The 288,358-nt window shown below is 35.5% G+C and overlaps 10 protein-coding genes across 17 annotated transcripts in view; 5 read left to right on the plus strand and 5 right to left on the minus strand.

The window, feature by feature from the left end:
• The window catches only part of LOC128994459 (rho GTPase-activating protein 8-like), a 19,470-nt gene extending 3,575 nt beyond the window's left edge, over positions 1–15,895 (plus strand). The window contains exons 2-9 of the mRNA XM_054419035.1: positions 2,707–2,820; positions 3,100–3,400; positions 4,461–4,679; positions 8,383–8,481; positions 10,350–10,543; positions 12,637–12,837; positions 13,598–13,704; positions 14,619–15,895. Of these exons, the coding sequence (XP_054275010.1) occupies positions 2,707–2,820; positions 3,100–3,400; positions 4,461–4,679; positions 8,383–8,481; positions 10,350–10,543; positions 12,637–12,837; positions 13,598–13,704; positions 14,619–14,789 (1,406 nt within the window). The 3' untranslated portion in view covers positions 14,790–15,895. The remainder of the gene's footprint in view (positions 1–2,706; positions 2,821–3,099; positions 3,401–4,460; positions 4,680–8,382; positions 8,482–10,349; positions 10,544–12,636; positions 12,838–13,597; positions 13,705–14,618) is intronic.
• Positions 15,896–16,818: 923 nt separating this feature from the next.
• LOC128995801 (kinesin-like protein KIF11-B) lies at positions 16,819–18,114 on the minus strand. The gene has a single exon (XM_054420820.1). The coding sequence runs from the start codon at positions 18,112–18,114 to the stop codon at positions 16,819–16,821; it is 1,296 nt and encodes a 431-aa protein (XP_054276795.1).
• A 7,324-nt stretch (positions 18,115–25,438) lies between these two features.
• Positions 25,439–40,427, minus strand: LOC128995207 (ADP-ribosylation factor GTPase-activating protein 1-like). Of its 4 annotated transcripts, XM_054420144.1 has the most exons (11): positions 40,217–40,427; positions 39,139–39,306; positions 38,397–38,510; positions 36,296–36,375; positions 34,895–35,041; positions 34,074–34,188; positions 32,355–32,477; positions 31,596–31,655; positions 30,846–30,893; positions 27,471–27,625; positions 25,439–26,269 (listed from the first exon to the last, which is right to left on the minus strand). In XM_054420144.1, the coding sequence occupies exons 1-11, from the start codon at positions 40,274–40,276 to the stop codon at positions 26,122–26,124; spliced, it is 1,218 nt and encodes a 405-aa protein (XP_054276119.1). In that variant the 5' UTR covers positions 40,277–40,427; the 3' UTR covers positions 25,439–26,121. The 4 variants fall into 4 exon arrangements, with proteins under 4 accessions (XP_054276119.1, XP_054276120.1, XP_054276122.1 ...); XM_054420145.1 differs by lacking the exon at positions 30,846–30,893; XM_054420147.1 differs by lacking the exons at positions 30,846–30,893; positions 31,596–31,655 and having other exon boundaries at positions 32,388–32,477.
• A 2,940-nt stretch (positions 40,428–43,367) lies between these two features.
• LOC128995840 (tuftelin-interacting protein 11-like) lies at positions 43,368–59,112 on the minus strand. The gene is made up of 13 exons (XM_054420861.1): positions 58,901–59,112; positions 55,782–55,992; positions 54,899–55,067; positions 54,257–54,350; positions 53,755–53,968; positions 52,193–52,382; positions 50,724–50,939; positions 49,809–50,056; positions 48,848–49,044; positions 45,883–46,104; positions 44,984–45,190; positions 44,565–44,668; positions 43,368–43,679 (listed from the first exon to the last, which is right to left on the minus strand). The coding sequence occupies exons 1-13, from the start codon at positions 59,013–59,015 to the stop codon at positions 43,437–43,439; spliced, it is 2,430 nt and encodes an 809-aa protein (XP_054276836.1). The 5' UTR covers positions 59,016–59,112; the 3' UTR covers positions 43,368–43,436.
• Positions 59,113–63,367: 4,255 nt separating this feature from the next.
• On the plus strand, positions 63,368–73,275 carry LOC128995422 (senecionine N-oxygenase-like). Its single transcript, XM_054420437.1, has 7 exons — positions 63,368–63,621; positions 65,625–65,763; positions 67,162–67,280; positions 68,972–69,149; positions 70,768–70,924; positions 71,128–71,291; positions 72,021–73,275. Exons 1-7 carry the CDS (start codon positions 63,428–63,430, stop codon positions 72,345–72,347), a joined length of 1,278 nt encoding a protein of 425 aa, XP_054276412.1. The 5' UTR covers positions 63,368–63,427; the 3' UTR covers positions 72,348–73,275.
• A 13,618-nt stretch (positions 73,276–86,893) lies between these two features.
• On the plus strand, positions 86,894–88,238 carry LOC128995887 (uncharacterized). Of its 2 annotated transcripts, none has more exons than XM_054420921.1 (2): positions 86,894–86,995; positions 87,591–88,238. In XM_054420921.1, exon 2 carries the CDS (start codon positions 87,656–87,658, stop codon positions 88,211–88,213), a length of 558 nt encoding a protein of 185 aa, XP_054276896.1. In that variant the 5' UTR covers positions 86,894–86,995; positions 87,591–87,655; the 3' UTR covers positions 88,214–88,238. The 2 variants fall into 2 exon arrangements, with proteins under 2 accessions (XP_054276896.1, XP_054276897.1); XM_054420922.1 differs by having other exon boundaries at positions 86,901–86,995; positions 87,595–88,238.
• A 1,413-nt stretch (positions 88,239–89,651) lies between these two features.
• On the plus strand, positions 89,652–222,823 carry LOC128994932 (LIM domain only protein 3-like). 3 transcript variants are annotated; one of them, XM_054419770.1, is made up of 9 exons: positions 91,743–91,810; positions 92,623–92,654; positions 134,910–134,942; positions 174,496–174,607; positions 178,017–178,154; positions 180,075–180,200; positions 212,805–212,946; positions 215,721–215,767; positions 220,943–221,029. In XM_054419770.1, the coding sequence occupies exons 3-8, from the start codon at positions 134,912–134,914 to the stop codon at positions 215,724–215,726; spliced, it is 555 nt and encodes a 184-aa protein (XP_054275745.1). In that variant the 5' UTR covers positions 91,743–91,810; positions 92,623–92,654; positions 134,910–134,911; the 3' UTR covers positions 215,727–215,767; positions 220,943–221,029. The 3 variants fall into 3 exon arrangements, with proteins under 3 accessions (XP_054275744.1, XP_054275745.1, XP_054275743.1); XM_054419769.1 differs by lacking the exons at positions 91,743–91,810; positions 215,721–215,767 and adding an exon at positions 89,652–89,783 and having other exon boundaries at positions 220,943–222,823; XM_054419768.1 differs by lacking the exon at positions 215,721–215,767 and having other exon boundaries at positions 220,943–222,823.
• A 21,139-nt stretch (positions 222,824–243,962) lies between these two features.
• LOC128995058 (reticulon-4-interacting protein 1 homolog, mitochondrial-like) lies at positions 243,963–259,327 on the minus strand. Its single transcript, XM_054419936.1, has 10 exons — positions 259,194–259,327; positions 257,996–258,093; positions 255,976–256,213; positions 253,169–253,314; positions 252,247–252,402; positions 251,370–251,662; positions 249,908–250,093; positions 246,181–246,346; positions 244,671–244,861; positions 243,963–244,141 (listed from the first exon to the last, which is right to left on the minus strand). Exons 2-10 carry the CDS (start codon positions 258,041–258,043, stop codon positions 244,093–244,095), a joined length of 1,473 nt encoding a protein of 490 aa, XP_054275911.1. The 5' UTR covers positions 258,044–258,093; positions 259,194–259,327; the 3' UTR covers positions 243,963–244,092.
• A 14,364-nt stretch (positions 259,328–273,691) lies between these two features.
• Positions 273,692–285,189, plus strand: LOC128995166 (actin-related protein 6-like). 2 transcript variants are annotated; one of them, XM_054420086.1, is made up of 7 exons: positions 273,692–273,903; positions 275,906–276,023; positions 276,952–277,144; positions 281,528–281,720; positions 282,846–283,053; positions 283,904–284,169; positions 284,964–285,189. In XM_054420086.1, the coding sequence occupies exons 1-7, from the start codon at positions 273,824–273,826 to the stop codon at positions 285,091–285,093; spliced, it is 1,188 nt and encodes a 395-aa protein (XP_054276061.1). In that variant the 5' UTR covers positions 273,692–273,823; the 3' UTR covers positions 285,094–285,189. The 2 variants fall into 2 exon arrangements, with proteins under 2 accessions (XP_054276061.1, XP_054276060.1); XM_054420085.1 differs by lacking the exons at positions 282,846–283,053; positions 283,904–284,169; positions 284,964–285,189 and having other exon boundaries at positions 279,220–281,646.
• A 1,020-nt stretch (positions 285,190–286,209) lies between these two features.
• Positions 286,210–288,358, minus strand: part of LOC128994138 (tryptophan 5-hydroxylase 1-like) — a 30,874-nt gene continuing 28,725 nt past the window's right edge. Inside the window, exon 12 of the mRNA XM_054418439.1 lies at positions 286,210–287,577. Coding sequence (XP_054274414.1) covers positions 287,289–287,577 — 289 coding nt within the window. The 3' untranslated portion in view covers positions 286,210–287,288. The remainder of the gene's footprint in view (positions 287,578–288,358) is intronic.

Genomic DNA, 288,358 nt, shown 5'->3' on the forward strand with positions numbered 1-288,358 from the left:
TACAATTTTTTGAACATATAACTAGCCTATACCTAATTTCCACTTAGTTAAAAATTACATTTTTAAAGTTACCGTAAGTTAAGCCGAAATAAACTAAACAGAATACATGGTATTTATTGCGACTAATGTGACCTTGGGAACCTAACTTATATTGCTATACATCACCAGAAACTAGATTTTTAGCTGACAAAAAAGGTGCAAAAATGTTTAATATTAACGGAGTTACAACTGTTTGAAGTTTTATTTACTTTGTTTTATTGACGTAGGTAACCTATTTGTCAGCCTACGAAATTTTCTCACCAGATAGTTCCTAGCCTATTACGTTAATTCTAAGTGATTAAAGTAGAAGACTCACTTTTTACTAGGAAATAACAGTACAAAAATGTCTCCGAGGCTACGAATATTAACCCTTAGAGTGCCAGGCGAGAAATAAAAGTAACGCTCAAAAAATGCCGATGATTTTTCCCGAAGGTCGCGCTAAAAATGCCGAGCGCGATCTGGCGATTTTTAGGTTAAAATTTTGTAAAAATCGAATTTTCGATATTTCGACCAACGAAAATCGATGTATCGCATCTAGTAACTTTCGACTCAATGTTAATATATGGGTTAAAAGAATCCGAGTATCCATTTAGTTGTTATGGTAACTGTTCGATCATTACGAAACGTCCGGTCAGCCGGACGTTGGCACTTTTGGCTCGTTCTAAAAACGTCCGGTCGGCCGGACGTCGGCACTTTTGGCTCGTTTTAAAAACGTCCGGTTCCCCGGACGTTGGCACTCAAAGGGTTAACTAAGGTGACTTATTTTATCGTTTTGATTTCCATGATGAGGAAATGATTTAGTAGCACAGTTAGGGTAGTGATAATGAATTGTGATCATGATACAGATAAAGTTTTACAAAACTACCTAGCACAGCGTTTTGTGTCAGCTGCGATTTTTGTGTAAATCTAGCAAGCAGGCGATTAGGCCTACTACCCTACTTACTGAGTTGTTTTCATGAGTAGGTACGCTTACTCTTACCAGGCATAAGTATTAACGATTTGTTTCGATGAATCCAAAAATCTTTTGACTGGCATATCAAGGAAACGTTAGCAATTGAGGATCATCTGAAACGTAAGGCTATTCCGTAAGCTCTCAGAACATAATTACCTAGTCAAACAAAACAATAATGGCTAAATAAAACCAGGATGTTTATCACCAAATGAATTGAAGGATGTAGTGTGATGAATATACACTTGCTTATTTGTAGACACATTTTGCTAGAGAGGAAAAGAAAGTTAGGATGAGTTGGAGTTCTATTCAACTCTTATTTACATATGAATTGAAAGATACAACCGAGAAGTGAAATGCCTGCTATCGTTATACTAAATGAGAATATTTTATCATCGTACTGTTTTTAACCTGCATTTAGAATAGGTACCTGTACATCTTTTCTTTTAAACTTTAAGTAAAAACTTCCCCAAAATGGTGTAAACTTCGTTTATAATAAACTAGTTTATTTTTAAAATCCGTTTAAAATGTGTGTTCGGTTTCTCTGACATTTTACTGGCTTCGTTTAAGATAAACGGCAATTCGAGTGGTTGGCAATCCTGAATGTGTTTTGTAAAGAATCTTCGGTGGGCTTTGGGCTAATGTTTCTTACAACGCTCGCTACGCTACGCCACAACTCAGTAGAGCAGACGAGCAAAGTGCGAATGCTGCTAGAATAACATCACTGTTTAAGGTTATGTTATAAAGTTGATTTTTCTTTTACAACAAGAAGAATTCTGTCCCTTATTTTAGTAGGCCCTCTTGTTCTTGGTATCAAAGTGTTATAATCTTCATATTCAACTTCTTCGAAAATGTCAATTAACTCTTCCATTTGAGTTAAGGCAAATACTGCAATTAATAGTAGCATAACTTGCAAAAAAATAAATTTACAAATAAAAAGAACTTAATAAACAAAATAAATTAAAATATAAATAAAACATAACTTAATTATAGGCCTTTACTATATAAGCTAGCCCTAAGCCAAGCCTATTTTTGTCCAAATAAATTTGTTGATGCTTCAATTATTAACCTACCTATTGTTTTGGAATTATTTGAGGTTATGTTACTGTTGTAATTTACTAATTTGAACTCAGTTTATTTTATCTCCAGTAGTTAAACCAAGTCGAGAGGTGGTTTAGTTTGAACATAGATTAATACCTAGTTTAAATTTGGAGAAACACAAATCAAAGTTAAACTAAGTTTAAATCACAGTTTAACTTAAAACTAACTTTAAATGAGTTGGGGAAACCGGGCCTAAAAATTGGCAGTTTTTGTCTTTGATACAAAATAAATTACCATTATTATGAACTGAAAACCACACCACTTTTCATTTTATTTTAAACTGTACTTCATAAATACATTTACATGCTGCACTTTGTTCAGCATTGGTTGTGGTGAGAGTTTGGACGCAACAGCTGTTACAAATTATCAGACGATTTTCATGCAGTTTATTAATGGCTGTGATTTAAAAATGTTATCCGTATTATTTTTTGTCGATCGGCTAATATAAAAGGTAGTTAATTTAAAATTAAAAAGTTAGTTAGGCCTATATAGACTAACATATTTAAATATGTTATTTTAACAGAAACAGTACAAATGAAGGTTTTACAGTTAATGCTTGTGTTACATGTGACATTCAGTGGTCAGAATTACAGTTATAGACTCTTGGTATTTTCCAGCTGGAGTGCACAATGACAATGAAGATCCTTACCCAAGCCTGTCCGACTGTCATGATTACGAACCCAATTTGGAGTTTGATGACACCGAACTACAACACACGGCAGGAGCTCCAGGTAAGGGAATCATACTTTTAACATGACACAGAATAAGATTGTTTTCTGTTAATATAATCTATTAGCCTGTAGTTTAGGTCAGTGGTTCTCCAACTATCAGTATAGTTTAATAGTCGTTGCCAGAAGACACTGATTCTACAATAAGTTACTGGGGAAGCTTTAACTTAATCCAGGAAGATTAATATATGTTTCGGTCATTTAATGTGTTTATTGGCTCGCTGTTTTTAAAACGAACATCAATAGGCCTAATCTCACATTTTTCCCACTCTCTTGTTCCAGAACTGTTACAAGATGACATACTGTCGCTGGGTGGAGGTCTGGACTATCTGGAGTCACCCGTGTCGGACGGAACCATCGAGGACAACTTTGAGGCAGAGTTGTTGAATGCTCCGACGAGGGCATTCGATAGTCTGTCTTATCCTTATGTCGATGAGGAGGAGGAAGAAGAAGACTTCAGCGATGTGTCGATGTACGGCATCGTGGAGGTTATGGGGGATGATACTGCAGGACGGAGAGTCATAGTGGTGTCAGCCTGTCGTCTGCCCAGCAACAAGGAGCTGGACCACCAGAGATTACTTAGGTAGGGTACATGTATATATAGACAAACTACAGTAGAGCCTCAATAACAAGAAAATAAGACTTTTATTTATGTAGATGAACACAGTTGAATCTAGCTACAGAGTTTGCTGTCAAAATTAACACTGTTTCTCTAGTTTTCTGAAAGAGTGGTGTTCGTTGTGGCATAAAAGACACTAAAAGCCACTTTTAGCCTACAATAAGGTTTGGTTTAAATTTGGCTTTGTTCATAAATTGACTTAAGAATTCAAAAGAAACCAATAATTGACGTCAGCTTACTCTGTTGGCTTAATTGAACTATAGAACGTAGAACGTAGTAGAACGTCAAAAATCCAAACCAATTGTGACCGTAGGTAATTCAGATTACCGATTCGTTCAGATTTTCAAACAAGCCTAGAAATGCTCCTAATAGACACATAATTAGGCCTACAGTCCTACAGTATTAAAAATACAGTTCTAGGATACAATGAATGGAAATAAACACAATTATTTTTGTACATAGGCCTACTTAGGTATTTTTGTTACATTACTGTTATTGGTTTCTTGAAAAAATATGTAGAGATTGTACATTGGAAACGAACAAAACACCAACTGGCTCGGCTCGTTCACTAATTTCCCTGTCGGGCGCCGACTGTATGGTCCCCAAAATTGAAAACATCTATTGTCTCTGTGCTAGTTCAATACTTTAAAACCCTCAAAAACGGTTTGAGTTTGTGACGTTAGGATTTTTTACTCTCACTCTACTGTACATCTATTTTAATCTTATAAACCACTATCCACAGTTTAAAATGGGAATGAGATGACTACTAATCATTGAAGTCAAGCCCTTAGTCAAAGATTAAACCCATTTATGCAAATAAAACTTTTCTAGTCTTTATAAAAACAACATAGTTTCAAAGGTTTTTGATTTCAACATAAATTACATAGATACAAATTAATACACATCTAAATGACAATAAAAATCACATGTAAATTAAAGTTAAGTCACACTACTCGCATGGTGTCTGATAGATCTGCATTTGAAACTAAAAGGTTTAATGAAGATTGTTTGATCATGTTTCCAGGTACTTGATGTACACACTGGACAAGTTTGTGGAGCAGGACTACAGTCTAGTGTACTTCCACCACGGACTGACCAGCAAGAACAAACCTACCATATCCTGGATGTGGCAAGCTTATTGCGCCTTCGACCGCAAGTACAAGAAGAATCTGAAAGCCTTGTACCTCGTACACCCGACCAATTTCATCCGTATTATTTGGAGAATATTTAGAGCTGTTATAAGGTTGGTACATTTATTTGTTATTGCAAAACAATTATTATTGGACGAGACAATAAATTCTTAAGTTTAAAGTACCTATAATAACGTTTCCTTGTAGGAAAAAATTCAACATTTTGACACTTTTGTACAGTTTTTAATTAAAATTATGCAAAGGAAAAAACTGTTTTCTAGTGTGCTAAAATCAAACAAATTCAAGATAGTTAGGTAGAGAGGCCCTTGTTAATTTACAGGGTGTCTAGTAGTCGGGAAAATCGGGAAAGTCGGGAATAAGTATTGAATTTCAAAATGGTCTTGAAAGTCGGGATTTAGTCTTAAATTTGATTTCAAAGTCGGGAATTTTCATGATTTTGCCGCGATTGTCGTCTTGCGTTTACGTAACCGCAAAAGCCAATGATGATGTCTACACGACCTCGGGAAATGTTCACGATTTTGCCGCGATAGTGGACGACGACGATGACGTTTCCGTGACCGCGGTAGACGACGATGACGTTTCCGTGACCGCGGGAGACGAAGATGACGTATCCGTGACCGTGGTAGACGACGATGACGTTTCCGTGACCGCGGGAGACGACGATGATATCTGCTCGGCCGCAGGAAATGTTCATGATTTTGTCACGATCGCGGACGACGACGATGACGTTTCCGTGACCACGGGAGATGACGATGACGTTTCCGTGACCGCGGGAGATGACGATGATGTCTACACGGCCGCGGGAAATGTTCATGATTTTGCCGTGATCGCGGACGATGACGATAACATTTCCGTGACCGCGGGAGTTGGTGATGTCTGAACAGCCGCGGGAAATGTTCATGATTTTGCCGTGATCGCGGACGATGACGATAACATTTCCGTGACCGCGGGAGTTGGTGATGTCTGAACAGCCGCGGGAAATGTTCATGATTTTGCCAAGATCGCGGACGAAGCCACGGGAAATGTTCATGATTTTGTCACGATCGCGGACGACCACGATGACGTTTCCGTGACCACAGGAGATAACGATGACGTTTCCGTGACCGCGGGAGACGACGATGATGTCTACAAGGCCGCGGGAAATGTTCATGATTTTGCCGCGATCGCGGACGACGACGATCACGTTTCCGTGACCGCGGGAGATGACGATGTTTCCGTGACCGCGGGAGACGACGATGATATCTGCTCGGCCGCGGGAAATGTTCATGATTTTGTCGCGATCGCGGGAGATGACGATGACGTTTCCGTGACCGTGGGAGATAAGGATGACGTTTCCGTGACCGCGGGAGACGACGATGACGATTCCGTGACCGCGGGAAATGTTCATGAGTTTGTCGCGATCGCGGACGACGACGATGACGTTTCCGTGACCGCGGGAGATGACGATGACATTTCCGTGACCGCGGGAGACGACGGTGACGTTTCCGTGACCATTTCCATTTCCATTTCGTTTTGTCATGAGAGCCGAAGCCCCCTGACTGCATACCCGGTACCTATCCTTTAGGACATACCCGGGCCCCATGATGTAGGTCGAAGCTTACGCATCAACCTTTAGCACATCATGGGCGGATGACTTAAGGTCATCAGGCTCGCCGGCTGCCGAAGCAGACCCTTCGGAAGGAGGGTTGCCCCTCAATCCTAACCAGGGATTCCGGCTGCTTGTTTAAGCGTCACTCCACCTGGGTTCCACTAGGTCGAGACCTAGAGGTCCATGGTAGAGCGCCCCGACGCATTTAGTGCAAGCAACACTCGGGACCTATCTAATCCCTGACAGGCAGAACCCGCCATCGATAGCCAGGAGGAAGGGGACCGTCAGCGGAACCCCAACCTCCCATTTACACCGCTGCCCGATCGAGGCCTTACCCATTGCTGGGAAACCAGAGATAACCAGAGCGATAGATCCCCAGATACCCCTGGCGGGCTCGGACCCAGCACCCGATCTACTTTGTTTGCCCGTCAGACCCAACATCACTGCCAGGCCATCAGGGTTTCCCAAAAGGAGGCAGGTATAGAAGTGGGACCCACCCGGATGAACCTATCCACCAGAGGTGGCGACACCCTTGACTCAATTGAGGTTCCGGGAAGAACCCCCCACACTCAAGATAACCATACCGTCCGTGCTCAGAGACAGGGATTGGTTTGCATAAGTACCTACAAACCGTTGCCCTCACACTGCAGAAAGTTACGTTGCCCTTGAGTGTCCCCGTGAGCTGCGGGTACTTGCCCGTTTTCACCTCCAGGAAAGGTTACTTCCAAAGTCGAGGATTTGCCCACTGAATGCTGGTCGCACACAACAAGCAGGCCGAAGCCCAAAGAACCACAGCCACAGGTAGGTTAGAGATTATGATGTACTTCCATCTCTCCTAGAGCTAAACACCCCTGCATCCTGGATAAAGGAATGTCACTGGGACCCAATGCCCAGTCGTCCATGTCTGTGGCCAACTTGAAAATGCCGATACCAACACGGAGCATTTACCTCCCCTCTGGGGGCTAGGTATTTCACCTCCCAGGACGAGGCTACTTCCAAAGTCGAGGATATGCCTCACAAAATGTCAGTCGTACACGACAGGTAGGACTCAGTCACAACCACAAGCTACAGGCAGGTGAAAGATCTATGAACTTAATCAACACTAGCAGAGCTGAACACCCCACCACCCTGAATGGAGGGAATGTCACTGGGTACTCTCACTTTGGGTAAACCCAAAGAGGCTGGCTTGTCCAGTCGTCCATAGCTTGTGGTCTACCTGAAGTGCCGGTTCCAACACCGGGCAATTACCTCCCCTCTGGGAGAGCTAGGGTCCGCGTGGTCGCCCAGGCCACGAACCCACGCAAGCGTGAGCCCCCTGCGGTTTACGTTTCCGTGACCGCGGGAGACGACGATGATGTCTACACGGCCGCAGGAAATGTTCATGATTTTGCCGCGATTGCAGACGATGACGATGTCTACACGGCCGCAGGAAATGTTCATGACTTTGCCGCGATTGCAGACGATGACGATGACGTTTCTGAGACAGCGGGAGACGACGATGATGTCATTGATGTCTACAAGGCTGCGGGAAATGTTCATGATTTTGCCGTGATCGCGGACGAAGACGATCACGTTTCTGTAACCGCTGCAGTCAATGATGATGTCTAAACGTACGGTACGTGGAAGATTTCATGAAAAAAAAATTTGCTAATTTCTTTACTTGAAAACACCACATTATCATAATACTACTTTATGACAAAGACAGGGGTTGGTGTAGTATTATTAAGAAAATTTTGTTAAGCTATAACAATTGGTATCGGTATCAAGAATCGAGAATCGATACATTTTGGTATCAACACGCACTAATTGTTGAAAAAACTAGTCTTGAAAAATCTGGAATTAGTCTTGAAAAGTCTGGAATTAGTCTTGAATTTTATAATGGAAATAAACTAGACACCCTGAATTTAACATGGTATGTCCACCAGTACCAAGGTAAAAACGTGGTTCGGATTCCACTACAAACTCTAGGCCCAAGGTTGCCATTAGCTGTATGGGCTAGCCTATTAATTAACAGCTGTGTCTAAAAAATATGTGAGCCTTAGTCACTAACAACAACTACAATATTGTGCCACTCATCCCCATTCATACTTGGCTTAAAATACCTACTTTGTATGGTTGCCATTTCAATCAGAAGTATTTAAGGTACACTTAGTGGTTCACTAAGAGTTGCAAACAACAATTTTTAATGGTCTTAATTTAATTTTCAGTGTCAAGTTTGGACGCAAGATGATGTATGTTAATTGCCTTAATGAGCTAAGTCAGTACCTAAATTTGGACCAAATCAGTATACCTCAGCCTGTGCTAGAGTAAGTATGTTAGTTTTTTGTCTTATGTTAATGGTAGTTAACTCATAATTTTGAATGGGTAGGCCTACCGGTAGGTACTTAAACTGAATAAAATGTTACAACAAAAGTCACCAATAATGTTGCAACAAAGGCACATTTCCTACATATGGTACTTTGCTAGATTTTTTGTTTGAAAAGGAAATGTCCAGACCGTGGTCAACCTAGCTTGAGAAAGCATAAATAATTATTAATTAGTCCAATGACAAACTACCAGGTTCAGCATTTATTCTGTAAGCCTTTTAAGATTTGTTTATCATTACTAGTGACATCTGGATTAGAACATGAACGTTAACAAATTTATATTTTGATTACATCCAATGATTTTGTATCAAAACTCGAAAACATAGTCTGGTTTTATAGATAAATAATTATCTGTTGATATTCAACTATGTGGATATAATGTTGTGCATGAAGATGGCACTCTTTATTAAAGGTGAAACGTTGGTGAAAGTGATTTTTGTTAATTTTTAGAGTCATTAGGTAACTATTTTTTTTTTTAGATAAAGAATCTAATCCAATAGCTTTGACACAATTAAAATTTGAATAGTCACTATTGATTGGGGCATAAAAAGGTCTTAGACTTGTCTTAATCCATAAACCGGGGTAGCGGATTTTTATCTTCCTGGAATTTTACCCCCTGGGCAAACGTGACGTCACAAACCAGGGGGTAAAATTCCGGCCGCGAATTTTTGAGTTTCGCAACATCAGCTCAATGGATTAAACGCGGAATTAAACATATATTTTCACGGTTGTGAATTTAATCAGAACACATCAAACTATAAAAACCTAGAGTGTACGGCCCTGATTTTTACCCCCGGAATTTCACCCCCCGGATTTTTACCCCCGGAATTTTACCCCCTGGCCAGATATATAAATTAGTGATTATTATTAATTATCTTCATTCTGTTTTAATTTAATAGTAAACATTTTATTATTAAGTAGACTTGCCTAGCTTATAATTTATTTGTAAAATGAACTAATTGAACAGTTTTTTAATTTTAATTTTGAGATTCTAGTATTAGGATTCGATCTTTGAAGCCAACAGTTGGTTAATACGACGTATAAACAATCAACTGAATGATAATTATGACATTATGAATGATAATTGTTTCGAACATTTATTTTCTTGTTTCGAAGATAGGCTACTAAATAATGAAATGTTTACAATTAATTTTAAAAAAATAAGAAAATCAATCATTCAATTTCTAAAATTGGCCAGGGGGTAAAATTCCGGGGGGTAAAAATACATCTAAAAAATACAGCCCGTACATCTTCAGTCGTCTAAACGCTAGTTATATGGACAGGGGGTAAAATTCTGGTTTTTATCGCTAATCTAATTAATTACGCTCTAGCTATTTTCATTAGACTTCCAAATCCATGGGGGTAAAATTCCGACCACAAACAAACTTTTGGCCACTCAGGTTACTACGTCATAGTGACGTCAGCTTTGGTCAAAAACATCTTTTCTGGTCACAGTGAAGTCTTGAACATCTTTTGCAATTACAGTGTTATCACCATCGTGGCAAAACCATGAACATCGCCCTTGATCTTGGCATAATAATGAATTTTTTATACTCTTTCTGAAATAGCAAAAATAAATCTTGGGCTTGGCTCTACACAACCTGAGCTTGGGGCAACAATTATTTTCGGCCCAAACCAACCGCTCCAACCAACTGTTGACCCGACCCCAAAAACATCGGAGAGCTGCAAACCTCTACTGAGGTAGTCCGAAACCTCACCACAAATAAGTTTCTGTCTATTAGCCAGTAATTCCCAAAATACCTAGTTTGTTTGACTTGTTATGTTGAGTTGTTTGTTGTATGTCACAGACATGATGAGAGGCTGATGGCCAAGAACAGCCGACTGAGCAGCGTATCTCCCACTCCAGCAACAACACAGTCTCCTCCACCACTACCAACACAACAGTTCGGAGTCTCTCTACAGTTTATCAAGGAGAATCATGACAGAGAAGTCATACCTCCCCTGGTCAGACAGTGTGTGGAGTATCTCAGCACTCCTGATGGTAAGTACTTCTACTTTGCGATTATAGCCAGGAATGTGCCTTATTTTCACTGTTATAGGTGAAATAATACTAGGGGTGTGCGAAGCAGCAAAACAATTTTGATTCGAAGCAACGATTCAATTCAAAAGATTTTCAATTCAAATTTATGCAACTCAATTCAAAGCAATACGGCATTTTTCTACTTGTCAATAGAGTGAAATAACAATAGACTAGGGCCTAATTAAAATTTACCACATTTGTGTAATGCAAATTTTGTTGTTGTGGTATTAGGCCTATTCATATATATTTATGAATTTTATGTGAAAAAATATTTATTTTCAATCATATTAGAAGAACCTGTATTGCTGGAAATGTCAGTGAGCTGCTTTACTTGCTCTTTTTGTAATATTAATTTTACAAATAAAGATATGTTTTGGTGTAAACAAATAAAAAGATTTGCAAGATTTATACTGAAACCTTGAATTGGTTTACGTGGATAAAAAATATAACCAGACCTACAAACTACAAGATATAGGCCTACATAGCAAACCTACAAAAATACCAAACTTATCAGTCTAAAACATCAATCTTTCAAGTTAAAGATCAAGTAACAATTTTTCAGACTTGTATTATTTTTAGAATGATTTTTGAGTGATTTGTTTTTGCTATGTTAACAGTAGTAAAACATGTCTCACACTGCTTGCACTTAACAAAACTTCTCATCATTTGCAATGTCAAAACAAAAAAATATTTAACATTTAAAGACATATTTACAAGCAAAGAATTAATTGAATAAGAACACCTTCACAAATGGAAGACAACAACGCGCTCCTTTATTGCTGATATTGTATTGACTTTCTGAAGGCGTTTTTCGTATATGTTTACTTTCACCCTCATGAATCAAATGGTTTTTTGATCACCACTGAGTCGAATCACGATTCGATGCATTAAATTGAATATGAATTTCAATGCATCACACACCTCTAAATAATACTATTGTTTTTGTCGCCTATTCTGTTCTGTCGGATTTCTGTTAATAGGAAGGTGCAATCAGCGCCATTCTATCGATTCAGATTACATTAAAAAAATTAAAGGGTATTCTCAGTAATCTATTACCAATAGGCATTAATAGGCGACATTTTGGCAAAAGTATTATTCATCCTATTATTTTAAAACACATATCTCTGGTGGTAGGCCTATGGTAAGTGAGAACTGTCTTCATCACATACTTTTTCCGTTTTCTGCGTCTTGAGTTCTACATTCTGTATTCTGGTGTAATGTTGCTTTCTAGTTATAATGCTTGGTCACACATATTCAAAATATTGCCTGATTGATTATCCCATGTTGACCTATTTATATCAGGGATGTAAGAATTCAACTTTTGAAAAGTGCGATCCTCCATCGTTTGAAATACCGGTACCCAAGTCTTTTTTAAATCATTGTAATTTGTACCTACAGTTGAGAAATAGTTTGTCAGCTTTTGAAACTGAATTTTAACACCATGTGAATTTCTTATCTTCTCATTCATCTTATCTAACCTTTTTCTCTTGCTTCTATTTGTTGACTTTGTCCCATATATCATTGACAAGTTTTTACTATTGAAACAAAACTCAGTTAACTTTAAATCCGATACATTTGCACACCTTCCCACCCAAAAAAACTACATACAAGCAAATTAATTTATTGAGTATGTAACAGAGCAGAAGGTTGTCTGGATTTTTAGTGAGGATAGTAGCTTAGATAACTGAATGGGAAAGTGTCCAAACTGGCACAATAAACACACAACTGTACACTATATACACACACAAAACATTAGCATCATTTCATCGTCACTAACCACATTTTTAACTAAGGAGGAGAGAGTTTTCTTAATTCCTAATCCATTCCTGGTTAGGCCAGAAGAAAACTCTTCCTTGGTAAAAAATGCTGTCACTGGCAGTGGAATATTCTCATGTTTTGTGTAGGCTATAGTGTAAAGCTTTGTCTTCATTGTGCCAGTTTGGACTCTAAATTCAGGTAACCGTGCTATCCTCAATAAAATCTGTAAAACTAAACTATCAGTTGATTAATAAGCTTACAATATTTTCCAAACTAATGGGTTTCACTTGTTGCAGCCTTGGAGACGGAAGGTTTGTTCCGAAGGTCGGCCAATGTCACCAAAGTGAAGGAGTTGCAGGCCAAGGTCAATCAAGGTCAGCCGATAGAGTTCAACGGTGATGTCCACATTGCAGCTGTTCTTCTGAAGACTTTCCTGCGAGAGCTGGAGGAACCTATCATGACCTTTGATCTGTACGATGAAATCACTCAGTTTCAAAGTAAGCAGATTGTTAAGATATTTGTTGATTATTTATTTAGTTCATTTTTTTTTTTGCTTATTAACGCCAGTGGCATTTTTCAAAATTTTGAAAGGGATCTATCATAATCAATTAATGGTAGCCCAATGACAAATGGCATCACGGTCTGTTAACGATTATTATGTTTTCTTGTATACATTATAAATTTAGTATCAAATTTCCCAAAAATCCTTAATAGTCTGGTTAGGGTCCATTGTGTTCTTCACCACAGGTGCTTCTCATTTCAATATCTTTAATACTTTTAATTGAAATGGCGACCATACGAAAGTAGGTATTTTAAGCCAAGTATGATGAAGATGAGTGGCGCGATCTGATAGTCTTGTTACTGACTAAGGCCTGAACCTGACTAATTTCTGAATTGGTCTAAATATCAGGATAGTACTGGGGATAGTCGTAGTACTCACTAGTGTGGACGTTAATCCACACCAGGGAGTATGGCATCCACAGATCATCCCTATTTATCCACAATTTGTGACCTCCAAGTAGCTAGATTACTTAGGTACGACGCCATGGTCCCAGTTATCACTAAAGGAAAACTATCCTACCTAACCCTCAAAAAAGTTTTGAAGGAAACATTAAAAAAACTTGAAACTTGAAAAATCATTATTGAAATAAAAACTTACTGCAGGCAGAAATAAGAAGCATTGTCAAACCCCAGCCTATTTTTCAGAATTTTCAATAATAAGATGTGTTTTTTAGATTTGTTTGTTGATTGTTTCAGGTGTGCCAAATGATGAGAGACCAAGACATGTTAAAATTCTAATCCTAGAAAAATTACCAGAAGACAACTACCAAGTGTTGAAGTACATAGTGCGGTTTCTGTCAAAGGTGAGATGTCAAACTTAACTTACCTGAGTTTTTTAACAGAATTTCAGCAGATTTATATGGCAAGTTACTTGCCTCTAATTTAACGTTTTAAGTTGTCAATAAAATCTTTCTAACCTGTGCTACAAAATTTAATGTTTGATAGTTAAGAATTTAGCTGTGCTGCCGTGCAAATGATAGTTTGCACTGTTGGATGCTCAATTATCGTTGAATGTATGAGGGGCGTTTTTTAAGTAAGGTCTGTTTTTACATATAGCTCCGTAATTTCCGTGTTCACAACAGCTAGGCTGCTTCCTGCTTACTGGCACCATTGGTAAATAGAATGGCACCATTTGTAGTTCTGTGGGCGATGTGTACACTTCGCTGTGTGATAAGAAAATTTGATAAATTATCGAATCTCCTGCTGCATGTGAGATGTTTTTTTTTTTTAACACGAGAAACATAATTAATTATCTGATGCCGATATTCATGGCCAGATGACTGAAGGTAATGACCCTAATGCAATGAGTGAGGGTAAAGTGCAGAAATGGGTTAGGGAGTTCAAAAATGGCTGTGAAAATGTCAATTTTGCAAGAAATTGGGTGTTTGGTGAGTACCCAGACTTCTCACAAAAGACCACCAAGGAAAAGTTTTTGACGGCCATTTTTACACTCACTAACCCATTTCTGCACTTTACCCTTACGCATTCAATGAATAAGGCTATAACCTTCAGTCATCTGGTGATGAATGTCGGCATGGATATGTTTATTGTGGTCAAAAATCGTATCACTGACCTATCTTGCGTGCGACGGGAGATTCGTTCATTAAAAAAATGTTTCTAGATGCACAGCTGTCCATATAGATGAGATGTCTTCTTCAGTATTTAATAGTCAATGTAACCTTTATAGCTGTTTTTTGACGGACAATTATTTTTACAGGTGATGGACAGGTGTGACCTAAACAAAATGACGTCTTCCAACCTGGCTGTGGTCTTTGGACCCAACTTAGTGTGGTCTCAGTCCGGACAGCTGTCACTGTCTGCGATAGCTCCAATCAACGTGTTTACTGACTTTGTACTGAGGCATCACGATCAGATATTTATCATCTAAACAACAACCATTTCAGCTCAACTGTAGCTAAATTAGGAACACAAAATATTAACTATAAACCCCCATTGTGAAGGAAATGTCAGAAGTGGATGTCAATTTATGTTTTGTACATTTCAAAGATCTTTTAGAAAGGATTAGAATGTTTCAAATTTGTAAAAATAGTTTAAGTGGTTTTAGAAAATTGTAGTTGGTTAAAACCGATGGTATAAGATTTGGTGCTAAATATTATTGTAATGATTTAAAAAAAAAAAACCGCTTTCATTCAACTCGAGATATAGTAACAGGATTTTCAGTCTTAACGATTTGGCTCACTTATTCATAGAGAACCACGAAAACAGAAATTGGAAACTAATTGTTACAAAACCTATTTAGATTACAAAGTAATCAGTTTAGCCTGTGATACTGTTTACAAAACATTTTCTCTTGTGTAATAGTGAAGGATAAAAATATTGTCTTCATGTAAATTCTTCCATTCAACTCGTAGAGGCTAGGAATGTTCACTTAGGATTGTTTCAGTGATAGAAATAGGTTAGAAATGGATAGACTAGGTCATAAAGTACCTGGGAAAGGGATGTGTAGGGGTGTAAAGGTTCTAGAATGTATTTTTAACTTGTGTCTAATTTTGAATTTCAATAATATAGTTTTTTACTTTATGGCAACTGTTGTACATATCATATAGTACAACAATGCAACTACTCTACAACTAGTATAGTACAACTACTCACTTTGGTCGGAGTTACTTCACATCAAACCTAGGGTGTTCAGCCCAGTGTAGGATTGTTTACTGGCTGCGTGGCAAAGTGTCCAGTGTCAGTAGAGGTATTTTTCGCTGAACTGATCGACAAAGTTGTTGATTATAATCGGTTTAGCAACAACTTCTTGATTTTGACGTCTTATAGCTTTAACTTGATCAACAATTTTAGTGGAAATCTGCATCAACGACGCATGGTTCTCCGTGATTTCAGAGATAAGCTTCTTTTGTTTGGTTTCAAACTTGGCGAGATTATTAAATTGGTATAAAATTACCTGTTTCCGTCTGTGATCCTATATTTGTTGTATAGAGCAACCGGTTTCAAGGTTATAACCTCATCTTCAGGCTCTTGTTGTCACTCTTGCGAGATCGTTGAGTTTTATAAACACACAAAAACACTAACATTGAAATAAATAAACACGAGACATTGACAGACAAAGACGATTAACATAAATTCGGGAACTAGTTGTTGGATCCTGGGATCCAACTTGATCCACTGTTGTTCCTGGATCCACTTGGATCCTGGGAACTAGTTCCCGAATTTATGTTAATCGTCTTTGTCTGTCAATGTCTCGTGTTTATTTATTTCAATGTTAGTGTTTTTGTGTGTTTATAAAACTCGACGATCTCGCAAGAGTGACAACAAGAGCCTGAAGATGAGGTTATAACCTTGAAACCGGTTGCTCTATACAACAAATATAGGATCACAGACGGAAACAGGTAATTTTATACCATTTTAATAATCTCGCCAAGTTTGAAACCAAACAAAAGAAGCTTATCTCTGAAATCACGGACCACCATGCGTCGTTGATGCAGTTTTCCACTCAAATTGTTGATGAAGTTAAAGCTATAAGACGTCAAAATCAAGAAATTGTTGCTAAACCGATTATAATCAACTTCTTTGTCGATCAGTTCAGCGAAAAATACCTCTACTGACACTTTGCTGACACCGGTTGTTCTCTAAAACAAATATAGGATCACAGACGGAAACAGGTAATTTTATACCATTTTAATATTCAAGAAGTGATCCTGGACCAAATAACATCAATATGAAGTTGGCGAGATTATTGCTTCCCTCTTCAATGACTTTGGTGATGAGATTCAGCTGATCTTGAATGTTCTTCATCGAGGGCAGAATATGTGACTTGATCACGTCTTTGTAAAGGTTTACCGAGTGTTGTATTATTTCATCTCCTCGTGACTTGCAAGAATTGACTTGACCAGTAAACTCTGTTTGCTTATTGTGAAGTGTTTCATTCATTGACTGTGCAAGGGCTTTCATCTGGTTTTAAAAGATTTAATGGTTGATAAAACATTATGGTTCTCTTCTTCAAATAATCTGTTCACAGTGCTGGCATTTTTAAAAACTTCTTTCACAAACTGCTTTTCTTCATCAAGAAACGAATCAAGCTTGCTTTTGAAATCCGCAACCTTCTTGCTGGCATCTTCCTTGTAGCGACACAACATCTGCAGGTTGTCTGCCTCGTTAGACTGCTTTCTATCAATTTTGTCGTGCAAGCGATTGCTCTGGTCTAAAAGGTTTTCCAGCACAGACTTGCAAGTTTTTGCTTGCTCTGTCAGACTGCCTTTGGTCTTTTCATATTCTTTGATGAAATATTCTCTGACAACAACTTCCTTTGCGAATTCTTTCATCTTATCTTGACATCTTTGGCTTTCGATTCTGAACAGATTATCAAGCTCTTCATATCCAGCACACTTGTCGTCAAAGTCGGAGCTTAAGGAACTGAACATTTCCTGTGATTGTTCGTACGACTCTTTGATGCGTGAATATTTTTCATGCCAGTCTTTCACTTGATCGTCCAGCTCTTTCATTCGGCTTATCATTTCTTCATGAGACTCTTTAGAGATATAGAACCCCTCTCCTTGCCTGACTGCTTCCAGGTCTTTTTTGAGCTTCATTATTTCTTCAGACGCATCCTGCATAAAGTCCTTCTTGGAGATGGTCTGGTTTCTCACTGGCTTGTTCTTGATGGATCTCGCCTTAGAAGCATAGTTCAGTGTGCTCTCCGTTTCATCCAGGTTGGCCTGCGCTGGAGAGATTGTTCCGATGATGCAGGTCTTAGTCTTGCCACCAAGCGAGTCTTGTAAAAACTTTGTCAGTTTTGACTCTCTGTAAGGAATGTGTGGGTTGTTTTCCGTCAAGCATGTTATGACTCGGCCCAACGTCAACAGAGACTTGTTTATATTTGAAGCCTCGGCAAGTCTCTTGTCAACCCCCGTTGCAGATTTGTGTATGTTTTCGCTGGCTCCAGACTTGGACACGTTTTCACTTCCAGCCAAATCCACGAGGTGGAGTTTGCCACATCGCAGTACATCATCTTTGCCAGCTACAGCGTTCTCCTTGATATTCACGTTGATCGTAAAAATTGTGTGCGATCGGCCTGAGTTGAGGTTCATCTGAGTCGCCGCCACCTGTCTCCACCACCTGTCAGGTGCCTGCGCCAGGCGGAGTTGACCCAAACAATCCTCCACTGGGCTGAACACCCAAGGTAAGATGTGAAGTGACACCGACCAAAGTGAGTACGGTAGCGTTCCAAGTAACCAAAAGTACATGGAGTAGAAGTTGGTCTAATTACTGGGACTATATACACTATATGATATGTAAAACAGCAACAACAGTTGAAATATTCAATTTGTTGCAACTTTGTTTCATATATTTTTGCTAGAGTGAAATGCAGTTCTGTTAGCAATTGAAACTTAGGTAAAGACAAGTTGTCTTAGTTTTCTAAACAATCAATGGCAGAAAGTGTTTTTTTTCTGTGTAAATTTTATGAAATTTTGCCGTATGATATAATAGACTCTGAAAAATCATTACAATTCAAGTTACTGAAACAAAAATTTCAGACAGATGATATTACACAGTTTTACGTTTAACACTTTCAGTGAAACTAAAATAGCCCTATATAATAGGTTCTATTTGATTGTCCATTTTGATCTTGTGAATCATCAGTACAGTAGGTTTTGGTGATTCAAATCTGGACCCAGCTGTTCTTGGTCATTGTGGTTTTATAAATAATCCTGGTAAAAGAAACAGCTGGTCTGAAGAGAAACTACCTACTAAATTTCACCTTTCACTATTGATGCAATTATACATATTCAATTCCCATGTTAAAATTGTCACAAGTTTGTTAATCAACTAACTTCTGTCAAATACACAAACTTTTTTAGCAAGTCAAACTAATCGAATGACTTATTATGAGCTATAGCAACTGTTATGGACCTATAAACTTTGTCAGCAACAAAAAATAAGGTAGAAAATATAATTTTAGACACTAGTGCTCTCTGTGACTGGCTCACACAACTATGCTCTTTAAAAGAAAATTTGGGACAGCTGGTCCATATAGATGGGATGTCATTTTCAGTGTAGACCTCCCATCTATATGGACCAGCTGTAGCCAATTTTTAATTACAAAAGAACGTAGTTGTGTGAGCCAATCGCAGAATGCGCTAGTGACTAAAACTATATTTTCTACCTTATTTTTTGTTGCTGGCCAAGTTGATGGGTCATAACAGTTGCTGCTCACAAGAAGTCATTCCATTAGTTTGAATTAGTAAAAAAGATGTGTATTCGACAGAAGTCAGTAATTTAGATCAGCACAATCTGTCGGCGGCTCACATCAACTACAACGATTTTGGTTAAAAAAATTTCTACAAATTTAACATGGGGATGGAATTTCTAGTTGTAACATCCAATAGTCAATGATCTACACATTAAAGTTGTGTAATTTGTAGTATCTCCCTTGACTATTATTAAAGTTAGACAGCTTCGTGTCACTGTCTTAATTTAATGATAAAATCGGTGAAACCAGATGGAAAAAGCACTAGTAGCGATTCATAATAAAACAAAGTTGCAACGTATAGAACCTTTTGTAAGTTTACTATCATCTCATTCTGTTTGTAGTTGGTTTAGGTCACGTAAAAATTGTTTTTAAAAATATCCAGTCCATTCTTTTTTGTAGACCTATAACAATGTGTTTAAGTTGAAACAGTACAATTTTATTGTTCCTGATTTAGCATTTAGTTCAACAGTTGCCTAGTTAGATTAGATGCCGTGTTTTGGGATCAAAATTCCAAAGCGAACTTAGCACCGACAAAGTAAAGCAGTATTAATCGATTCTGAACAAGACAAAAATCAAAATATTTTTATCAAACTCGTTAAAAAATAATTGTAACTAACCGTTGAGCCCACAGATTAATTGTTTGGTGGTTACTATATTTATATTTTCATAGTCTTTGTAAAATATTAACGCACATTGCGATGGAGTGAAGATATCATATTACTGTTCTCATTTATTACAATGTATCTCAAGAGTTTAGTACTGTACAATGTGTTAGTTTTACATATATTTTTAGGAATATACGATTGAATAATTAGCTTTTCGACAATTATTTTATGACAGCACTATTTACTAATTAGTTAATCTAAGGTTTTACCATTTTAATTTTTAAAAGCTTTAATTTGATGTACTAATTTGGCAACTATAGTTTCTTTTGTGCTGATTTATTGATAATGCAACATGTTGTTTTCTTGCAATTAATGTGTGAACTTGGTTGTATACAAAACTTATCATTTTAAAAGTTTTAAGAAATGCATGATATTTTGAGCAAACGTCATGACACTTGTGTAGAAACTGCTATAAAAGTTATCCTACAAAGATCCACAAATAGTATAAAATTGGTTATGAAAATTTGTGATCAATTGCATTTTAAAACGTATTAATGACAGACATTCCAGTTTAATTTTTGATTATGCTTCATTTTTGGGAAATCTATGATATAATTAGCTTAATTTAACATTTTTTAATAAATTATGTATTTTGTAATAATTAGGCTGAGTTGTATTACTTATCTTTCAAATATTTAATCATGATATATATATTTTTTAATTATCAGTTTGATTTAGGTTACATGTACTGAAAAATAAATATATTATTTTAAAGAAGATACATTAGACTCTCGCTCATCCAGACTAATGTGGTCCGGATTGCAAAAAAATCAGGACTATTGAGAGTCGAGCAGATATTCGTAAATTTTGCCGTTACGTCGAGCAGTTTTGTTAAAACACGTGCTAATACAAACAGGAGTGTCTAAAACAAGTTAGGTACAATGAGAATTCCCGCAAAATGTATGCCATTAATGTGATGTTGGCTTGCTCGCACAATAAATGAAGGCGTTGAAACGTAAAGTTAGTTAAGTTTTTATTTTATAATACTGTGCCGCTAAAAAAAATTCACGATTGCCGATCCGTACTAGCAGGTGGCCAGACAAAGCTGATCCGGATGAGTGAGAGTCTACTGTAGTTATTAGTAAAGACACTCGCTTTTTGAATATAAAAAAAATCATGACTCCGGTTTGGTGAAATAAATTATTATACATCTTACAAATCAGAATTGTTGTATCATAAGTGTAGTGTTAATGAAAAAATTATATATACAACTGCCTTTTCAGTTCCTACATTGATTAATACAATATAAACAATGTGCACAAAACCCTTTTGTCAATATCACACATTTGTTATAAATACCCCTTAAATGAATCGATCCGCACCTTTTTAATAATTTGTTCTGTCTAGCATGTAACAGATAAAAGATATATTATACTTTTCAATTATCTCAATGCCACTTATCATTTTATTGTGTAAGTTTGGCTAGGTTAGGTAAGGCCAACACCTTAATACAAAATATATTATGACAGGAAACTGCGTTAACCTTGACCTTGACCAAACATTTTCAGTAAAAAAATAGTGGGGTTAAAATATTTTGTTAAACAATGTCAGTGAATATGAAATTATTTAGAATCATGCCGACCAGTTTTAGTGCTGATAATTAAGTGCAATAATGTACACATTTTACAAGATCGAGCAGGTATATCACTGTATTAAAGATTATTTTAACTGATTATTTTGGTATTTTGGTCCATTAATTTTGTTGTAGTTAAACGTAAGTGAGTTTAAATTATTGATTGAATGACTTATGCTTATGGCCTAATAATTTAATTTCTTACTAAAGATATCACAATATGATTAGTAATACAGTAATAATTTATCATGAACTGTTTTTTCGCTGTCCTTAAGCAATGTAGCAGTGGTGATAGTGTTTTAATATTAGTTTTCTAATCTGTTTAAAAGAAATGTGATTTTTAAATCACCACCCATCCCAATCCAAACCAAAATTATTGATACGAGGGTTGTTTTATAAATAAGGGCCGTTTTTGGGTATACAATTATTTATTTACAATTATTAAATTTACGCTACACCAAGGCTCCTTGCTGTATACTGTCATAATTTAATAACAGAATGGAACCATTTGCAGCTCTGTAGGTGACGTGTACGCTTCGCTGTGGTTTAAGATTGTTTAAATATTATTGAATATCCCGCTGCATTCACGATAAGGTCAATAATACGTGATTTTGACTACAGCAAACATATATGATGCCGATATTCACCACCAGATGACTGATGGGTGATGGTCACAGTGCAATGAGTGAAGTGCAGAAATGGGTAAGGGAGTTCAAAAGTGGCAGTGAAAATGTCAATTTCAGAAGGAATTTTTTAACTTCCTAAATCCTAACCCATTTACGCACTTGACGCTCTTTCTTTGCACTGGGGACCTTTCATCATCTGGCGATGTTGGCATCAAATATTTCTGTTGTGGTCAATATAAAAAGTATCATTGACTTTATCTTGCCAAACAAACAAAATTATTAGTCTGGTTTTTTTTTTGTGGTGAGATTCAATATAAAAAAAAAATCCTGAACACACAGCGAAGCGTACACGTCACCTACAAATCTGCTATGATTATATTCTGTTCACAAACTATCTATCTATATATTAATAGGCAAGCATGTTTCTTTAAAACCTTTTTTCTCAGCCTGTGGGCATCGTGGGGTAAATCTGCGCATACCGTTAGAAAGCAATTTTCCTGTAGGTGTGCAGAATCCCTTTATAAATTTAAATAGGTTCAAAGATAAGCACGAAAAATGAGTTTAAACATTTGAAAAAATTAACATGGACCTCATGCGTTGCCATGCTGGTGACGAAATAACAACGAAATATAAACAGAAAATCAAAACAAATGGATGAAACTCCAATCACATGTTTTATTTACAGTGTGGGGTGAAAATAGAGAAGTGAGTACATTACATATTTTTGGTCGAGTTTCGACCACTGGACGACCTCTTGTACCAGTATACAGAGAGGAACTTCATTGCCTTGTTCACAAACTACGGATCCATATGCAAAAACCGCACATAGGCCTACTTAAAAAACGACCCTTATATTCAGCGAGATTTAGATTGTAAATATTAAAGTTTGATTATTTTTAATGTTGTGTGAAATTTAGTTGTTTATTTTAAATCCTCTTTTTGAGTGGTTAGTCGAATCAGCGCACAACTTATGTGGTTTTTTTTACTTTAATTTGTACTCCGCTGCCAGCTTTGCAGATTGTAAGCCAAAGATAAGATGCAAGTTACCGGTACTTAGTAATGTACTACAGGCATGGCAGTCATATCACTGTAGAAATCATTCCATCGTACTAAAATAAATTGTGATCACTACCTTGTAATAGTTTTATAAAATATGTAAATAACTCAAAATATTAATATAATATTTGTATGTACTATGTAACTTGTTACTATAAAATAAAAGTGTAATAAAAATATCATGTTTATTTTATTTGTACCCCCATCATGGTTGACTCAACAAATATGGTTTCTACTCCAGTTCTGCCAACCTGGTCCTCTTACACAAAATTGCAAATGGCGATTTTCTTATCAGGGGCAAAAACTGAGTATCAGCCATTGTTGACTCAACCAGTAAGATTTTATATTTCCAGACACATTGATTGGCTCAAGAAAGCAAATGGTGAATTTCGTTATCAGGAGGGTGGAAATCCACTTGCAGCCCAATGCTGTCTCAACCAGTAAGAATTCTAATATATCCACCTTCTTGATTGGCTCAAAAAGCAAATGGCGGATTTTGGTGTTGTCTCAACCAGTAAGAATAATTCTAATATATCCACCCTCTTGATTGGCTTAAAAAAGCAAATGGCGGATTTTGGTGGCTAGAATAGAGAAGCAGTCATAATTGTTGACTCGGATAGTAATGTTCCTACCAAGTTCTGCCACCCTGGTAGCCTCAAAACATAAAATTGCCATTTTGGTGAAAAGTGGCCAATTTCGTATCCGGAGGCCAGAATAGAGTAGGAGCCATTATTGCTGACTCGACCAGCAAGGTTCCTACCAAGTTCTGCCACCCTGGCATCCTCAAAACAAAAAATTGCCATTTTGGTGAAAAGTGGCCAATTTCGTATCCGGAGGCCAGAATAGAGTAGGAGCCATTATTGCTGACTCGACTAGCAAGGTTCCTACCAAGTTCTGCCACCCTGGTATCCTCAAAACAAAAAATTGCCATTTTGGTTAAAAGTGGTCGATTTCGTATCCGGAGGCCAGAATAGAGTAGGATTCATTATTGTTGACTCGAGCTAGATTTATAATTTTGTCTGCCACCTTGATTGGCTCAAAAGAGCAAATGAGGATTTTGGTATCAGGAGGCTAGAATAGAATAGCAGCCATCATTGTTCATTGGTTGTTTAACTCAACCAATCAGATTTCTAATATTTTCTGCCTTCTTGATTGGCTCAAAAGAGCAAATGGTGGATTTTTGTATCAGGGGGCTAGAATAGAATAGCAGCCATCATTGTTCATTGGTTGTTTAACTCAACCAATCAGATTTCTAATATTTTCTGCCTTCTTGATTGGCTCAAAAGAGCAAATGGTGGATTTTTGTATCAGGGGGCTAGAATAGAATAGCAGCCATCATTGTTGACTCAACCAATAAGATTTCTGCCTGCATGATTGGATCGAAAAAGCAAATGGTTTATTTTTGTATTAGGAATAGAGTTTACATCACCATTGCTGACTTAATTAGTATTCTTAGATGAACATCGGTCCAATTTTTTGTGAAGCCTACTAGAAGTATGAATATGGTTGGTTAGCCAACTTAAGTACTTACCATGTTCTGCCTAGTAGAAGAGATGTTTTACAACATATCTAAATTGGTTTCATGCTAGGTAAAATGATTTATATACACTTTTTTCTGAAAATAACTTTATTTAACATTTTTAGATTCATAGAATTTATATATTGTACCATCACTAAAATACAATAAATGTGTAAAATAACTTCTTTAAAACATACAAAGAAAAAAACATGTAGCTCTATTAAATCAAGTACAATAATATCACAGTGTCATAGAAAGGAATTTGAATTTTACTGCAGTGATAGAATGGAAAAACAATAATACAAGTGGAAAATTTCCTTATGAATAACCAAGAATATTCTGTACACAGGATACTTAATGTGTAACTTCTGACACTCATGTATTTATATGAACAGTTATTCTAAATATTCTAAGAAACAATGTAATATACAAGATGAATATAACTATTTAACCATTAATTGATAGTACACGTTTTTAGTCTTTAGAACTGTACAATAAACGTTTCTTGTTGTGCTTATCAAAGTTCTCAACGGTAATGATACTAGATCTGTTTTACAGAGATAAATAATCTTTCAGAATTATCTCAAGAATAAAAATCACTCGTAGGCCTACATAAAAATAATTTATGACCACATTTTGAATATTTCTCAAAACATTTTATTCTGCCATTCTACTCCGCATTTACACATTGATTATTAATAACGGCCATCCTATTGCCTACTTTCATTGGGAATTTTGAAAGAAACCTTGTATGTTGTTTAATGTTAGCCTATATATAACACACATATACACAGAAAACATAAATTATAGTTCGAATTAAGAGTTGAAAATAAATAAATAATAAACATAGCAAGTCAATAAACTCAGGTTGAAGATAAATAAAAATAATATTTTATTATTAGCTTATCTGGAATGCATGTTTCTTGGGTTTGTTTACAGTGGTGCCTAAATGCCTTTGCATGGATACAGCTGTTATCATATAAGGCTTAGTTTTAAAATACCTTAGTTTGGTTGAAATAAAAATTAACAATCATGCTTTTTAACCATCACAAATGGAAGTCCAACAGTATAATTGATTTTAACATACCTTATTGACAACATTTTGTCCAGTTGCAGTATTCGTAAGCAATAAAATTGACAAATACTTTTCATTATTTTCACATAAAAAGATGTCTCAAACTTCCTAAAAGAACACTAAAAATTCATGAAAACAGAAGTTTTTAAATTGTGCCACGATTCAGCAAGAGATAAAATTCTGCATTTAAGTTTTATAAACAGCAGAGAATTTGATCAATTTTTGTTGAAAAAATAAGTTGTATTCTATTATACAAACACATTTCTTGTCTTAAACATGAAAATTAATTCTTTAATGTAAAATGACAGTTGAGATATTTCGCTACAAGAACATACCACATCAATACAACTGAAAACAATGCAAAAGTTAAATACTGAATCGAATGTTAATGTTTTTTAGTCTCGATACTGGCTGTAGGAAATATCTTCTCTTAAAATGATTAACTAGAAGACTAAAATTCTTACGCAACAACAATTCTTTTTCTCACTAGTTATTGATTTCATCCCATATCTCATCTTCTTTTGTCCGTCTCCTGTATGAGTCGGTGTCAGGTGGAACGGAGTTTCTTTTTCTTTCGTTACTTGCTTCGTTCCAATTTCCGCCCCAATCTCCTTGAGATCCTCCGCTTTGGTTTCTGAAACATAATTAATTCATCATTCAACAGATTGACTCGGGTGCAAACACAAGATAGCCTAACTGAATGTCACTGGGTATTTCATGAATAATTAGGCTATCAGTCATAACCTTTATTTCATGGAAGAAAGTACTTACGTATATTAGTTTATTCTGCAACTAGTGTTTGTTGTGATATTGAAAAAGGTGTTAAAGAAAAACTTACAAGCCAAGATAAAACCTCTCCTACATTTAATGTGGCATTTTGTTCTCTTAAAAATTAGTTAAAAAAACAGCTGATTTCTATAAGTTTTACTTGCCCTACCTTTGACTATTAATACAACAACCAAACTCACTCGTAATGACAACTGAACACAATAAAATGTGAGTTCTTATTTTATTCGTTGGGTTTCAGTTTGGTTTTTAAAAATAGCTTTTTTTTTGCATTAGTAGTATATCTTCAATTTTATCATCGGTACCAGACTCAAAATTAATTATAAGTTTATTTCTAGACGGATACAACTTGCTTTTGTCATCATACTGCAGCAATAACAGCTGTTTTTATGCATGCATTGCGGATCTTAAGTAGCATTTTTACTTAAAAAAATCAGTAAGTAAAATTAGCTGTTGTAAACAGTTTCACAGTAAATTTTGATTGTAGCAATCACATCAGTTGAAATTATTTATTGTTTGATTTATTAGGTAAGGTGTTAGACTATTATTGTCGATCGCTCGACATATCTATATTGGATAATGTACTGTAAAACAATCGTAATAGACGAGATGGTTGAATCACTTACTAAATAGCTGCTTATTTGTATTAGCAGAATTGAAAACAAGCTGGAAGTCGTTTTGAGAGGTTATCATTACAATTACATACAAGTTATTTAGTTTTCTAGCTTATTTTGTTAATTAATGATGCAATATGACGAAAAATATAGTTCACCAAACGGGCAAAAAGTGTCTTTTAGCCCTCGCTCATTTCTCGACCTTGACTTCGCCTCGATTGTAAAACTTGACCACGGGTCAAAAAGAGTAATTTTTTTTTGAAATATACTATTCTTAAAATAAATATGAGAGGCTCCCGTTTGGCAAAAAAACAAAAACCAATAGTTTTTCAGTAAATTTCTCATCAAGACTTTTAATTTATCGTTAGATAGGTGTGAGCTTTACGGTTTTTGTAAAAGTTAAAATATATTTTGCATACAAAACCTTAACCTTACCTTTGCTTTAAGTTTCCGTCGACAAGAAGCGACGACTTTTCAGAAGAGTAGTTGGAGTAGCTAGGAAAGTTATCAGCTGACGCAGACTGTGGGGGAGGCGCTGGCGTGTTGGTACCTGACAGATCTTGCCAACCTCTGCGTCCCATCTCACTGACCTGTCAACAATAGAAGAGATTCTCAACCTGTCATACAACTTCATAAGATAAAAATATTGTGCGTACTACTTAGTCACGTTGAAGTACCAGTACAGATGAAATATGTTTACATTACTTATTTTTTAACCTAACCCCCTTTAAAAAAGGGTTATGTGTTTTTTTTTTAAGTACTGAGTATCGGTACTGCAAAAGTTTTGATTTCACTCACATAAATTAGAAATATTTTTTTAGTGTGTTAGTTAGTTTTACTATGTTAAACATTTTTTTAAATAAACTTGTCCCTGTTTAACGTCTTGTTTACACACGACGTGCTAAGCCACACCACGGTGGCCATGTTTTAACACTGGATTAAACATGGAAATTATCTAATATGTGAACATAAACATGTATTTAACGACTCTATCTCACACACAGGAGTAAATTCTCCTTTGAGGGGGATAATTTTGCTTAAAAACCAGTTTATACTTATTATTTTTTTTTCTTTAAAAAGTTTTTCCAGAAAATTTTATATAATTTAGAAAGCTAAATAATATCATAAATATTTTTTCAGAAAACATAAATATGATGGAATATTTCTGTTTTTTTTTTTTTTTTTGCGGAATAGTTGATATTTTGATTTTATTTTATTTAAAACCCGGGTTTTTTGCCAGTTTAAATTTTAATTTCATAATGTTTTCCTATGATAACTTTGAGCTTAAATATTTTGTTGAGTTATTAATTCCGAGGTGTTTTATTCAATTAACACGTTCAATGCTACGGACATTTGAGCGTCAGCCGGGCCACGGCGCCAGGAGCTAGGAACGTTCCGGAACGTCACCGTTCATTGTTGTTTAACGTTGCCATGGATAAGCCAGCTCGTCGCAAGCATCCTATATTTCTTTGCAGCTTGTGGGGACGTACTTTTCTGACAATAAAAAATATAGTTTCCCAAAATCACCACCAGGGTCGTTTGGAACAGGGCTTTGTTCCATCTCTTTCCTGCTAGATAGCGACACTACTTTATCGACTGTAACCTGGGTAGTGCTGCTATCTATCAGAATCACTTAGTACTACATCCAAAGCCAGTTTTATTGCAGAACATTGCCATCCAGTATAACTACTGTTGTTTTTACTGTAATTCAGTGTATTGGGGGCAATGTCACGCAGCGGCGAGCGTTTACTTCAGCTCCTGGCGCCGTCCCGGCATCTAGCGGTCAGAAGCGAACGTGTTAAATGGTAAAAAAGTAAGTGTGGTTAAGCTATTTTAAGAAATATGCCTGAGAATCTTTTTAGCGTGAATTTGTTTAAGTCTAATAGTTTGTGGACATTAAAAAAAAACACACTAATATACTGTAGACATCAAATTTTACACTAAAAGTACAGTAGACTATGTCTAGTTCGGCTTTGGTTGGATCGGCCACCGGATGGTCCGGCCTGGTCTCAGGGGGACAAGTCATATCGTCACGAGCGAATGACCTTCGACAGGATTCAACTTGAATGTTTAGTTTCCGGCCATAAAAGTAAACAATTTATGTCAGTTTAGTTGACGGTGTCTATGGGTGAATTGTTGCATATTACCTCTGTTACATAACCTCAAAAGTATCAAGAACATTTTTTAAATAGTTTTTCTTCAGTCTGATATGTTGAAATGCAGTGTATAGGCATCTAAATATATAAAAGGCAAAGCCCTCACTGACTGACTGACTCACTCACTCACTCATCACTAATTCTCCCACTTCCCATTTACCTAGGAGGCTGAAATTCAATACACCGATTCTTTGGGCATTAAATAGGAAAACTAAGTAGTTTTTATTCTGGTCGGGCTTCAAACCTAAAGGTGAGTGAGCGTAGCGAACGAGCTCAAACCTAAAGGTGAGTGAGCGTAGCGAACAAACTTCAACCAGAACGTTATTATGAGCCATGCGAATAGTTTATGAAGTTAAACGGGGCAAAGCCCGTGGGTACAGCTAGTAATTATATATTTCGAACAACTTTTTTATGTGGTACGTTCCCCTATTATTGTTTTTGAAACGCCTCGGTTTATTTCACAAAAATAAATTCAAGCAAAACAAAGAAATAGCCTTTATTAGCTTCAAGGTCAAGCTATCCGCTTGCACTGACAATCATCTGCTCTTTACACAACTATCTGCTGTGCGCTTGCTATCTCACAACAGTTTGTGATTGGGTGATTAGTAACCATGGCAACTTGTTTAATATTTGGATAAAGAGAAACTAAAGAAAGAATAGAAGAACAAAGAAGAAACAATAAGCGGTGTTTTCATCATCCATTGTTAAATCTTTATCACTACGTATTTTACGACTGTCGTGATTATCTTTAAGACTGAGTACTATGATTTTATGCTGTTTTATGAGTTAGTCTATCTAATGTTTTTATCGACATTCTTATGTTCTGAAACAACATGTAATAGTAGCCTTTGCTGACTACGGTAGCAGTAGCTTGCAGTATAGACTTTCTATTGTTCTGTTCTTTACGTGATTTATTGCTGTACGTACAGTGTTGTGTAGTTTTTGTTTTGCTTGAATAAGCGTGATTTTAATCGTAACAGTTAGTTTTTATTACTGAACCAAGGTTAATGACTTAACATATGACAATTGCGCAATACTATTATTTGTATTTTGATAATGTAAAATTGCAAATTAATTGTCATATTAACGTCCATTTTATACAGTATTAGGTGTTTTATGGGTATATGTTTATGCCATGTTGGATTAACCGTGGTTTTCAGTTATCCGTGGCCTCCCCTCCCATTACCCCGGATAATTGAGGTTCTACTGCATCCGGTTAGTCCGGCCGTTTTTGTAAGCCAGTGGCCCCGAGGTCCCGAGGTGGCCGAACTAGAGGGAGTCTACTGCAGTTGCAGTATCCAATGTACTATTTATATTTCCAAATTCCAATGCATTCCCATACATAGCTATGTTCAATTACTGTGGAATAGTAAAGCTGGAATTTTAAATGGTCCTTAAATAGGAGGTTAAAAAGTGGGTCCACTAAAAAAAAACACCAATTTGTTACACCCAATATTAATTTTATGTTAACACCTGGATTAAATAGTGATAAAATCAAACATTTATTTCAAACTGCAGGGTGAGTTATGTAAATCAATTTAAAAATCATAACCCTATAAAAGTATTAGTTGAAGTTCTTGATTCTTTTTATGACATCTCAAGTGCAAAGCAAGTGTGTGTGTGTTAAATTATACATTTTCATGTTTAATCTTACTGTCATGCTGCATGCTTCGGTGGGTCGATCAGAGGTTAACTCGACAAACTGGACCAACGACATGACTACAAGTTAGTAATCAACATATGTTATTTTGGAAATGAGAAAAATAATTGAGAAAAACCACACAATCTTTATAGTTGGAATGGTAGCGTACAATTAATGTTTTCATTGTTCAAGTATCAAATTTAGATAACAATGAACTGTGTGGTGATATTTAAAACCAATACATTCTAGTGATTGGTGCATTTCAGTTTCATTTAAATTAAAAATAATATAATACCCTACAAGTTAAACTGTTACATAGTAGACTCAACAAATCTAGTTTACACAGCAAGTGTCTAGTGAGAAGTTGTACAACATTGTCATTCAATAGTTCAGTGTTTCTGACAAATCAACTACAGTATTGGTAATGCCCCCTAAACAGCAACAAAACCTCTACTGTATTTTAGAAGAGTCAGAGTATAAACTTTCATTGCTTCGGGAATCTTCTAACTGACTATGCACAAACACCTAGGAGTTCCAAATATGACAGGCAAATGATTTTAAAATCCAAATGGAAGGCGCCAAATTGGTATCTTAGCAATTTACGTGTTGTAAATCTCTATTCAAGTTCAAGAATGCGTTGCTTCTCAAGCACGTAAAAAATGTGTTATGTTTGCTATCTTGATTGAAAATGTTAATTAATATAATGTGGTAAGGTACTAAATTTGCAAACTTCTAAAATAAATATAAAAATGAAAAACTTACCTTGCTCGCCAAACTAGAGACTTGTGACTGTACATCGTCCAACAATTTACCTTCTTTTACCTACAGTAAAATAGAAAACAAACTAAATGAGAAAAAAAATCAAATGCCACAAAATTATGGAAAAAATTAAAATAAGTAACTCAACTCAGAAACATCAGTCGATAAAGGGTAATGAATGTTCTATGAAAATGCAAGAAATATTACAAGGGAATAATCAAATAGGAAAACAACTATTTAGGCCAAAAAGTACCAGTTTCAGTATACCAGAAATAATTAGATCTTCAGCTTGACTCAAGGCGTAAAGTTTGGTGTTTTTCTCTCTTTTTACACCATTGGCATTTTCAAGGGAACGGTACAAACCCTGGTATTGATCTACCAACATCGGACTTTTGTAAGAAAGCATCTTTAACTGTTAGCCAAATGACAAAGGGCATTTGAGTCCAGAAACGATCTCGCTTGGTATCAAAACAGTGACCTTCTTTGACTCTCTTCCTGATTTGAAGGTGAGCACTAAACACTCTTCCCAGACAATTAGAGTTGTAAGTTAAGTTTGGAGAGATATCAAGATTTTAGTGTTGATAGTAGGCCTACTGTTGGACATGGCGATGGACTGGGATGGTAACTAAAATAAATTACCAAATTAAATTGGCCAACTCAAGCATCAAACTAACGACACAATATAACATAGCCTAAATGAAAACTATAAAAGCAAAATAAATATACAAGTAAACAAATAAAAATGAAATGAATAAAACATACCTTATCATTAACATTAACACCAATTTCAGCTACCTTTTGAGTCGCAATACCACCCACTTTAATGGCGCTCTCTGTAGCTTTGGTGGCAAGTTTGGTAGCACCAGTCGAAAACAGGGACCATCCCTGGAACAAATGTAAATTAAGATTAGCGGTTGTTTTCTGTGGTTTAATCAACACCAGTTTAAATTTATTTATTTATTTATTGAACACCAACGGCAAACACCATTTTACATTAGTAATTGCTACAGATAGCCAAAAATAATTAATTTAAGCTTGTTTTAAAACCCTGATCCCATTACTAACAAGTAATATATTATAATCAACATTTGAATTTCAAATCTTTATATCACTATTTAAGACAGGAATTGATTTTTAAACAAATTAGACGAATGATGACTGATGAGTAATGAGTGATGGACTCAGTCTAACATTAGGTTGTTCTATTTATTAGAACTATAGTTCGGCCGCTTAGAAAGCGACCTCCTCCAGCATTGGTTTAACATTAGCGCGCAGGTCGTTTTCTAAGAGGCCGAACTATAGTGGTTGCCTCGTGGTTGAAAACTCGACCAAAAATATGTATTGTGCAAACTTCTCTATATTCACCCCACGCTGTAAATAAAACATGTGATTGGAATTCCTCCAATTTGTTTTGATTTTCTGTTTAAATATTGTTGTTATTTTGTCAACAGAATGTCAACCAATAAGGTCCATGTTAATTTTTTTTTTATTTTAAATTCATTTTTTGTGCTTATTTTTTGAGCCTATTTTAACTTATAACATGATTATACACATCTACAGGCAAATATCTTTCTTACAGTATGCGTAGATTTTCCCTGCGATGCACACAAGCTGAGAAAAAAGGGTTTAAAGAAACATGTTTGCCTATCAATATATAGATAGCCAATTAAAATTGGTTTAGTTGGTATTTATACAAACCAGCTGTTTCTATATTCAGGACCAGAGATTTCAGTAAAAAGTTCACTTCAGCCACACTGTTCTGTTAAATAACACTAGCCCTTAAAGTGTAATTCATATTTCACAACATTCTACGTTCATCCTTCACTTATGTTTGGGTTACAGATTATGAGGTGGGGATGCCACTTGTAACTTACTTAAGGGGATCCCCACCTCATAATCATAATAATGATAATGATACAACACAGCCAACAACAAAAACTTGCAAACTAGGCAAATTTTGATTTGCCTAATTGGCTTTTCACTTTCACAACAATATTTCCATAAAATTACCGGAGAAATTCCCGCTTTAAAAAATACGGAGTTTAGTGAGAAATTAACCATACAACTCTTCAACATACTAAATTGTATATTTTTTAAACTCTTCAAAATGGCTGTGGAATGAAATTTCAAAATTTTTAGTTTAGGGGATTGAAAATGGGAAAACCAATTTTCAACCCATAAAAATTCCCATGGAACCCCAATATCATGCTGGTTTGCCAACTGGTTTGAATAAACGTAGGTTTTTATATAAGTTTGTTTCACACATCATCAAAATATTATGATTTTTACTCAAATTATCGTGCTAGCTGAGACATAGGCAACATCAATTTGAACGAATGTTGTTTTCGGTCACTGGAAACACAAACATGAAAAAAAAAACTCTGTCCCAGATCTAGGTCTTACCATGAGACTTGTCATTAGCTTTTCCCTTATGGGGAATTGACAGCTAAAGAATTACATTTACACAACTAAAGGACTTACACTGGCTAAGGACGAGACAGCAGTGTCGAAAAACTCTTGAGATTGGCTTTTTGGAGGTGGATCCATCGTGTAACCAAACCCTGAGTACTTCCCTCCTTGGTTGGGGGGAACATGGCTGAAAACAAAAGGTCAAATCAGACATGGACAGGCCAATGTGGTGGTAGTTTTTTTATTTTTAAATATTTTTTGTCCTAGCACACTAGGCACGAGCCTGGGATTGTTTTTCACATTACTTCAGGCTAGACCTAGGGGTTGCGGCATTATCACTTAGATAAAATCCATTGGTGACTTGGCGGGGATCGAACCCGGGACCTCAGGGACTCAAGTCCCGCGCTCTAACCACTACGCCAGCTCGCTCCCCCTAATGTGGTAGTAGTGAGTAGTATAAATTTAAAAATAAATACATAGTGAGAAATTAAATGTCTAGTTCCTCAAGTTCTAAGCCTAGAAACTTTGAGAAAGATTGATTAGTTCTAGGTCTTTGCTAAAAAGTAGTTTTGTGTCAAAAAATACTTTGCCATCTAGAGGATTAGAAAAATTGCCATGAAACCACTTGGGGTATTTGAAAAAGATTAGTGGGCTATCCACAATTTCAAACTATGGAAAAAAACAATAGCCTATGTCAATGCCTGTAAACCAGAAAATTGTTAGGCCTAACTAACAAGTAATCACTTACCAAGGATCATTAACTATAGCCAAATGCTACAAAGTATTTGTGTGTTAAAAAAAAAACATTGTGTTTTGCAGGTTTGTAGAAGTTAGCTATGTTGCCTGTGTTTATAAAACAGGCATAACAGCAAGGATAAAAGATTTATACATACTCTGGCCTGGTGGAATTTTCTGACTGTTTGCGATTGAAGAACGCTTCCGTCTCATCTTTAAAATTCTGAGAGTTCATGTTCTGGTAGCTTGAGCCATCATAAGAGTTATCATACTGCGGTGAAGAGGTTCTCTGCTGGGGCTGCGACCTGACATAAGATGATTTCAATATTTATGTTGACAACAATAAACACTAAACCATCGTATTGTTTAAAATAAAACTTATAAATATGTAAAACTAGCTTGTACCTGTGGCTTTGCCTGAGATGGTTTAACCATCATACCTACATCATAAGAAATAAACAGAGTATTACAATCTAAATCAAAACACATGACACAACTGTATAGTTGAAGGTTTCTAATTATTGTTTACTTAATTTTTTTTGTTGAGGTATATGTATTTAGTTCTGTTATGGTTTTGCAAATAATTATCCGTCGTGGCTTCGCCAACGATCACAACAATAAGTTATTATCATTTGCATCACACGCTGTTTAAAAATCATGTTACGATTAAAAATGCCAATGCAATTAAATTACAATTAAAAACTAAACGAAAACCATTCAACATTAAACAATATGTTTAATCTCCAACTAAAAAATCTTACAAAATAAAATCTTGAAACTGAAAATGCCACGACTCTTCAGTTTCTCCAAGGTACAGTTCTTTCATAGCTGTATCGGCTCTTCTAATACAGGTAAAGAAACTTTTGCACCAAAACGACTCATTCCAGCAGGCTCATCTTTCCATTTTAATGCTCTGCAGTGTATAACTTGTAATAATTTGTGTTGTCTAAAGTCCATTCCATTGCATAATTTTCAAACACATACCAATTTATTTCTGTTGAATGCTTGTCGCCAATGATTAAAACACATAGGCTAACTGTAAGAATCCTACTTTGACAGTTCTCTTTCTATATTACAGCTTTTTGTTGCTGCTTAGTAAACAAAATTGTATTATTATGGTCATCTGTTTTTATCTAAACTTGAAACAGTTCAGATGATTGACAACAGAATTCAGCATAAACTCTGAAGTTTTAAAAGCCTGTAGGGATGGGCTTTCATGAGATATCATCCAAACTCACAAAAGGCACATCTAGAGGATAAGAGCTTTAAATTGATACCTAATATGCCTATAAAAATAAATATTTAGGGGTCGATTTGTTGACACAAAAATTCAAATTTGTTAATAATATAGACTAGGTGAAACCCGTCGAAATCAACGGATACTTTTATGTATAATGCCAATCCAGCTTAGTGTAGCATTAATACTGTAGAAAAATTAAGCTTACTGGAGGTGAAATTTACTCACAAAAAACTGGTTTTGAATAATATTGCGCCTTAAAATAGTCTGTAATTTTAAAAGGAAGGCAGACTAACATAGGTTATAATCAATTTCATCTTACCTGGATGATGAACCAGAGCTGTAAACTTGTGCAGAAGCCTTGGCCTCATCCCAGGGTTTGCCTTGGGCCAGCGTTGCAATCTGAAACCGTCAGAGAGAAATGTAGATACTGACTGACGAAAGCGCTTTTGACACTGCATACAAAAGGGTTCCTAAACTGCATTCAAACCAACTATTTAAAATAAACTATGGTAGGCTATAGCATTAACCCCTTAACCGCCACGCACGAGATATGCCGGGCGATACTAGTTTTCAGAGCAACCGCCACGCACGAGTTATCTCGTGTTGACGTAATCAGCTGTTGTGTTTTATTTTTAACAGCTCACTTCCCGCCTTATCTCTGATATACGTACGTAAACAAGTTGTTGACAGTGCTGCTTGACTAGTGCTGCAATCTGGTGGATTTTAGTGGTATTATAGGTCAGTAATGGTCCCGATCAGTTCCGTTCGTAGTTTCAGTAAAACTCGTACTTGCGGAAGCTTACGTAATGCTTACGTACATTATGCGTGTCATTATAATTGTGATTTTTGGTGGTTATTTACTTGATAGTGTTGAATGAGTAGTAAATATTAGTCGAAATGGCTGGTGACATGCTTGAGGATGATGATTTATTAGAGTTGTAGACTTTTGTAGGCCTAATTTTTATTATAGGCCTAACTCAAGAAACCCCCGAACCCCCCCCCCCCCCAATCTCAAATTTTAGTATTGTTAAAGCTTAGCCTAATGTTTTTGAAGATGTCTACAAACAATATTGATAAATATTTTCTTTAAAAAAAAAACAACTGGTACAATTTTTTAAATCACAAGTAAAAATCGTCAAAAAACGGCAAAAATAAGTGGCAATGGCGGATTTTGACTAGGCTACTTAGACGGCGGTTAAGGGGTTAAATAATGTAAAAAGTATGCCGGTAGGAATTTAGGTTGATGATAAAAGAGAATAAGTTAATGTCTGTAGATAAAATGGAGACAACATGGATGGTTAAACTCATAACAATTCATAGGTTCATTAATCCATAATATCCGGTAGGCCTAAGTATAACATTTTTTGATAATGTTAATAATAGTGTGTGAGTACTATGTACTGTGCAGTGTAACTGTATACAAATATAGCAACAGTCAACTAGGCTAGTTCAAAAGATCATTAAGGAAATGTTCCAATTATTGTGATGATAACTGTCCCCAATAATAAATGTTCAAACACAAACTTAATATCAATAACAATGAACGATGGTAAAAGAACATACTTAATACTTGATACTTGATGTCTTCATCGTTGACCGACATTATCGGATAGATTGCGTCAATTAGTTACTATATACAAATTTATACAAAACTAATATTTACAACAATAAAAAACATTGTGGCATGGCGGTTTGGACTTATTTGAATATTCCTCAGGGTGGAAAGAGGGGCTCCTCTAGCAGTTGAGAAACTCACTCAGAAAAGACAAGTAGGCTAGTGACAAATAACACTTAATCGACTATAGAACTACAAGAATATTAAGTTAAAGAATTTTGCTTTTAAAGGCCTACTTGAATAGGTTATGTTTTTTTTAGGATTATGCTAAGAATGTCATAGTTCCCATCATATATTAACCCTTACAGCGCAACAGATATGTTGGGTGACATTCACCGTAACGCTACATATAGGCTACCTAAAAAATATATGTTCCATAAAGTCAAATATGATTTTTTTAAATTAAAGTAATATAACAATAAAGCCAATATAATAGCAAACGCAGCAGAGAACGAAGTTTCTCGCGGAGTCTGCAAATTAACTAAACACTTGCCAGTTAGTCCATTTATTCTCTCGTGACTCTCTCGTAAAATACCACTGGCGTTGAAAAAAAAGAAAAAGAAAAGAAAGAAAGTCTGTCCATAGCGCTGGCGTCTCTCATAGCAGAGACCGGCAAATGTAGAGCGTCGCCATTTTGAACAATCAGAGGGCGGGGAACGTCGTTATTGTGATTTTTCATCACAAGAGATGTTCCCCAATAGCTGCTACACTCTATCGGCAAAACTGGGAACTACCAAGACTGGCCAAAATGCACTTTGTATTAAAAGGTGAGTATAGTCGACCACTTTTATTTTAAGTTTCTTACCTTGTCTCTGTACAGGGCTGCAGCTTTGGTGTTGTAACGTTGCTGGATGGGCATTGTGTCATCCCAATCATCTTGGTCATCGAAAAAATCTCTAGCTCTACGATTGCCACCAACCTTGAAAATTAAATGTACGTTTAGAGGTTAAATAACATTCCAATGCACCTCAGAATAAGAATGTGCCTAATAAATACACTTGGTGTAGTTATTATCTCATTTTGAAATTGTAAAGTTAATGCAATCAGTAGTCTGCTTCTATCAATGATTACATTAATACAGTAGCTACCAACTACCTAATTTATAGCCTATTCAGCCCTCAGTTACGGAGGAATGTGACATTCGGTAATGAACGTGTTGAAGTATGTTTTCAAATCTAGGCCTAATAGTATTTAGTTTTATTTTATAACAGAAAATTATTAATCATCTGTTCAATTAATTATGCGGCTTGTTTATTTATTTTTACGGCAAACACCATTTTTACAATCGTTTTACATTGTGATACATGCGACAAGATTGTATTAAAGGAGGTGTGCCAAAAAGACAAAGTTCTCCTCACATGACTATTAATTTGTATCCAAACTGTGTTAGGCCTACTCATAATGTCTAAAATGTACAACAGAAACCTATAGGCCTAGCGGAGGTCAAAAGTACCTAATGTACTTAGGACTTGAGTTTGTAGATGATCCAATAGCTGACACGAGTTAGTTGACAATTTTTAACTAAAGCCGAGCTCAAATTACTGTACCTTCATTTTCTCCAACTCTATATCCTTCCATTTGTCCATTGTTATTGATCGAACAAAAGACAGATGAACCCCGAGCCCTCGGTGCTTTCCGGAACATTCCAGACAAATCCAGATTCCATATGTCACTGATGCCCATTGAGGGTTGTGGGCTCCACACTCAAAACATTTCTAAAAGAGAGAAAATTATTAGTAAGGAATTTTGTTTATAGCCTACTTGGATAACTTATATTGATAAACCTATTACATAGGTAGCCCATTCATTAAAATATAGAGAACAAAACTTGGTCAAAATAGAAGACAGATGGGTTTGACTTGAAGATGGATAGCTGCAACACAACCAAAACATTGTCCACTTCGGCCTATCTTTGCCAAATCTAAAATCACAAGGTTATCTCATGAAGACCGAGGTTCCATCCGGTAGCCTAAGTTATTTAAGGTACAGTATTACTTTACTTGTGATAACCCTTTATTGGCATCACTAAGTTTAATATAGCTAGGTAGGTACCTACTAAATAAAGATATGAACATTAATAATCGATATTTAAAAATATATCTATTATAAAATTAAACTATCATTACCTAACCTAACCAACCAAACTTGCTGATGGTGAAAAAATCGCATGAAGGTTTACTAATCGAATTGATAGATTCAATCTATATTAGCGTAGCCCAGTTAAGAAACTGTACCCGGCCCGGTACTGTTTCCAAGTTGGTGAACTGAAATTATTTTGTTGGCTCATGATAGGAAAATTGTCTTACAGTGCTTATCAATCGCAAAACCACACTTCCATATGATTTTAAAAATAATGTTAAAAAGCTATATAAAATTCAAATTTTGGATCGAAATAAGGGCAATAGGCGATCTAGGCCTTAGGCCTAATCTTTCGCCTATGAATTTGCATTGATATGCCTAACTTAATACTGATGATTGTCAGGTAGGCCTACAACTAGGCCTATCTTTTGAAGCGGCAGTAGAGAAGTATTTTTATCAATTGATGTATGATCATGTTTTAATATGATTTAACAAGTTAAATCATTATCATAAGCTTAAAATATAGCGTCATTTCAATTGACTCACCGAGTTGTCATATTGAGGCATCAAATCTTGAAGGACTCTTCTAGTTCGGGGACTGGCCATGATCACTGATTTCAATACAGGAGGAAAAGTAGGAATATATGTAAAAAATAATTTTTATAAAAAATAATACATTGGCTAGGCTAACTTAAATATTGTAAAGTTACTATAACCTAAAACTACTGGCCAACCCTCGATCCACTTGGGCCCGAGTCTGTCAACAGCTGACGTGGCATGGATAGCAGAAGCACTGAAGCAGACACTAGCAGTCATACGGTGGGGCACACGGGAGGGATTATGGCCACTGAGCTATAATCATATCTTGTAGTGTCGACGTTCGCCGCTAGAACCACTAAGTTGAAAAAATTGAAATTAATTTGATATTTTTTTTACTATAAAATAAGCTTTTAATTATAAAATAAATTTTTAATCATAAAATTAATTTTACAATTTTTTATTATAAAATTAAACTGTCATATCCTAACCTAACCAACCAAACTTGTCTTAAATATAAAAAATATACGAGATAAAAGTCGACTAAAATTTTACTATTAAAAGAAAAGTTCTGTTCATAAATAAAATTATAAATGCATCAAACTCTTAGTTAAAAAGTAAAATCTTGGGCAAAAAGATAGTGCCCCCTGCTGGTTTCGTACTGGAGACCTCCTGAACACCAGTCCGAAGCCGAAACGCTACCAACTATGCCACGACACGACCACCACTCGCTGGAAGCACACCGTCTCGTTACGGTAATCGTGTTGCCTCAAGAGAAGACATTAGCCATTATAGATTATGACGTCACCACACCTTTAGCCATCGTCCCTCCCGTATGCCCATTCGAGCAGCGGTGATTAATGATTTGTTTGAATTGAAGGGAGTAAGAAGTAGGTCTGTTTCGGGCAATGTATAATCAATGCACGAACGGTCAATTAGAGACCAATATTGAATCATTGATCAGTGTCACATTTATTGAATTGAATAAATGTCGTCTGAATGGTAAAGGTTTAAATTAGAGTTGGCTTATTTACCTCAGTTAATACAATATTTATACTGTACAAAACAAATAAAAATCAAATGAGCAACTGTATGTATATTTTATACAACTACATATTCAGCTCCTGCTGGCTTTGTTTAGACTATCTATTCACATAAATGTTAATACTGATGATTGAAATTTTTTAACATTGTTTGGAAGCACTTCATTCCCTAACGGTGTCATAGATTATTAGGAAAGGAATACCGGTACATATTTTTCCCTTCACCTGTCATTTTTTACTAGAAGTAAACGTATGTTCAAACGCTTAGGAAACGGTCTAAACCCATAATAATATTTGTGGAATTGAACCGATCCTTTCTGAAATCACCAACGCCCGGCCCGAGACGCTAACGACTAGGCTAGCAATATATAAACAATATATTAAACTGTGTTTTAAAAGATATAGTATTTTTATAATTATTGGCTCATACACTTTGCTAATCACGGTTAAACAATACTGGGTTCTAATGATGTCGAGGACTAAAACACAGGAGGGCAAAGGGCACAGTTTTATTAAAGCTGTAATCATGGAAGATTGTGACTCATTGCAAATTTATATTTAGACAGGATGAATGGGCAGCGGCAGCACTAATCAGGTCACATCATCTGGGCGTTAAACTGCTATGGTGGCCAATCTGGAACTCAAAACACAATACCTGTGTTTACAATACCTGTCAAACCACTAGAGGCGGAAGGGAAGGCAATATTTTATTTAATGGGGGGAAGGACTTGCCAAAATAGAAGTGTACACTCAACCTTACTGGCTCCTGGATGGGGAGCTAGGAACAGGAGACATGATGGCATTGACATTGGACTGAACTATTATTCCCACAACTTTTATCTGGAACAGGTGAAACAGTGGAAAAGATTGGCTTCTTCTAGTATTTTCAGGAGTCAGGGTGTTATGGTTTGTGTTTAGGTTTAAACCCAGCTGAAATACTCAATGAATGTGCTTAGACAGCTAAAAAAGTAGTTTATATCTTACATTACTGGCCTACTTCCTTACACCTTCTGCCTGGAGACCCAACATCAAGTACTGTAAAACTGTCAAGGCACACAGAGATCTGAAAGATGAAGTAAAGGTATATAGGGTGTGTGTGAGCATGGAACCAACAAGCTCAGCTCAACATGGCTGCAGTTTAGTTCAAACATAAAATGTATACCAGATACAGTGTACGCCTTCAATGACCTGACCTGAAATACTGAGATGAACAAGTGTGAATTCAAAGGTATAGGATATGTCATAGTAATACTTTTGACTATTGATACAAGTAATACTTCGTTCACAATATTTATGCGGTTTTAGGAGAAGAAATCCATCCCCTCCACTTGACATTTACCTTTAAAATAATAGCTCAACAGCTGAGCAACATACATTAAATACAAATAAAGTGGTGAGAGATTTTCCCCTCAAACCACCTAAATATTGACAATGAAGTATAGTGCAGTAGTATCTTTTTTGGCAAATCTCACACAAGCATAAGACTGGTTATTTGTGTGTTTGAAGGCATTAATTAATTTACCTTAAAAAGGAAAAACAATAAAACAGGACAGTAACAAAGAAGTAACTTCATGATGTATGTTGTTTTTCTGAATCACCGATGATAAAATATATATAAGGTTACATTACCTTGTTCGCCAAGTGATCCATGTAAGTCCAAAAAATAGGATTACGCGTGTTTCGACGTCAAAGCGTCATTGTCAAATCGTCGGTTTAGAAAGTTTTTGTACGATTTGACAATGACGCTTTGACGTCGAAACACGCGTAATCCTATTTTTTGGACTTACATGGATCACTTGGCGATCAAGGTAAAAAAGTAACATTACATTTGAACTTAAATACAAGTTTATTTACAAAGCAAGACTATTTACATAACAAGTATTTGGTTCAACCTAAAGTTGACGGATAACTGATTGCCTTTTTTCAAATATAAGCTCGACAGGCATCATAGTAGACTCTAAGTTCAAACCAGGTTGAATTTATTTTAATTTCACTTGTTCAATAATAAATTACCACTAAGCAGACATAAAAAAGTTATATAAAAAAGTTTTTGAATGCTACGTAACTTTCTGAAACACATAAAAAAAATAAAAAACACATAAAAAAAACAAAAAGAATAAAAGGTAAAAGAACCCATTTTAGTAGTTACAATTGAATATATACATAAAAGGGAAAATGTTTACAAATTAGATAGCCATTTCCAAAAGCGCATTGAGAGAGGTCGGTTCCCATTGGCCAGAGTTGCAAACAAACAAGACATTGCGGTCGATGTACACTTGGAGTTTGCCGCACTTGTACACCTGCTTAGCCTCTCGGTAGCGGTTAGGTAGAGGCATCCAAACAATGCCAAGTTCTTCACAACGCTTCTGAACGAGGTCCTTGAACTGCTGTGGAACTTGCTGGGTGGTCTTGATACACTCGACCAAACCCTGGGGAAAAACTGCAGTTAGACAATAGCAAAAAATACTACAACAAAGCAAGGAGAAAGAGTCTAAACTGACACAAGACTTTACACCAAACACAGAGCATTTGAACATTTCACTGTCACTCATGCATTTTCAAACAAGGAAGATATGAGTTAAAGAGAGATGTTAATATTAGTTCTCCTTTTCTCTTTTCAACCCATACCTTCCTTAGTTGAAAATGCCGTTGGTGACAGTGAAATATTCTAACATTTTGTGTATAGTATAAGGTTTTGTGGTTCATGTGCCAGTTTGCACTCTTTCCCATTGAGGTGAGCCTGCTATCTCAACTAAAATTCCTAACAACCTAGGCCCCTATGCTCATGTTTATCCTTAAAGTGTAGAGAAAGTATATGTAGCAGTTTGCAGATCAAAGTTCTGTCTGCACTGATTGCCATGATTACAACTGAGTGGACCAGAAGATCCAAACTAGTACACACTTTTACAAACCAAGTTTTAAGCATAAAGTTTAAAACTTTGCAGGATAAGGAATGGGCAACCCTCAAATGTAATCATAGTCATTATTGAAGTAGCCCTATGCAACTCATAACTGATCAATCTACATGACTCTGAGGCGATTCCAACTTGATTTGAAGTGGTACTTCACTACCAAAAACACTACACTAGTTAAAACACCTTTTCTTTAGAATCAGATGATTTATCATTCCAACAGTGAAGTAGTCAGGAGTTCAAGATATATTGGACCTCGTACAAGATTGTAGGAAACATTTCATTCAAGAAACATCAACCTAACCTTATCTACACATGATATGTTAAGGATTCTTTGTTCTGTTCTTCTTCCCTTGTATCTAGACAGACATAACATATTGTTGACTGTTAGTGTTGATATACCTGGTAGCGGGCCTGGGCTTGAGCAGCTTCTTGTTGTGAAGGTTGAGGCGCAGAACCTCCTCCCACTGATCTGTTCATCAGCTCTAGAGCTGATCTCAGGTGTTCTGTTAACATAAAACGAAAAATTATAAAAAAATATGTAACACAGAGCACAAGGGTCTAAGTTTTTCACCTTCACTATAAAGTATTCTAATATTTTGTGTTTCCTGTGCTTGTTTGGACTCTTTCCCAATCAGGCAAGCCTACTATAGTAAAAAAATCCTAAAAAATTATAAAAACAACAACAATGTATTTAAAAATAACAAACTGGATTTTAAAGCCTTGGACATTCAAAAGAGTCATTTAAAAACACTGTCTGTCTAACATCCTTAATTGAGAAATAAATAAGGCACCTGAATGAAGGTTCAGGTTAGGCTTACCTTTGATTACTGGTTCATTGAGCAGAGGTTCGGGAAGTACGCTCTTCCAGCCTGTGTACCAGTTGGTGACCTGGTCATAGTTGGGATTGAGGTTGAGCCATAGAGTGAGAACCTGCAGCCACTTGGGAAAGAAGCTCTTGTCCAAGAGAGACGCAAGAACATGTGATGGGAGTAGTTCCTGCCATTCCATCACCCAGTTCCAGTTGTCTAGGAGAAACATAAGAAGCATTTGTAAAAACAGACACTTCTTTAATGTCAAGGGATGATTCAAGATGTTGATTTTATAACAGGTTTACATCATATAGTCAAATAAGATGTATACAGTAAAATTTTATCAAATGTTTATCTTGAACCCTCCAAAACTCAAAGACAGATTAGAACAATATTTAATCGACTGGATTCAATTTTATTAGTTACACTACAGAGAAGTAAGACACTAAAGATACATTCAATGGTACACTTAAGTAGTGTCTAACACCAGTCGCTAGTGTCTAGAACAAATTCTATTCGTCGTCCCCTTCCACTCTCCTTTCCCAAATCACCATCACCATCTGTAGTAGCGTACACGTGCTCATGTGGTAGGAAGACCCTATGCACTACAACTGCTGTAGAAAATGCTATTTGGCCATTGCTGTTAGCTCTTCCTTACTCGATACTAGTACATTTCTCCCCCAACATGTCAGAGCTACAGACCCACAGTTGTCCCATAAGCTTGTATCCTCTGTATCTTACTTTCTTTGGTTACACTCACATTTAGTCCACATTATAAAAACTTGCGCATTTGTTAAAATCAGTAAACATAAAACATTCTGAATAAGGACATTGAACTTTCGAAATTTAGGATTTTTTTTGTTTAACCTATTAATTTTCCCCATCTCATTATCTGCCTAATAACTCACCTAAATGCTGCTGATGGGGGTTGATGACAAACTCCTGTAAAGTGAGGTGCAGTTTAGGTACGATGTTGTTGATGAGGAAAGCGTCCATCTCTCCCTTACTGAAGGCCCCGACCCACGGCCTCAACATGAGCCTGGCCGAGCAGTCCGACGGATGCCACGACACCAACGCAGCCGCCAGCTTGTGGCGGATCATGGGGAATATCGTGGTGTTCAGGTACTTGCCTGTGAAGAAACAAATGTTGAAAAAGATCAGAAACACTGTTGAAGTATTACTTCAGTAAAACCACACTAACTTGACACCCAGTAACTCAACAGTCATCAGGTGACTAGAGGACAGCGCACACATCTAGCTGGCTTTGTCTTACTGTTGTGTTAGAGTTTTCGAGTTCTAATTGTTGAATATTCCTCATTTCTTTGAAGACTGTTAACTCGATATGTAAAAATAATCATCTTAGTAATAAGTTTATGTGCAAAAACGAGTCTGATATGTATTCATTTAATAAACCCTATTAAATATTTCAATGTTCTGACATCAACAACCCCAAAACTTCACTACCTCTGGCCCTCTGGGTACACAAAAAATTGTCGAGTTAGTGATTTTTTGATTTTTTACTATAGTGGCTTTTCAAAGTACTACTGAAACTTAACGGATCTCTCGGAAACTTACTTTCTAGATGTAACTTCATACATGTTACAATTAGGGATGAGTGGTTTTTCAAATTCGGTTGTCCGTTTTGTCTGTTTTTAGAAAATAAAACCTGAGAATTGATGGAAAATGTTGATGATGATGTCCTACCACTGCGGGAAACGATCATGATAATTCTGCGACTTTTGAACACTATAAAAATAGTGGCATGATTACCGAAATTAATTCTGCTTTTCTACCAGCAGCCACTCAAGACATGCGTAAAAAACAGCTTAGTTATGACTAGTTTTTAGAAAAAATAATGACCAATTTTTATTGTGGTTATAAAAAAGAATGATTGCAATCATCCATTTCTCATTAGTTATCGGTGAAACCCAAATTTTACCTGCAATAATAACTGTAACAATGTAATCAAACCAAAAACAAATAGAATCATTATTGATGTAGCTTAGGCAATTTTATGCAGGCCTATTAAATTTTGGTGTTTTCCACGCCAGTGGCATTATTACTCTTTTTTTGTAAGAGAATGGTCCAAAACTTGGTATTTTACAAAAGTTCTATCGTTGATCTTTGTGTTGGGGAGTAAAAACTAATAAGATAGTCGATCTTATATTTCTACTTAAATCTTAAAATAACCGACAACCGATGAAACAAAACCTGAACCATTAAATATTGCAAATAATACATCACTAGTTCGGCCGCTTAGAAAACGACCTGCGCGCTAATGCTAAACCAATGCTGGAGGAGGTCGTTTTCTAAGCGGCCGACCTATAGCTGAAATATAACTTATCATAAGGATGTATCAATAACAGGTGGAGGAGCATAAGCTGTCATTCCATTGGATAGGGTTAGGAAAGCTCTCCTCACATTTTTGCTCGCTAGTCCACTACAGTTTCCAAAACTCATTGAATTGAGCCTAGGACATGAAATATGATTAATTCTGGCACTACAGTATTATACTCTAGGATTGTCATGCCTACCCAGCAGAGGTAGCCAAGGGTGTATCCAGGTATGTATTGGTATTGTGTCTGTGAGAGGGTTCCACTCCTCCACCTCCTGATGTAGCCTAGGTAAGATCAGCTGTTGAGGCACATTGTCCTTGGTCCAATAGCACTACAGTATTATACTCTAGGATTGTCATGCCTACCCAGCAGAGGTAGCCAAGGGTGTATCCAGGTATGTATTGGTATTGTGTCTGTGAGAGGGTTCCACTCCTCCACCTCCTGATGTAGCCTAGGTAAGATCAGCTGTTGAGGCACATTGTAATTGGTCCAATAGCACTACAGTATTATACTCTAGGATTGTCATGCCTACCCAGCAAAGGTAGCCAAGGGTGTATCCAGGTATGTATTGGTATTGTGTCTGTGAGAGGGTTCCACTCCTCCACCTCCTGATGTAGCCTAGGTAAGATCAGCTGTTGGAGCACATTGTCCATGGTCCAATAGCACTACAGTATTATACTCTAGGATTGTCATGCCTACCCAGCAGAGGTAGCCAAGGGTGTATCCAGGTATGTATTGGTATTGTGTCTGTGAGAGGGTTCCACTCCTCCACCTCCTGATGTAGCCTAGGTAAGATCAGCTGTTGAGGCACATTGTCCTTGGTCCAATAGCACTACAGTATTATACTCTAGGATTGTCATGCCTACCCAGCAGAGGTAGCCAAGGGTGTAGTATCCGGGTATGTATTGGTATTGTGTCTGTGAGAGGGTTCCACTCCTCCACCTCCTGATGTAGCCTAGGTAAGATCAGCTGTTGAGGCACATTGTCCTTGGTCCAATAGCACTACAGTATTATACTCTAGGATTGTCATGCCTACCCAGCAGAGGTAGCCAAGGGTGTATCCAGGTATGTATTGGTATTGTGTCTGTGAGAGGGTTCCACTCCTCCACCTCCTGATGTAGCCTAGGTAAGATCAGCTGTTGAGGCACATTGTCCTTGGTCCAATAGCACTACAGTATTATACTCTAGGATTGTCATGCCTACCCAGCAGAGGTAGCCAAGGGTGTATCCAGGTATGTATTGGTATTGTGTCTGTGAGACGGTTCCACTCCTCCACCTCCTGATGTAGCCTAGGTAAGATCAGCTGTTGAGGCACATTGTCCTTGGTCCAATAGCACTACAGTATTATACTCTAGGATTGTCATGCCTACCCAGCAGAGGTAGCCAAGGGTGTATCCAGGTATGTATTGGTATTGTGTCTGTGAGAGGGTTCCACTCCTCCACCTCCTGATGTAGCCTAGGTAAGATCAGCTGTTGGAGCACATTGTCCATGGTCCAATAGCACTACAGTATTATACTCTAGGATTGTCATGCCTACCCAGCAGAGGTAGCCAAGGGTGTATCCAGGTATGTATTGGTATTGTGTCTGTGAGAGGGTTCCACTCCTCCACCTCCTGATGTAGCCTAGGTAAGATCAGCTGTTGGAGCACATTGTCCATGGTCCACGACGGCACCAACGGCTTCCACGTCTCAACAAACTCCACCATTGGCTCAAATTTTCTCGGCTGCCAAGCACTGTCACGATAAACACAAAATTAACTTCAGAATTAGCAAAATATATCACACTGTGGTTGGATTGGTATAGGGTAAACCATATGAATGATAGCGATAGATTACGCAACACCTTACCGTATTTTATAGTTATTGTTTAACAACACTCCCAGCCTACTCACACAACATTGCCAAACACTTCCTCTTTACAATATTTGACCCTCCTATTACACTGTAATATACTGTACATCCATCTTGTGGAGATACACAGAGTCGGGCAAAAGTATTGATACCAGGGTTGCCACCTTTGGTTAGGGAAACATTTTGAAATGCCCCCCTTTCCCATGGATTAACATAGGCTTATATATGGACATAAGGAAGTATTGTGAGGGCAAGGTCAACATTTTAAATGTAAACCCCTTCAAGTAACACCTCACTTTAAAGGCCATCAGTTAAACAGAATATCGGCAAAAACTAGAGTGCTCTCATGGTAATTCATTATCACATTTTATAAGAAATGGTAGGACAATGATTAGAATAAATTTCCTTATTACTGAAAATCTTTCTCTTTTGTAATTAACAAAAGTGGGCAGTAACCATGAAACGTTTAAATATTTTGCGTGTATATTTATGGGTGACCCAATGTGAAGGTTGCTCTTCCTACTGAATTAAGAAAGGTGTAGGTCAGAGCTCTAGCTCAAACCTTCTCTAGTTGAAAATGCTGTCAATGACTGGCAAATATTCTAATTTCTGTGTATAGTGTAATGTTTTGCGTTTCATATTCTCACCTGACAGCAATGCGGACACATGGTATCCAAGTGTCCCACAGCAGTTTGTGGTACGGATCCTGTGTAGACGAGACTGTCAGAGTCTGATCCTGCTCAAGGATACTCCGCCATTGTCTGAATATCTCCACAGGCTGGGCTGGGTCCTGTAGTGGTGACCAGGCTGACAGGTAGTCCTTGAACAGAGGCCTCACCACAGTGTCTGCCAGCGACGACACCTCATATATGCAGTACTCCATGTAGTACTTTTCCTGTCAAAGTTCAACACATGATTTAACTTTTACTTGAAATTTATCTACCTACAACACTATGACACTCCTCAGATAAGTTGTTACTGAGTATGGATTTAGGAATCAGTTTGGAAAACTTTTTTGTCTGTTCACAACGGTTTGACAAGCCATTCCTCATCACCTTTAAAAAGACACTGCTACAGTTTGAAAACCCCCACTTGTCATGACACAAACTGTTAGGTGGTAAAATCCGACAATGAATCAGTGAAGTATTTTGAGCTAATATATTGTATACACTGTATACATTGTCCATAAGTTACTCAATCATTTACAGCTGTTTTGCGTTTGCAATAAGTGTGTCAGAAGCAGATTTTTTGTTTTGTAACATAAAGGTGATACTATGGACGGTTTACTCAATTAGAGATTTAGAGAACAATTTAACTGTGAATATGGACTAAATATTTCAGTTGGTAGCCCAAAGGTATTTTAAAATTATATTTTGATGGTGAAATCATGAATTTGACCATGACTAGTATCAACAATTTCCAAACAGCAAAAGGCAAAAAGAGGGACAGTTTGGTGTAATTTGCATGAAAACTACCATAGCAGGATCAAGTGGGCGATACAAAAATCCTGCCTTAAAGCTTAGTAAAAAATAAATCCGGGAAATTCCGGGACGAAATCCAACCTGCAGTTCCCGGAAGGCCAGTGACGCCTCCTGTAGTGTTATAGAGTTGTCTTCCGCCCCGGACACTAGCCTCTGTACAACAGCCATAACCTTGTCCAACACCTCTATCATGTTTGCCTCCTCCTTTTCCTGTTTGGTCAGTGTTTCCACCTCAGCCTCCAGAGCTACACAACGGTTCTCAGCATACTGCAGCTTCCTGTCATTGGATACTATAGCCTGTAACAAACAAGTTGAACAGTTATGTTTAAAACAGGTACTGATAGCAGTCCAAGGTTTTTGAACTGGTTTGAGGTGACATGCAACATATAAGACCCCATAGAGCATCAGAGTGTTTGCGTGATAGCTGTAATTTATAACTAAAGCTGATTGCAAAAAATTGTGCTTTTTGTATAGGCATTCTCAAGTAGACATATCTATGGACCAGCTGTAGCTAATTTTTTACTTAAAAAGAACTGTCACAGTATGCTAGGGTCTAAAAGTATGTTTTCAATGTTATTCTTTGTAAATGAGGTAAGCATACTGTAGTTAATGGGATATTACAAGATGCAATAGCTTACAATAAGTTGTACTATTAATTTGGATTCGTTAAAAAGTTTCCATGTTGGACAGATAATAGTATTTAACATCAGCGCAATCTGACAGTAGCTCAACTCATCTTAGTCCAGTCAAAAAAGTTTAACCTCCAAAAAAATCGATAGGTTTTGAAACTTTGCACACTTATTTATAGGAACCAATGTTCTGATATATATCAATGGAAGAGTGGCTGTATATTAAATGAAAGATCATTATATTTTCAACAATAATGACATTTACACTTTTATTTTATTCCTAATGGTTACTGAGTTGTAGGGCTTTAATTATGACGTTTTTTTCTCAAACTGTTGGGGTGTGAACAATGGTGCATACTGTACAGACAGTTTGAGAAAAACACCATATTTTAACACCATATAACTCGGTAAGCATTAGGAATAAAATAAAAGTGTAAGCATCATTTTTGTTGGAAATTTAATAAACTTTCATTTAGTATACAGTCACTTTAAGCTCTGACAAATGGTTCTCGAGATTTTAGCCAAAAATAAAAAATGAGCGCTGTTTTCACTAATTGACACTAGAGCTCGTCTCATATGTATGGAGACTTTTGGTATAATTTTCCCTAGGTACCTAGAAATATGTGTGCAAACTGCAAAGTTTCAAAACTTATGCATCGTGAGAATGTGCCATAATAGAAGGCTTTACTTCCCGATAACTTCTTAATAGGTCCAGGAAGGTATTGAAATGTCTAAAAGACCCAAGAGTTTAAAATTAGTTGCATCAAGTAGATATTGTAAGATTAATTGAAAATAATTGTTTAAAAGTCCATGTTTAGTACATTATTTGATACCTTTTTCTTTTCATTATGAAAAAGACTTATTTCAGAAAACTATATAGAAATTATTCAGTTTGCGGTTGATTATTGGCCAAAAACTAACCTCCTCGCACATTTCCACCAGCAGGTTGAGGTTGTGCTGCAGTTCAGGCAGTTCAAAGTTAGTGAACTTCTTATCCTTGCGGATCTCCCACTGCTCGGAGGGCCGCTGTACGCTAGAGATGGCGTGGTACCCGGACAACACTCTCTGCTCGGGCCCCGTCATGTCTATCACTTTCACTTTGCTCAGTTCACTGTCACAAACAAACTTATTATACCTAAAACTTAACCATTTGAGTTTTACTGGCCGAAAGATTAGCATCAGAAAATGTAATGTTTGACTGACAGATTCAATCCCATCTATTCACAGGAATTTTTGAAGGTTACAAATGCTTTCAAAGGAAGGAATTATTCCCTCACATTGTCAAACGATAGTTTGTGTTGAGGATTTTGTGAAGGTTTAAGGCTTACCTAACTGACTAGAAAATAGATGAAAATACACAAATAAACTCATAAGTATAGAATGTTTGAAGTTACCAGCTCCTTCTTAAATATAGGATCTAGTTTTTGTAACAACCCGGAATCCCCCGAGGGGTAAAAATCAGTTTTTTAAGTTTTTCATTAAAAGTTATTATAACTTTCTACGTTCGGGCCTGCGTTGAAAACGGCATCGTTGGAGCAGGACGAGCAGAGGTTTGACGTCATCGTAGAGGGGAGGATGCTAAAAGTGCGCCCCACACGCTTTTTCATGAACGAGCACACATTCTTTTTACTCTTTTTTCGGAAATCATTTAAGTTGCTTGAACAATATAGGTAGAATTTATTCAATTACCCCGAACAGGCTCAAATCAAGTTAATCTAAGAAACGTCATATCGACTCTGGTGTTCGACCGACTTTAATTTCCCAAAACGTTTACTTTGGTGTTAACCAAGTCGTACAACGAACGATTCACTAATTAAGGTATATTCACGATCACGATCAATTATTCAGAATTCTAAATTTAGCTTCACATATTTTTCGAGTGGCTATGATGAGCACTAGTTAAAGGTAAGCTAAACATTGTTGGCATTGTTGTAATTATTATTTTGAGTCAATAAACTTGAAACGATAATTAATTAACGAACACGTTAGAATCCTGGACAATCTCATTGTAATGTAAGGTAAAGCTATCTGGACAGATTTTAAGGTGTGACTAATTTCAGGTGAGACGACTGTTATGTATTATTTCCCCAAGTCCCGATTTTAAAATCTAATTTTGTCTCTCTACCCTAAATATCATCATATTTAAATCTCTGTTTTTATCAGTAAGGTAACTCTGTTGTTAAGCCTATTCACCACAAAATGCTTAAAATAAGGCCTAAAGGCGTCTTAAAAAAATTTGCATGAACAATTATCAACAAAAAACCCACTTATTTATAATATGTGGTGATAAAAGTTGAATTCCGTCCTGGAAGATTATTTGTAATAGTCATATTGAAATTGTGGACACAATGCCTTGACAATTAACTAAAACAACAATACTCTCAATATTAGCTAGATATAAGCTATAAGCTAGATAAGTTTTTTTTTTTAGCAGACAAATGTTATGAAAATCAAGCACCATTTCTAATACAACAAAAACTTACTTGAATTCCCTTTTCTTCTTTCTCCCTGGTTGCTTGCTCTCCTCCAATACGTCTTCTATACTTTTGTACACATATTGTACTTTCTGTTTCTTACTCGAGCCGTCCTCTTTACGCCATTGTGAGACTTTATCACTTATAACAGTCTCCTTTTCTTTCTTCTTCTTTTCACCGTCCAAGTCAGCAATCTTTTGGCCTTTTTCAGGGCCATAAGCACCTGCAGCACAAATTATTGGGATGATTCCAAATCCATTAAGTTTTAAACAAATATAATTTGAGATTATACAAATACGACTAGTAAATTAATATAATTTGCTTTGCCGATTGTAATTTAATATTTGTAAATGAACCACATGATTGTACTTAATTAAAAAAACTACTTGTTGATAGTGTGAACTGATCAAAATAAGTTCTTAGATTAGTCCAATTTTTATGGTTATTGATCTTAAACGTGTTAGCTAAATTATTATTTGATATTTACTACAGTTCATTCCCTGAAACTTACCAATTGCACCTCTTCCTTTTCTCAAACTAGCTTCAATAGGAGCCTGAATACCCTGTAAGTCCTTCCCCAAACCTTTTCCTGGTTGGTAACCCATCTGTAACCAAACAACAATGGGTTTTATCAGAGTTAACTTAACATGAAAACAAATATAATTTAAAGACACAATTTAATCTAATGACACATTTACAAAAACTTACAGCAAGACGGATAGCCTAATACAACCTTACAAGTGGAATTTTGATCCTTGCTGTTAATTTGGCCTAACTAAGTCTGGATAGGGGAAAAACATCTTGAACAGCATTTTACAAGCTGGCTCAGGAATGATAACTCAGACAAAGTTAAGTCAGTAAAAAGCTCAAGGCTTGGCTGAAGGTTTTTGCATCATTAGCATTATTTATAAAAAAACATATAGATTTTTGGTGCAGCCTAACAACACAATTTTTTTCATAGTACAAGTAAATCCATTGGCTATTTTTATTAGTTTTCATGTTTTAACCCAGGAGGTTTATCCAGTTTTAAGAAATTACCCCCATAAAAAGTAACCAGTATAATTCTTGGCAGTTTTTAATAGGTACTGGGACATTTTACATATGCAATAGGCTGTATATTAAAGTTTTAACGTGCAGATATTTTAACCCTTACCTGAAGCAACAGTTTTGCCCCAATGCCTTTTGTATGTTGCTCCCATTTGCCAACTCCTTTATTGGCGAGAACAGGGTTGAACTGAGTCTTTTGTCTCCGCAAGCCTGCTATTTCTCCTTCGATATTCATTGACAGGTTACTGAAAGAAGCTCTTGGTTCATCTTCTTCACTGTAACAAGAAACATTTTGTATCGATTAATTTAGTACAATGTGATGTCTAGGTACAAAATATTGCTAACATTAACTCAATGTCATCAACCCAGCTGTCATAAATTATCCTCTTCTACATTGGCCTATTAACTCCTATTAAGTACAGTGAGTTTTAAAACACTTTTTAACAGTCTGTGGGAACGAATTCTGCAATATTCGACATGGATAAAGAGTTGACATTCTCCAATATGAGCTACCTCGTTCCAATCACTGATATTCTGAATGCATTGCGCACAGTCCATATAACTGAGTTCAGCCACAAATAAACTCTAATCATACAGAGAGAGGTTATATTAGAATTAGGATACGTTACTATTTTTGGGGACCTTGCTTTGTCGAGTGATCCTTATTTTAGTAGTACCTACACTACTAAATTTTTGGAACTGAACCATTGAGCTTAAATTTAGTGATATAGAAGCTAACTACACCATACTATTTTTTTTATAGAAGACTCAAGTACAACCAAACAAAACAAAAATTATATTTAAACAAAACAGATTGTTAACACGAATATTCACGGGCTGCAAGGCTAAAAGGATAGCTACCAATTAAAAAACTAGCCAGATCAACATGTGATTTTGCATTGGTCGACTGGTAAAAGACTTAGTAGAGATATAGCATCTCTTGAATGAAAAGTAATCCATTTTAGACTGAAGGTTGTTTACAGTCTTACCTCGATTCACTGGAATCAACCACTCTCCGTTCAGGTTCATCATCATTTTCTTCTGTTTTGTTTTCAATTTCCTTCTCTTTCTTCTTGCCTGCTTGATGTACGCCACCAGCAACAAAATTAACTGGCGCACTGTAATTCTTTGGCTTTTTAGATTTGCTAAATCCTGCTCGTTGGCTGGGGCCTTCATCCCCACTATCATCTGCCCACATTCCTAAAAAATCAAATTTAAGCAGAAACATAAATAAAGAACTAACTTATATATAAGATGTTGAGAACAGTAAAAAATAATGTACCGGTAGCCTAAGTTACTAAATAAAAACATTTCAAAGCAGTTAAAGTTAAAGACTACCTACGTTAGGCCTGTACATCTCATAACCATAGGGTAGGCTATTATAAAGAAGACTTTCTAAATTTGCTGTTTTTTTGCAAATGTTTTTTACAATATGGTTAAAAATAATGCAAAAACAAAAAAAGTTGGTAGTGATAAGTTTAAGAATATTAGTTGTATTAATTTTTTGGTCTGGTTTCCAAGTACATCACGCCACCAAGTAACTGTAGGTCCTAAGTTACTATATCATACGATTTTCAATAAACAACATCGGCTAAAAGACATCACCTGATACCATCTCCATTTAGATCATTAACACCATCCATGTCTGTCTGTGTCTTTAACACGGTCTATCTCCAGAAGTCTAACCCTGACAACCATTTTTTGGCTGTGTCATAAATAACTTATGTAACAATCGTATATTCCGGAGGACTGGTGTTAAAAAAATATGTTTGCTAGTAAAAGATAGAAAAGGAAAGAGTTATTGGCTAACCTCATTTGAGTTTCACTCTTAAACGTCTCAAAATCCAACAATACGACTCTGTTCAGACAGAGTGTTGATAGCCTATTTAGTTAGAGAATTTGCAAAACTAGCCTGCTGATATTGTTGTATTATGCAACTAGCACTGTTTCCATGGGTCTTGTGTTGGACCTAGTGCAGGGATGAGCATCGATAATCAATGTTTTCGAAACATCGATGTTTATCTATCAACGTTCAATGTTTTTGATCAATGGTAGGTTACTAAATGTTTTTGTTACATCGATGTTTTTGGCCAAGTAAGTAATTTAGACATCGATGTTTTCCATAACTAAATTGTAGGGATTAGATTTTATGAAAATTTAAATTAAATTTTTTTATTTTTATTTTATTGAAAGGTTGATGAAATATTGAATCCACATATTTTGTGAACTGGGCTGCACTTAGGCAAGCGTAGAGTGAGTGAGATAGCCATCTACTTTTATTGTGAGGTGCTTGTTTCAGTGGTGGTTATAACTCCTCCCCCCCGCAAGTTTGTTGGCCCCCCTCTCCCAATAATCTTTAAAAACATTATTACATGAGTTACAGCCTAAACTTGCAATTTAGCTTGGCACAGCATCTCCCGAGGCACCGAGGCATTTTCATCGTCTTCCATGATTGTGGCAAAATCATGAAATACTTCCTGTAATCATGGAAGAAACATTATCATAGTCTCCCGTGATTGCAACCATAGGTGATATTGACTTGAGGTGATAGGTTTATGACTTAATCAGAGATAACAACAATATCGTCTCCCGCATTCTTGGCCCAATCGCTAATAAGCTATCTCCAATTTGGAGATAGCTATTTCCAGAGATAGCTATAGATAGGATTTGGAGCCCCACGAACCTGGAGAAATCATTTTTTCTGCAACCGCGGCAAAATCCTAGATATGTCTCCCGCGGACAAAGAAACTTTATTATCGTCTTCCGCAACTGCGACAAAACATTAAAAATCTCCAGCGGCCACGAAGACATCGTCATAGTCACCCGTGGGGAAATTTTCTTGTGGACATAGCTTATACTTTTAATTGGGCATTATGGTATCGAGTACTGAGAAAATTGGCTCAAGCTTGATTTTCTGACTTTGTGCTTGATCTCTCTTGCTAGGCTAGGCTCTGCTCGGCTCGAAAATCTACATTATATAAAAATCAACAGTTTCCAAAGCAAAAGCATAGGTAAGTAGCCTAACATTATTTACCTGACTCGAAGTAAACAAATCTAAAGTGCAGCCACCTATTAGTAAGAAATGAAATGAAATTAAAATTCTTCTTAAGCATCCATGAAAGAATGGAATTATTTGTTATCTAGTGTCCTAGCCACCTAGGTTAAATTATTTCGCCGATTAGATCGTAGAAAGATGTCAAGTTCATTTAGTGAAATCAGTATAGAGGGCCCTCTCTGGTTTGACCCGCCGGGGGCTAGGAGGATTAACATTAACATTATTGTTTTATCCTCCTAGGCCGGGGGCCACATTGGTTCTAAATACGGCCCTATTACGGCCTTCACACAGTCCACGAGGACAGTTGATGCAACCTGCATGACCGATGACAATTCTTTTACTTAGGTTGGTAGAGAATTTATATCGATCGGTCAAGTAATAGTATCAGTTTAGCTGTTGTAAACTACTTGTCCTGGTGCTCTTACTGGTTTTAACAAATTTTTGTCATAAAAAGCGTAAGGTAATTGTCATATAAATATTGTTATGATAGGGGGCCTATGTGGCTGAGCCTGTTGCACAATCACGGGCCCATGTCCCAGTAAAATTTCCCAAAAATCCCGGTCAAGGCTCACGGGCCCCCCGCACCGCACCGCAGGCCCGCTATAGCTGCCGCTGACTTGTTTTAAACTAAAAATGCTACCTGTAAATCAATTTCTATTTGTAATAAATTTTCGTAGGCACACTCCTGCCCTCTAGCATAATATAAATATTTCGTCTTGCAAATGTGAAAGAGAAACTGCCAATCTAGAACGTCTCAGCATAGGCCTAGACTAACCAACGCAAGGGAGTATGTTTCAGTTAGCCTAATCAATACTAGTAGAGTAAGCTGTTAATTAGCTGAGGGAGCACAGAGAGCAGATGGAAAAACTGAAAAAAGACCCAATTGCCCCCGAAACATCAATGGTTGACCTAGGCTAGTGGCTGTTAATCCTTTACTGCCTTGCCATTTATTCAATTAAGTTGTTTGGTTGTTCATAACATCATCTCAACGAAAACTCTTCACTAATCGTTTTGTAATGTAAGCCTAAAAGTACCAAATAATGTTTTACTTACCATAAATTTGTTGATTCTTTGAATTGCCTCCTCGAAATCTTCTTGCACCAGGGTTAAAAGCCCGGTTAAGATCTTCATCTGTAATGTCGAAGGCTTCCACTTCGTCATCGGACATATTGAATAACTATAAAATGAATAATGTATTACTTGAATATTCGTTAATAATAATAAAATGAAGATTGAAGAAAGTTTACAAACGATTGTTTTGTTGTTGTCTTCTCATAACCTAAACCTACAACCAATCCATTCAAAACAAAACAATTTTCATTCCTTCATTCCTTCTTTCTTCCAATCCAATTCCAATCCTGAATCCAACCTACCTGTGGGTCCGATCGAGTGAGTCCGATTCCGTTCCGTTCCGATTCTTTGACGAATTGCTTTGAAGAATTGGTTCGATAATTTAACCATGCAGCTACATAATTAAATGTTTTTCATTTTAGTCCTAGAGGGCCGACACGGTCAAAATCCCACAGATCAATGTTATGTCGATTTTGTTTGAATGAGATTGATTGTGTGTTTTCTGTTCTCGTCTTTATAATTTTAGTGGTTTGAATTTGTTATATCTTTTGATATTGAGGTCAATCGCAGTTTCGTTGGTGATGGTTAGATGCTTTCTGGTCGCTGTGTTAATTGTATTGTATCGGTTTGGTTGATCCACGGCCTTAATACACGTAAAAAAAACAATGGCTTGATTCGGCTTGTTGTTACTGAGGAAAAAAGTTAATAAAGTTTCATACCCAGTGAGAAAATGGTATAATAAGATTGATTTGTCTTCACGTCATGCCTAGGGTCTGAGTGACTGGGTAGCTGAATGATTATAATAGCGCTCTCATGGTGATCAGAAAGTTGCAGGTTCTCAAATACCACCTATAACTTTTTGATGATTCGAATTCGGTGTTTGATTATATTTTTGATATTTATAAGTGGAATTTTCTACCCTCTGGGAACCCTTAATCAACCACGTTTCTTATAAAACTATATTGATAGTTTTAATAAGTAGTAACAATGTTCAATGATGGTTTAATTACTGGATGAATATCAGTTCAGTACTCTTTTAATAGGCTACAGTTGATCTCTTTTACATACTTCTGTCGTGAAGTAATGTTGATTTTTTTCTAATCTTAAGGATTGCTACTTGCAACTACGTTTGCGTAAACAAATAATATGAAATGTGTAGCGCTCGAATGTTAAGTACCAGTAATGGCTATTACCAAAACCACATCCTTAACAATAATAGAGACAATCATTGAGACGACAATCAACAGAGTAGCCACGTATTAATTACAGAGTAGCCAGAGCTAGACCAGTCTGAAGTAGTTCTTAGGGTTATCAGCGAACAAACTTTTCTAGTTTATTGTTCTATCAATAATCTGTTGACCTATAGAAATTACTGGCATGTCATATCAGCTGACACTGGCATGGCCTGATTGTGATTAAAGATCAGCTTTTAAGGCCATTAATTTGAGACACTGACTTCATACACTTGGAATAACGCAGTTTAGAGACAAAATAGTATTTAGCATAACCCAATTATAGGCTACAATCATGTATGACGTGTTTATTGTAAACTGGAATGGATTTTTGTCGCTTGAGGCAATAGTGAATTCTGTCTGCATTATGCTATAGGGAACATCAGGAAGCCACATTTTTAAATCAGACAAAGATTTCAATCACTTACTGGAAAATATTTGGACGTATCAAATATGAAAGCCTTTAACACTTATCTGGCAATAGACATTCCAAACAATTTAAAGTTCTATGCGTATAGCCTTTTGAGAATCCACACGTTTTTGAACTTTGTTTCTGCATATAAAAAAATTTAAAACTATAAAGATAAAAAATTGCAATTAGTGCATCGAATAACAAAACTGGCCACCAAATGTGCGATTATTATTATTATTATTATAAATTCAGATGGGGACGGCACCTCAAATCAAATCAAATCATTTCAACCTAGGTGCATATTAAAAAAAAAAGAGCGAAGGATAAGTGTAGAATGCAGTGTAGTGAAATTTATGTGTAGCTTTTTGACTGACTAAAAGATAAGCAGCTTTATTAGCCAAAGCTCCAATGATCCGAAACAGCTGGACCCAGTTTCGAACCATCCAAACGCTTCTGATTTCTCTCAGGACCGATCCGGCGAGCACTATAATAACCATTTGACTACCAACCCAGATCACTTCGTATAAATAAGTGGTAGAAAAGATGTTTACAAGATGCATAGAATTTGGTAGTATGATATTTTTCAAACCAGTTTATCAATACCTATTGATTGTCCCAACTTACTTGCTTAGAAACTTAATTATATAATATACATTACGGAAGTGGATTTTTATCAAAATATTTATTTATGAATGTTATGTAAGGAGATAAAAGTGCATCGTGAAAAAATTACGTCACTTTGTGATGTAAATTTTTGTTATCTATGATGATTATTTATCTTGGTTTATTTTTAACGCACGTTGTGAGGCCAGTGAATCATATGACGCAAATTATATTTGCTATTCGGTAAATTTGCGTGTGAAGTGATAGGAAATTTTTGACAACAATAACAATAACAATAATTAGAAAACATTAATGAATGTAAGGCCATATCTCTCCAGGGGGGTTTGTTAATGGAATTTTAGATGTGCAGTAGGCCTAAACATATTGAAATATTGAGCCCTAAAGAAAGTATAACATCTGTTATATTCAATAAAAAGTTTGAATTATTCACCTAGCATGGCCTAATATTTTGACGGTTCGAAACTTGACCCAGCTGTAGTGATCATTGGGCTTTTAATAAATGGACCTGGATAATGAAACAGCTGATCTTGGCCAGTAACAATACTTCACTACTAACACCTTACCACAGCCTTCTCTAATTTATTCATCCTACATCCATCTTTCATTTATATTTGGATTAATACGTATACGTAGGTACAGTCTCAGTAGTGCCCACATTTTAATTTGTAATAATTAATATAACATCAAAGAGCATCAATTTTCATGTTTTAAGTTTCGTTTTCGAGATTCAACTTGTTGGTTTAGAAACCCAAACATAATATCTGAACACTGACCGACAACTTTCTTGACAGTTGATTTAAATAAAAGATTTTAAAGTCTCAACTGGTGTTATTATTTTTGTTACTTTTTTGACACAAACACTCACTTTTTATTGGAAAGTTACTAGTTCGGCGGTTTGATAAAAAGCTTATGTAAATGCTCACGACTAAGATAAGTAAGTAGAGTACAAACTTAAGGAGAGTTAAAAACAACATTTGTATGTAGCTTTTAATAAATAAATATTATCCTGAGGAGAGTTGGTGTTAGATTCATAGTTGGATACATCGTTTATACATAGTAATTGTAATCTGCGAATTAAAGGTATGCTTAATTTATAACCAATGCTAAAACCAGAGGAATCAGAGGTATTACAACCATTATTGCAATTGGGGCCCCTACAATTAAATAAAAACAGCGTAGGAAAAGTAGATCTTTTATCACTGGATCCATGTATACAAAGTTATTTATACACTATTTTGTTTCAAAAATTAGATTGATATTAGTTTGTTTAGGGACCTGTAGGTTATGGCAATGAATACAAAGCCTATGGCGTATTCAATTTGATGATGGAACTAAATAAGTGGGTAGTTTCGTAAACAGTCTAAGAGTGAATCTTGACGTATATGATTGTCACAACAACAAGGAAACAACATCTATCGAGAATATGACTAATGGTGGCCTGCTAGAGAGAAACTGGTAATCTGTATAGTTTTCCGGCTATCCGACATTTCATTGTTATATTAACACGTTTCCTCAATAATGGAAAATGGAATCAAATTGGCATTGGAAAGCAACTGATATAGCAACTACGTAGTATTTCAGAGTATTTTTTATGAAATTCCGTACTTAACAACAAGAAAGAATACTTGTTTTGCTGGAGTTCCTTAATTAAGGAGTTCCTTAAACCAACGCATTATATCATTGAGGATGTATATGCTTTGATTTGAATGTTTTTAAGAGCGTGACGTATTTATTGGGGAAAACCGGTATTTTTGTAAATTGTATATTATAAATTTAACATATAAATAAAAATAAATTCATGAATTCCTCTAAACAGGAAGTATTTGTTGAATCTAACATTCTCATATTGGTGATAAATTAACTCCTAATGTGGTTAACAACTACAATAAATATGATGACTTTCAATTCGGTTTTGTTAACCATTAAAATCGGCATTAGTAGCAAAACTTGAAAATTATCTACCATTTTATATCCCAAGGTAACCTAACACAGAATACCTAGACTATAGAGTTCTTTACATCATGATAAATCGCACACATTGTAAAACCCTTAAAAGCACATCAAACCTTAGCAACTGCGATTCTTGGTAAAATAAAACGCAAATTAAAGGCGACGCGGCCTTGGCTGGGACCGAGGGTATATAAGTGACGGAGCGCCTCCGACCGTCAGACGTGCGGCAGCAGCGGCGAATATAGCTCGTCCAGACCAGGAAGACTAGGACTATACTACTCTCACACACAGATGGCCATGCGAGTAGGAGTGGTGGGGGCAGGTCCTGCAGGACTGTGTGCGGCGAGGCATTGTCTAGCCAATGGGATGTCTTGCACAGTGTTTGAGCAGACCAATGACGTAGGAGGCACCTGGCAGTATACAGAGAGTGTGGGCAAGGACCAGTATGGGATACCCATCCACACCAGCATGTACAGGGACCTAAGGTACGTCACTATTACACTATTACACATTGTAGGGATGCAACAGTATTTTGAAATCAACTAGTTGTTCTGCCCGTGCTTTGCAACGGGACAAGAATACTGGGTATCTTAAATTTACTGTAAAACAGTTACACACACTTATCATGCAAATTATACAGGCAAATCTCAATCATAGGCCTACCTGGTTATTTCAATGAAAATCTTGCATTAAGCTGTATGGCAAAATCAAAACTAATAACTTTATAAAAGATACTAGATATCAGCGTATTAATATAGTGTATTGCATTTAAAATACATCCAAAAGTCTATTTCATTATGGCACCAAGAAACAAATCTGCAAATAAACAAATTAATAACGGAACGAAACAAACCATTAATTTTACATCACCTGACTGGGACGGTGGCGTCGTCCTGTAATCCAACTACTATAGGTTACGAATTGTGGATTTGTATATGCATGCACTGTGGATGCGATACTCCCTGGTGTGGATTAACGACCGCACGAGTTAGTACTACGACTATCCGCAGTACTATCCTGATAATTATACCGATTCGTATATACCAAGGAAAAATGTGGTTCGTTCGGATTCCATAAACTGTAGGTCCCTTAGTTGCCATTAGCTGTATGGGCTATTAATTAACAGCTGTGTCTAAGGAATGTCGGCCTTAGTCACAAACAAGACTACAAGATCGCGCCACTCATACTACACTCATCTCCATTCTACTTATCTTAAAATACATACTTTCATATGGTCACCATTTCAAAGTAAAGGATTAAAGAATTTACATTTTACTTTTATGTGTTTTTTTAGTAAACAAATATAGCCTTAATTAATAAAGGTTCTTTCAAAATCCCTGTCATGGGCACCCTTAAGACGGTCCCAGGGATAAGCCCTGTAAGTTATCACGAAATTAATGGTGTATAAACCTACATGAAGTTCTACACGTATGTACCAAGTTTCTTGGCCATCGGTCCAGCGGTGTCTGAGCTTATCACTGCCAAAATACAAACCAACGTCCTCTTTTATACTTCTAAAAGTGGCTTGTGTAGCTATGAAAATTCCAAGAAGAAAATATCTTGTCATGTTCTTCAGGAACACTCTATGTAAAAATTTAGGGACGCCTAAATTACAAGACGGCAGGCAAATTTTTATAGACAAAAGTGTAATAAATTTAGCACTAAGTAAAAATTACTTTTTTGCCCTTAGTGTTATTTATCACTTTGATTTCTTTTAAACTAGTTCAACCTAGGATTTCCCTTAATGAGTTTTCTCTACCGTTGGCTAAACACCTAAACAAACACAATTCTGCTATCTTAATCGGTCCATGGAACAAGCGAGCTGTGTCCAGTTAGCGCCAAGGTCATAACATTGTTGATATTTACACCTGATACTTTGTAACGAGTGGAAACGATAGAGATACGATAAATACACATTTACTGTTTTGGTCAACTGTTTGACATAGTAAAAATGTTAAAATGCTTACGTTTTTTCATTCCAAATTTAAATTTATTTGAATTATTATGTCTTCAACTTCACCTCTTAAATGAGTGGAGTCAACGGTAAAAGGCTACTAATCCTAGTTAATATTGAAATGGATGACATATTTACAAATATACGTCGATCCTTAGACAAGAGATGTTTTTTACGTGCTTAATCTCATAAAGTTGCACAGTTGTACTATAAAGGAGAATCGAGTAACCTTTGACTTTCACTACGAAGTACACTTAAAAGTTTATTCCCCTTCAAATATTGTACATACACTTCTGGAGAAATTATACCTTTAATGTAACACAATTTACGCGAAGGCTCACTAAACCATGTTTTCTTCAAACAGTATCCGTAGCCAATTTCATTGTCAAACAACAAACATTTGCAGACAACACTTTTCTTATTTTTAAATTTATTTACCCTCAGATTAGGGACCGGTTTAAGTCAGTTACATATTTAAGTTTGTTGATCAACTGTTTTTCTGGAACAGCTGATAACCACATGTTTTTTTCTCAGAACGAACGTACCAAAAGACGTTGTAAAGTTTCCTGAACTAGAACACAAAGAGACGGCAGAATCGTACCTGACTTCGCCTGAAATCCTGCAATACCTGAAGGACTACACGGAAATGTTCAACATTCGCAGTGTGTGCAAGGTACGTCAGCATGTAACATTGTTAGAACTGGTTATCAAATGGAAACTAAATGATGAGACAAGTTCTTAGAACTAGTTCTACTTTCCTGGACGTGTGCTGACATTGGCTTTTGGACTGTAGATGACTAGTGTTACTTTGGGGCGCGTATAGGCCTAATATTTGATCTGCTTCGGGTTTATTAGTTTTGATTTAAAGTTTTAATTGCCAAACCTACCAGCAAAAAAGACAATAAAAAACACTCAACACTACACTGTTCTACTCCCTTCCACCACGATTTATTAAAAACACTTTTAAATAAAAAAAGATGTTAAACATTTGATTTTCATCCGAATTACAGATTTTTGCAATGTACACAGAAAAACGCATCTACGCGGTTTTCACACGTTAGTAAAATGGTCAGGTTAAATTGGCACTGAAATAGTATATTTCATTACTAGGACGGAAAGTAGAATTTTCTGGCGTGCGCTCAAGTTTCATGCCCCCAAGACACGCTCCCCTGGGTGCTCACCGAGTAATTCGGGCGGGTCATGTGAGAGTTATTGTTTAGAGTTCTTTTATAATTTTTTCAAGATTTCTTAGAGTTGGGGACAATCACTCCTTCGTTTATAAGTTCTTTGATGTTGTGAAACATCCACATGTTTTTTTTTTTTTACTTTTAGACCACGTTTTAATCGAAACTTGATCACTTCACAATGTTTAAGGTTACAGGATTATTTATTTTTCAGTTAAAAATCTTAATAAATACTTCGTCACTGACTTAATTTAGTTAGACATCTTGTACTTTGTACCAGTCCGTAAACTTTCTGTTTTCTTCTTCATGATCTTTCCCGTGATTTCTCTGGTGGAAGGTTGTAAGTCATCTCTTAAGATTTTTTCATCTAATCATCAGGCATGTTAGACGTATTTTGAGCAATTTCAAACACGCGCTATGCTGAAAACACAAAGAAACAAACCAATGCCTGTTTCTATGTAACTTACATTTAGATTGTGCAGCAATGAAAACAGCTGATTTGAATCATTAAAATTAACCATGACAAAACACGAGCGCGCGTAGTGAATAAATTAAGAACTTATTGAGAGCGAGGAAAGTAAATTTAGAGCAAGGGAAAATCAGCTGATTGTTTCCCTGAAACAACTACTTTCTTTGATATCAGCTGTTATAGAAAATAACTACTTTCGGTATTGGGTAATTAATAAAAAACGATATTTTTGAGTTATGTCATCTTTGTGACACGCAAACCTGCAGTTACAGTATGTGACACTTCACTTTACTTAACTTTTAGTAACTTTAATTTTGACTTGTGTCCATTTCCACACTGTTATATTTAAAATGCCACTAATAACTCATTTTGGGACACCTCTTAAGAACCTGAATATGAAATAAGAACATGTTTTCAGTTCAATCACCACGTGAAGAAGATGAGTTTCAAGGACGGAAAGTGGCGCGTTACGGTCGTGGACCTTCCCAATCAGCAAGAAAACACTTACACGTTCGACGCTCTCTTCATTTGCAACGGGTAAATACAAGTGTCTTATCTTTATGCAGCCAAAGAATTACTAAAAGTACCAACCAAGCGGACATGCACAAAATATGGGATTTACAAGAAATGTCCAAAGAAACGTCAAATCCTTAGATTTAAATTAAGCTTGACAATTCCCATTCGGATAATATCAGTGACCAAGGATTATTACATTGTCATTACATTGTCGCTGGACAAAATGGACAATCTTGTTCTTAAAGATATGTAAAAAACATTTACCCCACACTATACTTTTGTGGATTTTCACACAATATGCTTTTAAAATACATGAAAACGTGTAAAAAATTAATATCCAGGAGCACATTTTAGTATATTATACCAATCTTAATTAACCCAACAAATGTGCCCCTGGACAACAATTAATTGGGATTATTCAATATGGATTGAAAAAGTATTTAGATTTTGTCAGTAGACCTTTTCCAAAATTCAGTATGATATTTTTGATAACTAGATATGTTTCAAGAACTTTATAACGATTACGAAGTCATAATGGGATTTAAATTGTACGGATGTTCCAATACTTCACACAATATTCTTCCATAATAGGCCTACACCAAATTTGGAACTAATTCAGATACCTTATTCTTGATGGCACAAAGTTATCATTGTCGATACATTCATGCGTATTTTATACAAGCTAAAAAATTATTTGTTTGTCAAAACGTGAGTAATGGATTTTATATAATCTTCTCCATCAACGTAGCCAAATAAAACGTTAATTAATAAAGGTTACAATTACTGAGGGAATGTTGAAATCTCTTTTAGAATGACATCATTCTGAAGGGGGCAAAAAAGAAAATTTTCCAAAGCCAGCACAACGTGTCTCACGTTGTTGTGCCGAGGTCGCCAAACCTTCCATCCGGGGTTATCAACAATGATAAAGTCAGATCTAATGTAACAGCACACAAATTGTTTATGTAACAGGTCGAACGAAGATTGTGTAGTTTAGATCAGTGGAACATTTGTCATCTTTTTTCATGCGGAATACAAATTTAATAGAAGGCATTTTAGGCATATCCGGCGGTCATTGTTGTTGCACATTGCAAAATCACACTGTCATCGGGTATGCTATGATTGTAAATTTACCCGCACCATAATGTTAATGAGATTATTAATTCTGCTAAACTATTAAAATACTACTAGCTGTTGCCCACGGGCTTCACCCCTTTTGTCTTCACAAGTATTAAACAACTATTGATTGGCTAAGTTAAGGTGATATAAACAAAACAGAATGCAATAATATGTTATAGCCTATCATTAACTACTAGGTGAAACCCGTCGAAAAATAACAAACAAATAAATAAATTAGGCACAACTGAGGTATTTTTAAAATTAGGTATATGGAAAGTTCCCTTTAGAAAGGAATTACGACCTAAAGGGCAATTTATGAAATAATGGATAGTTTTGTGCAAGGTTTCTCGTCATGACGAATATTTTAAGTATATGGTTTATGGGGGTGAGACTTTTAGTTTTCTCAAAAGTTAATGGGTACTTTGAGATTTATATATGGATTATGCAAGGTTGAATAGAGTATATACTTAGAACAACATATCGCAAAACTATTAAAAAATAAAAAGGAAACACTAAAATGGTCTAAGATATTATAAATAGATAGATAACTTAGTGACACGAATAATTTACAATTAAATTACAAATTGTGATTGTAGGTTGAACAACACCCCGTTCTACCCCAAGGTGGAGGGTGCAGAGCAGTTCCAAGGGACATTGATTCACAGTCATGACTACAGAGTACCTGAGCAGTTTCGCGACCAGAATGTGGTCATCATAGGAGGAGGCGCCTCTGGGCTGGACCTCACAAATCACATATCCAAGTGTGCCGCCAAGGTAACTTATCATTGGACACCAGATGTTATACGTGAAAAACACGTTAAACTATTGGTTTGTCAACAGTCGCGCATACATGGCGTGTGTTTGGTTATTATCTTTCTTTGATTGTACATTTTACTATTTTTATAACTCCCATCTTCTTGAGCAACCCCTGAATTAGACTGGACCAATACAGTACATGACATAGGCTACCACTACTAGATTTTCTACAATGTATACGATTGCTCTTACTGAAAGTTTGTCTGATCAATTTTTTACTAAGTGAGATTGGTCACACAAAAGTGATAAGGAAATTAAGAACCTTTTTTGCAAATTGTGTTGTTGGTCAGCAAATGTAATTTGTGACAAAATTTGTAGCTAATTGTATTGAAGAATGTCCTTCCCATTCTAACATAGTGCAAAATAATTTTTGAAAACAGTTTGTAAAGTAAGCCGTTTGTAAGCAGTATGAAAGCAGTTTGTAGTCGTCGCATATTTTGTAAACCTGTTTAGATTACCAGAAAAACTGCAGCTATGTACAGTCATTATTTGTTGCAATGACAGTGGGGAAGTAAAATTATTTAAATATTGCATTTTTAGCACTCTGAGCTTATCAGCAGACAATACCATGACCGTTAGATGGCAACCGAACCAAACATGTTACAATTTAGAAAACAACTTTTACATTATAAGCTTATGTGAACATCGCATTCATCGCACCTGGTTTTACTTTATACTTCAAACAGCTAAACAGCTGAAGATCCATACACAAGCCTGAGGCCTGTAGACTGGTCAAACTAGAAGAAACTACTGTATCCAACTTCTCAAACGAGAAATAGGTTACTTACAAATTTGCTCAACCCTTGGAGGTCGATTAGTACGAGAAAAATATAGCCGTAGTGTTTGGTAAAATGATTAAACTTGTTGTGTGTTCTTAGCTTCACCAAGGCTTCAAGCGAAGGTGAAGGCAGAGTAAGTGCGGGACTGCGAGGCCTAAGGCCTCAAAGGTAATTGAGAACCAATCGATGCACGGAGCCTCTAGGGTCGAAATGACCCTTATAGCGAGAAGGGTTAACCATAGTCCAGCTGTAGTATAGCCATGTGTTAACCTGCTCGCTTACATACATGTGGTGTATGATTCTGCATGAAACCTTTTTTTATTTGCCACCAATTGGAACCAAGGAATAAGGCCTCCACGGGCCGCGATGTGTTCCAAGGTATTGCAGTAAGTATTGATTTTCAACACTGTTAAAGTTTTAAGGACTTTATGTGTTAGAACGATTGGTGTACCGTTTGTGGACTTTTGAAAAAAACAAATCACAAGTTTTAAATAAATTTGTTTCACATTATTTCGTTCTTTTTCTAAACCTACATCAGACACAGAAATACAGCAGATGTAAGTTTTGAGAATTAGCATTCTGCTGCATAAATTCTTGATATTTCGTAGTAAAAGCTTTAAACTAAAGCTAATAAAAACTAGAGATAGCTGAAATGATAACCAATTATTTCCTAAACCTAAAATTAGTGATAATCAATATATTTTAATTAATTTTAATCAATCCAAACACAACAAAATTGTTTCCATATCACTGTTAGTATACGCCCTAAATTACTAATGTGTCTTTGTTAATGGCAGGTATTCTTGTCTCATCGTTCCGACCGTTTTGACGAGAAGAACGTCACACTACTGGACAATGTAATTTTCAAAACCGACGTCGTGAGTCTCACCAAGGACTCTGCAGTGTTTGGAGACGGGACTGTTGAGAGAGTAGACGCCGTCATATACTGTACAGGTAATTTGAACAGTTACTGTTATTACTTTAGTATTTAAACCTTGAATTCGTCCATCTAAATGGAGGACAGCTCTCTGCGTTTGAAACTTGAACTAAGCAAGGTGTGAGCCAGTATAGTTGAAGAATGGACTTGTTGATTTTCTTGGTCTGCCTTATTTCAGCCAAATATTTACTGTATTTATATCTCTTCTTTACTGTTGTAGGGTTCAAGTGCAACTACTCGTTCATGGACGAGAGTTGCGGCATCAGAGAGGACGACGGACTGGTCTACCCTCTGTACAAATACTTCATAAACGCCAACAACCCTACAATGTGCATACTGGGCAACCTGTGTATGTCCATGCAATTCCCCACCTTCGACATACAGGTGAGTCACAGGATTGTAAATTCAGCTTAATTAAAGCTTATTCTAAAAGGAGATTAATCATAGACTTGGCATCATTGTTGTTAATCAATGTGTACGTTTGTGATCTTAGGCACCTCAGCAAGGAAGGCCCTGCTATTTGTATATTAAAACTCATCAACAGACTTAGAAACTGTTTCTGGCCATTAGTATACCTTAAAATTTACCTAAGCTGATAGATAAGTACAATAAACGTATTTACATTATATAAACTCCAGGACTCCTAATATTTGGAGGGAAAATGAAAAAAAAAACGGAAAACCATAAGGAGAATTTCGTGATAAGGGACTTATTTTACACAAAAAACCGGGAATATCTTCTACTTTTCACGCAGAATAATACACAAGGAAAATGTTAATGCTAAATTATTAGAAACTACAAAATCTTTACTCTCGACAACCTGGAGAATGATGGGGGTTAAAGACCAACTGAGGTTACAATAATGGCAAGCAATAGTAAAAACAACCCATAGTAATAGCTGTTATAGGATCTTGCAATCAGAAAACATTCGATACAAATTTGAATCGCTTACCGATACTGTATTTTAAAAGTAGTCCCTTTATACAGGAGTTGATTCGTCAAAGGACGAATCTTTGAAAACGTAGAGTATTAAAATGCTTTTCAAAAATATTAGACAGAATACACAGCTGTATGATACGAATTTCAGCGTGACTAAATCTCCACTAATTCCAGGTCCGGTTCTTCGTCAAGACGTTACAAGACAGTTCCATCCTCCCCTCCAGGGAAGGTATGTTCCGCGACATCGAGGAACACGCCAGAAGGAAGCTGGTGGACCCCGAGATACCCAAGAAGATGTACTTCAAGACAACCGTAGACGAAGACGCGCAGTACTACGACAACCTTGCCAAAATGGCCGACATTGAGCCTCTGCCCAAAGTCTTGATCGAGATCTTCGCCCGCGCCGTGGCGCAGATCTACGGGAACTTCCCTCTCTTCAGAGAAGACAAGTATAAGATCATCGACGACAAAACTTACGCTGTTTTCCCTCCTTCTGCTTAACTAGATAAATATTTTGGCCGTTGTAATTCTTAGAGTTTATTGATATAACTGTTGGATTATGACAAATATAGTAGCTGTTTATTGAAATCGCAAAAGAAGAAATTGCTGTATGAATGAAGTATAATCTTCTACTGTCCAAAACATAGAAAACACTAAACGATTACAATTAAATAGAGGATTTACGTTTTATGATTTAATTTGCCATTCTCCAAATCGAGTGTCTGATTATTTTCTTAATTTTGTCATAGATTACAAGAATATTTGTATCGCAATTATTTCTAATATTTGCCCAATAATCAAAATTGTTGTATTATTTCTTGATAATACCCTCAATCAAATTATTTACCAAGGCAGTTAAAGTTATGGTTGAAAGTAGCATACTTTTATTGGACATTGATACACAATAAATAAACTTTTCGATGGCCAAATAAACAAATGTGTAAGATTTCAGTCAATAGTATATTGTCAACTGTAATACTCATGAATTACGTATTAATGTACAAGTGAACATAAGTTTTAATCTTAGCGTAAATATGTTGTGTTTCTGTTTGGGTTTTACTAACGACCCAGCTATTATTTAATTTTTAAAATACATGATGAATGACCTTTTGTAAAAACTGTACATGCTCTTGCTGTGTTGGTTATTTGTGATATTACCATTTAAGTTTTTAAGATAACCTTTTGTCCATGAGTTGTAGGCTATTAGAAGAAGGAGTCTATTCATGTTTATGTAAGATTTTTGAAGGGTGTGACTATTTTGATATTTAACTACTGTATATAGATTGTAGTAAGAATTCCAAGATGCATTTGACTCTACTTAACAGTTTTTGTCAACAAATTTTGTATTTGCAATTTAATGGCGACAATTAAAGAGAAAATATGTGATATGTTAGTAAAATTTAATTTAATAAAATGTGCTTGGCTCACACTGAATTTTTTATTGCCATCACCAAATCACTAAGGTTGACAGAAGAGTTGATCTCGTCTGTTTTTTTTTAGTTGAAGCAGCTTAGCAACGATAACAGTAGTTGGTTTATGAGATGATTGATTTTCATTAATTGTTCAAATATACAAACTACGGCAAAGTGTCACTTCCTACTAGTAAAACATGTTCCAACGTTTTGAAAGCTATAATATTTATGTTTTTATATTTTGTTGGAACTAATTTTGATAATCTAGGGTTTGGAGGTTCCAATGAAAAGACATCTGTTAGAAAATTACGCGATGTAGGGAGCAAGTAATCGTAGAGTTAGTACTATAGTAATTTTGAATTGGATCCAACAAAATTTAACGACACTTTTTCTCATTTGCAAATCTTTTTGGTCTGTCTGACGTTGGAAAGTCCTAAAAATGCCAATGAAAAACAAACTCTCCTCGTTCATTTAAGTTTTCAGGTTGTATATAGTAAATTTTGTCACACAATTTCAATAATTTTTATAAATGATTTCTTCCGGTTAGCTACATATATAGTGTGTTTCAAATCGATATAACGTGTGTGTTAATTATTATAGTATGAAAAGTCAACACTTTTATTGGACATCGATTAAACAAATATTACCGCAACTCATACACAAAAAATACTTCAAATATAAAAATCGTACCTTCACTTAGTACCGTATCTGAAATCCCTGATTTTGTACACTGACACAGATCTAAAGACTTCTAAAGAATCGGAATTTCCAAACCGCGTGATAAACAATTCACATAACAAAATCATTCGCCAAATGGACCAGCAAAGTTTTCCAATACTTATTTATGGCGTCGGTTACGCGGTCGGCAGAACGGGAGTATCTCATTGGCGTGTTTAAAATATGAATATTTTGTTTTGGCTGCGGTGGTCGGGCGGTTTTCTCTACGAGCAGTTTTGTTTGTGTGGTGTTCGCGTCACCCAGATTTTCAGTGTGGTGGGTAGTGTAATAAAGTGCACGCTACCCACAAAAATCGAACAAATCGTTTTACTTCGGTAAAAATAGTTTTCACCGCTTTTCAGTTTCGATAGTTTTTGGTTTTGTTAATTCTGTTTGGCTTTTAGAGGGTTTGCCCAGTTTATACACAATTTCAGGTTAAAATGTGAGTTTTACTTTTGACTATTGGTAAAACTAGAAATTCCACCTGATTTCTTTCGAGTACGTTGGGTACTTTAACCAAGTCAAACTAATATGATGAATTATAGTAATTTATAGCTTTGACCATCAATACATCTAGAAATTCCATCCCCATGTTAAATTAGTATAAAATAGTCAATGGTTATAGCTTATTTTATGCCACATCTATCTCGGTAACAACAATAATGATGGGATAAAGTATGATCTTTGACTATTAATAAAACAACTTCTGTATCCAATAGTCAATGGTATGATTTTAGACATCAGCGCATTCTGTGTGTGGCTCATTTAACTATATTCTCTTTAAGAAAAAAACTGACGACGGCTAGTCCATATAGATGGGATGTCTCCATGATTTTCCAAAAGTCAATGGTTTCATATAATGAAAACTTGATAAGAGTAGCTTTTCGATTTTAAGCTTAATCATATTTCAGGAATAATTTAAATACGTTTCATCTCCTTATCTAGGATACTTAACGTACGACTCGTGTTATCGAGATACTGAGTAATTTATGTTTAAATAGTGTATAAAAACTTAGAAGGCAGATTATGTCCTTAAACCTTTTAGACATTTTCGTTGCATCATTTTCCTTACAATATATCTTTTTCCTAAGTCCAAAGTTGCCGTTTTCTCTCAACTCCACGTGTTTTGTGCTAAACAACGTTGTCTACACTAAACACAACAAATCACACGGTTAACACCGAATGGATACTGATCCAATAACAATAACCGAACATCGATGACAATCTAGATGCTAATTTGGCGTGGAGGCATTAATTGTGAGGTAAGCCGGATAGACGGGCGTCTCGGATTACATCAGGTTAGGTAGCCATCAATTGATGGTCGGATTACCGGGCTTATAGTTGCAATTTGTCTGCCTCCGCCAGGCTCTTTCAAATATTTACTCTCCCGCGCTTGATTGCCTTCGATAAAATAAAGGGAATGTGGCAATTTGTTGTTTAAACCTTTGTAGAAATGTTGGGCTGTTCAAAGAAAATACTTTTTCAGGTACGTAATAGTATTAGTAAGTATGTCAGGTTTCGTGTTTAGTTAGCATGTATCAGTTTATTTTATACGAGTTTATTACCGACGAAAGGGTTTCAATTAATTTTTACAATACAAGACTTACAGTTTACACAGAATTAGTGAAACCAATTAAAATAAATATCATAGATTTTATTTTCTTCACAAGCACAATTTTCTGATCTAAATAGTTACGTGTAAAACTTTTGAAAACAATTATTGTACTAATTGTACCTTCGTTGACTTTGGATAATGCAAGTAGATTTACCAGTGTTGTATCAGAATACTCGTTTATCTTCGGTTATGTTTGAGAGTGCTACAGACTGTTTATCTTAGTAATTCATTTTATGTACAAAATTTTTTCTTGTGTACTTTACTCTTTAGTTACAATGCCAGAGGAAAATTAATATTTTATACCTAATTTTATTTGGTTAACATAATTGAAAGTTTGTGCAATAAAAACAACAACAAACGAATAGCAAACACCAAAACTCAATCCTTATACAAACAGGAACACGCTTCAAAATCGTCATCAGCTGATCTTTGAATACTAAAGGATCAGTGAGGAAGTAGATTCATTGTGTGTCTTTATGTTCATTGTGTTGTGTATTTTAATGTAAACAATTTCACATGCTTAACCCGATGTTTAGATTTTTTCTATTAAAAGTGAATTGTAGAAATTATAGACACCTAGAGGCGTCACCCTGGTGTGGGGGGGGGAGGTGGGAGCCACTCCTAATCATCTTTGAAAAGTGTTTGGGAATTTTTGGGTATTTAAATCTATGAATTGGGATTTACGGAAGTTTGAAATTGTTGAATTAAAGGTTTTTTCAAACCAAGCTAACTCTACCCTACTGTATAAATTAATAATCCAAGTAAAACGTGTTGAAAATTCTATATGTTGAGTATCTTCAGTACTTTACATACCGCATCCGAAGTACAACATAATTCAAGAGCTGTGCGTGGAGAGTTGTATCCGCTGAGTGTTTATTAAAAAATCTATTTGAAAAGGATGTAAACTTAATGTATTATTGATCACTATAGTTTAATGACAGTAAAATTATCATTTATTGCTATTCGTGTATGTCAGGTATAAAGATGTTTTAAAGGTAACATTTCTTTCTTACTGTTAAAACATAATAATTACCTAGTTTTGACATTTGAGTAATATAGTTGAGAAACTCGAGTAATGTAGTTGGGAAATTCACTCAATATAGTTGGAAAATTCGGAGTAATATAGCTGAGAAATCAGTGTAATATAGATTGGAAATGAAAACTGTCCTCCCTAAAAATTTTTTCGTGCGACACCTCTGTTTGTATTTATTGCCTGTAAACACCTACAACAACCCTCATGAGACAACGTGCTTAAGATATTAAATCTATTATAAGAAGTGATTAATCCATGGCAATTAATTGAAAACAATACTTTAATCTAATACTATAAGGAATTAGCAATGGTGAAACTCAAATCTGCACGAGTACTGCCTAAATATCCTCAATCTGTCATAAACCCTGCACTATGTTAGCACTAGCCTCACCTGTACGGGTAAGATAAGACTATAACGGAGGGTTTGTGCTCATCATCCTGCTCACGTGGCCAACTAAGCCTTTAAGCACACCGCCTTCACTAAGCCCACTTTGTCTACAAAGTTTACTCCAAATTAATGGCTTCATCTTTATTCGCACCGCTAATTACTTGATGGATATATCACTCACCGCTTATAGTGTGTTACGGCGGGGTTGGATCGGGTTTGATTGAGTCAATCGAAGAAACAATTTTGTGGTGCGTTGAAATTGAATTTGTATACAGAACAAAGTTTAGTCATTTGACTAAACTTTGATTTCTCGTAACTTCTCTTGTGAAATGCCACTGGCGTAGTAAAAAAAAAAAGAAAAAAAAGAAGTAGACTTCAAAGATACGTTAACTATCTGTAGCCAGTTTCATAGAAGAAGAAAATTACATTTATTAAAAAGAGAGAATTACGAATGATAATTCAAATATCGTGCCACCATTGGGGACATATTGTTTCTTTTTTATTAGTTTTTCTATTGTGACCGTTATTTCAATACCATATACATTCATATTTTCTTTCTATTCTTTTTTTTTACAATTCGTATAAATGTCGACAAAGGATTCGTTGTGGGATATATATTTTTAATAACACGATATATTTACACAAACACACAAGCCTATACGACACCGTCGGATGATACATTTATTTGTTAGTGGGTACTATTTTCTTCGATAAAAACAGCGGATGAACGTTACTGTTATAACTGCTGGTTGTCTCACATGTTGATTCCTTTTGTCTATGATGATTTGAAAGAGAACTACACGAGACCCACAATGCATTTATTGAAACAAAAGAAGAAGAAAAAACATTCAAATTTTAATGGTAACGAGACAATATAGATTCACAACTACGAGTTGCAGTTATCGCAAGCGCCGCATGTCCCTGTGAAGCAATTAATTGGTGATTTACTCTGGTTGTAAGTTGGCTGAGCTCGAGTAGCACACGGAGTTGTGATTTACAGACGACGTTTCGCCATAAACTCGTGAAACATGGCGGACCGAGTGTCGGTTATCACTGCAACAGATAACAGACAGTGTTGCGCGGGAAACTTGTTGGCAACTCTACAAGTTATTATTTTTATTTTTAGTGTATATTCAGGTAAAAATATAAATTTGATTTCATCGAAGATAGATCGGTACGGTAAGTTTTCGTACGTGAAATAGTTTAACTTCTTTTATAGCCAAAACTATACAGATTCGTGCAATCTGTTTAGGATTAAGATTTGTAAGGTGTTTTGAGCAAAAGAGAAATAAAATGGCAACGAGATTTTGACCCATCCTACGTACGGGAATCGAGTAATAAATTAAAACTGAATTGGTACAGATCAGATAGTTGACACAAAAAAAATGATATAACTGTCCTGACTATGCACTAACAACAATTTAGTAACCACTAGACAGTATAAGGCTAACAGAGGGTAGTCTAGTAGCTGTGATTACCGCCACTGCCACCATGATCCTGGGATCACTAACGACGTATATTAATTAGAACGATGGTCACATCTGAGGCCACACAACTTACGTCGTCTTAATCACGTGGCACAGCACAGCTCCCCTCCTACATGCGGGTAGGGAATAGCTGTGTTACCGTCACTGACTATGGAAAGGTCTACTTTAGTTCAAGGTTTAGAAGAGGAATCTACAATATTATTTTTAAAAAATGTAAAAAAAATCTTAAAGCGAAATTGACACATACACAGCTTTGAATCTATTTATTTAATTCCGTAAGCGATTCGGTACCCACTAAATATTTCGAGCTAGGAAAAATGTAGCATGGCTGTTGAGGATTCATTTGAAAGCTTAAGGTCCACGGACAGTGGGAAGAAGAATATCAGTAGTGTGAAAAATTACCCCTACTCTGCCCCACAGGCTGTCAAAGATCCAGTCATTATCTAATGAAAGTAATGCCACAGTGTTTCTATAAGCTGCTTTAAATATACCAGCTGATGTAAAAATTGCGTATTTGTTTGTTTATTGATTTTAGTGTCCTGTTTTTTTGGTTAGAATGGTAATGCAGTGTTGAAATGTACCTGGGAAGACCGCTACTACGAAGTAGAGTATTTAGGAATGGTACAAAGCATAGGGAATGACATAACAGGTATAACAGTAAAATCTGGAGTTAGTTTCCGTTTCTAGACGTTCCTTATTCAAACTAAAATACGAGTACTAATTTGAAATAATAACTTCGCCAATATATCTGAATTTTTAATTTTTATGAGGCCTTTCGCCAGCTATGTTGGCATCATCAGACACATAACAAAACTGAAGGTTATGTTTATGTTTACAATTATAAATTTTAAAGAATATAACATATGGGTAGTTAAAAATAAAAACTATTCTGTTAAGTACATTTTCTAAGCGATATAAAGACGTAAAGAAAACGTTTCAGAAAAATGCTGAATTAATGGTTTCATTTAAAGCGAAAAACAAAATTAAAAACATTCTTGGAAATCCAAAAAGTAAATTAGAAAATACATCAAAATCTGGCATTTATCAAATTCAGTGTGACGGTTGTGAGATGAAGTATGTTGGACAAACAAAAAGAAATATTAAAACTAGATTTAAAGAACATAATTCTCACATAACACACAACAGACCTGAAAAATCAGCAATAGCAAAACATTGCTTAGAAACGGACCACACAATATCAATCAATAATACTAAATTACTAAAAAATATAACAAAATCCAATGAACTAAATGCATGGGAATCATTATTTATAAATAAAATGGACAATTTGGTAAATAATGATAACGGTCCAATTCAAAATGTTACATTACTAAATTCGAAATTTACAAAGTTATAAGTTAATTCTACTTGATATTTCATTTTTATACATATATGATTTATTTTTGTAAATTTAGCTAAATGTACTTAACAGAATAGTTTTTATTTTTAACTACCCATATGTTATATTCTTTAAAATTTATAATTGTAAACATAAACATAACCTTCAGTTTTGTGATATGTCTGATGATGCCAGCGTAGCTGGCGAAAGGCCTCATAAAAATTAAAAATTCAGATATATTGGCGAAGTTATTATTTCAAATTAGTATTAATTCCAATATAATCAGTTCTTCTTGAAGATAAAATACGAGTGTCCGTGCTGATGTAAAGGAATTCTCTTTGGCGATTCGCTTCGACAACTGGAAAACTGAGCCAGTAAAGTATATAGAAATCAATTGATGATTAGTTTTTTAACAGTATGAAACAGTATTTTAACAGTAAAAAGTATTTACTTACGAACAATTACATTTGTTGCCTTTAGCAGATTTAAAACTCTTAAAGAAATTAAATGAAAACTAATAATAAAAACCAAGGCAAACGAAGAGGAAGAGGTTTTCAATCAAAGGATATGGTGTACAGGGATATCTAACCTGGCACATTGATAAATTTATTCTTAGTTTGTTTAAATATTATAAATACAGATATTTCTTTTACCTCAGAGATTTTTAGGGACTTCTGTCCCTACAAGCCACTAGTTTTCAGTTTAAATAGTAAGATTACATTTCCTAACATTTCTAACAGTAAACCTCTAAACAACAACGGAGTGAACAAGAAACGTTTTAAGAACGTCTAAGATCATTCTAAAAGTGTTACTCCTTTTGATTTAAATTTGGTAATAGCTTTTAAAAATATATAGCTAATTCAAAGTCTTAAATAAAAAAAATATATTAAACTTATTTCCTTGATTAATAGTGAGTGCTACCATACACTCTCTTATGAAGTAATAAGCATTCACTCACTTTTTTATGTCTACATAATTAAATAGAAAACCAATACTAAACATATCGGTTAGTTCTGTGTTTATAGCTGAGTTATTAATTGTTCAGCTGATGACTTTATCATGTCTCTTAAATTTCAATTATGCCTTTTTTACAGGAATCACATAAGGACATCAACTTCTCAACAAACCCCACATACAGACGAAGGGTTTGTGTATTCGATTAAAATACTTTCATTGTTTTGTTAACTGACGCAGATTCTCAAAACTAATGTTGCTTCGTATACTGTTATACAGAAACCCTGCCTCCTCGCCACCCCACGACAGCAGCGCGACTGGCGGTGGTTGTTGCAAGTTAGGAGGTGATGTGTCCCAGTTCGACACTTAGCACTATCAGTAGCGACAACACATGATTAAGTCCCTCCCCTTATCTTCCCCTTTCTCCTTCTCCTTAGGAATCAAACACAATGCGTCTTTGAGGTCGTGTGTTACACCGTTACACCCTCCTGCAGGAAAGATTCTTCGGCTTCCGCTAAATAAGGAAATAATGATCCTTCGGAGAGCGATTGGGAAGATAACGATCGCTTATGTGTACCTTGTGCAGTTTGTTTAACATTTTATAATGTAGGATTGTTGTTGTTGTTGTTTCGATTTGCGATGTCACTAGTAAAAGATTTTATGAATACATAAAAAAAATGGGAATCTATTTTGAAATCATTTTAAGATCCTAAAACAATTGATCAAGTAGTGTAGCAAAAACTGTTCATTCAAAAGTTATACCAATGTAATATAATTTTACTGTCGCAATTTTCTTATTTATGGGTGTTTGTTTTAATCAAGTTTGGAATTGTTGTAAATTACATACTAATTTATGTAGTTTGAATAAAAACACGTTCCCTGTAGCTGTAACAAATTGTAAGATAAATTTTGTATGGAATTTTTAACTACTTTGAATTCTTGTTTATTTACTAAATCCAGGCTATACACAATAGAAGAAATTTAAAACCACAGCTAGTTTTTAATAATATTATCAATTAAATTTCAATAAAATTTGATTGAACGTCATTAAACTACTAAATATTTTATAAGTTTGTTATTTGACTGTGCAAGTCTGTCCAAATATTTTGTGTGTAGGAATATAGCAATTTATAAATATGTAAAATTTTCAACGTTAAACAAACCTTTCACTGACATTCACACAATCCAAACTAGTAACAGGTACAGAGCGCTGGTATAACTAACACTAAGTGCCATTAACACCGACTACAAATCATGTGCAATTAACTTTACAAAATAAATTAACCCAGTCATTAAAACTTGTAAACCATGCTTGTGAGGGCAGTTCATCACGAACAGGCTGCAACTAATATGTTTGTACGTTGCAGGGGTCCGCGTATACAGTATAGGGGATGAGGTAGTTAAGTAATTAAAATGTTTACTTAAAAAACTGAATGAGTTCATCTTATTAGAATAAGTGAAGGTAGATCTGCAATAAAGAGTTTTCCCAAATGAAATCCATAATGTTTTTATCCATAGAAGTTACCAGATGAATTTTCAAACCAACGAATGAAATAATTATCTTACAACTGAAAGATTGGAGGGTGGCCATTTTTTGCAGCGGGTCTAGTGATCAGAACACAAAAATTTTTTGATGGAAAATGGATTAAAATCTTGATCTTCTGTTGGTTTGCTAAAATACTGTATGTTTATACAACTAATTTTAAAGTCATATGTTTACTGTTTTGTTACTAACATAATAATTTGAGTTGTTGTTTAGTGGAAGAAATAACGTTAAGATTGTTTTGTTAACATTATATTTTGTTATTTCGGTCATCTATCGTCTGTGATATCAGAATTGAATCGTATATATTGACGATAACATTTGGATGACCGTGATAGGACTTTCAGGATGGACAAAATTAGGATTGGGAGATTTTTACCTTGACCTGACCGGGTGTCTACTGTCGGTGAAACTAGATATCCAAGCTTAGAAGATGAAAACCCAGCTGGCTGTAAGTAATAAAGAGTAAACTGTCATTATGGAAAAAAATTCTCAAAAATATTCATATTAGATAAGGGAATAAATTATTGGGGTCAGATATTGTCGTTACCACTGATAGAAATTGCAAAATTGAGGAGAACCCTCTTCACTAAAAAAATAGTTTTATGTTTTAGCATCCAAAGTCCAGCCTGCAAAACTATTGGAGTTATGAAATCTAATTCATAAAACACTTCATAATCTTTAAATTGAACAAAAATCTCATAATTTGGAACAGAGCTTTACTATTAGTTGTTACTGGTTTACTGAAGTCCAAACTCGCATGAATAAACATTCCACAACGCAGGAGAGTTTCAAAGTTATTTAAACTGTTCTTAATTTATTGATGAGAGTATTTAGTGATGCGCGTAATTAGATTAAGCCATAAATTAGCGAAGTTCGCAGACAAGGCTTACCGGGCCGGCGTGCTTAAAGGCTTAAACTCGAACAACTCTTTGGCGGAGGTGTTACAAGTTGTGTAGTTGGGGAGTTTTACTGCTGCAGTAGAAACCCTAGTAGTTAAATTCTGTTAGTATTTTAACGTTTAATGCAGTGTACATCAATTTATTATAGACCTTAACAACACCCTCGCTGCAGAAAACCTGCAACTAAAGAATTTCCATTTTTCCTAGTTATATTTTTAAATAACTTCTTGATCAGCATTGTACGAGTTATTAAATTTACGGAAAGTAAATAAAAGAAACGTCAACACTTAAAACATATATTTACGCTTATACTGTTACTCACAAGACGGTAAATATACAAAACAGATGGTAAGTGGTGATCGATTTCGATTGGACACTCCAATCATCATCAGACCCAATAGGCGAAGGGAATATCGAATGGAAAACAACACATTTCAGATTCGCCTATTGGGTCTGATGATGATTGGAGTGTCCAATCGAAATCGATCACCACTTACCATCTGTTTTGTATATTTACCGTCTTGTGAGTAACAGTATAAGCGTAAATATATGTTTTAAGTGTTATAAGACGTTTCTTTTATTTACTTTCCGTTATATTTTTACTAAAACATCTTAAAAACGTCAGATTCCCTATTTGGTTAACATAAGTAGAACAATAGGTTTGCCGCTACAGGAAAGGTGATAAAGTTTTTTTAAGAGCTGTTTAAAGTTTTTTTTTTAAATTCCTCCCTTACCAAACAGTACACGTAAATTGTAAATCCACTTACATTCAAAACTGTATTTTAAATCCATGTTCATGTTCAATTGCCAGCTGTTTGCACTTGGTTTGCCTCCTTGGTTGTTTGCTCCTTGTTTTAATTTATCCTATCCAAAATCTACTGGTATTTCACCAATGAACAACGCACAACTTGCACACACCTCAGTGTCATTATTCCTATCCAAGTTTATTCTGCAACTTGAACGCCACCTGGTCTCCTGACGCAAGAAGTGATGAAGAAACGCTTTTAAGCAGATAACAATAAGTCGCGCCTTGGCGGGAGTTACGGGGCGCGTAAATACCGCGGGAATTGTGATAATCTTAGCGGGAAGCCATCTCATTGCCTCTGTGGAAAACCTATTGGTATCCAACTTTGTGCTAAGAAAATGTGAATATTGTCTTATAACAATCCTTCAAGATAACATTAGTGTAATATATTTCATACATTATTACTACCGAAAGCTTTAAAAAAAATATAGTGACTTCGAATTTGATCGTTTACGTTTATTTGTTCTTCAACTTGTTCACAGTTAATGAATCACTCACATACATGATTAAAAATAGCCATAAAGACATTTTAAGACGAATATGTGCTACCGACAAATAGTTTTACTATAATTTATATTTTTAATAGATTAATCATTGAGGTTTTATCGAGTTTCAAAAATTATACTTTATCTGTGAAAAGAGTTAGACCTGTAAAAAAGACAACGGGAGTTTAATAGAATTTTTATTCCCAGGACGTAGGACTACCTATCTATCCATCCACTTCCCTTAAAAACAGAATCCACCATCCACACAATGGGCCGATACTGACTTCTAAAAAGATCGGTAAAAGCAAAAGCTAATCGAACGTCCAGCGAAACGCAACGTATCAATGAAAGATGTCACCTACAGTGGTGCGAGATTAATTTGTTATTTCGCATTGTTTGCAGGGAATTATTCAGACGGAGAGTTGGCAGCACTGGCCGCTGGTCACAGCTGTTCGTGTTAATAATGGCGTTCGGCGTCAGCTGGTTGGACACAGACCACACGACAATGTAATTAATATTCTTCAATCTCACTTGGACTTTGTATCGGATCGCTGTATCCCTAATGAACCATCCATCCCTGGTGGAAAACTGATCCGTCAAAGGGGTGGCACAGGGGATACTGATGGCTATTTTCGGTAACGGTTTGCTTTAGGAGGAGCAAACAGTAAAAAAGCTTTGAATAATTGGAATAATCTGAAACAATAATACTGGATAGGAACAGGAAAAGGGAAAGTTAATTGTTCATAGGAAAACTCCCTTGTTTTCACAAAACGTATGTTCTATGAAACATTTTGACAAAACTACTCAGCCCATCCACACTCTAACATTTAAATCACAAATAAATCATTTGGACCAACTCAACAGAAGCAATATGTACTAAAAGTAACGGTTACAATAATACATCTGAATCATTGTTTTTAATACTGATAATTTGTAAGAAATGTTAAATTTTAAGATAGGAGGTGGTGAAATCAATCTGTTCATGTTTGTAAATAAATAATAACATTTTCGTCAATATTCCGTTCTAGGATTAAGTAATTAACTTATTTATCCAACGTCTTGTAGGTATGAGCAATAAAAACACAAAATTCTGTCATACTTATTAAATATTTTTTTAAATTCAATTGTGTAAATATAAATTGTCTTAGAAGACTAGCAATGTCGCCGTTCAAAAACGACTTCCATATTTTACTGAGTCGATATTGTGTAATAGGTTTCCCCTCAAATTACAATTAATTTATTTTGTTTCAGTATAAAAATAGTTCATACAGTAATTGGTAGTACACGAAACACAATCCGTCCCATCTAAGAACTACTTCGATCCTTTTCCCCATTTAAAGTTTCTGCAAACTCCAATACAAATTGACGAGATTGCCCAGAGGCGATAAACTAATATATACAAACTCTCTCCCATAACGAGTAGAGCCTTTAACTTGACCATCAAAGCGGACAGAAGCAAATATTAACAGTGATAAGAGAGTGGCCAGTGGCCTCTGTGGCCAACAAATCTTGCTCAATCAACCAGGCAAACGTATCTCCCGCTAATATTGGCCTTGGATTATTAGTATTAGTATTAGTGAGTACACAGACATAATCATGTGATACTCATGGTCATCTGTCGTCACTTAGTTTACACTGGACTGGAGGCAAACTGTGGAAATACAGGGTCACTGATCCACACTTTGTACAACTGTATTTTATTTTATTTTTATTTATTCATATCAACGGATATATTTACAAAATATGTGTTTTAAGCACATGAGCAGAATGAAAAGATAACAAGAGAAGTTACATAATGGCCATGAAACAAATGAGCATTGCAACAAAAATAATAACAAGACAACAACGTAACAATAACAGATAACAATAACAGATGTATAAGTAATCCATGACGCTGGAAGTGTTGAATAAAGTTGAAATTGCAGTTTGAATATAAATGCGAAAATTACAAATATGCATAACTCATTTTTAGGACTTCATTTTTTTTAAACATATGAAAATTTCTAGATTGCTTGATGGCTACTACCTTAGGCATTATGAACAAAAAATTATTAAAACGCTTTGAAAATTCACAGTATTATATTTCAACCCAAGCTTCATGAGAGTTTTTTATTCCACACTTTCATACTGGCTTTTAATGTTAAATTAAAGTTTTAAAGGGAGCTGGTGAAATTTGAATCTCAGTCTCGAGGACTATACTGGACCAATCTTGTACAATAGATGCATGGCATTTACATTAGGCTAGTTTATATAGAAAAACAGACTACAAATAAAGGTTTCGCCCTACTGAACAAAATCTTTGTAATTTAAGAACAACCAGATTATTCACTTTTAACGATTGTATGGAATAAATAGTATCCATGGTAGCGAGGTTAAAATCCACGAAATCAGGATGCAAGACGAGAAAAATCTTATGTATACTTTTTCAAGTAAAGGAAGGTGACTGACATTATATAACCCATATTCTCTGTAAGTAGTTAGGGCCTACGTTATTATCCTCACATTAAGTGGGATTGTTTAGACACCGGACTATTGATAATAATATCATAGTTGTAGGTACGGATGACTAAATAATGTTTCCTTCAACAAATGGAAATACGCTTTGTAAATGGGCATTGATTTGAATGTTAGCATACTCTCTTAGTAGATTTGTGCTTCAAAATTTACAATGGGATGAGGAGTCTAATGTTAGTTACTTGTTAGTCATAACTAACAATTGTTTATCCAGTAATATAATATTGTATGCAAGTCTAATAGAATAAATTAGTGAAATGTATTTGAAACGTTTCTGAATAAACTATATAAAACTGCTAATACTATATGGAACAATTATCCCTTTCAAAATATAATCTTTATAATATCAAACAGTAAATCAAATAGCAATAAATAGCGATAAATGGAGTGAAATAGACCTGTGTTTCATTATTGGTCCTGGCAAATTGCTATTAAAGAGGTAACTTAAACATGCTAGTCATAGTCGATAACACAGTTATATCCTAAAACTATTTGTAGAAAAAATTATAAACTTCATATTTTTGAATCTTACAAATGCAAACATTTTCAGGCAGGTCCGCAGATTTAACATCCTAGACATACAACTCTGACATTTTACATACGAGTTCAGTGAACATGGCCGAGAGTAAAACTCCGACAATTGAGCAGAAGAGTACATTCTCTGCCAAAACCAAGGAGGGGGCCGACGTGAACTACATAGCAACTATAAAATATTACGTGAACCCGTCGGGAGACGTGAAAATAACCACACCTGGGTCAAAAACACCTAGAATCCCAGATCCAACGAGAACTGAACCCAAGGAAGAAACGAAGAAGGAAACCACAGAGACAGGTCCGAAGGTAAAGGTGGAGACAGGTGAAGGTAGTAAATCCGATAAGGTAGTAAGTAAACCGATAACAGAAGGTAAAGTCAAACCTAATGTGGACAGAGAAGCCCAACAACAAGAAGGCATTTGTCGCTTCAAAGAGTTTGTTCCTGACCCTTGCAGGGCGATGAGCGATCTCACTACTGCGATTAAAGATTTCTTTTCGTGCTCATCAAAGAAACCTGTACCTGATTCTGGAGACAGCAATCATACCAACCCACCGACAACGACTCGTACAGATCAGCCGCCAGAGAAACACGAGGACAAAGTCAACGAAGAAGCAGTTAAGACCAAGGACGAAGCCTAAGTGGCAATAAATATTTGGATTTTCAGTCGTTTTTATTTTTTTTAGAAATGAGTTTATGGATAGGCTAGTGTTTAAGTTGAAGTTTTCGGTTCCTTCACACTTCACACAAGGTTATTTTGGACTATGATTATTATACTTTTATATGTAATGTTTATTGGTACGTCTGAAATAGATTGATTTTATTTGCTAAGGTAATTCGGTAATTGTATAATGCATAAACTATTTTCGACATGTTATTAAATTATTCATTTATTAATTAGCACCAGCACCTAACTATTTTCTAGCATTCGACTAAACTATCTCGATACTTTACCGATATTACAATATTAAGCTCATAGATGTTCCACATACCTAGGAATGTCTGAGGTAGGTTCTTTCCTGATTTTCCCTCAGGCAAGTAGACGTCCAACGTTTTGAGGTGAGGTTTTCGAAAGTAAATTTTGCTCTGTATCCTTGACAAGATGAGAATACTCACAATGTTTAAGTTTGTATTGACTTTTCAAGGTAAACAAATAGAACTGACAAATGTTTAAAGCTTAACAACTAACTTAACTACTTAACAATTTTAAACAGCTGATCCAAACCAATGTAGATTTCCCATCCTTACGGAACAGCTGAAGCCAATTTTACTGTTAGTTCTGTCCGGTGTACCGTAGATGTCGTGTTTTGTTTACAGTTTGTTTCTATTATTTTAGGGCTAGTTTCTCATGATTTGTGCCTCACTGTTTGGTTATAAATTGGCTTCAGCTGTTCCATAAGGATGGGAAATCTACTGTAAAATGCTTTGCACAAATAATATGTGGTAGGTTTTAGTTTGTTCTAGATTGTGGAATTAAGTAAGATTCCATAACCGATGCTGTATCAACCTTAGGCTTTGCCTCCAAGTGTTGATAGTGTAGTCTTAATAATATATTTTTACAGAAACAATAGGAAACCTACAATTAAGTTGTACACAGTGTTCTTTCCGTTTCTAAACTCAATGTAACGTTTCTAAACTCAAGGAAACTATGTCTCCTTTATTAATGTGTGCTCACGACTCACATTTATTAATTTGTTGATTTGTTAATTCTTGACGTTTTAATAAACATATTATAGTTGGTTTGTTGAGTTATAAGTAATTTTTTATTCAATGCTCAATTTCATATGGCAATTAAATAATATGTACCTACTAAATATACAAAGATAGGTGTTTTCTTTATTATTTTATATAAAAATAGTTTTTTATTATATACGTTGAACATGGTTGAACCAATATTTTTTCAAACTTTATTATAGTATAGATATTACGATTTCATAAATATTTCTAAACACTATTGAAAAGGCACAACAATATTGCTGAAGTTCATATCAGCTGGAGCTGATGTTTGTTTATGATTTATTATTTATTGTGAGTGATTTTTTAATATTGATGTACCTAATAAAATGTGTTTATTTAAATTAAACGATTTGTAGTTTTGAAAATGCAGGATTGAAATCCAAAATACCAAATAAAGGAAAAAGATAAGGAAAGAAGGGAGGCGAAGAAGACGAAAGGTGAATGAAGTAAATGAAAAAGTTATTCGAAAATTTGGTAAGATTGTCTCATATTAGCCTACACAAGATTTTAAAATAATTCAAACCAAAATTTTATTTTCCATTTTTACCTTAATTAAAAGTCACAAATCTTAATCAAACGATGTGGTACGTTGAATGTTGTAACTATTTTATAGAACAGATGAACGAATTTCCCCAAGTCCTCTCTCCGTTGTAAAGCACGGATACAGAAGCTAGTTTATCATATAAATACAATCAGTAAACCCTTGAAGTTAGTTTATTAAGGAAATAAAACAATCTAACAAAACTTGAAACATACACACCTAGGCCTATACCGTTCATCACCAAGATGGTAAATATTGAGGTCGTCGTTGGTTACTTGGAGTAGTTATTAACACTCTGCATATACAATGACACGAAGAAACAAGAATTTATTATAAAAAACACACCACAATCTCAAAACACACAGACAATAAATTCATCTGAAACGACAGTAAGGACAAATTGTATTGTCTGATACAAACTGTGTTACTCTCACAGCAGCTATTGTCAAAGAATCGCATTGGTCCTGTGTTGAAAGATATGGTCTAATTAACTAACGATTGTCCCTATAATCACGGCTCTTTGTCGACTAAGCCCAAAATGGCCATTCACATAATCGGTTTAATTTGACCTATCACAACTCATGTGGACTATGTGATCGTTGTTTCTAGTCTGTGCTGACGTGCTGGTGTGGTTGAATTAATTTGGTCTGTAATTGTAGTTAGTACGGAAAATGTAATTTTACAGACTTCGAAAGGTACATCAACAATGTCTTCTCAACTGCATTGAAAACCCAAAGAGACTTTTGTAGTAAACCATACAGCTTGGGTACCTCCTTTAATGTAGGGGTTGTAATAAAAAAACTCCATTGCATGATAGTCAATGATGATAAGTGGAAAAGGGTTGTGATTCCATTGGAATGGTGATCCGAAATAAAATTGGTTAAATCATGTACAAATGAGTTAAAATAGCCATCAAATTGAATTTTATTAGTCTAACAATACTTATTCGTTTTTATACTGTATTCCTATACGAAATTACAATAGGGGTTTATTGAGCGCTCCACTTTACTTCTTGACCAACTCTGTGAACAGTCAATTTCCTTAAGGGTGGTTTTAGAAAGTTACGTAAAATTACTGAGCGACTTAAAATTGCTTGATTAATGTTTAGCTAGTGTGGAAAGATATACTAGGTGAGTGTACAGTCAAATTAAAGATTCGTAAAAAAATAGGGTTATAAGTAGTCTATTTAATACTCTCAACGACACATGTGGTATTTTGTAAACACGGACTATGAAGAATCCAGTGTCTACGGGTAATCTAGTGACGTTTATATTAAAATAAGTCACATAAAATATAATCATTTAAATTAACAAAAAACTCTTGGTCTTTCCACGTTCCTTACCGTACTATAGATAAGACTCATCCGAGTAGATATCGCGTTTAATCATGCATACACGCGTGTTATCCAATATTCATGCAACATTAAATATCATACGAGAGTAATGCGGATTGGAGCTGGGGGGGGGGGGGGGGGGACATCGAGGGGCTTAATCGGGGCAGCAGTTTGGGGTAAACGTGACGCGATATACGTGACCCAAATTTGGAAACTCGCGGGGGCCGAGCCGCGCCGGGGGGAGGACCCGACTGTCTTATCGGTTGAAAAACTTCACAGTTTTATACACTTTAAAAATCTATATAATTTAATTATAAATTCATAACCCTTGTAGACCCCACGAGATTGCCACTTAACCTAAATTCACCTCGGAACAAATTTTAAACGTATTTTATCTGAAGGCAAATAGTTGTGCTGGGCGGTACCGAAGAGCGACAACACAACTAAAACATCTTAAACGTTTTATTTCGTGGGGGCGGCCCGCCTCCGTGGCGCGGCGCCGGCGTGTACCGCCCCCAGGTCCACCCCCGGCGGCGGCGGCCTTAGTTGACGTCGTGGCGTCGGGTGATACACACGTAACCGCTGCGACCAGACACAGCAAACTGAGCCATCTTACGTAACTAACAGGTAGATTTAGATCTAGCTAATTATTACCTAATTTAAATATTATGATACTGAAGTTTTTACAGTGAATGTGGTAGGCCTAAGTGTTCTTTGGAGGGTTTAAAATTATATATTTTATTAATTAAATTCAACTTTTGTCTGTGTATACACACGTGACACTTGAGTATTGAAGGACAAAAATATCTGAAAATAATAGGATGATGTGATTCAAAGATTTGTCAAAATTTTTCTCTATTAATGTAGTTGGAAAACTTCGTATTAGCTGAGAAAAGTGCGTAGCTCTAGAGTTAAAAATTTTACCCTAGAATGTGACAAGTGCTTTAATTACATGGCAATTATGATAGGGTCAGCAGAATAAAACTATAACTAGTTAAAATGCTGTTTTGTTGACAAACAATGTTATGACTTAAAGGCTTGTTTGAATGTAAACGTGTGTTTAAGATTTGTGATGAATGTGTAATAACTGTTCAGATTTGTATTGCTATATTTATCTAATTATGTTGAAATGTTCCAAACTAGATGCTTGATGTGTAAAATTAGAATTATAAAATGGAGTATTGTTATTAAAAGTAGTAAAACTGCTTCATTGATAATTAAGATTCTCCAAAACCTTGAAGTCCAGACTTTGACAACCTCACATTTCACTTCAAGTTCACTGTTGAATATTTTATTGGCATCTGAAGATGCAATAGTTTTTATTACTAACTTAAGTTTTAACCTAGCACATTTTTATGAAACGTAATAATAGTTTACTGTAGCTCCTGACCACGTGGTCTTATTACTTATGACGTCACTTATTGTCACGTGGTTTACAGACACGTGATCGTGGAACCCCCCAGAGCCAACGGTGAGTAACAGCTGTTTATGTATAGTATTCTCATGTAGTTGTCTTTATTGTTAACAATAATGCAGTATAACTTAGTGTTGGACTCAAAAGTCCAATGTAAAATGAGCATGATCTCTTCTGTTTGGTAAAATCATTTACAATGATGAGAAAAGATTTGTGTTTCAGTAGATTTTAAGCTGTTTAAGTTTTAGATAGTATTGTGTGGAGTCTTAGACGTAATTTGCAGGTATCTCGTTAAAATCCAAATTACCCTAAAAAGTTAATCGTATGAAACATTTAATTTTGTTATGCATTCATTATTGTTTTGTGTGTTGCGTTATGCAATTAAAGTTATAATGTTTAAACATTTGTTAATTATGATACATTCATTAGTTTTACAGTATTAAAGGAACGAGTCCCTCAGTAAAATAGGGTAGAAAATGTATAAGTATATATATTACGTCTTAAAATTTTAAAATAATAAATTGAAAAGCTTAAATAGCTATAAAACACGAATTTTTTTAATTTTGAGTAAACGATACTAAAGTTTTTTTCACAAATACTTGTTTTAATTATCAACGTTTGTTATTTGATGCATACTAAGTTAATCTCAAGAATTGAATTAGATATTTTGTGAGAAGTTCATGAATTGTGAAAAATACTACCCCAAAACCTCCATATTGGTGTTTTTCTTTAATATCCTTGTATATTTTGACGGTTTAAAAGATTCATCAGCTGCTTGTTCAACGAAAGTTAAGGGTTTTAGACTCCGATTTGCGTAGGGCAACACCATGTTTTGATCGAATTTACGGTGCATTAAAAAAAATAATTAATGGAAAGATTTAATTAATGAATAACTGGAAGAGGTATGGGTTTTGTTACCGATAGCTGACTGTTTGCTAGCCATATCTAACACTATTTCCCACTACTTAATAAAAACTCAGCCGTGGAAATGTATGATTAATGGGAAACTTAGTTTAATACCCAAATGTTACCTCCAGTATTGTCAATTAAATTATATTTAATGTTAGCATGTCCAGATTAACTAATTTAAATTTAATTTTGGAAAAATACTATTAATTAAGTGACGACGAAAATCTTTTAATGGACCTCTATTGCTATAGTAAACTATCAAACACGAAAGGCTGCTAAGTAAACGGGACGGGTTTACAATAAAAAAAATTATGCCAAACAGCCAAACATTTTTTACAGCATTTGTATAAGTTTTACATGAACACCAAGAACAAAGACAACACATACATTAGCAATCGTTCATTACACTGAAAAAACTCAAATAACCATTCTAGAGAACACTGATATAAATCCCCATTCTGACAATATCAATATTTAAACGCACAGCTTGGATCTTTTGGCAAACACTTAAGGCCTCTAGGTTCTTAACCACATTTGAAATTTGACCCTTGAAACAGTTCAAAAAGACCGCGGAGGTTGTGAGGTGGTTTTGTTATTAAATACTCACGTCAGTGTTCTTTGTACAGGCTGCGGTGTCCCTTGTTCTGACGTTGTAGCTCGGGTTGGGGATGTAATTTGTTACATTTTGTAACACTTTGCATATTTTGAACATATGAGACGATAAGTTCCTATTTCACAAAGAAGTATACAGTAGAAAAGGGTTTCAAGGTGCATGCCTTTAAAAAATTTAGTGTTGATTTGCTGATCGAGACGGACAAAAACACAATAATCACTAAACAATGCCCACAATTAAGGTTACGTAACTTTTTATAAATTAATACATTTTAACATTTAATTATACAGTATACGTGACAATACACTCATATAATATTACCTAATTAGCATTTACAACAATATATATTTTCAATGGTTTTAAAATGATTTTTTTAGTGACTTTGTATAAGAAAAATGAACAAGCTTCAACATCGTTAATGCAGTTCACATATTTAATTAGACAATAGCGTAGCATTTCGATTATATATTTATTTTAAGGTCTGGTTTATTAATAAAACGTTACATAACCTGGTTCTTCAACTATTAAATAAATATCGCACTTGATGGGCTGTTCAGAGATTTATAGAAGGTCGTAAAATGAATTGAATTAATGTAATTCATTTTGAATTTTTTTGTGTTGGTTCACAATTGCATCCAGGTAAATCCCATCTCATTTAAGATTAAAAAAAGCTTTGCAGTTACCTTCAATTGGAAAATTACCAATACCTAGAGACTTGAAATATTGTGTTTGAAATTTAACTAGCTTCTGAATTTAAATGCCATTAAGTTAGTTTGGCCCAATACATTAAATATATTTTTCTAATGCGACTATTAATTTTCTTTTACTATAGTAAATTGATAAATTCTTCAAGTAAAGTAGGTTTTTAAATTTCAAACTCACGATTATTATGAAATATTTTAATACGAAACATGGAAAAAGAGCTGTTAAAAAATAATTAATCCCATGTTAACGGGGATACAACATCCAACAATAACAGCGCCAGGAAGTATTATATTTACAAGGCGAGTCACTCCACTTTACCGGTTTTATTTCTGTTTCTCAGGTTTATGTATATTTTACTGCGTCATGTGGCAGACAGACCCGCGAATGGACAAATTTCAATGTTTTAACAATAATGATTGTCATTCTAATGTTAATAGCTTGATTAGCAAGTCCAAGCCAAGAACACACGATTGTCAAGCTTTGATTCACAAATAAACGGAAATTAATATTAACTGAATAAATTGTACTTTTGTATTTATTTATTTTACATTTTTCCTTTGTATCTCTGTTTCGTGTAAAAAGGTCCTGCTATAAAATGTTGAGAATTGCAAATTATTTTAAAAATTGGAGCTAAAATTTGTGTTTTATAACTGTATTGTGTGTATTTAATACTATACGTTTCAAGTGTATCGCGTAAGGGAAAAGAAATTTCCGATTAAAATCCTTAAATTGAACGAATCATAAAAAATCTTAAAAATAAAATTTAACTTATTTTAGGTGCGGGATAATTCGAGCTGAGTCATTTTAGTTGTCCAAACCCAAAATACCAATCGTTTAAATCGTAAAATTTTATTAATGCTGATGTCGATTTATTAGTTTGATCAAAAATTATACAAAATCGAAAACTATCGAATTCGTAAAACGGGAAAGATTTAGTAGCCCCCCTTTACAGAATTATCAAAAATATAACAATAATCACAAGCCGAAACAACATAAATCATCTATCTATCAACAACCATAAAATTCAACGCTAACAATGTAACCAATCGATTCGTTGCGATTGGACAAATCCATCACATAAAATTCCACACAAACTACATCGAAATCGTTTATAAACCACATAAATCCGATAGCGAACAATTCGGCCAAACATTGTAATAATCGCTAATTACAGCTTCTGAAAAACACTTAAAATACGGTAAATAACCGCGGCCACATGTGCGCCGGAATAATCCACACTTATAAATCTGTCAAGAGATCGGTTCGACGTTTTCAAACATTGATGGCGTTGCTGGGTTTAAATTAACCCGCTAAATGCATATTAATCGCAATACAAACTGGATCAGCATCAATAATAATTATAATTAACGCAATTAGTCTAACTATTATGCATGAAGTTGTTATTAAACCGGAAATGATTGGAATTCGTACACCGATTCTCGCTCTTGTATTACTTATTTTCTGTCGGCGATAATCCATTGCTATTTCGATGATAAATTCGCCGCAAATGTTGGTTTAACCAATCCATCGTTCGATATTTGAAATTGGTGGATTGACTTAAAAAATGATTCATAATGAAAAGGCTGTGGGGCCACGCAACAACATTCTATTGTCTAAATGAACCATTGTAGAATGTTCCTTATAGTAGCTACCACAGTGATAGATAATTGGACACATAAAGGTTCACTTCCTATGCGGCGACTGATATGACTCTAGCGTCAAGAGCGACTCCCAAGACTAGTGACTAGTGCAATTGCACTCTTGACCGTCATGGAATAAGTACAGTTGGCAGCGAATATATTACTTGGGAAAGAGGAGGAAAAGGAAATATTAATGTGCATGGTAAAAGACTGACTCAAGCTCCGTATATATTAAACTATAAAGTCGTTACAGCCTCGCGACTGAAGAGACTGAATTGCTCACGGTCCAGTCGCGACGGATCTAGCCACGCGGCTCCAGGCGCGACGCCTCTAGCCACGCGGCTCCAGGCGCGACGGCTCTAGCCACGCGGCTCCAGGCGCGACGGATCTAGCCACGCGGCTCCAGGCGCGACGGCTCTAGCCACGCGGCTCCAGGCGCGACGCCTCTAGCCACGCGGCTCCAGGCGCGACGGCTCTAGCCACGCGGCTTCAGTCGCGACGGATCTAGCCACGCGGCTCCAGGCGCGACGCCTCAAGCCACGCGGCTCCAGGCGCGACGCCTCCAGCCACGCGGCTCCAGGCGCGACGCCTCTAGCCACGCGGCTCCAGGCGCGACGCCTCTAGCCACGCGGCTCCAGGCGCGACGTCTCTATAGCCACGCGGCTCCAGGCGCGACGGCTCTAGCCACGCGGCTCCAGTCGCGACGGCCCTAGCCACGCGGCTCCAGTCGCGACGGCTCTAGCCACGCGGCTCCAGGCGCGACGGCTCTAGCCACGCGGCTCCAGGCGCGACGGCTCTAGCCACGCGGCTCCAGTCGCGACGGCTCTAGCCACGCGGCTCCAGGCGCGACGGCTCTAGCCACGCGGCCCCAGGCGCGACGGGTCTAGCCACGCGGCTCCAGGCGCGACGGCTCTAGCCACGCGGCTCCAGGCGCGACGCCTCTAGCCACGCGGCTCCAGTCGCGACGGCTCTAGCCACGCGGCTCCAGTCGCGACGGCTCTAGCCACGCGGCTCCAGGCGCGACGGCTCTAGCCACGCGGCTCCAGGCGCGACGCCTCTAGCCACGCGGCTCCAGTCGCGACGGCTCTAGCCACGCGGCTCCAGTCGCGACGGCTCTAGCCACGCGGCTCCAGGCGCGACGCCTCTAGCCACGCGGCTCCAGGCGCGACGGCTCTAGCCACGCGGCTCCAGGTGCGACGGATCTAGCCACGCGGCCCCAGGCGCGACGGCTCTAGCCACGCGGCTCCAGGTGCGACGGCTCTAGCCACGCGGCTCCAGTCGCGACGGCTCTAGCCACGCGGCTCCAGGCGCGACGGCTCTAGCCACGCGGCTCCAGGCGCGACGGCTCTAGCCACGCGGCTCCAGGCGCGACGGCTCTAGCCACGCGGCTCCAGGCGCGACGCCTCTAGCCACGCGGCTCCAGTCGCGACGGCTCTAGCCACGCGGCTCCAGTCGCGACGGCTCTAGCCACGCGGCTCCAGGCGCGACGGCTCTAGCCACGCGGCTCCAGGCGCGACGTCTCTATAGCCACGCGGCTCCAGGCGCGACGGCTCTAGCCACGCGGCTCCAGTCGCGACGGCCCTAGCCACGCGGCTCCAGTCGCGACGGCTCTAGCCACGCGGCTCCAGGCGCGACGGCTCTAGCCACGCGGCTCCAGGCGCGACGGCTCTAGCCACGCGGATCCAGGTGCTCTTTAGGAATGGGTTGCATTTACTTTGCATTGTAGCAGTATTTATTTCAGACGCGTGGCTCAGGAATCGGACCTTAAAAGAGTCTCCGAGTACCCTGACGACAACCACGTGACCGGTCGATAATTATTGAATTTTTTTGTACAATTTACTGTCGTGGAAATGCTTATTCAGTGTTGGTATCGATAAAATTAATAGTGTTGAAAAACATATTGAACATCCAGACGGTCTCGAAGCAACATTTGCCCTGTGAAGGTTTATTGTACGATAATGTTTGTGCGTTTGAAAAATGCTTCTAGAATGTAGACAATAAGTACCAATCGGTACCAAACCCTTCATTGAATTATGTTAACGAAAATATACCTAAATTTTGTTAAACTAAATACGGCACAACAATGGCCTAAATAATGATTTTGTGGCAAAAATGCATCAATCATTGGTATTTAAAATCTCCCCATACAGTCACACCTCTCAGCCATTTCAAAACTGTACACTCCGCTCTTAGTCTTTCACTCCCATACACAATCTACACCCCACCAATCTATTCCCAATCACCGTACCAGTCAACGTCATCGAAATAAAACCCAATGTGCAAATAAACACGCGCGATATCGTAAACAAGAATAACTCCGATACCTGGGCCAGTGTCGGGGACGTAAGGGATGAGGCTCGTAGCAGGGGGAGGGGGGAGGCACGCGAGAAGATAAAAATCAGCAATTAGCAAGCGGTAATTACACAGACTTGGATGGTTCAGCGGCGTCAAATATGCAGGGTATCGTGTGAAATATAGGATGGGGTTTGGAACCACCTCGGGCGCGCTGATAACCATGAGTTAACGTTCGAACGGCGGCAACATTGTGAAACATAACGGCGGGAATTGTGGTGCATGTACATTTTAGACTGGGGAAATATCGTTTTATGTTACACAGGTTCATTGTGGGGAATCTGGTTCAAGATTTCACAATAGGCACGTTTTACATGATTTTAATATATCTGTTTAAGCTGTGTCGCTCATGGCGTTAAGAATGGAGCATTTTTCATTTTTCGACTAAAGAAGGCGTTTTAGATGTAAGATTTTACGTTCAATTATATTTGGATGTAGGATTTTCCATACGATGTCTATTTAACACCTTTGACTATTGATGGATGTAGACATTTAATTTTCGTGCTAAGCTGTCGATAGTCTTAGAATAACAATGAATATCGTTTAATTGAGTCAACGACAAATTGCTCTGATGTTGATATCAATTTATGTCTAATACGTCGAATTTTAAAATCAGGAAGAAGTTAAAGAGCATCCAATTTGTAAGCTATAGATTTTATATACCAGATAAACTATCATTGTAACAAAAATTAAGGTCGAAACTAGAATTTTGACAGTAGCAAACCCAATGAATTGTTCATTTAACTATATTCTGTTTGAATAACAAATTCGCTGCTGCGGGTGCATACAAAAAATGGAATATGCACATTAGTATCAGAAAGTCAATGCTAAAATAACGTAAATAGTAAATTGATGTTAAGTTTCAAACTGAAAAAATTAAAATAAACTAGAATTTGTACAGCACAGTCTGCGAGTGGCTCGTGCAGTTGTCCTCTTTTCCCTTAGAAATAGGAGACAACTGGTTCATATGTTTACTTTAATACCAAACTTGAATGCTAAAACCTACGTTCATTGCTGTTGAGTTTAAAACCTTTAGCGGAACTATAGCCTCTTTAACAAATCAGCCCAACTAAAACGGGAACAAAAATTAAAAGAATGAAACGAAAATATTGACACTATAAAACTCTATGAGGTGATTCATCTTGTGTTTGAATAAAAAAGTTGGCTACAGCTGGTCCATTCAGATGGGATGTACACATCCAAAAGTCAACGATAAGCAACTGTAAGAAATATTTAATGTGTTTTTCGGCACTTACCATAAAGTTCAAAAGACTGAATAACATTTGAAGATAGGTTAGTAAGAAATACAAGGAAATGTCACACCTGGTAGTTGCGGCGTTTACCTCAACACACACACATGTACACTATGGTACGTTGTGGTCAGACAGCACCCAACCCTGGTTTTCACACATACCACGTGGTCGACGAGTTAATTAATACATAACTATCCCTGCATACCAGCCAGCGTCTCATCCAGCTCCGCTAATTGTATTTATGCCGATGCCGGGGAATCCAGCAAACCGCTAACGTGGCGAGCCGCTAGAGCAGAGGCCGGGGTGAAGAGGGCAATGTAGTAGGCAAGTTGATGTAAGGGATTCGTCAACTAATTGTCTTTAAAAATCATTATTCGGGGGTTTAAATGTAATTTGTTAATTTTTAAGGCAAATCAAGGAAGCGAGATGTTTGCAAACATATGTCGATGGTGTTCGGATTGAGATACTAAGGCTTATAATATACAATAATCTCACAAAAAACGTCTGGCAATTTTTTTCGTTGGATTTGTACACTTTTTATGGGTTTACAGGGTTAGCTACCTCAACATAAAAAGTAGAAGAAAATCTAAACAGCGTTCACTAGAAACGTTTTACAAAATTAGCATACGCTGTAACCCTTCAAGCTCTGTATTATTTGGTACCTCTTAGGAAAATGCAGTTTAATCATACAATACTTTATAAACATAGCATTTACAGCTTCAAACGGCTTTGAAAATGTAAGTAATACAATAGTTATACTCTTTAGTGTCAAATATTATTTTAAAAACGAAAAATGTTAGTAATTTTTCGTTATTTAAGCATTTAGTTTAGATTTTTTAAATTTAATATTTTGCACCTGGAAACGAAAGTTAAACGAAACAAGGATTATAAACATAATATTAATAGCTTATAACAGCTTTAAAGATAATAAATATTAAAATAAATGTTATCTTTAATGTTGCGAGAAAAAAACATTTAAAACTACAAAGGCTCATATATTTTTCATTGTATGTTTAGTTACTAAGAAAATAGTCGTTTTCATACCCTTAATTTTAATTTATATGAATATTTGTCATTAATCACATTGTATTCAGAATCATAAATTAAGTAAAACGCCTTCTTGTATTTAAAACACTGCAAAACTCTAGTTCAACAACAGTTAGGCAATCATTGGCCTAATTCAAATAAAAATTATCAAGTCAATTTACTTTTTACTTCTTGATTAATGTAGTTTAATATACGTTTTACATTTTATGACTAACTTTAAATTTTAAAAATCATATCATTTATTTATCAACTACCCAACACTACAACCTAATACTTTAATTTCATACTATTTTCCATCTGGAGGTAAAAAGATCAATTTTCATTGGCGATATTTCTTACCGTTCAGTGACATATGTTCATTTTTAGCACATTGTGCCATACATTCACCAATGCATTTGACATTTAACATTGCAAAGCCCCAGATAGCGTGTTAAAGCAATTGCTGATAAGAAGTTTGACAGCGTTGTGAGCGTCTGATAGTAGAGTCAGCACAACAATGCTGATATTAATCAGGCTGCATTATGCTGAATCAGCTAGTTATTAGTTCGTGCAGCCTGCACGCGCTGTAATTAATTTGATAATTATACCATTGATGTGGAATAGTCAATTGAATATCCTGCGAAATAAATATCTTAAAACCATGTTAACTGGAACTCTGCCGCTCGATTTGGTGATTTTCACAATCAATATATTGAAATATTATATGTTGACTCAGCATGTACTATTGGAATTTCGGAATACAGTCGCACAGACTAGTTGTAGCTATTTTAGGAGTGCCTGTGTATAGTTTTAGATTATAGGTTTGGTATGATTTTAACTGTACATAGCTGAGTCCAAATGGGATATTTCGATTTATTATGGAATGCATAGAGTAGCTGAATTTCAAAATCATAACTAAAATATATTTTTTCTTTTCCGGATTTGTTATTTCATGGTCCAGATTTACATTTATTGGATTTTAGCCGGATTGGTGGCATCGGAGTTCTGGTGTCCTTTACTTTTTATTTGCTGGAATATTTTACGTTTAAACTCATATTTCCATTTTCTTTCTTCTCCGCGGGAGTAGTGGAATTTCTTAGAAAACACTCATTCATAAAGCAATCAGATGATTTACTGCACAACGGAAATGAATGAATTAATGTTTTTAAAAGTGAATACAATGTGCCCTTCTCTTAGAGTAACTATTTTTAGTGGCCACAATTTTAAAATCTTACACACAAACTTTGTAGTCTTCAACATAACCTATTTAAAAACGATTCAAAAGACCTGTTTATTTATGTTTACTACTGGTTCAATCGTTTCATAAAACCTTTATATTAAACGGCAAATCACTGGAATGAAGTAAAATATCGTTTGTCCAACAACGAATGAGTTTATGATAAAACACTACAATCATTTTTGAAACCTATTGTTCATAACAGTGTTCAATCGTTGCTCTCAATAGACGAACTGCGCAATAATTAATCCACAGTGAAAAAGGGGAAATAATTTTCAACAAACGAGAAAGACTTTTACAATATTTAACCAACAATACTGTAAGCCCGGCGCGCACTCATGAATAGATAATTTAGTTAATTCAACATTAACCGGTGTGGTCCCCTCATTTAATTATACAAATAGCGCATTTTGTTATATTAAAGGTCATTTCGTATTTGTTCGGTTTTTGTTCGTTTAATAATAAATTCCGTTCACCGTGAGGGTGACATTATTACGGGCAGCCCGTGTAAACGGGGCCATAAAATATAGGTTTATTTTAATCCGCAGTAAAACATTAGCGCTGCGGCGACGCGTCGTTTTATAGGGCTTAACAAGGACATTACCATGAAAATGTGATTAGAAGGGCAAGTGACGGTCTGGACGTATAGCCCAGGGTCTGTCACACTGAACTGATCACCGCAATGCTTAGAAAGCACGGTTAAGCCCCGTGTACACGAGGCTAGTACTAGCAGCTAGTTGATTAGCGCTAGTAAATTCGCTCCGTGTAAACGGTCTACTAGCGTAAAAAATTACTAGCGCGCTAGCATTTTACTCGCTGCTAGTCGTTTTGAACATGTTTGATATTACTAGCGCTAATAAGTGGAGGGGGTGGTCACGTGACCACTAGCGCTAGCGAACTAGCGCGGTACTAGCGGGGCATTTGCACTTCTGCTAGTGCTAATCGCCACTCGCCACGCCGGTGATCAGTTTGTTGTTGTGTGTGTTGTTGCATTGCGGCCAGTTTGTGTATTGTAAAGAAGGAAATGAATCTCTGTTGCCAAATACCTCAGAGTTATTTGAAGTTTAGTTTTTGGCGTTATAGCCTCTCTCATAACAGTAAAATTTTTCTTAATCAGTGGAGTGATTAGTTCAAACAGTTCTTCAAACTTTAAAGCATTCATTCTCAAAAACTTAAAGTACTCTGTAGGGTATTCCAATGCCAGTTCTCTTAAAAGAGTATTGGACGCACCAAGATGTTCTCGCCTCCTACTCCACTTTCGAACCCACACAGATCGTCTCTTTTTATTAAGTTCATGTTCACACAATTCTCGTACACCAATTCTTAAAATTTGTCTCAAAACATTTCGATTTAAGGGAACAGAAGACATTTTGTGCTAAACTGAAATGACTATTGCGACCAATGAACACTTCACTTCTACATGACTAGCGCTAATAATAAGCGCTAGTAACTAGCCACGTGTAGATGGGAATTTTCGCGCTAGTGTGCCCAGCTAGTGCTAGCAGCGAATACTAGCTGCTAGTAAACTAGCTACGTGTACACGGGGCTTAGAATTTCACTGTAGACGCTAGTAATGAACTAAAGTCTCGTATAATAGCCATATGACAAATAGTGAGTCTATGACCTAGTCTAGGCTCACAATCGATCTAGGAACCTTTGCGTTTGAAAGTGAGCATTTAAACCATACATTTTTCGTTACGCTGCAGCCAAAAAGGTTGTTTTGATACAGGATACATGTCGAAGGCTAAAAATGTCCTTTTACTCCTAGTGTAAAAGATAACCTGCAAGAGTCAAGAACATTGAAAATTCGCCACATGATTTAGCGGAAGACTCCAGTCCCGATTGATTACAATATTATTTTATCGTTATCAAATTATTTTTATGTTTACTATCACGTCACGTACGTTTAACTAAAAAAATTAACGTTTTCCTTTTATTGACATTAAAACCAATTAATCGGGTTTGGATGTATAATTCTTTTGGCAGAGTACCTAATTCTTGTCACTTTAAAAAAAAGTTACACATCAATCGCAAAACAAGTAAATAGTATTTAGGATAGCTTATAAGGGTAGAAAATTTACGAAATCATAGTTACGCGATTTAGTTAGCTTGAAAGGTGTAGTATGACGAAGAATGTAGTTCATGACACGGGCCAGAAGTGTTTTGTAACACTCGCTCCTTTTCAAACATGGGCTTCTTCTAGTTTGTGTAAAAAAAGAGTCACTCTAGGCCCTACTGAGGAAATATACTACGTTACTAGCCAAGCTTCATAAGAGCAAGAGCTCAGTAACCCGGCTATAAAAGCAGTGAGAACCAAGTACATTTTCTTGAGTCGGTTTACAGCCCCACTTGAGGTTAGGTTTCGGTTGAATAATTAATCGCACGATAACCAAGATAAAGGATACCAAAGAGAGCGATCTCCGCCCCAATGGACCCATCAGCCCACATCTCGTTAACCGACAACATCCAATTGAGAACATTGTAATTATCCCAACCCTTGCACGCTTTGTTTCCTCTCTTTAATTCACTGTATTACCGTCTTGCACTTACTTTTTCCGTTAAAAAATTAAAATAAACGGGGCGAAGTTTTCGAGATTGTTATTAACACTGGTTTCAACCCCAGTGTTTGTTCATTTAAGAGTTTGTAAATTATTTTGTGTTGTTTTTTCAACTTTTGAGAGGGTGAGAAATATGCTATTGCAAAAGGAAAAAAAATCTATGAAGACACAATATGGTTCTATTTTAAAATACGTTTTCTAAGGCTTAATTTCTAATATCAATCTAAAGCGCAAGATCGTGGATCCTATGTTGATAAATTTCGATATTGTTAATTTTAGGATTGTTTTGAAGTAAGTAAATTCATCAATTTGCCTTGCTATATAACACAAAAACGTTGAAAAGATGTAAGATTTTTTTTCAAACAGCCCGAAATACTTCACTTTAACTTAAGAGTTAACTAAGTAACTTATATTAGTGTTAATTTTTTGTTACATTACAACCTACTAAAATGCATGGTCAAATGCTAAAGCTTTCTAGGGGGAACAGCTGACATAAACGACAATAAACGAACCCGAGTAAGAAAGCTGGTATTTATCAGCATAGTAATTCCTTTTAGCGAATTTCCCATATAGGGAATAAGCTATTACCGTAGTACTCATGGTAAGACCTGGACCCGAGACAGATTTAATTTTTCATTTTGAGGTCCCTAGAGGCCAAAAACACCAACCGTTAAAATTCATATATATATATATATTTATATATATATATTTATATATATATATATATGTGTGTCCGTTAGCGCGATAACTCGAGCAAAAATGATCCGATTTTGATGAAATTTGGTACAAACGTGTAAACTTACGTTTATTCGAACGAGTTCGCGATCCAGCATAATTGGACCATGGGAACGGGGGATTATGGGGGGTTTTATGGGGTAAAAATGGGTTTTTCCCATTTTAGAACCTAAAAACAAAAAATTTTGCGATTTCTTTCTAAACCATTTTGTAGAGCTTAAAAAAAGAAATAATTTAGTATATTGTATGCCTAACGGTCACGGAGAAAATTCAAAAATAGTGTAATTGAAAATTCCCATGTTATTCTTATGGAGAAAATGAAAATTGTTGTAGTTTACTTGTTTATGGGTATATATTGATAAAATTTGGCAAATTTATTTATTTTATCCTATACTATTGACGTATGATCAAAAAACACTTTTTACCTTCCCCGTAGCAGCAAACCTAAGCACTCGTTAAATCTAATGTTATTTAAATAGGGAATAATATGTCTTATTTATTGAAATATTTTAGTAAAAATGTAATCAGACGAGTTGAAATTCGCTTAGTCTGCAGGTTTGCTGCGGCGGGGGTATGTCTTATTTATGGAAATATTTTAGTAAAAATGTAATCAGACGAGTTGAAATTCGCTTAGTCTGCAGGTTTGCTGCGGCGGGGGTATTTGTCTATGTTGTCAGTTACACCCCTGCATTTTCAGCTTTAAATATAAAAAAACAGCATGCTTCGTTATTAATTCAAGAATTGAATTGAGTTGAAAATTGAACCAGTAGTTTAAAAAAAGGTCCGAGAAAAACAACCTGTTGAACGATTCGAATAATGTCAATTTTGTTATTTAGTTTTTTTGAAAAGCTGTGAACAAATTTTGGACATTTTTCTTCAAACGTTCAGTTCAAATCTTAGATACAATTTATTTTGAAGATATTATCCTTCCCTAAGTCTACACCATGTAATGTTTAATTCTTAAATCTGACTTGATACATTGCAGTCATTAAACCCGGGGTAAAGTTATTCAGTGATCTCCAATCCCCAGCCATTATACTCGTTTGCAGCAAACTGCCATTCCGATGTTAAGAGGCGGAAACAAAAGTTCGCCTTTAGAAGATTAAAAAGGGGAAGCAATTACAAGTTTGCAACTAGATTCGACTTGATGGCCCGCCAGGCTCCGTTAACTGCCCCCATAGAGTAACTCGGCGAAACGCACAGAGTATCGTCTCTGGCGGATGTCGGTGTTCGTACGTATAAAAGACAATAATACACTAACTCTCTTGGTGTATATTAATCATCCTTATATGTTAGCCGAAGACGACTAGGGCATTTTTGCCCATTTTTTATACATGGTGTTTTATTTTCTGCTATTTTGTGTCTGTTAGACTATTTATACAGAATAAAACAATCTGTAAAACTATTGCTTGTTCTATGGTATAGCAACCATGTGAAATGGCAAATTAGGAAATTTCCTCTTATTATTTAAGGTACCTTTAGCTGACATCAGCGCACCCAAACCTTACCAAAGCACAAAGCACACATAAAACAGGCTTAGGACATACAACTGGACAAGATTATAATACTACTATTATACTATTGTCACAATAACAAAAGGTGAGTGTATTAATTTTATTGGTTGCCGCAGTGAGGATAAAAGTTCTACGATTATTGTATGAGGCAAAGAAACAGTCTAAATGATTATTAAAGTAAACTAGCTGTTACCCACGGGCTTCACCACGTTTGACTTCGTAAGTATTAATTGGTGAATTTATAAATGGGGTGTCTACTTCAGAATCCAATAGTCAATGGTTAAACTGAAATAAACAGAACAGAATACAGTAATACAAACAAATAATCATACCTGATTTCAATAAGGTTATACATTGAAAGAATAACAAACTAATAAGTTCAACTGAGGTATTTTTAACATTAGGTATATGGAAAGTTCCCATTAGAAAGGAATTACGACCTTAAAGGGCAATTCATGAAATAATGGGTTTTGCGCAAGGTTTCTTGTCATGACGAACATTTTAAGTATATGGTTTATGGGGGTATGACTTTTAGTTTTCTCCAAAGGTCATGGGTACTTTGGGATATATATATGGATATGGATAAATGATGAGAAAATATGAATAAGATGTAATATTAGCAAATTAGATTAGGAAACGGGATTTTTTTAAATTTAAGCTAATGTGGTTGATTATTTTAAATATCTTTATGTTTGTAACAACTATAACTTAAGCATATTTTCAGTTTATAAATTAAATTTTAATCTAAACAGGCACATAATAAAATGTTCATATGACAATGACTCGATGATATCAATGACTTGAAAGCTGCTGCAACGGGGAATGCTGCTAAAACTATCTTTAGGAGATTTAACAAGCTTGCAATGCAATCAGCAAATTAGTAAATTCTTTGGAAATTCATCAAATAAAATAAAATAGCTTAAAAGTAAAAAAATCTTTGTAATAATTAATTACATTTTTTATCTCCACGAAGTATTTGAAGTATCCCGTACCATAAAAATGCACAATGCAAAAATTACAAAAACCTACTTTTTCCCTGCATTTTCCAGCAAACAATTTCACTCAGAGCCACTAAATGCTCATAAAAATACGTAAAGCGCATAAACTGGCGATTGACAACATTCCTGGATTTATTCAACGCCTATCACAAAACTGCACTCGGTGTAGCAAAAATCTCAAATATGCATCAACACAGATTAATTCGGTTAGTTTTTGACCGGTTTTGCCAGATTAGCGTTCTCGCATTGAGGTACTGTTTGTCTCCACTATCGCGTATTTATTTTCGCCATGAAAAATAACCACTTGATTATTGACTATTGCCCACTTGTTTGTTCGTTTTAATTGAGTTTAACCGTTTGTTTTCGTCGCCCGCGGCTCGCCGACCGTTCTATTATAAATATCGCATTATTTGTTCTAGATACTGTTTTGGTTCTCTTAAAATGGAAATTAAATTGTTTCAATATTTTCAATCAGTTTTGTGCGAAACGTTCCGGTAGTTTGCTCGTTTGCGATGTTTTGTTAAATACACATTTTGTATAGCTGCTGATACAAAACCGTAAACTTTATGCCCTTAACATATTAAAAACTCTGAGAACAATATTATACTTATATTTAAAATAGAAGCTATTTAGAATATCCTATCATAACAATAGTGTGATGATTTCATTGTTGACAGATTTTATTCCCTACATGCTCATGAGACTTTTTTAATACATCTTCAACATGGGAATGTAGTTTATATTTTTTAGTATTGCTTTTGTTTCGATCTTAGTTTTTTAACGAACTTTGCAATTGGGGAGTGAGCTGGTTTGAATCCCATAAATCTCAAATTGTATCCATGTGATCACGACCTCTAGGACTAGCCTGAAGCAATGTGTAAAACCGTTCCGGGCTAGAACTTAGCGTTCTAGGATTTGAAGGTGGGACAAAATAAAAACAAACCGACTTTGCAATGTTTCCAGTTTACTTATAGTACATGCATGAGTCGTTTTAGATGATATTGAAGAAAATGAGACTCTGTTAAAACAATCTCACCATGCAAACTGTAAGTCAAATTTGCGTCTATACAATCCTGTAAACACAGATTTGTCACCTTCTAACCGTTATTTAAATGCATGTCTCTGTAAGACGTGACAAAACTAAAGCGCGGACTTGACTGACTGGAAGATGAAAGTTGGTAAACAAATGTCTGTCCCTTATCACCAGCCTCCACAAAGTTGTGTTATCTCTCACTCGCATTGCCTCCGACCATATATCTCCTCAGCAGTCTGATGTTCCACTCAATCAGAATTATCACAAAACAAACTTTGTTCGTGTCAGACTTACCAAAACTTATAAACTGTTTAGTATCGCTTATAACCTTGTTATTTAGATGAAAAGTCGGTTAATTAATGCTCATTAGAATGTAGATAATTATCTTTAATCCGTGGAAGCAAATGGTTGATCTCATGAGATTCCAAAATATAGATCTTTTAAGTACGATTGCGGACCGATTGGTTGTAATATCACTGTTTATGCGCTTTGAACATAATTTTTAACTTTTAACACGTGTTGATGACCAAAAAACCATTAAGCCTACATATAAAAACATACTAGAGGTCGTCCAGTGGTCGAAAAATCGAAAAAAAATATAATGTACAGAATTCTCTACTGTATTTTCATCCTACACTGTACATAAAACATGTGATTGGAATGTCTTCAATTTTTTTTGATTTTCTGTTTGTATTTTGTTGTTATTTCGTCACCAGAATGGCAACCAATAGGGCAAATGTTAATTTTTTTTATGTAAAATTCATTTTTGTGTATATTTTTAGCCTATTTTAATTTATGAGGGGATGCTGTACATCTACAGAAAAATATCTTTCTAACAGTATGTGTAAATGTTTTCTGCATTTCACACGAGCTAAGAAAAAGTCTTAAAGAAACATGCTTTCCTATTAATATATAGATTATGAAAAAATTTTGCAAACTCATACTGTATCTTCTGCGTATTGCCAATGTAAAGGAACAGTGTACAATTTACGCAATAATATTGACGGAGTTGATCAAAATCTAAACTCTAGATTAAACAATCGAACAAATAAAATCTCAGTTGGCCAAATAAATGCTGTTTGTTTTATTTGTAAACTCCTCAGCTGCGATCAAAGCTTCAATAACGCCGAATTTAAAAGCCAATAATCCAAATTGGATGACAAAACGTCAACAGTTTTCAATACACGCCTCTTCATCCGCCATTCAGAAGGCTGTGCACGACAAAAGATTTAATTAATGGCCACTGCCTTCCTGATTGTTGCTAATTTCTGCGATCGCCACTGCCTCGTCAATGTCATCCCCATTGTCCTCTTAAAAATTTTCCACCCGATTTTACGTCAATATGTCAATCACGTAGAATTAAAAATTGTTTTGTGAAAAATGATGTGTAAACTCCTTTATATGTTTTGATGCTGCAGGGATACAGCTGTTGGTTTAAATTGATTTAACGATTGAATTGTTTATAAATGAACAACTTGTGTATAGCACTACTATGGTTTTCCGCTGGACCATTTCCAATTTTTTAATTTGTTTCTACGAATTTTTGAGGAATTTTCTGCGCTTGCAAATCAATAAGCTGGCAATAAGCTCAATAAACATAAACATAAACTTTAAATACAAAATTTCCATTGGGCTACGAAGAAGCTTTTCCGATGATAATTCTTTGGATTTGTTGTTAATTTACTGACTATTCACACTATGAGTTGCTCAAATAAGTAGTAAATTAAGCTTAATAAATTGCCTTAAATGTCTAAAGTCTAACGTAGTATGTGTGCGCGCTTCAATTGCGTTCACAGTTCTGTAGCTTCGCCTGGTATTCAATGCTTTGAACCCGTCAAACTGTAATGTGACTTTATAATATAATATCATAATGTGGAAGCTCAAAGTCCGCCAATTTTATCTTTAAAAAATTAGATATATTATTGGTTCCTAACTTCGCTTCTTAACATTCAAATTTTAATAGACAATTCCGGTAATGGAACCGGTGAATCTTATTGAGCTACTAGCTGACCCGGCGAACTTCGTATCGCCTAAGTTATAGGTTTCCCCTAAGACAGACCGATGGAAAGAAAGTACCGTTACGTTTAATTTTCAAGATGATCTCGTTCGCATCGCTCAATCACGTCCTGGTTGAAGTTCGTTCGCTACGCTCACTCACCTTTGGGTTGGAGCTCGTTCGCTACGCTCACTCACCTTTAGGTTGGAGCTCGTTCGCTGCACTCACTTGCCTTCAGGTTAGCTCGTTCGCTACGCTAACTCGCCTCCAGGTTGAAATTCGTTCGCTACGCTCACTCACCTTTTGGTTGCAAATTAGCTGTTGTCATAAATGTAAAAGAAATAATAGTGCTGCACCCTGTTGGTAATCCTTGTAACTTTAATGCTATTGAACATCATAGAACAGAACCAACTTGTTTAATTGACAGCTGTTAAGATTCATTAATTCCATTTCTCATAAGGTTAACATGGGAAACTCCAGAGCCACTGGGGCGGAGCCCTTTTAAGAATTTCGAAACGGGAAATAGTTTACGTCCGATTCGCATACCTACAGAATTTACACACCAAATTTCATAACGATCGGTGAAGTCGTTCCGGAGGAGTTTGCAGACAAACACTGTGACACGAGAATTTTATATATTAGATAATGCTGCTACATAATTATTTTACCACTTATACCACACTCAACTTCAAGTTACAATTTTCCCTCTGTCTGTAGTCAAATTACTCTCAAAATTAATTATTGATAACCTTGTTGATTTAGTGTTTTTGACCTTTTTTGTTGTCGTTAATGTTGTTGATTGCTGATCACACGTTTTTCAAATAAACTAGCAATAATTTATGATAATGGATAAGGGAAAGCTCCCAACACTCTAATTACCATTATATGTTCATCACCCATCACTATTTGAAACAATCTATTTAATCCAGATCTAGAATAAGCCACCTCAATATCGAGACTTAAACAGACGTGTAATACTGAGTGAGACAACTTTGTAACTAAACTAAACTTTAAACTCAAGGATTTAACAAATATTTTTAATAGCTCACACACCATCAAATGCATGTTAAATCCAACCAAACATTTCAACCAAAGTAGCAAGAAACGCAAATGACGTCATCAAACACAACGTACAACAATGCGACCGATGATGTCACGGCAGATACTCATATGTTTTCTGTATCGATCAGCTGTGGTATTAATCAGCTGGTATCAAGCTGCAATACTAACGAGGCACCGTAAACTCCCTTATCTGCCTCACCCTCGATTATACGGCAAATATCGGAACCCCCGATACTGCTGATACAACGATCGATAGACATTCGCATTTGCATCGTATCTGATTCAATTCGCACATTTTCTTTCATTGCCCAGTTAAATGGTAGGTGTTGGCGGTTGATTATTTCCAACTGCTCGTCATTGTGTGGTTTGTTGAGTTTTAGTGTTGTTGAAAATATTGTAATAGTTTTTACGTTTGGCTTGCTATGTTGAGTTTTGGTTCAGATGAATGTGTGATAATTGGTTGGTGCTACATTGACTAATCGTTTTTAAACAAATTAATTAATTCACGTTGAACTTAAGATATACATGTTAATTACCGATATAGCGTATTCTATGTATTTGAACCACGTATTGAACAGAAAGCGGTATGGATCATAAACATAAACAAATTACGTAACTGGCCCGAGTCCTATAATAATAACATTAACAAATAGTTCAGACAGTTCGATTTCAGCAATATTAAAGGTTTACTTTCGGGCCCGTGATATAATATGTTTAAGTTTATTATCAATACCGGGTCTTTCTAGTATTCGTGGATTTTAACGTACGATAACGTAAATAAAATCCTACATTAGTAATAATTACACTTAAAAAAATATATGCATGAAAATATACTAACTGTTCCCCACTTTGCGTAATCAGTAGACTCTTTACGATTAACTGTGTCACATATTAATAAATTTAAAGAAATAGTGTTCTTATAAAGGGTGGACCAAAAAACAGGGACAATTTTAAAATGTTATTACTCAGCTGTTATAAAGGCTGGAGAGTTCATTGATGCGACAAAAGAAAGTTTATTTGATGCCATTTAGTGTATAGTTACTATGGATCATCAATGGTTACCGCAACATCGTGCCTTTGTCATAGGGACTTTTTTGAAGAATAATTTGACTTTCATTTCTACTCAACGTCAATTTCGTTTTCACTTCAATATTGGCCGTAATGGTGCAACCCCAAAGCGAAAAACTATTTAAAGTTGGGTAAGTAATTTCCAGAACACGTCTTCTGCACTCAAAGTCAAACCTAGTAAGATACCTCGGACTGTTCGAACGCCGGAAAACATTGAAATGGTTCGCGCGAGTGTCCTGCGTCGAACGTCCAAAGCCAACCGTTTGCAAAACATTGCATTGAAATTTTAATTTGCATAGGTTTAATTTTGAGTGCAAAAGCCGTGTTTAGGACATTGTTTACCCATCTTTGAGTAGTTTATTCGGTTTGGGGCTGCACCATTACGGCCAAAGTTGAAGTGAACACGAAATTGACGTTGAGTAGAAATGAAAGTCAAATTATTCTTCAAAAAAGTCTCTATGACAAAGGCACGATGTTGCGGTAACCATTGATGACCCATAGTAACTATACACTAAATGGCATCAAAAAAACTTTCTTTTGCCGCATCAATGAACTCTCCAGCCTTAATAACAGCTGAGTAATAACATTTTAAAATTGTCCCTGTTTTTTGGTCCACCCTATAAAAAAAGATTAACCAACAAATGAATTAACTGAAATAAAAAATATCAGGGAAGAGCGTGGATGGCCTACTGCGGTAAGTGAAGGCTGAGCTCAGATGATGTCTTTAGGCGGGGGTCTGTCGTCTCCCCCCCTCATTGTGCCCCCCTAATGGGACCCTTGGGGCTCACTGATCAATGGCCACTGTCCGGTGACAAATTTGAATCTAGTGAGTGTCTTATGCAGCTGGTCGGGTCATGAATCTGGCTTATAGAGCTGGCTCAATGTTTGTGCATAATCCTCAAAGAGATACCAGTATGCTTAGTATCGTAATATAATAGGTAAAGTAGACGGTGAATTGCAATTACATGAATTGAATTGCTATTTTATAAAGATTCTAGTTTATGCTGTTTACATTCAAAGAGAAAGTTCATGCTGCACACAAACCAACTTCGATGCAATTTCCATGTAGAGGTCCATGTATTTCAAACGACAACTATTAAACGTAAGTAATTATTTTCATAAATAACACAACAGACTTATTTATAAACGTCAACTAGCCCCTTTTTAGCTTAATGCCAGGCTATTGAAGTCTCTACCTCAATTAATTGTGTTAAGCAAACTTTAAAGTTTTCAACGAATAACAGTAAGACTCTGGGCTGAATTTGTGAGGATAGAGTTCTTTTGAAGTATTTATAATAGCTTTAGGATGAAAAAGCTACACGTGTTGACAGGATAGGTCAAAACAAGATCTGTTCGATTAAGGATTACTTTTATAATAATATTTATATCCGCTCGTTCTAGACTGCAGATTTTCAACCTACAATCGTTCATTACACTCTGTGCTGCAACAAAAATTTGCATTGCTAATTTGGCAAGCTAGAGGATTTTTTATAGAATTTGTCACAATGTTCGGCATTTACTTAAAAACGTTAGTGAGCTAGTCCAAATAAACTCAGTGACAGCTAAACGTTACTTGTGATTACTTACATGCGCATCAGTTATAATTTTGATGCAACAATACATAAGAAAATAGAGAAAGTGATATTTGCCAAATTTATTTTTGTTAACACATCCAACAGACGAAAGCCGACGGTGTAACATGGCTGCTGTTACAGGTCGCTAATGTCGCCGATTTGTTTTTGCAAATGACCGTTTGCTCATTCAGCCGGTTAATTGTTGCAATTAATCCGTATCAGATACAAATTAGTAACTCTAACTACCCAAGTGCTGTTTTATTTTAATTGGCCGATTGAATTTAAAACCTGACAGATGTCAATGCTCGTTTTGTAGTGCATTTGGACCACTAACGATCGTTTTAACAAATAAAACTACAGAGTTGAAAATGTTTTCACAATATTCGTACCCTGTGCCTCTGAATTTGAATATCTGGTTATTCATTGAGTTTGATGTGGAATACTAGCGTTCTTAAAATCGATTCTAATTCATAGTTATTTTGATAGCGAGCAAAGTAAACTCCATGTTCTGTGGAGTTTAATTTGCAAAGTTGTTAAGTTACAGCCCCTATAAAAACTTAAATTATTATTATTTTTTTATCAAGTGAACAACTGAAATTCTTGATTTACTTGTCAAATCTACATCCATTATTTTACCATTGAAGCGGTATTTTATAATCAATTCAATTAATTTTTTTGTGTAGGTGAAATAGTCTTAAGCTGTATTTTGGAATTGTTTTACTATTGGTTTTAACGGTTTGTCGTATAAACTCATAAATCTCAGTTAGGTTGGAAATATAGATATTTAAGAAAGTAAAACAATATTTGGAATCAAATAGCCGATTTATTTACTACAGTTAAACATCACTTATTATATTTTGAAATTAATTTTTATCACAACAAAAACCTTTTACTATAATGCGCCGTACAAAGTGTTATAATATAGTATATTTCATTACTAGGACCGAAAGTGGCATTTTCCGGCGCGCGCTCAAGTTTTTGTGTGAGGCGAAGCCGAACACAGGGAACACTAATTTCACGTGCGAGGCGAAGCCGACTACGTGAGAGCTATTTTCACGTACGAGGCGAAGCCGAGGACGGGAATAATGGAGCAAGTGCCGGATAATAACTTTCGGTACGAGTTATGAACGATACTTTTCATCACGACGCAAAAATACACAAACACAGAATAGCAGACCTCATCAGTAATATTACAATAATTATCTATCAAACAATTTGTTTAAACATAAAAATAAAATAAAATCTTCTAAAAGTAAACCTATGTTAATTTTTGTTTGATTTTTAAAACATAAAATAAAATAAAATATTCTAAAGGAAACCTTCGTATATTTCTCAATACTTCAAACATCAAAATAAAAGATTACTACTTTGAACAATACATACAGCTGATTTGAATCATTAAATTAAGCCGTAACAAAACACTAGCGCGCGTAGTGAATAAATGGAAAACTAATTGAGAGCGAGGGAAAGTAAATTTAGAGCGAGGGAAAATCAGCTGATGGATTTTCCCTCGCCCTAAATTAGAGCTTGGGAAACGGCTACTTTCATTGATGTCAGCTGTTATCGAAAATAGTTACTTTCGTTAAGGAGTGATGAAAATTTTTTTACCATATTATCTCCTAAAAAACTACTTTACTAACCCAGTAGCTAAATGAATGAGCTTTAAATAACTGCCCTACTCCATTACACAGTTTGATCGAGCGAGTCCCAGCTCACCTAGGCAATGTTTTATCAAGCCAGTTTTTGGAGTGACGAGCGGACTCCGGGGTATTGTAATTTGTAATGTGTATCCTCACTGATTACTGATCACATTACATACTGATCGATACTCACTGATTACTGATCACATTACTTACTGATCGATACTCACTGTTCATTACTTACTGTTTGAGACTCACTAATCACTGATCACTGATCATTACTTATTGATCGATACTCACTGACCACTGATCACATTACTTACTGAACGATACTCACTAATCACTGATCACATTACTTACTGATCGATACTCACTGATTACTGATCACATTACTTACTGAACGATACTCACTAATCACTGATCACATTACTTACTGATCGATACTCACTGATTACTGATCACATTACTTACTGAACGATACTCACTCATCACTGATCACATTACTTACTGAACGATACTCACTGTTCATTACTTACTGTTTGAGACTCACTAATCACTGATCACTGATCATTACTTATTGATCGATACTCACTGACCACTGATCACATTACTTACTGAACGATACTCACTCATCACTGATCACATTACTTACTGATCGATACTCACTGTTCATTACTTACTGTTTGAGACTCACTAATCACTGATCACTGATCATTACTTATTGATCGATACTCACTGACCACTGATCACATTACTTACTGAACGATACTCACTCATCACTGATCACATTACTTACTGATCGATACTCACTGTTCATTACTTACTGTTTGAGACTCACTAATCACTGATCACTGATCATTACTTATTGATCGATACTCACTGACCACTGATCACATTACTTACTGAACGATACTCACTAATCACTGATCACATTACTTACTGATCGATACTCACTGATTACTGATCACATTACTTACTGAACGATACTCACTAATCACTGATCACATTACTTATTGATCGATACTCACTGACCACTGATCACATTACTTACTGAACGATACTCACTAATCACTGATCACATTACTTACTGATCGATACTCACTGACCACTGATCACATTACTTACTGAACGATACTCACTAATCACTGATCACATTACTTACTGATCGATACTCACTGATTACTGATCACATTACTTACTGAACGATACTCACTCATCACTGATCACATTACTTACTGAACGATACTCACTAATCACTGATCACATTACTTACTGATCGATACTCACTCATCGCTGATCACATTACTTACTGATCGATACTCACTCATCACTGATCACATTACTTACTGAACGATACTCACTAATCACTGATCACATTACTTACTGATCGATACTCACTCATCGCTGATCACATTACTTACTGATCGATACTCACTCATCACTGATCACATTACTTACTGATCGATACTCACTAATCACTGATCACATTACTTACTGATCGATACTCACTCATCACTGATCACATTACTTACTGATCGATATGACTCCGATCAATGTTTAAGCTAACTTGTTCCTTTCGTCATTTCGTGGCTTTCGATCTTGCAGAAGTTCGTAAAGAATTCTCTGATATATCTCTTGGTCTTACCACTGGAAAACAACAACCAATCAATGTTTTGTATATCAGTCATTCCACCTGGAGTGATTATCAAAGGCCACAATCATTGACTATTTGACACACAGTATGTACTGCAACTTCGTGTCATATCTACATGACGGATCATCTCTCATTTTCCATATCAAACTCCAATAATCGCATCTATCCATCATAGTGCAAAAACGTTTGGTTAGTGTCAGAGTTTACGAAAATTCCATTTACCTAGTCTTGCTGGCGTGTTGAGTGTTATGAATCGGTTTTGAGCCTATAGTTCTCTGGGGAGCGAGCTGGTCTAGTAGTGGTAGAGCACGGGGCTGCGTAGCCAGAGGTTCTTGGATCAAATCCCGCCAATCGCCAATGGGTTTTATCCATGTGATAATGCCGTGAACCTCCTGAATCTCGTGAATCTCTCAAGCCTAAAGTAATGTAAAACATATAGATTAACGTCCTAGGATGTAAAGGTGGGACATAAAAATTACTATTACTGATGACTAGTCAATAATTACTTAACACATTGACAATTCTCACTGTTTGTTAATAATTCCTTACTAACACTCATTGATCACAATCAATGATCACTGTTTGCTGATCACAGACTATACTAATTGATCTTCGACCATTGGACGAGCTCGTATATGTAAACGTAGTGATTAGATCACTATCAACACATAAACCATCGATCAAGCAAATTGTATCGTCCAACCTAAATCAAATTATTCACTTTGTTGATCGTCTTTATTTTCAAATATAAAATAGTACTTTGTAAACTCAAAAGTACTTCACGAATACTACAGAGATCCTAAAGTACGTTTGTGGAAACAACGTGGCAACAGGGCAGGTATAAAGGTAAACTGCAGGACGCAGCTTCAGCAGTCGTAACCGGGATTTACCGATATATGTGCCAGATTAGCGGCACAACGCAGACAATTTGTTGTCCAAATCCGCCGGATGAAGACGAAACGGTGGACAAATCATGTTTATGGTCTCCCCCTCCTGGAAACGGGAAAAGTATGGAGCGGGCCAGATGTTGCCGCGATTTGTTACTTTGATACACTGACTGAGTCTTGTACGTGTTACGGCGTCAGATATAAAGTGTTGTTATTGCTGTGTTTACTAAGTCCTACGTGGTTGAAGGAGTTAAGGTTTCGTTTGGTTACTTGTAAAGAGTTTTAAATGTTTTCAAACACTCTTTTTTAGAATTGTATTATGGCCGACCGCGTGACATTTTTATGAATTCAATGCAAGGTAGTATTATTTCATCACTAGGGCCTAAGTGACTTTTTTGGCCCAAGGTCAAGTCGTAAAGTGAGCGAGGGTTACAAAGACACTTTTGCCCATGTGGTGAACTATATGTTTCGTCATATGTTGCATCATTAATTAACAAACTAAGATAGAAAAAGAAATGTAAAGATAACCTCTCAAAACGACTTCCAGCTTGTTTTCAATTCTGCTAATGCAAATAAGCAGCCGTTTTTGTGTTACAGTACATTATACCCTCGATATGACGAGCAATGGAAAACAATAGGCTAAAACCTTTCTAAAACCTTACCTAATAAATCAATCGATAAATAATTTCGATCGAGATGATTGCCACAAATTTACAAAAATAATTTTACGAAATTTACTGCCGAGGGACTAAAAACGATTGTTTCCTTGTGGTTCACTCTCATATAATGTCATGATACAGTTTTTCCAAATATAAATAGAGTTCTTTCAATACTTGATACGTAGAACCTTTGAGTCCGGTGAACAGCAGAATGCAGAAATTAAGCCTCTTTTTGTGAACGCAAATTAAAACTAAGTTATTCCTTCAAGGGGAGGATTTTAATAAACTTGATAAATAAAAATGATTGGATGGCCTTATTTGCCATGAAGGCCATGATTTGAAGAGCTAATATTATCAAATTGAATTGAAGCTAAATTTAGCTTCATAATACGTAAACTGAATACACCTTTTATTCAATTTTTAAGAAAATACATGAGAAAACATGTTTGTTTACAATGAATAGCCACGTTACCAGAAGTGTTATCACAGGTGAAGTATCAATGATCAATTACGAAATCACGCATTAGTGAAAACCAAACTTAAATAACATCTTTCATCGAGACAAGTTAAAAATCGAATTAAACCTTAAATCGCGTTAAACTCGAACACAAAAAGTTAGCGAAACCTCTCAAAGAAATAAACATTAAAAATGAATACCGCCCGTGGCGTAGTCAGGACTCTAAAACTTTGCGAAGATAAGATTCTTTAATACGATTCACCGAAGAACGTAAGTCAAAGGGATTTAAGTCGACTCAAAGATGTTTCCATGGGAAGGTGGATTGTAATGTTCCTGCAAGTTTTATTGTTGGCCTCGGGGGGAAAACGATCTTGCGGTCTTAGAAAAGTTCATTATGAAATATTACTTTTGATAAACCGATTCCTTAGGATCGTTTGGAATTTTAAGAATGGGGTGATTATGATGAGTATAGATGTACCGGTATATTAGGACTGACTTTCAAGCCACACTGGTACTTTGGGTGGAGTTAGGGTTATGAAATAAAAGGATTTATATTAACTTAAGCGAAATCGACAAACAAACTATCGTTGTTCTATTCTACAGGGTGATTCAAAAAGGACTTGCAAAAGGAAGTGTGCGAGATTTCAACTCCCTAGCACATCTAGAAATGGGTGTATCGCACTCCTTCCTCGTCAAAAAAGCCCTACTTTCAAAATTTTGTAATTTTCTCTCAAATTCTTTACAGTTTTCACAACTTTTTTCATACCTAAATAATTATTTTCTTCAAATCCAACGGAAGTCACACAGAACATCTTTAGTTTAAGGTAAAAAAACTTGAAGTGTTTTCCTTTAAAACAACACCAAAACCAGCTCTGTACCTTGTTTAATGAGATTTATATGAATTTTCAAAGTTGTAAAGTCCTTTTTGAATCACCCTGTATTATAGCTGTTTTCAGAATGTCTCGTGTCATATTTCGTGTAAGTTCCTCATCAGATATTATTAACATCTCTTTCGATATACCTCTTCAGTGGACTACAATTGCATAAACACTTCAATAATTTCCAACCGCAAGACACAATAGAACACAAGAACACAATAGTAGTAGAAACATAATTTAAAAGCGTAAACATAAAAACATTTCCTTTGAAAGACAATTTGCTTACAACAGAGTCAAAATCTTCAATTCCAATCCCCAAACTGTATAAGGTGGAGCAATGAACACTGATTTGAGAGCAGTAAATGGGCTCTTGCTGTAAAAAGACTATCACTGCGTCCGGGATTTGTTGACACTACAGTATTGTAAATATAAATAAATACCGTTGAAAATTCTACAATTACACCGTATTAGGGTATTGTAATTTCACAGGATAATTTTTGTTCTATGGGTTCAACGTTTGACGCTATTATACAGGCATTTCTGTGCTAAGGTTTGATTCACTGTCTTGTAGCGCCGCGCGGTCCGAGGTATGCAATATGGATACCGCTCTCGTGAAGTATGACTAGTTTGTACGGCGCTGATCCAAACCATTTTTAACGAGGCTTCTAAATTTAGTCATTAAATTTACCATGGAAGCAAAGCTATATTTTTGAATTTCTTACAAACCGTATTACCTTTAACTTATAATATTTTTTTGTATTAAAATATTTTTACATTATTTAATGGCCATTGTCATGTTCATTTCCAATTCCATCCTAGGATTAGGCCACACCCTTTACACCCCGATAAGTTAAAAATGATATAATAACGATATTTTGTATTCAACCTATCATTTTGTGTGTTATTTTTTATCTGTACATAAAACATATTTTTCAGGAGGTAAGGTTTAATTTCATTACCAACTGTGATATTTAATTTTAATATTAATTTCAATAATATGAATTTGGAATCCAAGCATAATATCCTAAAAAAATGGTTGATAAATAAAAAAATAAAAAAGTGACTTGAAAAATAAAAGGTTGATTTGTATTACTTTAAAACCAGATTAAGTTATAGTTTACCATAGTGTAATTAACATTAAGTTAATGATACCGTTGACCAACGTAAGTAATGTCTTGCATGTTGTCTGTCTGTAGACTTGGGTTGTCCTGCAAGGCTTAAGAAAACTTCAACAATTTACTTTATATTACATTCCATTTTTTACGTCACTTTATTTTCAAAACCAAATCGATTGAATCTCCTTCAATTACAACACAATTTGCCAAAGTAAGGAATACTCGTATCAACGGTCACCACATTCACAAAAGTTGGACGAATCTTTGCATTTTGAATGTACATCTCTTGGGGAAAAAATACAATTTGTAAACAAAAACACCATAATAACTCCAGTCACAGAATAACCACAGTCTGTGGACCCACATATCTATCTCAGCCCATTTCACCGTTCCGCAGTGTCCGAAGGCAAAAAAGAATACAAATCGCGCGTTCGTTTCACGCTCCGTTTATTCGATGGTAATTTTTTAACGCGTCCAAAGTTATTTACAGCTACCTGGCGACATGATTGGATTTTCCCTCTCGATTTGGACTGAGCTTTGCCAAGCAGTGGGCTGAAATATGGGGCACACACCCCCTCACTCTATCTCTATATATCTCCCTCTCTCTTTCGCTCGGCCAACTCCCCCCCCCCCCCACGTGTTTAATTGTCACAAAACTGCCGTGTTCATTTGGACAAACAGCGATCTCGGCATAAATTGTTTTATTCATTCGTTTGCACCGGTTTATTTAATTTTTACCACTTTGCTTTTTTTAAAGGGGCCCCGGCGCAAAAAATTACAACACTTTGTTCGTGATTTTCCACCTCTCCGGACTCTGCGGGGGGAGACAATCGGATTCTGTGACACACTGTTTCCCATTTAAATTGTTGTGTTTATGGACCGTTTGTAATTTATTAGTTAATTTTGGATTGTTGCTTTTCGTATTTATATTATAATCTGTATTAATTTGTCTTACAAGCTCACAATAGGGTTGTTTCTTCGTAATACACATTTCACCCGATGTTTCAATCTTGTTTTGGAGGTAACGAAAAAAAATCATAATAAATAATAGAATGCAGAGTGCGTCAAAATACGTAGCCTATTATAAATAATCACATAAACTAGGAAATACAGTACTTCATTCCTTTGCTACCCCAGAAATAATGAGACAATTTTGTTCCATACCAAAAAACACGTTCAAAATCAAGTAAAAAAAATTGGTTTAATCCATGGATTAGTCTACAATATATGAATAGGACTTCTTCAAAATGTTTTTGAAGTTTTCACAGAATCACTATTGTATTATGATAATTTCTGTTGCTTTATTTTCGGGAGAACAAATTGACCCAATTTATTTGGGTTAAAAACGCCTCGTAAACTCGGTAAAGTTCTTCTAAGTCATAAGAGCTATTAGACGAAATTTGTAATTTTCCATTATTATATTACTTTACGGACGAAAATCACCCTAAGCAATAGAAAATAACAAAACAAGCTGCTTCGGTAAATATAAATGTGTAAACTCAAACACTACCGCTCAATCTAAAGCTTTTCTAATCAAGGTAAAAGTTGTATAATTTCCTTTATTAGTAAAACAAACAAAAAAAACTACCTGCTGCTCTCTCTAGTTTTAAAGATACTTATTTACTTACTTTCTTACTGCCATGGCTCCACAAATCTCAGTTGATTCTTCGCCTCGTGTACCAACCTTTTCAATTCTTCTCTGTCTTCTGCCATGTTGACACTTGCACCCATTGTCCTGATGTCGTTCAATACTTGGTCAGTCCATCTTAATTTCGGTCTTACCAATGGACGTTTACCTCCAGGTGTGGATCTCCAAACTTCATAGTCTTGTTCCTTTCTCTCTTCTAAGCACATGCCCTATCCAACTTAACCTTCTTCATTCAACTATTGCAACAATATCTGGGTCGGTGTATAGGCCTAGTGATCTTAGCTCTATTTTCCCTTATCCTCCACATTTGTCCCTCCTGCACTGGTCCAAATATTTTTCTCATGACTTCATTTTCAAACACCATGAGTCGGTTTCATTTTTCTTGGACAATACCCATGTTTCACAACCATATAACAGAATAGGTTGAATTATTGTCTTATATAACTGTATTTTGGTTCTGTGAGATAATACTTTAGATGAGATCAATTCCTTGAGGCTCTCCAACACTTATTGACATTTGATAACTTAGTATATCTTCGTCTTCTGAGTTTCTACTATTTACAGTTACCCCTAAATATTTGAAACTTTCTGTACAATTTATAGTTCAGTTCTTTATCTGTATGTTTCAAGATAAGCGTAAGAAAATTTTATTTTTAAAATAAAAAAAAACAACCATTTCCTGCTCATTCAAAAAGTAAAATTAGACAGATTTTTATTAACAAAATAACAAAGCACTACATACCTACTGCTAATCCTCCAGAATGAGGTAAAGTTATACATTTTCCTCTGTTAAATACACTAACATGTTAACTTCCAATACATGATTGACGACACACAGTGCCAGGCAAGACTGTCCTGAGGCGGGCCTTTGTCATCTTGCCTGGCTTTGACATGCATATTCCGCTCGGCCAACCTCAAACAACTGTTAACCGTGTTTTCTTCCGTTTAACCTAACCTCAAAGTAACGTCTTGTTATCCACTTTACCCGGTCCGCTGAATAATGTAGTAACCCTTGGGACCACAAAGGGTTAGGGATGTTTATGGGTTGGCATAACTTTGTCAACCGTCGCTCAATGTCCGGTAGGACCTCAGTGAAAATATACTGAGGTGATTGAAATAGGAAAAACAATACAAGAACAGTATTTTAATAAAATTGTTGAAACGCCAACAGAAAACCAATTTCATTCTGTTCTTATCATAATTGTGAAAACTAACCGTTACAAATAAACTGAGGGAGTTGCCAATCAATTTTGTAGCATCCAAATAACTATTCAGTATAGGAGAATCTTTAATCTTGGTGAACTCCACGTTTAATATATAAACAGATCTTTAAATTGAATAGCTATTTATTTATGTATAACATTAACAATTTGCGTAGTCAAAGAATTAAATCAAATTAAAAAGATTAATTTAAAATATATCTATCGTACAGTGCAGCGAATAAATTATAAAACAAGTTGTTAACATTTTAAGGACAATTAATTGTGTAGCTATGAAAACAAGCCTTACTAGTAACGATTCTAAGCCTATTTTGGCACCTTGCAAAATCTGAAGATGTTAATACTGTTAATACTGTTCTATGAAATGGCGACCATACAAAGTAGGTATTTTAAGCCAAGTATGAATGGAGTTGAGTGTAGGATGAGTGGCGCGATCTTGTAGTCTTGTTAGTGACTAAGGCCGACATTCCTTAGACACAAAAGTTAATTAATAGCCTATACAGCTAATGGCAACTAAGGGACCTACAGTTTATAGTGGAATCCGAACCACATTTTTGCCTTGGTAATTACGAATTGGTCTAATTATCAGGATAGTACTGCGAATAGTCGTAGTACTCACTAGTGAGAGCGTTAATCCACACAAGGCCCCACTAGAAAAAGCTTTTTTTTAAATTTTGCATAAAGAATATTGATATAGTAGTAGTACTGAGTTCAGATCCACCCTGAAGACCTGGTTAAAAACAAATGTTGGCTGCAAGGACTCTTAAATATGTCCCTGGTTCTTTTCTCTCTCCAGATTTACAACTGTCTCTTATCATAGTCACAATTTCAGATTGGAATAAAGCTGGGCATCTTTATACATGTATATTAATTCAAGGCACAGATATTTAAAGTTTGAAGAAGAAAATATGTTAATTGTAAACAGTCAATAAGTTTGCTAATTTAACAGTTTGCTACAAACATTTACTTACTTGGTTGAAATGAAATATTTACTATTTGAATTTGGGTTGGCGTAAATATTACAATGGAAAAAGCGAGAGAGCCTGGATAAATTGATATACTAAAAAGAAAACTGAATTAACAATGTGCTGCATTTCTTAGTAATCATTGAAAGAGCCGATTTTCAAACTATGGAAACATAGGAAAGTCATAGAACACCACCGAGGAGAAGAAATGGAAATAATGTTTTTTTTTTATTTATAACCGTTATTATGGACAACCTAATGCGGCTACAAGTAAGATTATGTGAGCGGCTATGACTGATATGTAAATCGTGATTCGTGAGTACATTCGAGTCGAATCTTTTAAAGTAATCAGAAATTATGTCTTTTATTCGTTTTAAAATAACGACTGTAATACTTAGCAATTGCTCGAATTTGAGCAACAGGGACACTAGTTAAAAAAAAATGTTTTTCTAATGGGACCTTGATCCACACCAGGGAGTATCGCATCCATAGTGCATGCCTATGTTATCAGACCGAGACAAAAATTAATGTATGAAAAAGTGTTGTGGCTCTTAATAATATTTTGTTTAAATTACAGTATTATTACTGGCTAAGAAATATCATAATATGCAGTTTACGACAAGCATTGATATACATTTCAATTGATTTGTATGTTCATAATTTTATAGAAAAGTGAAATATATATACATCATTTTAGAGAACAGTCGCATATTAAGAGTACCAATTCTTTATATGCAAACAGGAAATTACACACACTTAATAATACAATCAGCCCTGAAACCAAAATAGTAAATATTTCTAGAACAAATTATGACATAAAAGTTAACCCGTTTGAACAATTTCCCCAACACACATTGCCACAAGTTTCCCGCCCACTCTTCAGTGGCTATTTCGTTATCACAGCCCCCCTCGATAGCATTGTTTAAGGGTTTGTTTGCGCCCTGGTATCGCCCTTATCGCCAAATACGACCCATACATAACACCCCCCACTTAGCCCGGCTAACTTACCATTAATTCTTACATTTTCCCAACTTTTTCAATAATCCCCGAGTGCAGTTGTTTAGGGGGGATTTATTTACTCCTGAGTTACGGTCGGTCCATTTAGATAAGTCAAACTGCTTTTCTTCAAGATAAATTGGATTAGCGGAGTTTAACTGGGAAGCTACTTTTTTATGAGTTCATTTTGTCGGGTTGTTAGGTGAGGTAGTTTTTTAGCACGATGATTGGTTTTCTTTGATATATGGTTATTTTCAAAAATGTTTCAATTTCCTTGTGCTTTATCCTATAGGCGTTTCCAACACCGGTTAGATGCCTCCTATTTTTAAGGTAGAGCTATAAAAGAGAGCCTCTTTCTAATCCATGGAGTGGGGTAGTACATTTTTTCATCAACGTGGCCTATACAGGATGACATAAAAACGTCAAAATCACTTAACACTTTCAAAACTGGACCAGTTGGAGGCATAGAGGATAGTTATCCAAAACGTTTAATCCTTTGAACTATTTAGAAAATATTTGCGAATATAAGCTAGGGTAGACAATATATGTCGAATTTGTGTCTGTAGATTGTTTAAAAACTTGCGCGAGGCTTACAACGTGCGACTAAAATCAAAGCTGTTAGTATAGCAAAAGATTTTTGTTTAGATAAATATAAAAACACATAACATACACAACACTTTATGAACGGGAAATATGTTACCTCCTTCGAGCAATTTTATTTTGGCAAAAAGTTCCGCGACATCAGCATAATTATGAACGTAAGTGCACAGGACAGATTCCAACAAATTACACATTCGCACGAGGAGTGTTTTTGACAGCAGGTAATTATAAGCCACAGCCGATCATTGCAAAAATGTTGCCTTCGTAATTAATGACGTTTGTTTTTGTCCGCCATAATTATATTCCTAATTTCCCCGCTAGATTCAAAACTGCCAACGCCAAACTGTAAGTTTAATTAATCACGTGATTATTTGTAGCCAATTCACTCGTGTGCAAGCCCATTCGTCTCTCTGTGATTTGGGAAAAATATCAATTGAATTTGAACGCTGTAATTAGGCTGTGAATAATGTAATAGTTTGGATGGTGACAAGCAGAAATGTGAACCTGTCAAATATTGGCGCGGTCGCATTGCTACATTTTTGTGTTAATTATTAATGTCGGTGGTTACGTCAACTGCACGCCGCACGCCGCACGCTGTTCGAGCCAACGGTCCGGCTAATGCGCTGTTTTCTCATTGCCAGCGAGTTTGTATGAGTTTCTGGGGAAGAATGTGGTTTGTTTTTGTCACAAGGTTCGTGTTAGAACAAAGTTATACTCATTTTACACCTGTAGAGTAATTTTACTGGAGATGTTTGGTAAATGTTTTTTGGGAGTCACACACAATCTTTATGAAAATATTTTCAAATGAAATAGATCATACTATAAATTGTTCTTTCGTTTATCAACATGTGCTAGACTAGACTAGCGAACAAAAATGGTTTCTCAAAATTCCCTAAAAATACTGATGCAAGGTATTTAATAGAAATTGTAGCCCACAAATATCAACTTTTAGCCATCCCATTCAACCTATACATTTTAAACAATCACAACTCTTTTAAAACGAAACCCCGTCTTTTATCCTCCAGAAATGACCACGTTAAAGTGAAATAAACAATTCTCATAAAAAGGAACAAAACAATGTTTGATGATAAATGCACATTGTCACAAACTGGGGTGAAATTGAAAGTTTGTTGTTCCGGTGGTCACCCCCTTCACTTCCTGACCCCCGACATTGTCTCAGTTATGCCCCCCCCCTCGTGCCCCCCCATCGCGTCCCCCTCCTCATGCAGATCAGACTGGCAATGTTCTTTCAAACAGCAATATCAATAATACACCCCCTCGTCTTCAGCCACTTTCGCCTCTTTGATAACATTTTTACTGTCCGAACCCTTGTCTTTTTACGCCCCAAATTGGCAGAGCAGTTGATAAAGACTCGGCAATTTAACTTTCTTTTGATGGCAGCAGTTCTTTTATCTAAATTAGTTGAAAAGAGCGTTGTTAGAGTGAGATTTTAACCGAAGATTTTATGTTTGTTGCCAGGATAAATGTTTAGTTTAATCGGATTGTTTGGTAAATAAAGTATAAGATAGTTAAAATATTTAAAGATTTTTTAATTTGTAGCATAAAGTAAAACTTAAAAATTAAAATAATAGCATTGGGTTTGCAGTAGAATATACAAACAGTTTGTCTTTTCTTATCATACAAAAATATTCTATTTAGGCTTAATAATTTTGTTGCAAGAATTGAACCCTCTTAAATAATATATTTAAAAAAACAACCTTTCACAAACGGGGTTTATAAATTTAGCTACGGAGAGATTTCAATGAATGTTGATGTTTACATTGTTTTGTTTCAAATGACAATAAACTATTATGTGATTGATGGGAACAAATTTATGATATTTGATGTAACTAACATTGGTTGTTAAATATTTTCAAAGTGTATATTTGTATCTAGGTAAACACTATTTAGATAAGACAGTATGGTTTGTAGTTAAACATGAATTCAGTAATATAAAATTATATAATTGTCCGAGTAGCCAAGAAAATATGATGCACGCCTTCAATTCTTATGTACGCTGGTTCGAATGCAAGCAAAATAGTTTTTGGACCCAGATGACATTTTGTCATTAGGCAATCCACAATGCTATCCAGCAACAGGTCGAAGTCTGATGAAAAAACACCAGGGTTTGGTTTTAGACCTTTCTCTCTCTAAACGTAAGAAATTACCATCAGCGTATACAGACACACACCGAGTAAAACATTGATTTTTGTATTATACGAACTATTAAGCCAAAATAGCGTATGTAGGAGTGGACAAAAGCGTATAAAAAACAAATTGACCCTAGTACATGTGTGAGTGTGTGTGTCTGTGTGTATGTATGAGAGCACATTAGGCCTAACCCATGCTTCTTGCGGGCTGCGGCCACCCCAAACCCCAGATAGGCAGGATTGTCTGGCCCATATAAATCACGGCTTAAATAAAATACATTGCGGGCTTAATGTAAAAAACAGAGCCGGGGTATGCAAACGTCGGGTGGCCAGGGGGGCTTCTGCACGGGTTGGCCGTCACTTGCTTCTCTTCCGGCCGAGTCCACAATAATTGCGCCACACTAGCTCCGAGTATGCTACATTGAATATCCAACCCTTCCCCCTACACAACTGTCTCCCCTCACCCTTCAGTGCCAATTTTCCGTTTACACTCCTAAACTGTTTATTTCGGGTTCGATTCGGTGGTTGTGGACTAGATTGTGTGAAAGGGTTAGGTGAGCAGTGGAAGCTGAATAGCTTGTTTTCACAACACAGAAGAATGAATGAAGCATGAAAGATTTTTTTCATGACATTAATTCAAATGCAAATTTGTTCATTCAAAGAGTTATCTCATGTTCATTCTTTTGCATGCAAGAAAAAAGAATAAGGAATAATCAGAAGGGTTTTTTTTACTACAAGATGTTGAAGTTTAAGATGAGCATAAGACACTTTTTCTAACATGGAATACTCTATTTCGTCAATATAATATCTTAAATTTATCATAATACAGCATGTCAAACGTGTATAAGAAGGATCAACCTCATTAAGTTCATCTAAGCATTATTACAAGTTGAATTTAATATTTGAATAGTTGGAATTGAATTTCTGATAGTATGTTTGCAGTAGATTGACTTTATATACATATTTAACCACATTTAAAATAATTATTGCTTTTGACAGTTGGAAAAGTAACATTTTGTATTAAAAAAACCTAATTTGTTTTAATTAAACTGGAATGTAAAGTCCTCATGCATCATTCGCTCTCTTTCATCTGAGTGAACTTTGAGTGGTATGGCAAAAATGTATCACAAACGTTATTTAACCTGAATAATTCCATGGATTGTAAAACTACTAGAATTACCAGAGTAATGTAAATGCAAATAAATAACCTTCTGTATGGATCTCATATTGAATGTATGTGACCATGTCTATTACACATGATTGTTTTGCTTTTTCTGATTTCTGAATACATCAGTAATGTTTATGCAGTGGAAATACAGAACTACATAGCATTGTCCGTATAGTTTACCCCGGCGGGGACACACAGATAAGCTGATCAGCTGATGTGTTGCGTGCAGAGATTTGCTAGGCAAGCAGCTGAATAACGACGGATCTGACGTCACTGAACCTCCCCCGACTGTCGTCCCTTTGTTAATCGTTTTCTATGAATAAATTAGTCGGACTATCAGGGATCGGACCCGTGGTCATCAGTCACCTGATGCCGCGATAACGCCGGACATTGGACAACGCAAGGGAAGTTTTTTGGCTCCTTGAATACTTAACGCTGATTTACGATTCTTACGGAGGGAATGCAAGAAAAGGGTGTTTGAGTTGCGAAAATGTGAGAGTTGAAAGTATTGCTGGACAAAGATTTTATTAGTATGGTACAGAGGATAACTCGACAACGTTTAAAAAGCTTAACGACCTTATTGTGAGCATTTAGCGAAATTAATTGTTTAATTCATATTTGCTTGAATTTCACTAAATTGTCTTACAGATAAAACCCTCGCTTAGACATATATTCTTTTTAAACAATATAAATTGCAATGTAATAAAATGGATTGTTCTTAAGCTTTTTCTTAAATTTTATGACTGATTATGTCCACCACCGTAATTATCTTTTAAGGAACGCATTGCCCACAAATAGATATATAATGAAACACTAACCGTAAGCTGACACATAAAATAACCAGTGATCACCCTTGCACACGTGATGCAGTGATGCAGTGTGTTTCAGTGACCACAGTAGTGATAACTGTTATCAGTGACGGCGGTCCGTGCCAACAATGCCTCTTATCTTGCACTTCCGCTCCATTGCACCGCCGCGCCGTCGCCGCATATTCACACCCTTATCACCGCAAATCCCTCCACTTCCGGTGTTTATCATCGCTCTTTCACCGCCGTAAAGGGATGTGCAACGGCTTCCGACCCGACTCTCGCTCTACGCGAGGTAAACGGTTTGTGTCGTACAAACGTAGGGTCAATTGTGTAATACTGGAGTATTAAACGTTATTATATTAGTGAACACAGGTCAGAGTGGAACAGAGAAATTTAATAAATTACAGTCTAAGGTTTAAGCTAAGACTAATTTCTTAACATTCCTAAAGTTTGTAGTTGTAATTGTGTACAATCATAGATTAAACTTACTCCCAAGGGAGTATGTTTAATCTATGGTACAACTGAATACCAACATAAAGTTAATCGACGTGTGTAGATTGAAGAAGAAGGAAAGTCACAGCATGAAGACCACTTAAAATGATACAGAAAGTATCAAGATAAAAGTTAAATAAATACAAAAAACCTAAAAAGTGGTTCGATGTAGTATTTTAACGGAGTGGAAGATATTCATTAATATTTATATGGAATGAAGTGGTTTTGGAATGAAAACAAACAAATGGTTTGAATCAGAACTGAAGAAAACAAAAACAGAAGAATCGGCGGCGACACCTTCCGTTCTTAATGCCAAAGATTACACATTATATGTGTAATCTTTGATAATACCTTTACTTGCATGTATTTTTCTCTTTATAATCTGTCCATATTGCTTTATTATTTCCCATTTAAACCTCTTTTTACGTTTACGCGTAATAATATCTTCAGTTGGTATTTATTTTTAATTTTTATTATCTTGCGCCGAAGACACAGTCTAATCCAAAAACACTGTAGTCCCAATAATCAAAACACCTTATTCCTTATATAAAGCCTAAGCCTAATTTTGATTTTTTATAACTAAGATTTGACGTTGTTTCTAAGAACAATTTGATAAACTGTTTTGGTTTACTAATCCCATAATGATTTTGCTTTATGTAGGGCTTTAATCAAAATCTGCCATTACTGATGAATTCTTACATGGATGCAACCAATAATCAATTACATTTTTTTTACCGAACACTCTGGGAGACAGCTACTATCAGCACGACACTTTGTACCACGTCAGCAGGTTCAGCGTAGATTAGCGCACGTCGCGCGCAGAAGGGTTGTCAGCGCAGTCTAGCGGAATGCTGATAGTCCAAACAAAGGAACTCTGCCACTAATTGAATGGCGCGTCACATCTCGATTGATTCGAAATCGATAGCAAGCGGTGATATCTTTGTGGTGGTAATGGCGGTGATGAGCGTAACGGTTAGTGGCAGTAAGCGATCAGCTGATTGGTGCGATCAGCTGTGAATTAGCTATCAGCTGGTAACGCGGGAAATGGCCGTCTTGATGGCTCGGTGACAATGAAAAGGTTTAATGGAGGATCAGTGTCTTTTGACGGGCGATGAACGGAATCGTTTGATAAGTTGAATGAAGGTTGGATAGAGGTTAATTTATTTGTTGATATTTATTTGTTTTAATATCTATCGTTTTCAATGTTGACCCTCAGCTTTAAAGTGTTGTCTAGAAGAAACCTACGATGGCAATTAAAATATTTTTTGGGGTTTTGAGGAGGATGTTATTATATAAAAACCCGTCCTTTTGCCTAGGTGAACCAAACTTTACTTCATACAGCTTAAGGCCAATACAACTTTTCCATAGCATTAACTGACTGGCATTAGTACCCCGCCACCGCGTTGTTTTTGTTGTTATTATTAATCAACATTGTAAAAATGGTGGAACCGTTGATAATAAATAAATAAATAAATAATTCAGTGACTGGTACGATTTGAAGCTCTGGATTCTTACTTAAATGCTTACTGGATTCTTTTTCTTCTTTCTTCAGAAAAAATCTCTAAGAGCAGCCTTTATAATGTCCCTTTGTACTCCTTGCAAGCCTCTCTTCAATGAATACAAGATTCTTACATTTCCATCCATATACTGAGTTGTCTATCAGAAAAAGAAATGATCATCTGGGCCAACCGCAGTTCCATTAAATTTAATGCAGTACACTCTAAAAAAAAAAAAAAAAAAACATCAAGCTACCCAATAAACACAGAATAACGAAAGATTTGGGAGAGCGGTTAAACTTATACTTTAAGACCAAACTCCCTACACTATGAAAGAGTTTTTAAGTTGCCGATAGAATAAGATTTTGTTCTGTTACATTTGAGTTATTATAGTATTTAGATTTTAGAATTTAGTTTTATTTTTTATGTGTCGCTATTATACAGATTTTCTGTGCGAAATAAAGATGATTTGATGTGATAACCATTACCCACATCAGCTACATCAGCTGAATCCAAAAAGCACAAATTCGTTTTATATGTTTTTATTGAGGTGACGAAATTTTTGTATATTTAACTATCAAATAGTTTTACAGAAATAACTATAAAGGTAGTAACTATAAGCGATGGAATCTAATTGATTGAAATTATTCAATGGAATCTAATTGAATATATCCTAGTCGGCGTTACTTGATAGAGTTTAACTGAAAACATTATTGTCTACATATTTTAGTCCAAGGATTAATTAAATTTTTTATATTTGTACACTTACATAGTTCTGAATACTTAAATAAAATTTCACGATCAAAAATAAAGTTAATATTTGTAAAAAACATTTTTTATGATTTCATCAATAGAGAGTTAAACAACATTTACCTTACACAAACAAAATCGTCAAACAGATGCTGCGTTTGCTGTACTGGAGAGTTTTTATTGAAAAGAAAACATAAATAGAGTGATATTGCAGAACAAAAAATACACATTCCAAGTTAAATTAAACCTTTATTGACCCGTTACTGCACATAAAACTATTAATACCTCGAGTGAAAATCCACGAGTGAAAAATCCAAGTTACTTATGAACAGTTGAAACTAAACATTTACATGGACATTTACATACACATAAACATTTACATACACCTTGGATATACATTTTTCATTTAGTACATTAACTAAATATTTTGACTGATATAAATGTTTATGTTTCAGGGATGACGAGGCAGGCGGCGACCGGAGACGGAGGTACACATTTGTTGTTAAATTATTTAGAAAGTGCTTAAGTTTAAATACCTTGAACATATTATATACAGGTAGTCCGGTTTTACACCAGAAAGTGGAATTTGTAAAATGTACTGTATAAAATTTGGAAAAAATCAGTCGACTTCATTGCACTTAAATTCCACTGGAGATGAAACGCACATCAGCACTTGCGTCCGATTTTACAAAATGATGAAAAGTTAATGTTATTTAATACATATTACAATGCAGAATCTACACACAAAGTGTAAAAACAAAAATCACTGTAAACTTAGCCTATTGTCGTCAAGTCAGCTGCAACCCGAGTAAAAAGAGAATAAAAACAACAGCTGTAGACGAGATTTCCTACGGAATAATAATAGATGTAAACGGCCGGACAAATTAATTAAGTTTGTTTGTGTACAGGGTATTATTTATTCTCGAGGGTCGCTAAATGGCTCCTTTTTGCCTGCTACAATTAACATGGGCATGCAAATAAGTCGGATAAGCTCTTTTTGTCCGGTTTTTATAATTTCGCGTCACTTTTCCGGTCATTTTTTCGTTTGCATTATGAAACGACGGGCGCTCGCTCGCCAGTCTTAAACAATTCACGAGCGCGTATTTTTATCCGCGGCCACAACAAGGATGGGATTTTTTATGTAATATTCACCGTGATTCCGCCAGCTTCCTTCCCGCCCGCGCATCTACATAATTGACACAGGGAAAAATAGAATTTGCTAACAGCTAATCCGACAAACGTTTCTTTATTTACTTTGGTTTTTCCGATTTGCGTTTAGTGTTGTAGCATTGTTCTTTGGTTGGACTGTTTGCTTGGAGAAACAACCAGTACAATTTTTTTTTTTTTAACTCTGGTTGTTTAACTTGGTCGTTTCGTTTAATTCAGAAAAACGAATTGTCTTTTTTTTTCCAAGATGGTGGTTTACTATGCGGAGACTCTTGTTTGGGCACTACAGTTTTGAGTGTTTCTTTTTAACTTACCTCGTTTTGCACTATCTCATTTCTACTTCGCTATTTTTCGCAAAAGCCTGTGAGTGAACTCCACTGTGTGTTTTCCAAAATCTACACTTTTTCAATAAACTATCCCTGTCTAATATCTGGCCATATCCCTTGTGACGTCACTAACATTTCTGTCTGATCTGGAAAGTCGTTTCATTAGTCATCTCACGCCAATTTTTTTCTCTGGCCACAGCCCTTTGAATATCAGGTTTGCTAAGCAACATAAGTACTATATAAAAAGCACACTTCCAGTGGTGAACTGAGTAGCTACTGATTTATGAACTGTCTGCCTTCTCGCTGTTGCATTTCACAAAGCATATTTTTGAGATATAAAATTCAGTACATTCTATAATTATGTCTACTTCCTGTCCTGTTTGTGTAAAGCAAGTCTTAGATACAGAAGATGGCTTGTGCTGTGATGCTGAATGTGAGAGATGGTTTCACAGAGAATGTGTGAAAATGTCTAAATCTGAATACCAACGATCTAGCAACGATAACAGTATAAAATGGTATTGTCATAGAACTGACTGTAAAAAGACGCTGCCAAGCCCAATAGATGACAAGCTGGATGCCATTCTCTCTAAATTGTCCTCCCTTGCCACTAAAACAGAACTCTCAGAAGGACTACAACTTATAAAACAAAACCTGGAATTAGTGACCTCCAAATTACAGGAATTTGAGCCTCGTTTGGCCTATGTTGAATCGGAATTAAGCACTATCAAGGATAAACAGGTAGCGGGTAGTGATCAGCTTTTTGAAGATGTCTTATCCGAATGCAATGATCGTAATCGACGTGCAAAAAATGTTATTGTACATAACATCCCCGATTCCAACACAGTCTCAAAAACTGCGGATGCTGTTTTTGTCCAGGATTTTCTAGTTCATTTGAAGTCTAATGTTCAGTATTCAGATGTTCGTCATTTTAGATTGGGGAAAAAAAGGACAAATCGTCCTCTTATGCTTTGTATGCCGTCTGAAGGCGCTGCTATTTATATTTTCAAAAACTTCAATGAAAATGATGTTCCTATTAGCATGCGGGGAATATCAATCTCTCATGACCGCACTCCTCGAGAGAAGAGACATCTGGAGACTCTTCGTGCCACCTTAAAGTCCAAACAAGATGCCGGTGATACTTCCCTAACGATTAGATACAAGAATGGAACGCCTTCTATTGTGCCAAAAAACGAATAAATTCCAACGGTAAGCAGCAGCATGTTTCTCTGAATGTTTACTGCCAAAATGTAAATGGTCTTCGTTCGAAGCTCATCGAGTTAAAAAATAATTTATCTGCATGCCTTGATGATGTTATTCTACTATGTGAAACAAATCTCTCTCCTGATATCCCCGACTCCGAAGTCGTTGGCGATACTGACTTCATTGTTCATAGATGTGATAGGTCTGCTGCTACAAGTCACAAAAGTTCTGGTGGAGGAACCCTACTTGCAGTTCGTAAGAAGCTTATGTCTAAGCGACTACACTCTGGATTCAACATTGAAAGTGTCTTTGCCCTTGTGAAATTGGGACCTGGTTTTGATCTTCTTCTGGCTTGTGTCTACATTCCTCCTTCAAGTCCTCTTTCTGTTTACCGTGAATTCTGTGATGCGGTTACTGAGACAGTCGAATTGGCAAATTTCCCAAAGAAGACACTCATTTTTGGAGACTTCAACTTGCCTCACTTCGATGTCAACTTACCTGTATCTGGCCTTCCTCAACATTGCTGCGAATACCTCCGTGACATGTCTTCTCTGCACTCTCTCTTCCAGATAAATCATGTTCAAAACCATAGAGGAGTAACATTGGACTTGGTCTTCCATTCTGATAGTGAAGTGCAAGTTATCAGGGCCAACGATTGGTTGATTAAACCTGAAATTCATCACCCTCCTCTGTCCCTTACTCTTGAGTGCTATATGCCTTCTACTTGTGACAACAGCTACAGCGGCTACAACTTGGGGAAATGTGACCTCCCCGCTGCTTTTATAGCCCTTCAGGAAGCAGATATGGGATTTATTCACCAGCCGATCTCAACTGATGAAAAGTTTGATCTTTTGGAAAGTTCCTTAGAGAAAATCGTCAAAAATGCAAGTCCGATGAAGAAATTTGGTATCTCACGCTTCCCTAGGTGGTTTAATGATGACCTAAAAAATGCATTATTGAAAAGAAAGCTGCGCATGCACGTTTCAAGAGAAGTTTCAATCTTGTCCATTATTATGAATTCTCAAGGCTGAGAGATAATTGTAGGTCGCTGTCTCGTGAATGCCACATTCGATATTTATCCAATGTTCAATCAAACATATCTTCTAATCCACGAGCTTTCTGGGGACTAGTTAAGGCTCAAAGAAATACTCCTGACATGCCGTCTAGTCTGCATTTGGATGACGAAGTAGCCAGTGACACAACAAGCATATGTCAGCTGTTTTCCAGTTATTTCAACTCGGTCTACTCTCCATCGTCACGAGTTTCACCTAGCTTTAGCTATCCCGTCTTCGATTCTCTCTGTGTCATAACAACCTCAACTGAAGAAGTTCTCAGCAAGCTTAAGAATCTGGACACTACAAAGGGAGCTGGAATTGACAATATACCGCCATCTATGCTTCATCACTGCCGATCTCTCTTAGCTGAACCCCTCACAGTGTTGTTCAACGAATCACTTAACAAAGGAATCTTCCCTAGCTCTTTAAAGTCGGGCTTTATCATTCCTTTACATAAAGCAAATGATCCCAGCGACATACGGAACTACCGTCCAATCACTATTCTGCCGGCAATTGGCAAAGTCTTTGAAAGTATCGTGGTAGATAGACTGAATCCTTTTCTATCCAAAATAATCCATCCTTCCCAACATGGCTTTATGAAAGGCAAGTCTACTGTCTCCAATCTCCTGCTCTTTCAAGAATATGTCTTGTCTGCCTTTCGCAAGAACTACCAAGTTGATGCAGCCTACATTGATATGGCAAAAGCCTTCGACAAGGTCGACCATACAATTCTTGTGTCTAAGTTGCTGGGCTACGGAGTGGCTGAACCTCTTTTGTCATGGATTTCTAGTTATCTTCAAAAACGTTCTCTTGTCGTGAGGATTGGTTCTACCACTTCCACTCAGTTCTCACCTTCTTCAGGAGTTCCACAAGGTTCTTTGCTGGGACCTTGCCTCTTCAATGTTTTTGTCAATGACCTACTAGACAATTTAACTGTAAAGGCCTTACAATTTGCTGACGACCTGAAGATTTTCACTACTGTGTCTACACCAGAAGACTCTCAAGAAATTCAAAATAGCCTTTCTGAAATTGAGGATTGGTGTGTCAGGAATAACATGTCTGTAAATCCCAGTAAGTGCTCTTGTATAACCTATCACCGCATCAAATCCCCAGTCATGTACGTATACTCCATTTCTGGTACATCCATTCCACGGTCCCAGTGTATAAAAGACCTAGGCGTTATTTTTTCCAGCGACATGAGATTTTCTGGGCATATAGATCACATCAGTAACAAAGCAAACAAGATGCTTGGTTTCATAGCAAGATTCTCCAGAGGCATCGACAACCCTTCTGCTCTTCGCTCTCTGTATTGTTCCCTTGTGAGACAGCTAGTGGAATATGCAAGTCCCGTGTGGTCGCCTTACACTGTTGGCAATAGGACGAGACTGGAGGCTCTACAAAGGCGTTTTCTTCGTTTGGTTGGTGTCCGGCTGGGTTTTGCCTATCTTGATGTGCCTGTGGAGGAACTGTCCAGCAATCTGAACTTGTCACCTCTTGCCCTGCGACGTGACGTGGCTGATGTTATTCTTCTCTGGAAGATAGTCAATGGTCACATGAACTGTCCAGATCTCCTAGCTGAAATCGACCTCAGAGTGCCTACAAACACAAGATCTCGGGATCTGCTGGGTCGAAGATACCACTCAACCAACTTCGACTTCAACAGTCCTTTCGCAAGGTTTACTCGCCTGGGAAATCGAGTTGCGTCTGGGTGTGACCTGTTTTTCGATGGACTTCAGCAGGTTCGTCGGCAGGCCTCCTCTCTTCTTCTTTCTGGGAAAGACTAGTAATTAATTTATTGTTGTTTGTTAATCTTTATTTTCTGTTGTTGCTATGTTAGAGTATTTATTGTTGTTTGTTAATCTTATTTTTTTGTTGTTGTTACGCTTTGGATATTTATAACCTGTTATATCTTTGTTAACTTATATTTATCATCAAATTTTGCTTACCTATTTTGTTGTATTCAACCATCATGTTTATCTTTGTAAATTGGCTGCTGCCGTTGGAAATAAAATAAAATAAAATAAAATAAAAAACAATAGGCCCTACTAGTTGGTAATGTAGTACGTTGTTCTTTTCGTTATTCAAGATATTTTCTTTTAACTGGAATTTCTCTTCACCTTCGTGAATTATATTTAGAGTTTCAGTCGCCCTTGTCGTCATGAACTGAAACCTTATGTAAATGTTTACAAAATTTGTTTACACATAGATAAGTTTATGTTCAAAATAAAAATAACGTATTAATCAGCATTGTTCGTGTTATTAAATTTAAGGAAAATAAATAAAAGATACGTTTATAATACTAAAAAAATATGCATTTGAAAGATCAAATGTGGCATGACATCTGTTACAAAATGGCCACTCAATAGGAAAGATAGAGGATAGTCTGTGTATTATAAAGAATTGTAAAAAAGTAGATGTAATGAATGCTTGGGAAAAATTGTATATTTATAAGGAAAAATGTAAAAATATAAATAAGCTGATTAATGAACAAGTAAATTAAATTTCGAATCCAGTAGTGGTACTTGAAAAGTATTGGTACTTCCGGTGGCCAATAGGCTATAAGTAGGGACGCCATTCAAGATTCTTGTCATTCGCCTATTGGGTCTGATGGTGATTGGAGTGTCGAATTGAAATCGATCACCACTTCACATCTTTTACCTATATTCGCCATCTTGTGAGTTAACAGTATAAGCGTAAATAAATGTTTGAAGTGTTAATAGAGTATCATTTATTTACTTCCCACAAAATAAAAACCAATATATTAAGTAATAATGCAATTAATTACTTTTAATATGGTTTAACATTGTATTCTAAGCCTAAAACGTTACAAACGTTTCTACCACGAGTACATTTATTAAGGAAACATTATAAATAAGTAATAAAAGCCATACAAAATTAATCATTTAAACTCTTGACACTACAGACATTATCCATATTTGTCGTCAGTTTCACTCTCAAGATCCCCAGAGAAGCTGAGGAGGAAATCCTCCAAGATTGTTATGTCTAGAAAGAAATAATGTTTTCATTAAGCAGGGACGAGTTAATGGCTGGGACAGACCTAATTAATAACACTATTACGACACCCTGTCGGCCAAGAGGCTGAAGAGATTCAAGAGGTGGTGCATATTTAAAGGAGCCAAGGGGCACTTACCTCCCCCCCTGGTGGGAGGGGGGTTGCGACAGTGATACCAGGGGGGGAGGGGGGGATAAAAATGACACTGTCCGATACAAGCCTCCGCTTTGGGCCGCGTGATCAGTAACTGTGATTTGAATTTTCTGGCTCCTTAATTTTTAGAATATTTAATCCTTCTGGGGTTTATTATTGCTTTGCTTTCCTTGTTACTTATGTTGGTTTACCTTATGATTGTCAGGTTCATGAAGATTGTAGATTGAAAAGTATTGATGTCTACAAATAATTATATTAATATTTATGATTTCACAAAAGTGCTTTAAAATAACATTTTTCTGTAGTTATGTAAGTATAGGAATACTAAACTTTCTCCAATGGTCCTCCAATGACATGATTTCTGATTTCATTGGAGTGTCCAATCGATATCGATCACCACTTTCCATCTTTTATGTATATTTACGGTCCTGTGAGTTAATAGTATAGGTGTAAATTTACAGACTGTCCCAAAAGTCCCGGACCGGTTTAATATTTTCTAAACGACAACAGATGAATCAATAAGATTTTGCCCATCAACACCACACTTAAAAATCTACTTTTTTTAAGGAACTATTAATTTTCTGTCATATCATGGGGACGTCCTGCAAGGAGTCAGAAGGAAATCTTAAGTAGAAGCATAGGTTGATATGCACATCAAATTAAAGACCTTTACTAGTAGATTACAATGCCGTAAATTCAAGCTCAAAAGAACGCCTGAGTAAACAATGACAGCCGTTCAAAGATTTCTTGAACCTGCCATTTTGAATCTTTGAACGACCGCCATTTGTTACTCAGGCGTTCTTTTGAGCTTGAATTTACGGCATTGTAATCTACTAGTGAAGACCTTTAATTTGATGTGCATATGCGACCTATGCTTACGTTAACATCTTTTTCCGATTCCTATGGCTGTGCCCCCAAATGAAAATTAAATGAATCTTTGAACCACTGTCATTCTTGGCTCGGTTGTCCGTTTGAGTTCAAATTTGCGGCATTATATTTTGCTAGTAAAGACCTTTAAATTGATGTACAATGTACATGTCAACCTATGCTTCTATTTAATATTTCCTTCTGACCCCTTGCGGAACGTCCCCATGATATGACAGAAAATTGATATTTCCCTAAAAAGTAGATTTTTAGGTGTGGTTTTGATGTACCAAATCTTATTGATTTATCTGTTGTCAATTAGAAAATATTAAACCGGTCCAGGACTTTTGGGACTGTCTGTATGTTTTGAGTGTTATTAGATGTCCAGATTTTATTAATTTTCCATAAATTTTATAACACGTCAAATGCTGATCAAAAAGTTATTTAGTGAATATTATTTGTATTTTAGATTAGATACCTTTGCCCAAAGAACTTTTGAATTCCAAGGGTTAAGGATTGTCCTTATATTATTTCTTAACTAATCAAACTCCTGATCGGAATCAGAAAGTTAAAATTCATATTGAAAGATCTTGTCAGATTTTTCGCGAGAGAAATAATCCTGTTAAATCACCACGGTTCAGTCTTTTCTCCCCTTTAAATGGTCTTAGTGTCAGGTTTGGTTTTCAGTCTTCCCTCGCCGCAGTCGGTGGTTCAACTAAAGACATTAAATACAGGATTATATCCCCTTACTTTATTCCGTTTTTCATCCCATGATATGAGGAACAATTTTATGTTTTCATAGTTGTCAGACAAAAGCTGCATTTTATCTACTGGATTTGGGTTTGGAAAACGGCTAATTTCTAAATAGTTTTTGAAGGAGTGGGTTTCTTAACTTCCCTCTATAGTTTGCCCCCTCCAGGTGACAGCTAAACAAAATAAATTTGATTCAAACTAGTGTATGAACAATTATTTACCTGTTACTAAAGTTACTAATAATTATTTTGTGAACGAGTAGGTCTGTTATTTAGGAAAGATGTCGGTTAAGATTAAGCTGATTGAACACAATTTTGTTAAATTAACGATTTATTAAATTCTTTTGCCAACAAAATATCACTATTTAGTTGTTACTTAAATACAACTGTAGACAAAATATAATGTGTAATTTCTTTGCAAATACTTTTTTAAACCCGATCAAATTCACGCACTAGGCAAGATTGGTAAAGTTTTTTCTCGTCTAAAAAGTGCAACTTAGTGATCTATGACACAAAAACAATATTTCTCACGTCCGCCTAAATGAATTTTAAGATATTTACGATTCTATAGTTACAATTACGATAACCTAATAAATATCTCCTATCAATTTGGTTTATTTCGATATTCTGGATTACTTTGCAATCCCATATCCAGTTATGTGTATAGAAAGTCCTACCCACATTCGGGATACAAATCCCTCAAGTAGACAGTAATCAACAGGGTGAAGTGTTGAAGTGTTTGTTGTTTGCTGTTTGTTACGATTGGGCAAACAAACAACAGCTGTGACGTCACCGGAGCCAATATTATACATCATCGGGACATATGTAGTGCGACAGCACGACAGCGTGATAACGCATGGACCTGTTTTTCAATTTCGGTTCTCACTGACATTTTTGACTTTCGGGGTCTATGATTGGTAGCTATGGAGGTCAGGGAGTGTCATGTTAGATTTGTAGTTTTATTTTATTTGTTTTGATGGATTAGATTCGTTTTTGGTTTGTTTTAACATGTTGAGAAGCTGTGGGGGAATTCAGAGATGTGATATTTATTAGTATATTTAGTTACACGTTGTTAGGATATGAGAGTGAATGCAAACCATGCAGTTGGAAAATCGTTGTTAAGTTTTCGTGTACGAACCCGCAAATTATATACTATATAGATTTCTCGTCTTAATTTCAAACAAGCTACATGTTGACCGTAATTCTGTGCACATCGTGTGGTGTCAATGTTTAACATATTCATCTCTCGTCCCGGAGACCTGAGGTAAACCAATACTGCTGATACAGAGACCCATTAATGTTCGGACAAGGCTCTCGTTACTTACAAGGGTTTATTATCAGAGGACAAGAGATTGTGTCAATAGCGGACAACACTAATGAGGGACCGACACAGCTAAACACTAAACACCCTCACCCTGTGTTACATCCGACACTAAACACTATACACTGACCTCTCCTCATCTCTCTCGTACAGAAAACACACATTATGTGTCTATCTTTCACTTTGTAAGAGTGTGAGACAAGACAACACTAATGAGGGACCGACACAGCTAAACACTAAACACCCTGTGTTTCACCCGATACTAAACACTCTACACTGACCTCTCCTCATCTCTCTCGTACACAAAACACAGAGATTGTGTCAATAGCGGACAACACTAATGAGGGACCGACACAGCTAAACACTAAACACCCTGTGTTACACCCGATACTAAACACTGACCTCGGCTCATCTATCTCGTACACAAAACACACATTACGTTCATTATATTGAGTTTTTTTAACAGTAGACATAACCCCCGCCCGATCACGTCGTGTCCCGTTACCGCTATAGTATTATCTTTCGTTTTTAACCTTAAATGTTCGTTTCTATGTTCATGTACGTGTGCGTGTTAAATGTATTTCTTTATTACGAATTGACGACCTTCAAATGAAGCAAGAAGACATCTGTACTGGCCCGACGATGACTCCTTTGTGAGTCGAAACCGGTTGCATTTTAGCAACACATTGATCACATAGATGCAGGTATTTACACCATTATTTACACATTATGTGTCTATCTTTCACTGTGCAAGAGTGTGAGACAACACTAATGAGGGACTGACACAGCTAAACACTAAACACCCTGTGTTACACCCGATACTAAACACTAAACATTGACCTCTCGTACAAAAAACACACATTATGTGTCTGTCTTTCACTGTGCAAGAGTGTGAGACATCATGATGATGAGGGTACAACTGTGTCGAGAATCAATACTAATTTATTTAAACCTGCTGTTTCAAACACTTTGAATACACCACAGTATATATTATTGTAACTACATTCTAGGTACAGTAGTCAGTTTAGAATCAAATTTCCGTAGTTGAATCGAGTCACGAACAGAGAGTGTCAATTTAAATTACTGTCTTCTTTCAAATAAACTAATATTGAGCTTAAAGTCAAACAAAATTCTTAGGGAGAGATTGGAATTTGGAATCAGTGTGAGCCGTGAGGCTCATTAAACAATAAATTCTTTGAAAAACATGCAGCGAAAAAAAACATAAAGTAGGTTTTTTCAATATCAGTTTATCTTAAAATAGGCCCTATATGTAAAAAAAACTGTGGGAACAATTTACTATTTTGTAGTGACTGTGGGGAGCCAAAAACGTGTTTTAGACCAGACCTTCAGGAACTCAAGTTAAATATTGCAAAGTTATAACAACATCATCATGACACTTTTCTAGAAATCATGATATAGAAAATAAGCATTACATAAACCACGCATTTACCGCTGCCATAGAAGCACTTCAACCGATCAAACTTTAAATCCGGACGTATTTATCAGAAGTTTCACAAGAGGCCAACTCCATCAAACGGCATTTATAGGGTAGCCTCTCCAGGGGGAGTGGAGTTGGCCCAAGTATTGGATTAAGACACCCTTCCCGGGCTTATAAACAAGCACCAACTACTTATTGACAAGCCAACTTAGGAGGCGCTGGCTAATTAATAATGACAGTTTGACAGTTGGCTTACTGTAGGATAATGTAGCCAAGTTGGGGTAAATGCATTAGTCCAGAGTTACGGGACAGCTGGGTCGTGTACATTGTGGTTAAGTACGGTGTACAAGGCGTTATGTACAGTACACGACAGTACTGACTATCTAGAAGATCCTAGTCAAGTTTTGTGTACATATACCCCACCACAGCAAACCTGCAGACTAAGTGAATTTCCAGTCTGCCTAATTGGATTATCACAAAAATGTTTACTGAAAATGTGAAATTTTTTCACATTTAAATTCAATTAGATTGAACGAGAACCTAGATGATCTACCACCAGAATGGCAATAACATTTGTTTCTTAACATGTAATGGCGTAGTTTGAAATAAATAAATACGCTATATTTCATCAAAAAATATCCATGAGCAAGCAAACCATAGGATTTTGTTTATTCCCCTTAAAAATACGTTGGGTATTTGACATTTATTTTTTTCCTCCGTAAAGGGTACACAAATGCTTTCATATGCCAATTTTCCCCATGCTATGAAAAATAGTTCAGAAAGGATTCGGAGGATGTTTGATTTGCATCTCACAAATTGGGACACCCAATTTTTACCTGATGAAGTCCCCACTTAACCGATGTACCATCATACTGTACGATCATACTGGATCCCAAATTCGATTGGACACACATAAGTTAACAGGTTTTTACAGAATTTTACCAAAGTCAGATGGTTTTTACCCTAGTTGGTGCTAACGGACACAACATATATCGATCCCTGGTCTCGGACTTGCCACGCAAACTACGGTAATAGTTTATTCCTATGAAAAAATTGCTGAAAAAGAAACTAAATCCATTATGATTAAAAGGAATCACACTTACTTGAAATTTCTTAGTTGTCAATCACACAAACATTACAAACACAACAAACTCTTCATACATCGTAGAGTAAAACTCATTATGTGAAAGTGGAATTCGAAATAAATAGTTTTAGTCAGTGGGCCGCACGCCGTGACATGTGTATGATACTACACGGTCACAGTACTCATATTGCGGCGCGCTCATTGCAGGCGCACACATCTAGCTAGCCTATATTGCTATTTATATAGTAACTTTTGACTTGACTAGTATGAGTAGGTAAAATCGAAGCAAAAGTGCCACTAAGTTTATTATTCTAAAAGTTCATTTATGAAAATTGAAGCTTATGTTATTTGAGGGATTGTTACCAAAGTTTTCCATCAATATAATTACATCAAAAAACACCAGAAGAAAAGACAAAATCCAGCAAAAGCTGGATAATCCTAATTAAAATCGAGCCAGACAACGGTCAAGCAATAAAAAAATCAAAAAAAACTAAGAAACAAATATTAAACTGGGGTTTTACTATGATGGGGGAAAATTGTCAAAATGTACTGAAATAAAAGGTTTTCGTGTTTAAACGTTAATTATTTAATATATTTACCAAGATCATTATACCTAATTTCTTAAAAAAAAAAAACTAGAGAAACAGTGAGTTACGTTTGTATACAAAAGATTATCTAACCATCAGTACCGCCCTTTGTAATATTGATACCATTGAGTAAATTAAAAGAGTAAATTAACTCAGTATAAATCTAACCAAATAAATCACAGCCAACTCACCAAATCCTCACGCCGAGCGCCGTCAATCCCAATAAAAAGCGATATTTCCACACTAATCCTGAGCTGAATTAAAACTGCTTATTAAAACGCAGCATTGGCTCTAATGACGGTCGAGAATTGATGGCAAACAAAGCCCGCCGGTTTAAACCTCAATAAATCGTTTATCTAGATCAGCTGTAATTAAAAGTGCAGTAATGTTAGGGGACGTGACGCGCTATCAGCTGTTATCAGTGTTGTTGCTGTTGTTGCTGTTGTTGTCGTGTTGTCTGATGTATGTGGCTCATTACGTGTGACGGAATGCTGCAAAGGGACACCGAATTCAATCCTGGTCATTAACAACGGTGAAAAATGCCGTGACACCCGATATGGGAGATGGATAGCCACACAGTCACAGGGTGTTACGGTGTTATGACACAGTGTTGTGATGGAGTTGTGATAGACTGTGGAAGATTGGCATGGATGGTTGAGTTTAATAGTTTTTGAGGAATCGGTTGCTTAGGATTTAGTTAGATTGTTGCAGTTTTTAGTGGAATTTACAAACTTCTTGTTAGTCACAAGATTTGCCTTAATTACGCTTTCGCTGTTTCATTGAGATTGGATACTATTATCATCACAAGGTTTTAGTGTAGTGGGTACACCAGAAAACTATTTTATTTCCAAATAACTTTTGTTGTTTATTAGGTGTTTTTGCAGCGTCTGGTGAACCTATGGTTCACCTATTGAATGCGTCATTAGAGTACCTATACTACAATGCGAATTTAGGTTAGCCTTTGTAAATTACTTAAGGAAACACTTGGCACAATATAATGTTACAAATAAATATTATTTTATGAGTTTAAACACGCCTAAATGAGTATTTATCTAAAATAACGATTAATTACCAAAATAATGTGTTTGGTTGAATTATTTTCTTCCAGCTTGTAGATCATGAAACATAAAATATCAGATTTTGACGACCAAGTACACACTATTATCTTTGCTTTTATGTTGTTTTTTTTTGTTCCACCTTTGGCAAAATAGATCGATTAGTTGACATATATCTTTTTATTTTGAAATCAAACCACAGGTTAAATGTCATGTTTCCTAAACGAGAAGCATGAAAGAGCACCGAGCAATAATATCGAAAGAGATGTTTCTATACCTTGTAATGTGATCGGCAGTTAAGGTAACCGATAGCGGGGAAATTATCATGAGAAACCCATTCTAAGACGGAACATCGCGCTGTGCTGCGCCGCGCTCTCTTCCGTACATAAACGTGACTACAGAAAATACTTCACTGCGACTGCAGAGTACTCAGGCAGTTGCTGAGGAAATTTGCTGAGTCTTTAAAATGGTTTAAAATCTTCAAAAAATCGGAAAAACTTGTTTGGACAATGAATACAAACCTTATCATTGGTTTAGAAAATTGTTTTATGGCAATTATCATTTTATTGCACAACTGTTGACAAAATTTTGTCCTTTTGATTTGGGAAAATTGTACAAAATGCTCTTGAATCTGAGGTTTTAATACGAAAGGTTTTAATTCTTTTTACAAAATTTCTTATATTACACGAATTAAATAAGTAAACAAACTTTACGCGTAGTAAATACCCTTTACGAATACTTGAAAACGTACAAAAATTGTCTTTAGCTCAATCACAAGGATGATAAATGTTTTATCCATCTCAATTCAAAGTTTTATTAACACATTTCATTGTGATATAGGCTAGCGATATTGGTTGTGGTTAAGAAACTGTGGTTGATTCTATACACTCGTTTTATAAAGTAATGAATAATATTATTGGATGAAAATAATGTTACTGCATACGAAATAAAATATTCTTTAATGTTACGCTAATTTATACCCTCACATGATGAAATCATTTATATGTCATACCATTCATTGAGTAACCCATCAACAACGCAAAATGTAAACGCAAAACTCAATATGAAATGCTATTGAAAACAAAATCAAAGCTAAGAATTCAAAATAACCTATTATTTTTTCAGTAAACGATTCATACCATTATTCATATTCCACAAACATCCCAACATCTGACAGACTCCAGTAGATACGAGACCGATATTCAAGACTCTGTTCGCAAAGAACCCCTGTGATTTGTGGGACGCGTTTAGTTTCATATTGTTTTGTTATTAATTCGCTTCCTGTGACGCGCCATCTTGGAGCCGGACACAAATTGCCAACGTGACAGAAATAAATATCCCGGACATAAACATATCGGCGGCACGTCCGGCGCGGATCTGCAATGTTGTAAGATAAAAAATATCAATATTGTACAATGTTGGGCTCAACTGTGGATGTTATTGGATATCTCATGTTAAACACAATAAAGAACAGTTGACTTTGAATACCGGGAGTGGATTTATTGTTCCTAGTAAACATATAAAGCATGTTACATCTATCCGGTTATGTTTGAGTGCGCTAAATGTCAAATTAATGATTTTTATTTTAAAGTAATTTGTATAATGTGTGTTTAAAACTTTAGGTAATTAATAGAGAACAAAATAGTTAGTGAATACATAGATTTTTTCTAATGCAATTGTATAAAAAATTCGCGAAATTACGAAAGATTCCTGAGACTACATAGGGGACAGAAGTATACCTTTAAATTATTCAGGGTAATACGACTATGAAAGGAAGAGTATGTTAAATCTATGCTGTAAATCCGGAATTCACTGTTAGTTTTGTTCGATGTGTTATTATCGATATATTGTACACGGTGATTGAATTAGCCTGTTAAAATGAAATGCTCTAAACTTTGACTAAATTCTTCACAAAAATCTTATATTTTCATCGCTTTATTTAAAAAAGTAATATCACTTTTTATAATAAAGTGTTCTAAAGAGTTTTTTTTTTGTGATATAGCCTCCAGATTACCAATATTAAAAAAAAATTAAATGGTATAAAAACCTCCTTTATGGTAATGCTTCACATTTGCAGCAATTAGTTTCAGCACCGAGTTGGTGCCATCTTCAGGCTGTATACATACTATTGCAGTCATTGTAGTTGTCTAGTTGCTGTAATCAATTTTTAATAACTATCGTAAATCAGGAATTCATACTATTTTAATGATGACTTTATTTATATTCGTTTAAACATCTTTTTAACTTTTTATAAGAACTATGTAACTCTTAATGTAAAAGTGAAAAGGGAATATTTAGTGACCAAATAGCTCTTCTCTGTACAATACTTGGATTATTTTGTAGTTTATTCTCAATAACAACTAGTAAAATAAATCGGCAATGATAAAAAGTAGTTTATATTATAGTTAGCTAAACCGTGCCTCTTAGTCCAAGTTAACATTAAAATCCATTTTTAGCCCCTGAGCTGTGATATTAATTAAAAATAGGTATTTACCTTCGTCTACAGCTCAATCTGTTGTAACTTGGGTTACGGCCGTTTCGGCATTATAATGCCATCGTCAGACGTTGAACATTCAGCTGAAGTAGCGTCGTTATAGTTGAAACACATAACACGAACACGAATAACATTTTACAATTACTAACGAAGACACAACGAACAGGCCTGTCGCACACACGGTACCGGTAGACATTGCCACGATCTGAACTGGATGCCGACTGGAGGTTAATCCTGCATCGTTCTTTGCGTAGTGGTGTTATCAGCTGACCTTTGTACTCCTGCCTTTTGTCTCTTGTCCTGGTCTAAAATACTATTGAAAATGATGTGTGATTTATATTGTAGTTTGTCATTTAATATTGTGTCATCAAAATTATTTTCTGTATAGGCTCTGTAAATTTCGTATTCTTCTAATGTGTCCAATTTATTTCCTTTCTTGCTTGTGTGGAGTATATCGAGGCCAGTGTTCAGATCATACATGTCATGGTTTTTGTCAACCAGGTGTTGAGCAAAGGATGATTTTTGTTTGTCGGCTCTTGGACATGGGTGATGTTCTTTGTACCTGGTTCCGAATGTCCGTCCAGTTTTTCCTATATAAAAGCTCGGGCAACTAGCACATTTAATTTTGTATACACCTGACTTCTCACTTTTGTCGATTACACGATCAGAAACGTTTAATTTATTAATTGTCTTGTTGTTGGTCTTGAACGCCAATTCGATACCATGTTTTTTCAGTTCTTTCGTAAGTGAGTACTGAATTGAATGTGAGTACTCTACACACACATACTTCTTCTTTTGTGGTTGGACGTCTCCAGACTTTTTGTTTTTCATCTTACTTAATAACCTGTCAATCATATTGCTGTTGTACCCATTAGATAGCGCTATGTGTTTTATCAAATTGAGTTCTTTATTAAAATTGCTGTCTGACATTGGAACATTTAACAATCTATATAACATACTATTATAAGCGGCATATTTCTGTGATGGTGGATGGTATGACGTGTTATGGATGGTTTGGTTTGACGTGGTTGGCTTACGGTAAATGCTGAAATCAAATCTATTGTCCAATTTTTCTATTGTCAGGTCTAGAAAATTCATTTTGTTTGACTCCTCAATTTCCATCGTGAATTTCAAATTTGGGGCAATATTGTTTAGATATTTGTGTAATAATTCCAGTTGTCGGACGTTACCGTTAAACAAAAGAATAGTGTCATCTACATATCGGTGGTACTGCAGTATTTTCTGTTTCTGTTTGTTACGATCTGATAGTATAAATTCATTTTCGATATAATTCAAATAAATGTCGGCGAGTATGCAAGATAGAGGGGAGCCCATTGCTAGGCCCTCAGATTGTGAGTAGAATTTTCCTTCAAACTTAAAATAATTCTGTTGAAGTACTTCTTTCAGAAGGACTAAAAATTCATCGACTGCTTCTGGCAACATATTTGAACTGGAAGTCAGGTGACCTTGGACTAATTCCAAAGTTTTCTCCACCGGTACATTGGTGTACAAATTAACGATGTCAAATGAAACCAATAAATCATGCATCCTTATGTTTAAATCTTTAGTTTTTTCAATAAAATCATAGATGTTTTTTAGACTAAAATTATTCTGGAATTGGATTTGGTTTCTTAAAATTTGTTCTAGCTTTTTAGCGAGTGAGTAAGTTGGTGCAGAGGTGTGGTCCACCAACGGTCTTATTGGGACGCCTTCCTTGTGCACTTTAGGCAATCCTCGCAACACTGGTGCGGTGGGGTTGGTAACCATCAGGCGCTTTATTTCCTCGTCGCTAAAAAGTACCTTACTATTATTTACAAGTTTCCTAATTTTCCTTTGGTACACTTTGGTGGGGTCTTTTTTCAATTCTACAATTTGATTATTTGTGATAAACTCTATAACCTTATTTATATACTCTGTTTTGTACATTATTACACTAGTGTTACCTTTGTCTGCTTTACATATTATTGCATTGTGAGAGGTTAATTTTTCTTTAATGCTATTCAAAGCTAATGCATCATTTCTGTGAACGTTGTTAGTTATATTGGATGTTTTACTGTCATTACGAAGTTTTTTATTGAGGTTATTAGTAACTAAGGTTATTAGTAACTAAGGTTATTAGTAACCAGTGTTGCGAGGATTGCCTAAAGTGCACAAGGAAGGCGTCCCAATAAGACCGTTGGTGGACCACACCTCTGCACCAACTTACTCACTCGCTAAAAAGCTAGAACAAATTTTAAGAAACCAAATCCAATTCCAGAATAATTTTAGTCTAAAAAACATCTATGATTTTATTGAAAAAACTAAAGATTTAAACATAAGGATGCATGATTTATTGGTTTCATTTGACATCGTTAATTTGTACACCAATGTACCGGTGGAGAAAACTTTGGAATTAGTCCAAGGTCACCTGACTTCCAGTTCAAATATGTTGCCAGAAGCAGTCGATGAATTTTTAGTCCTTCTGAAAGAAGTACTTCAACAGAATTATTTTAAGTTTGAAGGAAAATTCTACTCACAATCTGAGGGCCTAGCAATGGGCTCCCCTCTATCTTGCATACTCGCCGACATTTATTTGAATTATATCGAAAATGAATTTATACTATCAGATCGTAACAAACAGAAACAGAAAATACTGCAGTACCACCGATATGTAGATGACACTATTCTTTTGTTTAACGGTAACGTCCGACAACTGGAATTATTACACAAATATCTAAACAATATTGCCCCAAATTTGAAATTCACGATGGAAATTGAGGAGTCAAACAAAATGAATTTTCTAGACCTGACAATAGAAAAATTGGACAATAGATTTGATTTCAGCATTTACCGTAAGCCAACCACGTCAAACCAAACCATCCATAACACGTCATACCATCCACCATCACAGAAATATGCCGCTTATAATAGTATGTTATATAGATTGTTAAATGTTCCAATGTCAGACAGCAATTTTAATAAAGAACTCAATTTGATAAAACACATAGCGCTATCTAATGGGTACAACAGCAATATGATTGACAGGTTATTAAGTAAGATGAAAAACAAAAAGTCTGGAGACGTCCAACCACAAAAGAAGAAGTATGTGTGTGTAGAGTACTCACATTCAATTCAGTACTCACTTACGAAAGAACTGAAAAAACATGGTATCGAATTGGCGTTCAAGACCAACAACAAGACAATTAATAAATTAAACGTTTCTGATCGTGTAATCGACAAAAGTGAGAAGTCAGGTGTATACAAAATTAAATGTGCTAGTTGCCCGAGCTTTTATATAGGAAAAACTGGACGGACATTCGGAACCAGGTACAAAGAACATCACCCATGTCCAAGAGCCGACAAACAAAAATCATCCTTTGCTCAACACCTGGTTGACAAAAACCATGACATGTATGATCTGAACACTGGCCTCGATATACTCCACACAAGCAAGAAAGGAAATAAATTGGACACATTAGAAGAATACGACATTTACAGAGCCTATACAGAAAATAATTTTGATGACACAATATTAAATGACAAACTACAATATAAATCACACATCATTTTCAATAGTATTTTAGACCAGGACAAGAGACAAAAGGCAGGAGTACAAAGGTCAGCTGATAACACCACTACGCAAAGAACGATGCAGGATTAACCTCCAGTCGGCATCCAGTTCAGATCGTGGCAATGTCTACCGGTACCGTGTGTGCGACAGGCCTGTTCGTTGTGTCTTCGTTAGTAATTGTAAAATGTTATTCGTGTTCGTGTTATGTGTTTCAACTATAACGACGCTACTTCAGCTGAATGTTCAACGTCTGACGATGGCATTATAATGCCGAAACGGCCGTAACCCAAGTTACAACAGATTGAGCTGTAGACGAAGGTAAATACCAAGTTAACACACTTCCTTTTCAAAACACACTACATTAGTCTACATTCCTTTCTTATCACATCCAGTACGATTTTCTAAGAAAACCCGACCAGTGGTTTTACATATCTCTACCAAATTCACACAAAAAAATACACGTCACTGATTTCCATGCAAACAAAGGAGGTTTAAAAGAATTAAATCCCGGGTCGCAGATGGGAGCGGAACGTTTTATGAAGGGAATCAATGTTTAAGCGGTGCTTTACATGAGATGTCCAGTCCGTGGTCTTAAAGGATTACGGATGAAGAGGGTCCAGACGGTAAAAACCCGCGTTAGTATTCCTGGCACGGTCGTGTTTTTGTAATTGGGGGTTTAATTTTTACAAATTTGCATCGCCTTGAGGTCCGAGCTATCCGTTACAGTAGCGTGTGGCGGACACTGAGTGATGCTGTAATTACTGTTTTTACCGACAGATGCCAGCACCATCTCTCTCTCTCCCCCACTGGTTACGATTTTGTTTGTGACTTCATTTGATTTTGGGCTTTTTTTGTGAACTAAACCTGTGTTAAATGTTTTTGAACAAGAGTAAGGACGGTGACTAAGCATAAAAATACTCCTACACAAAAATATTTATTTAGATTTTTTTACTTTATTTTGTGATAAATAAATTAATGTAATTAATGTAATTGTAATTAATCATTTTTTATGATAGAATTATAATATAATAATTATCAGTTGTAAATTGAGTATTAAAACGTGTAATGTATTTTTAAATTCTACGAAAGAGAGTGTTTAGAGCGTTTCTTATAATCCTTATGCAAACATTTACAATTGAAGACTTAGGCCAATTTAAAAACAAAAACATTTGGGATTTTTGAAGTCAGTTCTTAATTTGAAAAATACAATTGCAGAAAAATATTTTTATTAATTCGAGATTGAGTATACTTCTTACATAATATGCTTAACAATCTAAGTTTTAAAAATATTTGCAGGAATATCAAAAGATTAAAACATATTTCAAGTTTCTGCCTCTTCCAAACCGTATGACTTCCAATGGTGATTTTATTGCAAGAAAGTGGGGTAACTAAATAATAAATCTGACACTACTTTGGAACAAATGTAAACCTGTTGGTGTTTAAAATGCCTAACAATTCAGATCGATCAGGAAATAATTTCTGGAAGAAAAAATTAAGAGCAAAAGTATGCAACAAACAAAAAGGAGAATCTTGCTTACAACCGTTTTAAGATTTATTTCTTCTGACTGTGCCAGAAAACGAACCAATTCCTAACGGTAATAGTAAGCTAAATCTTCTGATAGTTGTTTCAAAATTCACACAAATCAAAGAACGCTACTCTTCCATTACGAGTTCTCGCGGGAACTCTCTTTGGTCCCTAAACAACAATGAACAGTTTTTTGTTTGAATGTATAAATCTCGCTCCAGGCCATAGTAATAAATCAGTATCAGTATCAGTTGGGCAGTGTGTTACCACGCTGAGATATGCCCAGGTAATATACAACGGTCTGCACTGCGGCTACACTATGTACCGGCCTGTAGGCTGCACTCCAATGTGCAAAGGAATATGTTTTGAGGTGATAAGTTTGAGAATCGGATACAAATACGAAATTTTGCATAGATTACATTTTAGGATATAATTTGAATCCGTAAGACTTAGTATCATTTTTTTGTCTAACGGACAAGCTCATTTTTGGCACGTAGCCTACGTGAAAAGTTATGTATTCATTGTGTTAAAATGAATACGTAAAAATAGTTGGCAATTTGGTTGAACAGATGCCAAACAATTCAAACATTCAATGTATTTCTTCTTATTTTAATTTAACATGGATTCAAAGTTTTGAGTGAGGATTTAACTATGCTTTAGGGGACTGGTAAAAAACGTATTTGCGGCGTCATATAAGCGGTTAATCCTTTAGTTATGATTTGAAGCAAAAGTGAATCTGTAGATATGTAAAATTTTGACTAAGATTTGTCTTACGAAAATTAACGTAGAATAACTACTTGTAAATGTTCAAACAGTTTTGCTTGGTAAAACGTTGCTGGTTTTGTGCCAAATCAAAAAAAAATTGTATGTTTGTAGGGGATAGCTACTGTTCCAGCATTTAACATGTATTACTGTATTACGATAGTAAAAATGCAAATTCCGTTAGCTCACTAAAACAAATCGGATAAAAATTTCATAGAGAACATATATTTTTCGATTACACTAAATGTATTTTAATAATTTAGAAACATCTTAAGACAATTTCATAACACAATTAGGCTTAACTGAAAAATACACAAAAAAAACGGATAAGTCTTAACAAAAGGCGATTAGAGTGGCAAAAGTGTGTTAACCGGTTTAAACGCAGTTAAAACATATTATAAAATGTTAAACACACCACCACTCCATAGCAAGCCAAACACACTCCAACCCGTAACTACAACAATCACGTAGTTATAAACGAAATAATCCGTTAAACCCCGACACTTGGTAAACATCTCAATCACACAATCTCAAAAGTTCCATTCGCGATCATTTGTCAACTTGTAAATAGCAATTACTATGAAAATCCGCCCTAATGTATGCCAACTTGAGACAATGCAGGACAATTTGCATGTTGACAATTTGTTGTGGTCCCCCCCCCCCCGTGTAGACCCTCAGGCGCAGTTTAAGATTAGCTGAAATCATGAGATTGCGGCGGGGAGGTCTCGTTATATGAACATTAGTCCCTCATGGGGGGGACAAGTTAGATTACTTTCAATACTGCCACTTCATTTTCCCTCCGGTTACAAAGACTCTCGCCATAAGGGTGCAAATCGCTTGGCACGCCTAGACTCAATTACGACGTTATCGCTAAACCAGCGACCGTAATGGATGGCACTTATTTCCTCCAGCCTCTTGTGTTTGTTGCTAACTGAGACATCACTTTCGAACTCGCTTTTATCGCTTGTTTGAACGTTTTATACGAATTTTGTACAGTGGAATTCGTTTTAGGTATAGAAAATGTTTTCAATATTTTTTATAATATAAAATACTAGATAAATATGTATTTTGTTTATATTTTTAAATATTAAAAAAAATTTTATAATACAAAAATACATTTAAGTTTGAAGATTTTACCTAGTGAAACACAACGGCGAAAACCCGACTCTAATAGCATGTTTCGTTCAAAAGCTACTATTTTTAAAAGTCTAAATTAAATCAATGACATTCCATGGTAGAGATAAATTTAAATACCCAAGGACTAGGTCGCGAATGAATGGCGTTCGGCGATAAGGGACCTTTAAACCGATAAGATAACGGAGCACCTCATTCATTCATTCATTCATACTTTATCTCTTTAAATGTTTAAAAACCTACCTCACTTATTGTTGCTATTATGTCAATATTCGCAATGCTGCCATTTTTGACTCGGTTGTCCGTTTGAGGTCGGGTTTGCGGCATTGTATTTTTCTAAAAAAGATATTTAATTTGGTGTGCATATCAACCTATGCTTACCTTGCAGATTTGCTTATGATACTTGGGAAGGTGTACTAGAACAAATGTCTTTTAACAAATCATCACAAAATAGTGTTTTACAATAATATTTTATAACCAGTGAACTTGTCATAAACTTGAAATAAATATCCGAGAAATAATCAAATTTTGGATTTTAGATTGAGTAATAGAGCTTCACTGATTCAAATGATCGATAGCTTAAATTAAAGCCTATAATTAACAGATTTTTTTTAGTTTAAAACATAAACAATACTGGAGCTATTAATTTTTCACCATAGTAAAACCTTATAAAAATAATTGTTATTTTGGTTACCTTGCGTTTTTTCGGAACTCATCCGATTTTAATAACAATAGCTTAAATGAAAGCCGGGATTTCACTGAAGGTTCTTAGACCAAAATATATAGGATTGTAAATTATAACTGGTGAAATAAATTAAGGTAAGAATTTGAAAATAAATCAAATTCATGGTTTTGCTCGGTTAATGCGGTAGAAAAATATATGCCTATTCTTGGTGTAAAATTTGTGCGTGCATCCCTTCAACTAGAGACCTCAATCATGAAAGTCGGTCTTGTACAAGAGCCAAACTAACCCGGAAAAGAAAAACCAATTTTTTTAATACATGAAATTCACTTCAATGTTTGACATATTTTCATTCTGATCGGTACAGGCTTGTTCTGGCGTGGGTTTTCGTTATTTATTTGTGTTGTGCCGATGATTTACTTCTCTCAAATTTTTACCTTTTCTTAAACAACTAACGTTTGTGTCGTTCAGTTTTGATTCAATTTTATTAGTTACAGTTTTTCATCAACATAAACTAGATTTTCTTTATCGCATTATATTGTTTTTTTCTGTTGTTTTGTTTGAACTCTATATTTAAAATAAATATGTTTAACTAATATCCCTATTGGAATAAATAAATCTGTTCTTACTGACTATAACTGATTTTTTTCCCGTTGACTATCATTAAGTTTAACCATGGTTTAACTCACACTGGGGCAGGTCAATACAGTTGTTGGAAGTTTTTGGTGAAGATCAGTCATGTATTGAGAAACTCAAACTACGGAAAATGTAGTAAATGAAATTATGCTATTTAATCTAACATAATTATTGTTCTAATATATTGATGAAGAGATTCAATGTCTACCTTGAACGTAACTCTTTTAAACAATTTGAAATGAAAATCTATGATAGAAATAATTTATAGCTTTTACACTTGCCACTAGTTATGCCTTCAATATTCAGTAAAAATCAAATAATACTGTAACGACTGAGAAGAAAAGACACACCACATTTAAACCTCTATCGAAATAACACACGATTATTCTATCTCAAATCCTAATTCAAAGTCGAAGAATACATTTTGTCACTCCAAAACGTCTCTTTTACATTCTAAAAAATCACATGAGTAATTCTAGAAGGGAGAATGTGTCCCCAGGCGCACGCCGGGGTTCCAACACCGCTCTGTCAAACACTCCGTCATAACTGTTGTGTTTTAATTAAAGAATCACCTCCCTTCCTGGAGATCTTTGTCGCAGCTATCTCCTTAATTAACTACTATTAAGAATCACGTAGCGACCAACTCCTTCGCTAAATTACCTCCTTCAGCTTACACGGTGTTGAGATAGCGTTTGTTCTTTAGAGACTCTTAATTTTTGTTTTACACCGGTTAAACGCTTAAGAGGGTGGCTTATTTATGAACTCCTTAATTTTGTCTGAGGCATTTCTTTTGAAGAAGCGTTCTTTATGGATGTCTGAATTGTGGTGATTTTGTTGTTGGTGTGTTATTTTTGGTAATAATGTTTGGGAAATATTCTCTGTATGCACGCGCAGTAATTAATTTGATATATAATGAAATTTAAATATAATGTGAACATGATGGCCATGTAGGCTTATTTCCTCCACACAGGGTTCAACTTTCATTGTGGCTTTTTTATGTTGTTAATATTTTGTAATAAATCTTCCAATGTAATGTTTGAAAAATATATAGAAAAATACAGTAATATTCAACAAAACAAAATATATTATAAAACTATAAACATGATCTATGCTACCTTAAAAAAAATGTTTGTAAAAGAATAATAATGGGTTTATCTATTGTGTTTATTTTTCCTCGATCACCTAAGGTTTTGTTTTATATGCTTTGTGCATGACAATGAGCTATTAGGCAAATAATTAAATAATTGTTTAACTGATGGTTTATAATTTAGTTTAAAAAAAATTTTTGTAGTGGATCAACCGTGTTTTGGTTTATATTAAGCTATAGGCTACTCGTATCATATACAGGACCTTAAAATAAACTATTTTGTGATTCACAAAAAAAAAAAAAAATACACAACAAAGCATGAAAACACGGTAAAAAAATTGGACGAATTTAATCCTAGTTTTACATCTGATTATTGATAGAACAAGAACGTTTTGTTACGACCGGGTGGATATTGAAAGTTAACTAATATTTATAGAAATATATATTTAATAATTGCTACATATTTTAACAGTTACTTACAGTAATTTAGTTCCAAACTCTGCAATTTAACTGTGACTTTTAATCACCACAATAAGTATAGGCAGTTGAAAGTTTCTCAGTTTATACTCCGTACCAAAGCTCGTCTGTATAGCACTGTCTCGGGGGTGCAGTGGTTCACCTCCTGGGAGAGATCTGAGCTTCCTCGGTCATCAACGTACAAATGCGTTTTATATTGCATCTTCAACATTTGAATTCTCTATTCTCGGCACAACTGCACAGCAGAGACACTGAACGACCCAGGCGGAAGAGATGGCAAATAATGTCTATGAAGTTGGAGATTCTAAGACATTTCCTTTGGATTTTGAATTTATATTTTTCTTGAACCTGTTCAACCCATAATACCATGTTGAGATTAATTACGTATGGTAAAAGATTATTTGTTGTTGTTGTTAAGAACCAATTCAAATTGTAAGTTTCTGTAATGGGGTTTTCCTAGATTACTACTTCCAATTGTCCTTAAGTACATCCAAGTAAGTACAATTGTACAAATACACATTTGAGCCACACTTAGATGGAGATAGGCCTACATGGTTTCGTATCTGTATATGGCAATTTGTAGTTTCAAAAATGCACTTCCATTTACGCATATTAGGTTTTTACAAAACACCTTTTAAATACTCAAATAGATGAAATTCTTAAGCAAAACATGGTTGTACAGTGGGTTACATTCGCGCTACATTATGTTATGTACCTCAATATATACGATCATTTCAGTTTTTGCATTAATATTCGAAGCATCCAAACTATTTATTAAGCTGGACGTATACCCTAGTATGTAATTAACACCTATACTAAGCAAAAGTAACGACTTAGCCAATATATTATACGTTTTTTTCGTACAAACAGAACAACAAACTTATGTTTACATCTATCCATGACTGTACCATTGATCTATCCATGACTCTGACTGTACCATTGATTGAAACTATAATGAAATAAAGGGCTGAGGTTCCTTCTCGACGTATTATCACAACTACACTGAGACACTGACATCAAAACAACACTTTAAGTTTTCCAAACAATTGACAGAACAACTTTGCACACAATCAGAACAAATGTCCATTTGAACGTTTTCCTCCTTTACCATTGACACTACCATACTAACATGGATTATAACGTCAAACACACCCATTTCGTCACTATTATTGGCAGACTCTCCCCACAACTGCATTACACATGAACCACTGATCTCTGGTACCATTACCGTTAGAATCTTCAATTGAATTATGGTAAACCACCGGATCGATCGACCTTATCGCAATAGGCAATAAGGGCGAGAATCGCTTGCGGTGGCGATAGCATCTTGATGGCACGGGCCCTAATGGACACATCTACCAGGTTTCATTGAAAAAGTGGCGTCCCCTCGGCGATTACCATCTTTATGACGACGATGTCCGTTGTGTCTGGTAAGCTGATGCTTCGCGGCGCCGATTTCTGAATCAAGGAAAAGATCTATTCGGGTGGGTGTGGAATCTTTTTACTGCGGATTATACTTGTTCACTTACAGCAGCATTTGAAACACAAGACGTTCCACGAATTGAACTCTTTTATAGTGACTCATGTAACTCATGTGACCTGATTTCCAACAAGAATAGGTATGAATGGTTAAGTAATCATGACTTGCAGCAAGTTAACTACGTAACTACCTACATCTTTTGATAAGGAACCAGCGTTGACATCCCATTCATCTTTCGGTTATCTTATCCTTAAAATATACAGGCTGGTAAAAGCATAGTAACATAGTTCGGTAGCTTTTAGGAAGGATTAGTGTTCGCCTCAGTCAGAAGGTTATTTTTTTGTCTTTTAGCTCAATCCTGAGAAGCCCGAAGCTTTTTAATGGTTTCAAACTGAGTCCAGCTGTTCTTCACCACTGGGGCTTTTAATAACGAAACAGCTGATCCAAACCAGTAACAAATCCACACACCATCTTGTTTCACTCCACTCCACGCTCATGCTTCACACACTTAAGAGTACGTCACCTTCTCAAAGAAACGAATTGAACTGTGAACTAAAATTACCTCTATCACGCAATATAACGCTTCACAACCGTCCCAGTAGGTATGGGGCGTACAGTCGGTATTTACGACTATAGACCAGCTGAGTAATGTGGGGCAAGGGCATATTGGGCCTAAGCAAACCTATAACGGCACGCTGACGTTGTCGTACATTCGTGTTCAGCCTAACCAAACATGTGTCCTGTCTTGGTAGTGTTTGTACTGTCCTTGCTGGCCGCCTTGTAATAAGATCTGTGTTTATGGGGTGTTCAGTGTAAGGCGGGTCCTCCGCCTTCGTTTATTTTGCATTAGTACGTTTCAGAAATGACACAGATTATCATGGATCAGCTGATGATGATCTTAAGGAACGTGCCTTTACTTCATTTGGTGAATGTTTCATGCTCGGTTCGCCTACTTTGATGCTCTTTAATTATAATGCCTGAGATAAAAAATTACATATCTTTTCCCATGTTGTAGTAACTTTACATTGAGTTAAGTAACAACAAATAAATATAAAAACATACTTCATTCTCGCGTTACAACGTAGATTTAACTCTGAAAACAACTTCTTTTTTCATGGAGTGAACAGAATTAATCCGAATGGGACGCATAAGATTTGAAAAAGTTTATGCTCCTTCCATCCACAAAGGTTAGAAAATATAAGCGTTAAGCTCATCTACCAACCATCTTACAAATCAATCAAAATCTAATCCACCGTTTTGCTTAAAATAACTTTTCATTGCTTCTTCTGGTAAAGGAAGTTCACCGACTATTGGTTTATCCAATTGCTAAAAACCGTCAATGATTAACAAGATTTGAACCTAGACCTACAGAACAGGAAAACTTCCTCTAGCTAGATAAACCACACATCAAACCTCCACATATTGTTACAGTATCATGAGAGTGAATTTGACTACAAACACAACATAACACAATAAATAACCTTGCCCAGTGTCAGCCGAACTTTGCCACTCATGTCGCACAGCTGTACAACAGCGTGTATTACCCGGTATCAGCGTACGGCAGTAATGTGCAGTAATGTGTAGTAATGTGCCATTACTCACGACCAGATTAGCGGACCGATAAATTATCCAAAACAGCGGTAATATGAAACATGACGCACCTGTTGCTTGACGTACGGCCTGTGGTCGACGAGGGACGGTTAATTTACGTATACAAACACGCAGCAGGCCGACGTGAGGGGAGTTTTGAAAAAAAGGTTAAAGAAAGGGGGGTTGTTTATAATAAGGATGGTTGAAAAAAATACAAGTGAAAAACTACACTTTGTTTGCAGGAATACACTTTTCCATAGTTTTAACATGAAATGTTGTTTAGTTGTTAATTATGTAGAAAAAATGAATAACAACGTTTAAAAAATAACCAACAAGATTTACAACTTTTGTTGTGACTTTTGTCCATTTACGGCTATTTCAGGGTGCATAATATTAAACGTATATACGTTTGCTTGTATAGGAACCAACGAGTTATTTAGTTAAATTGCTCAAAACATTAAATATTTGTATTTATCCTCTTCTCTGTTGAAAAAGTTTCAGAAATGTAAATCACACCCAGAAGGTTTGTCATAAAACTGTTTATTTACAAGAATTCGTCAATGTAAAGTGCTAAGCCTACTGTTATAGCTAACACAGCGTTAAAGGTATCCTCCTTCTAAAATTTGAAAGAAATCCATCCAAGGCGTAGTTGATTACACTAAACACATAGCAAGACTAATTGAAAGCATTGACAAATTAGAAAAACACCAACATTTTAGTTTTCTCTATTGACTTTGACCAAACAATTTCCTGTCCAGTAATTATTCAAAGTAACCTGTCGGAGGTTGGATGTATTATCACATCACAGACACTGTCTGAGCCGAGCATAGCCTGGGGTGAGCAGACAACTCACTTACCTGGTCCGCACTAACAGACTTAGGCTGGTTGGTTATAAAACGTAAACGTTCATTATCAAGCAGAGACTTGGGTGGAACCTACAGAACCACATCTGAATATTGTACGTGTACATTGAATATTATATCACACAAAGTATAGTACACAAAACATGACTCTGTAGCCAAATGGCAGTTTAAAACTTTTCAGTTTCAATAATCAAATGTTGCTTTTGAAAACGAACACTGTACCCCCTTGGTTGGAGTCAGTTAAAAACTTCATACAAGAATAGATATTTTGGTTTCCAGCATGGTTAAAATCAGATATACTGATTTTTGATAGTTGAACTGGGCTGAATAAAAATAAATCTAACTACTAGATTTTTCAGAAAAGAAAAAAAAACAAATTTCAATTAACTACTAAAATTTTTGTACACCAAAAAGCAAAAAACATTAGCAAACATCTTGTAAATTGTTTCAAGACATTACTTTGATACGAGCAAAACTTATCATCTATAGTAACACTTCGATAGCAATGGGGACGACCAACAAAGGGGTCTGGGTTTGAATTAAGGTTAATTTCTTGTAGAGGTTTGCCATAACATTTGATTAAGGGTAATATAAAATCGAGGGGTTTTATAAATGAAATTTTTTATCTAGGTTGACTTGTTATCAATATTTCATACATGTGTTTGTCCATGTCCTTTATACATTACCAAAACGTCATTCTGACTGCCTTAACATTGATAGGTTCACATTTGGGTGAGGTATTTATCTTCTGATTTTGTAATCCCTATTACATAAAAATCGCTATTAGTTATAATTATAGTTGGTGAACTTCTCATATTGAACTTTAATTACAAACTCCACTCTATTAGTTCCCATGACTTCCACTTCCCGCTAATCTTGTTAACCATCAAAGGTCAATCTCAAATTCCAAAGTCCAGCAGGTAGAGATGGAGTGGTGTTAGTTCTAATCGAAGCTGAAATGGATATCCGTATAAATTGAACAAAGGGTTTGCGAGGAATGTCCGGTTCAGACAAACTGCAGTGGCCGACCGCAGGCCTACCAACTCACTAATCACCCGCACAAATTGTCCCTAACTTATCTCTCTCTCCCGGCTGCAAATCTTGCGGCGACCGCTGATTTATCTTTCATAAGGGACTGACCGCGGTCTGGGCTGTTACATGCATCACTGGCGCGCGGGCGAAGGGGTGCATCATGTGTTTAAGAAGGTTATAATTTATAGTCTAACTAGTTTGTTTGTTGAGATTTGTATGTTTGAATTAGTGTGTTTAGTGTTCTAATTAAATTTTCTCTGGGTACTTGCAAGATAAAATTGAAAATTGGTTACTTTCTTTATGGGTGTTATGTTATAATAAGTACTGAATAAAATAAACTTTGAAGGTGATTTTCAGATATGTTTGTTTGGAGTTAATCCAAACCTTTTTTTATCACGAGATCTTTTAGAAATCATTTCTACGACCTGGAGGACGTCAAAGTTATTAAGTGTTAATAGGTAACAACAAAATTAATCGGAAAGTATTTGAAATAATTATATGGATTGTTTGATTTTTCATTAACAAAATATTAGAACAAGAATATTTGTAAAGAAAGTGCATGTTTTTATGTCTTATGAATGTCAAGACTCTAAGAGTTAAATACTGTATAAATTAAGTACTGCAAAGTAGCTGTAAATATATACAATTTTTTGGAGAGTTGTAAACAAATAAGTTTCTCACGTCAAATCTTCACCACTAAATACACCACATTGAGCATAAATAATACAGTTTCAATTTTTGAAAACAAAACTTCAAACCCCCATTCAACGTAGTTTTACCTACTCAGTTCTATTCAAACACTATTCTGCAAAGACCACACGTATCCATGACATGTACGATGCGGCTTATCTCCGGGGCCACACTTGTCAATCGCACATTCGCAAACCAGATCACAGCGCACACCGAGTAATTCCCATCTCCCGCCACAATTATGCACAGTGACAACTTAAAACACCTAATTTCCCGCGCAAACACGTCACGCAGCGGATTAACGCTAAACCAACACGCCGCTGTCGCTCTACTAGATACGAAATTAATCGGGTTTACTATTCCAGTATTCCGGGGAGGGCTTGTGCCAATACGGGTCAGATTGGCCAGATTTGACACGTATTTACCCACCTCGGAAGATCAATATTTTTTGATCAATTAGTGCGGCGACATAGGGGCCAACTTTATGTGGCGGTGCGGGTATGTGCAATCAATGGACTAATTGAGTGCAGTGAAAGACCCCGCTTGACCGCACACACACACACACACACACACACACACAGACAGAACGAGCTAGCTAATTAGTAGGCGAGTCTTCTCTCATATACATTGTGCTACAAGAGTGCGGTGAAACCTGTGATGCAGGAACAGCTGGGATTTTTGGATCGATTAAAATATGGTGTGAGTATTCCTTTCTATTTTGGATTTTTGTGAAATTTTCTTCGTGTAATGTTTAAAAAATTTCTAACATGAAGAATTACATATTCACATGTTTATTTAGAAAATAAATATTTTAAAGCATTTTATAATGACTTGGGGAAATTGATACAGTATTGTTAGGTCTTACTAATAGTAGGTGTATAGGAATAACAAACACAGCCTTTATCCAAAATAAGGTTGAGTAATATAAACTTTACGAATTCCTTTAACACACTTAGGCTGATTTACAAGTGTATGTATGATCTTTTCAATTCAATTGTAGCTGGGTATCTGAGCTTGCATAGTTCTCGCGTATCAATAAGTTGAACCTCAGTACGACACAAAAAGAAGTGCTTTTAAGGTTCGAAATTTTGCACTGCATCGTCCGTGACTATAGACTCTCAAAAAATAACACTGAGTAAAATGTAAAACGGATTTTAGTCAAATCTTGTTTAGTCACTCAAATTCGTCATTGTCAATAAAACACTCTTTGGAAATGCGGTACCGACAAATATTTTACAATTATGTAAACAATATATTCACGATCAACTCTCTCCACCGCCAACTTCGCCCTAATGGCCCGCGAGTGCTCCAGTCTAAGATAATGTCCCAGCAATAAGCCGCGATGCTCAGCCAGTCCAGATGTCGGCTAATCGCTGCCAACTGTTTGCCCAGAGTTGCTCAGGTTTTTGGGCCAAGTTTCGTCGCCCCCGGCTCCGCTCATATTGTCTAGATATTGCTCAAGTTGCGACATTACATTGATCACTTAGTTTGTGTCTCGCTCGGGGCTTGTGTCACTTTATCCCCCCTCCCCCTCCCCCCATCCCCCCGGGCCACGCTAGGGTCTTTATTTGGACACTCCATTTTTATAGATCATAACAGGCGTGATAAATGACTCGCCCAGGAGCTGATTCTTCGGTTTTTTCTTCCTTATGAGCCGATCACTCAGTCTTTAGGTCTTGGGGTCGTAAATTGTTTGGTCTTGATGGTGTTTGAGAGATCTATTTAGGATTAGGTAAAAGATTTATTCTAGATTATTTTGGAACTTAATAAAATATATTTTTGTAGAAGTTTTGCTTAAATCGTTACAAATTAATCCAAACTAAAGATTTACTCAAAATATACAGGTAGGATGAAATGCATGAATATTAACGGATAGTTTGGCAGCAAAATGTGTTACGTCTGTGATTGGTTATTATTTTTGTGTGAGTCACTACCTAACTATGCCAAGTTTATAATATATTTTATTGAAGAGCTCTACAGTTACGTCCTATTTTCAGTATTTTGCTCAAGTTTGACAAAGTGTGTGGAATGTTTTGCAATTTTTTATACGGAAAATGCTGAAACACCGAGTTGATCGGGGATTTTCTCAGCCAAAGTGTTAGTCAACCAGCTAACGAACAAGTACAAAAGGTTTTTCTGTGCTTAAAATAATATAGATGCATAGTCGGAATGAAAAACGTGACGCCGTGTAAGTCGTGATACCAGACTAGAGCTGTACCTATATTGCATCAGGTAAATGTCAGGCGCATTCAGTATTCAACCCATTGATCTGTCTTAAAACTGTCCTAAACCTGTTTCAGAATTTGCTTTTAATAATTTGAGAGATTAAAATGTTAACTAAGCTAGATTAGTGGAAAATATTATTTTCTATGTCCGGGTGGAATTAACGTGAAATCATTCTAAAATAGATAAAGTTCGGACGTTAAAACAGAGTAGTTATACTTTTATGTTTATAATTAAAACTATAATTATTTGTTGTTGTTTTAATATACACCATTTTGGTGTACTTAACCAACTTAAAAGATATTTGAACGTACTGATCTATTTCTAGGCTAATACTTGGCCAATAGTAGCCGTTCATATTGTACAAATTGTATTGAAACTGCAAATTAATCAATTGATAATAGTTTATCAAATGTCACCTACACGAGTCATGTTTTCAGTAATTAAAATATGATTTAAGTTCTACTTCCATAATGCAATGTACTGTAAGTCACAAAACATTGTTAGGCCTTAATACAAACTGAGATGTTAACAGTGCTCTTTATACCAACGTTGTTTACATTAACAATTCTAATATGCGTGTACCATGTTTGTAGACCTATGTTTGCCATTGAATAGCCTGAATACCTCTAAAACAGGATACATGAATATCAAGATCAATATGTTAATATCACATATGAATAAACACGGGAGAGACTTGCGAGTCCCTTCCGGCCAAACACAGGCTTCTTCCTTTGTCCCTTCCGTTAAACAATCGTGTTAACTTTAAGCTGCTGTTTGAGGTGGTTTTGACCTAAAAGATTTGCAGCTTTGATAGTATTTATAGTATAAAAATTTGATAATATAAAAAAATTACATGTGTAAAAATTATCTGCAACTATGAACCTGTCGTTTGATCTATAAGTTGTAGATTTGTTTAACGTTTTGCTACGCATACAAGGCCAAGTTAAAGTTTATCAACTAAAGAATACTTCCAGGTACCGTCATAAATTTTGTCTTGATACATTTAAAAACGCATTCTTCATAAGCCCATTTTCTACTACACTTTGCATTACACGTAAGTTATTTGTTTGTTAGCGCAGTGCTTGATTTATGACAAGACAAAAAGTCGTCATAGAAATAACTGTCAACAATTAATCAACCGATTTATGCAAGGTTTTAAAGATAGTTACTATAATTTACACATTATTTATAACTTAAAGACTGCGAAAAAAAAAACTAAATGTCATCTATTAGACACATAAAGCCTTCGATATAAAAACTATAGGCCTAATGAGTTATTTTTCGTATTGCATTTTTCCAGAATAATGGTAAAATATAACGACTATCATGATAACTATCAAATATGTACCCTAAAAATATCTCCAACATTCGCACTTAATGTGTAGTACCACAGGAAGAGAAATAAAACAAAAATCTAAAATTAGAATACAAGTTCGCCAGTATGACATGCAGGGAGTGTGTGGTCCAAGTGGGCTTCAGTTACCACAGAATTACCCGCATCTGCTGGACGTCTCGCCACAGACTGCTGAACACCGAGCTGGTTACGATTTAACGATTAAACCTACGATACGGTTCAAATATATTTGTTAAGTTACGAAATTTTGGGCGTCAACCATTTCGTCAAATATAATTCACTAGCCGAGGTTTCACCTTCTATGTGACGTGAAAATTTTCATTTTTAGGCAGTATATTCGATTCAAATACTAAAATCGTTCAACTCGATATACTTTGAATCAACGTTGAAAACCCAGCTTTTAAAATTTTATTTGCGGGTTAAAGCTTTCCTATAGCGATTTCGATAGTATGTTATTCAGTACGGCCCTTCTATTAATATTTTGGGATAGGGTTTCCAGCAAAAAGATTCCGAACCACGAATCACAGACGTAAAGCAAGCTGTTATTGTAAACGCTATCTAGTCACATAAATCCTTTGTAATTTAAAACAAAATAAAATATTTATCGTATTGAAGTACTCAAATGGCATCACACAACTGTTAGGGATTATCTAAAAGACAACACGTCACAAGGTTTTTCCAGGATGATGGTAAAATGCAATGCATGACTACCCTAATGATATTTGTGGATTCAATTAACAGGAACAGATATCGAAAATACACTACATCGAGAAATGGGCACCTCTCACATGTCCAATACATTATGCAACTGAACATAAGCGTCCTGTTGTTGGATATAAATTACGACCACTCTTCGTTTCCTTCATACAACAATCCAACAGGTCCGCTACAGTGTGAGTTTAAAACCCGAGCAATTTACCTTATTCCATTCTGTATCCTTAAGATAATAACCAAACTCTTGAAAGTAAAATCAATTAATTTACCATTATTTCCCAATGAACTCATAAAGAAATTATATATCCCCACGGGGTTTTACGGGGGAGAATATTGTAAAATAATGTAGTTTGCTTGTTTATGGATATATTTTGGTCAAACTTGGCAAATCTATTTATTTTATACTAAGCTATTAAAACACTTTATTAGTTTCCTGGTAGAAACAAACCTAGGCACTCGTTAAAACTAATGTTTATTGAATAGATTTGCTTGAAAATCAATTCGGATAAATGGAAATTCGCTTAGTCGGCAGGTTTTCTGCGGTGGGGGTATTTTATATTAAATATTGCGTATTGATCTAGTACAGTAGCTCAATGATAGCATATTGGACAAGTAATGTTATTGAGTCATAACCGTTCTTAAGCTCATAATTATAAATCTTAAACCTAAATAAAACATGTTTACACAAATCAAATAACCGAACCCCATTGCAAGAGAAGCAAAACCTCAGGGCGAAGGTGGGGTCAAAAGTCTTCACAAAGGCGACCGCTGACCACATCAGAAGATATAAATACAAGTGTCAATACAACGAGCCCGAGCCGCAGCCCGCAGGCGAGACAAGACATGGATGGAACGAGTGAACCGCCTTGTACACCGCCTCTTTGTAACATTCCCACTTTGTCCCAAGTATTCCCGCATTCTCCACTCGTCAAAGCATTAATTTACCCCGGTTATTTCCCGGTAATTAGTTAAATATGTTAAGATCGAGCCGAGATTCCCCGCATTGTTCAGGTGTTTGATTAATGTTTGTTTGTTGCGGTTGTGCGCAGTCCGGCCCTTTAATTAATTAAGACTTGCGACTTGGAAAGGCATCAAGTTGGCGATGACGGCGGTTGTTTAGCCTTTGTGTGTAATTTACGTGTTCGGTTACATTACCTTGCCAGTCTTGTTGACCGTGATTCGCGTGGGCGATGTGTAGTGAACGTTCTTAAAATGTTGAGGTATGTTTAGTACGATCTCATGATATCATGGTATTACAATATTTCATCACTCGAGTTTATACATTTTTTGCAAAGGTCTGTTATCTATTAACGACGAATTTTCGTTAAAACGCTATGTAGATTAAATTAAAATTATAGGGGTGTATTTCTACTTGCTCCCCATACAAATCCAAATCGTGTTGGTGGCATGAATTTAATTTTGGCGTTACGTTCCCGCAACATTTTCTATATGATTGCATGGAAATATGGTGAAGCAAATTCCCAAAGTATCACATACATTCATGGACCTAAATAAAATACGAGTAACTATCTACTTTTTACAAGTTTTTACTGACTAGGTAAAAACTAGTGACTAGGTAGGAAGTTCTTTTTCCTGACTAGGTTGTGACGTATTAGGTTGTGACGTAAATAGTATAGTTTTCGTTAAGTATCTTAATTGTCCAAACATTACTTAAGTTACCTGCTTTCAAAAACTTGTCAATTGAAAAAGGCTTAAGCTACAACAAACCTGTAATACATCCTTCAATCGACGTATTATCCAATAAACCGTTAACGTTTTATTTTTACCTCTAAAAGATGAAGTCTATCTATACTAAACTTAACGGACAACATAACTATTATGTTAATCTTTAAACTCAACCCTAACGTAATCCGAGGGCGTTAGACATCCAAGTTGTGCACATTCGTGTGATTACTACTAAACGTGGCCGAGAGATAATAAGCGGTAATCTTGGCGGGAACGTGCTAAATACCGCGGGTAATTGCGTGTAAATAGCCGAGAGAGACGGGCCTAACTTGGTCTAATTGGGGCTTGATAACGGACTATTGGATTACCAACGGGCTGACTTGTGACCCGCCCTGTAAACATCGCAGGTGAAGCTTGTTTAAGTAATGGTTTTGAAACTGTTCGATTCATTTAGATTATAGACTTTAAAAATAATCGTGCCATCAACCACTTGGTGATATTTTTTTTCGGTCGTCGCGAAGATTACAATAGTAAATGAGTTCTATTGAATCAAACCATGTATAATATAGGTGAATAAATTGGACATTGAATTAATTTTGCAGTAATGCATTCACAAGGACGCTTGATATGTTCTTTCTTACTTTTGAATTCGTTGTTTCTTCAAAGAACACAAGGTTATTATTTATATATCTTGTGGTACTGCAGAATTAGAAATGGGATATTTCATTACTAGAACAGAATGTGGCATTTTCCGGTGCGCGTACAGTTTTCCGAACACAGGAAAACCAAGTATGAGTGTTTGAAAATAACTTTCTGTACGAGTTATGAACGGTTCATCACTACTCAAAAATACACACATACAGAAAACGTATCGAGGTAGTATTAAAATAGTTTTAGACCACTCTTTACCATTTCAAATATACTTCACAACGTACATATATGGTTTCATGATTATAGATTTTTGGATAAATATATTAATAAATACTTCGTCACTTTAATTATTGACATAACATTTGGTAGTTTGTAGTCTACCAATTTCTAAGGTTTCTATATTTCTCTTCTTATCTTTCTAATGATTTCTCTGGCGAAATGTGATCAGTTACATCTGAAGCTGTTTTCATCAAATTGTCATGAATTTTAGACATACTTTGAGCAATTTCAAACACGCACTATGCTAAAACACAACAAAACAAACTAATGCTTGTTTCTGTATACATTAAGGTTGTTTAACAATGAAAACATCTGATTTAAATCATTAAAATAAACCGTAACATATCAATTGCACGCGTAGTGGATAGATGGAGAACTAATCGAGAGTGAGGGAAATTTAGCTGATCGTTTTCCCCTCGCTCTAAATTAAAGCTTGGGAAACAACTACTTTCTTTGATATCAGCTGTTATCGAAAAAAATACTTTCGGTAGGCCTGAGGAATGATGATAATAATATTGTGCCAATGCAGTTTTAATCTTTGAGTCGGACTTATTCCTAAAAGCGAATCTAGAGAGGGAAGAGGGATCTTGTACGATTCAAGTCTTGTTGACACATAAATACGTTACGTTTCTAAAAAAAATAAATAAAAGCGCACCTATTATTGCTTGGGAAATCGATGTTGAATTGCTGGTTTAAATGTCTTGCATTACTCGTGTTTAATATATTATTTAAGTCTGAAAAAATCCTACAACTTTAACGTGGTCTACTTTATGGGCATTAGTTATTAGATTAAAGGGGGCAACAATATGATGGAATAACATTTAAAAAGGGTTTACAAACATAGTTCCATTTAACCTTCTTGGTTGTTATAGTAGTGGCTGTAAAACTATTTCGACTGCATAATATTTATTCCAGCATAAACTGTCAACAGAAATAGTTCAAATGTTAATCTGTTTATATTTTGAAAGCGTATTCAAAGGATTGATTTAATAAATGAATTAATTTAAGTGAGCCAATCGGTCACCACATAAGTGTGCATGTGGGTCGTTCTGATGGTTGTCTTTTGATACTTTGTCTGTATTGTGTTGCTGAGTTGTGTGTTTGTCTGTTGCAGGGAGGATGTCCCTGGACGTCAAGTCTCAGGCCCCGAAGACTGTGACAGCCAACGGTACAACGTCCACGGGTACTCAGGAGTGTGCTGGGTGCGGCAAACACATCACTGAAAGGTACACCACTACGTAAAACCATTGACTTTGGATACTGCCTGTAGACTTATTATTCAAATTGTATAATTTGAAGTATGTTTTTCGCGTTCAAAATGTGAGTTTTTTCACCGTTCTACAAAACACGCAAACAGTTTTAACAGTATTAAACTCCCTAAATAATTGCGTTCTTTGCCATTGCCAACATGGTGGTTCTTCTTGTATTGGGTTTGAGGGAATGGCTGCAGAGACTACCAGGACGGTGGGTTTGGGACACTGTTCGGTAGGGGTAAGCGGATGCTACCCTTAGTGCTGTCTGACGCTGTTGAGCAAATAGGTTGTAGCTGAATCGTTGACTGAAGGCTGTTGGAACTTAAACACTATTATTTAAAATGTCAACCAATATGAAAGTTTCCGTAGTGAAGCACGGGTATTCCGCTAGTATAACAATATAAATATAAATATATTACCGTATAACAATATAAATATAGCTGGACCGAGGATATCCAACATTGGCCATTAAACTACAAGGGCAGTTACCAAATTTTTGGAACCATAATGAAGAGAGTACAAATCTCTCGCAGCAACCACGGCTGAATTCAGTCGAGAACATATAAACTTCTCAACGTGATTTTCCAGCCAAATCCAACGTACAGAGAGGTCCGTAAAAAGACAAAAAGTCTGTTTCTCCCTTCTCCTTCAATACGAGCACAAGCCCAGATATTTTTAAGCCCGAAGAAAACATCCCCTCAGCCAAGTAGACATTGAATGTGATCAAAAGAATCAGGGGATTGATATAGGCCTTCTTGAGGGCCTCGCCGGGTTTCCCATCAGGTATTGGAGCCTTGTTGCTTACAAGAAGGCAATGGCCGTCTCCAACTTCTCAAGACTGAAGAGTGGGACGGTTTCCATCCTTCCGAACACCTACAATTGGTGCAGTGGGAGAGGACCAAGTCAAAGATAAGAAGAATACTTGGCCTCTGAGAAAGTTGGGAGCAAGAAGGATCTCCCAAACCCTGTTAGTCGCCTGGGGAAGGCTGCGGTCCTATTCTAAACCGGGAAACCGCACGGGACAACGGAAATCATTACAAGTAACTACCTTCAGCTGAATAAGTATGACTGTACATTCGGGCTAACAGGTGGACATGTTTAAACTGTGTCTTTTTTCCAACCCACCTTAAAAATCCAATTACACAGACTTTAAATTGTTGAACTGAAAAACGTATCTATTTTTCCTACAATAGTTCGTCATCTTTTGATAAATTCACTTCTTTATTGCTCCTCACATTAAAAATATTTACCGTACCTTATTTCAACACTTGAGTAGGCTTGAGTTGTACAACTGCACATTGCATTCAGTTTTTTGACAGTATCCTTACAATCCTACCTATCCTATTAAGAATTAAATACAAACCAATTGTTTCTCTATAGTAACATGTACACGCTGTACAACTTTTGTATTCGTCGCAGTTATCCGATGTTATTTTCAATTTATTCATTGTGTTAAAATTGATTGGAGATGACCACAGCCACCTAGCCCAGCCCAGTACAGACTACAGAGTCGTGATACAGAAGGCTGAGCGTCGCGGCGCTGGCCAGGTCACGTGCCGATGTTTGCCGCGTTATTTACCGCTTTTATCGCTTCTGGCGCGCTTGATATGTCGGTGTACATTGCACATTGTACACACATCGCCGTCGCTATCGTATATTCGGATGATGTAAAGCTGTTTTATACCTTTGATTTTACTTTTGCACAGAATCGTTCCCGTTTTACTAAACGGTTTTGAGTTTACGTGTGGAAATTAAATCGCCATTGTGTACATAAATTCTATGTGAAATCGCGAATGAGTTTCTATTGTACATGCGCTCTTTTTTATTTCAATTTTCTTAGTTCACTGATTACAAAGCAGACAAGTTTCCTATAATTTTGAAATGATTGGAGGCTTGTTGTTTTTGACGCACAAAGAACAATGATACAAAAATCCTTAGATATTTTTTCTAGCTTCCGTTATTATTTACATAAAAAAAAACAATTTGAAACCTTAAAAAATTTGACTTTTTTACATTTTATATGCACTATCAACCTTTTGGTTAATCCCTACGATAACAGTTTATTACTTCGTCCTAATTGGGGTTTTTTATCGATCGAGCAAAATTATATACTTTTCGATATTGCGTGAGACATTCCATATATATGGACCAGCTACTCAGTTACTTATTATTTACAAAAATCACTTATTATTCAACTTATTACTCGTTTGAGCTTATTATTTCAACAAATCACTAACAGAGTATGCCAAGACTAAATTTATACTTTCCTCCTTATTTTGTTATGGTGATGGTTTATGTGAGATCAAATATGATAGAGTTTACGAAAAGCAAAACTGGTCGCATCTTTAGAATTGGTAAGGAATGCCTATACTGTGTATTATGTAAGATGTACCCTGACCCTCCGTCTACCTCCTAAGGTAGATAATAATAAATAACTTAGTCGTCAATGGTTGTCCAATGGGTCATTCTAGTCAATGGTTTCATGCCTGGGCCAGCTCCATCTAGCGGAGGCTTAGGAGACAGGTTCCATCACACAGACTATAATATTTCCACGCACAACCAAAGATACCTAATGGTTCCCTGTCTGCAGGTTCCTACTGAAGGCGCTAGACCTGTACTGGCACGAGGACTGTCTCAAGTGTGGCTGTTGCGACTGTAGGTTGGGAGAGGTCGGATCAACTCTGTACACAAAAGATACCTAATGGTTCCCTACTGTCCGCAGGTTCCTACTGAAGGCTCTAGACCTGTACTGGCACGAGGACTGTCTCAAGTGTGGCTGTTGCGACTGTAGGTTGGGAGAGGTCGGATCAACTCTGTACACAAAAGATACCTAATGGTTCCCTACTGTCCGCAGGTTCCTACTGAAGGCTCTAGACCTGTACTGGCACGAGGACTGTCTCAAGTGTGGCTGTTGCGACTGTAGGTTGGGAGAGGTCGGATCAACTCTGTACACAAAAGATACCTAATGGTTCCCTACTGTCCGCAGGTTCCTACTGAAGGCTCTAGACCTGTACTGGCACGAGGACTGTCTCAAGTGTGGCTGTTGCGACTGTAGGTTGGGAGAGGTCGGATCAACTCTGTACACAAAAGATACCTAATGGTTCCCTACTGTCCGCAGGTTCCTACTGAAGGCTCTAGACCTGTACTGGCACGAGGACTGTCTCAAGTGTGGCTGTTGCGACTGTAGGTTGGGAGAGGTCGGATCAACTCTGTACACAAAAGATACCTAATGGTTCCCTACTGTCCGCAGGTTCCTACTGAAGGCTCTAGACCTGTACTGGCACGAGGACTGTCTCAAGTGTGGCTGTTGCGACTGTAGGTTGGGAGAGGTCGGATCAACTCTGTACACAAAAGATACCTAATGGTTCCCTACTGTCCGCAGGTTCCTACTGAAGGCGCTAGACCTGTACTGGCACGAGGACTGTCTCAAGTGTGGCTGCTGCGACTGTAGGTTGGGAGAGGTCGGCTCAACTCTGTACACAAAAGCGAACCTGATCCTGTGCAAGAGGGACTACTTGAGGTAAACTTTCATCCTGTTTGGTTTTAGAAGCTCAATTAATGTTGGTATACCTATGTATTTTTTGCGAATTTCTAAGTAGCAAAGTAGAATGGATTGGTATTTTGGCAATTGTTTTTGTACAATGTTAAATTGTGTTCATATACGAAATAAATTCGATTAATGCTTAAGCTTAGTCTTTAGTCTTCAAGAAAGGCCTTGGAATCGGGGACTTTTGCACCCTTTGAATTTGGGATGCAAAGTATAAAAACACTCAGTCTTTTGCAGCCCTTTTAATTTTGGTTTTATGTTGTTTAAGCAATTTGTAAAGTTTTGAAACTTAATATAAATTTTATTTGCTTTACTTCCTGTACACGTTATACATTTAATGGACTTCAAACGTAAAAACATAATTAAGTACCAAAATATTAAGTGTGCTGCTTTTTATGATACGCGTAGGTAAAGTCTTGAAAAGTGCAATTCCCCCCTCATTCTCAAAACATCATAGGCTAAACACTATGCTATACATAAGTTTCGTATATAAAATAAAACTCAATAATTAATCTGCAACTATTCCCGAGGCAGTGGCACGCCACCATCAGCTGATTGACCCACGTGATGTTGGCAGAGCACGATCGCAAACACTAACTTGGTTTTAATTCTCGTTCGATATCGGTAATTGGTCGTCGCTACTTTAGTGAATTGGCTCGTCGTAATTAAGAGCTATTGGCTCGATATTTATCTGGGACGCTGCGATGTTTGCTCTGGCAAACTTACGATATTGATATAAAGATGGCGGTTCCCTCTCTAAACATTGGGAGCCTTAGAGACAACAGTTGGCAATCCTGCTCGTGCAGAAGTTTGGCCAAGGTATTAGCGATGAGATGTTGTTATAAGGTTTGTTCGGTATTTAGATTTTGTGAGTTTTAGAATTTTTCTTAGTGAGAAAAATAATAGTTGTAATCGAGGAAATCAGAAGTACATGTTTTATTCGTCCGCTATTTTATGAAAGAAAATAGTCCCAATTGATTAAAATATTATTGCATCGTTATCAACATGTTTTTGGATATATTAACACATTGTATTTTTAATACAGTGACGTTTAATTTTGCCGTCCATTAAAAATTAGACATAGCCAATATGACAAGTTTAAATTTAGTCTAGGTGGAGTAACACGTGTGTCTTCTAAATTACGGTAACATCTGTCCTTCATACGGATATCATTCTAGGAACTACCTTATAAAGGGGAAAAATGTACAAAATTATAGTTTTTAGATTTAATTAGCATACCAAACGGCTCGGTATGGCGAGACATTTTGTTCTTTTTACGGGCCAGATGTGTCTTTTCGACCCTCACTCATTTAAAATTATTATAAATATCAAATATCAGTTAGTGTCGAAAATAAGTAGTCACTTTAGTCCCTAGTGATGGACGTCCATTGAGTCAGGCAACCCGTTTGTTCACTTGTACTGAAAAAATAACATATAAAAAGTCTTCGAACCACTGCTATAGTTCTAGCTTACAATTGTAGATTTAAAAAGTAGGAAATTGTAAACAACAATGGATAAATTGCAAACTACAATTTGTCATTTATTCTCAACAACAAACACTCAGAACTAAACGAAAATCCTTTTTGTAGAAAATAAAAACATATTTAAATTGGTCCTAAATGGTTGTTCGATTTGAATTATGACTTCTAGCAAATTTCTGAAGTCTTTCTTCTAGTATTTTGTGATGTATTTATAAGCTAGTTTGGCAGTATAAACTTGCCTAGCTTGCCGTTGCAAGTCTGCAGTGAACACACAATAGTATCGTATTTGCAGCTGAAGTTCTTCTTCCACAAAGTTTATTATCCTGTAATATTTTAACTGGGTTTCAGCTTTTTGCCATACGATTTCTCGTGGCATATACACAATTAATTGATCAAACGTTTGTTCTGTCAGGTTGTTCGGCAGCACCGGCTACTGTGCTGCATGTTCAAAAGTGATCCCGGCCTTCGAGATGGTGATGCGGGCGCGCAACAACGTGTATCACCTTGAGTGTTTTGCATGTCAACAATGCAATCACAGGTTAGTCAATTGTTACTACTCACTTTTCAGTTGTGTGTATGAAACAGAAAATGTTCAATGGGTGTATGGTTTAAAAATTGGTTGTAGACAGCTGGATGAGATCAATGAGTCTACTGACTGATGTAGTAAAGCATGTATTGATTAATCCAATAGACAGTTGTTCTGAATAATTGATTATAACTGTTATATTCAGGATTACCAATGGACGATTTTAATTATGATTGATTATTCATTATTATGAGTGATATTGATAATCAATTATGACTGAACTCCGCAATGCGTGATGAGGTTTAAGGCAAGTTGCAAAATATAAGGAATCTCTTGGAGATTAGGAATAGTTTCAGTGATTGTAAATTTAGTCATCATAGTTGATGTGGATAGCTTTCAACTCATATTTGCAATGACATTTTATATGTATTTATCGGTTGTGTAAGTTTTTAGTACCTATTCAGTTATTTTACGTGTGCATATTCGAAATAAATATATTCTCGTCGTCCTTAAAAATATTCATCTGCTATTTCATTGCATTTCCGAACCTTAGGAAATCCATCGGGAAAATACACAAAAATATGAAATGATGGATGGAAACAACATAATTAACTCTATGAAAAACATAAACATCACAAAAAAATATAAAATATCTAATTCATATCATCGTTGTATATTAAGACTTACATATAGCTTCAATTTGGAAACAATTTATAATGTTTTTGAGTAGTTCTGTTAACAAAGAACTACTTTTGAAATTCGTTTAGTATTAACTGACTTGACGCATCCATATTTAATGTAGCTACAAATTATTGTCACATAACTGGAATCAATTTATTAACATTATTTCCTACCCAAATATGTACAAAGTCTGTGTCATTGTTTTCTATTTCACCCCAGTCTTGCCTAGACAGCTGATAGTGCAGCAGCAGGCAGCAGGCACCGTAGCGGAGCGGGAGTTGCCGTTTTAATTGGCCCATGTTATTATACAGCTGGTATTCTTTATTGAAACAACAGAACACGGCTCCCGGTCAGCTGGGATTCGCAAAACATGCGTTTAATTAATGCAACAATGAGAAGAGCTATGATTAGTGTGCTATTGTTACCTAGCCCGTCGAACGCTCAAATATTAATCCGCCAGCCCTATCTATTATTTTTAATTAAAACCGACCGATATTATTGCCGTTCTTTAATAAAACAATAAAATATTAAAGTGGACGGTGGTACGGGCTACAATTTAATTAAAACTAACGGCCGTTTGGCAATAATTAATCGAGTATTTTTGATTGGTAACTAGATTTTTCATTTCCCCCTTTAGTGGATTTCCCAATAGAGAAGTAGTAGTTTCTATAATAAGTTACCTTGTTTCTTTTAAAACCTAGGACGAAGACCACTGTATATTTTTGTTTAAAGGACACCTCAAGTCATAAAAACAGTTATCATTCATTGTTATAGTATGTCCAGAGGAGATATAGTTAATTTAAAAATCACAGATTTTTTTATATGATTTTGATAACTATACATTGAAACACACACACACGTATGTGCCCAATCAGAATAAGACGAAACCCTCCGTAAGAAAGAGTTTACTCCAAAAATCTGGGTTTCACTTAACCTAATACCCTACCATGCTATTAAAATGTCAAACATTTCTTCTTGTAAATGAATGTCATTTTAATGACCAACCATTTTGTTAATTTAATTAACTTGTAATCAAGGCCTATAAGTTAACGAGTGATCAAACCCACGTTATGAGTTTTAAGTATTTAAAACGTATATTTTTGTACACTTTAATTTTAATGGGTGTAAATCCTTTTACTCAACTGAGATTTTCTTGTATGTAGTTTTGATATTTTTTGTTCAATCTTAGTATTGGTTATATTCTCTTAATTCTGTAGGGAGAGATATACCTCAAACATTTTTCAAAGACTGAACAGTGATTGCAGAAGTTTCAAAGAAACAGAATCAATGTTTTGAATCAATCACTATTAATTATTATTGGGTCGTTAACTCCAAAGTTGCAATCCTAAAACCACCAAACACGTTTGCACAAGATGTAAACAATCGCAGCAGTATCCGCACGCAGTGGTCTATCAATAAAGCAATGCCGATATTGTGAAAGTTGCAGCAGTAAACGAAGCCATAAAACGGCCAACAAAATCAACAGTTTATCCTGAACACTAAAGCCCGGAATTAAGACCCTTGGCACTAAATCACATTGTTTCAAAGTTCTCGCCGTCCGCGCAATAATATCGCTCTTTATTACTTTTCTTTCTCGGACGACATAAAGAGCCCTTGATAAAGAGTGGTAAAAGTGAGTGGAACTGCCGTGCTAATGTTTTGATCGCTTGGGCCGTTCAGTAGTACATTGGGACTCGGGTGGTAAAACGCTGATGGTGATTGGGTAATCAGTTTGTGTTCTTTCGTGATTGAGTAAACAGGATTTAGGAACATAGAAGTAAGATATGATGTTAGAATTGTACAGGTTTGAAGACGTATTATTTAAACTGTTAAATTATATTAAGCACTTTTTTTTTAGATACTTTTTAATTTTCCTTTACCGCATAGATGGTTTTAAAATGGCGGGAGTACTTAATACACAGAATTTTCTCTTAATTTGGTTTCGAGACAGGTGAGCTTACAGACGAAGGTATTTTTTTAACCACCAAGCAAGTTATTATTTTAATATATAAACTATTCATTGGTTATTAACTGGACCTAAAATGAAAATTACGGGACACCATTTTACCTGATCAGATGTACTACATTAAAAAATGTATAATACTTTTTGTCAGCATTGATAATTGTGTTTTGAAACCACACTTGTTTGAACTGTTATTTGCACACTTAGTAAAAGAATAATGACTTAAGCCTCTATTCCTGTAAAGCTTTTAAAATCTAGCTCGAGACAGGATTTCTTATAACATTTACATTTTTTGATGGGAATCACTGCCAGTATAAATATCCACATACAAGTTGTTGAGCTATATGTTGTTTTTTTCCACGTCAAAACATTCTTAATCTATCTATCTATAATATTAAAACGTGACAGGTTTTTTTTCACGATTCTGAATCAACCACTCGACGGATTTTCATGATTTTTGTGTTGAAAGAAAGATAATTTTGAGAACTAGGGAATGTCGAAGCCATAGTTTTAGTTTAGAGTTTCAGTTTTTTAGAGAATAAGTTTAAATTTTTATAAGCAACCGACGCTAACATTCTACACTAGTTTTTGGTATAACACCATTTGATTAACGTAACAGCTGTAAACATTGTGTGACACAAATTCAGCATTTGGATAATAATTACATGCATAGGGTTGACTTATTTATACTATGTGTAATGCTATATTCATTGATACGGTTATTTATTGGGTAAGAGGATGACAGACTAATTAAATATACATGGTAAATGCTAGATGGTCTAATTTATTTTTAGAGCAATCTTTAAAATCGTTTGTTTTAGTGCAATATAATTTGTTTTAACTAACAGAATACAAAAATATTCTTAAGAACTATCAGGTTAGTTTATTATTCTGTGATGTTGCCATTGATTATAGAAAATAAGTAAGATTCTATAACCACTGTATACAAATCGAGGCTCTGCCCCCGAGTCTTCAAAGAAAAGCTTATGCAAATTATTTTACTGTTCGACTTTTTGAGGAAAGAACAGGAAAATCACAATGTGTACATTTTTTAATTCATCTTCGCAGCTTTTTGTTAACAGGAAATGTTTAACCACTTGAACTTTGGTTGGATTAGAAATGGAAATATTGATATAACTTCAGTTTTAGTTGACTTCCCAATCCCGTACGTAGGACGGGCCAACAGCTCGTTCTGTAATAAATCTATTTGTATCCATCGTTGAAATGTGTGAAGTACAAAATAATCGTTTGAGAAACTTTACGCCAGGAGCAGACACAATTTGTATTGTTATATTTACGTATTCACATACCGTAGGTTGAGTACGAAAAAAAAACTAAAGAACTCCAAAGTTAAAACACAGTGTGAGATAAACGCTGTATTGTTGTGCTTGTGTATTGTTTTATTGATGTATTGTTGTATTGGTGTGAGTTATCAAATCGTCAACAGTCCTGACAGACGATTGTTCGACTTAATCCACAACAATACGAACGGCGCTATCAAGCCTTTAATACAGGTTTGCTTTTTAATTGACACGTTTGAATGACGCGCTGATCGCCAGGAATCGCAAAGAATTTGTCTCCGATATTGTATCGCCGCACGTGACAGTTCTTTTGTGTCGTATCGTTTACGGATACGTTTTAATTAAAATTGTGACAGTCTGATCGGACATCGAAATAAAAGTGGAGTTTGTTTTGAAGATTTAATTTTTTCGTATTGAATCAGTAAATTATGACATGTGTCCTGTCGGTGATTGGTGGATGTTTAGAGTGTTTGGTTAATTTTTTATTTTTTTTATTTTGTTTATTGTATTCATATATATTTTTCTTATCCATTTCACGTATAGTATCTATTGAGTTTGTTACGTATATTACATTTGTTAAATCATTTTTTTAAATTATTTATCATAGAATATCTTGTGAAAATTGTTGCTACAACGATTAGGATTTTAAGTTTTTAAAGATAATTAGGTAATAATTAGATGGTAAATGGGGTTTTTACCTACAAAATACAATGTATACGAAAAGTAATAAAACACAACAGTGATACGTAAAAATTACAAAATAATTACCTCGAAATCAAAATCGAAACAATATTCGTTCAAAAAATACATAGTTTTAACTAAAAATATAACGCAACAAAATACTACCCAAAAGCCAACCCACGGTTGTGATAATCTAGCTTTGGCGTCATAATGCCATGAATTAATTTAATGAATGACGTCACTTTAGATAATGAATGCCGTGTCATTAGCACAAATTGAATTGACCGTGGTCCGCGGCCCGGACATGTGATCGGGTGGTTTTTAAACGATTACACAAGCCTAATCCAGTAATGGTAGTTAACACAGTTCCAAATATTAAATGCAATAACAGTCCGCGTGCAAATGGCGCTTAAACGTTGTTTTGTCCGGTCCGGCGATTTACTAAACTGTTTATTGATGTCAACAAACACTCCACAATTCGGTTTCGTTTGTTTTGTTCGTCAAAGAATCTTGTTTAAGCAGCGGTGCATTTCTCATTAACTAGTGGATTTGTTGACAGTTTACAGTAACGGTTGTTTGTAACGGTTGTTTTCAGTTATTTGGTTATGATTGGTTTAATAATGTTTCTGGTTTTGTAGATGTTTTGTGTTGTTGTGTGATGGTTCAGCTAGATGGATCAAAAATTATTCAAGTAAACCATACAAAATTCCTTGGATTGATTCTAGACGAGAATTTGAGTTGGGATAAGCATGTTGATCATGTAGTAAATAAAATGTCAACTGGCATACATGCTTTGAGACAAATGTCTCATGTATGCAATATTAACACTCTCAAATCAATCTATTTTGCTCTGATCAACTCGCATATGGCTTATGGTATTGCTATATATGGCGGGACTAGCAATAAAAACCTTAAAAAAATTCTGAAACAGCAAAAGAAAGCATTACGAATTATCTTTAATATAAAAAATAGAAAATCCACGAAACCATATATTTCCAAATTAGGAATCATGACGGTTTATGACCTTTATATATTTGAAACCATTTTACATGTAAAAAAATTAAACACACAAAAATACAGTAAAAAATCACATACATACAACTTGAGAAATAACAGATATGTAGAACCACATAAATTACAGATTTTTGAAAATAAAACAACTTTTATTGGTACTAAATTTCTTTATAATCTACCTAAGAATATTCTTTGTGAAGAAAAATATATCAGTTTCAAAACCCGCCTTAAAGAATACCTATTGACTCATCCTTTTCAAGTAAAGATTTTTTTATTTCAAGGAATGTAAAATAAAAAAAAAGAATTATTAGTGTCATTGTCATACAACAACATAAAAAAGTTTTATTTGTAACCATCATATTTTAATTAAGGACATTAGTTATAAGAAATGTGACTCTATTCAATGTATTCATGTAAAAACAAAAAAATGAATAAAGATTATTTGATTTGATTTGATTTGATTTGATTTGATGTATCACTAGGTAGTTGATTACCTGAAAATTTTATTTTAGTATTTATTGTAGAACCAGAAAGTTTACGAAAGTTACCTTGAAAGGATAGAAACTGTCAAATTTAAAGAGGTAAAACAAACTCAATTAAGAGCTTATATTGTTTAAATACACTAAAGCCGTGGTGTTTTTCTCATTACTAATAGTTTTATAGCTGTTATTTTTAGCTCCAAAATGATTTGAGTTTATTATGTTCATAGTTTTGAATACGCTTTTGGCAGTGAATAAAAAAAAATTACATTAAAGCCAGAAAACTTACAAACAACTTTCGTTGAGGATAAAAAATGTAAAGGAAGAGTGAAATTTTAAACATTGCAGTATGACTACTAAATTAATTAACGACACCAAGAGGGAAGTATAAAAATACGGCAACACAATGAAATGGGGAAGAGATCTGAAGTGTACTAGCGGGATGCCTTAAGTTTAAGAAGGTAATAACACTGGTAAATAGTAGACAAACTTGAGAACATAAATCTACACAATGTATATTTTCAGTTAAATACTGTTACATTTTAGTAATATATGTAAGAGTTAATTCTTGTTGTCACTTTTAAGAAAGAAATTTAATTCTCTTTATTGTAAACCATAAGATTCCCAGTATTACGAACTTGTTTAGAAAACTCCATTATTTTAATCCAACGTAATGGCAAACGGAGCTGATCTCACTAGCAGTCCTTAAATCTGAAACAAGGATGATAGATTAAACTATTATAATTATTTCAATTATGCCTAACATCAAAAGTTAGCTTCGTAAATGAACCGAACCAACCTTACCCCTCAAAGTTTTTAATAGAACTGAGCCAGGTAATACTTTACTCTGTGAGTATTCTTATGGCTGTAACTGCATACATCAATATCCTCCACACACAGCCGTTGTGGTCTAGGCAACGTATTTGCCCGGTAAGTCAGACGTGGAGTGGACTGGACTGAAGGGGCTTCGGTATTCTGGGTCGAGTGGAATTGATTAGCAGATGATTATCAGCAGCCAATCCCGCCATTGTCTGTAGTGCCATGATCATCATCAGCCGTCAACGGCACAAGCACTGCGTCATACAATGACAACGGGGCAGGATATCATGTATAATCAAATATTTGCAAGATTTGAGTTACGGACAAAGTTAAAATATGCCTTTGAAGAATACTTTAATACACTAACTGTCTTGTAAATAGTTACACTAATAGGCCTAGTTGTAAATATACCCAGGTGTTTTTATGACGTGTTTTATTGTATAATAGCAAAAAAGTATATGGCTAATTAAGAAACTAGTACGATTTAGAATAGGGCTTTATAGTATGATACTCTAAACTCTTTGAGTACAACCAATAATTGTAATTGATTCATGTAATTATTTTAAATTTAGACCACTAATGATCGGTTCCGTCAACAAGACGAGAATCTTCAGTGACAATATGATAAATGAATCGTATATTTACACATACATTTTGGGATAAATTATATTTTTGAGGTTTTTAATAGTTCTAAAATATAATATACAGACTAATGGTACATGGTTTATAGTTTTTAATACCCTCTCCGGAGTCACGCCTTATCTTCCAAAAAATATAACAACAAACTACAACATTATTCTTGACAAATATAAAAACCATGACAATTTTAAAATGTGATCCTGTTAGGGATACCCAGAGCACGTTTGATTATTACTACATCCTATATTTTCAACGTCAAAACCATCTGACAGACTATTTAGATTACCTCAACATGTGACACAATCACTCATTAGCGGTAAAAACTATGACACAATGTACACCACACAACTGCGATAGCAGGGGCGATTTGTATGATACCGTGAAATATGCCCCACTTGTACACACACACACACCCGCACGCACAGTAGGGAGTGGGGCCACACGTGTTTATGGCCGGTTAAATATTGATATGAAATAAGTGGTTGTATTAAAACAAGAGTGTTGTTGACAGTATTGTTATGACGTCCGCGAGACTCGTCTGCAGACGACAGTTTCACTCACCTGTCACACATATTTCTGTTAACATGTTTACCAACTGCTTTGTGCGGTGGAAATGAATAAGGGTATAAAATAAAGTCATTGGGCGTGTTGAGTGAATATATGATTTAGGGTTGCGCTTAATTAAATTTATGTTTTATAATTTATTTGTGGTTTATCATTGAATTTTGGATATTGAAGTGGAATTAGCTAATTGGATCAACTGCAGTTATGTTTTTGTGGTAGCGTTGTTAAGATCAATGAAATAAAGTAGTTTTTCTTCTCAAAACACCCTAACTAAAAACGACAAAATATTGCTAACTTTCAACCTCTAAACATCAAATACTAGTGATTTTTTTTAGTTTCCACAACTCACCGCTAACTAGATAACCGTTTAAAGCAAACACTAATACGAAATCACACAAAACCCCGCAAGCTATTTATCCCTATATTGTAGCAAAGTTTCCACGGATCGGTTTCAAGTTTGTATGACGTAAATGTGAAATCTATAAGGCGTTAGTTTGCGGCATATACAATACCTCCCTAATACCCTCAAGACTCACATTGACTTGCATGAAGTAACTTCAGTTAAGATGGCTCCCCTTTCCTCCATTCTGCTAAGATTATGGGTCTTAAGTCATTTTCAGTCTGTTTTCTTGTGAATAATTTATCGAATAACGCTCACTTTGCCCCTTTACACAGCCGAATGCAGCATTGTAAACCTTTTCTCCCCTTTTTCCGCCGGGATATACTACGTGTAACTGTGCGATTCCGAGACGTGAGTAACGAAATGAATTCAGAGACGTGTAAATTGTGATTTGAACGACATGGAAATAAATTATGAAGGTATCTACAATATAGGTTATCATTGTTTGGAGATTTGTCTATTTTACTTGATAGGTAAGAATGGGAGTTTCACAAAGCGTTTATGCACATCAAGCCAACAGTTCAGTGAATTTTCACATTTAGCTACGTTTTGGCATGGAATTAAAGACAGTCTTTGTAGTTTCGGTAATTTGTTATGGTAGGATTTGAACCCGTGGCCCCAGAACATAAGTTTTAGCGCTCTAACTATCAGACCAGACCTGCCGCACTTTCATAATAATTAGTTTGTGTATCTATGGATTATGCGGAAGAAAACGAATGCATGTCAAGTCTAATCGATAAATAATGATAACGAGGAAACCATAATTAATGCAGTTGTTTTTAGACAAACGGTGCCTAAAACATTTTTTTAAAGTTATGATTTGATAGAAAAGGAGAGATAAAAATAATGGACTCATCCCCTTAATCTTAGACCTGATTTATATATTATTATCTTCAATGCTTTAATATTTTTAATTGAAATGGACTATACTCATCGGTTGAAACGTAAAGTAACCAAGGCTTGATCAGCGTTTAATTTGTATGGGTAGTTCTGTGAATTTACATGTTTTAATTTTTTGTTCGTTAGCTTATATACTATACATAAAAATTAGTACTTTAATCAAATTACTTTTAGCATTTTAAATTCCTATCTCCAGTATGTATAGATAAACAACATGGCAAAAGCAACTATTTCTCCTCAACATACTCTAATAATTCCCTAATCAAAGAACATTTCAACAAAAGGCTACTAATTTCCCAACAATCTCGGGATGCTGAAGCGCTAAGCACCCCGTGTAGAAGCTCGAGTTGTTTTTGTTATCAGCAAAATCCGCCACTCAAACTCTCCATAAATCAACCCCCTCGCACCTCCCCGGCTGTTATCATTTATCCAACATATTACCCCTTCTCTGCGCTCTCTTATCTCAGAAGCTCTTATTTGAGAAACTCCTCTCGGAGATAATGTGGAAAACTTTGGTGGGAAATCGGAGAGTTTGTGAAAATTCAGAAAAATGTAATGTCACGTTGGTTGGGTTAGTTTGTGGCAAATATTATTTTATATGAATGCTTAGTTTGTTCTTATTCATTATTTTACTGGTTGTACAATTATACATTAGTTTATAGAATAAAATAATAAACAAGCTCACTTCTACATAAATGACATCCTCAGGAATCAGCAAAGAAAAAACCTTTCTGTTCGATATGTTTAGAGTGATTTTAAAAGTTTACTACTTGTCTTTGTTAGTAACGTTTCTCAACTTTAAGTCAAAACTTTAAATTAATTTCTCAGCACAGAGCTATTTTCCCTGAAAGAACTCTTTTCATATTTACTACCATCATGTTTTGTGGAAGACACGCAAAACGACGGTGTGACATATATACGTAGAGGACAAAGATACAAAATTGGACACTTGATGTAGTATACGTACGTACATGCCTTAACAGTATAAAAGATAACGTTTTTACCACTCATGCACAGACAAAACCAAAGAGAATAGTTAGAAAATAATCTGCGCTCGAATACTACATTTTAAACCCGAATACCCTTGACATGCTTATCAAGAACACATATTGATACTACCCATTTTATTTCATCACCTATTTCCAACATCTAATGGGTAGTTCTTCTATTGAAAATCCAGCGAAATGACTATCAAAATTTAAAATAAAAATAAAACCACCCGAAATCACATCAAGCACACAAACTTAGGACTTAAACATTTTAAAATATATGAAAACCCCTTACACCCCCCCCCCTCTGCTCCTCCCCCACACACACTCAAGTGTTCTACAGCATTGCTCGGTCCCCCGCATAAGATTGAGTCAGGGAGGCTAAGCTAATCACATTTGCTTGTCGGTTAAGACAATGATATGTGCCAGCAGCCAGCAGCGAGATATTAATGTGATCGCAGCTCCAACCTCTTGACAATGATGTCTTAATGCTACCCCCTTGACAGCCGCCTTTGTGCCCAGATTTGGGGTTTAAGTAACATGTAAGCCGGGTAATTTTGATTCGTTATACGGGTTCCTTGCCTAAATTGGATTGCGGTGGTGAACAATGCTTTAGCAATTATAGCAAAAACATTGGACTACTATAGTATTATTTATTATCGATCTGTATATATGAAATGTAGTGGTAGTGAGCTATCATTGTCTATTAGGTAGGTCTATAAGGTCTAAGTAGATCTTCCATCTGTATAAACCTGTTGTAGCTTATTTTTTTGTATTAAAAATTACCTAACTGAGAAATTTTAAGGAAACACTCACATAATACGCTACAACCTAAAATTGCATTTTCTGTTTTAGTTTTTCTGTTAAATAGTTGATCTGATATAAAAGATGGTATAGCTTAAGTCGTCCAAATTTGACTTGGTTAAGAAGTAGGCGTATTCTACATAAATCATTAGTTTACATCAGAACACTATGCTGGGGGCTTAAATCAATTACGTCCATTTCGATTCATAAGCTAAAGTCAATTTTAACATTGGGATGAAATGTCTCGTATTAATAGTTAATGGTTTATTATTGAACTTAAATTAGATTTATAACCCAATATATGAATTTTTTCATAATGTACTTCATATTGTGTTACATTTGAGTACATAAGTTAACTAAAGAATTTTGTCATAATTTTCCTGTAAATTTTGAGATTTATTATTTGTTTGCAATACAAGAAAAATCAAAGTTACACTGACACTTCATTTAACCTTTGATACACACGTTACAACTGAAGTTTTGCCTCCGACATCTTGCATGCTGAAATTTATGCGTTCTCAACTGGAGTGTATAATTCAATCAGGACCGTCAAGATAAAGACGTATGATTAAAATCTCACCCTCCCCCCACCCCTCCCCTTCACCGTCAGACACTGTATGCAAATCAATTATTATCGTTAAGTCTCTCACTTAGGAATTCACTTGAAAACAAACATGGAATAAGTTCAGAGCTGCGCCAGTTGAAGCGAGCTTTGGCAACTTCCTTCATGCAAGTAAAATGCGATTAGAAATCCAAGCCAGGTGCTTAACTCTTTCTTGAAAGCTTTGTATAATTGCCCTGGAGATTTGGTTGAGCTTAGATTTATAAATGAGATTATGTTTGTGAGAAAGTTTCGTCTTCCAGCTTGTGTGCGAAAATGATACCTGGTCACTGGGCTTTTGATGATACTGGTTAAATAAACAACGGATTTTAGAGGAAAACTGCAAAATGTATAGTCTTTAATCCTGCAATCATTCTCCAAACACATATTACATTGCCGTATGCGGCGCCGTGAAAACTCGGGATACCATAATAATGCTGTACCTACATTGCATCGAGTAAATGTCAGGCGCCTGACAGAACAAATCTCTGAACTTGCATTTACAACGATAAAGAAGATTTTAACAGCACTGAGAAAATTTTATGAATATTAAAAATTCCTACTTCGTCAGGTGTTCAATAAGAGTTAATTTTGAGGACATATCAACTTTAAAAATATTTCTAAAGCAATTTTTTAAATTAAATTTATGTTCTTATTCAATGTATAATAACTACTTTTCACTTGACACAATCGAAACAATATATTGATATTAGTTAAATAATTGTTTAACAAAAGGACGTATTTAAAAACAAAAACATGTTGAATGGTTTTGAATCGATGCAGATATGCACAAACATTATTCGAACCAACTCGATGATTCCGAGCAGCGGGAAACCGCACAAATACGATTGTAAGACGCGACGTACAAAGCGCAGAGACGACGCTTTTGTTTCTAACAAGCCATGTGAATCAAACCAACTTTGAGAACAATATTGGGCTTAAGTTGGCGATAATAAGATGGGTTCCGTCCCAGCACCTTAATGCCATTGTCAACCGAACAATAACTGTAGCCTGGCTTATCAAGCGCTGTCGGCAAATCGACTGTCAGCTGACTAACTATTAGTTACTGTTCATTTGATAAGTGTTTTGATTAGGTTATTTAGAAAATAAAGTTTACCGGGGAGAAAATGGTTTTGAAAAAAAAAATGCCGAGTGTTTAAAGATTTTGGTGCAAAACTAAACACATGGATGGCTACTTCAAAGTCACAACAAAAGACTACGACTTGTGTTGCGTTGTAGTAGCGATGTTCGTCACGGTTAGCTAAGTAGAAAAAAATGTAATAACTTTCAAACATGGTATTTTCATTGTTGGCATCAACAGCTAGCTGTGGCAATAAAGAAAAACATAAAATCCCCCTGTTATTTTCGCCATCTATACTTACTTATTTAATACGCAAGCAGGTATTTTGTGACAATTACTCCTTCGAAACTACTGGACCGATCGACATGTTTTTGGTGTCATTGGAAAGAGCGTAACGTGAAGTTGTGCAGGAAACTTTCTTTTTTTTTGGGAAATAATTAGAGAGTTAGGCCCTGGGGCCCTTAAAGTTTCGTATTTCTCCATAAAATTAACATTGGTATCAAACATTGTTATGCAACTCCAGCTGTTGTCAGAAATTAAAAGTGAGAAAAGGAAAATATGTGAATTGTAAGTCAATAAGTTTGCTAATTTAACAGTTGTTTGCTACAAAAATTTACTGACTTGGTTGAAATGAAATATTTGGAACCGGTTTGCAAACTATGGAAACATAGGAAAGTCAAAGAACACCAGTAACACCACCAAGGAGTAGAAATAGAAATATATTTTTTTAGAATTTATAATCGTTATTATGGACAACCTAATGCGGCTATGAGTAAGGCTATTTGTAGAAATCACTAAAAAACAAGATCAGCTTTTGAAAAATGATAAGATATTTACAAGAAATGTTGATTATATCGATCTGTTATGTACATATTGAGTATTTTTCCATAATCTTTGAGTCGAATCTTTTAAAGTCATCAGAAATTATGACTATTATTCGTTTTAAAATAACGCCTGTAATACTTAGCGATTGCTCGAATTTGAGCAAGAGGGACACTAGTTTTGTTTAAATCTTAGCCCTACTGTAGCTTTGGTGATATTGTTAATTTGATTTGGAAATGTGTTAAACTTACGGCAGATATTTCTAGTCTCAGATTATAGCTAGTCTGAATATCTAGTTCCATCTGTGCTAGTCCTCTGTAAGACCCAAGTGTCAAGTCTAAGCGGGAGATGTCTCAGGGGTGTCTTCAGAAGGTTTACTTACTGTAAGCTTACGTTTAGGGATAAGGATACTCCTACAACCTAATCAGTATGCAAAATAACTATCAATGATTGGAAAACCAATTTGATTTAGCTTAAATTGGTTTTTAATTACATAAAAAGTAATGTCATGGTTAACATTAGGAGCTTTAATGATTTAATCGAAATCTCCACCATAATGTTTTGGTAACGTGGTTATCAAATAAATCTGTACATTTTAAACAAACTTTCAGAAATCACTCATATTATCTTTTTGCTTTTATTGAACATCCACAAACCTTTGTGAGGTAGTACGAGAAGGAGGTTCCCTTTATTTCATACAAAAATACTTTGTCAACCAATTTATAAACGATTTTGAGGAAAGATTTGCCTTTCAAAGATTTTCGAATGGGGTTTACTAGTTTGATTGCAAAATTATTCACATGTTTAATGAGTGGCGACATTTCATCTTCAAACGCTCAACCAAACAAGTGTGTGTGTAACTTAATCAGTCTTAATGTTTTTAAATGAATTCTTAACATTTTCCGAATTTAATTTCAACTCTGATTATTTGTTTCGTGTGAGATATATTCTTTTAAGTATTTATTGTATTATTGGAAATGTTTAAACCTATTTTCACGAAATTTCTTTCTTCCATCCGTTTTTGTTAGGTATAATAAATTGTAACCACAATAGTGGGAATAATGTATCTATTAAGTTTTAAAGAACTGGTAACTATTTTTTTTTTACATTTATGCCAGTTTCAAACAAATATCTGTAACTAAAACCCCGTATAATGGAACGTAGAGGCGCTGTGTCGCTTGTACGGCCAGCTGTGCGGAGTGCAGATGCTGAACAAACATTGGAATAACTCAGACTCGCGACAACGAGGGAATCTTTCAGAAGACTCACAACTTCCTTCATGCAAGTCAAATACGATTAGTCGATGAGTTCGAGTATTTAAACTCATTCTGCTCGGCGCTGTGAGACTTGCCTACTGTTTGTCAACTTCTGTCGTGATTATCTTCTCATAAATAAGTGGGGGGGGGGGGGGGGGTCGAAAGTGTTGTGAATTTTCGTTGGCCTTGAGGAAGACATATTGAACAGTTTTGGATAATACGAAAAGAACACAGTTGAGTAAAGGCTATTAAAAGCTTGTAGTCAAAACTACATTTTTACCTTTCAGTTTTTCATAAATACGCTCTAACACAAACTTTTGTTCTATCTATTTTAAGTTACCGGTATTGAAAATTGACCTATCGATTTATTTTTCTCTGTTATTGAATTGCATCTGAGGACACGGTTAACTTAGAATTTTATAATTATCAGTGGATTCTGATAATTACGTCCTCATACTGAAATTAGCCGCGATCATTGATATAACCAATAGATACTGAAGTAGAATAGTATACGGTCCAACAGTAGTCTAGTTATACTCAAAGAAAACGTTTGAATGATCCTTTCATAGAATAGACAAAGGAAGATTTCTTCTTCTTATTTTTAATCCTTCGATACTCGATGAGGGCATTAAAGACACTTTGGTGTACGATCTATTCTTCGTTATTTATATACCAAACTGATTTTGTCCCCCTTAACATCCCTTTCCCCTTATCTGTGAAGAGAGTTGCCGCCAAAACTCGTTCACCCGTGTGACGTTTACACTTATTAGCGGGAAATTTACACACAACGGCTTCATAATCGATAGACCTACATTGTCAAACCTTGCTGTTTTGTTGGCGATATTAGGTAAGCCCTCGGTAATATGTTAGTTTCAACATAACCAATACTAGGTTGAAATCATAGTAGTATTAGATTGTTTTTTTTTTTTACCAATTCTATGTTAAACCTAGGTGGTATAGCTTTGGGTTATGTTAATTAATTATTGCTATAAAAATAGACAAGAAGTTCAATTATCTTACTAATTAATATTTTTTTAATATTTTTAATATAAAATAGCACAATAATTTTAGTACAAAACAAATCATTGGGGATTCATTAGCCTTTCTAATATAAGAATATATCTGTTTCGTATTCTCATTTAAACTCACCTATTACGAATATAAAAGATTGGAAAACAAGAAATATAGCTAATTAATTATTGAAACTTAATTTTACAAAACGAGAAGAAAAAAATTACAATATTAAAAATGCTTACAATTGTGCAATGAAGGGTGAAAAGGGATCTCAAGAAGGCATTAAGCCTCTTACAATCACGGTGTTAAATGATTAGACCTCTCAATCAAAACTCGTAATAACATTAAAAGCCGCGATCTCTACATAACAATGGCTCCAAAGCCACATTGTTCCAACAACAATCATTTCTTTGTTTCAATTATACTGTATCATCATTCACCGGTTTCGTTTATCTGGGGGAGAATCCGTTTTCATTTGACGCCAACCCTTCAACTGAGCAGCGTTATTCTTTGAGATGGTTATTTTCTAAAGGGATGAAGAAAGAGTTCTTTAATGATGATTTGGAGTGTTAGGTTGTTTTAGTAATGTTTCTGTGGTTTTTAACTGCGTTACCCTATTGTAGTATTTTACATTTTGTCCCACGAAATAATATGTTTTTTTTTTAATTCATGTTTTTAATTGGTTTTTCTCTTTGGTAATGATAATTGTTAACGAGCATAATGTCATTGTACTATAGTCAATTTAAGGATATCTTCTTTATTACTATTTCTTCTATTATTTTCCTTGATTCTGTCTAAAGGAATAGAGATATCAGATAAAAATTGTAATGTCTTTAAGCTTGCGTGACCTTTTAACGTTTTTTGCTCTGTTAATGTTAACGTTACTGTCAATTTGACTTTTTTAAATTGTTCTTATAACAACGCAAAATAAAATGAAGTACGATAAAACAATATTACTACTAAAATAGACGTGATTTACTTAAAGTGAACTTGGCAGTTGAAATCCAATTTATTGCAGTATTAAGGTTTATTATGGAAACAGTCGAAACACGTTCTTAATTGCCACAATGGTAACGTTAAACTAATACTGTGTACTTTCATTTACATTTAAAAGCATAAATTTTAACTTAATACCAAATTCTTGATATACTTATGTAACTGTGCCAGAGTGGCAAAAAATCAAGATGTCATTTCACATTCTTCGAAAATGTTATTACGTTCATATGATTATCTCGGACCGATACAACAAGTCCTCATATCGTGACTCAAGTCCTCCCAGCCCTCAAAGGGAGGATCCTCAGGGTAAGCAGCGCTGCTACAAATACATCACTCAGTGGCTAATGAAGATGTCACTGCCTCAGACATCATCTTAGAACATCAGAGTTGAGCACCTCTCTGCTATGAACAAGTCTTTGAGCAATACAAGACAACCTCCTTAGTGAAGAGCCCTCAGGGTAAGGAGCTCTACTACAAATACATCACTCAGTGGCTAATGAAGATGTCACTGCCTCAGACATCATCTTAGAACATCAGCAGAGTCGAGCACCTCCCTGCTATGAACAAGTCTTTGAGCAATACAAGACAACCTCCTTAGTGAAGAGCCCTCAGGGTAAGGAGTTCTACTACAAATACATCACTCAGTGGCTAATGAAGATGTCACTGCCTCAGACATCATCTTAGAACATCAGCAGAGTCGAGCACCTCTGTAGATAGCTCTGTTATGATCAAGTCTTCGAGCAATACAAGACTGGGTTCTTAGTGGCGAACCCTCAGGGTAAGCAGCTATGCTACAAATACATTTTCAACTAGCACCATTTATGATCCCTGATTGAAATCCGTAATGACACGAGTTTTGTAGAAAGAGGTTGTTGCTGTCATTGACTATACACTACCATGTAGTTGAACACTTTTTTATATCAAAACTATACAGCCTACTTTGGAGAAAACAAAAGCCTACAAATACAATAAAAGCAAACACATCGTCATTTAACACTTTAACTGACACACAACTATTTCTTTGTTAAGTGGATACAAAACAAATTCAAAGCCTTGGGACATCTAGTTCAGTATCCGAAATCAATGGTATAACTACTGTAAGATGTTTACTTACTTTCCTCTTTGAATGTTGTTAATTACTTCTGTCGGTCAATATACTTCTTAAGACGTAGAATTTCTTAAAAAATATTTTAAAGCGAATATATATGCAACGTGTATATTACGATCATCTGATTCTTGTCAAGAGCTATTTTAATATATAAATATTTGAGGAATAAGTGAAATTCCGTTTATAAACGTTAAGCTAGTGATTTTTCTCAAAATTAAACCGACTACCCTAACTAAAGCTCGATAACCACTCAGCTACCTAGCTTGGTAACGGAAGGTTATAATACAACTGCTGCCAACATAACCACTGATCAACTATTCTTGGTAAACAGGTGATGAGTGTCTAACAGTCGCAACAATGCTCTCGTGTATGAGGCTTAATTAACTGTCAGTCAGTCTGTATGTTTCTCTGTTTGTCTGTTCTGGACCGTGGTTGTGTTGTCTGACGTCATCACTGAGTGACGTCACGTTCCATTGTTGTCTACGTCACACGCTACACGTAAGACGCTTCCTTGCGTCTGACACGGTTTAATTAACTGTTACAAATGAAGCGTTTAGAGTGTTTAGTGAATACAAGGTAGTTGGAAATTCAATGCTTACTGAAATTACAATCAATGCGTTGGTGAATAGTTTTAACAATTAGCTTAAATACACGAAAGGTGATCACTATTTCTTTTTCTACGTTTAGTCATAGTCTAAGTTAATGTATTTTGTTTAATTAATCTGTTTGTGTTCGTGCGTAGAATACTTTACGTTAGGTGTTGAGATCAATTCTCTTTTATGTATAAAGCCGTACAGAATTAGGTTGAAACGAAGTAGGTTCATAGGTGCATTCGTCTTAAATGTTTGTCAAATTAAGCTATTTCAGATTTAACCAGTTATACAAAAAAAATTATTCCAATTTCGACAATGTGGCTTTTACTATATTTTTCTTTTCTATGCAATAAATTTGTATTAAATTTGTTTTTATTAAATTTGCATTTGGTAAGTCAACTTATTGTAAAATATAGCTTCATTTACGTCCCAACCTACTGTCGTTGAATGGGAAACTGCAAGAGACAATATAACGTCAGTACACTTAACGAAAAAGCTCATTAAATTAAATAATTTTTGTTAATACAAAATATACGTGAAGGATCCCTCATGTAAGATTTCCAGTTTTTGATATAGATAACCGATAAATGTATACTCTACGGTTGACCATAGCCATCCAAAACTCAATTGCCTCTATCCGCCCCAGTTTCAGTTTCCACTCTAGGGGCGAAGGTCCAAGTCACAGTTGTGCTTGACAAGAGGCCCAAGATTGGATTTGACTCTTTATGGCCTTTACATGTTTAATAAAATACACAGTCGGGACGGGGGAGGGCATTTTTAATTTGTTGCAACGTCGGCATGCCGGCCACGTACGTTCCCGCGCTCGCTGCGTCGTTCCCGCCAAACTTGCAGCCCCAGGGTCGCCAACGTTGTATTCTTTATGCATTTTATATCCGGAGCCACATGTGGTGTCAGAATTGACATCGTAGCGTTTGTTTCGATTAGGTTGTGGCTTACCTGGTGTACTGACTGTGGGGGATGTTTTGGAGGATTTAGTTGAATAAGGTTGTCAGAATCATGAATTAGACAAAGATTCCGTACGAATTACATTTCTTTGTTTACAGTATTGTACGAAATTACGTACTGCTTTAAGCTGTTTAAACTTGATTAGCTAAATTGTTACGTTAGTTTAAGATCATTGTATCGATTCGACCAAGCGTGATGAAAGAGTCTGGTAAAAGTCAAGAATGAACTGATCTCATTAAAATAATTTTTTTTGGTGGGTTTATCATGGGATAGTGAAACATTTGGTAGAAGGGCGGTTGATACAACTTTCACTATCAATGTTGACTGACATAGTAAAAAACTACCAAGTACAATAGACACTATTAACCCACTTAAGTTACATATTATCCAACTACACTAGGTTTACTCTGACAGGGTGATCAGCCGTTCACTCACAACCGTCACCAATATGACATTGATCCACACAAGTTGAGCACTACAAGCTGTTGAATAGTTGCACAGTTGAGAGTTCGTGGCTGTCGAGTGGGATGGGGGAGGGGGGTGTAATGTCGTGAGAGAAGTATTTAGCGCCGAGAGTTAGGCTCAGTTAGTTATCAGTCGTACAATTTGCATTCGTCCCGGAGTCATGTCAGATAACGTCGTCTTTGCACGCTACTGGCCAACTTAGACTCGGCTTACCTCCACTTGTCTCGCTCTTATCTCTGACTGCGACACACCATGTTTTGACTACGTAGACGTTGTTATACAAGAGAGGAAACCCGTTCCAATTCAATTTTATGTTTTTGTAAACTATTTGAGGATTTTGTTGCTCCATTCATCGAAAGAACAGAACTTAAAGATATTGACGTCTTCAATTGCAGTGCCTCGAAATTTAGGAAACTTTATTTAGGCCTACTCCATAAGATGGAGGATTGAGATACTCATGTGTTACCCTAGGACATCCTTTTTGGGCTTTTGCCTTTATTTGTCTGTTCTCATTCAATTGTTCTCTGCAATTCTTCTAATCTCGTAAAGAAATTAGTACTATTATTTTCCTTCATTGTTTTGTTATTACTTTGGAATGTATTGTTGTCATTCTCTTTTCATTTTTCACGTTCCTTGTTTTGTTGATTTCATATTGTTTCTTGTTTGAGTTTTTTTCTTGTTGAGCGTTTAAGATTTTGAAACTGTTTTAGAGCATGAAGCTACATTATTATTATTTATCGTAAATCACAAACTGGTACCGATATGTCTGTCAATAAAGAAAACACTCGTGCTAATTATGCAACCTGAAATATGGAAAATGTTTCCTTAACAAAGTTAGTAGCTTACACCTTGGAACATCATATTCTTTACACCCCACTCACTCACACGAATAAAACATCGGAATGGCAAGTAGCAGATGAAATCTCGGCCGCCTGGGACTCCCGGTAGATCGGTTTATGGTAAGCGAGCCGTAAGTAATCCGAAAAGTGTGAATATTTGATGCGCCCATGATGGACGATAGATTGTCGATCTGCGCCGATGTCTACGCTGCATATTTGATGCCTCTATGCATGGCCGAGTGGCCGAAGCATCGAATATTTAGCCAGACTTGGTACCACAATGGTGTGATGCATGGGCGGAACTTCACCGGCGTCAGATAACAGTGTTATCTCACCGCGGTCCTCCCTACCCCTTCCTTCCACCCCTAGCCCGGGACTGTGCCAGGGTGTTAATTTCCGGGAAATGATAATAATTTGAATTATTGCCATTATGTACTCGCGCTTTCCTGCTTGTGTGTTTTTAGCTGTTAACGAGGTAAAGGTTAACGTGATTATTTTTTGGGAGGTTTTTATTTCTTACGTGTAGTTTAGGAGACAGTGTGTACGTCGCTAACAGTTATGTCAACAAGTATGTTCCGATGTAGACGTAAAAATACTTAACATTTATTAACAAAGTAATTAAAATCTGCAGATTCAGCAGGAAATGATTCGAAAATCCGATATGAAGAAACTACTGTGAAGAGGAACTTAGTTTCCAAATGGAATTTGATTGTGTGAATCCAAAACACATTTCCAACCTAAAATACCTCACAGTGACTCCAGATCAAAAGCCACCTATGAAAACTGTATGTGAATTAAGAACTGGGATATATTAACCCCCTTGCTGGATTATTTGGAGTAATTCTATGGATTTAAAACTGTTCAAATTCGACTAAAATCAGTAAACATAGAATTTAAGATTTTTTTATTATCTTGACTAAAGCCAATTAAAACATTAGTTTTAAGACATTGCAAATATCCCACACATGACAAAAGTTCGCTAAAACGCGCTTATTACTCAATAAAATATTCAATAACTACCAACGAATCGTTGGGGGAAATTAATCAACATCTATAAACCTAAACTTCAAATATACACAAATACATCCTACAAGACGCAGTGTGACAGCAAAGATCTCTCTCCTCATGCAGTTTGCACGGCACGGGTGTGACAGACGTGTCTAAGACAGGATTAACAATTCATGGTCTCAAGACGACCTGTTAAGGGTCTATCACCATTAGGAAGTTAGGTGGAGAGGCTGATTCAATTACATTGACGGTGACGGCCTCTGGTGACGTCACCACCCTCGCGGACTGGTGTGTTACTAGGGCTCTGTTGTGGGGCTTGTAAAACATCTGTACTTGTGTAAGTCGACTGTTTGGTTGTAACAAAGATTTAAACGTCACTGAAAGAAATAAGTTAGTAAAGCATTTAGATGAATATATTTTACCCTGTAAATTTAGACGAAATATTACGTGATAAATGTAGTTTTTCCATCATGAAATTTCCAGACACAAAAACTTGAAATAAAAATATGGGTAAGAGAGCATAGTTTTTTTATTGTTCTGGACAGAAAGGCATTATCATACAGTTTGTTACATTATCTGAGTGTCTGGTTTACCTACTTAGTGGTCATAAATATGGCGTTGCTCAAGTTTTCCCTTAGAATTATTAAAAATAGTGGATAAAAAAACCCCATTCGTATGAAATTGTCCAAGTTCTCAAAACGTTACGGAATGGTTAAACTAAAAACCTACAAAGGAAAAGTAATTTATGGAATGAGTTTTCGAGACCATTTGCCACAACAAAATGAAGTAAAATAAGATCTTCTGAGGAGAGTGTTGTACTAAATTTACTAGTTAATCATAAACCAGAAAAAATAAAACCTTTAATGCAATTTTTACGTTTAGACTAACATATTTTTTAAACACAACCAATACCCAAATTACATGGATAGTAAAACGGCAAGGCACTTGTGGAATTACAAGTAAGTTTTGATTCGTGAGTGGTGAGCGTCACTCATTTGTTACTCCCTACATAACCTTTAGTCGAGTCCCCGACTGCGAGCTTGCTAATCAGCTAAAGACTACGAGTAACCTTTCCTTGATTACACACCTGACATTTTACGCTCTTCACAGCTCAAATAACAGAGACGTTGCATCAGACTTCCAGTAGACTCTATATGTAGTCCCATCATAAAATATGAAACCATTTTTGGTGTGCTTTCTTGGCTGGTACAATTTGGGCAACAATGAAATTCTTTTATTTCTACGAAACTGCTTTGCTCTATGGTTATCATAAGAGAGGACTAGCAATAGTTAAGTGGGCAGATTAGGTTAAACCACTTTTTAAGTCGATTTAGTACCCGATAATTTAACACTTAACGGTAAAATACACATTGATATTCCGGACAGAAGTATGCTTAAGATTTTCGTCAACCGATTCAAGACGATGAGAAATACAACGGAGTAGGTCTGCTTAATCAACCATAAACAATTTTCCTGATACGTTTTAATGAATGAATGATCTTGGATAAAAATGTAGCTGATATTATTATTAGTAACGTAGCTGTCATCTCATACAATTAACATCCCTTCACTCATTTCACCAATACGTTACCATGGGTTGACTTCATGCAATCGTAACTAACGTCGTAGAAATCTAATCCAACGTAATCGGAAATAAAACACTTGAGAAATCATATTTTTTCAATACGACAAGAAGTGTGTCCAAAATAAATAGTTATGTTCGTCCATACTATTTGACAAAACCTAAAGTAAACCTGGACGGTTGTAATTCGCACCTAAACACGTTAATGTTACCGCGAAAGTTTAAGTATCTCGTTACGGTTAAACCCCTCGATTCCCCTTAAAGAAAACAGCGTGATAGGCTGAATGGCGGACATTATCCGGTCATTGTGTGGAGTAACAAATGTAAGTCTGTAAATGCGGCGGGCGGGAGTTGTAACGACCGAGATAACGACGCTCTCTCCCGCCAAAACTGGCGGACCGCGGGTTCAATCCTGGCTTCCTGGCAGTCGTATAGAACGGGATATTTTATAGCGTAATAGGTGGAATATAATTTGGACAAACGATAGTGTATTGTCAAATAGAGTCGAAGGAATCATCTTTGTGTAGTTTTGCAACGTACGTTTTAAATACTTGGACATTGTTGATAAACAAATCTACTTATGCTATTTTTTTTTTTTTTAGGAAAAATTGGATTTTGAGTACCAAAATGTTCTAGTGGAAATTAACGACTTCTTTTAGAAACATCAAAAGCTTTAAACGAATTCATGCACATGTTTAATTTCAACATACAAGTAGCAATTTTAAAATTGTATGATATTATATTTCATGGCTGAAAACAAGTTTGAAAATAGTTTTCAAGATAAATTAGATAAAAGTCATTTTATCGACGTAGAAAACAACTACTGCAGTGGTTTATATCGCAGATAATGAAATTTTTACTATAAGCAAGTATAGGCACCCCATGACACATCATAAACGTACAATATCAGAGAAAATGAACAAGCATCCCTTTATAAGTAATAACATTTACTATTTTGAGTACAAGCAACTTAGTAAGTTTTTTTTCAAAACGAGATATTTTGATAACTACACTCTACATTGTAAATGTGTAACTTATGAGTTTAAAATATAGCGAGATATGAGTCCATAGTCACATTCTATGTATATCACAGGTGTTTCCAAGTTTCAACGGACAAGTTGATATTTAGAGTCATTAATTTAAGCTAATTTGAGTGTCGCAAGAAGCGCGCCGCTGTCGCTGTCACAAATGTCACTCAAGCACTCAGCAAAGGTTACTGGCAAGTCTTCAGCTAATTAGAACTGAGTCAACTCGTGTACAAGTTGAATCTTGTACGTGGTGGTTTCAAAAGGGCTTTCAATTTCCATCAATTACAAGTAAAGTTATTGGAATGTTGCAGAGATTGACACGTGTTTTGGTTATTGTTAATCGTATTTGAATTTGCAACTGTAAAACAACTTTTCACACATAATCGTATACTGAAGTAGCCATCTCATCTGGGCCAGCGTTGATATGAGTCTCAGATGGATTTAAGTTTTTTTTTTATCCTAAAGGCCTTTTGAGAGACGTATTCTACACCTTCTACACCATGCAGTCTATGAATCTATCTTCTTTTGTCATTATATCATATTGGGATTGCCTATTGATTTTTCATTTCATCTGTGACAAACATTGATTTGTGCTAGCCACTTTTGCTATTTTCTGAAGTATAACAATTATCTTTAGTGTATTGCCTTTTTTATGGACTGTAAGAATATTGGACTAAATATTGACAAAGATATGTGTGGTCGAAATTGTTAATCAAGTATTGAGGGAGGGAAAGGTGTAGGTGCATTGATTTAAATAACGTAACATTGTATTTACCAACATCTGAAAGAAATCTTTTACTCAAACATTAATTTAGGAAACTAGTAACAGTTTCTAGCATAACACTAGCATCCCCTACCACGTCCCCGGCGATAGTTGGATTGCTATTATTTATTTAAATTCATAAAATGTTGAAAAAGAACTGGCTCAAAGATCCAGCCTTAAAATGAACTATAGGACCATTCCTTACCACAGGCCTCTATCTCGACGCTATGTACGCCTGAAGCCACAATGGAATATTGATATTGGTTGTTTATCTGCGCCTAATCTCCTTATATGATATTACACATGTCATTCTGCGCCACATGCGCGTCTAATGTAATATCACTCCCGCTTTCTTGCCATTCAGACGTTATTCGATTGTTTTCTTCCGTAAATTGATATTTTATTGCGAAATGTGGCTTGGGTTTGTACTCAAGACAACGGAGTGGAGGGGTGGGAACCAATAGTTTGATTAGGTTTTTGATCCCATAAATGTCATTGGCATTTTTAAAATACACATTTTTTTTACAGCTTCGTACTTGATGAGCTGTAGTTAGTTACGTGTGAAACCGGTTTGCAATAATAATTGTAACTGATTCCAAAAATGGTTAAAGTATATATGAGTTGTAAACACAAATTTAACTGATTTTCCACTACAGTGTCAATATGCGAAATATCAATGTCCTATGCAATTTAAGTGGCTTTTCAAAAACATTGTAACGGACAAAAAGTAAGTATTTATACATGTCACATATTAATCAATGCATGGAAACCTTTCCTGGGTTGAAAACACAGCTGAGTTAAATTTTCAACCATCGTGAATCTTCCAGATTTTAACTGAAAAATAGCACACAATAAGCTGTTTTAGATCCGCTGATACTAAAGATAAAATAAAGATTTTCTGATTTCTGAAAAGAAATTCTGATTTCTGATACTTAAATATTCCGCCGCAGAGTCTACACAGTTTCATTGCAGACTAGGGATTTAAAATGTTCCAGACTTTCAAGTTATTTCAGTCGTAAAAACATTCACATTGATTGAACTTGCAGCCAAGGAGCAAACTGATTAATTTAATCCAAAACGATAAAAACACTTGCTCAAACGTAACCAGTGATGAAACACAAATAAAGACAAACTTTAAGTCTTACAAACTGAAAAATATACTAGTATACAAAGTAGTGTAAAAAGTTGCATGAATGACCGAAGATTAAGTTTACATAGCGCTCGCCCGGCTTACCAAGCAACAAGGCGTTGATTACATCGTATAAATTACACCTTGGTCATTATTCAGCATTCTGTGTAAGATAGTGATAACAGACCCTTGGCCACCACAGGAGCCTCTTACATAAGTCACCGAGACGAATGTGCGGCAGCGGTCTACACTCTACAGTCTACAGCACGATTTAGGCTCGAATATTAACCCTTGCGCTGGACTTTGGATACTGAAGTGAAACATTGCATCTTTAAGTGATAAGGAACAGTTTTTCATTAAATTGAAACATGATGGAATGATCATCCCAGAATGTGTATTAAGATATTTTCTCTTTTTATGTCACCAACTTATCGCGTTATTAAGACAGAGACTTACTTTACAAATATTTATAAAACTAAGTATAGGATGAAGAGAAATTATCTGTGTAGTGTAGCCTTACTGACTAAGATATGTCAGTTATTTATTTAAAACTCTTGCTATATTGTATTGTCTATTAACTTTTCTATAGTGAAATGGTTGAATAAATCAAAACCAAAGCAATGTATCACCTATGGGATCTAACTTCCTTTACTTATAAAGAATAATCAGTTAATAATAAGTGTTAATTAGTGACATCGGCAACTAGGGAATCTTCCTATTTCAAAAAAATATAACGTTAAGTAATCAACTGCAAATTCTGCAACGTTATTACTCATTTTATGAACAATTAATTCTTCGATGTTAACTGTCTTTAAATCTTCAAAGGGTGTATTTCCCTAGATAAATTCGCAATTATCTGCAAATCATATTATTTTTTTAATACCCACGTTGGTGTTCTGTTGATCACTCGCATAGCAGCAGCAGAAGCAAGTGAAGCCCCGTCCAAACATTGCTGTCCAATACGAGGAAATGCCTCAAATTGGCCAGCAACACAATGTGACATGATTAGACATATTGTATCAATGCGATCCGGCCCAGATCATGTGTCATCGTGGTTAATCATCTGTTGCATGCTATACGTCATACGCCGATACGCTACCCACCACACGCTATACGTTATACGCCATACATCATAGCCTAAACGTTAATCATTACATGCCATAACGCGGATTAAATACAGATACACTGACTCTTCTATTATCCATACGCTACACTCTAGTCTAAATGATACAAGGAATTGCCCTCTCGCGCAAAGAGGCCTGGGCAAAGAGGTTTATTCTGGAAAACTCCCTCTTCTAAGAGTTCTCTGACTATAGTAATATAAATTATGATTCAGACGATAGTCCAACACATTTATTTTACAGCTTCGACATTTCTCAACCATTCACATAGTGGCGTTGTCTAACACTTGTGTATATTTCAGGTTCTGCGTCGGTGACAGGTTCTACTTGTGTGAGAACAAGATTCTGTGCGAGTATGACTACGAGGAGCGTCTAGTGTTCGCTAACATGGCTTACAACCCTACACATAGTGGCGTTGTCTAACACTTGTGTCTATTTCAGGTTCTGCGTCGGTGACAGGTTCTACTTGTGTGAGAACAAGATTCTGTGCGAGTACGACTACGAGGAGCGTCTAGTGTTCGCTAACATGGCTTACAACCCTACACATAGTGGCATTGTCTAACACTTGTGTCTATTTCAGGTTCTGCGTCGGTGACAGGTTCTACTTGTGTGAGAACAAGATTCTGTGCGAGTACGACTACGAGGAGCGTCTAGTGTTCGCCAACATGGCTTACAACCCTACACATAGTGGCGTTGTCTAACACTTGTGTCTATTTCAGGTTCTGCGTCGGTGACAGGTTCTACTTGTGTGAGAACAAGATTCTGTGCGAGTATGACTACGAGGAGCGTCTAGTGTTCGCCAACATGGCTTACAACCCTACACATAGTGGCGTTGTCTAACACGTGTCTATTTCAGGTTCTGCGTCGGTGACAGGTTCTACTTGTGTGAGAACAAGATTCTGTGCGAGTACGACTACGAGGAGCGGCTAGTGTTCGCCAACATGGCTTACAACCCTACACATAGTGGCGTTGTCTAACACTTGTGTCTATTTCAGGTTCTGCGTCGGTGACAGGTTCTACTTGTGTGAGAACAAGATTCTGTGCGAGTATGACTACGAGGAGCGTCTAGTGTTCGCTAACATGGCTTACAACCGTACACATAGTGGCGTTGTCTAACACGTGTCTATTTCAGGTTCTGCGTCGGTGACAGGTTCTACTTGTGTGAGAACAAGATTCTGTGCGAGTATGACTACGAGGAGCGTCTAGTGTTTGCTAACATGGCTTACAACCGTACACATAGTGGCGTTGTCTAACACGTGTCTATTTCAGGTTCTGCGTCGGTGACAGGTTCTACTTGTGTGAGAACAAGATTCTGTGCGAGTACGACTACGAGGAGCGGCTAGTGTTCGCCAACATGGCTTACAACCCTACACATAGTGGCGTTGTCTAACACTTGTGTCTATTTCAGGTTCTGCGTCGGTGACAGGTTCTACTTGTGTGAGAACAAGATTCTGTGCGAGTATGACTACGAGGAGCGTCTAGTGTTCGCTAACATGGCTTACAACCGTACACATAGTGGCGTTGTCTAACACGTGTCTATTTCAGGTTCTGCGTCGGTGACAGGTTCTACTTGTGTGAGAACAAGATTCTGTGCGAGTACGACTACGAGGAGCGTCTAGTGTTCGCCAACATGGCTTACAACCGTACACATAGTGGCGTTGTCTAACACTTGTGTCTATTTCAGGTTCTGCGTCGGTGACAGGTTCTACTTGTGTGAGAACAAGATTCTGTGCGAGTATGACTACGAGGAGCGTCTAGTGTTCGCCAACATGGCTTACAACCCTACACATAGTGGCGTTGTCTAACACTTGTGTCTATTTCAGGTTCTGCGTCGGTGACAGGTTCTACTTGTGTGAGAACAAAATTCTGTGCGAGTACGACTACGAGGAGCGTCTAGTGTTCGCCAACATGGCTTACAACCCTACACATAGTGGCGTTGTCTAACACTTGTGACTATTTCAGGTTCTGCGTCGGTGACAGGTTCTACTTGTGTGAGAACAAGATTCTGTGCGAGTATGACTACGAGGAGCGGCTAGTGTTCGCCAACATGGCTTACAACCCTACACATAGTGGCGTTGTCTAACACTTGTGTCTATTTCAGGTTCTGCGTCGGTGACAGGTTCTACTTGTGTGAGAACAAGATTCTGTGCGAGTATGACTACGAGGAGCGTCTAGTGTTCGCCAACATGGCTTACAACCCTACACATAGTGGCGTTGTCTAACACGTGTCTATTTCAGGTTCTGCGTCGGTGACAGGTTCTACTTGTGTGAGAACAAGATTCTGTGCGAGTACGACTACGAGGAGCGGCTAGTGTTCGCCAACATCGCTTACAACCCTACACATAGTGGTGTTGTCTAACACTTGTGTCTATTTCAGGTTCTGCGTCGGTGACAGGTTCTACTTGTGTGAGAACAAGATTCTGTGCGAGTATGACTACGAGGAGCGTCTAGTGTTCGCTAACATGGCTTACAACCGTACACATAGTGGCGTTGTCTAACACTTGTGTCTATTTCAGGTTCTGCGTCGGTGATAGGTTCTACTTGTGTGAGAACAAGATTCTGTGCGAGTACGACTACGAGGAGCGGCTAGTGTTCGCCAACATGGCTTACAACCCTACACATAGTGGCGTTGTCTAACACTTGTGTCTATTTCAGGTTCTGCGTCGGTGATAGGTTCTACTTGTGTGAGAACAAGATTCTGTGCGAGTACGACTACGAGGAGCGGCTAGTGTTCGCCAACATGGCTTACAACCCTACACATAGTGGCGTTGTCTAACACTTGTGTTTATTTCAGGTTCTGCGTCGGTGATAGGTTCTACTTGTGTGAGAACAAGATTCTGTGCGAGTACGACTACGAGGAGCGGCTAGTGTTCGCCAACATGGCTTACAACCCTACACATAGTGGCGTTGTCTAACACTTGTGTATATTTCAGGTTCTGCGTCGGTGATAGGTTCTACTTGTGTGAGAACAAGATTCTGTGCGAGTATGACTACGAGGAGCGGCTAGTGTTCGCTAACATGGCTTACAACCGTACACATAGTGGCGTTGTCTAACACGTGTCTATTTCAGGTTCTGCGTCGGTGACAGGTTCTACTTGTGTGAGAACAAGATTCTGTGCGAGTATGACTACGAGGAGCGGCTAGTGTTCGCTAACATGGCTTACAACCGTACACATAGTGGCGTTGTCTAACACGTGTCTATTTCAGGTTCTGCGTCGGTGACAGGTTCTACTTGTGTGAGAACAAGATTCTGTGCGAGTATGACTACGAGGAGCGTCTAGTGTTCGCCAACATGGCTTACAACCCTACACATAGTGGCGTTGTCTAACACGTGTCTATTTCAGGTTCTGCGTCGGTGACAGGTTCTACTTGTGTGAGAACAAGATTCTGTGCGAGTACGACTACGAGGAGCGGCTAGTGTTCGCCAACATCGCTTACAACCCTACACATAGTGGTGTTGTCTAACACTTGTGTCTATTTCAGGTTCTGCGTCGGTGACAGGTTCTACTTGTGTGAGAACAAGATTCTGTGCGAGTATGACTACGAGGAGCGTCTAGTGTTCGCTAACATGGCTTACAACCGTACACATAGTGGCGTTGTCTAACACTTGTGTCTATTTCAGGTTCTGCGTCGGTGATAGGTTCTACTTGTGTGAGAACAAGATTCTGTGCGAGTACGACTACGAGGAGCGGCTAGTGTTCGCCAACATGGCTTACAACCCTACACATAGTGGCGTTGTCTAACACTTGTGTCTATTTCAGGTTCTGCGTCGGTGATAGGTTCTACTTGTGTGAGAACAAGATTCTGTGCGAGTACGACTACGAGGAGCGGCTAGTGTTCGCCAACATGGCTTACAACCCTACACATAGTGGCGTTGTCTAACACTTGTGTTTATTTCAGGTTCTGCGTCGGTGATAGGTTCTACTTGTGTGAGAACAAGATTCTGTGCGAGTACGACTACGAGGAGCGGCTAGTGTTCGCCAACATGGCTTACAACCCTACACATAGTGGCGTTGTCTAACACTTGTGTATATTTCAGGTTCTGCGTCGGTGATAGGTTCTACTTGTGTGAGAACAAGATTCTGTGCGAGTATGACTACGAGGAGCGGCTAGTGTTCGCTAACATGGCTTACAACCGTACACATAGTGGCGTTGTCTAACACGTGTCTATTTCAGGTTCTGCGTCGGTGACAGGTTCTACTTGTGTGAGAACAAGATTCTGTGCGAGTACGACTACGAGGAGCGGCTAGTGTTCGCCAACATGGCTTACAACCCTACACATAGTGGCGTTGTCTAACACTTGTGTCTATTTCAGGTTCTGCGTCGGTGACAGGTTCTACTTGTGTGAGAACAAGATTCTGTGCGAGTACGACTACGAGGAGCGTCTAGTGTTCGCCAACATGGCTTACAACCCTACACATAGTGGCGTTGTCTAACACTTGTGTATATTTCAGGTTCTGCGTCGGTGACAGGTTCTACTTGTGTGAGAACAAGATTCTGTGTGAGTATGACTACGAGGAGCGTCTAGTGTTCGCCAACATGGCTTACAACCGTACACATAGTGGCGTTGTCTAACACTTGTGTCTATTTCAGGTTCTGCGTCGGTGACAGGTTCTACTTGTGTGAGAACAAGATTCTGTGCGAGTATGACTACGAGGAGCGTCTAGTGTTCGCCAACATGGCTTACAACCCTACACATAGTGGCGTTGTCTAACACTTGTGTCTATTTCAGGTTCTGCGTCGGTGACAGGTTCTACTTGTGTGAGAACAAGATTCTGTGCGAGTACGACTACGAGGAGCGTCTAGTGTTCGCCAACATGGCTTACAACCCTACACATAGTGGCGTTGTCTAACACTTGTGTCTATTTCAGGTTCTGCGTCGGTGACAGGTTCTACTTGTGTGAGAACAAGATTCTGTGCGAGTACGACTACGAGGAGCGTCTAGTGTTCGCCAACATGGCTTACAACCGTACACATAGTGGCGTTGTCTAACACTTGTGTCTATTTCAGGTTCTGCGTCGGTGACAGATTCTACTTGTGTGAGAACAAGATTCTGTGCGAGTATGACTACGAGGAGCGTCTAGTGTTCGCCAACATGGCTTACAACCCTCCCAGCATCGCGGCGCTGAAGCGACACACCAGTCATCTACCGGTAAGCCACCTTCAGAGATGAAACATACACTCATCATGTGTTATAGTACTCTTCATGTGTCCATTTATACGTCTAACGGGCATACATTGTGTATGAAACACATTGAAATGATCCAAAGTTTAATTGATTCAACAAACACACTGGTAATCATTGTATCATTTATATGTTAATTCATATACCATTGTATCCTTCATACGTTCATTGATACTCCAAACATCAATTAATCAGGTAAATGTATATAATTTACCTGTGTACCCTTTTATGTCGACAACACCAAACACACTATATTATATCCACGTACCCTTCATCCCCTAACACACTAATTGGCGGTCCCCCTAATTGGGGTATATCCCAGGGAGGGATATACCCCCTCCCCCCGAAATAATTTGTATTTTATTAGCTAACATAAATTTTGGAACACAAATACGTATAAAAATATGTTTTCAGGCTTTAAACTCCAAATATTTCCGAGGGGTACCCCAGGACCCACCTTTATTCTGGGAAATATTACATACCCCCAGACCCGGTGGTCATCTCCCCCCGAAATGAAATTCTGGGACCACCACTGAACACCCTACTTGATACTAATTCAGTGATACTTGTAAGCCATGGTGTTTTTATCAGCCTACATTGATAGTTTTAAGTCTTGAACGTACGTATCCCTTACCTCTATTGCATTTTTAAATCATATCGCCGTTTAAGTAGTCATAATGATAATCAATCAAATTGTCTATTTGAAAGAGACTAAACTTGTTTAATACGACGGAAAAATTCACTTTCAATCTAACCGGCTACAAAACCCTCCCGCGGGAAATGGATACAAAAGTGATCCTCCACAGTGGCGGTGTATCGCACAAAGGATAATTAATGATGTTGGACAGAAGACGTCGGCATCAATCACCTGTACAATGCTGATCGGTGATCGCGGTCTCAGCAGCTATTGTCCCGCCAAATCTCTCTTTGCTTTCAATTAAACCTTTTATCTGAGATTGACGCTTTCCCGCGAAAATTGACACGTCGAGCGTACGCTCGCACAACAGCTGTATTTTGTATGGTAGTTCAGTCTCCGAGGAGGGTTGAGTTCAATAGTTGCAGTATCGTCAATGGGGTTGGCCACTCATTTGTCATGCGACTTGAGGAGGACAACGTGTGATTATTCAATTTAATAATTAATGAATTAATGAACAATTAATTTATTTAATTTAGTGATGAAAGTTTTTCACTCCATGACGAACCAAAAACAGGGCAACGTTCAATTTAAAACGTACTCAATCCATTCTTTGACGACAGTCTAGAAAAATCGGAGTTGGTTCCTGCAATGCACTCTTGTCTTGCGCTATGAGGAGAGTTAAAATATACAGGATTATTAGTATGGATTTCTTACAGGTTAAACTGCAACTGGGACTTACAGTTTTTCTTTTTAATTCCTCCTGTGCTGCGGAAACTTACTAACACTAGTTAACTATACGAATATAATGTAGTAGCGATGTAGTAGTAGTAGTGAACTAACTATCCTTATGAAACAGGTTGGCTCTGATTTTGTCTGGTGGCGTTTGGTTGAGGGGTTGCCTTCTATTTCCTTTTAGTTACATTAAAAACATTAATGTTACGAGTATTATGATCACATATAACAATGTATAAGTAAATTACTGATTTCCCTTCTAGGGTTAACCACAAAGAAAGACCTAGTTGACATCAAACCTTCCAAGCGTTACCGGATAAACACACATCAAACCATGCTAAGGATTTTTCATCATGATGGAAATGTCAATTGCTTTAGTGATTCATCTTACAGTTTAGTAATCAAACAAAACGCTTGGCTAGAGTCCCTTCTTTGGAATACATTTTCTTGCCACTTAACAAATGAAAGTAGGAGTGAGAGTTGAAATCTCGGGTGTTTTATCTCTCGGTGGTAAATCAAGGTAAGGAGTGTAGAGAAGGTGTTTACGCCATCCATTGCACTTAGGCGACGATCAGGTGGCTTGGCTAACGAGCAAACAGACTGGCAGGAAATGTGGCATATTTATGGCGGGAAAAGGGTGAAGAAGAAGAACTACCCCCTCCGAACGCGGGGAACCGCAAGACCACAGAGTATAATGATTATAAGTGTATTCTGAAGAGATGCTGTATGATTTATTCTTAAAAATATATTTTTTACGGGTATTAGGTGGTAATAATCCCTAAATTTAGATAAATTTGACATGCATAGTAGGTATAACATTCGATACAACATTATGCAATTACAATCGTTAATATTAAAAAGGGAATTGAGTGCGTTTCGCACGGAGAAGAAACGTATGCTACCCTGTATTGTATTGAGCCAATTATTGAAAATATACGTGTCAACATCTATACCCGTTATTCTGTGCATTTTAAAACAATTAATTCGTGTTCTTAGGTATTATATGTTAAAATAGAAGTAAGGGAAATTAAAAAAACTTACAATTGTTAAGTTTTGTGTTGATTGAGAATAACGTAGATGATTTTTTTTTTTAATTCAATGTATTTTTCTGGTAATTAAATTGTATTCACATTTTGGTTAGCTAAAATACCTTTACATCTATATCCAAACGGAAATATATATTTAACTGTTTTTGTGCGATCTGCTTTTACGTCTACAACCGAAAAATAAATTGGAAAATCGCAACGAATGAGCAAGGCGATGAGGAATCATTTAAAACCTGGTTAGTTCAAAAGAATACCAAACTTTAATTACCACCATTTTCGAAGTAATTTTGAAAATGACTTTACTAAGGCCATTGTTGGTCTTACAGGTTTAAAGTCGGACCTTGCGAGAATCTTCTCTTCCGAGAGTACTTCCGTAAGTACTTATTACTTTTCGAATCAAATATGCTTCGCAACTTGATTGTTTGGCTTGCATTTTCAATCTGAAATTACTTGATACTTCATTAGTAAAATTTGAAATCAGCTCTCAAGCTGTTGTAGGACCCTATACACACCTTAACTTGAACTTGAATCAATTCAATCTAACAGGATAACAAAATTATAAAGATTATTGCTTGAGTCAAGCATCATTAAACTTAATATTTGGAAAGGTATTCAGTTGAAATAAAATTTTCCAAATGTTATTTGTAAGGCATTTTCTTTGTCAAAGGTATTCATAAATTTTTATAACACGATGTATTTACACCTATTATATAATATTTAAATTTATGCAAAATAAAAGCAATTACAAATTCTCAGCATTCCAAATGATGTAGTAAACATCGCCAAATGGTTTAGCTTTTAGCATTTTGGTCACAAGCATGGTTACTGGCTTCGGGTTTTTATCCAAAAACATTTTACAAGTAGAATGCACGTTATTGCATAGATCTTTGATATTATTTATTTTCATTAAAGTAAAATGCATGAGACGTCTATTAGCATAACTTACTCATCGGTGAACAAATATTTATGAAGTGTTCCACAATTAATTCTATTATATCAGTATAGATAATATTTAGTAGATTATTTAAATAAAAAAAATTAACAGAGCCACTAAATATGAAAAGACATCTATTTAAATTACAGTTAAAGTCATATTCAGAGTTTGGCGTATCTTTTGTTTTAGTCGTTCAAATTATGAAAAAGTGTACGAAATATTGTATTCTATTTTTAGTTACGTTAGCTACACATTCAGAAAGTTAAATTGTCAGTTATTGATGTAAATCATAAAAAACTATATTTGTGGCCAATCATAGTTTGAAATGATGAGGTTGAGAAGCTGAAAAATTAAAAAGTAATACAAAATTTTGTAAAACGACAAAGTGTGTTGTATTAGAAAGTGGGAGTTTTGTTATAATGCCAATAACTGTAGACTTTTATCAGCGGGACAAGTCCACCTGACCAGAAATTAAAAAAATAACAAGTTTTTTTCAATGTAAGGAGAATTTTTTTAACTTCTGTAAAATCATCTACTAAACTTATAAAAATACGACCACCGTCCAACATAATTGTAGAATACACTTCAAACCGTAGATATTCCTACAGTAATGTCCTCCCGACGGTGTCAAGAGACTAATAAAACTGTTGTCAACCTCGGATGACGTTCACAAACTCCTTTGAACAGTTTAATCGTCACGTCTAGAGATAATCCTGCGTTGGGACGCGCGTCACGTCCAGGTATAAGACAAGGACCAATTAAAGGGGGCGAATCCTGCGATCCTGCGGGCGATCAGGTAATCTCGGTGATAAGGAGCCACTTGTTTCCTTAGGACCTGTTGTCTTGATAAGGAGATTATCTGTACAAGCACCTCCGCCTTGGGTAAACAAATATCTTGAGAGGCTTCGGCTGTAACATCACAGGTATTGAGCGTCGTTGTACCTGGTTACTGTGAAATTATTTTAATATACATTTTCGGGTGGATGTCAAATTTGGGAAAAAGTATATATTTTTAAGAAGTAACGGGTAACACACAACATATTTTAAGAGGAGATACTCGCTCCTTCAAAAACATTGGGGAAGACCAAGGATATCGAGAACTTTTTTGTTTGTATAATTCTTAGGGGCGAATTTTCAAACTTGCACAAGCAAACTTGTTTTGTTAATTTTCAGATTGGCAGAAATGTATTTTAGCAATGGAATTTTCATTAACATGACCTCTGAAGGAAATCCTCAAATTTGCATAGAACCCATTATTCGGGATAATAGTTCAAATTGTCATGACACAAATTTTTTTAGAGTATATGTTTGGAAGAAGCAGACATTCATTTTGTAAAATCTTGTATTTGAAAAATAACTCCTTTAAAAGAGGTGTGTTGACTGGCAAAGTTATACTATGGTAAAAGTTTGCATTAGCTTAAACATACTTAAAGTGAATGTTTATATCTGCGCAAATGTGCATACTTGTTCAGCGCAAATACTGGAATATGAAATGTTTTAAATAGTTAAATAAAAGCGCGCCTTATATACATATTTTTAAATTCCATGTCATATCTTCCGAGACAACCTTACAAATCACTTAACACTATCCTCCTCGCAAAGAGAGTGTAAAAAGAATAAAGACCGAGTCGTTAGCGAATCAACAGGCAAGGATATCATCATTTCCTGGGCAAAAGGAGATATTATGGAAACAAAAACAATTCTTCTCAAGTAAATGGACTGCCTTAACAGGGCAGTGGTAAATAATTGTGTGGGTTTGGGCCAGCTGTTAGGGGAAGGGGGAGGACAAATGGGGGCTGCCTCTCTGAATAACACGCAGCCTCTAATTCCAGACATTTTGCTCAAGAAAAAATGTCTTGGTGTAATCGGCCTTCCCCCATCTTCTGGGTGGAGCACTCTCTTGGCAAATGTTCTGTTGATGGGTGGATGATATCGGTTTTACCTTCTTAGATTACCTATGAAGTGGTTTCTGGGGGAAATATTGTAAAATTAAATGTCTCGAACACATTATTGCTTAAATTGTAATATTCAGAATTATACCTGACCTCGAATGTGTTGTGAGAATATTAACTATACATTTAAAAAAAATCTATCAATTTTTGAAAGTCTATTCTAATTTTGTCATTTATTATGGCAAAGTGTGTTATTAAATGAGCTTCTACTTTGCAAGAGAGACGCTGGAGCAGCGCAAAGATGAACTTTTTCGATCAGATTCAATGTCACCTCTAAGGCTTGTATTATTAATTTTTTACAAATAATCTCCAATTATTTTACCGTGTCGTTTTTAGGCTAATCGATTTTTATCGAGCTGTTAGTTGAGCCACTAATCACTAGAGGGATTATTTTCACAATTTTAATTTTTTTAATTAGTTGCAAATCTGGGAATCGCTTTTACAAAATACTTTATAAAAAATGCATTAGTAGGCTTACCATAGTGGCCACCTTTATCTAAGGGCCATAGTTGATATAGGTTTCACACAGTGGCTGACTATCGAGTTATATTTTTTCCGTTAGTTTCTCGTAATACAAAACTATTATAGAGACATTAAATATTGTTTTTATTGCCAACGATAAGTTGCCAATTCATTTTAGCACTAGTTTTCACGAGTACAAACTTGTGGATAAGGAACCGGTATTTCGCACCAGCGGTTCATGCATGTATTGTAAGTAATTTTCAAATTCTACATTCACAGTAATGATTACCTGATCAACTACAGATTACCAACCAATGAACTCTGTACCCTCGCAGGTGATTTCTCCCCGTTAACGCGTCGCAACGCAGAGATGTGCCGCAAATCGCGCTCATTTGTCGTGTGAGCCGCCAGCCGCACCGGCAATTTGGCCCTGACGTCGCCCAATACTTGATTCAGATAAATTGAGAGTTTAACAAAGTTTTCGCCGCTCCCCTCCCCACAATTATCGCCAATCATTTGTTACCGGGGATTGTGTCTCTCACACGCACACACTCACACCAATTGTATTCGTGTTTCTTTCCAACGCATCTTTGACGTCTGTTGTTAGTGTGACATTGTTTGATTGTTTTAGATATGTGTAGAACGGATATTTATATAGCTTTTGTCAAACATTTTCCCAAAGACAGTAGGTCCTATTTAATATTTTATTCATATGATATGGAATCTAACTCATCGCACTTACTCATGCACAATTTTAATTACTTCCACGCGGTAATTGTGTATTTATGTTTAGTATTCATTAATAGTTTTACTATTTTTCATCAGTACGATCAAGCATACACATTTTTATGAATTTTTTCAACGCATCTTCGATGTTTTTTGTGTCTTGTTCAAGTTTCATTGCTGAGAGTTTACTCTTAATCGTACTACTTCCTTTTGTATTGAATACACTTAGATCTGATATGTCTGTAGAGGGTGCAATGATGTAGACAAAATTGGTCTCTATGTTTTAAACTGAATTTTAAATCATTTCATTCAAATTGAACGACATTCACGTAAACAACTACTTCTCCCCTCATATATCTAAAGAGTGAAGCCGTCTGTAAAACTTAATCGAACATTAATGCATACTAAATCCAACTTTAGATTTTTACTGGGTAATAAGTAATCTAATTGCAGAATGTCAATCAATATTATATAATATAGTGTAACTAACGCGATGAAAGGGTAAAACTACTCTTCTTCAGATGCTCAGATGCTTAAAAGAGCATAAGTGGTCTACTTGCAGTACTTATAATGTCAATGGTTTATATCGTATGCATATAACAACTTTACGCGATAGAAGGTTAACTATTCTTATTTTGCCAATGTGTTTATTCTATAAGCCTCCTTATCCCTTTGAATGTTCAGCCCACGCCACGCCACACGATTTCTAAGTTCTTGTCACAGTCGCTGTACCGTGTAGGTCTCCAATAATTCACCACAGTCTGCCTATGCTCGCTCTTGCTCTAATCCGTCAATTTCCGGTCATTTCTGCCAATCGGATTGACAAAGACGGCTTTGCTCGGCGCTGATTGGTTTAAAAAGTCATGAGTACAGGCTGTAGAACAGTGCATGCGGGTTAAGTTGTATTTGCGTAACAATTTCACTAATTTACACAATATTTTCTCATTTACTATTGAATTTATGAACTTCAAAAGTGAATGTAGCATTAGGTGGACAAGTAAATTTGTAATGGATAATTAGGTACAACGCAAGTTTTAAACGTGCAAATATTTAATTAGATTATAAAGTTCGTATTGTTAAATAATGTTAAGTCAAATCTCAACGAGTAATTGACATTGATTTTTCTATCATTCAATTTTCTATTCAAACGTACAAAACGTTCCACGATTTTCTATTCAAACATTCAAATATTTCTACGATTCCCAATAAAGTGTTCATAAATCGTGTCATGTTTTACTTGAATTGCTGATAAAATTTCAGAAAGATGTATTCCTGCAATACAATAAATCAACGATTAATTTATTTTGGCCAAGTTGTCTCATTCATTGTTCGTAGATGAACTTTCTGATAAGTATCGAGAGTCTATAAACCGCTATGCACTCGAAAATCAGCTGGTAGTTACAATGCTATCATTATGTATCACTCGATAGCTACGTCATGTCAACTCCTCACTGATGTGTTTCTCCTGTTCCAGCCCAGCAACCCTCCAGGCAGGTCCGGCCAAGAAGGTCGACACCCCGAGACCAACGGACACCACTATCCTCCACCCCCAGGCGCTTCCAACGACCCTCCACTCCTGTTCGACGTCAAATGATCACCTCGCGTCTAGACTTCGCCCCCTCGGACCCTTGGACCTACTTTACATATTCCGACAATAATAAGTCGAATGTCCACAGCTATACGCGTCTCTGGACTATGAATGTTTGTAAATGTTTTAAACTCATACATCGGAATACTCATACGAAATATTATCTCCTTGGATGTAATTTGTTGTTAATGGAAATATTTTTGTTTCGGAAATATTGGAGATATTTAAACTTGAAGCCCTAGTGTGGCGGGTTCCGAATACTTAAGCTAAAGATGAACATTCCATATTAGTTTATAACATTCCATAAAATATTATTTTGCGATCTCAGAAACCAAAGATAGGAATTAAAGGACTCAATTTTAGTATAGTTTGTCTGTAAATTACTAGGTTTATATAATTTTTTTTGAAGAAATTTTTGTTATACTGTAGTTATTTTTTAATCGTGCTTATTGTATTTTCAACCAATTAGTGATATTTTGTGGTATATATTTTTAACCCTACATTTTTTACCTACGGTAAAGTGTCATTTTGAAATAAATGTGATCTTTTTTTAAGATTTTATTTGTTATTTCACCGAACTGTCCCATATCTTCCTTCTAAACTAGCAATGTTTAAACTTCCAGTCAGTATTTAAACTTCATAAGCCTCATAAATTCCACGATAGTTTCATCATTATTTGATTAATGACACTGTTTAGTATGTAAATATGTTAATTGACTCCATTCAGATTATTTGTTGAGTTGTTAATGTATATAATATTGTTGTTATTAGTGATATTACTGTCTTAGTTATAGTATGATTTGGAATCCGTGTATGTACAAATAGGCTACCATATTATGTTATGATAAATGGTTAGGAATTTTGTCTAACCGCAATTTTTACTTTGGTATAGCGATTATTAATATAAAACCCCCTAGTAATCGAAGACACATTGTCTCCTTATATTTAACATGAACTAATGTATGATTATGATTACTCCAAATTTTCTACCATAATGTAATCGAAGGTATGATTCTGCCCAAGTGAAATTGTAACAGATTAATTCTTTCACTGCCAAATTTAATTTGATACCATACAGTCCATTAATTTGGCAATACTTTCGACTTTATATTGATAAGAAAAATAGCTAAGAATATATTAACTCTGTAGTTAAGATGTATGTATCTGTATACATCAAAATAATTTGACTAAGAATCTTTCACAATCACTATTGTAAACATTTGCTTTGTATACTGAAGTAGATATCCCATCTTTTGGGCTTTTGTAGCTCGGATTTTTAATTAAAGGATACATTTGGTTGAGTTTTTAAAATAGCAGTATGCATTTGAAGTTCTATTTTCACTTACAGGTTGTCATTATTAGGGAGTTGAGAAAGACATGAAATATGCTATAGTTTACTTAACTTTCCCTTTAGATTATCACTTCAATAATTGATGTGTTTTTCAATTATAAACAAAATTTACAAAAAATAATACTGTATTTTTACAGCAGCCTACTATACTGGTAGCTCAATTAAACTGTTGAACGAAGCATAATTTCGAAAAAATTGGAGTGGAATATATATTTTACATTAGTGTATTTAAATCGAAGGTGTACGATTATAATAAATAATATTGTTGTACATAAAGATCAGTTTACCGTGTAGATAATTTATTGTTAGTTATGTTGAAAATACGAAAGTTGGTAATGTACTCCAAATACGATGGTTACCTCGATGTATAAATGTACTTATCTTATCCGAATAAAATGAAAGTCCATATCATTAAACCGTTATTTTATTCACCTAGTGTTAACATTGTTAATGTTAAATACCGGAACAGAATTCAATTATAGCGGTTTTAAAGCTGTTCAGTGATATAGATTGTAATAGTGTAGGTATTTTAATCGCTCTTGGAACCTTTTAAAATAAATTCTTACTGAAAGTAAGGAAAATGTGTTCTGATGTTAATTACAGCAAAACATATTTTAAGGTGATAGAAGTCTCATACTTAAGGGTATTTCAAAACCGGTAGAATAGCTACATTATATTAAATACTTGTCGTTCTTTAAATCAACGTTTAGTAGTAACTCTTTGCTAATTGGGCAATGATTGCAAAACAATATAATATTTACTCATAATAATAAGGGATTTCAAAAACGAGTATTTTTTTAAAGTCCTAAAATAACGCAATACCTTTGACAAAGAATATTCTAAAAGTTAGCTAGGTATGACAAGTGGGGAGTCGCAGTTAACGAATAATAATAAAACTGATATGAAACACAACAAATCTATATTTATATCTATAAAAGGGGAAGTTTGTATATATATTTATACAGTATATTTGAAAGTTATGGACTCCTAAACCACTCGACAGATTGTAATGAAACTTTCAGGTATTATTAAGCATTATTCAAGGATGGTTAGTAAGAAGTTTGGTGCAGATCCGTCAAAAGGACTCCGGCCCAGTGGCTCTGGAGTTTCCCAAGTTAACCTTATGAGTAGGCCTACTTATATTCAAACAGAAATAAAGAATCTTAACAGCTGGTGCAACCAAAAGTTGAGTGAGCGAAACGAACAAACTTCAACCTGGAGGCGAGTTAGCGTAACGAACAAGCTAAACCTTAAGGAAAGTGAGCGCAACGAACGAGCTCCAACCTAAAGGTGAGTTAAGCGTAGCAAACGAACTTCAACCAGGGCGTGATTGAGCGATGCGAACGAACTCATTTTGAAAATTAAGAAGCATTTGACATAAAAACACATTAGGACAGGACGACGTCTGTCGGACAGCTAGTATCTATTTAATTATAATGAAATAATAATTAAATAAATAATGAAAAATAATGTAAATAATGAAAATAGCTCAACATAACAAACCAACAACAACACAATATAACCTAAAATTATAAACAGATAATAATAATTAATAATTCAAAAATCTAGCGCAAATCAAAGAGAGATCAATATACTCTATAATATGAAACACATGATCTATCACTGAGGATTTCTTGATACGTCAAGTCTAACACAACCAAAACAATTATTAATAATTATTAATTATTAATTATTAATAATGATCTTGTAACTAAGGAGTTATGAGATTGTGTTGGATGATGTTTTTATTATTATAATAAAAACATCATCCAACACAATCTCATAACTCCTTGGTTACAAGATCACTATTCAAACGTCTCAATCCTTCCTTTCCGGGAGTTGAGACACAACAGGGTGTAATTTGTGTGTGAGGGAGAGACAAGGGAGAGGAGGGAGGTACTAACTGTTAGATAAGAACATCTTATCACCACAGTACAACATCACATAACAGCTGATGCCTCTGGTGTATTGTATTGTAGTCTGACCAAAGCAATCGTCTGTTTATGTCAAGGATCTAATTACAGTTGTTAATGGAATGTGGAAACTCCTTCAAGATTTCATCTTATTGTTGAGTAGATTGGTGTTTAGGGATGGAAGTTGATGTTCCATTGTGTACTATGAAGCTTGTCTTGTGTGTCTCATTATGGTTACCTAAGTTGGATGAGGAATACAACTATGAGTAAAATAAATTTACTCATAATAAAGTATTTATTTGGTAGCAGTGGGAAGAATAAAATACGAAATTGACTATTGAGTTACCTTGTGTTCTATGAAATGGTTAAGTTGTACATTTGGTTAAATTGTACAAGAAAACAATTATAACAAATTGGTCCAAGAAGTGGAACTTCATTAGAGAATAACATAGTTTAAAAATGCCATACGTATTTCAATAGATTGTAGACACGAAATCTACTCTCTTATCCAAAAATATTGTTGAAAACAGTATTTTCATTACATATCGTATAGAATATGGATATAAAATCAGTTTTGGAGCATACAGTAAACAGTCTAAAGATATATTTCTTACTGAACTAAAGAGTTGAGAGTAAAAAATGAATAGTTCAATAACTCTAGTACCCAAATGATGACGAAAACAACCAAGTCAACGAATTATAATCTGTTGTATTATAACTTGGAGAAATTGGATGTCGACACTAACCTAGACAAAGTCAACTACCACTTTATTCTGTATAAACTACCTAAAGGGTGGAAACACTAGCCATATATAAACGTATGTGGGAAAAGTATAAATTAATGCCTTGACAGTACCCTAAAAACAAACTACATTGCATTACTGTTTCATTAATTAGACTTTTCAAATATAATGTTGGTTTTACAGAAAAGTGGCTACACTTGCGACTAGAAGTGCTGCCAGAAATCATGCACTTCTGAAAGTAAACATTATTTACTGTTAATGGGTTAAAACAACTTCTTGTTCCTAAAAAAAATTGATGAATTATACTTACTCCAGGTAGAAAATAACGCAATGCCTTAGCGTCATCTGAAACACAACTATTTGCAATACTGTGCGGATAAACATAAAGAAACCCAAACATTATACCCACCTCTCACTCCCACCGTCGCAGCGCTACGGGACGAAGTGTCACCGACGCTATCTATCTTTGTTTCGATGTATTAATCAGTTTATTACGGCTCTCTCCAGAGGCAGTGACGAGAGTTTGCTTTTAACACCAGATATGCAATAACACACCATTATCCACCATTACCTGCACTGTGGAGACATGCTTTTTCATTCCGCCACCCCCCTCGTTAAAGACTGCGAGCCACTGGTAATGTATGATGGATCACTGTTCTCAGGGATTTATAGTGTTAAGTTTGGTATGTGGTTGGCAGCACTGATTTTAGTAAGAGTATGCTGTTAAGAATTGATAACAACCTAGTTGGATTTAAAATAAAGATTTCGGCCAGCGTTGTTGCATTTTATTGTGCTTCCTTGGTAAATAGGTTCGTACAGTTATAAACATTAGAACACGTTAACATTCTAAGGTCAGTTTTCTGCTGATGGGCCGGTAAAAAAAGGAATTGGTAAAAACTATAATTAAGTATTAGTTGGAATTTTATCTATGATTTAAGTTTTTTTTAAATTTAAACCTTTTTGTGAGCATGGTTGCATTAGTCTGTTCTTTCTCTTTAAAATTTCAATCTAAAAATCTAACCCTAGGGACACAGTTAGGATCCCAATGTTTGTAATATGAATGGTAGAGTATTTCGGATGGTTTTTGGCTCGACAAGGAAAGACACCGAGGTCTAATGTAACGAATGAATACACCTGAAACCTAACTACCCGCCTGTATAGTAACATGTAAACCCTTAGGCTCTGCTTCACGGTCCTGTTTAGCTACTATTTTCAGGTTGTTGGAGGGTTTTTTTAACTGATTCCAATTTCATAAGAATGTTGAAATGTTTACGTGATATTTACTGAAACTTGTTAAAGATATTTTGACTTCAAGACCATTGAAGTATCAACACAGGATGGTTTCCAGACTACAAATTTAAGTAACTACAATTACATTCTTCTCTATAAATTTCTTGAACAGCTTAACTTGTTTCAATTACTACTAATCTACTCCATACGTATTTTCTTTCCGACAAATAAAACCGACAATACTAATTCTCATTCCCCTCCATCCCACAACTTCGAGTTCGACAGAACAGGTGAATGTTTGGAAGTCAATGGTCCCCGACGGCAGTTTTATGAACCCACAGTTTCACTGGAGTTAAAGGAACAGGAAAACTGTTAATTTCACCGAGAGCGCGTGGAACGTTTAACTTCCAAGTTGGCCTCGCCTCGCCGCGCGGTTAAAACTTGGAACGTTTGTTTTGCCACAATCCCCGAAGTGGTTTACCGATTTAATGTATTACATTGCTACTCTGAACATTATTACAGGCTGCGTCGAGATCTACGTGTTCGGTTTGTCTTTTGTTAGGTTCAGGTTGACGTAGTGTTAAAAGTAATAAACCAGCTGATCTTGGTCTGTACAAAGTTGTCACTCATTCCTTACTCATATTTGCCTTAAAATACTCAAAATAGGGTTATGTGCCAGTGTCACTAAAATATCTCTTACAAGCCAGTTATGGTGAGTTATAGTGGAATTATAAGATAAGTAGAACTATGTTTAATTTACGAAACGAAATTTACACAGCTAAAAGTCGTTACACGGCCTAATTTTTTATGAAGTAAAGGATTTGGACTAATTTGCCACGATTTGAATCGATTGTTCTAAAATACTAAAATATCGTAGGATGTATCGAAGTCTGACGTCATACAAATTCTAACTTATTTGTTTATTTTTAACATTTTACTAAATTTCCAAATTATCATATCCTCAATTTGAAATTTCTATCTAAAAAAAACTAATAGTATCAGTTGCATGGCATATGTTATTTTCCAATATGTCTCTTATTGTTAATTAACATAGATAGCTTGGATTATGTGACCAAATGTGATGTGAACCAATTGGGAACATCAAAAACTGTCAACTATAGTTAGTCATCAAATACAGCCATTCCACTTTGATTAATTAGTCAAAAAACTTCAAAACTATCTCTTTTTGAGAATTTTCCATTTAAGGAATCGGCTTTAACCATAGGTCTCACTGTAAGACCTGGGCCTGGAACCGATTTAATGTTTCGTGTTGGTCTCCCCAGACGGAAAGAACACTATCAGCTCAAATTCATCAATCGATATTTTACTGAAAAAATAAACTTTATTACCTTCCCATGTAGAAGCAAACTCAAGTACTACTGGTTTATCAAACTAATGATATTCATTTAAAATAGGGAAAAATCTTATTTGTTTAAGGAAATGTTTTGGTAAAAATCCATTATCTTTATTTACGTATCTTTATTTACTTTCCGTAAAAATCCAATCAGGCAAATGAAAATTCGCATAATCTGCAGGTTTGCTGCATTAAGGTAATTTATTGAACTGAAATTATACAAAACCGGATACTTATTTTACTAAAATAGCTATAGCTACAACCGCTCATGGTTACAAATGAAACAAACTCTAATCCTCATAAACTCCAATCCTTAGAAGACAATTCAATCAACCGTCCAAAGAATCATTCCTGGAGAAGTACAAGTATGTTTTCAGTCCTATTGAGAGTTATTGCTACTGCGAGCCGGTCTGTGAAATGTAATAAAGAAATTTCCAGGAGATATTCTTCACGGCTCGACGGTCATTGTAGATGGAGTCCGGCAAATGACAGGTGCGCCGCTCGAGCGCGCTCACATTCATACCTGCAGCGCACAATATCTCAGAATATTGTCCAGTCGCTCAACTAAACGAATTTCCAATAACATTTCTCTTACAGAATCTCTTATTATATCTTGTCTTGTCGTCAGAATAGTTGGAATACTTAGCTACAGTTCAAACATTGTCCAGTTGTTCAACCAAACAAAAAATGTCTACAAAATTTCCCTTACTCAGCTTTTATTATAATTTAGATGAGATTATTATTGAAAATTGTTTCTTTACTCGATCTCACATCATATATTATCTAGTTTTTCAGTTAAAGATATCTTCTTTAACAATTCTCTTTATGTATCACCAACAGTATTATAATTGCTCTAATGTATATAATTGTTTTGATCGTCAGAATAGATGGAATACTCGTCCGAAGATTAAATACTGTCCAGTTGTCCGCATATTCAACAACCTATAGGAAGTTTTTTAGAGAATGTCTTGTTATATTCTCCTTTTAATTATCGCCAAAATAGTTGGAATACTCGATCTCACAACATGCACTGTCTATGATTACCGGTACTATTCATATAAATTTATTACTAAAGATTATTTCCACGTACGTAGCTTTTCTCTGCAATGTGGTCTAGACTCGATTTGTAAGCAATTTAAACTAATTGCTTAATTTACTTGATCATGATGACAGACTCGGATCGCAAAACTAGTGTAGAGCTTTGTATGATTTATACGCAGTCGTATTTTGTTATGACCTTTGTCCCCAAGTACTTCAGTGCTAACAAATATTTTGTGCTATTAATTGCGTTGAGGCGTAATATTGTAGCTGTTAAGTCGCACAAAACCTAATTCCCTACCTAACATTTCCTACAAAAATGCTCTCCAAGATCGTCACGGAGGGGGGGGGGGTAAATGTCGCCCCTCCCCCCCACAGAGCAATTAAAAGCAAGGGTTGAGAGAGTAGTTAGCTTTGTTGCCGCCGATAATTATTGTTATGATAACCAAGTTGTTCCTCCAAGTTAAAGTGGCTGAGATAAGACGGTTTATTGTCTCCAGACATTCGCACTGTTTCTTGGTTCCTGGCCCATTGTTCCGACTCCCCGTGAAAAATAATTATCTTACAAAAATGTAATTGAAACGTTTAAAAGAGTGTGTAAAAGGGTTAGGGTATTTTAGCTGTTCAGTTTGTTTAAGATTACTTTGTTTGTTGGATACTTAAGTTGGTTATAATTCGAAATTGAACCTTGGTGTTTTTGATCAATGTGTTTTCCGTATATAGTTATAGATTTGCCTAGTGATAGAAGTATACGTTTTTGGTCCTATCAACTGTTTCCACTTTTGTAATAAAAATTAGCGCAATTTAATTGAGCCAACAAACGAGAGATCTGATGTAAATTGCCCATTTCTGTAGAATACTCCAACAGTTTAGATCAAGCTAAACTGAAGAACGTACATTAAGGGATGAAATGCATTTTCACAGTTGCAAAAAATGTGATTGACTCTTTCAACTAAGTTCTTTTTATTTATGAATAAACTGCTACACCTAGTTCATATAGATGAGATGTCTACTTCAGTATCTAAGAGTCAATGGGTCTACGTAAAGAAGCAGCTGACTACTTGTTCTTGTTACTGACTTCAGTAACAATACAATATAAAATATTCCACCTTTGACTATTTTTTAGCTATTTTTTGAACCTCTTTTACTCGTTGTACGGCAGAAAAAGGCTACTTGACCACCCAACACTGTGACGTGTCCATGAACATTCCATTCGAATAAAACTTTTAATTGCCACCGGACAGGGACAAGCCCAACATGGTCAAAGCTACAAAGTGTACAGTTGAGGACAAATGAGTGGAACTTTGCCAGGCGTTGTCCGCGACTTTCATTGTTGAACAGCTGATTTATATTCTTACTCTTCCCCCAACATCGGACAATAAAGGTTTTGACTGGCTCAATAACACTGGACTCTCGACAGCAACTTTTATAAAAAGAGTTGAACAGAAGGTCTTGGGAGCGAACTTTTACCATGGATATGTAGCCTACTACACCTTTAACTGTTAAGTAAAACATGATAACTTCATTGTGTTCGACTACAGTACTTATATTATTATACTAGCTGAGTACCCGTCCTTCGTACAGGGTTGGTATACAATGCTTATTCAAGTTAAATACTCGTGTTTTGCATTTGCAATGAGAGAGGACAAAATTTTGAGAACATTTGGTTTACTATAATCTACGGTATACTATAGTATAAAGAACATCCACCGTAGCAATAATGTTCTACCACTTCACCTAAACAATAGAAAGAAGTAAAGTTCTGACACTCAGGTTTTTGTTGCTGCTTGGTTGAAATTAGCAGTTGTCATAAATGTATAAAATGGTGCTGCACCCTGTTGGTAAACCGTATAACCTTTTAATGATATTGAATATCATAGAAACAAATTGTGTAGTTGAAACAGCTGGCAAAATTATTTAATTCCTTTTAAATATGAATACTCATAAGGTTAACATGGGAAACTCTAGAGCCGCTGAGGTGGAGCCCGAAAGGATTTTTGAGGTATAATTCCTATTATATGTTAATCGGGAATGTGAGCTATCATCATACCAAATGTCAACACAATCCGACCAGTAGTTAATGCGTGATTGAACTTCAAACAAACAAACAAACAAACAAACACACAAATAAATAAACAAACAAACACACACTTTCACATTTATAATATTCATACTAGTTCATCTTTTGATGATTTTTTAGTAATTTTGGTGGATTGTGTTTTATAGTGATTTGTGTCTATTTTAGGCGGGGTCACTCAGGCTCATGTAAAATAATAATGGCCGTCATTCTTGGTTACAAGGCATCTAGTTTTCACGGATTTTTTTATGGTGCAACTTTAAAATGGGGTGTCACTTGATGGGGTATCACATTTAACATTTGTGAGCTGCCCCAAACATACCTTCGGAAAAATTGGGACACAAAAAAAAATACTTTTATGTAGTTTTATTGTGCAGAGTTTGGTTTTCCTAGTGTAGGCCTAATCCCTCTCAAAAGGTTATTGGGTGTCCATAGTTTTGCAGTCCTGTATTTAAATCCCATTACTTAATCAAATCTGGATTATCGTTAATTCTATGACAGTCTATAGAATAATCTCAGTTCAACTACCCTTAATAGCCATAAGACGTATATACTCCTGCATATTCAAATACTAGTTTTATTGCCGGTTCTGCAGGGGTGTAAACAGTTTGAGTTAATTGAGTACGAGGCCGGCTGCCGGGTACGTTTATAACGTCTCAGTGTCGCAGTTTGGGCATTGCCGCAATCTCTGATAATTGTATCACATCGTCTCCGCAGTTAGAATACATTACCACAGTCGCCCCTTCTACCGTGCCACTAGATTGTGCATCGGTGTGTTGTATTCATGTATCTATACACAATCTATAGAAATTAGGTTAGAACTTTAATGGATTGATTGAATGCGATTTTTACGACGACAAAATACGTATTTTGAGAAGAAGCTTAATGAAGGATGAGTGTTTCACTAAGTTGCTTATTGAGCCAGGAACACTTGTTTAAAACACTATTTTCAAGGACAGCTGGGTCATTTACCGCCAAATGTTTCTCAAAATCGAAAACCGAACCGGTGATCTTCTGACAACCATTCAACTATTTAGACCATATTAAGACTATTGTTAAGTATTTTTTTTGTACTGTGTATGTAGTGTATTTTACCTAACCCGCCATGTTAAACTTCCCTATCCCAAGCGTGATGTATACAACTTCCTTACTTCTCGAGTGATGTAAAGTATCAAAAACTCACTCGGTGATGTAATGAAACCCATTTAAATAACATTGAGTGCTTAACTTAAAAAATATAACTCTATGGAGCCAACGACGTTCAACGCTAGAAATCAGCTGTGCGCTTGAATGTTATTGTTATGCTTTAAAGTATTTTCCTAACCTAGCTTTTGCAATTTTGTTAGTAAAAGAACGTTACTGATAGAAGATGAGTGAAATGGATAGTGAAAAATATTGTACGTAAACCCATGTATATTGTCGGGTCAGGTAAAATCTTGTGTTTGTACGTTACACGTTACGCTCTTACTACACTTGTAATGTAAATAGCTATTACATTTACTCTAACGTTTTGTTACTATACCAAATTCAAACTATTTCAACCAAATAAAACTAATTTTTGCTTATTGTTTAACGTCATTGCTAAATGACTAAATTATGGCAAACTCTATGGTATTTGTTCTGAAATAAGAGAAGATGATACAAAATCTTAGTCTATATAAATAATGGCTTAAATTATAAAACTCAAACTTCAGATATTTCAACGTTGTGATAGCTCTATTTGCCTAATCAAAAGACTAGGCCTATGATCAGATATTGTTTTTCTAAGATTAACTTTTTCAAGTCTCGTTTTAAAGACTCCTTTGGAATATACAAAAAATTGAAAACTTTAGTTTGAATGCTACAAATTATCTGATTATTTGATTATTGTAATGAACCTAAACAAAGACTAGGTCTAACATGGCATACAGGTCGAGAAAAGTTCAGAACTTCACTCCCTAGGTCAAGAAAAAGATTTGAGGGAAGTTATGATTCAAAATTATGATTTAGATTTAATGAAACAAACTAAAAAAAATAAATTTGTCAAAAAAGTAACATATAGCAAATAAAATTCAATGCCGTCTTTAAAAGATCCACTTCAAATTTTGAAAGCTAGAAGAACACAAACCGGTATCTCTAGTTAGTTTTATTAGTTAGCCGGTGACGAGGGCATTTTAAATTGAAACATTAGTTTAGCACAATTAATAAACAAATAATAAAACCTACACAAACGTAATTAAACACAATTTAAAAACGAAATCCCTAACTCGGAGGAAACTCAATACTGCAGTCCCACATCAAGACCGTAAAACAATCCTATTCAATATTACTGTGAAATGTAATTCAAACAAGAGGGACTCGAATTTAATAACGTTATGCACTGATATAATGACGCTTTGTTGGAAGTCAAAAGGTGTAAAATTATTTTCAGTTACAAAGAAAGAATAACAAACGTCGAGATGATAAAAATGAGGGATGGGGGGAGGGCAAAGTTTTAATGGAGTTGTGGACAACATTAAAGCGGGGCTGTTATAGACTGCCCCAACAGCTTCATTATCTGCGTCTTCTTCAACACTTTGCCTGCCTCGACACCGTCTTCAGATTTACTATTGGCTTTGGATACTAGTAGCAGACAGTTTATGATATTTTTAATGTCCGTTTTGACGAGTTTTATGTCCGGTTACGCTTAAGTGTGCTGATATAGGCTGAATCCGTTTATCTTAAGGGTGGATTTAACAACAAGCTATTGCTTTGCTAATAAAGACATGAGAAAAGAAATGGTGCATTGAATGGCACATTGTATTATTATTGTTTTTGTGTTGATGCCATAAAAATAAATGAATTACAAAAAATTTAAATGCATTCTACCGGATATAAAATTCGCCTAAAGATTACATATAAGCTGTTCAACAAGGATGTTGGACCTAGTTTATGGGGGTATGTATATCCGTATTTAGTATCTTCTCTGATTTAAGTGGATATGAAATTGCCTCTCATTTGACGGGTTTTAACCCATCTATAAGTACACCATCTACAGTTTATAAACTGATAGAATTTGGCGATTTTTTTATAGCATCGACATTAAAGATGCCACCGTTCAATTTTTTCTGTAATAACAAATGGAACTAATTATGATTTTTTTCACAGGTTTTTTTTCAAAACCTTGCTCAGTTAGTGATAATTTTTAACAGTCTTAATTGTAGTTTTAATTTAATTTATGGTGAAGAAATTTAACACGAAACACACATCAAATAGAGTTCAAAATTTAAACTTATTTTTAATAGAATTGCAAAATATACGTTCAGCAAACAAAATCAGCTATAAGATGTACAGTTACGAAATCCAAATTTGAACGAAACCAACCCCACGATTATTGATATATCAGCTCACATTTGCCCGTAATATGCGGCGAGAGGCAGGCGCTGGAAAGCCAATATACTCAATGTTACTTTCAAAGTGATTCTTTCTCCAGTGGTTTACAGTTATAGACCTACATTACAAGAGGGTGAAGACTTGTGTGCGACAAGTAGGGAGGGCTCGGGGACCAGTTACACAACCTATTACCGTTAGTAACGTGTAAACCCTCACCTCATGTGTAACATGGAACAGGTACGGGGCTCGGGGACCAGTTACACAACCTATTACCGTTAGTAACGTGTAAAACCTCACCTCATGTGTAACATGGAACAGGTACGGGGCTCGGGGACCAGTTACACAACCTATTACCGTTAGTAACGTGTAAAACCTCACCTCATGTGTAACATGGAACAGGTACGGGGAGTTACACAACCTATTACCGTTAGTAACGTGTAAAACCTCACCTCATGTGTAACATGGAACAGGTACGGGGCTCGGGGACCAGTTACACAACCTATTACCGTTAGTAACGTGTAAAACCTCACCTCATGTGTAACATGGAACAGGTACGGGACTCGGGGACCAGTTACACAACCTATTACCGTTAGTAACGTGTAACACCTCACTATGTAACATGGAACAGGTACAGGATCTCAAACAGGTCCTCAAACAGGACCTCAGGACCTAAAAACAGGACCTCAGGTTCTCAAACAGGTCCTCAAACAGGACCTCAGGACCTAAAAACAGGTCCTCAAACAGGACCTCAGGACCTCAAACTTTGACAGACAATATTCGAGGTCCTTCTTTATTCTAACTAAGGTTCGACGTTAGCATAACTCAAATAGGGAACATCCTATAGAAGAAGCCATGATTAGATGACAAAACATCTGTGATAAGGAGCTAAGTGCCAACTCAACATAGAATTTTCACCTAATTTTAAACATGTTTCGTGCAATTCATAGCAACACCTGCACATATTGTAGCCTATAGCCCACTCGGAGGCAGTCGGCAGTAAGGGTTGTAGGTCTGTGGTAGGAAGGGTGGGGGAGGGAGGGGTTTGGAGGACTGTATTGTGTTCTAATGGTATATTTATTCCGATGAGTCTCTCGATCACTGGTACAATAGAAGTCATACATCAGACGTCAATGCCCCCTTGTGGCCGCAAACTTTACAACAGAAACATATCTTGCAGCTTTATAAAGTGTAACTTGTGTTGTTGTAAGTTGAAGTTAAATGGATTGATTCTTTGGAAAATTCTATCTGAACATTTGCTACAAAATACGATTTTTAGGATCTAAGTATTTAAATAGATACAGTATAAATTCAATGAAAGTATCAACGACAATTTACCCAAAACTAAAATTTGAAGACGGTAAAGAAAACTCTTAAACGGTCATGAACAATTTATTTTGAAACTAAAGAAGACAACTCACTTCTAAGGACCAGCTAATAGCTATTTAGTTATCTAGCCAGCTATGTAGTTTATTTATTCAAAAAGATCATAAATGATTAATATTATTATTCATATAATAGTGTGAAAGGCTATCGGGATAAAAATATCATCGATTAACCTTTGTAATGTAATATGAAAATGAGTTTAGTAGATGTTACACGAACACTTTAACTTATTTTAATAAATGGGGACATTTTAAATAAATGCTCAACCTTTTGGTTATACTGCTAGAGAAAAAGCAATAGCTTATAGGACATTTAATTTAATTTCAATAGTTTTAAGTTGGTAAAACATCAAATACATAAATAAGCAATTGCCGTAGAAGTAAAACTCGGCGTTGCCCGCGGCGAAATAAAATGAACAATAAAATATATCTAATAAATTCGGGAATATTCTTCACCATTCTGGTTCAAGTATTATCAAAATCATTTATGAACTGTCTGAAATATTTAAGTAAAATCCTAGAACATTCTAAGCAAATCTGAGATGGACTATTAGATTAGTAATTATCGCAGAACCCATGAAATATACCGGTAAAACAACTTAAAACTAATCCACTGATCCACAACACCTATAAAATATTATGTTTAATCTATGGTTGAATGAACAAAGCAATCGCTTTTCCGCATCCCCAACGTAAGAAATAAATACCACAGCCGCGAGGGGAACTGTGTTTTATATCACATAACTTAGCCACATTAATTTGCAACTTCAACAAAAGCCTTTGACGTCTGTGTTTTACCTCTTGCCTTTGTTCTTGTCTTTACAAAGTTGAAATTAAATATTATTCATTTCAGATGGACAAATAGCCCTCGCAAATCCTGGCACGATTACCTTGGCTTCAAACTGTTCTTTTGTGTAGAAGAAATAACTAGTAGAGTTATTCGGGTTTGTGTACAAAGTTAAATACAATTTTGTATGTAAAGCGTTTGGGATTTTGTGTTCAGCGATCAATGCTTCATTGCTTTAAAAACATGAAAAAATACATTTTACATTGTTAGATTTTGACAGGACGTTATTAGATTAAGGATGGCATAATTAATTTTAGTTTCTATGTAGTTCAAATAGGTGGGAAACTAGTGAACCTATAAATTAAAATTATATCTAACTGTGCAGAAAACTTCATGATATTTCCTCCATGAGAATGTTAAGAAATATCTTACATACTTTTGTTAGTTAAATATTAAGTTTATTAATAAAAACCCGAAAAAAGACTGTGTACGCCGACGCAAAGCAAAGTATACAGTAGCGCCGTCCATTCACGACAGGCAATATAGAGACAGAGTTGGTTTAGTATTACAAACGTACAGGCGTTTAACTATTTAAAAAGTGCATAAACGCAATATTCAAGATTTTTATGGACTCGTATAAAGTAAGTTTAACGATTCTAAAAAATAAACAGGTAAAAATGTGTTTGTCGTACCTTTGATAATGAAGTAAATAGACATGCTTATTGTAATATGATAATAATCTCAATAGTAGGATCTTTCTAAGCTCCTAAGAACACAAAACTATACTTTCAAGTTAGAATTGAAAATAATATATTTGCCTAATAGTAGTATCGAAATGATTGTAGGTAAAATAATCATTGCTTAATCATCCTGTATATCCAAATTGATTTACAAAAAACAATACAAACCTTTTTACTTTATATTTATTTTTACTTAGCATATATTTTCTCAGTAAGTAACCATATGATAATTATGCAAACTTCTAACAGTAATGTTAGAAGAAATTTGTTGTTTAAGCGGGTTTTAATTTATCAAAAAATGAATCTTTTAACGCTTTGTTTTTCTGTTTTTTCCTTTGTTTTTCTTGTTCGCTTTGTTTTTTTCTTTCATAATATGTCTTTTTCCCGTAATAACATTAATATGTGTATGCTCAATGCTATTAACCATATTTTACCTTCTTCCAGCTTTAGCATTGCACGTATTATTTAATTTTGGATAACAACTTAAACAGTGATTGGTCATGAAATATTTTCATTAAATATTCATAAAAGAACAAAATTCCTAAAGGATCAATAATCAATTAATTAAGATTGCAACGCGACTAGATGTGTATTTCAACCCAAATATGAGTGTAGAATAGTGTGAGATCATCTGTGTAGCTTTGTTCCTGACTAAGATCAGCCGTTTCATCATTTAGAATTTAGGATAATTTATTTATAGCCTAATTATCAGGGAGAGCCGGGTCCAAAACCATCAAAAAGCTACTATTTTCCTCAGGATCGAACTGGAGACCATTTGATTGTTGATCACTTAAACCACTCAACTACCCAGCCAGTATTTTTTCGAACAATTTTTTTTAAGACAGAACTTACTAGTTGTTTGTGATTTTTCCTAAGAATAAACCGAATACCTAGTTGAATAAACTCCACAATAGATCTTAAAACACCATCTCGTCACAACAGACATATGAAGCCCCAGTTATGTGTTCAGATGTCCCGTTTATGAAAGGGGTTGTCAGATGTCATAGAGGTGCGCTAGACCAGTTAATCAACAATCCATTTTTAACCTGACAAAACAGTCACCCAGTGACAATTGGCCTTGTTTCCTTTGTAGCTCTGTGTACTCTGAGCAATCAGGTTTGTTACTCTGTGGGGAAACCTGTGCATCCAATCAAAATCTTTCAATTGCCTTGATTATGTGGTTGGCATTTTAATGGAAACTATTGCATTCTTTATGGGTAGATTTTTTTTTAATACTCTTTTACGTTAGAAACCAGAATTAAAATATTTATTCTTAAAAATCTATTGACGTCGAATGAACTATTTTATACGCCTAGCAAATTTTTTTAATACGTATATTTTAAAATTTTTAAACTTGTCCATACATTTTTGTTAACTTATTCCATTAAAGCAATTAATTTATATCTCCCCGTTTTTTTTACAATATTTCTACTGTTGAAGAAGACTGACTAGTTTTTAAAGGCAAACATCGCAGTTAACAATTTACTTGTTTTAGCTTTGCTTAGCTGAGCTAGGCTGGTTTTTACAGTAATCATTCATTTGAAATACGTTTAAGTGTCCAGAATTTATTTCCAACAGATTAATTTGTAAAAAATTGTATAGTTGTTTACGATGGAAATAAATCATTGGTCATAATTTCAATCAAATTGTTTAATAGTAAAATCGCATTTATATCTCCCACTAAATTGTAAAAAAGTTATATTAAATTTAAATCTCTTGCTAAATTGTTAAGCAAATAAATGAAATTAAAATCTCTCGGTAAACAGTTAAATGGTCTCAGGGGTTATCTTTAAAACAATGCTCAAACAGTAAATGGAAAATCTTAAATAGTCAAGCGAACTATTACTAACGTAATTCAATTCTCATTTCATTTCTGGATTAAGTTTTTTGTTATTGTAGCAAACAAAACGCAAGATCGTAACAATTTACAGACACAAATTACTATAAAAACATTCCCTCCTTTAACCCCCTCAAGGAAACAATGTAAGAGGTTCAACAACATTGTTTGTTTCATTGTTCCAAAGAAGAAGGGAAGCCAGAGAAACAAGCATCAATAGTTCTCTTCTCTCAGCATTGAAACATCTGATAACACGCAATACATCCTCACTCAGAATGTAGGAAGGAATGTAAGCTGTATCAACAATGCGTGGAATGTCACACGCCTCGAGTGGAACAAAGCAGCTTTTATATTCTTCACAAAGACAACTGGCATCCGCCTTTTGTACCTTATGTTATTGTACTTATTATTTATGAGGTGCTGGTTGTTTTACCCATATGTCACAATGAGAGAGGACATTGGGCTTTATAATAATCCTGGCAAATGAAACAGCTGTTCTTAGTCAATAACAGAGCTACACAAGGCACCTTACTCCATTCTACACTAATCCTTCACTTATATTTGGGTTAAAATGTGGTGTCCCCATCTTATACAAATAATACAGAAGAGAATAAAATGGCTGTTTGAATCTACTGTAGAAAACAGATGTTAACACATTCATAGTGTCCTGAATGTTAAGTAAAAATTCCATAACTTGATCTTGGTAGCTTCAGTGGCAAGTTACGCTATGAGGTATCGGCTAACTTGCATCAGTGTACCGGTCCATGACGTTAATAGTTTGTTTATGCCAGCCAAAAATTCTTAAATGTTAAATATCTCATGTGGAACCATAGACAAAAAGAATTAAATATAGACAGTCAGCCGTGCTGCTGTTACCATGGTTACCATATGGTTCAGGCGCACACAGCTGGGTGCGCCGTGAAGTTAAGTAGCGTGTACGCCGTGATAAAATGGCACTCCCAGCAGTGTGCGCCAGAACCTATGGTAACCGCAGCACAGCCGACGGTTTATATTTAATTCTTTTTGTCTATGGTGGAACTGTGTGTACGTGAACTATATGTGGAACTGCAAAGACTAGTGTTCAAACAGTTTAATGAAGACAGAAGATTTGACAATGGGGCAGCACACTTCGGAACTATTGTCATCCCGAAAGACGACTAGGATAGATGACATGAAAAGGTATTTAATCTATTCTATTTTTTAGTGAATTATATTAATCGAAAACATGAATGGATTTAAAATGTTACCCAAACATGTTACCTATATGAATAATAATAACAATAACACCACTATTCCTAATTAAATTTTACTTCTAAATATACACGTTTATGTGAAACAAGGGGACACGTTCGTAAATTAAGCAGCTTGAGCTTAATAAGATTTAAAATTTGTCACCAAGGTTTAACGAATATTGTAATATCCTTTTACCGTTCATAGAATAATGTGGAAGTAAAAATATTAACATTTAGGAATAACATAATTTTAAATTAAATTAAATATGATTGAAGACAACTAGCAACCTGTGTCACTCCGTGACTTCAAAATCCGTGATATATTAATTTTATATATATCGTTGAAAAGGGTGGAACCGATTATTTCTCATCTTATGCCTATTCTTTGCATTGTAAGCCCTATTAGTTTCAGTGCTTGCGCGATCTCTTCGAGGTATCTTAGAAAAATTACAAATACTAATGAAACATAGGTACTATGAAAACAAAATCTAACGTGTCACTTCCTTCTTTACATTTTATACTACAAATAACATTACAACATTTTACTTGAATTCACTGAAACATCACCAACTACAGATAACCCCATTTTGTATAGATGTAAACAAAAAAGTTCAGATGATTGATGATAGAATTGACAGAATTAAGCACAAACAACGATGAAATTTTAAAAGCCTATAGGACAAAGGGCTTTCACAGAAATCACCCAAATCCGCAAAAGGCACATCCAAAGACCATGAAATTAATACCCAATCTATAAGTATAAAAGAGGATGTTTGTATATATATTTGGCAGTGATAAACTCAGACACCGCTGAACCGATTGCCACGAAGCTTGGTACATACGTGTAGAATGTCATGGAATAGGTTTATACACCATCAATTTCGTGATCCGTCCAATCGGCTCCTCCCCAGTGGCTCTGGAGTTTCCCATGTTAACCTTATGAGAAATGGAATTAATGAATCTTAACAGCTGTTTCAATTAAACAAGTTGGTTCTGTTCTATGATGTTCAATAGCATTAAAGTTACAAGGATTACCAACAGGGTGCAGCACTATTATTTCTTTTACATTTATGACAACAGCTAATTTGCAACCAAAAGGTGAGTGAGCGTAGCGAACGAACTTCAACCTGGAGGCGAGTTAGCATAGCAAACGAGCTAACCTGAAGGCAAGTGAGCGCAGCGAACGAGCTCCAACCTAAAAGTGAGTGAGCGTAGCGAACGAGCTCCAACCTAAAGGTGAGTGAGCGTAGCGAACAAACTTCAACCAGGACGTGATTGAGCCATGCGAACGAGATAATCTTGAAAATTAAGAAGTAAAACGGGGCAAAGCCCGCGGGTTACAGCTAGTATGCCTATAAAAATAAATATTTAGGGGTCAATTGCTCTACACAAAATTTCAACAAATTCTTTAATATAGATTATACTAGTTTAACAACACAAGTAATTTACAATATTAAAAATATGTTGATTGTAGACTTATACTATAAAGAGAGATCCACCTCAATCAGACAGCGACTATCAATAAAAGTACTCTATGAAATTAAATTAATTTTCAAAAAATGTTTTCTTTAAAATTTGGTTAGAAACTTAACTAAAGGTAATCAGCTGTTGAATTACAGTTCACAATTTTAACCATAATAAGGCAAGTTTATCTGCATCACCTGAACCCTGATAGCGCCTTCTAAAAAAAAATCAAAGGCCTGGGGGAAAACCTCAATTACACTTTGATTGAATAATAGGTTAAGTAGGACGGCAGAAATAGAGATGTTGTTGGGAAACCCCTCATTGTATGTGATATAGGAAAAAAGCAAAAAACTTATTTAACAGAAGGAAAATAGGTATATTTTGCTCTTACAATTTCATAAGTTTGTAGAAATTTTTCTTCCTCACTATATGTGTCTTCCTCTTTAAGTTCTGTTGCAGTTTACACCATTTTCTTCTCTCTTTACAATGGTATATTTGTTTGTCCTCTTTCAAAGTTTGGTTTTTTTTTGTCTTTGCTCTTTCAGAATTTTAATATTTTTTAAGAGGCTTCTAACCCTAACTTGTAAAGAGATGAAGTGAGCACAACCGTTTTTCATTGTCGATTATCACTTTTTAATAGAAATTTATTTTATAGTGAGGTGGTTTTGTAACTCCAATAGAACAAAAAGCCTCCCAAGCACATATTGACGTTTTAGTAGCAAGGTTTTGCCTCATGTTCTGCAGTTTTGCTTTGCTTTTTTAACCCTTTTAAAGTTAACTTAGGAACCTACAATAACTTAGTAGCTTTGAGGTACTCCATGTGGCATAAAACTATCTCTCACTGCTCCCTCCATATTTTCCTGCCATGATTGCCTTTGCATCTTCTTTGTGTAGGTATGGGAAATTCTCTTCAGTGTGTCCACCTAGAAAAGATTTTATGGGTTAGTTAGCTATTATTTCGTTCAGACTAGCTTAAGAAAAGTTTTTATTTATTTAAAACAAATTAAATAGAGGAATCAACTTACAGTTTGTCACATATATTTAGATTATTACCCAAGTACCATCAATTTACAAAATAAAAACTGTAGCAAATGATTTTTTGTCTTTGAGACTGGAGGTAAAATAGGGTATTTTTACCTGGTTTCACCCCACTGATAGGGAATTTTAGATATTTGATATACAAGTGTAAATATAAATATAAAACATGGTGCACTTACCTTCACTTAAATCCATGAAGTTTGCATTACGAGATCAAAGTGTCTATTATTTAAATCACTAAAAAAAAAACAATATGATCATCACAGCTAAAAGATTTCTCTGAGGCAAGTCATTCATCATCCACTCACAACCGAGGAGGTTTTCGTACTGGTGGGAACCAAGCAACACTTACTGGGAAAAATCAAACAGTTTTACCCCTTTTCCTTGATAGTACCATTGAGTCGTGTATAATGAAGACTTTTATCAATATGAAATAGTGCTTTTATTTATAAAACAAGTGAGTACAGTTGACATTCTTAGCACTATACAACAATGATCATTAAGATCGTCTGTCACGACTGGTATAGACTACCTGGTCAGCACATAAAATAAATATCAAACAGCAATAATTAAATAAATTAAAGTATACTGTACTGGTAAAACAAATTAAGAAACCAAAACAATTAATTTTTTATGCAATGGATATATTTTAACAAAAAGAACATGTATAATATTTTAATAACGATAACTTATAAGTTAATAACAAATAATAAAAATAAATTTTAACAGAAGTTTTAACAAAACAATACATTTTTTCCATACAATCTAGAGATATTTTATCAAAAAGAGTATAACAACATTTAACACTTTCTTAAACATTAAGACTGTACTAAACAATTAAATAAATATTATTTTTTATGATTTTGAAAATGATTTAAAAAAATGTAATTCTTGAATTAACTCCCATTTTATTGACCAAGCAACTTTTAAATAATTACTTAGGGTCCACCAATACCTTCCACTCAAAAGCTTCAAATGCAGGATATTGAACCCGTGTCAAAATCGGACAGGCAAAATCAAAATTCCTTATCTACTCTGAGACAAATCGTTCCTCGTCCCTTCACTGTTTGTTAGTTTTGACACTGCTAAAGAACCAAGGGATACTTACAGGCAGTGCTCGATTGGTAAAAAATGAGGTGATCGAACTGTCACCTAATAATGTGATTACCACCTATTTATTTATGACAATAATTTTATCTTTCTTAAAAAAAGGCACTGGAACTCCGTTCTGCCACAAAATCGCCACGTTCGCCTGCAAATCGAACACTGCATGGAAAAATCAAACAGTTTCTCTAATAGCACTATTGACTTGTGTGTAATGAAGACTTTATCAATAGTCAACGGTTAAAGGTAAATAAAACTCCACAAATCTTTAAATAAAACATATCGGTTTCATTCCACACACGCCGCTTATTTACACTAGTTCGGTAACACTCTATTAGACACCATAAAATAAATAACAATCGTACATATACTATTCGGACTACAATTTGCAGATGTTAGAGGATTACGTCTGGTTTTGTTGTCGGAGTGGAAGCCGAAGAACCACTGAAACATATCAGAGTGTTAATGTAGAAAAATGGATATCTAATAATTATGGTGACTCAAAACTAGGACAAAAGACATTGATATTTGGTTGAGTTCGAACCAAAGACTACCTTCAATAATGACTTGAGGTTTTGTGTGAGTTTCGTGTTATTTTATAACTAGAATATATGTAAATTCTGATAGGAGTTTGTCGTAAGTTTAAAATTGGGAAAATTGTACAAACAACCAAAATGTTCTGTGTAAATATTATCTCATGTTTGCGTTTTGTGTTCTTGTTTCGAGTAAAATGTGTGAAAATGGCATATTTATTTTGGTCTAAGGCAGTGTTTCACTCTCATCACAATTTAAAAACCTCTTACAAACTCCACCATGAGGAGCATAAGCAGTCGTCAATCTAACCTGAAGATTTGCTTAATTTAGTCTGGCATTAATTATATACAACAGTTTAATCCGACAGTTAAATAGACAACTTTATTGATTTAATTTCAAGTTAGCAAAACATTCAACAACTTGAAAATCATTTGCTTACCTAAATCTTAAAACCGTTTTTCCAATCGCATTGGCAGAGTCTATGTGCTGGAAAGCACGTTCTATTTCATGAGGCTGTAGCACTTTGTCCACGACAGGCTGCAATCGCCCACTGTCCACCAAGCTCGTCAAAGTATCCAACACCTTGTAGCTGATGTGACAGCTTCCCCAGCTGGAGTAGCCGAAAATACTCTGCAAAACAATATGTTTTAACAAATACTGTAACAATTTCCAACGCATGATATTTGAAAGGGTTTTTCGAGATAACTCTTAGGGATGGTTCATGGTCAAATAGGATGATTCTAGAGGATGGCTCTAAAAAACGGTTCTATAGAATGGGGGAGAGAAAGGATAGGATAAGCAGGCTTACCTTAAGAAATGTAGGCATCCCACTTCATTCACTACAGAACACAGAAGAAAACACAAAATAAAATAAACACTGGATATTTCGAGGCCACTGGCCCCTTTCTCAACATGCAGTTCTATAGAATGGTTTCATTTGAAAATTCTCCAGGATTGATCATGGGTTAGTAGAGTTGGATGTGGAGTCGGAGTCACATTTTCAAATCAATGAGTTTCATAATAGTATATTTCTTCACTAGGGCCTAACGTGACTCTTTTTGACCTGTAGAAAACAAAATAATTTTGATGTAAAGATAACCTCTCAAAACGACTTCCAGCTTGTTTTTAATCCTGCTAATGCAAATGAGCAGCTGTTTAGTAAGTGATTCAATCATTTTGTCTATTACTATTATACGATTGATATGTCCAGCAATCGACAACAATAGGCTAACACCTTACATTAATCAATCGATAAATAATTTGAATCGATTTGATTGCCACAAGCCAAAATTTACAACTATTTACCACAGCTGATTTTTACTCCCTAGAGACCAAAAATGATTTTTACTCCCTAGAGAGTAAATGCAACTTTAGCCCCGCAACGCATGCATTAAAAACGGCTGTTTTCGCTGCAGTATGACAAAAAATAAATTATGGGGCTTACTTAACAAATTAAATCAAAACAATATAGGGATGAAAAAATATATAAAGCATTTTATAACTCCAGATATTTTATACTGACATTGTATATGTGAAAGTATAATGTTTGTGAGTACATGGCCAATCAGGTGAAAACTTCTAGACCAATCGAGCTGGAATTTTGCAGAATAGAGCCAATAGATGGACATAAGAGGTAGGCGGATACCTTTGGTCTTGTCATTGGTCACTCATACCATTTCTATGGACCGAACAACATCGATGTTGTGCAGTGTGTGCGTATTTTCAAAACAACAAGTCAGTGGTTGCGACGAAAGGAGGCTTTTTATTCCACACCAAAACAATGTTTTTAGTGCAAACACAATACAATTGTTGGTCAACTAGTTGACAGAAAGCATTACTTTAAAACTGAGAGAAACACAGACAGCAAAGATCAGATGGATGTGGTTGTATTTCACAAGGAGGCAATCTAATAGGCTGTAGAATATATAAAAGGTGAGACAAATACTCACATGAGCAAGTCGCACCCAAGTTGTATACAGGAAGCCAAGACACAAGCCGAAGGTATCGGAAGCCAGTTGAGAGGAGATTGTGGTGATCACAAAGCCGTCAAACTTACACAGACGTAAACAGAACTGGTGAGCGACAGAACCTGCTGTGTTGAACACTATGTCATACCTGGACAAACAATGCAAATTCTCGTTAATGAACGATTAGTGTGTAACATTATAGTTGGCAGAGTGATAAAAGTATTAGAAAAGCAGTATTTTACAACAGAATAGCCCATATGGGACTAAATCATCCTAATATTCTTTCACAACATAAACAATGTATACTTCACAGAAGGTTATCTTAATAATATTATAAATGTGAAAGTTTGTGTGTTAGTTTGAAGTTCAATCACCCATAAACCACTGGACGGATTGGGCTGAAATTTGGCATGATGATAGCTCACATTCCCGATTAACATATAGGCATATTCTCATCTCAAAAATCATTTTGGGCTCCGCCCCAGTGGCTCTGTAGTGCCCCATGTTAACCTTATGAGTACTCATTTTATTTAAAGGGAATTAAAGAACTTAGTCAGCTGTTTCAACTAAATAGTTGGTTCCATGATACAAAAGCATTAAAAAGTGATAAGATTTACCAACAGGGTGCAGCACTATATTTTTTTTGCATTTATGTAAACAGCTAATTCTAAGCAGTAACAAAAAACTGTGATACGCAATGAGAACAGTCAAAGTAAATCAAATCAAATCAAACTTTATTGTCACAAAACGTTTATACATAGCTTAGCTACAAAACAGGTGACATTGTAAAAATTATGATGAATACATTGTTGGTCATCTTACATTCTATAGTTAAAAATTAAATAAAAATAAAAAATTCAAATACTGACTTTGATTTAAAAATAGTTTACAACAAATACTCATTAAAATGGTAGTAGTTTTTTTTCTATTAAAATTTTGGATCTGATTCTTTTTAAATGACATTGTATTGGCTATATTTTTTAAACCTAGTGGTAACTTATATTGTAAAGTTTTTTCCCCATGTATGTTGGTGTCTTTTCAATGAGACGCAGATGATGGATCGGTAATTGAAAATTATTTTTAAACCTTGTGTTGTATCTTTGGTCAAAATTATATTTTAATAAATTTTCATAGTTTGTTTGTACCATTACTAAGGTTTTGAATATGTATAAATTTGGAACAGTTAAGATGTTTAATTCCCTGAACAGGGATTTACAAGATTTCCTAAAATATGAGAATGTCAATATTCTTAAAAACCTTTTCTGTACTTTAAAAACTTTAACTGAATCACATGATAATCCCCAGAACTCAATCCCATCGTTAATAATTGAAAAAAGAAAGCATAGTAGATATCAATTCTTGTTTTGAGGTCAATATAATTACGTAGTACTAGCATTTGATAACAGGCTGTATTTAATTTACTAATAATATTATCAATACAATTACTCCAAGAAAAATTAATATCCAGTTCCAAACCAAGGAAATTTGCGCTGCCACCGAGCGGTATCAACTGGTCCTGAAAGATAATTTCTGAACTGTAACCTTCTTTTGACTGTGCGGTACGAAAATTTAATAGTTGGGTTTTATCTTGATTAAAGTTTAAGTCCATTAACTTCAAACCAGCTTGTCAATTCGCAGAAAGTTTGATTAATTTTATGTTCCAATTCAAAATGGGACCTAGCTTTGATAATTTGCTGTTGTGTCATCTGCATATAGAATGATTTTTTTATAAACATTCCTAGGTAAATCACTTATATATAGTAAAAAGAGCAAAGGTCCTCAGATAGACCCTTGTGGGACACCAATTTTAATGTTCTCCCAAGGAGACTTAGATACTAAATAATTTTTCAAAATTACAGTTCTTTGGAACCGGTTTTCTAGGTATGATTTTTTCATCCATGTAATTTATTGCTTTGAGAATTTGTACACATCAAGCTCAAAGGCCTTAGAAAGGTGACAGAAGACCCCCTCCGTGACCAAAAGTGTTTGACATCATTACAAAAATGACACTGGCGTAGACACGAGAAAAAAAAGTAGGATTGTTTACAGTGGTTTACATGTTCATGTTCTTAATGTCATGAATAATTTTGCTATTTTTAGTGACTTTTTAGTAATTTTTTTATTGTTTAGGTGAAGTGGTAAAACATTATGGCTATGGTAGATGTGTAATACCATCATATACCGTTAGTTTTAAGAAGCAGCAAAGCTTGAGTATAACTGCAATAAGCATTTTAATCTTATATGACAACCCCCTACGAAGGACGGGTACTCTGCTAGTATATAGATAAACATTTAAATACTAGCAAAATGTAAGCCTAACAGAAACATATAAATATGAAAGTTGCATGTAGGCCCAATCATACATTTTGCAACTCATCTTAATAATTTTCATATGGGTCTCCAGGCACGACTATTTTACACTGGGTCGAATTTTGAGTCTTGGACCAAAATCAGGTTGCTTTAGAATGTCTTAGTTATTTAAATTATTAATGATTATAATTAGTGATGGGCCGATTCCAGCGATTCCTGATTTGGTCAATTCCGAATCTACAACTTTGGTTTTGATTCTCTTTGAATCGGCCCATCCCTAGTTGTAATACAAACGGTTAAAATATTGTACATTAGGCCTTATTCCCGTGACCACAGTGAGATCAAGAATATCTCCTGAGGTAGAGACGAAATCATAAACTTCCTCTGCGATCGCGGCGTAATTTGGAACATCTCATGTTAAATCTTCTACAATAGGCTAACATTGCTCCACTCAAAAATCAAGCCACTTGTATTCTTTTAAAGTAAATGGCATGAGACGAGCTTAGCGAAAAAAATTATTCTTGCCCAGACCAATCCAAAAAGTGTTGGAGACCTGCAGACTTCTTGTTATACACAAGTACCTGGGGACCGAGCTTTGCTCGGAGGAAATCATTAGTTTACTCTGAAGGCAGTCTTAGTATTGCAGATACATGAATCCATTCCCCACACTCCGCACTGCTAGCCTTTACTAATTTGTTCGCCATTTCCTGTGTCGTGGACATGTTTCCACTCCTTCTCATAGCATTTCAGTATTGCAAATACATTATTCTAACTGATACAAACTGTTTCCAGTTCCCACACTCCACACTGCTCGCCTTTTCTACTTCCATCACCCCTTCCTAAGTCCCTCCCATCCCATAGCATTTTAGGATCACAGATAACTTAATCTAATCATCATAAACAGTTCCCACATTAAACACTGCTAGCCTTTAATACAATGATAGATAAAAAAAAGGCCTGCTACAATGTATCGAGTCATCTTCAGTATAATCATTGCTCAATAGTAAAAACTGATCTTTTTCCTTTTGTACTGTATTTTTAGTTTGCAAGTATACTGTGGACAGACAACTACTTACAAGTCTTTTGTTTACTTTTTCCTTGTTATTTCATTCAGCCAAGATGGTTACTTAGAAACCCATACGCCTAAAGTTAAAAAAATGTGACTTTCAGTTTCACTTTTCTACGTAATTAGATTTTTGTTGGCAGTTCTAACTGCAGTAAACTCGTTTTTAGGCCAGGAATAAACTATTTACAACATTTGAAGAAAATCGCCGGAGCCGTTTTTGAGATCTTTGTGCAAGCAAGCATACATACATACAAGCAAACATTGCTCGTATTAGAGTATAGGATAGGATACAATTCCATATGCCTTAGCACAATGCTTAAGGGAAAGACGTACCTATTATCTTTCACCAGCTGTTTCTCGATGTCAGTAGACTCGAGGGGAAAGATACTGTCTGCGCCCAGTGCCTCCATGACAGGAGCAGCTCTGTTGAGACAAGTGACACTGACGTGGACGCCCATGTTGTGACAGATTTGTACTATCAGACAACCTACACCTGTACTGGCACAGTGTACCAGCACCCTGCAACATACATAGTTATCCAAGTCAAGTATGAGGAATCAACTTTAAAAATACTGTACATTTTGCCAAATAATAATAAACTAGTTAATCTATTTACAGTACGGGCCATGAGAGTCTGCAGTTGGTGGTGCGGCAGCCAATAGCAAGACCGGACTAGCAAGATATATCATCGCCCCTTGATTACCGTTAGGCCGCCATCATGATCTGTGGCGACACTAATTAAAATTGTGTCAGTGTTGAATAAAAGAATAGTTTACATGTAGTTGTCTTTTATTCACAATTAGAATTAACAAAAAAATCATAACAAAAATGTAAATAATAATTATATCTGAACTGAAACAGCTGACTATTAAGAAAGGCATATAGAGAAATCCTACAATCTCCCACGCTTGAAGGTTTGGAGTTCTTAAAAAATATTTTTAAATCCGCTGGTATAAATTTCTACTGTTGGAAACAAATTTTTTAAACTAAAGTATATATAACATATTATAGAAATAACAAAGCAAATTTTGATTTTATGGTAGGCCTACTTAAAAGATATTAAAATGTGAACATTTATTAATCAATTATTAGATTTGGCAACAACGCTTGATCCTTGTTGGCTCCTTTAAAGTCACGAGGTAAATAGGCTCCTCCATTAACTGCACTGATGGTGATACATATAATACAATAGAGATTGACGGCAGATATCTTTTATGATGTTTATAGAATAAAATTGATGAAGGGGTAATGAGGCACAAATAATATCTTCTTTTCTTCATTACCATCATCTTGTGATTGGGCCAAAGATGGAATGGTAATTAATAGATACTAGCTGTTACCCACAGGGCTTCACCCTGTTTGACTTCATAAGTATTAATAAAACTATTGATTGGTTAAGTGAACCTAAAATTAACAAAATAAAGTAAAACATACAAATATTCACATCTGATTTTAATAAGGTAATAAATTGAAAGAATAACAAACAAATAAGTACAGCTGAGGTATTTTTAACATTAGGTATATGGAAAGTTCCCTTTAGAAAGTAATTACAACCTCAAAGGGCAATTTATGAAATAATGGATGGTTTTGAGCAAGGTTTCTCGTCATGACGAACATTTTAAGTATATGGTTTATGGGAGTGTGACTTGTAGTTTTCTCAAAAGTTCATGGGTACTTTTGGCTTTATATATAGATGTGTGTGTCCAAAAGAGCTAGACGTAATGTCCGTATCTAAGAAATATGAACCGAAATTACAAAATATATTAAAATATTTAAGGGAAAATTATAGGCCTACCGTTTGGACGCAGCATTTTGTGCACTGAGCTTCGCCTTGTTGGCAACAGCGTCCCAAGCTACTGCTCCACAGTACGGCAGTGAGGCGGCACCATCGAAGGTGAGTGTGCGAGGTTTGTGAGCTACGTAGTACTGGTCCACCACTGCTACCTCGGACAATACTCCGGGGAGCCACGCTGGTACGGCACACCACACCTCGTCCCCCACCTCTAGTCTGGTCACACTGCTGCCAACCTCTCTCACAATACCTGCCACGTCCCTGCCTAGCACCAGCGGCAACTCACCTCGCACATTCTGGAATAATTCTACATTTTAGTTGTTCTGAATAAAATCTAGTTGACATCAGTGTAGGCTACACTCAAAATGTACCCGGACACAAATCACACATCAAAACAGTCTTAAGCTTTGAAAATGGATGAGAAGCCTAATTACAATATATGGCCAAAGCCATATGGTCCGAGTCAGTGGCCAATGATATTGATTCATCATCACAATATTATTCTAATGATTAGTTTGACCAGTGCTCGATTTGCAGTGTAATGCGGCCTAATGGCGTTCCACCACCACTTTTTTGGAATGATAGAAATATTGTCATAAATAGGTACTAAACTAAACACATTAAATAGGTTACAGTTCCGGCACCTCATTTTATATTTATATTTTATATTTATTTACATTTGCATTTTATATTTATATTTTAAATAAAGGACTGAGTATGACCATATTTTTACAGTTCAAATTGTCGCGTTTAAGTCAATACCATTCATCATTAGGGTTACATTCACAAATCAGAGTTTAACAAAGTTTTTTTTAAATGGTACCTATATTAACCTGATATATTGTACCTAAATTGTCTATGTGTTTGTTGAAGTACTCACCGGATTGTACTTGTTCAGCTGCTTCCTCAGTACTCTCGCGTAACCAGTGCAGATTTTGATGTCAATGGGATCGACTGAACCAGACTTGACTTGTATCAGAACATCATCTGGAGAACAAACTGTCGGCATGACGACATCCTCCATGTACGCTACGGCCTTAAAAAATACAAAATGTGTCAAATAACTAAGATTCAAAACAATGATAAGTAAATTTTTTAGTTACTGACACACTTACACCTTACCTCAATTAAATATAAAGGTTAAAATACCTGTTGTCGCTTTGTGGTCCAAGTATGTTCCACTAGATATGCACATTTTGGCACGAACGTCAAATCTGTATAAGAACAAGAGGTAGGATAAACACAAGACAACAACAGGTATTTTAACCTTTTTATTTCATTGTCACTAATTTGACCGGAAACACCACAATAAGAAATGAATTTACCTTACTTCTTTAGCCATGCAATTTAAGCCACCATTAAATTTGGGTGAAAATCGTCAGATGTTTGTAACTATATGATTTTCTTGACTGAAATGCTCCTAGTTGATTAAAATATGAAGTAAATTAAAAAAAAAAACTATGTTTTAATTTGTTTTCTGGCTCAAAATTCCAAAAACCACATTTCCGTTTAGTTAACCATTTAGTGTTGTTTATAATATAATAGGTTACGTACCTTATTCCGTCTTCAGTCTTAGCTTAGTCAATGCTGGATGACTAGTTTCGGGAACAGAAGCCTCCTTTGTTCCCGAAACTAGTCATCCAGCATTGACTAAGCTAAGACTGAAGACGGAATAAGGTACGTAACCTATTATATTATATTCAATTATCAGTCTTGGTGGCAAAGATGTTTAAATTAGTGTTGTTGTTTAAAAAACTGTAGGAACACACAATTTTCCTTATAGAAATAAAACGAGGACTTACATCGATCCCGTTGAAGCCTGTGAGGGTCACAGCCTTCATGACGGCTACTGGCTTTTGAGGGGATTGTAGGCACAGGCCGACACCTAGCCCAATCCCTGTACCTAGCAGTAAGCCAACACATCCGGCCGTTATAACTCTCTGGTCCCCTAGCCAAACATGTCAACACATTAGTTATGACCAATACCACCAAGAGAAAACAATAAATCATTATGAACAGAATTAATCTGTCATGAAATTTTACAAAAAGTAGTAGATTAAATAATAAAATTAAACTAATACTTTAAAAAATCTCTCGGTACATTAAATTTAGTTTAAAATTTAATTTATAACCTAGATTGCCATTGAGTAGTGTAGTATTAAATTTCCAAACATTGAACGCATACAATCATCTGAGAACCAACATCGGATATATTCACAATTTCATTTTAATTAGCCTACTGAAGACTTTATGATACACATTGTAATTGGCCACCAGGGCTGTTTGATTAAAATAGTGCACTGTTACCGAAGGTCGCGGAACGTTCAGTGTTAAATACAGGCCATTGCTGTTATGTCGTGTATTGTGTTTTGATATTGTATTTGTATGTTTTTAACTTTTGTTGATGGTTTGACGACATTACAAGACGGATAAATTTGAAGCTGTAATGGATAAGATTATGGTTTGACAGAAGCCAAAAATCGGGTCATCCATCAGGGAACGAGTCAGGGCTGAGATGAAAAATCTGTTAGGCAATCCATGTGTTTGAGGCTTTCCCTAATCATTTGAAGTATGCAGAGGTGAAGCCATTATTTAAAAAAGGTTCTAAGAGTAATTCAGATAACTACCGACCTGTTTCTGTCCTGCCTTCTTTTTCAAAGATATTTGAAAAAATTGCATTCAATCAAATGTCCTATTTTCTGGAATCTAATAACTTATTAGCTGATGAACAGTTTGGTTTTAGGAAAAATCGAAGTACCACTTCCACTGTGGCTCATTTTGTAAATTCAATAACACAGAGCTTGGATGGGTCACAGAGCACTATTGGCGTGTTCTGTGATCTATCCAAAGCCTTTGATAGTGTACACCATCAAATTCTTCTTGATAAATTATCCTCCTATAGATTCTCAGAATCAGTTATTTTGTGGTTGAAATCATATTTAAACGATCGCTTTCAAAGAACAGTTATTATTAAAGAAAACATTAAGTATGCTTCTGAATGGGAAAAGATTGTTATGGGGGTGCCTCAGGGCTCTATATTAGGACCGTTATTGTTTTTGATGTACATAAATGATCTACCTAAGAATGTTAAACCTAGTTTGTTGTTATATGCTGACGATACGACAGCCATCATTAAATCAAAAGACAGTCATGAACTAAGTTTAGCCTTGAATCAAGCTCTTCAAGATCTGTCAAAATGGTTTAAAGTAAACGGTTTAAAAATGAACCACATTAAAACACAAATAGTAAAATTTCAAACTGCACAGTGTAGGGACGATCTTGAAGGCTTTGTTTATTTTGATAATGAAAAAATAAATTTTAGCAACACAGCTAAATTTTTAGGAATTGATGTAGATAGTTTATTGAATTGGAAGAATCACATTCATAACACCTCTAAAAAGTTAAATTCAGTATGTTTTCAAATGTTGGTCTTAAGAAATGTTGTTGATTTAAACACTAGACTAATGATTTATCACGCTTTATTTTCGTCAATTTTACAGTATGGAATAGAGCTTTGGGGCGTCACATCTGATTCGTATCAACTTTTTAAACTTCAAAAAAGAATACTTAGAATTATGACTTTTAAACCCGTAAAACATTCTTGCAAGCAACTTTTTAAAGAACTAAAGATTCTAACCGTCCCTAATTTGTATATTCTTAAATGTTTATTGTATGTGAAATCAAATTTTGAAAAACTCCACAGTGAAAATAATCGGCACAATTATAACACTAGATTTCATACAGATTTTCAATATCCTATACACAGATTAAATCTTGTGGAAAGGACACCTTCTTATATGGGTAAAAGATTTTTTAACAATTTGCCTGGGTACTACAAATCTATAATAGGATTAGTATCTTTTAAAGAAAAAATTTTTGAATTTTTATTGGAAAAGAATTATTATAGTATTGGTCAATTTCTTGAAGATAAATCAATGTGAATTGTTTGTTTTGTTACCTACTATGTATTTATTTTTACCAATATAAGCTAGTTTATTTTAGTATAGTTTGACAATGTCACCTGTTTTGTCTGGCTGTGCCAGAGCATAAAAAAAAAACGTTTTGTGACAATAAAGATGACTTTGACTTTGACTTTGACTTTGTGTTCATAATCTCGCTCGATTGTGGAAGACGATTATGTCTCCGCGGTCGCATAAGATGTTCACAATTTCACCACGACCACAGGAAATGTTTATGAATTTGTCTTGTTTGGGAAAATGATGATGACTCTGTGACCAGGGAATGTTTAAGATATCACTGCGATATTGAAGGTGACACTTGTGATTTTACTGAGACCACGGGCGATGATGCCATGTTATTACCACACTCATTTCACAATCTTCTAAACTTGAATCAAGCTCAAAGGATTGTTTAGAATAGCATCTGACAATAGTGAAATGTGAAATTTTACAAAAATGGTCCTACAGGAAGTGGCTATAACTAATATTTTTTCACGTTATTTTCATGTGATCTACATGGCTACTAAATAGAACGACAAATAAAAGGCTAAAAATAGGGACAGGTAAAAATAGTAATTATGTAAACTAAGTACATAATTTAGTTCAAATGTATGCTACTCTAGAGCTGCTTTAGATAAAAATGGACTTACATTCTGGGCCGACTAGATCTGTTAGTTTAACATATAAGAATGTTGGATTCGTATATTTGATGGTCGTTCTACTAACATGCTTCCCAAATTCAATCGTCAAATTTATCTTTTCATTGACAATTTGATGAACGAGCTGGATTTCCTGAGAGTTCCAGGCAGTCAACAACAATTCTGAGCTTTTCACCGCATATTGTTCTGCCCACCTGTGGCTGTTTTGGACTGCAGTGTACAGTAAAACCTATAACATAGAAAAACAACAATTTTAAGCATGTAGGCCTATTAGCAAATTTTTTTAAATATTTAGACTTTTTATTTCATGATTTTAGTAGGCCTAGCCTACTTAAAACTGATAGTAGACCTAGTACGGGTTTTTTCTCGTTCGGAACTGTCTAGTTCGAACTTTGGACGATTTGGATGGCCACCTACAAATCACCCACTAGTACATAAACAAGCACCACTGCTTTCAAGTAACTGCTTTTCCACCACTGCAAGAATATTATTGATGTAGGCCTATTAAATTATTGTTTGGAATAAATTTGTTGTTGGATATGTTTGCGCCCATTCTAAGTTGTTTTGTAACAGTTTCATTAACTTTTTTTCTGATGGTTCAAATTTTCTTTGTTCGGACCAGAGTCCAGCACAATGTATCCAGTTCGAGAAGTCTAAATGCTTATGAAATAAATAAAGTTTACTGTATGCTTGTGAAATTACATACCCATATAGCCGTGTTTGCACAAAGCTAGATGACGGGCGGGTTGGCTTCCTCAGGTAACTTGGAATACACTTGGCATGTACATGGGCAGGTAACCTGCTCGCCATCTAGCTTCGTGTAAACGCAGCTCAGTTATTGAAGATTAACAGGAAATTTTCATAAAGGAGAGATCTAGAGGTGTCTGTAAAGGTCTAAAAGGACGTATAATATATTTTATATTTTTGTTTACTATATGCTAGTCTCAACTTGCTGCGGTTGCGTAGTGGCAATGGATAGGACCAATGTGCTGAGTGCTATAATTGTTTGTATTCTGTACATCCAACATTTTTAAAGAACGTTTCATTGTATTTTTGAAGAGCCATGGTATTGACTATTATTGGTTGCTGATTAATAATTGTAGTAATTATTAGTTGTATTAATAGTCAAAGGTATTAGCATGTATGTATACTGTTTATCAGTGTTCGTTGACGTAGTTGAACAAGAACTCAATAGGTTGCAGCACCGAAAATTTCTCAACAGTTCTCAAAAAGTGCTGCTAAATGCAGGGGAGAAAGCTGGGACGAAAATGTTGAGTCGACAAATTATTTTGTGTAACCCCAATAAACTATGCATTCTGGTTATGCAGTAAAGATAAAAAGTCCTCCAGGCCCAAGATCATCCACAGACAAAAATAACCTCTTAATAAGCAATGCAAGTTGGCATGGAACATTGGTGTCACAAATTTAAGTCTGTTGTGCCAGGCAGTCAATGCATTAAAACAGACATGTTTTAAAATTACATCTGACACGGCATAGGTTATAGGTCTGATTATGTGTAGTTCTTTGCATGTGTCTGGGAGGAACCAGTAACACCAACCAAACTTTTCTACCGACATAAAACTAATCTTTGTCAGGCTATAAGCACTAAACACTCAACACTACCGTATAATCATTATGAACTACTGTTATACCCCAATAAACCAAATAGTCGTGATGATAATTAAACTGAATACCTAACTATCAATTATGTTAGTTTTTAATACTACATCATAGTAATATTTTTTATTAAGGCTTTGTACCAAGGAAAGATATGTTTTAGTGTTCTCAATTACAAAATGCCACAAGTGTACATAAAAAAAATTATTTTCTTCTAGCTTGATCCTTCTTCAAGTAACTTAACCATTCCAAGGTTGGGGTAGGAATGAAGTTGTATTATTGGGTTACTATTCTATAATTACTGTAATGAAATGTTTCAGGATTGAAGGCCTTAAGTCATAGGCAAGTTAAGACATTGGAAAGTTAGATTGGACTTAACTTTTATCTAACTTACTTGAAGAGACTCCAGGCGTTGAGAGACATGGAAAGCGACCTCATCCATTACTAACAATTAAACCCTGTTTGTGTCTCATTTCTCTAATACTAAATTACCTGGAAAAAATAAATAAGTAATTGTATGAACAATAATTACAACAAACAAATGTATAGACTGATAGAAGCCAAATATGATTTAGCCTACATTGAACAATGAACAATAACATCAAATTGAGTTAGGTACAGTAGAACCCCACTTTAAAAACCAATCTTGGCTAGTCCGAATCCTAGCATAATCCGACAATGCCTTCACCTACAGTGAAAAATCAGAACTCGGCAGGCATGGTTCTGGTTGATGGCCATGCTGTTTGCAGTTTAGAGTGATACATTATAGGCTACAAGTTAGGCCTGCAATAGTAGTTTAGTGAGTCGGTGGCTCAGTCGGTAGCGTCGCGGACTTCGGGCCCAAGGCAGCGATGTTGTGGGTTCGGATCCTGGTCACTGCCGATAACATTTTATCAGTACAGTTCACCTTTTATTTAGGCTATTCATTTATTTATTTATTGCATACACGGCAAACGCCATTTTACAGGAGAGTTGAGTTGAGATTGATAGTCAGTGCGATCAATAATTAAACCTTTGTACTGTACCGGCTCACTCCTTGCTTTGCTTACTGATCCACGCACGGGCGCTTAGTCTATGTGGACGGGCAAATGCAAGGTTAAAAGAAGCCGCCAACCTCTTTAAAAAAAAATTAATAAAAAAAATTGCATAAAAAAGTTACATCAGCATCATAAGGTATCAGTTTAGAAACAAAAACTAAGTATAACGAAGTTCTTAAAATAGCCTACAACAGACTTAAGAGTATATAATCCTATATTATAGGAGGCAATTTTAGCCTAGCCTATACAGATTGAAACCTCACCTAGGCTCTGTTGAGGGAGTAGGCTATATAAAATAGCAGTATTGAACATTTTTTAGGCTCTTATAAAACCTTTGTTGTAATTAAAAAAGCCTTCGATTTTAGAAGAAATGTCTAGTCAATTCAAAAATAAAAACATAGGCCTAGGCCTATATTTATAACCTAAACCATGAACATACTGTAGGTATCAATAAACATTTCATAGATATTAGTATTTGAAATTTGTTTTACAAGATACAAATTTACAAACATAACGTAGGTATTATTGGGTTGCAAAATACTAAGAAAAACTCACATAATTGTAATGTTACTCCTCATCTTCACTTTGACTTATTTGGACTCTTGAGTCTTGTCTTGACTCTTCTGCTGGACTTTTGACTTTCTCACTTTCTCGTTTGCGTTTCGTATCGTACGATTGATTACTACGATACGATGTTTTGATATCATCAGGTATTTTGGGACACCCACCAGTTCTGCCAACACGTAACAAACCCCACCCAGCTGAAGTTATAACACCGAATACATAACCACACATAACTGAGCGGTGGGACACACGGGAGGGACTAAGGCTAACATATCTTGTAGTGTCAGCGTTCACCGCTAGAACTGATAAGTTGAAATAATTAAATTTTTTTTAATTTTTTGTTATAAAATTAAATTTTTAATTATAAAATATTGTTTCAAATTATAAAATAAATTTTTAATTTTTAAAATTAAACTGTCATAACATAACCTAACCAACCAGACTTGCTGATAATATAAAAACTATATAAGATAAAAATCTAATTAATAATTACTTATAATGTTTAATTAATTATAAAATTAATTTTAAAATTTAGTATTATGAAATTAAACTGTCATAACCTAACCTAACCAACCAAACTTGCTGATATGAAAAATTTGGTGACAAAAAGTTAGTGCTGCCAGCGGGATTCGAACCCGGCACCTCCTGACCACCAATCCGAAACGCTACCAACTAAGCCACGAACGCCGCTGAAATCACATCGTTTCGTTACGGTAATCGTGTCGCCTCAAAAGAAGACATTAGCCACTAGAGATATGACGTCACTACAACTTTCGCCTTAGTCCCTTCCGTGTGCCCATTCCCATAACCGAGTAGTGGGTCCAGTTTATACAAGAAGGCTCACGGGACGCTCCGTGACGCACATATTCTATTGGCTCTCATGGCGTGACGTCAGTCTTTTCTCTAGAGGGAACGGGAATACCACTAAAACAACAAAGCGGCTTAGTTAGAGAGACGGCTATTAGTATTTAGTAGAGCCATCGGACTCAGTAGTGTAGTGGCACGACCGCCTTTAACTACACGGGCCGCAGCCTGGTAGAATTGGCAACATCGCAAGTGGTGTTGTTCAATGACAGACGTCCCATAAGATAACATGGCAGACAGGTGACATCAGCTCATTAATTCGCACTTAATTGATTTAATTTTTAATTTATGAACATAAATTTATTAAAATATTAAAAATAAAACATACAGACTTTAAAATTGAAACAATATGAATTAAAATCTATATCCGTACAATTTTAAGCGGAGTCAATATTGTCATAGTCCAGTAATCAATCTTTCATAATTACACAAATACCAAAAGTTGCTTCCAAAAAAATCAGCTGTTACAACACCACTTGCAACGTTGCCAGTTGGAAGGCCGTGGCCTGGAGTTAAAAGCGGCCGTGGTAAAGGACAGCGTACCACAGAGCACTAAATGAGAAATGAAATAATTGAGCATGAGCATTCATGAGATTCAAGATTCAAGAGATTTATTATACCATTAAGTAAATAAATACAATAGGTAACGTCAAACTATTCTAAAATAAAACAAACCAATGCATATAAATAATGAAATGTTCATCATTACAAACCATGCTGAAATAAAAAATGGTTAATTAGTATTATTAACCTTAACCTATTATAAATACATACCTGGCTGATGGACTGAAGATAGCATATAGCCTGATAAAATCCCACCGATTTATTTATTTATTTATTTATTCCAACGGTTTCTCCATTAATACAATTTTGTCCAACTATGAACTATACATAAGTAGCAAATAATAAGTTAATGTCAGTGGTTACAAAAATCGTGCAATAATAATAAATAAGGAAGCTGGCAATAAATACATGAGTGGGACCTAAAAACTACAATAAATAACAACAAGAAGACTATGCCTAGTAATAATAGTAACAAGTAACAAGCAGTAATGACGGTAACTTTACAACAGGCAATAACAACAACGATTAAATAAGACCAACAAAATAGACTATGGCAACAAAGATAACAAATAATAAACTGTGAAAATAATAACAAAAGGCAGCAAAACCGATGGCATTAACATTTTGTCAACGATTTAGCTTAGAATGCGATTACAGTACTTCTTAACTGTACATCTTTTGTTAGAATTTGAGGCATTTCTAACATTATTTTATGAACACTGAACAGAACTATAAATAGGTACTATTGTTTCAATTAGTTAACCTTCTTTAATCTTTAGATTTTATTCATAATCAGCAAGTTTGGTTAGGTTTATGAGTTTGTAACAGTTTAATTTTATAATTTAAAAATGGCTCCCCTGAACGATCGTGAAAACAGCTATCGCCAGCTGTCGACCCTACATTTTCCCCCCTCCCACAACGATTTCCCCTCTTCGCCCTCTCGACCAATCAGATAACGCCTAGGTTTGAGCAGTACAGTCGATGCACAAAAAAAAGACCTCGCATTTGAATTTACCTTCTATGGATAATTAATAGTTTTCCGAACTAAAACTAATAACTGTGTATATGTAATATAGCACATATACGCACCAAAAAGTATAAATAAATCGAAACATATAAATTTTATCATATATATGTTCTCAGCATACAAGGAGTGTTTGGACGTACTTGAAACTATGTTGAAACAATATTCGACCAAATATTATTGTTTTAAATACATATTAAAGAATTATTAAAAACCATGTATAATATATTTAAGTTAATTTCAGCCTGAAGTCCAGCTAACGAATTAGCACTCAGCGTACTAAGAAAGTTCGGACAAACATTTACCTATGTTGTGACGATATTCCCCAAAATTTTATCATTTTAAATTAAAGTATACACTTAAATGTACAACATATTAAAAATTCATTCAATTCTAAACATATATATTTAGGTTAATTTTAGCCTAAAGTCTAGCTAACGAATTTGTTCTCAGCGTACTAAGAGTTTTCGGACGAACACTTACCTATGTTGTGACGGTATTCCCCAAAATTTTATCATTTTAAATTAAAGTATACACTTAAATGTACAACATATTAAAAAATCATTCAATTCTAAACATATATATTTAGGTTAATTTTAGCCTAAAGTCTAGCTAACGAATTTGTTCTCAGCGTACTAAGAATGTTCGGACGAACACTTACCTATGTTGTGACGGTATTCCCCAAAATTTTATCATTTTAAATTAAAGTATACACTTGAATGTACAACATATTAAAAATTCATTCAATTCTAAACATATATATTTAGGTTAATTTTAGCCTAAAGTCTAGCTAACGAATTTGTTCTCAGCGTACTAAGAGTTTTCGGACGAACACTTACCTATGTTGTGACGGTATTCCCCAAACTTTTATCATTTTAAATTAAAGTATACACTTGGATGTACAACATATTAAAAAATCATTCAATTCTAAACATATATATTTAGGTTAATTTTAGCCTAAAGTCTAGCTAACGAACTTGTTCTCAGCGTACTAATAATGTTCGGACGAACATTTACCTATGTTGTGACGATATTCCCCAAAATTTTATCATTTTAAATTAAAGTATACACTTGGATGTACAACATATTAAAAAATCATAAAAATCTAGACATACATATTTAGGTTAATTTTAGCCTAAAGTCTAGCTAACGATCTTGTTCTCAGCGTACTAATAATGTTCGGACGAACATTTACCTATGTTGTGACGGTATTCCCCAAAATTTTATCATTTTAAATTAAAGTATACACTTGGATGTACAACATATTAAAAAATCATTAAAATCTAGACATATATATTTAGGTTAATTTTAGCTTAAAGTCCAGCTAACGAATTAGCGCTCAGCGTACTAAGAATGTTCGGACAAACATTTACCTATGTTGTGACGATATTCCCCAAAATTTTATCATTTTAAATTAAAGTATACACTTGAATGTACAACATATTAAAAATTCATTCAAATCTAAACATATATATTTAGGTTAATTTTAGCCTAAAGTCTAGCTAACGAACTTGTTCTCAGCGTACTAATAATGTTCGGACGAACATTTTCCTATGTTGTGACGGTATTCCCCAAAATTTTATCATTTTAAATTAAAGTATACACTTGGATGTACAACATATTAAAAAATCATTAAAATCTAGACATATATATTTAGGTTAATTTTAGCTTAAAGTCCAGCTAACGAATTAGCGCTCAGCGTACTAAGAATGTTCGGACAAACATTTACCTATGTTGTGACGATATTCCCCAAAATTTTATCATTTTAAATTAAAGTATACACTTAAATGTACAACATATTAAAAAATTATTTAAATCTAAACATATATATTTAGGTTAATTTTAGCTCAAAGTCCAGCTAACGAATTAGCGCTCAGCGTACTAAGAATGTTCGGACGAACATTTACCTATGTTGAAACAATATTCCCCAAAATTTTATCATTTTAAATTAAATTATACACTTAATTGTACAACATATTAAAAAATCATTCAATTCTAAACATATATATTTAGGTTAATTTTAGCTTAAAGTCCAGCTATTGAATTAGCGCTCAGCGTACTAAGAATGTTCGGACAAACATTTACCTATGTTGTGACGGTATTCCCCAAAATTTTATCATTTTAAATTAAAGTATACACTTGAATGTACAACATATTAAAAATTCATTCAATTCTAAACATATATATTTAGGTTAATTTTAGCCTAAAGTCTAGCTAACGAATTTGTTCTCAGCGTACTAAGAGTTTTCGGACGAACACTTACCTATGTTGTGACGGTATTCCCCAAAATTTTATCATTTTAAATTAAAGTATACACTTGGATGTACAACATATTAAAAAATCATAAAAATCTAGACATATATATTTAGGTTAATTTTAGCCTAAAGTCTAGCTAACGAACTTGTTCTCAGCGTACTAATAATGTTCGGACGAACATTTACCTATGTTGTGACGGTATTCCCCAAAATTTTATCATTTTAAATTAAAGTGTACACTTGGATGTACAACATGTTAAAAAATCATTAAAATCTAGACATATATATTTAGGTTAATTTTAGCTTAAAGTCCAGCTAACGAATTAGCGCTCAGCGTACTAATAATGTTCGGACAAACATTTACCTATGTTGTGACGATATTCCCCAAAATTTTATCATTTTAAATTAAAGTATACACTTGAATGTACAACATATTAAAAAATCATTAAAATCTAAACATATATATTTAGGTTAATTTTAGCCTAAAGTCTAGCTAACGAACTTGTTCTCAGTGTCCTAATAATGTTCGGACAAAAATTTACCTATGTTGTGACGATATTCCCCAAACTTTTATCATTTTAAATTAAAGTATACACTTGAATGTACAACATATTAAAAATTCATTCAATTCTAAACATATATATTTAGGTTAATTTTAGCTTAAAGTCTAGCTAACGAACTTGTTCTCAGCGTACTAATAATGTTCGGACGAACATTTACCTATGTTGTGACGGTATTCCCCAAAATTTTATCATTTTAAATTAAAGTATACACTTGAATGTACAACATATTAAAAAATCATTCAATTCTAAACATATATATTTAGGTTAATTTTAGCCTAAAGTCTAGCTAACGAACTTGTTCTCAGCGTACTAATAATGTTCGGACGAACATTTACCTATGTTGTGACGGTATTCCCCAAAATTTTATCATTTTAAATTAAAGTATACACTTAAAGTTAAGTAATTAAAGTATAAAACTTAATTAAAGTATAAAATTGAATGATTTTTTAATATGTTGTACATCTGAGTGTATACTTTAATTTAAAATGATAAAATGTTGGGGAATATCGTCTTAACATAGGTAAATGTTCGTCCGAACATTCTTAGTACGCTGAGCGCTAATTCGTTAGCTGGACTTTAAGCTAAAATTAACCTAAATATATATGTTTAGAATTGAATGATTTTTTAATATGTGCTACATTTAAGTGTATACTTTAATTTAAAATGATAAAATTTTGGGGAATACCGTCTTAACATAGGTAAATGTTCGCCCGAACATTCTTAGTACGCTGAGCGCTAATTCGTTAGCTGGACTTTAAGCTAAAATTAACCTAAATATATATGTTTAGATTTTAATGATTTTTTAATATGTGCTACATTTAAGTGTATACTTTAATTTAAAATGATAAAATTTTGGGGAATACCGTCACAACATAGGTAAATGTTTGTCCGAACATTATTAGGACGCTGAGAACAAATTCGTTAGCTAGACTTTAGGCTAAAATTAACCTAAATATATATGTTTAGAATTGAATGATTTTTTAATATGTTGTATATCTGAGTGTATACTTTAATTTAAAATGATAAAATTTTGGGGAATATCGTCACAACATAGGTAAATGTTTGTCCGAACATTATTAGGACGCTGAGAACAAATTCGTTAGCTAGACTTTAGGCTAAAATTAACCTAAATATATATGTTTAGAATTGAATGATTTTTTAATATGTTGTACATCCAAGTGTATACTTTAATTTAAAATGATAAAATTTTGGGGAATACTGTCACAACATAGGTAAATGTTCGTCCGAACATTATTAGTACGCTGAGAACAAGTTCGTTAGCTAGACTTTAGGCTAAAATTAACCTAAATATATATGTTTAGAATTGAATGATTTTTTTAATATGTTGTACATCCAAGTGTATTCTTTAATTTAAAATGATAAAATGTTGGGGAATATCGTCTTAACATAGGTAAATGTTCGCCCGAACATTCTTAGTACGCTGAGCGCTAATTCGTTAGCTGGACTTTAAGCTAAAATTAACCTAAATATATATGTTTAGAATTGAATGATTTTTTAATATGTGCTACATTTAAGTGTATACTTTAATTTAAAATGATAAATTTTTGGGGAATATCGTCTTAACATAGGTAAATGTTCGTCCGAACATTCTTAGTACGCTGAGCGCTAATTCGTTAGCTGGACTTTAAGCTAAAATTAACCTAAATATATATGTTTAGATTTTAATGATTTTTTAATATGTGCTACATTTAAGTGTATACTTTAATTTAAAATGATAAAATTTTGGGGAATATCGTCACAACATAGGTAAATGTTTGTCCGAACATTATTAGGACGCTGAGAACAAATTCGTTAGCTAGACTTTAGGCTAAAATTAACCTAAATATATATGTTTAGAATTGAATGATTTTTTAATATGTTGTACATCTGAGTGTATACTTTAATTTAAAATGATAAAATTTTGGGGAATATCGTCACAACATAGGTAAATGTTTGTCCGAACATTATTAGGACGCTGAGAACAAATTCGTTAGCTAGACTTTAGGCTAAAATTAACCTAAATATATATGTTTAGAATTGAATGATTTTTTAATATGTTGTACATTCAAGTGTATACTTTAATTTAAAATGATAAAATTTTGGGGAATACCGTCACAACATCGGTAAATGTTCGTCCGAACATTCTTAGTACGCTGAGAACAAGTTCGTTAGCTAGACTTTAGGCTAAAATTAACCTAAATATATATGTCTAGATTTTAATGAATTTTTAATATGTTGTAACATAGGTACATGTTCGTCCGAACATTCTTAGTACGCTGAGCGCTAATTCGTTAGCTGGACTTTAAGCTAAAATTAACCTAAATATATATGTTTAGATTTTAATGATTTTTTAATATGTGCTACATTTAAGTGTATACTTTAATTTAAAATGATAAAATTTTGGGGAATACCGTCACAACATAGGTAAATGTTTGTCCGAACATTATTAGGACGCTGAGAACAAATTCGTTAGCTAGACTTTAGGCTAAAATTAACCTAAATATATATGTTTAGAATTGAATGATTTTTTAATATGTTGTATATCTGAGTGAATACTTTAATTTAAAATGATAAAATTTTGGGGAATATCGTCACAACATAGGTAAATGTTTGTCCGAACATTATTAGGACGCTGAGAACAAATTCGTTAGCTAGACTTTATTTCTAAAATTAACCTAAATATATATGTTTAGAATTGAATGATTTTTTAATATGTTGTACATCTGAGTGTATACTTTAATTTAAAATGATAAAATGTTGGGGAATATCGTCTTAACATAGGTAAATGTTCGTCCGAACATTCTTAGTACGCTGAGCGCTAATTCGTTAGCTGGACTTTAAGCTAAAATTAACCTAAATATATATGTTTAGAATTGAATGATTTTTTAATATGTGCTACATTTAAGTGTATACTTTAATTTAAAATGATAAAATTTTGGGGAATACCGTCTTAACATAGGTAAATGTTCGCCCGAACATTCTTAGTACGCTGAGCGCTAATTCGTTAGCTGGACTTTAAGCTAAAATTAACCTAAATATATATGTTTAGATTTTAATGATTTTTTAATATGTGCTACATTTAAGTGTATACTTTAATTTAAAATGATAAAATTTTGGGGAATACCGTCACAACATAGGTAAATGTTTGTCCGAACATTATTAGGACGCTGAGAACAAATTCGTTAGCTAGACTTTAGGCTAAAATTAACCTAAATATATATGTTTGGAATTGAATGATTTTTTAATATGTTGTATATCTGAGTGTATACTTTAATTTAAAATGATAAAATTTTGGGGAATATCGTCACAACATAGGTAAATGTTTGTCCGAACATTATTAGGACGCTGAGAACAAATTCGTTAGCTAGACTTTAGGCTAAAATTAACCTAAATATATATGTTTAGAATTGAATGATTTTTTAATATGTTGTACATCCAAGTGTATACTTTAATTTAAAATGATAAAATTTTGGGGAATACTGTCACAACATAGGTAAATGTTCGTCCGAACATTATTAGTACGCTGAGAACAAGTTCGTTAGCTAGACTTTAGGCTAAAATTAACCTAAATATATATGTTTAGAATTGAATGATTTTTTTAATATGTTGTACATCCAAGTGTATTCTTTAATTTAAAATGATAAAATGTTGGGGAATATCGTCTTAACATAGGTAAATGTTCGCCCGAACATTCTTAGTACGCTGAGCGCTAATTCGTTAGCTGGACTTTAAGCTAAAATTAACCTAAATATATATGTTTAGAATTGAATGATTTTTTAATATGTGCTACATTTAAGTGTATACTTTAATTTAAAATGATAAATTTTTGGGGAATATCGTCTTAACATAGGTAAATGTTCGTCCGAACATTCTTAGTACGCTGAGCGCTAATTCGTTAGCTGGACTTTAAGCTAAAATTAACCTAAATATATATGTTTAGATTTTAATGATTTTTTAATATGTGCTACATTTAAGTGTATACTTTAATTTAAAATGATAAAATTTTGGGGAATATCGTCACAACATAGGTAAATGTTTGTCCGAACATTATTAGGACACTGAGAACAAATTCGTTAGCTAGACTTTAGGCTAAAATTAACCTAAATATATATGTTTAGAATTGAATGATTTTTTAATATGTTGTACATCTGAGTGTATACTTTAATTTAAAATGATAAAATTTTGGGGAATATCGTCACAACATAGGTAAATGTTTGTCCGAACATTATTAGGACGCTGAGAACAAATTCGTTAGCTAGACTTTAGGCTAAAATTAACCTAAATATATATGTTTAGAATTGAATGATTTTTTAATATGTTGTACATTCAAGTGTATACTTTAATTTAAAATGATAAAATTTTGGGGAATACCGTCACAACATCGGTAAATGTTCGTCCGAACATTCTTAGTACGCTGAGAACAAGTTCGTTAGCTAGACTTTAGGCTAAAATTAACCTAAATATATATGTCTAGATTTTAATGAATTTTTAATATGTTGTAACATAGGTACATGTTCGTCCGAACATTCTTAGTACGCTGAGCGCTAATTCGTTAGCTGGACTTTAAGCTAAAATTAACCTAAATATATATGTTTAGATTTTAATGATTTTTTAATATGTGCTACATTTAAGTGTATACTTTAATTTAAAATGATAAAATTTTGGGGAATACCGTCACAACATAGGTAAATGTTTGTCCGAACATTATTAGGACGCTGAGAACAAATTCGTTAGCTAGACTTTAGGCTAAAATTAACCTAAATATATATGTTTAGAATTGAATGATTTTTTAATATGTTGTATATCTGAGTGTATACTTTAATTTAAAATGATAAAATTTTGCGGAATATCGTCACAACATAGGTAAATGTTTGTCCGAACATTATTAGGACGCTGAGAACAAATTCGTTAGCTAGACTTTAGGCTAAAATTAACCTAAATATATATGTTTAGAATTGAATGATTTTTTAATATGTTGTACATCCAAGTGTATACTTTAATTTAAAATGATAAAATGTTGGGGAATACCGTCACAACATAGGTAAATGTTCGTCCGAACATTATTAGTACGCTGAGAACAAGTTCGTTAGCTAGACTTTAGGCTAAAATTAACCTAAATATATATGTTTAGAATTGAATGATTTTTTAATATGTTGTCCATCCAAGTGTATACTTTAATTTAAAATGATAAAATTTTGCGGAATATCGTCACAACATAGGTAAATGTTTGTCCGAACATTATTAGGACGCTGAGAACAAATTCGTTAGCTAGACTTTAGGCTAAAATTAACCTAAATATATATGTTTAGAATTGAATGATTTTTTAATATGTTGTACATCCAAGTGTATACTTTAATTTAAAATGATAAAATGTTGGGGAATATCGTCTTAACATAGGTAAATGTTCGTCCGAACATTCTTAGTACGCTGAGCGCTAATTCGTTAGCTGGACTTTAAGCTAAAATTAACCTAAATATATGTTTAGAATTGAATGATTTTTTAATATGTGTTACATTTAAGTGTATACTTTAATTTAAAATGATAAAATTTTGGGGAATATCGTCTTAACATAGGTAAATGTTCGTCCGAACATTCTTAGTACGCTGAGCGCTAATTCGTTAGCTGGACTTTAAGCTAAAATTAACCTAAATATATATGTTTAGATTTTAATGATTTTTTAATATGTTGTACATTCAAGTGTATACTTCAAATTAAAATGATAAAATTTTGGGGAATACCGTCACAACATAGGTAAATGTTTGTCCGAACATTCTTAGTACGCCGAGCGCTGGATTTCAGACTCAAATTTACTTAAGATTTTATGTATATATTATTTTATATGTTATGAATTTAAGTATTTCCCCCCATTTCATTTGTGAAAATGTGCCGGAAAACGTTACAACATGTGTTATATCGTTTAAATTAAGGTTTTAACATTTTTAACACAGTTGAGGTCTATTACTGTTGTATTAGATTGTACACAGGTAGGGTAGTGGGGGTGTGGAATTCTCCGCCCGCCGTTAGCTGGCGATAGCTGTCTTCACGATCGTCTCCCCTGAGCCTGTCCGGAACACGACCCACTGGCCAGTACACTTAGTATGTATAGGCTATACAGTGTTACGTTACGTTCAGTGTTTCCATTTGAGGGATAAAAATCCCTTTCTAGGGATATTTAGGGCCTTCGAGGGATTGAAAAGGGATTGAGGGATAACTAGGGATAATCAGCGAAATTGAAGGATTTTTTAGATTTTCTAGGGATTTCAGGCCTTTGACATTATAAAATTGAAATATTGATAAAATAATACATTATGGCTGTATTTCAACAACGTTAAGGACCTATTATGGCTAATTTTGCAAGGTATTGATAACACATTGATTATACTACTTTTTCCCTAGGTTTTGGTAACAAATCGATTGTAGCATAGATAAAAGATACACCTCAAGGAGTATGTTTTATCTATGGTTGTAGGTAGTGGTAGTGACGTAGTGTTTCAAAGTAGGAACACATAAGGGGAAGAGTAACAGCCAACACTGCACGAAACAAGCAAAGGGCTGGAGTCGGTCGGTGGAATGGAATGGCGGATCTAGATTACTGTAATTTGTTTCTTTCTTAGTAGCCCTGTGCCCTGTGTCAATGTCGAAAGTTTGTTTTCGTTTTGATTTTGTTTAAAGTTTGCCGGTGATTTCTGTGATATTTTTTGGTTAGTAAGTAACTTTGGTGTAACCTTTTCACCAAGACATGGTGGCCATGTTTGAAAAAGACAATTAAGTTTGAAATTTGGACACTTGAGTAATATTTTTGAAACAATTGTAAATACTTATATAAAAATTATTAGTTTATAAAATTTTAAAAATAACTATTTGTTTAATTTTTTTAGTTAATTAATCTGGTTTTGTACCACATAGACAGTTTTTAATCACGGCTACCTTAATTTCAGGCCGGAGCCCGCGGCCTTCGAAGTCAGGGCTTTCGAAGTGGCAACGTTGCAAGTATAGTGTTGTAAAAGGTGTTTGTTTGGAGAACGCTAAGCTAATGATATTTATGTATTTTTTAAGAATACGAAAGCTTGGTTACTGGGCTATGAAAATGTTGACCCCACATTGAATGTACAGAAATAGATTTTCAATTTATATTGCTTTGGTTTTTCGATTCTATATTTATGTTTTACCCAGACAGCACACTTTATCCCAGGGACATCCCATAGTAGTCCCATATGTCCTGAGAATGTCTCGGGATATGTACGCTATCCTCAGGATATCCCGCAAAATCCTGGGACGAGTACGAAATCTACAGGATATCCTACAATATACCGTAATGTCCCGGGATTTGTAAGTTAACCTCAGGATATCCTGTAAAGTCCCGGGATATGTACGAAAGCCATAGGATATCCCAGAATGTCCCATGACATCCCGGGACATGTACAAAATCCACTGGATATCCTGTAATGTCCCGTAATGTCCCGGTAACAAACTGAAGAAAAAAATGCTACCACTGATGAAATGTATATCTAAATTTAAATGTTCAACAAGGCCAAAATATATAATAATTTGTTTTTTTTTACTAGCGCTTTCAAAAACTAGGTTTCCATCTTCAGGCTGTGTTTACACTAGTACAAAAAGTAAATATTTACTTGATAAATTAATTTTAAACAAAGTTAAAACTGATGTTTTAATGGATATTGGAAAAATAAAAAATAATATTAGAAAAATTAATCTTTTGAATTTTGGATGTATTACGGTGTTGTTCTTGATGTAATTATTTTCAGTAATTCCGAATTTATAATGGGGCCGTCTTCATTATTTAACAAATAATTTTGGTCTGTTTTTTTTTTTTTTTTTTTTTTTTTTTTTTTAATAAGATTCCCACGCATTAAGATGTTTATAATTTGTTTTAAAAGTTTAAGGTTTCCCAGATTGAAAATATGTCTTGTTAATACTGTGGCTAGCAAGGGTTGACTTAACTTTACTGACATATTATTACCACTGAGTTCAGGAAAACTAGAGTTCTATCATAGTTGTGTGAAATGTGAATTTAATTCTAACTTTAAATTAATAAAACAATCAAAAACTAATTTTAATCATATAACAATCAATTATAACAGTGCTAATCTAATGGTAATTAAATAATCTATATTCAAATACCAGTATCCTCTCCAACTACCAGAAAAACAATTCAACTACTTGAGGCCTAAACAGATTAACAGAATCATATTATACTGTAGTATCAGCAAAAATATTTTAAGTATTGCGACCATTGCAACTGTCGGCTACTCTTTCACCACTTGAAAACACCCACAATCAACAAGCGCAGAGAGCTCAGGAGGTAAGGTAAGATGCTCATGAGGCGAAGGTATCAGGTTCGAGTCCCGTCTGGGCCAAAAACTTTTTTCTCATTTTTTTCTTCAAAATTTGTGTTTATTAACTATTTAATCAATTTACTAAACTTATAATTAAGCTTTTCATACTAAATCTATATTATTTTGTGTTTTTTATGTTCAGGCCCAGACCACACTTTATCCCAGGGACATCCCATAGTAGTCCCATATGTCCTGAGAATGTCCTGAGGACTACCCTGGGATGAACTCGGATGTCCCTCGGATATGCTGTGAGCTTATCCGTAGGACATCCCCGGGCGGGGACAATACGCATTCCTGTGGATATCCTGGGATATCCCAGGTTGACCATAGGACCACTATGGGATATCTTGCATATCCTGTCGCACTATCCGTGGGATGTCCTGAGGAGAAAGTGTGCTGTCTGGGTATTTCCATGTTAACGTCTTGCGCTAAACAATACTACGGTACTTGCAACGTTGCCAATTCTACCTGGCCGTGGCCTGCCTGGAGTTAAAGATGGTCGTGGTTTTAATGGTACAAAAATGTTTTTTTATATAGTATTACCATTGACTATACACAGAAATAGAAATTTCTGTGTATAGTCAATGGTATTACTTTATAAATAATATGGGATATTGAAGAATACTATCACCAGTTACCATATTTTAGGTGGCTATACATGAGGTGGCTATACATTGGTATTGCTGCAAAAATAATAAGTTATCTAGATTTGATGAAGAGGGATAATTGGAGGGATTATTAGAACACGGACTAGGGATAACAAGGGATTTTTTGACGTTGGCCCAGGGATATTTTTTTCTTGCGGATGGAAACACTGGTTACGTTACAGTAGTTCAGTTTTTCAGTTTTCAGTTAACGAACGATACAGACAGACTATGCCGACTGCCTAAAAGATTAAGCTAATCCAAGTTATTTTGTTCATTGTTTACTAACTGAGTATATGAGTAAATGAGTTCAGCTCTTATTAAGACTTATTTAAGACCAAGACGTCAAAATGATGGTTGATAATGTATATATCGTGGACAATGGAGCTTACACGGTTAAAGTGGAACTCTCCAAAGCAGCTGCACCAAGGTAAGCAAACTGGATAAAATCTAGCCTAGACCAAGGTCTATATAGTTTTCATTTTGGTCACTTATTTTACATGTTAGGTGTGTATGGAAAATCAGGTTATTTCTATAGCTTAAAAAGTGTAGCATAGGTAACAATCCGTTCCGATCAGCTGAGAAATTACTAGGCCTAAAGGCTACCGTATTTTAATTTTTACTTATATGTGAATGAAACCAAACTTAACCGAACTAAAACCAAACTTTCTTGACCAATAGTGAATGTTCTAAGCTTGAGGCTACCTAATATAGTGGTGTGACGAGTCGTGTATTTCCTTGACTCGAGTCAAACTCGACTCACGACTATGGCAACTCGAGTCAGGTTCAACTCCGTATCATCGTAAAACTTCAGCTTCCATCCGTCGAGTTGGGGTCGACTTGCAGCGCAACCAATAGGGTTAGGCCTATAGCTTGGTGAGTCTGCTCAACTCACATTCAGCCAATAGCGTTTTGCAAGTTGGACTCGTTACGTTCCGAGTTCGTGTATAGCTTCGGCAATCTCCGTACGAGTTCTTACCAACTCGAGTTGTGAATGAGATGACTCAAGTCGGGTCTTGACTCGAGCTAACTCGACTCCCCAACTCAACTCGTCACATCACTAATTATACCTAACTTAACTTGGTGAAGATCTAAACTGGGACTGTGGAGTTGTCCGATTAATCCAGCTATTCAAGAGGTCACGAATTGTGGATATTTAGGCCTATAACTCAGGCATGATCTGTGGATGCCATAGGCTACTCCCTGGCTTGGATTAACGTCTGCACAAGTGAGGATTAAGTTACGACTAGGCCTAACTTATCCGCAGTAACTTAGGTCTACTATCCTGACAATTAAGTTCTATACCAATTCGTAAATTGCAAGGCAAAAGGGATTCGTATTCCACTAAGTATAAACTGTATGTCCTTATAACTATTACAGTAACTTAACTATGATGACGCTAAGTTACCGGTACTCCAGCTGAATCTCTACGTCTGGTGATGGCATTAAGTATAATGCCGAAACGGTGGTACTGGCAACCAAGGTTACAACAGATCCAGCTGTAGACAAAAAGGTTAATAGCCTACCTAGCCTATTTTTAACACTAATACCGAAACCCTACAGAGGCTGTAAAAAGATGTAAAATAGTGTATAGGCTAAGTTATAGCTTATAATTTTGTTTTGTATCATAATTTTTGTACATTTTTAAGTTAGTTATATTGACATGAGTTACTTTGTAAAACAGTTCTTTTACTGAAAGATGCTCGTAAATAAAGGCATTTTTATTTATTTATTTCTTAAGGGTTTACCGTACGTTATTTTTGCCAAAAACTTAAGCTAGAGACTTTGTTCTCGTTCTCATCGTTCTCCTTCTTCGTCTTTTACCCACAATGTGGGATTGACAGCGTCACTTTAAACACGATTACTAATACAAAAAAAACAATATTTACAACTATTTACATACTTCCGGCAGGCTACAGGCTTCTTAAATCATCCCCTAAATACTCTGAAATATCGTAATAGGCCCGGCTCTTGATGAAAGTGGTTAACACTGCCTCAAATGTTCTCAAGTCCAACAACTTGACTATGACTTGTTAAGTTAATCATATTACAATTTTTAACTATCAAATTTGGTGCACCTAGCCTAGTTTGTGACTTATTTTCATGAATAAGTTAATAGGCTACCGGTACACTTTTTAATGGGGGATAATATAGCCTATGGTAGGAATATAATGTCATATCAAATTTATTTCAAAAACCTGATTGTTAAAAAAGAACTAGGCCTAATTTAGCTTTTTATTGAAGGACCTTTGTACTTTAATTTCAGTGACAAAGCCTACTAATGTGGCCAAGGCCTATTTCAAATTCCGCTAGGCCTACCTATTATCTTTTTAACAAGTTTAAAAATTAAAGGTTGCAACTAATAATAAGTAAATATTTTATTAAAGTGCAGTAGGCTATTTCAAATCTAAATTTTTGTCTTTTATTTGTAGAGTTATTCCAAATTGCATCATGAAAGCTAAAAGTGAACGTCGAAGACCTTTCATTGGGGATCAAGTAGAAGAGTGCAGAGATGCGTCTGGATTATTTTACCTGCTACCATTCCAGAAGGTAGGTAACTCTAACTTATATAACTTATATTAATCTCTCTAAGTAGGCTTATTAGACTGTCAAGTGCATATGTGTTACCGATACTTATGATGCTAATGATCCATTTATTTTTTATTGCCATCTTAATAACATGGGCCTAATGTTTAAACCTTTGACACGGGAGTATTTTTATGATTTCATAATTCAACCTTTTTCAGGTTATTTACGTTATTTTAAGGTGTTACATTTTGTATTTCGATACGGTTTTTACCCAAATAGTTAACCATAAAGGCCAAAAAAGGAACTGTGTTCTTTTCGACTAAAACCTAATAGAGGCTTGTGTAAAGAAAAGCAAAACAGGTACCGGTAGGCCTACAGTTCCTATAAAAATTGACACCTAATTATACACAAGCAAGATAGCCTACCATTATTAAAGGTGCGCCCTCCTACTGGATAAGCCACACATTAGTATGTTTAATATGAACTGATCACAGACAGGAATTGAACCCATGCTCGTTGACCTAATCGCTACACTTGTCAGTGCAACACCTTATAGTAATACCACGAACAAAACAACCTGCGCAGAAGCGAAAAGATCACGTGGTTCGCGCCGGTAGGTGTGGCGTACCATTCAAACCTGCACGGCTCGAAACGGCCCAGGGTTCTTTTGTTTCTGGTATTACTATAGTAAACTGAATGTTTGTGCAGATTCCTAGAAGATGGCATCTGATGGAACCCTAAGAACAAACTAACATTTCTAATCTGATGTTATATTGCTAATCAAACCTCACCAAACTGTATAATAATTGCCACAAAAAGAGACGATTCTTAATCATTGCGATATAATGATCAGTACTTATCAAAAGCTGACGTTTTGGTTTGACTTTTACATCTAATTTAGGCCTAGGTAGCAGCTACTCTTAGTAATATTACCAACTGATATTTACAGGGTTTCCTCATTAATTGGGACGTCCAGAAAACCGTGTGGGACTACATATTCAGCAAGGAGTGTTGCTACGGAAATTTTTCCGAAACACCTCTTATAGTCACAGAACCTTATTTCAACTTCTCCAACATTCAGGAAGCTATGTCAGAAATTTTTTTCGAAGAATATGAATGCCAGTCGCTCTTAAGAATTAATGGTAAGTAGAGATGGACTATGAGTTTGTTGTATTAAATTTGCAACTCTGAGTATTTGACAGTATTGTAATGTTGCTTTAAGGAATCAGCGATTTAATAGACGTGTTTTTTGACGTTAGCATAATATTTAGTCCTTATAAGAGAATTTCTCTATGGATTAGACGCTTTTACAATAGGTTAAGTGGCTTGGAAAGATCTATACCTGGAACTGATTTACTATTTCATTTTGATGTCCCCAGAGGTTATAAACACTATTTTTACAATTTGTATATAAATGTGTCCGTCGGTAACTGCGAGTAGTCTTGGTCCGATTTTGATTAAATTTAGCATAAACGTGCAGGGCTACATACACCTTAGGAATGAGTTCATGAACCAACAAGATCTGGTCATAGGAAAAGGGTGTTGTGTGGCTATAAAATTTTTCAAAAATTGGTTTAAGTTCTAATTTTTACCCTTAACCCTCCAAGTGTCCATAATGGTATTAATGTCCGCCCATTTATCGTGCAATTGCAGGGTTTTATGTAACTTAGAAACTAAAAAACAATGTAAAGTATACTGTTTTATATATCATTTTGTTTGGGAAATTATGGGCTTCAATGTAATAGCCTATATAAAACATTACAAAAAAATTTTCAACAATTTTTGTGGGGTTAACATTTTTTAAAAATTATAAAATAAATGAAAAAATATTTTTTGCGATCAAAAATTTTATAGAGTTTATAAGTCTACACATATTTTAAAATAGCCACTTTGTTCTAAATTTTATAAAGATTACAAAAATATAATAATATAAGGAAGTAAATTTGCAAATAAATACGTTATGGGTGAAAAACAGATTTTGTACATTTAGCGTTAGTGAAGAATGCATAGCCTAACCACAGCTAGAAATCTGGCCGATAATTTACATCAATATCACTACCTACTTCTTCAGGATCATCAACCAGCCCTTCAAAATCACTTAAATCTTCTTATAATGCACCACGCCTATCACTACTTTTTATTTTTAACACTAAAACAATGATAAACGTGATAAAAAACATCAGTCATTGGTGCGAGGTTAACCAAGTTGTTTACAAATACCCACGTCAGCTGTCTGCTACAATGTTTTCGGAACTAAAATGAAAAGCATCTAGAAACAGACATCAGGAGAAAGCTTAGAATCTGCCGAAAACAACGATACCAATCTCGATCCAGTTCAATCTGATTCAGTCAGTCCCAGAGCCTTCGCCGTAAACGATGTTTGTGTGTCGCAAAAGCACACCACGGCGGGTGTGTTGTGCGTCGATTACGCGACGCTTAACACTCGGAGGGTTAAAACATAAAAATTCCCAATCTTAATTGAAACAATCGTGTAGAGCTTAACAGAAGAAATCAAATTGTATGTTATTGTTGGATTAAAGTTTGGGAAAGAACATAAAAAAATAAACTGTAGGCTACATTTAAAATTCTAATGTTATTCTTATGGAGAAAAAGTAAACCGTTGTAGGTAGTTTGTTTAAGAAAAATTGTTATCAAATTTGGCAAATTTATTTTATACTATTACAAATAGAAGACTTATCCTACTCTGTAGCAGGAAACCTAGGTATTCATTAAATCTAATAGATGGTAGGCATAAATAAGAAAAAAATCTGTGACAAGTTCGAAGGAATATTTGAAAAAAAAAATCAGTCGAATAAGGGTGCACATTTTAACTTGCAAAGTTATGCAAAAAATAGCCTATGCGTTCTTAGCCAATTTTTACCTTTTCTCCATACAATAATGCATTAAACAATGATTTTCAAATTTTGCTCATTGTTATGAGTAGGCTGCCTATTATAAAAAAATTTGAAATCCTTTATAATAGGTCTTGTTTTTGGCTCTTTTACTGCATTTAAAAAATAGTAGTTTTTATAGCATTTGCACTTAACCTTTTGTATGTTTAAAAACCAAATGCCATGTTTGGATTGAATTGGTTTATATTATGCTTATCAAAATCTTGTTGTGTATTCATAGTTTTTTTTAACTTGAAACGTTGTACTAACATTTAATCTAACAACAGATTAAACGTTGCCGTACTATTTTATTTTGGAACTTTCAGCAAGCTGTGAGGTGAAAGAAGGACTTCAGCAGATGTTGGGAGCTCGGCAGGTTTATGATGTTTCCGCTGGCGATCCTACTTTAACTGAGACAACTTATATGTTGAGATACTGCTCAGAAATATTTGCACACAGAGAAAACGTCAAAAGAATTTTATGGGATGACAATCATAATCCTCTGCTGCAACATAGTTTGGATTCAGATTGTTCTAAATCATTGAAATTCGGTAAACCTTTGTGGATTAGACATGTTTTTAACTGCCCTAATCAACAGAAGTACTTGAACATTGATATGATACAAGCACTGCACTCTCACCTACATGTAAAACAATCAAAACAAAGAGATTTGTCGCTATCTTTAGATTCTTGGATCAATAATTATGCATTACAATGTAAACTCGATGAGTCAGATACAAGACATGTTCAGTCTTTTGATAAGACTGTATCTGAAGTTCCAGCCAGTCACTTGATCAAAAACTTAAAGAATAAATCGAGTAGTGAAATTTTTGAACGAATGCCAATGGAAGAGTTGTTTGATACAAATGATCAGCCTATAAACTACGGTTTGAAATACTTTGAACATGAAACACCTCTGTTGTTAGATAGTACGGAACAGCCTGTAAATTTCTGCCTGAAATATCTGGAAGAAATGGAGAATGAATCGGACACTGTTGAGATGATGTTTGGCGCAGGTGAAACCTGCTATGCTGAAACTGATTTAGATCAACCTGACGAGATGTTTAACTACCTCAAGAAGAATCCAGAACATTGCAGCGAGTCTAAATTCAACCACCTTAACTATGCCCTTAGCTTTTCTGAGGAACTCAAAGAGTACCAGGTTGAAGGAACTCCTTGCGATTATTCTATAGCTACACCACTTTCCGGTATTTGCTCTCCACTTTATGAAGGAGAGGCAAAGGTAGAATCTGGAAAAGTGTCTCCAAATACTGTTCCTTCGAAACAAACTGAAGACAGGAAGAGTGAAGTCTTATTGCTTGAAACACCTCTGATGTTTTCACGTTCAAGCTCATTGAACTCTCTAACTAGTGACGAGCCTTTGAACGATGTCAGATCTTTGATTAGCGATTACAGCAGAATGGCCAGTGGGATGATTTCTCCAAGTGACTTACCGGATTCACCGACTCAAACAACGGCTCCTAGCGTGCACAGTTTCAAACTTCAACCACTGCCGAAACTGAGGAGTGTATTTGAGGAAAAGGTGTCCATTTTTAGAGAAGAAAGTACCCCTATACAGTTCTCCACTACAAGTAGTCTGAGCGCCTTGAGTTTTGACGATAACTTGTTAAATGAAGCATCAAATGAATCGCCACATCTCGAACCCGAAGTTGCTTCCACTGATGGAAATGACGATGACGATATATTAGCTGCTTGTATCAATGCAGGTATGCAGAAATGTAGAGGTTTTGGAAATGTGAAAACCCCTGGGAATCCTAAGAAAATCGTTCAATCTAGTTTTAAAACCACGGAAAAAGACATGTGTAAAATTACTAAGCATATTTCTACTTCAAAAGATCAAGCGTCGGCTGATAACGTAAAAACATATACTACTGAGGATACGTCATTACATATCAGTCACACAACTTCATGCTCTGATTTGTCAAAGCTACCTGAAGATTCAGATCATGCAGACATTCTAGCTGAGTGTATTCAAGCTGGAATGCCAAAAGCAATAGGAAAGTCCAAGTGTAATTCGAAGAAATCACCTAAGGTGCCTTTAAAACTGTCTCTGGTAAAGGGCAATTCACATTTACATAATCAAGCTAAAGCAACGACTTCTGTCGTAGATATCCATGGAAACTCTTTGCCTCTAAAATCAGGATCAGCTGTCAAAATGTGCCATTGTAACCCCAACCTTGTTTCACCAGAATCATTATCAGAACAAATCACAACTGAAGCAGGAATATCACAGTTAGAAGTTAGAAGCGATTCTATGGCGAAACTTTCTCGTCGGTCAAGCATTGAATCCATTAAAGAAGATTTGACTGAAGACCCAGTAACTCTTTCAGAGTTGTTGCTGCTGGAACAATGTATTAGTTCTGGGATGCCGAAGAAAAAGACTAGATGAAACTGCAAACTCTTTTATATTCGTGTTATGTCTGATGTGTAATGAGTTTGTCTTTTTTGTGTAAAGTATGTTAAATTCAAATAATTCAAATGTAAAACTTCCACCTAACGTAAGAGACTAAGTTTTTTCAATGTAGTAGAGTACTGAGAATCGATATCTCAGTTGAATCTTGTAGAATCTTCTATAAACTTGAACACAAACCAAATGCAACTTGGTCCTTGTAGCTGGGGACCTTGTGAACTACCATTACCGCAAGGAACATCCCGAGGCATTGTGTTGTCTGGTCATCGACTGCGGCTACAGTTTCACCAACATCGTTCCATACATTAGAGACAAGAAACAAAAGTTGGGCATACGACGGATCGACATTGGCGGAAAAGTGCTCACCAATCACTTGAAGGAGGTTATATCATACAGGTAAACAAAACTTTTTTATAATATCAGTTTGGATGTGTTGCATAAGATCCATGTGGTAAAGTCTAAAGAAATTACTTAAATAGAAAAAAAACTTTGAAAATGCAAAAGGGGGATCTTATGTTGCTAACAAGGTAACATTAACTAAATGTCCAATGCATTTTTATCTTGGTAGGCCTATGTTGTACAAAGTACAAACCAATTATGAATAATATATACACAGAAGTATAATATATTGTGTTTATTTTAGAGGGAGATACTAAGAAAACATACAAACATATTGTGTAAATACCTGTAATTAAATTAAAATCAATAATGTCACAAATTGGATGCTCAACCCTTCTCGATATCATCTCGTTTGATTTAAATAATACAAATGAAGAATATTTGGCCTATTAGGTGTTGTTGGAACTAGTTGTGTTTTAGCAACATCAAGCATTCCATGTAGGCCTAGGTAATTAGATTACCCAATCTTATAGTTTCTAAATGCAATATAGAGAGTCAAAACGTAAGAAATATTATATAAGAAACGTATATTTTTCCCACATATAGTTGTTAGATTTGGAAGTGAATTCCATCCAGTAATATCTGTTCAAAGTTTCTCAAGATATATTAGTCTGAGTTTTTTATTTCAATTTAACTGATTAAATAAACTTAGAAGTATGCTTATATTTTTCAATTTATATTAGTTTCCAATGAAACCTGGGTTAACCAAAACCATCATCCAAAATTATTAATCAATAGGAAAATTAACTAGGCAAAGGGTATCATTTACCTTGTTGTGAGTAATTGGTTCAGCTCTGCCAAAAAAATTTAATGGAGCAGACCAAGATTTCTCATAGGGTGGTATAAAGGTCAGAAAACTTAACTATTGATTTTAAGAAATAGACTTTGTTTTCTGTATTCAGTTTAGATATAAAGATAGCAATTAAAATAACCCTAACAACTACTGTTCTGTGGATCTCTTTGAATAGACATAACCTTTAAATTCCTACCTTTGATTAACCGAAAAAGTAGGTTGTCCGAAACATCTTTGCCACTTTTATTTCGGTTAGTCCGGGTTCACTGTAGGCCTTTTCCTATTGTGATATAGATAAACAATATAAGTTTTCCCTGGTCATTTTTCAGACAACTACACGTGATGGATGAAACCCACGTGATGAACCAGGTGAAGGAGGACTCCTGCTATGTTGCTCTGGACTTTATGAAGGAGATGGAGATTGCTCGTCAGAAGTTTCCAGAGAATACCATCGCAAGGGACTACGTACTGCCAGACTATACAAGCATACGCAGGGGATATCTCCGTGGACTGGATGAGCCAGACACTGTGGAACAGGTAAAGAGTAACCGGAAAAAAAAATACATTAAGCTACTCATTTGTTTTTGTGAAAATTATATCTTTTATTAGATTGGAATATTTTTAAACTCTTGCGATTTAAGTAATACTCTACTTACAAAACATAGTTGGCTACACTTTTCAGATGACCATTACTTATGGAAAACAATGTCAGCCAGGTGAAGTCCACTTTCTGGAATGCAAGTTTCAGTCCTTCCCTTAAAGTCTTCCATTGCAAATATAAAAGGTTTAATTTACCTGTTGCGTCAATTGATCCTTAGTTATGAAATAACTACGGCCGTTTCGTACTGCTAAACGAGTACATCTTCAGGTTGTCTATGAACGTTAAAATACGGCCTTCTCATCCGCGGGTGGAGTCGTCAGCACATTTAGGACACATAACACAAAACATTAAAATATTTACAATTAAAAACTTGGCCAAGTAGTCCGAACACGAGAGTTACGTAACTGGTAGCGTTAGATGATGAGTCATGACTCCATTGCACGTCCCAGCAGCTCATGGCACCAATTGTTGCCTCTTTTGGGTAAATTAGGTCTTTAAGGTCTGCAGTTCAAGGATTGACAATCCAATAATTGTATTTAAGATGGGAATGATATCATGAATATTTATTAATTATATACAAACTGTTTTTTAACTACCCCTTGAGGCTTTCCCATCAAATTATAACACATTTGGTTTTTACTTTTTGCAAAAGTACTATTAATTTTGTTCGGACAAGAAGAAGAGACAGAATTTAAAAAGAATCTAACCATTATATTGACTTAAGTGGTCCAATGCTGGCCATAAAATAATAATAATAATAATAATAATTTTGTTCTACCTCCACAGCAAACCCTGCGGCTAAACAATGAGAGGTTCTCCATCCCTGAGCTGTTATTCCACCCGTCGGACGTTGGCATTTCCCAGATGGGTATACCTGAGGCTGTAGTGGACTCTATCAACAGCTGCCCTCCCGAGACACATCCCCACCTCTACGCCAACATCGTGGTGGTCGGAGGTTGTGCCAAGTTCCCTGGGATCAGGGACAGGCTATACAGAGATCTGCGGAGTGTCACTCCCGAGGAGTTTGATCTCAACATTTACCTGCCTGATGAGTGAGTTTGCACGTAGTGTGGAGTTTAATGATGTAACATGAACCTCAAGGGCGTAGGTTTTAGGTATTTTGTGGGAATAGCAGGCTTATCCGAATGGAAAAAGAGTCCAAACTGGCAGAAGAGACATAAAAGCTTACACTATACGGATGGCCGAAAAGTCCCTTTACAAAATATTGCAGTACATATTACACTGTTATTAACATGACTGATCAGCAAATATTCGTACGTGAGTAGTAAGGCAACATTGGGGTAGAGAATGAAGCCTCACTCTCCCTTCCCGACCACCGCCACAGCCCTAGGACGCGGCGACGCCCAATAGAGAGTAAGAGCGAGTCACCCCAGAAATGCTGAAACGAATTAGCAAACGAACTTGGAGTCGGTATGAAACAATGTAGGTGTGCATGCCAATGTTTTGGACAAAAAATGATGTTCACTTGGTGTAGTCCACAATAATTGTCTGGTTAAAATAGATTTCTATGGTTTTCATCAACACCAATTGAATTTACCTTTAGTGTAACAATTGGACTTTTCAGCCACCCTGTACATTATATACACAAAACATTTGAATATTTCACTGTCACTGACAGCATTTTCAACTAAGGAAGAGAGAGTTTTCTTCTAGCCCAATGACATCCATACATGTCATGTCACCATAAATGAAGACAACTTTATTTCTCATTCATGTAAGCCTTCTATCCTCACAAAAAAATCCTAAAAACCTCGGCCCTTGTGCTCAATGTTCATACAGGTAGTGTTGTGCTTCGACACCATCTGATACTTTGTTATGTTGGTAGCCCTGTGACATACGCGTGGCACGGTGGAGCTCACCTCAGCCGAGACCCAGAGTTCTACAGCTACGTCGTCACCAAAGAAGAGTTTGAAGAGGAAGGTCACAGTATCTGCTTTGAGAGATTCGACATTTGAATTTCACTAAGAAGACACTAACTTGTCCTTTGGAACCTTCTACTTTGCCAGTGTAAATATTTCATTAATAAATAGTTTTGTACACTTTTCTTAAAATTATTTATTTTACTCGTCAAATTCCCTTGTGTATATAAATTGTTATCGTGAATGAGATCGCAAAAATTTAAGAAGCTTAATATGTTTTAATAACTAGTAATAGAAAATTTTTTCTGTAATCCAGTTTTGTTTTGATGATTTTTATTATATTTGTTTTTATATATTTTGGTTATGGCTGGCAGCGCATTTGTTAATGTTTAGTAAGTAATGTATCCGTGTTAATGCGTATTAAATGTTGCATTTTTGTCTATTGACAATAATGTGTTCTAATATTTTTTATGAAGACAAAATGCTTGAAAATGAAACTATCTAGTTTAGTTTTCAAACTAAATTAGTTAACTTACCTGAGACTTGTATTAGGATTGACAACGTAATGTAAATCGATCTATACTGACATTATTTTTTTTAGAGTATAACTTGTATGAAAGGGGTTTGAACGTTAGAACCTTGACTTATTAATAACGGCTTTCTCTCCAACATCCCTTTTTCACCTGTTCTTCTTAACCGCATTTTGCAATTTAAGTTTTATTGTAAAGTTTATAATCCAGCGCACAGAAAATGGTAGTTAAACTAGTATTTTCCTGCTATGGCTTGGACCTCCCTAGCCATTGATTTATTTATATTGTTTGCTTTTTTAACCAATTTGCTATGTATCTTCAGTTGGATTTTTATCGTTTTTAACAGTTTATGTAAATAAATGATAAACAGGCCATAGTACTTTTATTGATAGTTGTGGTCTGATTGAGTTAGGTAAAATAGCCTTTTATGGTAGGCCTATAGATATTATATAACCGACATATTCAAAATGTGGTAAATTAATTAGGCCTAGTTTATTTACATATTAATATTGTTTAAACAAACATTTATGTTTTATTATACTGTGCTGTTTATTAAAATCTTTAATTTTGCAGCTGCGAAGTTAGCTGATATGACTCAAAAACAAGTTTTCAACGGTATTAAAATGCGCAGTTCGAACATGGGTTGCTTCAAGATCAATAAAACAACCAGTTTTCTTGCTAGTTACAACAAAGTGATATTTTATTATAGCCAAATTATAGATATAAATATATTTTAATGCACAAAATTATCTACGATGTCTACAGCTGTCGGGAACAAAGAGGATAAAGATTGTAACTTCCCCAAACATTAACATTAACAATTAGGTTTTATAATTAACTAAAGCTTAGATGAAACATTCTTGAAGACTAACTAATGAAGTATTCTAAGGTAAACAATTGTTTCATGAGATTTACAAGTTCAGCAATAATTACAGCTTAAAACACTAATATTGTCGTAGTGTATACAGAGTGAGTAGTTACTGATTGTTTTGCATTGTTGTCATTTCTTTAACATTTCATCTTCATTCTTATCATGGGAAAAATGAAAATCCATTACCTAGGCTATCTCTAGTTGTAAGCAAAATAGGACGTTTCCTGACAGTATTCAATATATATTTTTTTACACAAAAAGAAAATGTTGCGAGTTTATTCGATGGGAAGCAGTCAGTAAATAAGAAAAGAAGAAAAGTAGAATGAGATTTTTGTTGGGAATTTCAGAATTTTCTCATCAATGATGTTCTTCTCTAATCTCAATAAAAACAATTTTTATATTTTAGAGAAAACATATATACTGCTTTGGAGACTGATAAATGTTTCAATTTTATTTTATGTCATAAATCTGTACCACCTTCAGTACATTTGCTCATTGATCATAATATTCATAAATAGTTGAATAAGAAACCATAAATAGTTTAGGAGGAGGATTTTTGTTGTTTATTGGGTTAGGCAACAGTTTAGCTATCAAACTAGAGGCAGTGGGCTTAGACAAACTCACTTAGGTCACATAACACATAACATTGACACTTCTCACCTATCTATTCTTTGAAGAATTCCTTTACTAGGTCAAAATATAGTTGCTCAATCTGCGATCAATGTGATAATTTTTTGTGTATTTACTAACTCTTTTACAGTACTTAAATTATCTCAAGTAAAAGCTCAAGTAAGTAGCTCTATCCCTGAAAAAAACAAAAAAAATCCTCAATCATCAGTGGCTTTCCCTCAAAACATAATTTCTTATCTCACCCTTTCAACTATTCCCCTTTAATCTTTCTCCTTCTCTACGCTTGTTTCTTTGGTCTCGAGTTGCTCGTGAGGTTCGCAGTCCGTGTTCAGTTGTAGTCCGGTGTGAAGCATTTTCTCGATGCTCTCCACGTCCACGGTCTCGTCGTGTTCGTGTATTTTGCGTAGTGCGTTGCTCACAATACAAAGGTCGCCTCGCAGCTCCGAGACTATTGCTGCTATCTTCTGTGCGTTAGTGAGAACCTCAACACTCTGGGTGTACGGGTTGTAGCGCACTCCGAAGGGTCTTTGGATTGTGTTAGCAAACGCCCTGTAACAAGTGTTTTTGAAGCATTTACGTTATCGTGCAATATAAGAGATGTTGAATGGAGGTTGAATATTATTTCGGGTGTTTATTTCTACTACTTAAATTGTTAGATGTTGGTTTAGGATATAAAAGATATAAGTCTTAAGGATTTAATTAATCTCTATTTAGTTACTGCGGTAATATTCAAAGCTTTCACATTCAAAATCAAGCTATTACCCTGTACATGGGTGCAAAATCAGGGGAAAGAAAATTAGAGGCGGCTAAATAGTAATGTATGTGGTGAAAATTCTTTATACATTTTCCGGTTGAAAATGATGAAGTGTTTATTAGGAAACTATTATAAGAAATTCTCCCTGAACTGAATTTACTTCTAACTTCTAACTGATGAATACAACTGTTACTCAAGAAACATATTTTTGAGGATTTTTTTTAAAGCATTTATTTATGGTTCAATGATAACATTACTGAGTGAAAATTTAAAAACGTACGTTTTTATGTCCCTGGCCTTTTACTTCGTAGATACTGGATTTGTAGTTTATTATTATGTGTTTTAATATTTTTTGGGACGGGGGCAACATGTTACACACATTTATTTGGTTTTAAATAGGTTCTAGGTATTTTTTTCGTATTTTTAAAGTCTCGAAATTCACGACCATGACGTGTCCCTAGGGTACATTTTCCAACTTTCACGCTGTTTTTAGACTAATTATTCATGCCGAAATATATAAAGCCATATTTTTATGTCATCAATGGTTATTAAACTTACAAAAAAGGAGCATATTAT

The sequence above is a fragment of the Macrosteles quadrilineatus genome, unplaced genomic scaffold (assembly GCF_028750875.1).
Source record: "Macrosteles quadrilineatus isolate MER2022 unplaced genomic scaffold, UCM_ALF_1.0 Scaffold_5__1_contigs__length_97177068, whole genome shotgun sequence".
NCBI lineage: Eukaryota > Metazoa > Arthropoda > Insecta > Hemiptera > Cicadellidae > Macrosteles > Macrosteles quadrilineatus.

Coding starts and splice junctions, on each gene's coding strand:
- LOC128995801 (XM_054420820.1), bottom strand. CDS start 18,114: ATGTACTTTTGGTTACTTGGAACGCTACCGTACTCACTTTGGTCGGTG.
- LOC128995207 (XM_054420144.1), bottom strand. CDS start 40,276: ATGGCCAGTCCCCGAACTAGAAGAGTCCTTCAAGATTTGATGCCTCAA. Junction 36,376..38,396: donor CAGCCCTGTACAGAGACAAG/GTAAGAAACTTA, acceptor TGACGGTTTCAG/ATTGCAACGCTGGCCCAAGG. Junction 27,626..30,845: donor CCGAAGCATGCAGCATGACA/GTAAGATTAAAC, acceptor TATTGTTGACAG/GTCAGTGAGATGGGACGCAG.
- LOC128995840 (XM_054420861.1), bottom strand. CDS start 59,015: ATGTCCGATGACGAAGTGGAAGCCTTCGACATTACAGATGAAGATCTT. Junction 54,351..54,898: donor GGGCAAAACTGTTGCTTCAG/GTAAGGGTTAAA, acceptor GTTTGGTTACAG/ATGGGTTACCAACCAGGAAA. Junction 50,057..50,723: donor TGGCCTTCCGGGAACTGCAG/GTTGGATTTCGT, acceptor GAACTTTGACAG/GAAAAGTACTACATGGAGTA.
- LOC128995422 (XM_054420437.1), top strand. CDS start 63,428: ATGGCCATGCGAGTAGGAGTGGTGGGGGCAGGTCCTGCAGGACTGTGT. Junction 65,764..67,161: donor ACATTCGCAGTGTGTGCAAG/GTACGTCAGCAT, acceptor ACATGTTTTCAG/TTCAATCACCACGTGAAGAA. Junction 71,292..72,020: donor TCCCCACCTTCGACATACAG/GTGAGTCACAGG, acceptor CACTAATTCCAG/GTCCGGTTCTTCGTCAAGAC.
- LOC128995887 (XM_054420921.1), top strand. CDS start 87,656: ATGGCCGAGAGTAAAACTCCGACAATTGAGCAGAAGAGTACATTCTCT.
- LOC128994932 (XM_054419769.1), top strand. CDS start 134,912: ATGACGAGGCAGGCGGCGACCGGAGACGGAG. Junction 134,943..174,495: donor GGCGGCGACCGGAGACGGAG/GTACACATTTGT, acceptor TGTCTGTTGCAG/GGAGGATGTCCCTGGACGTC. Junction 212,947..220,942: donor GACACACCAGTCATCTACCG/GTAAGCCACCTT, acceptor CTCCTGTTCCAG/CCCAGCAACCCTCCAGGCAG.
- LOC128995058 (XM_054419936.1), bottom strand. CDS start 258,043: ATGGATGAGGTCGCTTTCCATGTCTCTCAACGCCTGGAGTCTCTTCAA. Junction 251,663..252,246: donor AGCTGAACAAGTACAATCCG/GTGAGTACTTCA, acceptor GAATTATTCCAG/AATGTGCGAGGTGAGTTGCC. Junction 244,142..244,670: donor AAAACGGTTTTAAGATTTAG/GTAAGCAAATGA, acceptor GATATGTTTCAG/TGGTTCTTCGGCTTCCACTC.
- LOC128995166 (XM_054420085.1), top strand. CDS start 273,824: ATGATGGTTGATAATGTATATATCGTGGACAATGGAGCTTACACGGTT. Junction 273,904..275,905: donor TCCAAAGCAGCTGCACCAAG/GTAAGCAAACTG, acceptor TTTTATTTGTAG/AGTTATTCCAAATTGCATCA. Junction 276,024..276,951: donor ACCTGCTACCATTCCAGAAG/GTAGGTAACTCT, acceptor TGATATTTACAG/GGTTTCCTCATTAATTGGGA.